The following is a 239900-nucleotide window of genomic DNA, read 5'->3' on the forward strand; positions in this document are numbered from 1 at the left end:
AGGCTCTGAACTGTCAGCACAGAGCCCGATGCGGGGCTGGAACTCACCGACTACAAGATCATTACCTGAGCTGAAGTCAGACACATAACCGGCTGAATCACCCAGGTGCCCCTCCAGAGACTTTATAATTGTCACCAGCTGGACTGGGGAAGGGGACTGCAGAGCTCCTCATATTGTCAAGCCAGAAGTGGACCTCTAGGGGACTGTTGAAGGTATCATTACTATTTTGCTTGGATGTTACAAGATATCAAATCACTAGGTGACCATCATCAGCATTGAAGTAACATTTCTACTTTCTGCAGCTCTTTCCTATAAAAAGAGCAGAAATTGTGAGGGGCAGCATGGGGTATTCCCTCCACCCCCCCCCCCCCCACTCCGTTCCCCCGTTGCTGAGGCTAAGTTCTGGGTGGGTGGTCCTGAGGCGGTAGCTCCCTTAGTCAGCTCAGGTCCCTCTTACGTGAGAGGCTGTAGATGGCTTCAGTACCACTGAGAACACTGGGGCCCTCGCGTCCTCACCCGGGCTCATAAAGTGGAGACGAGCTGGGAAGAGTTGAAGCTTCTTCCCTCCAGTTCCTGGAGTAGGGGGTCATTCAGAGACGGAGGGGCCTTGTCCCTAAGATTGTCCTGAGCTGGAGCTCAAAGATTTTGCCTGGGGCGAGGAGAAGGCAAAGGGAACTCCAAGTTTCTTCTCAAAGGAACTGACTTCATTTGCAGCAGAGTGTGGAGAAGTTCCAGCCTAAGGGCGCTCTCAAAACAAGGCAGGTTGTGCTGAAAAGCAATTATGGGAGATTCATTAGAGATAGAAGTTAAATGGTAGGTTGGCTAGTTTACCAGACAGAACTGGGGAAAGATATCGCCAAGAAGAGCTATCCTGGGGTCAGAACAAATCTCAAACATGGCCCTTAAGAGATGTTCCTTCTGGGGTGCCTGGGTGGCTCAGTCAGTTGAGAGTCTGACTCTTGGTTTCAGCTTGGGTCATGATTTCACGGTTCATGAGTTTAAGCCCGGCGTTGGGCTCTGTGCTGGGGGTGCAGAGCCTGCTTGGGATTCTTTCTCTCCCCTCACCCCACTCTGACCCTCCTGTGCTCATTCTCTCTCTAAATAAATAGACTTAAAAAAAAGAGGGGGCGTGTGTCTGGGTGGCTCAGTTGGCTGAGTGACTGACTTCAGCTCAGGTCATGATCTCATGGTTTATGAGTTCGAGCCCTGCATTTGGGCTCTGTGCTGACAGCTCAGAGCCTGGAGCCTGCTTCAGATTCTGTGTCTCCCTTTCTCCCTGCCCTTCCCGCACTCACGCTCTGTCTCTGTATTTCTCTCTCAAAAATAAATAAACATTTTATAAAAAAAAAAAAAAAAGAGAGAGAGAGAGAGAGAGAGAGAGAGATTCCTTCAAAGGAGCCCTATCTTAACTAGATCAGTCTGTGGATCAGTTTATGCCCCAAGGCATACTGTTGAAAACATTGATGGGGGGGGGGGTGTGAAACAGGTGATGGGGATTAAGGAGTGCACTTGTGATGAGCACTGGGTGACGTATGAAATCGCGTGTGTGTGTGTTTTTTTAAGTAAACTCTGCACTCAACATGGGGCTCAAACTGACGGCCCCAAGATTAAGAGTCACATGCTCCACCAACGGAGCCAGCCCAGGCGCCCCAGATGGCTCAGTTTTTAACAACACTGAATAATATTCCATTACCGGATGTACCACAATTTATTTATCCTTCACCTGCTGAAGGACATCTTGGTCGCTTTCAAGTTTGGGCAATTATAAATAAAGCTGCTATAAACATCCCATGCAGGTTTTTGTGTGAACATGTTTTCAATTCCTCTGGGTAAATACCAAGGAGGGAAACTGCTGGACTACATAGTAAGAGTATGGTTAGCTTTGTCAGAAACTGCCAAACTGTCTTCCAAAGTGCCTATACCATTTTGCGTTCCCACCAACAAAGGATGAGAATTAATGGCATTATTTTAAATTTCGTTGACAGTTAGTTGTACTGAAATACAACTAATTTTTGCATATTGATCTTGTATCTTTCAACCTTACTAAACTCATTTATTAGCTCTAATAGTTGTGTGTGTATGTTCCTTAGGATTTTCTACATACAAGTTCATGCCATCTATAAATATAATTTTGCTTCTTCCTTTTCCAATCTGGATGCTTTTTATATTATTCCCTTGCCAATTACTCTGGCTCGAACTTCCAGTACAAGGCAACATGGAGACTCACATTTCCAGCCCACACCTCTCTCCAGGCATCTCACTGACATCTGTACATGGACACCTAATAGGCACCTCCTACCAACTCATGATCATCTTCTCAAACCTGCTTCTCCCCCAGTCTCCCCCAATTCTGACCTTCTGGTGTTGAAGTCAAGTTCCCCTCCATTCCTCACTTTCTCTCATCCCCACATGGGATCCGTCAACAACACCTGGTGCCTCAGCCTCCAAAATATGGCCAGCTCTACAACCACCAGCCCACTCTGAACCTCCAGAACCACGTGCTTGGATCAGTGCAGTAGGCTCCTAACCAGTCCTCCTGCTCCTGCCCTTGCCTCAGCCTCAGCCTAAGTGCAGTGACCCTTTTAAAACTGAGTTAGACCATATCACCCCTCTGCTATAAATCCCTCTATGGATCCCATCATATTCTGAGAAAAGCTGGGGCCCTTGCAGTGACCTCACTGCCTAGGTTACATTTCTGACCTCACCTCTTCTACCAGCCTCCCCATCACTCACCCCTCGGTGCCCCATTGGACTTTTGCTGGTTCTTGAACACCCCAGGTAGTTACCTCCAACTGTTGTTGGTTCCCTTTGCCTGGAATGCTCTTCCCTCAGTCATAAGATCTGCACTTGGTTGCCCCTTGCCTCCTTCAGGCTTCCATGCAAATGCTATCTTCTCGGGCAGATGATATCTCTCCCATATCAGTATAAATCCCATTCCACATGATCTTCTTACAACATGATAATGACACTCCTTTAGGGGTAGGGTGGATGATGTCTGTGTTTCCTTCCCTTGGACCCCGACAGAGTTCTGTAATTGCCTTGACCAAGGTGATGACAGAAGTGACCCTGATTTCCAAAGCTGGAAATCTCTCCCACTCACATGCTTCTAGAGCCCTGACTGCAACATGAGATGCTCTGGGGAAGAGAGCAAGTGGAGAGAGCACAGAGAGACAGAGAGAGATGTGGCTATCTGGGTCCCACCCAGACCAGGCACCAGACATGTGAGTGAAGGAGCCCTCAAGGTGATGGTCCTGGCTCACACACCCTCTGACTGCAACCTCATGAGACACCCCGAGTCAGAACTACCCGGCTCTCAAATTCCTGACCCATAGAACCCAAGAGGGATGGTAAGTGATTCTGGTGCATAAGCCACTTGTTTGGGATGATTTCTTACACAGCCATAGGAACTTGATTTTTCTACCTGGTGCTTACCACTACCTGACATATCATATATTTTAATTACTCAGTGTCTCCCAAGGGCAGGGATTTTCGCCTGTCAGCTTCATTGCTGTACCACCAGTGCCTAGATCCAGGCTTTGTACATAGTAGGTGGTCAATATTTGTTGAACAGAATGAATGACTATACCTAGTAAAATGACCAACAATGTACACAGGAATCATGATGCTAGTTTAGATGGTGGTTACCTCCAGGAAGCAAATATCAGGGGCCTTCATCATATGTGTATTTTCTTCTCGAAAGAAAACAAGCAAATATGGCAAGATGCTTACACTTGATTAAAAAGTGAATTTGCCACATTATTTTCTATCCTTTCCATGACAAAACATTTTTTATAAAACTAAGACTTGTACATAAATGTTCATAACAGCTTCTTTTGTAACAGAAAGTGGGGACAGACCAAATGCCCATCAGGTGGTGAACAGATAAACTATGCCGTATTCTCAGCAATAAGAACAAAATACTGATACAGTCAACACCCAAAACCATTATGCTGAGAGAAAGAAATCCTATCCAACAGAGTATACACTGAATGATTCCATTTATAAGCAATTCTAGAGCAGGCAAGACTGACCAGTGCTGGGAAGACATCACCTCAGTGCCTTTCTGGAGGGCAAGGCCCGACTTCCAGACAAGGCCAGGCAGCCTCTTTGTCTCACATTCCTTCTTCTAGTCCCAGCTCGGGCCTTCCCTCACCAGGTGACCCTGAGCAAGTCATGGCCTCTCTCTGGGCCACAGTTTCCCCCATGTACATTTCAGTGGAGGCTGGAATGGGTGTCTGATGCTTCTTCCCATCCTGACATTCCAGGATTCTCTGATTCCCTTGCAAGCCATGGCCACCTCGGGAAATCCCTTGAGCCAGCCTGCAGGTGGCTTGGGCCTCCCAGGCAGGGTGAGGAGCTCTCCCTCGGGGTCTGGAGCCCCAGCCTCAGGCAGACCTGGATGGGGCTGGATGCCAGGCACCGACCTTGAGTGGGCTGGGGCTTCCCTCACTCCTGCAAAGCACAGGGCTCGGAGTGTGAGAGATCTGGCAATGCCCCCTCAGCTTTTGTTCCTGTCTCTAGGGCTGTGCAAGCCAATGAAAATGCAGCCCTGAGAATAAAAGCCCCTTGTCCAGAGTTCTGAGCCCTAATCCTCTTACACGTCAGCAGCAGAAAGCCGGAGCCGGTGGCAGAAGGGCCGCTCTGATTTCCCTGCCAGCCGTCCCTCGTCCCACACTCTGGTGCCAGCCCCGTCCCATCGCACAGTCTGGCATCCCGGGCCAAGGAACTGCACAGCTGAATGTAATCACCACTCAGGTCTCTGATGATGGAGCCATTAGACTGTGATCTCTGGCCGGGACTGGCCAGCCCAAGAGAGTCTGAGCATCCACTGGCCCCAGGATCTACAGAGCCCCAACTTTGCCCAGTGTGGCCTGTCCCAAGGGTCTGCCTCCCTCCCCTGGGGGCCCAGACTGTTCCTCAAGCGATAAAGTCGGGGGGACTTGATTGGATAGTCACAGGGTCTATCTGAGCTCACCCACCCCTTCAGGAAGCACAATCGGAGCCCCTGTCATAGGAGTGGAGGGACAGACACCTCCAACCAGCCAAGAAGTGCCACAGCAACAGTGTGGCCACAGGCAGGTGCGTCCAACCTGCCCAACCCCAAGGAGGCTGGGCAAGATTTTGCAAACTTTGAAGAGAGAAGAGGGGGTGGACAGGTCACTGGGACCAGGCTGGGAGAAGAGGGGACAGGCCCATTCTTAGGACGTGGGGAGAGTAGCTGGCAATGGCCACACAGACACTGTAAAATGTAACCTGTGCTGGAGGCCTGGGCACCTGCAATGGGCGACACTTACCCCAGGGAGGCAGGACTTCAGGAAGCCAGGGGACAACCTGGGCATCGGCTTTACTTGAATATTTAGTTGGGGGAGAAGTGAAGAATTTTTTTTTTAATTTTTAATGTTTATTTATTTTTGAGAGAGAGAGAGAGAGAGAGACAGAGCATGAGTGGGGAAGGGGCAGAGAGAGAGGGAGACACAGAATCCGAAGCAGGCTGCAGGCTCTGAGCTGTCTGCACAGAGCCCAATGAGGGGATTGAACTCACAGACTATGAGTTCATGATCTGAGCCAAAGTTGGAAGCTTAACCAACTGAGCCACCTAGGTGCCCCGAGAAGTTAAGAATTTTAATGTATAAGTGCTACAATAGTCAATCCTTTAAAATTAAAATAAACAGGGGCACCTGGGGTGGCTCAGTTGGTTGAGCGTCTGACTTTGGCTCAGGTCATGATCTCACAGTTCGTGAGTTCGAGCCCCATGTTGGGCTCTGTGCTGACAGCTCAGAGCCTAGAGCCTACTTCAGATTCTGTGTCTGCCTCTCACTCTGCCCCTACCCCACTCACTCTGTCTCTCTCTCTCTCTCAAAAATAAATAAACATTAAAAACAAAAATTAAAATTAAAATAAACAGAACCATGAAGTCAAACGCAAATTTCATGTGAATTTTAAAGACGAAATAAAGAGACTTTAAAAAAAATGTGTGTTTGTAGAGATACTTCAGACTCTGCTAGCAGACCCAGGGCCCTGAGCCGGGTGGGACATAACTTAGGCCTACACTTGGACAGACCCTCTTGCCCACCAAGGCCATCAGGCCAACACTTCCACCCGTAAGGTGCAGCTGGGAGAGATGCATGTCCATGGGCAGGTATTTGAATGTGCCCTGGTAAGGGTAGGATCAGAACGCTGTGTGTCCCGGGAACCTGGTTGGAAGGAAGGCCCCTCAACGTACTTCAGGCCCATGGGCGGGAAGAACTGGCAACTGAGTCCATGGCAGGGAGGAGACTGTGCAGCAACCCAGGAGAAGGGCCGAGACAGGAATGGTGATGTCCTGGGATAGAAGCCAGAGTGGAAGTAGGGGGCAGGCAAGGTCACACACCCCGACGTGCAGAGGTGCGGTTGTAGATCCCGGCCTGCTGCTGCGCCTATGTTCCTCTGCGGCAGACAGGGGAGAGGGGAGCAGCCCGGGACAGGATTGCAGTGGGGCCCGCAAGTTCAGCCTTGCCCAGTCCCAGAGCTGATGCATGCCAGAGGTGGGGTTCTCTGGCACTTGGGAGCCAGGCATGGGCCCAACAACATGGGTGCCCCCAGCCTCCGCAGGAAAGGCCCCAGGCAACGGGGCCCCCAGCACACTGTGGACTGCCTCTCCTCCATTCTTTTTTTTTTTTTTCTCTAATGTTTATTCATTTTTGAGAAAGAGAGAGAGGGAGAGCATGAGCAGGGGAGGGGCCGATTGAGGAGGAAGATGCAGAATCCGAAGCAGGCAGGCTTCAGGCTCTGAGCTGTCAGCACAGAGCCCAACACGGGGCTCACACCCACGAACTGTGAGATCATGACCTGAGCCGAAGTCGGATGCCCGACAAACTGAGCCACCCAGGTGCTCCTGCCTCTCCTCCATTCTAATCATGCTTCCACCCGCACCACTCCCTGGACCTGTTCAAGTCGAGGTCATCCGGGATACCTACGTGGCTCACCCACGGCCAGGTCTCACTGCTCCCCACCTCATGGAGCTTCAGCAGCCCTTCACATGGCCCATCACGCCCTGACACGGGTTCTTCAGCTCATTTGCCTGCCTGTCCAGCTACTCGCCCACTGTTCCTTCTCAATTTCCTTTGCAGCTCCCTCCTCTTTCCCCAGGGCTCTGAGCCCACAGTGGCTTACATTTCTGGTTTTAGAACAATTGCTGCAGGTGTTGAGGGCTCTCTGCTGGGTGTGGACAAAAGAACAGCCCCTCCTTTCTACCACATCTCACAGCCCTGATCCCCTGCTGGGAACCCCTCCTGCTTGACCCCCCTATTGCAAAGGATCTCAGTGTGGTCCCCAAATCTGCGGCTGAGAGCTGAAAGGTTCCGATAGCTCTCTGAAGATTTCTCACTGTACTTCACACTTGTCATACACTTGTCACCCCTGCTGCTCCATTCAGTAATTCCTTCATGACTCCTTTAACCCCCAAGGATTCACCTCTCCTGGGCCCTCGGGAAACACAAGGAGGAAGACAGCTGTTTCACTGAGAAACCGGAAAATAAGTACTGTGCCTATAGATTTTTTTAATGCAAATTTCAAAATAACTTTCCCTAGAGGATTAATAAGAACATAAAGATATTTGAATGAATATATAAGAAGGTTAAGGGATTAAAAAATGCTGGTCTGAAAAAAAAACTTGTAGAAATATACTACCAAATTTTTTATGTCCCTCTTTCTGTATACTTGGTTAAAAAAGTAAAATACATTAAGCAATCATCTTGGGATGAGTGACATTATTGTAATTGTGTACTTGAGAATAATGTGCCTTCGGTAAGGTTTTTTTTCTTTTTCGTTCTTTTTTAAGTAGGCTCTGGGCCCAACGTGGGGCTCAAAGTCACGACCCTGAGATCAAGAGTTGCATGCTCTACTGACTAAGCCAGCCAGGCATCCCAGTTGAGGTTTCTTAAGAAAAAATACACAGTTGAAAGAAAGATAAAGCACATTTGGTAAACCTAATAAACATTAAAAGAAGTGGAGTGGGGGAGAAGAAAGAAAGATCCGTCTGGTGTGATGTCTCTCTCGTTGGCCGTGTGTCCCCATCCTCGATTAACTTCACTGAGCCTCACGTTCCTTCTTTTGGAGAACAGAGAAAGGGATGCCTACAACATGTCTGAGGGCTGTCGTGAAAATCAGATGAAGTGATGCTCTTGAGCGCCTCGTCTGGTACCTGGCTCCAGAGCAGCTCTTAGTAAGCATACTAATCATAATTCAGTAAAGCCCAAGGAATTGAGGGTTACGGTGAAGGGATATCATGGTCATTCAAGGGCTGAGCAGCAACCTTCTAAATTTCCCCCATCAAGCCTGCTGTCACCTACATGTTCCTGTCTGTATCGCGCCAGAGGAGCCCAGATGTGATGCAGGCCCAATGGCAGCCTCCGCTGACCCCACGGGGAGGCCTGGAGCTAAAATGGGTCATCAGGATTGTCTGGCATTGGGCCAAGGTGGCCAGGGGTTTTGCCCCCAGCTGGATCAGTTGTTGGATGTGGGGGGGCCACCGTGAGAAGGGGGTGACCTCGAGCAGCTGACCAAGGTCCTTCCTGGGGGAGCGTCTGGGTGGTGGCACTCAGACACAGGACGTGGGTGGGCACAGAGGTGGAGGTGCTGGAAGGACCATCAGGGCGAGGTTATGTGGAGGGAGGGCTGAAATGACAGAAACGGGGAAGATGACCTTGAAGCTTGGCCTGTGGGTGGACCCTGAGCCAGCTGGAGCTCTGGGAGTTGGGGGCTGTGAACCCTGTTACATCCTGAAGCTCGGAACCATGCAACCTGCTGCCTACAGCTCCGCTGATGGGCTTACAAAGTCCGCCAGGAAGGAGAGCTTGTGGGGAGCTTCACAGTTCACGAAGCGCCGTTCACACTCCCCATTCGCCATCCCCACCGCCGTCATTAGCTGGCTTTCAACGCCACTAACCGTACACCCCGGAACTGATGTAGCCAGAGAGGAGTTGATAGCAGGGGAAAAGCCAGGCCCCAGCCTGAACGATGACTTATGAAGGGCTTGGTTGCGGGTGTCCTGGTGGCACATTCAGCAAACACAAGGGTGGCGAAGATATGGGCAGTTAGAGCTTACATATTTGTAGAGGACACAACTAACTGTAGGGCTCAGAATAAGCTTACCAGGTTAGAAATACGAAACTTGGTTTTGACAAAGGCCAAGTCCAGCTCACAGGTCCCCAAACCCAACTGAAGAGTTAGAGCAGTCACGTTCCTCAGGAAAATGACCTCAGGGACTGCATGGGTATCAGTTCAGGACGACCCAACAGAGGCATGCACGGTGTGGGCGTGGGTATAAGGCAAGTTGTCAAGGTCCTCAGACCCAAGCAAGAAGAGTCCTCAGGGTCAAGGGACATGCCTGCTCAGAATCCATACTCTCCTCTTCTAGGCCGCACTCGGTACCCGGAACCCCAGAATCTCTTGCCCAAATGGCCCTGAGCCTGCTTCCTTAGCCCTCTCCCTGAGGGATGGGGTCAGAGAGGCTGAGAGGTATAGACAGAGCTGGAACATGGGGATTCAGGTGTCCCTATGCGTGTTCCTGGTGTGTCTTGCATTGAAGGTGGAGACAGGCCTAGGAGGGAAGGGGACCAGGCCGCAGGACTGCTGTCCCAGCTCCATCACACTCTGGGGCAGAACTCCAAGTTCAAGAATCCTACATGCAAGCTTAGCCTTCCAAGACATTAGGAGGGTACGAAGATCAAGTAGCAGAGCTTATTGAATGGTTAGTGTGAATTGTAACTTGTAAACTTTCAGACATGGATCTGCATTTGTACTTCAGGCCTGGCCCTGTGAGTGCTGGGGTGAACCTGGGCAAGTGTCCCCTCTGGGTTCACACCTAGAGTACAGAGACCCCCAGACCCACCCAGGATTTCCTGAGAAGAGCACCCAGGAAACCAGGGGGCCAGGAGAGCCATCATATGAGGGATGTCTGAAGGGATTAAGACATTCACCTGGAAGAAGAGAAGGTTCAGGAACAGCATTCTGGCTGTCCTTGAGTCCTGAAAAGACCATCAAAGCAACAAAGAGACTTCCCGAGTCATTCCAAGTGAATAGAGAATGAAATGAGAACCAGGAGGTGACATGGACAGAGGGGCCAGAAGGCTCAATAGAAAATGACCCATTTAGGGATGCCTGGCTGGCTTAGTCGGTAGAGCATCCAACTCTTGATCTCAGGGTTGTAAGTTCAAGCCCTACATTGGGCATGGAGCCTACTTAAAAAAAAAAAAAAATGACTCTTGTAACAAGAAGGTGTGGAAGGTGGCAGAAGAGGAAAAATGGACTGTGGAGGGAGGTCATGAGAGCCTTCTTGCTGATCTTGAAGGATTTTTTCTAGAGGTGATTTAGGCTACAGAGAGGTGACCAGGACCAGCTTATAATTAAGCTCTTCCCTGACCTGAGTCTGACTGATGAGTGGCACCTTGCAAGTCGCTCACAGACGAGGCCTCCCCTGGTCCCACCATCAAACATCTGAAAACTCTTTCCATGTTCCAGGAAGTATGAATTTTGAGGTATAGAGCAGAGACGTCACAGCAGTACCTGGCAAGCCAGCTTGGCCCACCACACTTCAGAGGGGACCTGCCATCTACTTTTGTTGGCCATGATCTCATCTGGTTTTGGGGGGCTTGGCAGGGTCTCTGGGGAGTGTGACAATTCTCACATGAACACATCTGCACGGATGCCAGAGCAGAGTCCTGTGCCTGGTGCTTGGCAGGGCCTGGGTGGCCACAGGAGCCGAAGGGAGGTCTTTTTTCTTGTGGGAACCCATTCCAGTTGCCAGCAGAGTGAGGAACAGAGCTGTGTCACTTGGCTTTCTGGTGGTTATTCCTGGCAACCTTCCTTGGCCTTGTCATGGCCTTGGGCAGGGACCCAGTCTACCCCAGGGTTTCCATTTCTCCGTTTGTAGAACAAGGGTGAACTTCTGCCCTGGCTGGCCACAGAGCCGGCCAGACCAGGAAGCATGCTGTCCTCCTTGAGAGGCTGAAGTGGCAGCCAGGGTAAAGACAAGTGAGAAGCGGGACCTGCCGCCTCCCAAGAGAGGCCCAATTAGGGCAGTGAGCAGTTCCCACCGGAGTCTCTGGCCAACCCTCAAAGCAGGCCGCGTGGGCAGGCAGCAGCGGGCTGTGTGATTAATGATGGCAGCTTGGGCCGCCCACTGGGCCTGGCCTCAGGAACTTCAAATGAGCACATGTAGTGCCAAGGGGGAAGCAGGCCAGCTCCGTTCCTTCTGCAGGGAAGGGATGAGAAGGAGCCAGCACAAGAGCACCCAGCAACAACAAGGCAATGCCAAACAAAGGGCCATGCTTTTGAGGCCTACTGGGACCTCTGCACAAGCCTCCCCTGGGGACCCCAGAGATGGGGCGTCATCAGGGATCCAGAGATGGGTTCACTCTACAGGCCCCAATGAATACACCCTGAGGAAGGCTCAGTCCTATTCCTGGCCCAAGGCTGTGGATGTAAATAAGAAACTGCCCTGTTCTCAGGGAACTAGAGTCTACAGTTCATTCATTCATCCATCCATCCATTCATCCATCCAATCATTCATACATCCATCCAATCATTCATTCATCCATGCAATAAAGACTTCCACCTACCTACCTGCAGTGTCCTGGAACCACAGTTGTGAACAAGACAGGATCTCTGCTCTCAAGAAACTACTGCTATTCCATGTAAGTCAGACAGAAAACAAGTACCCAATAATGAAAACCCAGAGAGGCAATGGTGGGTATGAGCATTAACTCTAGGGTCAGAAATCCTAGGTTCAAATCCCAGTTCTAGCTCCACCTTCTGACCAAGAGGAAGCTATTTAAAACTTCTTTGCCTCAGCTTTCTTCTCTGGAAAGTGGGGATAATAAAAGCATCTATCGTATGGCATAGTTACAAGGATTAAAAGAGTTAATATTTGTAAAGTACTTCAAACTGTAAATGGCATATAGTAAATACTGTACAAATATTTGTTAAAAAATAAAAATGGTGCCCAATAGTGAAAAGTATTATGAGGACCTTAATGGGGAGGGTGTGTGTGGAGGGAAGCATATTAGAAAAGGGAAAAGTTGAAATGCTTTTGGCTTCCAGAAACCTGAAGACAGAACAGCTCCAGAACTGGCCAGTTCTTATGTTCAGTGATATCTCTGAAGAACCAGGCACTCTCCATTTCTCTGTGTTGCTATCTTTAGCCTTGCCCTCAGGCTAGTGCCCTCACAGTCTGAAGGTGGCTGTTGCAGTGCCAGGCATTACAGGCAGGCATGACATTTACTAAAGAGATCATCATTTCCTGGCAGTAGGAAATTTTTCACAGAATTCCTCCAGCAAGCTTCTCTCATTTACCAGGGCAGCATCTCATGCTCAAGCTTAAAACCAGTCAATGGCATGGTGACAGAGATCACCCTGATTGGCTTGCCAATCAGGACCTACCCTGAAACATGGGGTCTCTCAGAAGAAGCATAATGATGAAGGCTGTCAGGAATGTGATATCTTATGGATAGACAGTCAACAAATTATGCAATAGACTGTAAGGCAAGGCTTCATTGAGAATATCCACCCATGGGATGCCAGTTGGCTCAGTTGTTGAGCATCTGACTCTTGGTTTCGGCTCAGGTCTTGACCTCAGGGTCATGCGTTCAAGCCTTGCATTGGGCTCCATGCTGGGCATGAAGCTTACTTGAAACAAACAAACAAACAAACAAACAAAAAAGCAAAGCAAAGAAAAAAAATCCACCTGAGTGGGGATCTGAATAATGAGGAAGAGTCAACCTTACATCTTCGTAAGGGGAAGAGAGCCTGGGCAGACAGAATAGCAAGTACAAAAAGACTCTGAGGTGAAAATGAGCTTGCAACTCAGGGAAAGAAAGACCAGAGTGACTCAGGAATGGATTGAACAAAGGGACACAGTGTAAAATCATAACGATAGTATCTTTAGAAATTGCAAATATATGGAGAGAATTTTAAAATATTAACTGTAGCATATATGTCGAGGGAGGAACAAGTGAGTTAGCCTCCTAAGGTTTTTGCATTGTCTGGGAGAAGGGTAATAACAATACTAGTATCAGACTTTGAAAAGAAAGTAATGGGTACTGCAATTTTGAGAGCTGTGCTATCCAATATGGTAGCCACTAGCCACATATGGGTGTTTAAAATCAAGCAAGGTAAAACTAAAAGACAATTTCAAATTCAGTTCCTCAGTTCTGTTAGCCACATTTCAAATGTTCAATAGCCACTTGTAGCTAGTAGTGGCTACTACATTGGACAGCATAAGTCTGGAACATTTCCAGTGATCACAGGATGGAAAATTGGTCAGAACTGTTCTAGAGAAACCACTAAATAAACAGAAAAAGAGTTAATAGGGGCTCCTGGATGGCTCAGTCGGTTGAGTGTCCGACTTCGGCGCAGATCACGATCTCACAGTTGGTGAATTCAAACCCCATATTGGTCTCTTTGCTGTCAGTGCAGAGCCTGCTTCAGATCCCTTTCTCTCTACCTCTTCCCCGCTCATGCGTGCGCTCTCTCTCTCTCGCTCTCTCTCTCTCTCGCTCTCTCGCTCTCTCAAAAATAAACATTAACAAAGAAAAGGAGTTACTAACTTTCAAATTGATAGTGGCAAAACATGCAATGATAAAAATAATCATTTCATTTTGAAACTAGGCAAATGGTAAACAAGACGACTTTGAAGCTCCAACTCAACACAACACATGAATTTTCAAAGGAGATTGTTCAAAAAGATCTTGCTAGGGGCACCTGGCTGGCTTAGCCAGAGGAGCATGTGACTCTTGACCTCAGGGTTGTGAGTTCAACCCCACGTTGGGCACAGAGTTTATTAAAAAAAAGAAAGAAAGAAAAATATTTTGTCAGGTAGTAGATAAAAGTGTAGAGTGTTTTGATGCAAAAAATTAAAAAGTAAGAAAATCTAAAAGATGAAAAAAAGAAAAAGAGGAACAGAGAATGAAGATAAAGTTCAGAGTAAGGTGGGAGACTTAAATCTAAGTTTGTCAGAAATTGTAATATAAATGGACTAAATCTTTCGGTTAGAAATTTTCCAGCGCGCGTGCGGGAGGGGGCGAGTGGGGAACGATTGCCAGGGAGATCGGAGGCGAGGCTTGCGCGCCCTCCCCCGCCCTGGCCCCCAGCGCCCACCCAGTGGGCCCGGCTCAGCCATGATCAAGGCGATCCTCATCTTCAACAACCACGGGAAGCCGCGGCTCTCCAAGTTCTACCAGCCCCCACAGTGAAGAGACACAACAGCAAATCATCAGGGAGACATTCCATCTGGTATCTGAGAGAGATGAAAATGTTTGTAATTTCCTAGAAGGAGGATTGTTAATTGGAGGATCTGACGGCAAACTGATTGATAGACATGATGCAACATTATATTTTGTCTTCTGTGTGGATTCTTCAGAAAGTGAAGTTGGCATTTTAGATCTAATTCAAGTATTTGTGGAAACGTTAGACAAGCGTTTTGAAAATGTCTGAACCGGATTTAATTTTCCATGTGGACAAGGTTCACGATGTTCTTGCAGAAATGGTGATGGGGGGCGGGGGGGCGCCTGGGGGGCTCAGTCGGTTAAGCATCCGACTTCAGCTCAGGTCATGATCTCGCGGTCCGTGAGCTCGAGCCCCGAGTCGGGCTCTGTGCTAACAGCTCAGAGCCTGGAGCCTGTTTCAGATTCTGTCTCCCTCTCTCTCTGACCCTCCCCCATTCATGCTGTGTCTCTCCCTGTCTCAAAAATAAATAAAAATTTTAAAAAAATTAAAAAGAAATGGTGATGGGGGGAATGGTGTTGGAGATCAACATGAATGAGATTGTGACACAAATTGACGCGTAAACTGGAGAAATCTGAGGCTGGCTTAGCGGGAGCTCCAGCCTGTGCTGTATCAGCTGTAAAGAATATGAATCTTCTTGAGATCCCAAGAAATATTAACATTGGTGACATCAGTATAAAAGTGCCAAACCTGCCCTCTTTTAAATAAAAAAAAAAAATTAAAAAGGCCACTCCCAGGGAAAATCCAGGGGGGAAAGTCATCTAAGTTTACTATGCAGTTGTTTACCAAAACTAGAGGAGGAGAGTATTAACCTTTGCTCTTGGATTGAAGTCAAGGTACTACGGAGAAGTTGTGTAAAATTGGTATGGAAGTTCAATGTTGCTCTTCCTGTTCGGTGATTTTGAAGAAATGGAGTAGTTCCAGTGTGACATTTTGTTTTCTTTTCTAAGCTGCATTCCTGTGCCCACCTAAGGCATGCCTCTATGTATTGGCTACTACAGTATTTCAAAAAGTGTGTGAGACATTTCTTTCAACTATGTACCATCCAAAATGTTGGTGTTTTGTATGGATCACAAGTGCAGCATTCCATAGTTCTTTCTGTTATTTGTCACAGTTGTTATTTAAAGAACCAAGTATGGGGGCGCCTGGGTGGCTCAGTCGGTTAAGCGTCCGACTTTGGATCAGGCCATGATCTCGCAGTTTGTGAGTTCGAGCCCCGCGTCAGGCTCTGTGCTGACAGCTCAGAGCCTGGAGCCTGCTTTGGATTCTGTGTCTCCCTCTCTCTCTGCCCCTCCCCCGCTCATGCTCTGTCTCAGAAATAAATAAACATAAAAAAAAAAAAAGAACCAAGTATGTATTGCATGAAAACGTTGTGACCTTTTTCTCTTAGTTTAAATAAACTCCAAGGTAACTGAACTTCTAAAGCAAAAAAAAAAAAAAAAAGAATTCCAGACTGGTAAAACCATCCATATCCTGTTTGTAAGATAAATATCTAAAACAAAAGGATACAGGGGTGCCTGGGTGGCTCAGTCAGTTAAGTGTCAGACCTCTGGTCAGGTCATGATCTCATGGTTTATGAGTTTGAGACCCACATTGGGCTCCTCACTGACAGTGTGGATGGAGCCTGCTTGGGATTCTCTCTCTCTCACTCTCTCTCTCTCTCTCTCTCTACCACTCTCTTTCTCTCTCTTGTCCTTTTCCCTCTCTTCCTTCTCCCTCTATCTCTTGCCCACCCTCAAAATAAATAGGTTTTTAAAAAAAGTTAGAAAAGGATACAGGATGTTGAAAGTTAAAAAAAAAAAAAAAGGCAAATATACACTTTGTAAAGCACTGACCAAAGGAAAAGTGATGTAACTATGGTACCATCGGATCAGACAAAATGGCCAAAGTCATTACAACAGACATAGACAGTCACCCCATAATGCTATAAAGGTTCAATTCACTAGGATATAATCATTTTATTTTTTATTTTATTTTATTTCTTTCAACGTTTATTTTATTTTATTTTTGGGACAGAGAGAGACAGAGCATGAACGGGGGAGGGGCAGAGAGAGAGGGAGACACAGAATCGGAAACAGGCTCCAGGCTCCGAGCCATCAGCCCAGAGCCCGACACGGGGCTCGAACTCACGGACCGCGAGATCGTGACCTGGCTGAAGTCGGATGCTTAACCAACTGCGCCACCCAGGCGCCCCGGATATAATCATTTTAAATCAGTATGCATTCTGTAACACGGCCTTGTATTTTGTAAAACAAAATTTGCTATAACTATAAGAAGAAATAGATAAATCCGTGATCACGATAGGAAATTTTTAACCCATTTCTCACAGTCAATAGAAAAACCAGACCAAAAACCATTAAGATACAGAAAATGTAAGTAACATTACCATAACCTAGTTGTCGTACCTAGAACACTAAACTCCATGCTGCAGATAATTCTTCATGCATCCAGAGAATGACAAAATATGACCATATGTGATCAGTAAAGCACATGCCAGCAAATTTTAAAGGATTTCAATTATATAGAATATGTTCTTTAATTACAACACAGTTTTGTTAGAATTCAGTAATAACTACAAAATCAGGCAACTCCTACAGGTTTAGAAAGAAGGAAACATAATTCTGAGAAGCAAAGGGTCAATGGAAGAAACTGGATAACAAAAATACTACATATCAAGACTAGTGCAGCCACAATGGGATTCCACCTCACACTTACTAAAATGACCACACTCCACAAGACAGATGATAACAAGTATTGTTTCGTGTGTGAAGAGATTGGAACCCATAGAAACTGCTAGTAGAAATGTAAAATGGTGCAGTCACCTTGGAAAACAGTCTGGCAGTTCTTCAAAAGGTTAAGCATGGAATTACTATATGACTCAACAATTTTACTCCTTTGTATCTACTTAAGAGACATGAAAACATATATCCACACAAAAAACTTAGACACAAATGTTCATAATAGCACATTCATAATAGCCAAAAAGTGGAAAAAACTCAAACACCTGTCAACCAATTAATGGATAAATAAAATGTGATATATCCCTACAATGGAATAGTATGTGGTCATAAAAAGAGTGAAAAACTGAAACATGCCACAACATGGGTGGAGCTTGAAGACATTACGCTAAACGAAAGAAGTCACTCACAAAAAGAACGTATACTGTATGATTCCATTTATATGAAATATCTAGAAAAGCAAATCCATAGAGACAGAAAATCAATGCATGGTTGCAAGGGACTATGAGGGGGGTGGTTAGAAAAGGGAAATAGGTATGGGTTGTCTTTTTGGGGTAATAGATATGTTCTAAAATTGAGGTGATGGTTCACAACTCTGAATACACTAAACATATTGCATTGTATACTCTTGATGGGTAAATTGTATGGCATAGGAATTATATCTCAGTGAAGCTGTTACAAAGAAAAATTGAGAAAAGGAAAGAAAGTGGAATAATATAAAATGTTTAATTAAACAAAAGGCAGGAAAAGATGGGAAGAGAAAAATAGGAACCAAAAACAAAGGCAACTAATAGAAAACAATAACGAAGTGGTAACTATTAATCCAAGCCTATCAATAGTCACTTTGAATGACAATGCCCAAAATACACCAATTAAAATAGAATATCAGAACGGATCAAAAAACAAGACTCAAGTATAGGTTGCCTATAAGAAACCTACTTTATTTTTTTATTTTTTAGAGAGAGAGAGAGAGAGAGAAAGAGAGAATGTGCACGCAAGTGGGGTGGTGGGGAGAATGTAGGCTCCATGCCCAGAGCAGAGCCCCACGCTGGGCTCGATCTCATGACCATGAGATCATGTGTGACCTGAGCTGAAATCAAGAGTTGGACACTTAATTGACTGAGCCATCCAAGCGCCCCCAAACAATACACTTCTAAATAATGCATGAGTTGAAGAAGAAATCTCAACAGAAATTTAAACACATTTTAAACTAAGTGAAAATTAAAACGTAACATTAAAATTTATGGATGCAGTGAAAGTAGTGCTTACAGGGAAATTTGCACCATTAAATGCATACATATTAGAGAAGAAGAAAAATCTAAAATCAATCATCTAAGTATCTACCTTAGGAAACTAGAAAAAGAAGAGCAAATTAAATTCAAAGTGAGCAGAAGAAAATACATAAGAATTAGAACAGAAACCAGTGAAATTGAAAACAGGAAAGCAACAGGAAAAAATTAATTACACCAAAAGCTGGAACTTTTAGAATACCAATAAAATCATAAGCCTCTAGTGAAGTTAACTAAGAAAAAAAAGAAGAAACAAGTTACTGATATCAGAAATGAAAGAGAGAACATCACTGCAGATCCCTTGGAAATGAAAAGGATAATAAAGGAATACTATGCACAACTCTGTGCTCACAAATCTGATAATCTGAAACGATCTTTTTATGTTTATTTATTTCTGAGACAGAGAGAGACAGAGCATGAATAGGGGAGGGGTATAGAGAGAAGGAGACGCAGAATCCGAAGCAGGCTCCAGGCTCTGAGCTGTCAGCACAGAGCTGGACACAGGGCCCGAACTCACAAACCGTGAGTGAGAGCATGACCTGAGCCGAAGTCGGTCACTCAACCAACTGAGCCACCCAGGCGTCCCACAAATCTGATAATCTGGATGAAATGGACCAGTTCCTTGAAAGACAGAATCTGCCAAAATTCACATGAGAAGAAATAGATGACCTGAATTGACCAATATCTATTAAAGAAATTGAGTGAATAATTGATAACCTTCCAAAACAGAAAGCATCAGGCCCAGATGCAATAACTGATGAATACTACCAAACATTTAAGGAAGAAATGGTACCAATTCTCTACAATTTTTTTATTTAATTTATTTTTAGAGAGAGAGAGAGAGCATGAGCAGGACAGAGAGAGGGGAGTGAATCTCAAGCAGGCTCCGTACTGTCAGAGCAGACCCTGATGTGGGGCTCAATCCCATGAACCGCTAGTTTATGACCTGACCCAAAATCAAGAGTTGGATGCTTAACTGACTGAGCCACCCAGGCGCTCCTCTCCACAATTTCTTTCAGAGGATAGAAACAGAGGGAATACTTCCTAACACATTCTATGAGGCCAGCATCGTCCCAATACCAAACCCAGGTGCAGATATTACAAGAAAAGAAAACTACAGACCAAGATCTCTCAGGAACATACGTGCAAATATCTTTAACAAAAATTTGCAAATCGAATCCAACAATGTATAAAAGAATTATATGCACCATGACCAAGTAGGATTCATTCCAGGTATGCAAGGCTGGTTCCACATTTGAAAATCAATTAATGTAATGCATCACATCAACAGACTAAGAAAGAAAAACCATATGATCATATCAATAGATAGAGAGAGAGGGAGACGGAGGACCTGAAGTGGGCTCTGAGCTGACAGCACAGAGCCTGAAGTGGGGCTCGAACTCACAAATTTTGAGATCCTGACCTGATATGTTAAGTCAGACACTTAAACAACTAAGCCACCCAGGCACCCCTCCTATTTTTAAAAAAAATGTTTAATTATTTTGAGAGGGGGGGCTAGGGGCAGAGAGAGAGAGAAAGAGAGAGAAAGAGAGAATCCCAAGCAGGCTTTGCACTGTTCAGTGCAGAGCCCGATGCCGGGCTTGATCTCATGAACCATGAGATCATGACCTAAGCAGAAATCAAGAGTTGGCCACTTAACCAACTGAGCTGCCCCGGCACCCCTGTACCACCCTATCTTAATGCCTAGTTTGCCACTTTGTATTAACTTTTGTTTGTTTGTTTCAAGTTTTTATTTAAATTCCAGTTAGTTAACATATAGTGTAATATTAGTTTTAGGAGTAGAATTTAGTGATTCATCACTTACATATAACACCCAGTACTTATCACAAGTGCTCTCCTTAATACCCATCACCAATTTAACCTATCCCTCTGCCCACCTCTCCTCTGGCAACCCTCAGTTTGTTCTTGTAGTTAAAAGTCTCTTTATGGTTTGCCTCTCTCTCTTTTTTTTAAATTAAAAATATTTTCCTCTATGTTCATCTGTTTCTTAAATTCCACATGAGTGAAATCAAATGGTGTCTGCCTTTTTCTGACTGACTTATTTTCCAATGATTGTTTTTTAAATTATTTTTTAATGTTTATTTATTTGTTTTGAGAGAGAGAGAGAGAGAGAGAGCAAGTGCAAAGCACGAGAGGGAGAGGGGCAGAGAGAAAGGGAGAGAGATAATCCCAAGCAGGCTCAATGCTCAGCATGGAACCCAACTCAGGGCTCAATCTTACAAATATGAGATCATGACCTGAGACAAAATCAAGAGTCAGATGCTTAACTGCCTGAGCAGCCCAGGCACCCCTCCAATTACTATTCTTGATAAAAACTCTCAGAAAATTACAAAGAACTTTCTTGACTGTATAAAAGTTATCTACAAAAATCCTACAGCTAACTTTTTACTTAAATCTAAGACATTTTAAGCTTTTCCACTAAGATAGGAACAAGGCCAGGCTATCCCCTCTAACCACTGTTTTTCAATGTCATAGTGGAAGTCCTTGCTAATGCAATAAGGCAAGAAAAGTTAATAAAAGGTATACAGATTGAGAAGGAAGATATAAAACTGACTTTGTTTGCAGATGATGTGATTGTCTATGTAGAAAATCTGAAGGAATCAACAAAAACATTTTAAAACTAATAAACTATTTTAGCAAGGTTGCAGAATAAAAGGTTAATGTACAAATGTCAATTGCTTTCCTATATACTAACAATGAACAAGTGGAATTTGAAATTAAAAACATCATACTATTGGGGTGCCTAGTTTGTCAGTTGGTTAAGCATCCAACTCAATTTTGGCTCAAGTCATGATCTCATGGTTTGTGAGATGAGTCCCTCACTGGGCCCTGTGTTGATGGCACAGAGCCTACTTGGGATTCTCTCTCTTCCTCTCTCTCTCTGACTCTCCCCCACTCGCATGCAGTCTCTCTCAAAAATAAATAAATAAAAATTAAAACAAAAAACAAAACAAAAAACCATAATACTATTTATATTAGCACCCCCCAAAATGATATACTTAGGTATATAAATATAACAAAATACATACAATATCTATATGAGAAAAACTATAAAACTCTGGTGAATAAAATCAAAGAAATCTAAATAAATATGGAGATAGTCCATGCTCATGGATAGGAAGACTCCATATTGTCAAGATGTCAGTTTTTCTCAGCTTGATTTACAGATTCAGTGTAATCCCACTGAGTTATTTTATGGACCAACATTCATGATTCCAAAGTTTGTATGGGTAGGCAAAAGTCCCAGGATAGTTGACACTATATTGCTGGAGAATTACAAAGTTAAAGAATAGATGCTACTCAACTTCAAGAATTACTGTAAAGCTACAGTAATAAGACAGTGAGATAATGGCAAAATAACAGATAAATAGATCAATGGAACAGAAAAGAGAACCCAGAAATAGACCCACACAAATATAATCAACTGATCTTTGAAAAAGGAGCAAAGGAAATACAAGAGAGAAAAGATAATCTCTTCAACAAGTGGTACTGGAAAAACTGGACATCCACATTCAGAAAAAATAAAGAATCTAGATCTTATATGCTTCATAAAAATTAACTCAAAATGGGCCATAAACTAAAATGTAAAGCAAAACTATAAAGCTCCAAGAAGACAACATAAGTGAAAACCTTGATTACCTTGGGTATGGTGATGCCTTTTTAGATACCACACTAAAGACATGATCTCCTAAAGAAATAACTGATAAGCTGGATTTCACCAAAATGAAAAACTTGTGGTCTGCAGTAGACAAGACCAAGAGAATTAGAAAACAAGCCACAGACTGGGAAAAATTATTTGCAAAAGACACATGATAGGGGCGCCTGGGTGGCTCAGTTGGTAAAATGTCCAACTTTGGCTCGGGTCATGATCTCACAGTTTGTGGGTTTGAGCCCCGCATCAGACTCTGCTGACAGCTCAGAGCTTGGAGCCTGCTTCAGAATCTGTGTCTCCCTCTCTCTCTGCCCCTCCCCTGCTTGTCCTCTCTCTCTCAAAAATAAATAAACATTTTTTAAAAAGACATATATGATAAAAGATTGTTACCCAAAATATATAAAGAACTCTTAAAACTCAAAAATATGGGTTGGGAGTTGGGGGAGTTAAAAAAAAAAAACTCAACAATAATTTTTAAATACCCGATTAAATGGGGCACCTGGCTGACTCAGAGAGTGGAGTGTGTGACTCTTGATATCAGGGTCGTGAGTTTGAGCCCCACCTTGGGTGTAGAGATTACTTAAAAATGAAATCTTTTATAAGGAAGATGTGGTATATATACAATGGAGTATTACTCGGCAATCAAAAAGAATGAAATCTTGGCATTTGCAACAAGGTGGATGGAACTAGAGGGTATTATGCTAAGTGAACTTAGTCAGTCAGAGAAAGACAAATATCATATGACTTCACTCATGTGGAGTTTAAGATACAAAACAGATGAACATAAGGGAAGAAAGCAAAAATAATATAAAAACAGGGAGGGAACAAAACATAAGAGACTCTTAAACATAGAGAACAAACTAAGGGTTGCTGGAGAGGTTCTGGGTGGGAGCATGGGCCAAATGGGCAAGGGGCAGTAAGGAGGACACTTGTTGGGATGAGCACTGAGTGTTATATGTAGGGGATGAATCACTGGATTCTACTCCTGAAATCATTATTGCACTATATGCTAATCAACTGGGATGTAAATTAAAAAAAATAAAATCTTTAAATAAATAAAAAAATAAAAATCTGTTTAAAAAATGGACCAAGGGGCCCCTGAGTGGCTCAGTCAGTTGGGTGTCTGATTTCGGCTTAGGTCACGATCTCACACTTTGTGGGTTCAAGCCCCACATCCGGCTCTGTGCTGACAGCTCAGAGCCTGGAGCCTGCTTCTGATTCTGTGTCTCCCTGTCTTCTCTGCCCCTCCCCCACTAGCACTCTGTCTGTCTCTCAAGAATAAATTTAAAAATGTTACATTTTTTTTAAATGGACCAAAAATCTTAACAGACACCTCACTAAAGATGTACAGATGGCAAATAAGCATGTGGCCCATATCACGTGCCATCAGGGAAATGTGAATTAAAACAATGAGATGCCAGTACACACCTATTAGAATGGCCAAAAGCCAAAGCAGTGATAATGCCAAATATTGACAAAGATGCAGAACAACAGGAACTGTTTATATGTTGCTGGTAGGAATGCAAAATGGTATAGTCACTTTGAAGACAGCTTGGCAGTTTCTCTCTCTCTCTCTCTCTCTCTCTCTCTCTCTCTTTTTATGGAAGTTTCTTACAAAACTAAACATACTCTTACCAGCAATTGAGCAATAACACTCAGCAATAACACTTCTGGATATTTACCAAAGGAGTTGAAAACTTATGTCCACATAAAGCCCTATACAAAGTTGTTTATAGCAGCAGGAGGGGAGAGGAGCTGGAGGTTGAATCAGCCAATAATCAATGACTTAGTCAATCAGGACTCTGTAATAAAGTCTCCATAAAAACCCAAGAGAACAGCTTTTTGGTATTTTCTGGAGAGCTTCCATACTTGGGGAACCAGGACACTTCCACATATCACCACACTGGGCTCCAAGCTCTACTGAGGACAGAAGCTCCTTTGTGTGGGACTTTGTCCAATGTATCTCTTCATCTGGCTATTGATTCATATCCCTTATCATAGCCTTTAATAAACTGGTAAATGTAAGTGTTTGCCTGAGTTCTGTGAGCCCTCTATCAAACCAAACAAACCTAAGAAGGTCATTGGAACCTCCAATCTGTAGTGAATTGTCCAAAGCACAGGTAACAGTCTGAGGCTTGTGACTGGCATCTGAAGAGGAGGGTTGTGGGGCAGCCTTGTAGGACTAAACCCTTAACCAGTTGGATCTGATGTTATCCCCAGGTAGATACTATCAGAATTGAGTTGAATTCTTGGACACCCTGCTGGTGTCTGAGAATTGCTTAGTGTTCTATATGAAGGCCCACCCCGATCCCTCCATTAGAATTGGGTCTTGGAACCCTAAAAGGCCACCCGATACAGTTTACAAGGCTGAAATAACCTTGATAACAAACACCTAACAAAGACTGTGCAAGAAAGGAAAGTTACAAGCCAATCTAACTCAGGAATGTGTATGTGAAATTTCTAAAAATATGTGCTAGAACATATAGCCTAGCAACAAATTGAAAGGTTAATGCTTCCAACCAAGTTATAGTTACTCCAAACTTGCAAAATTAGGTTGGCCTTTGAAAAAAAATCAATGTAGTTTTATGTATTCAGAGGATAAAAGATGAAAATTACATGATTATCTCAATAGATACAGAAAAGCTTTTGATAAAAATTAACATCCATTCAAAGTAAAAACTCTTAGCAAAATATGAATAGAAGTAAATTCTTTAATTTTATAAACTATGTCTGCAAAAGTCTACAGAAAACATTATTTTTAATGATGAAAGGTTGAAGGCTTTCCCTTTGAGACTGGCAATGACACAAAGATGTTTACTTTTACCACATCTATTCACAACACACTGAAAGGTCCTGGATAATGCAATAAGCCAAGAAAGAGAATTAAAATGTATAAGGATTATATGGGGCACATGGGTGACTCAGCTTGTTGAGTGCCTGACTCTTGATTTCAGCTCAGGTTATGATCTCACATTTCGTGGGATCGAGCCCCACATCAGGATCTGCACTGATAGTGCTGAGCCTGCTTGGAATTCTCTCTCCCTCTCTCTGTCCCTCCCCTGCTCACTCTCTCTCTCTCTCTCTCTCAAAATAAATAGTTTTTTAAAAAGAGGGTTAGGTAAATGTCCATCAACTGATGAATGGATAAAGAAATTGTGGGTTTATATACACAATGGAGTACTACATGGCAATGAGAAAGAATGAAATATGGCCCTTTGTAGCAACATGGATGGAACTGGAGAGTGTTATGCTAAGTGAAATAAGCCATACAGAGAAAGACAGATACCATATGTTTTTACTCTTAGGTGGATCCTGAGAAACTTAACAGAAACCCATGGGGGAGGGGAAGGAAAAAAAAAAAAGAGGTTAGAGTGGGAGAGAGCCAAAGCATAAGAGACTCTTAAAAACTGAGAACAAGCTGAGGGTTGATGGGGGGTGGGAGGGAGGGGAGGGTGGGTGATGGGTATTGAGGAGGGCACCTTTTGGGATGAGCACTGGGTGTTGTATGGAAACCAATTTGACAAAAAACTTCATATATTGAAAAAAAAAAAAGAGGGTTAGGGGCGCCTGGGTGACTCAGTCGGTTGAGTGTCCGACTTCGGCTCAGGTCATGATCTCACAGTTCGTAGGTTCCAGCCCCACGTCGGGCTCTGTGCTGACAGCTCAGAGCCTGGAGTCTGTTTCAAATTCTGTGTCTCCCTCTCTCTCTGTCCCTCCCCTTCTCACACTCTGTTTCTCTCTTTCAAAAATAAATAAAGATTAAAAAAATTTAAAAAACAAAGAAAGAAGAATGCCTTTAAAAAATAAAAATAAATAAAAAGAGGGTTAAAATTTTTAAAAAATGAATAAGGATTATAAAAGAAGAAACAACTATCATTATTTGCAGATTATATAATTGTATACATAGAAAATACAAAAGAATCTACATGTAAATTATTATAAACATGCTTATCAAGGTTGCTGAATATCAAATCAATGTTAAAAATAATTGTTTCTGTATAAAATACAATAGAAAATAGAAAATTAAAAAACTCTGAAGATCTTGCTTATAATACTATAAACAAATCAAATACCTGTTAAGAAATCTAACAAATACACTTCATGTAGAAATCTATAGAACAATATTTAGAGAAATTCTAGAAGATGCAAATAAATGGAGAGATAGACCATGTTCATTGATTGGACAACTCAATGTTGTAAAGATCAATTCTCTCCAGACTGACCTAAGATTGTACCCAGTTCCAATCAAAATCTCAAGGGTTTTTGTTTATGCTTTTGTTTTGGTGGAACCCGACAAGCCGTTACTAAAGTGTGTGTAGAAATGGAAAGCACTCAGAATTGCTAGGATACTTTTGGGAAACAAACTGAGAGGGCTTGGTATACTGGATATCAAGGTTTAAATGAATCTGGGGACACAGTGTGATAGTGGCGCTGAGGTAGACAAGTAGATCAAAGGAACAGTGAAGATCTCAGATACAGATCCATTCATATAGATACCTTTGAATAATGCAAAAGCGATAGAGCAATGGCAAACTGAGAAATGGGGAAATGAGAAATGAGCCTTTTCAGTAAATGATGCTGGACCAACTGGATCCCCCTCCAAATGAAATTAGATCCCTACCTAATGTCATTTACAAAAATCAATCCCAGCAGTGTGCTTGATGAATATTCAACAACCTGCTGCTCCCCAAAGGGCAAAATCCCTGACTTTCAACGTTTAGTGAGTTCTGTGGTGTAAATACTCCTACCCTGGCTGATTCTAAGCAACCAACGTAAGGTCACTGAAGGCAGAGTAGGAGGTAAAGAACGCGTGGAAGCAGTACGTAGATGGTATTTCCATACAGATTCAACTGACATCAGTAACCTCAAGAACAGAGATAAAAGTAAAATGAGTAGGAAGTGATGAATTTGGGCTATTTTTTTATTGCTTTTGTTTTTTACATAATCTATTTAATTGTTCAGTTTATACAGGTTAATTTTTAGTAATCGCTGTGTTTAACAATTGGCTCACAAGATACGTGACAATTTAACAAACTTTCTCTTGAGCCTGTGTAAGCCAGCTCTAGCCCACCCTGATTGTACACCTAAATATGAAAGGCAAAACATAGTTTTTGTGAAAAAATATGGAATTATTCTACAATTCTAAAAAGTTGTTTTTTAAGATTTAAGTAATCTCTACTCTCAAGGTAGGGGCTCCCACTCAAACCCCGAGAATCAAAAGTCGCATCCTCTACCAACTGAGCCATACAGGAGCCCCAGGAAAGTACTTTCATCATCTTAACATAGGGAACTTTTTCTTTTTCTCTTTCTTTTTTTGGGTTAGGTTCGTTGAGATAGGTGTAGAAAAGAGTTAATATAGCCCACCTGGGGAAAGGACTGCTTACAAGGTTGATCCATGGCTGGTGTCTGGGAACTCAGATATCAGAAGGGTTCTCACACTCCCTCTTACCAGTGCCTCACTGTGCCTGAACTGTTTCTGCAAACAATGAGGTTTATTTACACTGAACACCTGCCTTGCCTTCTGGGAGACCAGAATTTTGGTACATGCTAAGCAGTGGGGGCCTACATAACCAGCTCTCCATTAACAACTCTGGGCACTGAATCTCTTTGAGCTTCCCCGATAGACCACATTTCAAATCTGTTTGCACAATTCATTGCTAGAGGAATTAAGTGTGTCCTGTGTTGACTCCACTGGGAGAGAGTTCTTGGAAGCTCACCCCTTGTTCTCTCTGGACTTGCCTCTCCGAGCCTTTTCTTCTTGCTGATTTTGCTTTGTATTGCTCTCAGTGTAATAAATCTTAGCTGTGAATAGGACTGTGTGCTGACTCTTGTAAATCCTGCTAGTGAATCGTTATACCTGGGGATGATCTTGGGGACTCCTGACACAAGGTGCAAAATTCACCTTTTTAAAATATACAGTTTGATGGGCCTGTGTAGCCACCAGCACAAGGAAGTTATAGAACATTTCCTTATGCATTTGTGCAATTCTCTCCTTCTATCCTCAGCCACTTGACAGCCACTGATTTATTTTCTGTCCCTATAGTGTTGCCTTTTCCAGAATGTAAAATAGTATGCAACCTTTAAGTAAACCCTACACCCAACGTGGGGCTTGAACTCACAACCCTGAGATGTTGAGTCACATGCTCTACTGACTGAACCAGCCAGGCACCTCGGTATATAGCCCCTTGATTCTGACTCCTTTAACTCAACCTGTTACTTTTGAGATTCATCCATGTTCACGTGCATATAAATACCTCATTCCTTTCTGTTGCTAAACAGTTTCCCATTGTAAGGCTGTACCACAGTTTATGTGTTCACAGTTGTTGCACATTTGGGTTGTTCTCTGTTTTTGGTGATTATGAATAAAATTGCTGTACACACACACACACACACACACACACAGGTCTTTGTATGGACGTATATTTTATTTCTGTTGAGTATCTAGAGATGCAATTAATGGGGTGTATGTGTGTTTACCTTTATAAGAAACTGCCAGACTATTTTCCAGAGTGCTTTCTCAGAAGCAATGTTTGAGAGTTCCAGTGGCTCCACATCCTTACCAGCACTTGGTATTGTCAGTCTTTTTAATTTTAGCAATTCTACCAGCTATGGAATGATCTTATTGTAGTTCTAATTTGCATTTCCTAAACACTGCCAATGTTGAGTATCTTCTCATGTGCTTATTTGTTACCAAATATCTTTTTTAAAAAAAGTAATTTCTATATCCAATGTGGGGCTTGAACTCATGACCCCAAGATCAAGAGTTGAGCACTCTTCCCACTGAGCCAGCCAGGAACCCCCAAAATATATTTTATATTGATATGTCTGTTCAAATAGTTTGCTTGTTTAAATACTGAGTTGTCTTCAGGGGCGCCTGCGTGGTTCAGTTGGTTAAGCATCTGACTTCAGCTCAGGTCATGATCTCACGGTTCCTGGATTCCAGCCCCACCTCAGGCTCTGTGCTGACAGGTCAGAGCCTGCAGCCTGCTTCGGATTCTGTGTCTCCCTCTCTCTCTGCCCCTCCCCTGCTTGTACTCTGCTCTTTCTCTCTCTCTCAAAAATAAATAAAACATTTAAAAATAAAATAAAATATTGGGTTGTCTTCATATATTGAATTGTAATAGTTCTTTATCCTGAATACAAGTACTTTATCAGATATGTGTTTCGCGAATATTTTCTCCTCTCTCTGTCTTATCTTTTCCCTTTCCTAACAGTGTTTTTCAAAGAGCAGACATTCTCAATTTTTTTTTTAATTTTTTTTTTCAACGTTAATTTATTTTTGGGACAGAGAGAGACAGAGCATGAACGGGGGAGGGGCAGAGAGAGAGGGAAACACAGAATCAGAAACAGGCTCCAGGCTCTGAGCCATCAGCCCAGAGCCAGACGCGGGGCTCGAACTCACGGACCGCGAGATCGTGACCTGGCTGAAGTCGGACGCTTAACCGACTGCGCCACCCAGGCACCCCTCTCAATTTTTTTCAAAATAAAACATTTTATCAATACAATTTAACTATGAATTCAATTACTTTAATAAATATAGGGCTCTTACAGTTATCTATTTCTTCTTGATTGAGTTTTAGTACTAGTTGTCTTTGAAGGAATTTGTCCTTTTCATTGAGACTAATAAAGTTATTGGCATCAAATCATTCACAACATTCTTCATTATTATTTCAATGTCTGTAGGACTTGTAGTGCTGCGTGACCCAGTCTCTCATTGTTTGTTTGTTTGTTTTTGTGAGAGAGAGAGAGAGAGAGAATGCATGAGCAGGGGAGAGAGTCAGAGGGAGAGAGAGAATCTTAAACAGGCTCCACTCTCAGAGTGGAGCCTGATGCAGGGCTGTGGGATCGTGACCTGAGTTGACTCAAGAGATGCTCAACCAACTGAGCCACACAGGTGTCCTCTGAAATCTTTTTAAATAAGAGCATGTAATGTTAAATCTCCCTTTAAGCACTGCTTTAACTCTGTTCCCCAAATTTTGATCTGCTGTGTTTTCATTTTCATTCAATAAAAAATATTTTATTTCTCTTGTGATTTAGTTTTTGAACTGTGGGTCAAAATGTGTGGTTTAATTTCCAAATATTTGGAGGTGGGGGTTTCCAGATATCTTTATTATTGATTACTAGTTTAATTCTATTTTAATCATGACACACTTTGTATGATTTCAATATATTTACATTTTGAGATTTATTTTATGGCCCAGACTATTATCTTAAAAGCTTTTCCTTTTTTTTTTTTTTAGGATTTTTTTTTTAATTTTTAAGTAATCTCTATACCCAACATGGGGCTCTTACAACCCATCAAGAATTGCATGCTATACTGACTGAGCCAACGAGGTGTCTCTATGGCTCAGAATATCATCTATCTTGACTAATGTTCTATGCACACTTGAAAATACTGTGTATTCTGCTGTTGTAGGGGGCAGTATTCTGGAAAGATCAATTAGATCAAGTTGGTTGATAGTGCTATTCATGTATTTTGTATCTTTAATGACTTTTTGGTTTCCATATCCTGAGGAAGGAGCATTGAAAATTCCAACTATAGAGAACCCTGGGTGGCTCAGTCAGTTAAGCATCCCACCTCTTGATTTTGGCTCAGGTCATGATCTCATGGTCATGCGATCGAGCCCTGGGTGTTGACAGCATGGATCCTGCTGAGGATTCTCTGTCTCTTTCTCTCTCTGTCCCTCTCCCCACTGGCAAGCTCTCTTTCTTAAAATAAATTTTCTCTTAAAAAAGAAAGAGAAACAAAACTCCAACTATAAGTGTAGTTTAGCTATTTCTTCTTTGATTTCAATCAGGTTTTGCTTTTTTTTTTTTTTCCCAATCAGGTTTTGCTTTGTATACTTTGAAGCTGTCATTAGGTTTATGCACTTTTAGAATTGTCTTCTTTCAAAAAAAAATTTTCTTTTTAATGTTTATTCATTTTTGAGAGACAGAGAGAGACAGAGCATGAGTGGGGAAGGGGCAGAGAGAGGGAGACACAGAATCCAAAGCAGGGTCCAGGCTCTGAGCTGTCTCAGAGCCTGACGCAGGGGTCAAACCCACAAACTGTGAGATCATGACCTGAGCCGGAGTTGGATGCTTAACCAACTAAGCCACCAGGCACCTCTGTCCTGTCTTCTTGATAAACTATCTTTCTCATTATGTAATGCCCCTCTTTATCCTTGTAAAATTGTTCTGAATTTTATTTTCCACGTTGTTAATATAGTTGAAGGGATTGCTCACTTCTGGTTTTGTGGTGATCTTTTTGCTGTTTATTTCTACCATTTTCATGACTCCTTTTTTGTAGTTTCTGTGTTTCTGCTCATATTCTCCATCTGTTTATGCATGTTGTTTGTCTTTTCCACTGGATCCTTTAACAGATTAGTCTCTGGTAGTTTCATTACCTGGGTCATCCTTTGGTCTGGTTGTTTTGACCCGTTTATCATTTGACAGTGGTTTTTCTTTTCTCTTTCATTTCTGGGTGTGGAATAAATGCTAGATATTGTGTGTAAAAGAGGGGTACAGCGTTAGGTAAATAGTCTTGATGCCCAAAGACGGGCATGTCTCTTTTCTGTTAGGTTGTTCAGAACAGGGATTGAATCAGTCCAGTCAGTAGTAGAGCTGAGCTTGGGTTTTGCTGTTGCTAGAACTTCTCCAATGGGCAAAGTGGCTGCCACCTTTTGATTCATGTGAGGCCTGAGATGCCAGAGTGTTTTCTTCAGTGTTTCTGCATTCCACTGTCAGCAGGCCCTGTGTGTCTGAACCTCAGAGGAGGGTCTCTTGCTCTTCCCACTCCCTCAGATGTAAACTGCTGTTGCTTGTTAACCAGGGCAGGACCCGTGATGGGGGCAGTTTTTGTCATTTTTTTCCTGTTTCAGCTTCACGCTTAGGTAGACCTTGCACACTTGAGTCTCAGGGTGGGCCTTTCTTCCCGTTCTTGCCCTTCCCTTCCTTGCCAGCCAAACTCTGGGACTTGTATGTGAGGGGAGTCCGGGGTGGGAGCCAGTCTTTAGACAGTCTTTAGCCTCCAAGAGGCTGAACGCCTTTGCACGCAGGGTCTGGGTCCCCTTCCCCTCCTCCCCAGGGGCATTGTGTTTGCATTCACCCCCTAAATCATACCTTTGCTTGGAATTGATGGCAAAAGGATTCTGTTCTTCCCTCACGGTTATTGTAAATGAGGCTTGTAGCGGGGAGAGGAGCTTCCCGCCCCTGCAGAGACAGGTGGCTGTGCTCTTACCCTCAGAGGCAGTTCATTTTTCCTGCTTGTGGGAACAGGAAGGTTTCCAGAAGCTTAAGGCTTTGCTTCGATTGACAGAAGAGTCTGGAAAGTGGGTGTTGTTTTGTTCTTGCGCACCACTAACTGGATGCTCTCAGGTCTCATGCTCCCCGCCCGATTTTTCTAGTGAGCACCCAATTGAGGCTTATGGAAAAGAGCGTGTAAATGACTGCAGACAACCCTTGTGTCTGGAGCTTCCAGAGATTCTGACCTGTCAGGCTAGCTAAACTCTGCCTTTATGAATTCATTACCACATGGCTGTCTCCCTTCCCATTTTTAGGGTGCTGTCCCTTCCTCCCAGGTTCTGCCACGGACAAAATCCATGTGTTCTCTCTTTGAAGGGGCTTGCTGCCCTCTGGATTTCAATTTATCTGGCTGCCTTGTGACCCGAGCTCTTTGAAGAGCCCAAGAAGTCGTGATTGTGCAGGTTATCTGACTTTTTTCTTGCTATTAGGATGTAAGTGATGTCCTCATGTGACTTTGAGCACCCTAGGTGGAAGCAAGTTTCCAGGAATGATTTTGGAACTGCAAAGGAAAATTGATAAGTCTGACTACATAAAAATTAGGGTTAATATTAATTAAACATTAGGAGTATGAAATTGCAAGCCACAGAGTGGGAGAAGATATTTGCAATACATATTGACCAATAAAACAGACCATAAATGGGATATAAGATAGTCTAAGAGAAAAACGGGCTAAAGAGTTAAGAAGATGCTTCACAAAAGCAGAAATGGGGGGGGGGGGCGCCTGGAGGGGCTCAGTCAGTTGAGCGTCCAACTTCGGCTCAGGTCGTGATCTGTTTGTGATTTCGAGCCCCACATCGGGCTCTCTGCTGTCAGCACACGGCTTGCTTCTGATCCTCTATCCCCCTCTCTCTCTGCCCCCCCTACTCATTTTCTCTCTCTCTCTCTCAAAAAAGTAAATAAATAAACATTAAGAAAATAAAAATATGGGGCACCTGGGTGGCTCAGTCGGCTAAGCGTCCGACTTTGGCTCAGGTCATGATCTCACGGTTTGTGGGTTCAAGCCCAGCGTCGTGCTCTGCGCTGACGGCTCAGAGCCTGGAGCCCGCTTCGGATTCTGTGTCTCCCTCTCTCTCTCTCTCTCTCTGCTCCTCTCCGCTCACGCTCTGTCTCTCTCTCCCTCAAAAATAAATAAATATTAAAAAAAATAAAAACAAAGCAGAAATGTAGAGGACGAATAAACATATGGAGAGAATGCAAATGCCACGACATGCCTAAAGAGTGGCTAAAATTTAAAAAGTGTGAGCATATCAAGTGCTGATGAGGGTGTGCAGCAAAGGCAACTCTTATCCACTGCTGGTGGGAGCTGCTGATTGATAGAGCCACCTTCACACGATCTCGTCAAGGTAAAGGTCGGCTAAATTCCATCCTAGCAGTTCTGCTCCTACATGTATACCTCAGAATTGCATGCACTATACATCCCGAAGCCAACCCTTGTGATCGACACATCCTTCTTTTAGCTTTGATGAACTTCTGGCCAGGGTACTGCTTAGTCTGACTGGCCACCAGATCCCTCAGGGTAACTGTGCATTTCTTCGTCACTCCCACTTTGTATACTCTCATGGTTGCACGCCCAGGAGACATCACTCCCATGTTCGGTTGAGTAGAGACTCTTCCCTCCCCGAAGCTTCTCATATGCCTGTGAGGAGCTCCAGGGCTGAGGGAGGAGCCTCTGCTACCGTTCTCAGGGGTGGCGGTGCTCACACACCTCACTGCTTGTTTGACCAATAAAGTTGCCTTTACGTCCCTTTCCCTTGGGCTTGGAGGGTGGGTTTGTACAGCCCCTTCTACTTTTCAGAATACATTCACATACCTTACCTTGTAGGCACATCATGACCCTGGGAAGTAAGCTCCATCGGGCAGGGCTTTGGTCCATTTTGTTCTTTGCTGTAATCCCCGATGCCTAGGTGGTCCTGTGAAGAGGTGAGGACTTTACAGATGAAGAACCTTAGGTTCAGAGAGGTCATCTGACTCCACTTAGGAGCCTTCTAGCTCTGAGTCTGGTGTTAGTGTTGCTTTTCAGAGCACAGGCTAACCTTTCATTTCTATAAATTATATGAGAAAGGACAAAGAACTGTGTCTGTGGTGTGATGTCACACAGAGGAAAGGACACTGAAATAGACTCTGGGTTCCGATATTGTCACTGATGCTTTCCGGTCCTAAGACTCCAACGCCAGGCTCCGGTAGGGATGTGAGAAGACCATGGCTATGAAGTGTATTGTAAATAGTAGGGCAAGGGGCTCAGTTGGTTGAGCATCTGACTTCGGCTCAGGTCATGATCTCATGGTTCATGAGTTCAAGCTCCGTGTCGGGCTCTTTACTGACAGCTCAGAGCTGGAGGCTGCTTCAGATTCTGTGTCTCCCTCTCTCTCTCTCTCTCTCTCTCTGCCCCTCCCCTGCTCATGCTCTGTCTCTCTCTCTCTCTCTTTCTCTCTCTCAAAAATAAATAAACATTAAAAAAATGTTAAAAATGGTAAGGTATGCTTGTGGGTTGAACTGTGTCTCACCAAAAAGATACAGTGAAGTCTAACTTCCATTACCTGTGAATACAATCTTATTTGGAAATAGGGTTTTTGCAGCTGTAATCAAGTTGAGAGGAAGTTATAATGGATTAGAGGGGACCTTAAATCCAATGACTGGTGTCCTTATAAGAATGCCTGGTAAAGAGACAGAGACATGCAAAGGGAAGATGGCCATATGAAGTCAGAGGCAGAAATTGGAGTGATGTGATTACAAGCCGAAGAATGCCAGGGTTTATCGGCCAACCACCAGAAGCTGGGAAGAGGTGAGGAAGGATTCTTCCCTGGAACAGTCGGAGGGAGCACAGCCCCACTGACACTTTGATTCTAGAACTCTGGCCTTCATGGAGAGAGAATACATTTCTGTTGTGTTAGCTGTTCCGTTTGTGCTCATCTGTTACGGCAGCCCCAGGAAGCTGACACAGGTGAGGCGTATGTGGCAGGGATGTGCCCTGTAGAGACAGATGGCTCAGCACTGTGTGCGCACTCCTCCTAAGTGAAGCAATCCATCAGTGCTGAAAGGCGCCTAGACAAATGAACTTTCTTCTGTGATGCCTAATTTTCCTACATTTTTGGTTTGTCCTTTCTTTAGAGAGGAGGACACAAAACAGGCTATGGAGTGGGGTGGAAGAAACAGAGAGGAGGGATCTAGGGCCCATCGCCTGACAGCATGAGGGTGCCGAAGGGGGATGTCTCAAGCACTAGATAATCATGGAGGGGCGGGTGAGTGAGCTGACAGCAGAGCTGAGGTCCCCAGAGAGGATGCTGGCTGGCCTCCTGGAGCACAATCATTGAGAGGCACAAACACTCTGGCAGGAAAGAGGGCCAGCACAGATAGACATCAGTATATCCTATTGTGACACAGCAGCCTCTTCATTGGGTCAAAGACTCTTGGCGACACCTGGTAACTCTATTCATTAGGCCTGCTTTGTCTCCTGCTCCCCTTCAGATCTGGGTTTTTCTATCCCTCCTGCGTATGCTGTGAAGGTGGGACAGAGCCAAGGGCAGTGATCTGCATCCCATAATACTCTTGTGGGAAAAACAAAACATGATACTAACAAACCCTCATGTCTGGATGGGATTTAGAACTTACAAAGTACTTTCACAAACAATCCCTCTTGACTGGGCCTCCTCGTGAAAGGAGCCAGAGGTGCCTAACCATGAAAGACAGGTCTGTCCCCTAATTCAGAGAGTACAGGAAATCCTAAGTAAAACCATGCCAAACCCCCTAAAGTGGATAAGCATCAGGTTAGGAAGCCATAATACACACAGGCCATAACCCAACATCCTAATTTGCAGCCCTATCCAATAGCAAAGAGCAGACTGAGCTCATGGCACCAGCTGAATGCCATCTGGGCAAGAGTCCCAAGATGAAAACAGAGGACTTCTGTTGTTAGTAAATGGGAGACTAGGTAAATTTGGACCAACCCTTCCACTAAGGACACCAAAAGCTGTGCAAACATCTGAAAAGCATCAGAGAGCTAACAAGATACTAAAGAATTACAAGGCTGACGTCCCAGAGAGGACAGGAAATCAGATGGATGAGCCCAGCATTCAGGGCCACTTCTTCCCTGGAGGGACTTACCCATTTGGAAGAGGGGGTGAGGACAGTAGTGTTTCCAAACATTTGGGGCCATGGGGGGCAAGTTGGAGCACAGGGCCCACCAAAGGTGGAAAGATGCTGGTAAACCATTGCCTTTTTGGGGCTGTGGCCAGAAGATTGTGCCCTAGAGGTAAAGATGAACCCAAACCAAACCAGCCCTTGCAGTATCATAGGACTGGTTTCAGTGGCCTGGAAAATCTCCAACCTTGATCTGGAATAATGTGATCCCAGAATTCTAGGGCCCCTGGGCACCTGATAGAAGCAAGCAAGCAAACAAGCAAGCAAGAAAGCAAGCAAGCAAGCAAACAAACAAACAAAAACCTTTTCTAAAGGAAGAAATTATCCTAGGCCTTAAAATATTTCAATAAACTATTTCCAAATACAACGTCCATCACAAAATAAAGAATAACGAGGCAGTTGGGAAGACAAATCAGGAGAAGTAGCAGAAATTAGGCAACAGAAACACACACACAGCAATTCCAGTTATTGGAATTATCACAGATTGAACATCGGCAAAATTCTAGAAAACTCCCCCAGTAGTAATTCTGGCTATTTGAACTCCTAATTGTCTCTCGAATCCACCCTTGTTTGTTGCCTGCACTGACACAATCTCCATTCTGTTTGCCGTCACCACTCTCTCCAGAGCTGTCTTCTTAGAAAACAAATCTGATGAGGTACGAAGAAAACAATCAACAAAACAAAAAGGCAACCGATGGAATGGGAGAAGATATTTGTAAATGACATATTAGATAACGGGTCAGTATCCAAAAATATATAAAGAACTTATCAAACTCAACACCCAAAAAACAAATAATCCAGTGAAGAAATGGGCAAAAGACATGAATAGACACTTTCCCAAAGAAGACATCCAGATAGCCAACTGACACATGAAAAGATGCTCAATATTATTCATCATCAGAGAAATACACATCAAAACCACAATGAGATACCACTTCACACCTGTCAGAATGGCTAAAATTAACAATTCAGCAAACAACAGATGTTGGCAAAGATGCAGAGAAAAGGGAACACTTTTTCATTATTGGTGGGAATGCAAACTGGTGCAGCCACTCTGGAAAACAGTATGAAGGTTCCTCAAAAATTAAAAATAGAACTTCCCTATGACCCAGCAAATGCACTACTAGGTATTTATCCAAAGAATAAATACAAAAATGTTGATTCAAAGGGGCACATGCACCTCAATATTTATAGCAGCACTATCGAGAATAGCCAAATTATGGATAGAGCCCAAATGTCCAACTGATGAATGGATAAAGATGTGATACACACACACACACACACACTGGAATATTACTCAGTGATAAAAAATAATGAAATCTTGCCATTTGCAAGATGGAACTGGAGGGTATTATGCTAAGCAAAATGAGTCAGTCAGGGAAAGATATCATATGATTTCACTCATATGTGAAGAAACAAAACAGATCAACATAGGGGAAGGGAAGGAAAAATAAGATAAAAACAGAGAGGGAGGCAAACCACAAGAGAGTCTTAAATACAGAGAACAAACTGAGGGTTGATGGAGGGGACGTGGGGGGGGATGGGCTAGATGGGTGATGGGCATTAAGGAGGGCACTTGTGCACTTGAGCACTGGGTGCTGTATTTAAGTGATGAATCACTAAATTCTACACCTGAAACCACAAAAAGAAAAGAAAATAGAAGAGAAGAAAAGAGAAGAAAAGAAAAGAAATCTGACATTGTTTCAGCATGTTTAATGGCATTCAAGGCCCTTCACAATCTGTCCTAAGTTGCCCTTTCCAGCCTCATTACCTAGGACACCTCCCTCTCACAATCTTTGGTCATATGGCAAGACTTTCCTATGGGTATCCTCCTGCTGCCTTGAATGTCCTCTCTTCCCACATGATTCTGAAAAATGCCTCCTCATCCTTCAAAGTCCAACTTAAAGCTCTCTCCTTGAAGCCTTTCTAAACTAGTAATTCCAACTCTTACAGATTTGTATATACCTCTATTATGACATTGGCACAGTGTATTATAATTATTTGTTTAGAATTCTGTTTCTCAAGTATACTGTTAATTTCCTTAGGTTAGGGTATGTCTTATTCATCCAGGGTTCCTGGCATCTAGCGTAACGCCTGGCTAAGTGCTCAGTAAATATTTATGAAAGAAGGATTTTTTTTTTTTTTTTTTTTTTTTTTTTAGTAAACTCTACAACCAACATGGGGCTGGGGACTCATGACTCTGAGATCAAGAGTAGCACGCACTACTGACTGAGCCAGCCAGGAACCCCTAGGAAAGGGTATTCTTAATAATAGGCGCTACAGATTCATGGACTGAATTGTGTCATCCCAAATGCTGCATGTTGCAGCCCTAACCCCTAATGTGACTGTATTTGGAGATGGGGCTATAAAGAGGTAATTAAGGTTAAATGGGCCCTAATCCATAGGACTGGCATCCTTATCAGAAGAGGAAGTAACACCAGAGACCTCCCTCTCCACGTGTGCATAGAGAAAAGGCCATTGGTGGATAGAGCAAGAAGGTGGCTGTTTGCGAGCCAGAAAGAGAGGCCCTGCCAGAAACCAACTCTGGTGGTACCTTCATCTGGGACACCCAGCCTCCAGACATATCTATTGTTTAAGCCACCCAGTCTGTGGTATTTTGTTATGGCCATCTAAGCTAATATATAGACCATTTCTGGGATTTCAAACATGTACAAATATACACTTTTAGTGAAGGTAAGAATTCAAACTCAAACTGACAAGAATGGGTGGTGAGTGGACACAATGACATTAGGAAAATGGCTTTTTAAAAAGTTTTATTTCAAGAACTTTGTTTTTTACTCTTATTTCAAAAAAAGGTGGGTCAAAGTACAAAAAAAAAGTAGTTGAATAACAGCGTAGGTTTAGAAATCACAGCAGCAGAAGCAATGTACAGACAGCACAGACAAAACAACCCAACGTATGCAATTTTGTCTGGGTTCTTTGCTTGGTGTGTGTGTGTGTGTGTGTGTGTGTGTGTGTGCGTGTGTTTCCCCTCCTGTACAAAATACATCAAAGCATGCCATGAGATCAGAAAAAGAAAAGAGTTTAACAAATGGTTACAAGAAATAGACTCTGTACAAGAGGAGGTCATGTTTCTCCCCGCACCCCCCCTCCCCCCATTTCCTCTCTTCTTGTTCTGCTTTAGGTTAGGTTATTCTGAAGACAGTTCACCTCCAAGTCAGCCTGGTCACCTTTGCCACCCTCAAGTTTGGGTGACATGGAGTTCTGGATGTTAAATGACTCCTCCTCTTTCAGGCAGGACTTGAGAGCTTCCTGGATTTTGTGGGGAGCACTAGGGTCATCCTGGAAGAGGAGAAAAGATGAGGAGGGGCATGAAGGAGACAGTGGGTAGAGGGATCAAATAACACTCTAGGCTTTTGAAAGAAGAAAGAAAGAGGCTCTAAGACTCGAATGGACCAAAGTGACCCAAAGTGACTCGTTAGCAGCTACTTTCTAGGAATGTCTTCCTAAAAAAACACTAGCCAGACAGGGATGAAACCTGGCAGGTAACCGGATTACAAATCCCTTTAATGGAGGCCAGTCTGAGGTTTTCAGAGGGGAGGAGGAGGGGGTGGAGGAAGGGGGAGAGAAATAGTCCCTTTAACACTTGACCTGGCCCCTCAAGAGTCTCAGAGCTCCCCTTGGGCAGGGCCTTCCATCCTGCTGCGGCTCTGCTTTCCCAGAAAGGTACTGGTCAGGGAGCTCCCCTAGTCAGGGGCATGAATAGGCCCATGGTCAGGTGCAGAGCTGCTCCTAGCAAAACTAGGGCCCCTCTCCCCATGGCAAGTATACCTCCTTTGACAAGAGGCCAGAGATGTGCGTGCCCCTTTACCAGGAGAAGCTGATCTACCAAAAGATGCTAGGGGCGCCTGGGTGGCTCAGTCGGTTAAGCGTCTGACTTCAGCTCAGGTCACGATCTCGCGGTCCATGAGTTCGAGCCCCGCGTCGGGCTCTGGGCTGATGGCTCAGAGCCTGGAGCTGCTTTCGATTCTGTGTCCCCCTCTCTCTCTCTGCCCCTCCCCCGTTCATGCTCTGTCTCTCTCTGTCTCAAAAATAAATAAACGTTAAAAAAAATTTAAAAAAAGATGCTAACTTACAATCCATGCCCAGGTGAGTCTGGCCGCCTCGATGGTACTCGTGCGGCTTCGCGTCAGACAATACTCACAATACTCATGCGGCTAGCTTCCCACCCATTTCTGACGTGAACCTGCCCCATGTATGCATGTCTCTCCATGTACGTTGCCTGCAGCCCTGTGACAAGCTCCTGGCCCTGAACTGAATTTGCTTGTCAGAGGTTTTCTGGAAACCCCACACCAGTACATAGTCCTCCAGGTCTGTGTTCTGGGCATTCAGAGAACTCCCACAGTGGCACCGGCCTTCCTGCCGTGCTTTTCCTGCAGGGCCATCTGGGGGTTACAGGCACACCTCATTTTTATTACGCTTTGCAGACACTGCCGTTTCTTTTCATTGAAAATTTAAATTTTTTAAATTTAATTTTTTTTTTTAAATGTTGGTTTATTTTTGAGAGAGAGAGACAGACTGCGAGCAGGGGAGGGGCAGAGAGAGAGGGAGAGAGAGAATCTGAAGCAGGCTCCAGGCTCTGAGCTGAGCACAGAGCCCGATGAGGGGCTCGAACTCATGAAGGGTGAGATCATGACCTGAGCCGAAGTGGGAAGCTTAACCGACTGAGCCACCCAGGCGCCCCAAAATGTTATTACGCTGAAGGTCCGTGGTAACCCTGCAGCAGGCAAGTCTGTGGGTGCCATTTTTCCAGCAGCAACTGCTCACCTCATGTCTCTGTGTCACATTTTGGTGATTCTCGCAATATTTCAAACTTTTTCATTATTATTATTTTTGTTATGTGATCTGCCATCAGTGATTATGACTCAGTGAAAGCTCAGGTAGTGATTAGCATTTTTTGCAATAATGTATTTTTTAATTAATACGTACATCTTTTTAGACAACGTGCTATCACACACCTGCTAGATTACACGCTGTAACATCACTTCTATGTGCCCTGAGAAACCACAGAATTTGTCTGATTCGCTTTATCTTGACATTCACTTACTGCAGTGGTCTGCAATTGAACCCACAATACCTTGGAGATATGCCTATATACCCAGTGTGATTCAGCTGGCCTCAGTTCCTTCTTAGGCACTCCAAATAGCTATTGTAAGTGCTTGGAACTCTGCTGATCAAAGAGGTTGGGTGAACACCCAGGCAGGCTCACCGGTGGCCAGAAGGGTAGAGAATGTTGCTATCTGACCAGCTAGCTCAGACTTTTCTTGGTTTAACCACTTCCAAAATTGATGGTCATCATCATGCTGAAGGAACAGGACAGTCTCCACACAACTGTGGCGAGTCCTTGCCCATGCTGACTGCTACTGAGTTTGACCCATAACAGCACTAGGTCAGGGTAGTGACTGGTTGGACAGAAGGTAGGGAAAGGCTTCAGGCTTATGCAGGATACTATGGGTGTTCAAAAGTCCTGTGCCTAAACAAACCACTGTCTCCTCCCCCTGCTCCCAGACTCACTTAGCACTTTTTCAGAAGACTGGCTTGAATACAGCATTATAATACAGTTTCAAAGACCTCAGGAATGATTTATGGACAACAGGGGAACACACGTCCCCCATTCACAACTCCACAAGAATAAGAAGAAATGAACTTCATAGAGTGTGGAGGCAGATTTCAGGTACTTGATATTTTCTATTACTGCTGGGAGAGATTTAGAAAAAAACCTTTTCAAGAGCATAAATTTAGATGTGGTGAGATGGAAAGATCTCCATGATATATTAAGTATATGTATACACGTACACACACGTACACACACAGGCTTTAAGGAGAGGGAAGCGGGAGGGGGTAGAACTGCAATTTTCATTCCATGTACTTCTGCGTGGTGTGGGGAAAGACACTGGGCACGGAAGCTTGAGAGGTGGGCCTTTAAAGATCCTGGGTCGGGGCACCTGGGTGACTCAGTCGGTTAAGAGTCCGACTCTTGTTTGGCTCAGGTCATGATCTCACGGTTCGTGGGTTGGAGCCTCCTGTTGGGCTCTGGGCTGACAGAACGGGGCCTGCTTGGGATTCTCTATCTCCCTCTCTCTCTGCCCTCCCCAACTCATGCCCAAGTACACTCAAAATAAATAAATAAACTTAAAAAAAAAAAAAAAGTAAAGATCCTGGATAGAACAGACTTTGGATCACAGCAAGCCTGGAACAGGAGAGGATGGCCTGTGTTCACCCACCCTCTCACGAGGACAGGACTCACTTCCGTGCTGTTCAACATCCTGCTCCCCCCACCCCATCCTTGACATCAGACAGGCTTTGAGGGCAAACAGGGGCATCATGTGAGGAAAAGTAGATTTAGGGGTGTTTACAGATCTGGACATCTAAGCTGTGATGCCATGAAGGTGAGGGCCCAAATGAAGCCTGGCCCCTTGAGGGCTCATGGGATTTAGACAGATGAGAAAACCGACTTCAGGGCCGATAGGTGGGATACGGATATTCTAAAAATAAGGAACGTATGTATCCCACGATGCTATTAGACAAGCTAAGTACTTTCAACAAACAGCACAGGTGAGGCAGTGTCTAAACCAAGATGGAGCTATCCTAATCCACGTGTCTCCTCCAGAACTAGATCCTATTAAGCTTAGGGCTGCTGAAACCCTCTGCAGAAGGCCCGTCTGCCTTTGGCTTGCGGAAGTCACTCGTGGAGACGGAGCTGGCCCTCCATCTGGCCCAAGTCCTGGCAACTGCTCTGCGTCCCCCTTCCCGGCATTCCACCCCAGCCAAATGGACATCCTTCAGCCCAGGGGTAGTGTGGGTTCAGGCCCGCACCCCCACTTGTCCAGACACAAATCTCTCTCAGAAGGGGATGGGCAGTCAGTATTTTACCAAATACATGAAAGAAATCGAGCCTAGGAGTAAGAAAGATTTAAATTGGGGACGGGGAGGTCAGGGGAGGACTAAAGAACCCCATGGACAAGTCTAGTAATTACTAGACTGAAATCCTGGAAGGTCTGTCAAATCTCAGGAAGGCCAAGTTATATCCACGACCTTCGCTGACGGTGCAGCGTTTGCCGTGGGACTCGGGTGACTTCCCACACGCTGTGCTGCCCACACACTAGCCATTCCTCCCCTTTCCCCGATGCTCCTTTCGGGGGGCTGGCTGCTCAGCTCCAGGGCCCACGCACTCTCGGCCACTGGCTCCCTGGCTGCGGAACCCAGGCGAGGAGCCGCACGAGGCCACTGGAGCCGTGGCGGGGAGGGGAAGTGTCGCCGGCACAGACACCAGCAGCGGCTCCTTCCCAGATGTTGTCTGAAATCATTCAGAGTGTGGCCTGTAGAGATTGCTGGAGATGGGTGGGGAAAATGACCCACTCAGTCCACTTCACTTATGTAAAAGAAATAACCCCTCTATTAAGATAAGTAGGACTCTCCAAAATTTTCGGAGCCTTCAATACCAAGGGCATTTGAGGGGTGAGGGGAAGGAGGTGGCAGAGACTACATGGGCGGGTGTGACTTGGAGGCGCCTGGTTCCCCCTCCCAGCTCGCCTGGAGATCTCCCGGCTTTCATCCTGCTGCTAGCATCACTGGTAAGCAGCCAATATGGCGGCTGAGCAACAGACAGAGCTTCGCGCCATAATAAAGTGGCAACGGTCTTAACTGCCAGTGCCTGCAAGACCTTCAGTATGACCAAGTCTGACTTTTGGGCTAGGTGGAGAGAGTTAAGAGATGAAGGTAGAAAATCCACAAGTACACACCCTGCTGGACGGGACAGGCGTCCCCTCTCATGCTCAGGGCTTTGGCAGAGAGGACACGATGTCCCCTGGGACACAAGTTGAGGGAAAGATGCCAGGTGGGAATGACCTTCGAGATCCAAGAGGTGACAGAGACCTCCAGAACCTCATCTTGCCGCCACTTCACTGAGAGATGTCCTGAGCACTGCCCAGAAAACCCCACGGCCCTTCTCAGCAGAGTCCACCATAGCTGCCCAGTCCCTGCTCCACTCCGTTTTTAAGGCTTGCCATGTTCTGAGTTCAAGGTCAGTGGGAACGTTCATGGACAAATGCTGTCCCTTCCACAAAGTTGGGTCAGCCAAGAAGAACTGGAAACCTCCGTATTGGCTCATGTGACCAAGACCTCCGAGAAAAGCTAATTCCTTCCTCTCCCTCTTTGGGAAGAGGGAAGGAGTCTTTCTACACTTGGGGTGACAGAAAATGTATGTGTGAGAAACTTTCCTAAAACACTTGCACTCTGCGGACAATGTATACCCTGACTGGAGGAACCATCGTTCAGGTCTGACCTGCCCCACATGTATGAGATGGCAGATCAGACAACAGAACCAGAAGACCTTGCAGCAGGCCATCAGTCACCAGTATTCCACAGATGACTGAATGCATACTACCGCGAGGCGCTGGGCTAGGTGGGAAGGGGGTATACGCACAGGCCTATATCCTGTGAGCTGATGAATGTGTTTATCAAGACTAAAGTTTATAAGACATCTTGTTTCCTTGGTTATTATGTCCATCTTGAACTTATTAATATCTTGATGCATACCAAGTAAAATAATATCTGTTGTTTCTCTACCCTTTATATCAAAGACTTCAAAAAATTATCCTAAACTAACCTCTTTCATTTCTTATTTAAAGGACCTCTTTGCTCCTCCTCCACCAGGCCAAGTTCTTCTTTCCTGGGGTTTGGTGAACAAGGTCCCATTTACTATTCTTCTCTCTTTTCCTTCTGGGGGCTACACTTTACCCATCTATAAAAGGAAAACAACGATCTAGATCTGTGCTGTCCCATACGGTAGCACGAGCCATGTGCCGAATTCCTGGACTTGGCTGTGACACGATCTGGAGCTTGGATGGTTTCCGCTTTATTTATGAAAGTCTCTCTGACAGTATCCAGTACTTAACTGGTTGTCTGGTCCAGATAACACACTAAGCCAGGATCTTTAGAAACTGGTCTATTGGGACCTTCTATTGGGTTTCAACTGACATTTACGAGCCCATCTTCCTAAGAAGAGAACTTACCCCCAGACTCATGCTTCCAGCAGTGTTCTGTGCTTATCTTACCCTCACCAGTGGATATATGCCTGCCAGTTTTAGGGTGCTTAAACAATATAAAGGACACTGTTTTCCTAGCCATCCAGAGGTTTCTGCGCTCATCCCAAAGAGCAACTACCATTCACTCCAGTGCCTGCCAGGAAATTCCCTCTCAATGAAAGCAGAGTGTTTCTTCTTGATACAGAAAGTAGAGAGACAAGGAGAAAGACCAATCAGACTTCTAAAGTCTAGACGAAGCTAAAAATCAGGAGTCCTCCTAGACAAAGAGCTTCCATACTACCTGTAACTCTGCTCATCAAGGAAGTGACACGCCATCCTGCCCCCAGTCCCACAATCCCGGTCCCAGCAGGTCACCCTGAGCTGACCTCCAGAGCTGTGGGGAGGGGTTCCACACTCACTTGGAAATAGATCAGAGACAGGGTAGGGGCCGGGTGTGCATTAGCTTGAGGGGAGTTGTGGGGGGAAGACGAGTTACCTGACAGACAAGTTACCACAGAGAGCCAAGGTGAGGGCAGGGGGGAAGGAGGTACGGGGAGTGTCTCCAAGCTTCCTTACGTTTGGGTGAGAGCCTTCGGCAATGGTGGAGAGGGAGAAGTTATCGTTGTGGAGCTCAGACGGGGTCCGGAATTTGCTGGTTAGGACAGAAGAGAGCAGGGAAAATGTGAGTGAAGTGATCACGGCCAAACCTGACGAGAGCTTCCTGGGTCAAATACTATATTTCATCAAATGCCACGGGCCGTAATAAGATGTGCCATTACTTGCTGGGCCGCTGAGAAAAAAACTTCTACCATTTAAACTGTGATCCAATACTTTCTTATCACCTAGAGCGTTTATTATATACTGGAAGTAGCTCATTGTGACATTAGATAAAGAACTGATGGTGATATGAACAGCTCTGGCCAGGATCGCGAACGCCAGGCACTTACAACTACATCATGACTGCATCTGGCCAACAGTGGTTATAAGATACAAGCGACCAATTTCAGACATGTGAATATGGGGGCGGGGGCGATGTGTATCTTAGAGTCAGTACAGCACAGCAGTATCCGTCGTGCTATGTGTGGTGTTATCAGAGTGGTAACCGGCCCTGGGAAAGAGGGTGACAGCGTTTGAGCTGAAGGGGCACGGGGGCCATGCTCTGTACAAAATGTGTAGCCTGCTAGGGGAGGAAGGCTGAGAACGGGCCCTGTCTCTGGCTGCTGCCCCCCTGGCAGTTGCCCCTTCTCTCCCCCACCCTCCTCAGCAGCTATCCTGATAGGTGGTCGCACCCTCTCCCTCTGCTCCCCTCTGCTGCAGCCGTCCTGGGTGCAGGCATGGGGAAACAAGGGTCCTGGCTTGTGATCACACGCACAGATACGGCCCCGCCTTAGTGCACAGGCACAATGGGGAGATCCCTTCTGCCCCAGGATGGTGAGCTGAAAGGCCAGCGAGTGCACGTTGCAGGAGTTTACCCAGCAAAGGAGCAACAACAGATGGTGTTTGTCCTTTTCCCAGGACCCAGGGAAAGTCCTTCAGTCACATTCTCTGGAGGGGGTCTCAGGTCAGGGGGGAGGGGATAAGGGGGCAACAGGGTAAAAGGGAGGTTGGGGACAGTTCTGCATAAATTTTCTCACGGGCCCCCAGGCGGCTGAACTGCCACCTCCTCCTTTTCTGACTCCAGTGACACTTTAGGACATTCTTTGGCTCAGTGCTAAGAGTGATTCTCTCAGCATATAAGGTCACGTCCAAGTGTTGAAGGCACGGATGTAAAGGCAAATGCGTGCTGACTGTCACAAGCACACAGCAGCCACTCCTCTGCTGAGAGAGAAGCTGACGCGAGACTCTATTCCCATCTGGCCCTTAAAATCCACAGCAGAAGTTAAGCCTAGCCCCTCCCACGCCCAATATTCTACTTAGGAGAGGTAAGGTGGATTTCCCTAAATTCCTTGCACTTTTGTTCGGACCAAGGGTTGACAAGTTTTCAACAGCAATGCACTGCCAAGCCCCTTCTATTCCATGTTCGTGGAGGAAGAACCCGTACCGAGTGACAGCAGGTCTGAGGGAGCTGGGGTTCCTTCCTGTAGATGTGTGAGTGGAATCCTCACACCGGCCATGACAGACAAAGCCCTGGGAAACAGGTACAGTCAGCCAGTGGTGGGCTGAGCATAGTGACCTACACGGGGGACCACAGCCAGGTGCACTGGTGGCCTTTTCTTTAAGCACCATCTATCCCCGGGGTGGGGGGTGTCGGGAATAGTGCCAGACAGCGGCAGAGGGGCCACGGGGTCTTGGGCTCTACGGCAATGCCAGCACATCCCGCACAGGAATGGATACACTTGGATGAGTGTTTGGTGTGAAAAACACAACTAGGGATGTAGAGCAGGTGCCCAGGCCCCTCGTGACGATGTCCCTGGAGCAGGTGGAGGGGCGCGGACGTAGGGTCAGGTGGGGCGGGCCCACACAGACTCACTTGGTCCTACGCAGCTTGGTATTCTCTGTCTTGAGCAGATATAGCTTCTTGGCGAAGAACACTGTCATCATGAAGAGCAGGAGCAGTACAAGGGCGGCTGAGCCGACGGCCACGCACATCACCTGGAAGTCGGTGATGATGGACTCGCAGCGCATCCCCTTGTGCCAGATGTAGTCCTGTGTGTTGCACCTGTGGCGGCGACAGACAGAGACTGAGATGACAGGCAGGCAGCCGTGGCCACAGCGAGGGCCTGGTCCCTGAGCCCCATACTCACCTCAACAGCCCATTCCTGGGACTGTGTTGAGGAAGTGTGATGTCCCCGATCTGTGCAGGCCTCAGAGCTGAGACTCTGTACAACCACCCCATGAGGTGACGGGCACTGAGGAGGGCACTTGTTGGGATGAGCACTGGGTGTTGTATGTTAGAGATGAATCACTGGCTTCTACTCCTAAAACCAGTACTACACTGTATGTTAACTAACTTGAATTTAAGTAAATCTTAAACAGACGTCCCATGAAGTGGGCAGAGCAGCGCTAAGGTCCATGATATAAACAAGGCAACCAGGGCACTGAGAAACTGAGTGAACTGGTCATTCCCATGAGTATGAAGCGACTGCGGAGGGCGGGAACCCTGGCTTTCCCCCTCGCAGCCTCAATGACAATCACAGGATTCTCTCAGCTCCCCCTGCCCTTGGCTCTGGGTGAAAGACAAGATAATAGGATCTCTGGCTCCAAAAGCAGTCAATCCACTCTGCACGTGAGAACCTATCTTGCTGTTCTGCAGTCCCATCTAGTTCACCAGGCTATCCAGACGCCAAAATGTAAGGAAGTGACAGACAAGGACGAACACAAAGATGGATGTACATTCCCCTCCTATCGCAGCCCCCCAAATTCTGCCCCTAAAGCTTCGTATCCTATTACCATGAGAAATGTCAGGAAAGCACAGTGAGAATCAACCCTCTGGGTGGGTTTTAGTCCTTTTGTTGAGTGACTTTCTCTTGCCCTTGGGGACATTCCCAGGCTCCAACTCTTCCAATGACATTGCTGTTTCCATGGGAACCAGGCTGCTTCAAAGAGGAAAGATGTGGAAGGATACAGAAGCAGGCAAATGAGGGAGGACATGAACCTCAGGGTGAATGACAGACAAGAGAAAAGGGGTCCAGGAATGGGGAAATTAAGCATTGGAGAACTGGGCTCCTCCACCTCCGGAATAGGGTGGGGAGATGTAACTTAACAGGAAATTCTTTCTTTTCCAACTGACCCTCTGCAGTCCAGGGAGGCTATGTGTCTGGGGAGGGCGGGGAAAGAAGATCCTGCTAACTTGCTGCTCTGGAGAAGTTCTGCTGTAGCTCCGATCATTTCCCTGCAGTGGGCCAGGGCGGCGGAGACAAAGGCATGCTGCAGTCTGCAACTGAGGGCTTGGCAGTCTCCTGTGAGTGGAATGCAAAACAGTTTCCAGGCCACAGCCGAGACTGGTTGTGCACAGTGGGAGGAGGAGGCTCTGGGGGAGGTGGGGGGAGGCCGGAGAGTGACCCCGGGATGGAAGGTGAGCAAGCGGGGGGGGGGGGGGGGGCTGAGGGGGTGGGGAAGGTGGGCGAGGGGAGACTTATGGAAAAGCCCTTCTGAGGCAGGACCCACTGGAGGGTCCCTGGTCAGCACACCCACACAGCTTACTAAGGACAAGCTTAATTTCTCACTGGGGCGTCCCAAGAGCTCCAGGAGGTTCTGGGACCTTTTCTAGCTCTCCAGAAGCAGCAAGGACCCTACATTTCATACTGTGATAGGAAAAGACTACTTTGAAGGTGAAAATGTGGGCCTCCGATAGGATGGAAGATAATGATTTCACTGCTCCCAGGCTAAAATCATCACTGTAGTTCCCCTAACGAAAGCTTGAGGAGCAAAATCACAGGGTTTCCACATATTTCTGGTAGCCCTTAACCAACAGGCAAGGTCTTGTTGCCATAATTTCTTGATCATGGTTCCTTTTAGCAATGACTGGACTACTCCAATCAGAACCGTGTGGGCACATCCTATATGACTGACCCTAATCATCTCACGATCATTTATATGAAAGAAGGAACTAGAAGTCAAGCTTTAATGCCAAAGGCACAACATTCATGCCTTCTACATGTTATTCGTCTATCAGAACATCAAGACCTACAGAATTTGAATTCTTTACACACCTCCAAAAAAAAAAAAAACCAAGAAAGAGAAACATCAGGAATGACATTTAAAGAGACCCCCAGCTTACAGAAATTCTCCTCCTAGGACCAATGGAAACAGGTACCAGAGGAATCTGGGGGTTCTACTCTACTTCTAGGGCCTGTAGAGGATGGAGACAAGGAAACTATCCACATCACCCCTGACTTGTGATTCTTCCACAAAAAGCCAGTGAGCTCTCACGCCATGACGGCAGGTGTATGAGGTATTCCTGAGGTGGCATGGGATGGTGGCTACAGTCTATGTCCTTAGAGACACTAACCTCTCTGGGTCTTCAAAACATTCTGCACTGGGTATCCCAAGGAAGACAAAAATCAAGGTAGAAGGGAAAAATCCACTACCCCAAATTAAGAGACCCTACCACATCTGATATGCCAGGAAAGATACTTTGTTTGACTTGACCTTTTTGAATGGCTGCTTTTGGGGTCTGCTCCCAATGAGAAGGTCCTCACTCTGACTTTACATGCCCACCTCCCTACACATGCCTTGCAGGGAGATAGGGTCTTCCTCTAGCCGCACACATGGCTCAGGGGGAGTGCTCCGCAGCCATCTTTCTTCCCGAGTAGGCTTATAAGCCTACTTTTTCTGCTAGCATAGCCGGAACTCTCCAACGAACCACCTGAAGCCAGTAAAGACCTCTTTCCAAAACCCTTAGAGAAGTCCCCTCCCTTTGCCTTTGTAAAGCTTAGTGGTTTGGTAAAGAAAACACGCTTGGAGGAAATACAAAATCTTACTTCTGAGGAATCTCTCCTTGTGATGAGATCACAGGAAGTACATTTAAGAAGTAGTTCCCCATAGAAGATATCTGAGTGAACGTCTCTTGATCCTCTTGGCCTGGGAACACACAACCTCTTGGAAGTTGTGCCTATCACATCCCCCTCTTTGCTGAGTCTGCCTCACAAACACTCTTCAGGAGTTTTTTTACAAGCCTCTGTGCACCTGCCTGCCACACCCTTACCTGCAGAAGGCCCCTATGTTCTCCACCAGGTAGCACTGGCCGCCATTGTGACAGTAACTTGGAAAGAGGTCGCACACTGACCGGCAGGAGCCATTATGTCGCACAAAGCCGCTGCGGCACTCAGTGCCATTCTCGCTTGGGGTCAGGTCCCTGCCTGGCTCTCCAGGGCGGGGCCTGAGGGCGATGCTGCTGCCAGGGACCATCCCCAGAGTATGCTGTGGGGGGACAGCATGCCACCGACTGGTAGGCTGGCCAGTCCCGGGCCCCAGACCAGGCTTCTCGGTAGGCACCAGAAGGTCACTTTCATCTTCCAGGTCTCCACCTCCCGCTGCATCCTTGTCATCCTCCTCTTCCTCCTCCTCTTCATCAAGGTCATCATAGAAGGATGTGGTGGGGTAGAAGTCAGATTCATCAAAGGGGGTGAAGTCATCGTATAAGTCAAGCAGGCTCCAGGAAGGGGTCTCTCCCCCAGTATCAGGGTGGTGCTCTGAGGTTCCTGGCGACCCTGGGAAGCTCTCCAGGTCGGCACCACGGCCCTCACCATCCAATCCTTCGAAGTAGTCGATGTCAATTATATCTGACGCTGGCTGGGGCTCCATTGTGCCCTGAAAGGGGAATGTGGGCTCTGGCCCTTGAGGGTCATGTGTGCTGCCTCCCAGGTTCAACCAAACCTCCAAGGGACTCTCCTTGGGGTGTTCTGGGCCGGGGCTCAGCATGTCGCCAGGTGTGGGGGAGGGTGGTCTGCTGGCCTCTGTAGCCTTGGGGATGGAGGGGGCCATCGATGACTGTCCCAGGGCCTCCTTGGGAGCCGGGAGCGTGGCTGGAAGGGCCTGGGTGTCGCCGCTGCCGGCCTCTGCGGTCACTCCACCCAGGCCAGGGCTGTCAGCCTCCAGCCAGGGTGCGCCGGTCACCGCTGCCGACGCCTCCAGCACCTCCTCTGGCCCGACACTAGGCCCCATCATGGCCTGCTCACCGCCAGGTGCGGTCCACGAGGTCTCGTCTTCCTCAGCTGCTGGTGGGCCGGCCTTCTCCCTCGTTTCGTTGGCAGTCGGCTCCCTCGCCAGGATGCTCTTCACCTGCTCGTGGGCCTCGACGGCGCTGCCAGCCTCACGGGCTGTGGACGGGAGGTAGGGGGCGCGGCGTCAGGGCCCCGCCCCCCGCCCACCCGAAGAGACCAATTCAAGGTTTCCCAAGGGCCCGCCCCCACCCCGCCCGGGACCTTTTCTCGCTCAGGCCCCGCCCCTCGGCCATCATACCCCGCCCCCGACAAGCCCGCAGTGTAACCGCGGCGGCTCCCACCTCCCGCCCAAGGCGGAGGTTTTACCCTCCGGGCTCCACCTCACCTCCAGACCCCGCCCTAAAGTCGCACCCTCAGGGTCCCGCCCCACGCCAGGCCCCGCCCCAACTCTCATCCTCATGGCCCCATCACCTCAAGGTCCCGCCCCGAAGTCTCACCCTCAGGCCCCTCCCACCCAGGCCCCTCCCCCAACCGGCACCTCTGTCCGAACACCCGGGCCGGGGCCGCCCCCAACCCCTCGGCCTCCGCCAAGTATCCCACCTCTTCGCGCGCCCCTTCCCCCGCCCCGGTCGCGGGCAAGGAGCTGCCCCGCCCCCTTGCCACAGCTCGCTAACTCCGCCTGTACCCGAGGCCAGCGGGACCCTGGCCCAGGGTGGGGCTCGAGGGCCGCGGGGGTCCTGGTCGCAGTCGGTACCTACCCGGCGCGGCCCGGGCGGCGAGGACCAGCGCGGCCCCCAGAAGCAGCAGCAGAGGCGGCGGCCCCCGGCCCGGGCCCCCGCCCCCGGCTCGGCCCATGGCGCGGCGCCCCGACCGCTGTCCGCGGTCTGCCCGGCTGGCTGCGCCCTCGGCTCACCGGCCGCCGCGCCTCCCGCCCGCGCTGCGGCCGTCTCAGCCCACGATGGGCAGCGCGAGAAGCCGCATGCCGCCGCCGCCGCCGTCCGCCGCTGTCCCCGGAGCGCCGCGCCTCCCCGCCTCCCCGCGCCGCCGCTGCCGCGCTCAGCGCCGCCCCCACCCCGCCCGCCGCGCCCGCCCCGCCGCACGTAGCTCTGACGCCCGCCCGCTCGATCCGCCTGCCGGGGACAGACAGACCCCCGGCTCGGGACGCCGAGACAAACGGACGTGGAGTAGCGCGGGTGCGGAGCACAGCGCCGTGCGTGGCGTTAGCCGACAGGTGCACGGGCGGGAGACCTGTGGGGCGGGGCCCGCCCTCCCCGTGGAGAGCTGGCACGGGCCCCCCACCTGCGAGGAACCCACCCGCCACGCGGCGAGCACGGAGGCGGGGGCCCAGACACCCGCAAGCTTGGGGCGGGGCTCGGAAGGGCCGCAGGGGGCGGAAGCCCGAGCTGGAGCTGTGGAAATGAGCTGAGCCCGGGGTGCACGGAGCCTCTCAGATTTCTGCGCCAATGCCGTGTTCGGGGAGGGGAAGGGTCTCGGGGAGGTCTGCGGGTGTCCACGAGGGCGGGGCGGGCGCTGGCAGCGCCAGGCAAGGGGGCGAAGCCGACGGCCCGGGCTCTAATCGGATCAGACCTAATCCGTCCGTAGCCAAAGCCCATACCTTGCACAGCCAGGCCCGCCGCAACGCATCCCAGGGGCAGGGGGCAAGACCTTCCTCAGACTGCGACTACCCCACCTTCCTTCTTGCCTCTTCGGGGCAGCCTGGACAGCGGCCTTTAATCCTGGTCCCTTCCTCCCAGGATACATCACCGCCCATGTGCTCCAGGTCACCAAAGTTAAAGCTCCTGGACAGACCCAAATGGCCTAGATCATAGCCTATGGACGCGGGGGCACCAGGCCCAGCGTTAGAGTAGTCTGCGGGCCGTCCAAAGCTCAGTTCGGCCAGGGACCCCTCATCCCCAGAGCCCTGCTTGGCTGGAGAGTTGTGGCCTAGTTACCTAGTTTATTGCCCAAAGCAACCGTCTACCTCCTGATGTGTTAATGACCCGAATGATGACATTCAGGGTCAACTTTGGACGTGACACCCCTGGTATTTGAGACACTCCCATCTCTGTAACTAGGCAGCCACATAGATGGCTAAATTGGAGAATCTATCCCTTAATGTCCTAGCGTGTGGCTCTGGATGGGATTTCCTTGGTTCAAAGTGTGTTTCTCTCACTGGAACAACTACTGCAGCGGTCTGTTAAGCAGGCCTGGTGTTCCCTTCCTTCCAGGTCTGCCTGGCAAACTCCTTACCCCAGAAAGCTCAGTTCCTGTCACCTTTTGCCTCTGCGAACCTGTCACTGAATTGTCTACGATAATTCCCCACTGGATTGCAAGGCACTTTGCACAGGGTCAGGCACAGGGAGGCTCCCTGAGGTGTAGAAGCATAAACAAATGAATGGCAACCAGGTACTCCCACCCCAGAACCATAGGTCTGGAGCTTTCCGCAAAGGGGCTGACTTCCTGAGGCTCTTTCCACATGGCTTCTTGCTGCCTCTGGGGACAGGAAATACCAGTTTGGAACAACCACCTTCTCTGAGCAGAGGGTCAGGCTGGGCTTTGTACTTGTTGGTTGGCCACAGAGGCACTAATACAGCCTCCAACCCCATCTCGCTTCCTTTGTCTGTAGCTTATCCCTGTATCTTCTTTTTTGGCCTATGTACATGTTTTTAGGCGTTCCTCTGCTTCTCTGTGTCTCCTGGACTCTTGAGTGGTGGTTTGTCAGAGTGGAGGATATTGGTGGACACATCTATCTCCTCCTTCTTGAGGCCAGTCTGTGTGGGAAGGATGCCTCAAGGATGGGTCCCTTTGAGGTCTGGGGTATGACAACTACTCACGTGTTTTTCATAAGGTCTGAACGGGGCCATTCTTCCACTTCTTTGTTAAGACTCGAGCTACTTGTTTTTCGTTTTAAAATATTTTATTAAATATTTAAATATATTTTTATTTTCAATTAAAAATTTTTTTCAGTAGGCTCCACGCCCAGCCTGGGGTCTGAACTCACAACCCCAAGATCAAGAGTTGCATGCTCCACCAACTGAGCCAGGCAGACACCCCTTAAGTTCAATTTTTGAATTATAACGAGCATATGGTATAAAATGAAATATGGAAAGTCTCCTTCCTCAACAACCTTCTTCCCTTCCTGGGAGACAAATTTTAACCTTCTTCATTTTGGGATTTTAAATCAATGGTTGCCACTCACTTTCATTCTGATCCTCCCTAGCAGACCTCACCAGCAGTTTCAGAACTCAGCACAGCATACCTGGTTTGGTGACACCTCTGAGATGGATGGAAGCTCATCGTGCAATGGGGTGTGACACAGCAGGATTCGGCATCAGATCTGTGTGACCTTGGGAGAGTCAGTAACTCAACTCACATAATGTTGAAAGTGGTAAACATAGTGTCCAGTGAATGCAATGCTTTTTCTGGGCACAGTGGTTAAGACATAGGAGTGAAAGAAAAGGACAATTAGCTCTATCTAGAGCTTGTGCCCACGTCCATTCAAGTTTTTTGCATTTGGGCATCAGGGATGCTTTATGAAGATTCCATATACCTCGGAGGTTCCTATTGGGTTTGGCAACCTGCCTCCAGTACCAAAGCAGGCATAAGGCCCATTGCCATGGCTACAGCCTGCCTCCATGTGCACAGAAAGCCTCTAGCTTAACTAGGGGGCTGTCCAGGGCAGGAGCTGCTCTGGTTGCCATGGCTGGGACATACTTTCATCGGGACAGGATGCAGCATGGTTCCTCAGTAGTAACTACTGTCATTTTAGTTTTCCTAGTACTGTAATTTGTCTCGTTCTTCACCATCATGCTACAAATACCTTACCATTTTGCACATTTGCACACTGACACAGATTGGTAAGGCCAGGACTTATGCTAAGATCTTGATTTCAAACCTTTTCATTCTTGGTTCATTTCATAAGAGTGATCAGGATGCAGAGGTCAGGCCTCACTTGGCAGAATGGAAGCCCTGCCTCTCTTCCCAATCCCAACACCCACATCTGGGCATTGAAACATTAATGCTATGATTTCTTAACAGGGTAGAGTGTGACAATAATCCAGACTCATGTCCTAAGTCAGAGTCAGAAAGGGCCATCTAGCATGGCCTCTCCCCTGCCAGGAGAGTTCTGGGCTGCAGGGCAGTCAGCTCTGACCACTTTGGAGGATGGGGGGCTGGTAGTGGACCTTCTTGCACTATTACCAGGAAGAAGGGAAGAACCAAGGGCCAGGGACTTGAGTTATTTGCGCCGACAACCATCTCCTCACGCAGGAACTGGGTTCTTCTCAATTGTACAAGTATTGATCCTAGAAAAGCATGTGACAATTTAGAGGTGGGCATCTCGTCCAGGCAGGCAGTGGGTTTGCTGCAAGACTGCTGCAAAAGCCCCTGAATTTCATTACCCTAAAGCCAAGTCATTTGGGAGAAAGCCACACAGCACAAGCCAACACACCATCAGATATGGAGCAACTAGGCCTCTCCCAGCTGGCGACCTCTCCAAGTGCTTCTCAGGAACCCCACAGCTACTGTACAATAAGCAGACCAGAAAAAGGAATGCCAATCTGGATGGCCGTGGGAAATCCGTAAGTGGCAGGGCCAAATCAGCCATGGAAATCAGCTTGTGCAATGGCGTTATTACCATCCAATGTCACTGCTGCTTCCTAACTCCCTCAGGAACCATCTGGTGGTAGTGAGAGCACCTTAGGTGGGAGGTTGCCATAGAAGAGAGTGGGGGGTATTTTCTTTTCTCAGTTGTCTGAAGGTGGTGGTCACAGTGCTGTATTAAGGCATGGCTATTTTGCTGAAGTCTGCAAAGGCTATACCCTAAAGGTCTGTAGTGGAAGGGCCTCGAGAGGCCTCTGGGGACACAAGAGAATAAAGATGGCTCTAGTTCTTCAAGGCAGGAACAGGAAGAGGGGATCAGAAAAGGCTCTCCCTCCTTGGGGTCTCATGAGTTGGGAGAGCTAGCTCCAGCTGTTTTTGGAACCTCTGATTAAGCTGATTCACAGGACTCTCCCCCTTTAGTCACTACTGTCTCAGCTCTAGTTTCAAGTTCAGGGTCAAAGGTGCTTCCTAATAGGAGAGGTGGCAGGCCTAAAAACAAGCCACAGGGAAATGAAGTCCAGGGGGGCCATTCACAAGGAGACCCAACATCAGGGCTCCTGGGCTTCCATCCCATTCTGCAAGGTGACTTTCTTGGATGGACATAACCCATTAACAGGGGATCAAAGTACTTTGACCTCGTCCCCAAGAAGTCCTCCGTCAACAGGAACAACTGAAGTGCCATCATGTTCCAGAACGGTTGAACAGAAAGTAGCGGGGTTTCCATAAAGACATGTCAGGGCTGGCACTGCATATCCAGACAAAAGGGTGCTCTATTAGGATGAGGTCTTCCTGGAAAGATGAACCCTCCTCGGGTTACCACATCCAGCGGGACAGGACAGGACAGAAATTGTGAAAGCACATACAATTCACAGACTATTTACCTTACCCCCCAGAAAGCTCAATTACACCGTTTCTTTTTCTTCAGGAACACTTGGCACTCTCTAAAAAATCCTATTTCTTACTAGCTACTTTGGGTCTGGTATTCCTCCACCTCATAAGAGCATAAGCAGCCTGGAGTGCAGTGGCCTTGCCTACCTTATTCATAGTTATTATTTCATGGCATGCAAGGTCCAACGCCTGGCACATAACGCCTGCAAATGTTAACTGGGCTAATGGAGCTCATAGGATGGACTGCCAGGAACCGTAGAGATCTTGCTCTACCATACAGCCTTCCTAAGTAGTGGTTCTCAAAGGGTGGTCCTTTGACCAGGTGCATCAGGATCCCCTGGGAATATGTTAAAAACACAAAATTTCAGAACTCACTCCAGACTTACTGAATCAGTTCTGAGGGCGGGGCTCAGCTGCTTGCATGCGAAAATTCCTACCGGTGACCCTGATCCATACTGAGGTGGGAAAACTGCTGTCCTTAATCACATTTGGGGGAACCACACCACAGTAAGGATCTGAGGAGACTGAGAGAGATTGATTGTACATGTCCTGTTACGCTTTAAATAGAACTCACACTCAAGTTTATAAACCAGTCTTTAACTTGGATCAAGGATTAACCTCCTTCATCACCCTAGGGTAGCAATGGAACTCTGGGGGACCCCGCTGGCCTGAACACCCCTTACTGGAGGGAAGAGTTGGAACAGGTCCGAAAGCAAAGCACAACTGGCCCGGCACACTTCTGGGAGAAGCCGAACGTTCACCTCTCTGCAGACCCAGATTCCACTTTTTTTTGCCTCACTGGGTTCATAAGCATCTTGAAGGCAATGGCTTCTGTCTTCTGCACAGGGTTTGCATCTGTGGGTGCTCAAAGGCTGTCCTTAAAAGTGTATCAAGGTTCACAGAATTAACTGCCTTTAAGGCCTGCCTCCAACTCGAAGCTGTCTACACTGCATCCTGACATTCTCTAGCTTGCCAAAGCAAAACTACTCATTCTTCTCTTGGCAGGGTCAGGATGTTGGCCATACTCCTTTCTTCATTTTTACCATGGAAACAAACAGTGGGCAAGGCACATTTAACTGTGTACTCCTTAAGTGTCATGAAATGGTCAGTCAGGAGGCCCCGAATCACTGAACTTTAATTGCTGACCAGGACTGGGTGGGGCTGAATATTTAGGTTCTTCATAGGACACATGAAGAGACTGATGTGTGAATGCAGAGAATGGGACTAGAATCCAGAAACGTTCTATTTATTCACTGAAAAAGGGAGATTAGGCCTTCTTGATCAATTTCCTCCAATCTTCCCAAACTCCCTTCTCCAAAATAACACCACACTGAGAAACACGTTTGTACAAAAAAACCCCCACGTATTATTCCCACCACCCCCCTCCCCCCACAAAATTGGGTGGCTGTATTACAGGAACGAAACCAGATCAAAGACATGAAAAGAAAAAGTCACCACTTATATTGAAACATAACAGTGTTAAGAATTCAGGTATTCTGTAGAATTGTTACCAGCATAGTAAAAATATTTCCACCTGGATCTTTTAAATTTGAAAGCGATCACATTAAAGACCTGAGGTTACAAGGGACCACAGTATGAACCAGAATTCCATTTTCCTTCTAAGAACCCAGTGGAAAAGGTAAGTATTTGGAATGAGTTTCCTTTGGGAAAGACTGGCAGGAAATAGGGAAAAAAAACCCTGGCCACTGTCAAAAGGCACTGGGATCTTTCTGGAGGCAAATGCATTGGAATCAAACTCCAGCAGGAACGAGCTCATTTCCACTCCGAGAGTCTAGAACACACACACAAAAGGAACAAGGTCTCCTTGGTTCCAGTACTCTGATGGTAACCGGGGCTACCTGGTTAGAGGCAACACCTGAGGGTTTGAAAGGCAAATTTTAATTGTGGTTTTATTTATTTTTTTGCTTTCTGATACTAAGAGAAAAAGTTGAGGTGTTTTACAAATACCTCCCTACATCCTCTCATATGTAAAGCTTTACAGAATATATAGAAAAAGATACCCAAAAGGTGTTCCACTTTGCATTCTAAATAATGAAACTGCCACTTGAGAGTGTGACATGAAGAGGCCAGGTGCTTTGGAAATCAAGCTCCACCAAACACACCCTTCCCCCATCCTCAGAAGGATAGAAGGCAGGAAGGACAAGAGAAAACCAAGAACTCTCAAGTCATTCATCAGCAGGGGTTGAAATGGGCTCAAGTTAAGGCATTTTTGTGGCTCTTCCTCTGGAATGGCATTCCAATCTCCCACTCCGAGTACCCCAGCCCTCAAAAGCATGATGCTCTGATTGCCAACTGGGTTCCTTGGTACCCCCAGCATCTCCTTGACAACCCTGACAGATGGAATGTGAGATCTCAGAAAGGGAAGGGAGAAGGTATGAGAGGCCATTGATCCTGCCCCACTTCTCCAATCCCATCCCAAACCTAAAGTACCGCTTCACTAAACCCCACTCACCCTGGACTGCAAGAGGTAGTTTGGGGACTTGAACCCCCAGCCATCCTAACCAAGTTCCATGAGCTAGAATGTTTAAAACTATCTACTTACTTTTTTCTTTTTTTTTTTTCCCGTTTTAAAGGTTTTTTGAAAGAGGGGAAAAAAAGAATGAGTGTACAAAGCAGTGAATAGTGGACTAGACTCATTCGATAGTCATTGCCCTAGACTCCTACAGCTTTCCTGGCTAGTCTAGGGAACTAAGGAAGCCTCCCCAAATCCCTCCCCCAAACCAACAAACCATCTGCATAGAAAGCCAAACCGGTGGGCCAGGGATGGAGTGGGTCTGCTCTAACGCTTGTGCGCTACCCTACCAGGGACTGAAGGGGCGTGTTCCGCTACTCAGGGTGGAGGTCCCTCATGGTCCTTGCTGGGAATAAAATCAGTGGGGTCCCTTCCCCATCTCTTCGAATTTTGGTGCGTCTGTGTGGGGCAGAAGTCTCATGAAACTTCACCATCAGCACCAATCTCAGCTCAGGTTAGCAGAAATAAGGTCACTTATAATGCCTTTAGGTATGTTCCTTTTGGCTATTCCCTCTGCCCATCACCATTTTTTTGGTTCCTATTAACTTAGGATGCTCTCGTTTAAAGCAACAATGACAAAAGAAAAAAAAAAGATAATGATTATAAAGCATTATCCACATAAGACAAAGCAAAAAACTGTGGGGGAGCCAAAATGACAGACATCAAAATCTAATGCTGACAGGACCTGCGGAGAAACTGTACGCATACCCCACACCAGGCTGTGGGGGATGCGGGCTACTGTCAGGATGACCAGGGCACACTGTCACCATAAGCCTCTCCTTGTGTACTGGCTGAGGAACTAACACAAGAGGTGCCAGAGCATGGAGAGGGCTGGCAAGAGGAATGGGGAAATATGGGATGCGTGCTTGGGGCTGTGAGGAGAAAAATCCTAAAAGAAACCCAAGGAAGCTGAGGAACACAAGTCTCGTCATCCGCACTCCAGCCGGTGGCGCCGGGCGTGGACGCGGCCTGCATCTTCCAGGCTAGGGGGCGGCCGAGGCTGGTGGGCCTGGAGCAGGAGGCGGAGGGACTCCATCCGTGGGCGGCGGAGGCGGTGGCGGCTGCTGCGGCGGAGGGGCATCTGCAAACACAGCCAAGAGGGACTCGTCATTGCTGGAAACGCAACGGCTTGGGGAAGAGCCCGTTCAGAGAGAAATGCCACAGGAAGTAATTTTCCTCGCAGCAGGCAATTAACACAGACTTTGTGGCACTGCCGCCACTGCGGTCTGCGCAGTTCAGGTTCACTGGCCCTCCAGGTCCCCGCTCAGGTGCTGGGGTGTCTGAATCTGTCCCAACCTCCTCCAAGGCGAGGCCCACCCCTTCCAAGAACCACTCCAGACCTTGTCAGAACTTAAGTGTATTTTGAGTTTATTGCATTTTGATGGTTCTAATTGTTATTTCTTCAGTTAAATGATAAGCTCCTTCCTGGGCAAGTTCTGTGTCTTCTTTCTCTCACAGTGCCTGGCCTAGGTGGGCACAAAATAGATTATCAATAACTTCTTGTTGATTTAAGTGTCTCCACCAGGGCCAGAGAGCTTCACTCGAGGCGGCTGCTCACAAGGTGGACAGTCCTGGGATGCCCCACAGCTCCTGAACTGCAGTCCTTGGATTTTTGGCCAAAACTAGGTCAGGTCCTGAAGGGAACAATTAGTATCAGTGTCTGGGGCTCTTTCCTATTTCAACTTTAGCTGCTTAGCGTACAAAGGAACCCTAGAGATTATTTAATCCAGGGCTTTTAAAACCTCTTGATTTTGTCAGAAATAAAAACATATGAAACAAATAAATAATTCAAGCACAGCCTTGCTCACCGGTCAGTTCATCCAACCTTCCCCCCAAGAGATTGCCACCAAACTGCCAAAGCTCTTCAAAGCTCTGAGAGAGAGCCCACTGGTCAAATCTCTTGAGTCCTCTTTTCAGGGGGGGAGACTAAGGCCTGAAGGGAGGAAGCACCCTGGCCGAGGAGGCCTGCCTGGTACCCAACAGCCAAGTCAGGGGCTCAGAATCCCTGAAACGCTCACTTGTGGCAGGTAGTGGGGACCTGAAACCCTCCATATTCTCAAGGTGCTCCCCTGACGGCCCTTCAGGATGAAATCCTGGACAGTGGTAAAGACCAGTGATATCAGCTCTTGCAACTGGGATGGCAAAATGGGCAAGTCTCCTGGCAGGCTGACACATTTGCCTACCATCTGTAAGTTAACGATGTGAAGGTTCTCTTGCCAAGGAAAAGAAGTATCCCTATACTACAACCTCTGACCGGGACTCAAAGGAGATCATTTTTTCTATTGTCATGATCCTATACCCAGCTACACGGCTTTCTTCCATGCTCCCACACTATCTTAGTCCCTAGGGGCCCAGAGAGAAAGGAGATGCGCTTTTGTGCAGCCTGCCTCCTGGCCCTGTGAAGCCTCCCTGAGCGCTGCAGCGCACTCCAGGCACTTTGTGGTAAATCCTGTATACCACTATCCACTTGTTCGTTTCTTGTTTTCCCAACTACAGCTCCTGGAGACTAGGAATTCTTGAGACCTTGCTCTCGGTACCGTCAATAGGAGTTGACTCCTTGGCACATATGTGAACATCTAAATGAACCAGGACTAAAGACGTGGCTGGGTTATCTGGCCACTACTGACTGCATTTTGGGACCATTCTGAGAAGATCTACAGGAGTAAAGGACAGGTCAGAGCTTCTGAAGCAGTCTTCTGGAGGCCAGGAGTGGGGGAGAGCAAGGAACTGGCTTCATACACCTGCCAGACACACACTGTGTCTTCTCCATGGAGTCTGCTGGGACCTCCTGTTCCTTCTCAACACAGCCCCTCAATACTCCCTCCTTAGTCTAAGTTGCTACTACCGCCATCCCAGAGTAGATATGAGAAACTTGTTATTTCTGCCCTAAACTGTTTTTTTCTTTCTTTGACCCTCCAATTTTGAAACCTGTGTCCATAGAGGCTCCTGTAGGAAAACAACTAGCAGCTCAGTATGTCTAATAAGATTCAAGCTAGACCGGCTTAAATAGGAGCAGGCGAGGAATGACCTTTTGGCCTCCCCACAGACCTCAGGGTCCAGAGTGCAGGCCACAAAGGTTATGGCACATGCAGCCAAATGCTGCAAGCATTTGCACTCGTCACCTGTGCACCTGCTCATCAGGGGCGGTGAAGAGCATGGACCACAGATCGATCTTCTGGAATCCCTGTCACAGGCTGCACTGTCCACGGACCTGCCACACTATAGATAATCTAGAGAACAAAGCCTTTGTCCCTTGTCTCCAGCCCTCCCAGAGAGACCCTAGGGTGATGCTTCCCCCCACCACGCTACTTACACATGCCGTTAGGTGCCGTGAGGGGTACCCGGGGTCCTAAGATGTTTCCTGGCATTGGAGGCATACCGGGAGGGGCTGGGCCACTCCCAGGCGGGTGGATGTTGGCTGCAACGGTGGGAATCATGCGGCCTGGCATGGGCTGCCCAGGGATCATGGAACCTGGGCCTGGTATCTGACCTGTGGAAAGAGATTTAAAGTATTAAGGTAAGTGTACTAGGAAGAAAGGGATCAATTCAATGCCCAAGAATGCTAAATACAAATACCTAACCCTCCAAAGGATTTGAAATACCAAAAGAACAATAATCTGTAATAATCTCTATGCCCAGATTTTCATTTTTTGGAAGAGGAGAAGGATAATGGGGCATCTATGGAGTGAATGACTAGCCTAAACACTGGTATAGGCAGGCAGCTGAAGAATCATTACAAGAAAAAGACCCTAAAAAAAAGCTGTCATTTTGGTTACTTTGGGTGGACAGTGGTCATACATCTTCCTGAGGACACAAAATACCAAGGACAGACCACAGGGGATGGAGAGGACTTTAACAGCACATCAGTGCATAGTCTGAGGATAGCAGCTCAGTTAAGAATGAGCTTTACACATGGGCTTTGTGGGAGGAAATATCTGAAAAGGTACTGGTCACAACTGAAATCAACATTATAAAGCGATTCTGACCAGAATCTCCAAGTCCTGTCCACAAAAAAGTCTCTCCTTCAAAACCCCACCATGAAGCACCGGCCCCAGAGAACCACAGTGGTGGTGGTTGTGGGGGATTAGCAAGAAAAATGGATAATACCTTCATCTCTTTCTACTGGTTTGAAATTGACAAACGGAGACATTATACACAAGAACAGTAAAATACCTCCTTGTCTGCAGTTTCACACTGAGCCTTCAGGACTTTCAGAAAACATTTTCTGTAGAGCCAGATAGTAAATATCTGGACCTTGCAGATCATATGGTCTTGTTCACAGCTTTTCTTATTAACTAATTAGTTAAGTTTTGAAGGAGAGGGGAGGGGCGGAGAGAGAATCCCAAGCAGGCTCTGCACGGTCAGTGGGGAGTTCGATGCAGGGCTTAAACTCATGAACCGTGAGATCATAACCTGAGCCGAAATCAAGAGTTGGACACTTAACCGACTGAGCTACCCAGGTGCTTTTCAACTTTGCCACTGTAGGTAGCATGAAGGCAGTTACAGATGGCATACGGGTGTTGTATAATAGGTGAGACTGAGTCTCAAATATTTATGGACTCTGAAATGTGTTATTTCATGTAATCTTCATATGATATAAATATTTTTCTTTTGAGTCCCCCACCCGTGCCATTTAAACTGTAAAAACCATTCTTAGCCTGTGGTCCATACAAAAACAGGAGATGGGCCAGGTTTGGTCTGCAGATTGTAGTTTGCCAATCCTGCTTTAGATATGAGTATTTTCTCTTAAACTCAGAAGTTTGGCTGCCAGGCTTGGTTTTAAAGGGCCACAAGCAAAGGAGACTAGTTTAATGGGGACAAACCAAGGTTGAAGCACTCTTTTGCATGTGCATATGAACTCTACATACATGTAGGTAAATTATAGTCTCTACAGAATAAGGAAAGAGAATCTACGGTTTTGTGTTTATAAATCTAGGGATTTCAGTATCTCTGTAAGGTCAGCTGTATGAAACTAAATACAGGTTTCGGGGCACCTGGCTGCCTCAGTTAGTGAAGTGTGCGACTCTTGATCTTCGAGTTGTGGGCTTGAGCCCCATGATGGGCATAGAGATTATTTTAAAAACAAATAAAAATTTAAACAAATTTAACAAAGGAGGCACCTGGGTGACTCAGTCAGTTGAGTGTCTGACTCAATTTTGGCTCAGGTCATGATCCCAGTGTTGTGGGATCAAGCCCTACATTAGTTAGGCTCTGCACTGAGCATGGAGCCTGCTTGGGATTCCCTCCTCTCCCTCTGCCCTCCTCCCCCACTCACGTGCTCTTTCTCTAAATGGAAAGAGAGAAAGAAAGAAAGAAAGAAAGAAAGAAAGAAAGAAAGAAAGAAAGAAAGAAAGAAAAAATTAAATACAGGTTTCTAGACATAGTTCTGAGACAGCTAGAAGTAAGAATGCTTGAGGTCCAATCTTGGAAAATTTGGGAGATGGGACTATCTGATAGTTAATGGTCAATTAAAACAGACAGAGCGGGGTGCCTGGGTGGCTCAGTCGGTTGAGCGTCTGACTTCAGCTCAGGTCATGGTTTCACAGTTTGTGAGTTTGAGCTCTGCATCAGGCTCTGTGCTGACAGCTCAGAGCCTGGAACCTGCTTCAGATTCTGTGTCTCCCTCTCTCTCTGCCCTCCCCCACTTGTGCTCTATCAAAAATAAATAAACATTACAAAAATAATAAAAAAATAAAACATACAGAGCAGTACTGGAGACAACTTAAGGGATGTCCTCTGTCACTGTTTAGAAAAAGCCCTGTCTTAAGAAAGACGTACAAAGCTTCAAGCCTCACACCATCTATTTCCAGTGTCTGTTCTCCGACCTAGGTAGGACCCAGACAAAGGAGGCCCTCACTACAGGGGTAGCAGTGAAGAGAACTCCGGAGGTTCAAGGGTCAGGGAAGAGTGGTCCACTGTCTCTGGGGGACAATTTTTGTAAAGCAAAGTATACCAACATCGTGCCTCAGAATAAACGGGACAGCAAGCTTTGGGCCCTGAGGCCCACCTTTCTGAGCTCTATAATGCAATCATTTGAGAGCCCAGCAGAGGAGTCTCCAAGGTCCATCCACTGGAGGACAGCTTGGTCAAATCGCTTCAGAGGAGGCAAGAGCAGCTACTGGGCCTACTTCTGGTCTGACACTGCCACCCACTCTTATACCAACTGACCATCAGAGCCAAATGCTGTTGGGTGCCCATACCACAGTGCGAGGACACATACAGATAGTGATGAGGAGCCTATCAACTTAGGGAATGAAATGGGGATGAAAGGAAGAATATGTCATACATCATACATCCCATAGATGTACAGGGGTAGCAGTGTGCTGGAAGAGGAAAACAACAGAAGGAGCAAGCCAAAACACCTGGAACCTTCCAGTCAACTTAGACAATCTTGTGGATGACCTGGGATTTTAGATGATGTGCAATAAACTGAAGGAGGGGGTTAGAGATAGGACAACAGCAGATTTTCCTAAGCACAAGGCCCAGCCTGAGTTAAGCAATCAGAAAATAACATGAGTGTCACTCCTATTACTCCTGAGAGCTGCCACTTGGTTGTAGCATCTTTCTACCTGCTGTTCCCTGAGGTACCTGAATCACTTTATTACCCATCACCTGCACTTCGCTGAGGAGCAGCAGGCTCAAAAAGGTTAAGAAAAACATACTCAGGTTAGGGCCATGCTACCCACGGTCTGTCTGATAGGACTCAGCAAAGGGGCTGGATGAGCCCTGCACAGAGAATGGGGACTTATTTATTTCTGAGAGAGAGATAGAGAGAGAGAGAGACACACACACACGCTCACGCATGAGTCGGGGAGAGGCAGAGAAAGAGAAAGAGACAGAGAATCTGAAGAGGGCTCTGTGCTGACAGCAGAGAGCCCCATGCAGGGCTCGAACTCACAAACTGTGAGATCATGACCTGAGCTAACGTCAGACACTTACCCAACTGAGCCACCCAAGTGGCCCCTGGTGAAAGGTTTTGGAAGAGGGAGGAATGTGGGGCTCATGGCCTGTGTGGAGAGCTTTCAGAAGGGATACAGAGGAGTTGGAGCCTAAAGCAGAGAAAAAAAGCTTCTGCAGAGAACCAAGGGCTGTGTGAGGGCAGGAAGTGTAGATAAGAGTAGGAGCTTAGGGGGGGGTGGGGGACAGCACCCCACAGGCAACCTGGGGTTGGGTGAGAGAGTGAGGCTGAGGGCAAGCATACAGGGAAGAATTCAGCGGGCAGAGTGCAGCGGGGATGAAGTGGACAAGACAGGCAAGGACTCCTGCTCTGGGAAAGAGAGACATGGGACTGGCCACCCAGTGAGTGGAGTGTGATGAGGTGGGGTGCAGGGAAGGTACCGAACTCTTGAAGGTTCCCACGGGCAGTGCCCCAGACTTCTGAGTCAGGGCCAGTCCTCTGCCGCTGTTCAAGAGGCTGTGACTTTTAGGAGATGCTCTTCCAGCACCTCTACTGCCATGTACCCGAACTAGGCCACTACTAAAAGTCATCATCTGCTCTGGAGTCTAAGTCTCTACAAGTCATTGTTAAAGGTATTCTGGTGGTGTGACAGGGAGACAGCAGACTTTTGTTGTTGAAGGCAGGAGGCCCGCTTTTAAGCCTTGGACTTTTACTATTTTTTTAATTTTTAAAATTTTTAGAGAGACAGAGAGCATGAGTTAGGGAGAAGGGCAGAGAGGGAGGGGGGAGGGATGGAGGAGGAGCAGGAGGAGGAGGAGGAGGAGGAGAAGGAAGAGGAGAAGGAGGAGGAGGAGAAGGAGGAGGAGGAGGGAGAGAGAGGGAGAGGGAGAGGGAGAGAGGGAGAGGGGGAGAGGGAGAGGGAGGGAGAGGGAGAGGGAGGGAGAGGGAGGGAGGGGGAGGGAGGGAGGGGGAGGGAGGAAGGGAGAGGGAGGTAGGGAGAGGGACAGGGAGGGAGGGGGAGGGAGGGAGGGGGAGGGAGAGGGAGGGAGGGAGAGGGAGAGGGAGGGAGGGAGGGGGAGAGGGAGGGAGGGAGGGGGAGAGGGAGGGAGGGAGGGGGAGAGGGAGGGAGGGAGAGGGAGAGGGAGGGAGGGAGAGGGGGAGGGAGGGAGGGAGAGGGAGAGGGAGGGAGGGAGGGAGGGAGAGGGAGAGAGGGAGAGGGAGAGGGAGGGAGGGAGAGGGAGAGGGAGGGAGAGGGAGAGGGAGAGGGAGAGGGAGAGGGAGAGGGAGAGGGAGGGAGAGGGAGGGAGAGGGAGAGGGAGGGAGGGAACCTCTCAATTCTAACCTCGAGATGAAACACTTTTCATGGAGCTGTGGTCAATGGAAGCCAAGTGCTAGACCAGCCAATACAGCCCGTGTCTATCAGTGGGTACAAGCTGCCTCCTGCTTCCAAATTCAACCTGGACAAGAGGCCTCAAGCAAGCGGGAAGAACATTTTGCCTGCCCTTCTCAGATCTCTCTCCAGGAAACTGAAGGCAATAGTGAAGCATGCCTTTACAAAAAAAGGGCAGAACGAGTCCTGGTGAGGGAGGAAGAAGAGCGAGCAAGCAGGTATGTGTTCACAGAAATGGCAGGATACACGACTGTGCAGTCCCAACTGCTTCTTATTTTCAGCAGGCCAGAGCTTTAGGCTTTGACATGAAGGACAAGATTGCCCCACCTCCTGGATCACCAGTGGGCATCCCTGTCAGTAGCCACCCAGTACCATCCTCAACAAGGAAAGTACAGATGGAACTAACCAGACTGGAAAACTAAACAGTGTGATCTCACTTCCACTTCACCCCACCTGAGACGAGTGTTCTTGGGCAAGTCACTGAGGATGCCCAGAGCCTCGGCCTGCAGATTATATAGAGTGAAGCTAGATATCTGCCCCCTCTCACCGTATGACTTTCTGTATCATCAAGGAAATGGCTTGTTATAGTGCCTTATTATGTCACTGGCTTTTCCAACATGTTATGAGAGCAAATATTTTCATTTTATAGACCGGAAACAGAATTTGTAAGAGGCATCAGATCCAAGTCTTCTGACTCTAAATCAAATTCTCTATCATACTATTCTTTGCTCAAATGAAACAGTTCATGTGAAAGGACTTAACAGAACAGTCAGCATTAGAAAATAAAAATCAGGTGTGCCTGGGTGGCTCAGTAGGTTGAGTGTCCTACTCTTGATCTCAGTTTAGGTCTTGATCTCAGAGTCGTGAGTTCAAGCCCAGTGTTGGGCTCTGTGCTGGGTGTGAAGCCTACTTAAAAGAACAAAACCAAAAACACACAAAACAATTAAGGTGTATACCTTAGTTCCAGCCACCACGTTTTCTTCTTTGCTATCATAAGACCACTCTGCTTCCTGCAGTAAGTTTTTCTTTTTTTTTTAAACTTTATTTATTTTTGAGACAAAGAGAGACAGAGCATGTATGGGGGAGGGTCAGAGAGAGGGAAACACAGCATCTGAAACAGGCTCCAGGCTCTGAGCTGTCAGCACAGAGCCCAATGCGGGGCTCGAACTCACGGACTGAGAGATCATGACCTGAGCCAAAGTCGGCTGCTTAACTGACTGAGCCACCCAGGTGCCCCCTGCAGTAAGTTTTTAATTTAACAAACACATTTTGGCCCCCTGCAAAATGGTGGCCAAGGGCTGGCTGGTGACCCCCAAACAGATATGGACATGTTCCAATACCTGGAACCTGTAAATGCAGCCATCTTTGCAAATGTGATTAAGTTAAAGGTCCTGAGATGAGAAGATCACCCTGGATTATCTTGATGGGCCCTAAATCCAATGACAAGTGTCCTTATAAGAGACACATGGCCACAAGCCAGGGAATGCCACCAGCCATCAGAAGCTGGAAGAGGCAAGGAAGAGACTATCCCCTAAGACCCCTGAAGAGAGCAAGCCTTCCTAGATTATGAACTTCTAGCTCTTAGAACGGAGGCAACACATGTCTATTGTTTTAAGTCACCAAGTTTGTGAAAGGGGAAGACATAAAGACTGAGTCACTCGCCAATGTCATAAAGTGTGTAAACAGGAGAGCCCAGATCTGACTTGGGTACTGTGGCTCCAGAGATGGTGTTTGTACTGCAGTGCACCCTGTGGATGAGGGTCTGGAGGAGGGGATCCATCCTTTGTCCAGCAGACTGTGTGATGCAATCCTTGCTGCTACTAAACCGATGGGTCCGTTCTCTGACCCACACCCAGCTCCAGAGAGAAACAATTCTCCAACCAGCAGCTCGGTGTGGGAGTTCCAGCAGGGAAACAAGCTATTCAGGAAACAATCTGGGAAAGAGGAGAATCGACTGCAGATTGACACAGACCCATGAGGTGATGCCTACCCAACATGCACTGGGCTATGGCTGCAGGCTCTTGCCATCAGGGCCCAGTGGTGCCATTTCCGAAGCTAGGTGCTCAGTGGCAGTGGCCTGTTTACCTATTTCCCTATTTCTTTACGGCAACAAGCTGTGATAGGGCAGCTTTAGGGTTTTCCCAGGGCATAAACCCAATGGCTGCAAAAAAACTTCTTTTCTTGATCTAAATCCTGAAGCCTTCTGAAAACCAAAGTTTTCCTACTTTCCTGTCATAGCAGGGCAAGAAAGCCACTGAGACACAGATGTACAGGGTACAAGAGAACAATAGTTCCTTGAGAGAGGTGGCAGCAGACAGGAAGGATCAGAGGAAAAATAGTTGACTTCTACTTAGGCAGACAAACACTTCTCAGGAAAGGAAGGGGCATGAAGAGCAGTCAATATCCATCCAGAGGTTACTGCTGTCACGCTATACAACTCACGGTGTGGGTGCATCTAGGGCAATGCATTTAGGGAACAGATAGCAGGAGACAAGGATGTCATTCTCAGTCAGGGTCTACCATTTGCCAGGCAATGACAGCTATCTTATTGAAATCTCTGGGCTGTCAGGCAGACTGGAAGACAGAAAGAGCCCAGTTTCAAGATAAGGAAATGAAGTCTCAGAGAGACTATGTAATTTGGCCCCAAATCCCAAGAACAGAGACAGAGAAGATTCAAACTCAGGTCTGTCTGCTCCCAAGGCTCGTTCTCTTTTCCTTAACACCTACACTACCTTACCTTGATGGAGGAGCTCTCTTCTTGGAAAAGATGTTTTCTAACATAAAATTTGAAATGGGGCAGAATTTAAGAGGACTGGTAAGAGAACAGAATCAATTTCTCGAAATACAAACTCTGTCCTCTTGAAATCTAAACATTCCTGTGTTCTTTCTGGTGTCTGACAAAGCTCTTATCACTTTTACAAGGATGACAATGTCTGAAAGTACTTTCATGACCTTTTACTAAACAGGAAGAGATCTGGCCCACATGAACGTGAAATGCACAGGAGTAGACCTTATGAAGCAAAAAACGGTGCACTTGTATGTGTCTTCCAGGAAAAAAAAAAAAAAATTCAGGTATCTCCTTCCCTGGTAGAGAGGGAGGTGAGAGAGACAGACGACATGAGGCTTTGAGACAGCAGCATCAAAGCAAAAACTGGTGGGAGTTTGACCTACATACAAGCTCTAAAACACACACACACACCCCAAAAACAGCAGGCATCCAAAGCCTGAAAAATGGAAAGGTTTGCTAAAATTAGGTTTAGCCTAGTGGAAAAATCCCTCACACTCTCTCAGGTTTATTAGCTCTTTTACTAAAGCATGATACCCAACATGCCCGGTGGAATATTTAAGGATTTTTATTTTTGGGGATGGGAGAGGCAGGTGGCAGAAGAACATGAAACTAGGAAAGGAAACTCGTGAATTTCCAATCTTGAACACATTTCATTGCTCCGTTTCTAACTGTCCACAACACATCCACTGGCTGAGTGCCCCGGAGAACGGAAATAACACAATCGGGGCCAAGTGAGGGGAAGCCCAGGCTCCTAGGGGACTCCTCCTTCTGCAGAGCTTCCGGGGGGGGGGGGGGGGGCGCCTGCAACAGACATTCTTTGTTGAAGACTGGGTCCTCACTGTTCTCTTTGTAAGGGGAACCTGCTACTCCGGAAAGTGGCTCAGGATCCTTGTTATCCACATGACGCAAGCAGGACTGAAGGCCCAGCAGATACTAAAAACTTGGCCAATGTGATGAGCCATTCCTTTTTCCTTTTTGGTGTGGGGCTGGGAGTTCAGGGGGTGGGCTGGGAAGGGATGACTGGTTGGAATCCTTTCCTAAGCACCGTTTCTCACGGGTAGGGTTGTGTACGTGAGTCTAACCTGGGGGTTTAAAAGTCAAGTGACTAATGCCTTGGTGGAAATTTCCTTAAACAACCAACTTTTTACTAATTCTAGTTTTATCATTAAAACATCATCTATACCATGTCTGAGTTCTCATCAATTCAGACCAATTCCTATTCTGGTTTTTTAAGGCACTTCTAAAAATTCTACTGTTAATCATGAGGAAACCATAAAGGTATTTAAGCCAGTGTGTCCTTTTCCTTTTCACACACAGAGGCTTCCTCAATGCAGGCAGCTCATTCCAGATCCATGAAAATTCCAGAGTGCTTCATTTACTATAAATGCCCAGGGGAAAGGAGGGCAGAGCTTACACCACACCTATGTACTAGATTTTTGTCATTTCCTTTTGACTCAACTCACTGACACGTCATGCTCCTTTAAGAATGGGCCGAGGCCTGGGGCACCTGGGTGGCTCAGCTGGTTAAGCATCCAACTTCAGCTCATGATCTCAAGGTCCATGGGTCTGAGCCCTGCATTGTGCCTGATGCTGACAGCTCAGGGCCTGGAGCCTGCTTGGATTCTGTGTCTCCCTCTCTCTCTCTCTGTGCCTCCCCTGCTCTGTCTGTCTCTCTCTCAAAACTTAAGAAACATTAAAAAAAAAAAAAAAAAAAAAAAAAAGAATAGGCTGAAGTCCTTGGGAGTACTGACCACTTTACATTAAAAGAGACCTTCACTTGGGGCACCTGGGTGGCTCAGTCGGTTGAGCATCCAACTTCAGCTCAGGTCATGATCTCACAGCTCGTGGGTTCGAGCCCTGCATCGGGCTCTGTGCTGACAGCTCGGAGCCTGGAGCCTGCTTTGGATTCTGTGTCTTCCTCTCTCTCTGCCCCTAAGCCACTCGCATTCTGTCTCTGTCTCTCTCAAAAATAAATAAATATTAAAAAAAAAAAAATTTAAAAGAGACCTTCACAGGAACATGACAGGACAGTCCACTCACCACTGTTGTTCAACATAGTACTGGAAGTCCTAGCTTCGCAATCAGACAACAGAAAGTAATAATAGCCATACAAATTGGCAAGGAAGAAGTCAAATTTTCACTCTTCACAAATGACATGATACTCTACTTGGAAAACCCGAAAGACTCCACCAAAAAACTATTAGAACTGGGGCGCATGGGTGGCTCAGTCGGTTGAGCATCCGACTTCAGCTCAGGTCATGATCTCACAGTCCGTGAGTTCGAGCCCCACGTTGGGCTCTGTGCTGACAGCTCAGCTCCTGGAGCCTGCTTTGGATTCTGTGTCTCCCTCTCTCTCTCTCTGCCCCTAACCCACTTGCATTCTGTCTCTCTCAAAATTAAATAAACATTAAAAAACTACTAGAACTTATACATGAATTCAGCAAAATCTCAGGATATAAAATCAACATACAGAAATTGGTTGCATTTCTATACACGAATAATGAAGCAGCAGCAGGAGAAATCAAGGAATCGATGCCATTTATGACTGCACCAAAAACCATAAGATACATAGGAATAAACCTTACCAAAGACATAAAAGATCTGTACGCTGCAAACTATAGAACGAAACTGAAGAAATGAAAGAAATTGAAGAAGGGGCACCTGCATGGATGGCTCTGTCAGTTGAGCGTGCAACTCTTTATTTTGGCTCAGGTCATGATCTTACAGTTCGTGGGTTTGAGCCCCATATCGGCTCTGTGCTATCCGCACAGAGTCTGCTTGGGATTCTCATCTCTTCTCTCTGCTCCTCCCCTGCTCGTGCTCTCCCTCTTAAAGTAAATAAATAAATTTTTTTAAAAAGTTAAAGAAGCCACAAAGAAATAGAAAGACATTTCATGTTCATGGATCAGAAGAACAAACATTGTTAAAATGCCTCTACTACCCAAAGCAATCTACACCTTCAGTGCAATCCCTATCAAAGTAACACCAGCATTCTTCACAGAGCTAGAACAAACAATTATAAAATTTGTATGGAATTAGAAAAGACCCTGAATAGCTCAAGTAATGTTGAAAAAGAAAACCAAAGCTGGAAGCATCATAATTCCAGACTTAAAGCTGTATTACAAAGCCATAATCATCACAAAGTCAGTATGGTACTGGCACACAGATGCACAGATGAACAGAAAAGAGTACAGAACTCAGAAATGGACCACAGCTATATGGCCAACTAATCTTTGACAAAGCAGGAAAGAATATCCAATGAAAAAAGACGGTCTCTTCAGCAAATGATGCTGGGGAAACTGGATACCAACATGCAGAAAAATGAAATTGGCCCACTCTCTTAGACCATACCAAAAAAAAAAAAAAAAAAAAAAAAAAAAAGGATGCAAGACCTAAATGTGAGACAGGAAACCATCAAAATCGTAACCTCTTTGACTTTAGCCACAGCAATTTCTTACTAGACATGTCTGTGGAGGCAAGGGAAACAAAAGCAAAAATGAACTACTGGGACCTCATCAAGATAAAAAGCTTCTGCACAGTGAAGGAAACAATCAACAAGACTAAAAGGCAACTGACGGAATGGGAGAAGATATTTGCAAATGACATATTAGATAAAGGGTTAATATCCAAAAATCTATAAAGAACTTATCAAACTCAACAACCAAAAAACAAATAATCCAGTGAAGAAATGGGCAGAAGACGTGAATAGACACTTTTCCAAAGAAGACATCCAGATGGAAAACAGATACATGAAAAGATGCTCAACCATCAGGGAAATACAAATCAAAACCACGATGAGATAGCACCACACATCTGTCATAATAGCTAAAAGTAACAACTCAGGAAACAACAGATGTTGGTGAGGATGCAGAAAGAGGAGAACCCTCTTGCACCGTTGGTGGGAGTGCAAACTAGTGGCAATGTAATCTGGAAAACAGTATGGAGGTTCCTCAAAAAATTAAAAAATAATAGAACTTCCCTATGACCCAGCAATTGCTCTACTAGGTATTTATCCAAAGTATAAAAAAATGCTGATTTGAAGGGGTACATGCACCCCAATGTTTATGGCAGTGCTATCAACAATAGCCAAATTATGGAAGGAGCCCAAATGTGCATTGACTGATGAATGGACAGGCATACACACACACACACACACACACACACACACACACACACACACACACACACGGAATATTACTCGGCAATCAAAAAGAATGAAATCTTGCCATTTGCAACAACGTGGATGGAACTAGAGTGTATTACGCTAGGCGAAAGAGGTCAAAGACAAATATCATGATTTCACTCGTATATGGAATTTAAGAAACAAAACAGATGAACATAGGGGAAGGGAAGGAAAAATAAGATAAAAATGGAGAGAGAGGCAAACCTTAAGAAACTCTTACATACAGAGGAGAAACTGAGGGTTGCTGGAGGGAAGTGGGTGAGAGGATGGGCTAGATGGGTGATGGGCATCAGGGAGAACACCTGTTGGGATGAGCATTGGGTGTTACATGTAAGTGATGAACCACTGGGTTCTACTCCTGAAGTGAATATTACACTGTATGTTAACTAACTTGAATTTAAATAAATAAGTTAAAAAAAAAAAATAAAGGAGATCCACACAGTCAGAGGTGCCCTCTTGGCTCAGGTAAGCAGCACAATCAAGAACACCTCAGGAACCAGCAGTCACTACCCAGGCCACTCTCCTGGTTCCCCATGTGCTGTCACTATACCCTGGTCAAAGGATACTATGTACCTGCTCAAAAACTTGTTGCTATCATGACTGTTCAACTTGTGCCATCTGGGATGGTAGTTTCACAGGGAGTACTAGTAAGGCTTGAATTTAGAAATCTCTTCATGAAATCAGTTTTCCAATTTAAATGAAAAGACGAAATGCAGTGGTGTGTATTTTATCAGATTAGCAAACCTAAAGGATGTACAAAGATGGCTGGGGCCACCTCCAGCTTCCATTTGCCCACTGTACACCAGAAACACACTACTACAGATACTTCCTTTGCCTTTTTGTTTGGTAGGGAAAGACCAACTTGGGATCCTCTGTCAGAGACAGGAACAAAACACACACACAGCTGGAGCTCCTAAGTTATTTCCAAATAATAAGATCCAAGGAAGAGCAAGGACAGCATGAAGACAGTACTTTCTTTCTATACAAAATTCTAAGGATCTGAATGAATTAAGGGGTAGTAGAGGAGGAAAACTGCAGAGGTTCAAACTAAATGCAATATATGCAGGTATGGGTTTCTACCAGCCACTTTGGGGACCAGGCCCATGCATCTGACAGCCTGGCAGATTCATGAGACTGAGCCACTATTTTTACGGGCTCTACCACTGACAGACAGTTTTGTGGAGCAAAGATTACGTGGGATTTATCTCCATAATTATACCAACTCTAAGTCAGAAGGTTGGACAAATTAACCACCCAGTGATAAATCTGTCTTGACCTTTTCACCACTTCTCCAACCTTGCTGGTTTTTCAGAGGCTGATTTCCCCTTCCTTCAGACTATAAATTCTGGCCAAATACTAAAAGCTAGCCAACTGACCTGGATAATTATCCTCAGCTCCTAAAATAAATGCTGTGGCGTGTAAACTTTTCTAGAACTTGGGAAACAATAGTTGGAAGGACCAAGCTCAGAGTTAACTGACACCTGTAGCAAATCAGACTGAAGCTGAACTTCACCTAAAACACTACCCACTTCCTTACCTGCCCTGCTTTGAAGGCCCCTTTAGTGGATTGCTAGTCTATGGTATACCAGACTCACCTGTTACAACCAGCTTTTTCTGAACTGGTGACATGAAGGCAACTTTTAACTACTGGGTTCAATTTATTGTTCTTAATTTTACTCTTTTTTTTTTTTTTTAATTTTTTTTTCAACGTTTATTTATTTTTTTTGGGGACAGAGAGAGACAGAGCATGAACGGGGGAGGGGCAGAGAGAGAGGGAGACACAGAATCGGAAACAGGCTCCAGGCTCCGAGCCGTCAGCCCAGAGCCTGACGCGGGGCTCGAACTCACGGACCGCGAGATCGTGACCTGGCTGAAGTCGGACGCTTAACCGACTGCGCCACCCAGGCGCCCCTTAATTTTACTCTTGAACACACTTGATTTAATTTTACATCTGAACTCCAGAACACTCCCACAACACAATTATGTTGAGCTGTTACAACTCTCTCACACACTGCTAGCATGTAAACTGACAGAACCGTTTTGGAACACTACTGGCAGCATCTACTAATATGAACATACACATATCCTATGACCCATTCTAGGTACTTTGGGGCACACACAACAGAAATGTATACCTATGTTTATCATATGTTCAGAGCAACACTTACCATCTGTAAGAACGAACACCAGACAGAAGCAAAACTCACTGTGTGATTCCCTCTAGATAATACTCACAACCAGCCCAACTAGTCTGTGCTGGTAGGAATCAGGACAGTTGTTGGTCCTGGAGGAAAGAAGACTGAGAGGAGTATCATGGGGGCTTCCGGGTATTGGTCACACAGGCATATTCTCTTTGTTAAAACTCACTAAATACTCATGATTTGTACCTTTTTCTTCATAGGTACATTCTATTTCAATAAAAAATTGTAAGAAAAAAGATGATCTCATGACAGATTTTTAAAAAACCAGTCTCCACATACATGCAATGATCCTTTTCTTTAAAATTCACTGAAGAAAAGCTTATTTCTGTGAGAAAGTAAAAAGAGAAAACGCCCTATTCCTATTCTAAAGGCTATTTTTATGAACTCTAGTTCCTTTGGCATGGTCTCCCTAAGAGAAATAGCTGTATCTGAATCTGCTGTAAGCCCCCTCTTAGTGCTGTCACGGGGCAGCATCGTGGGGTCACTCTGGAATCAGATGGAGCCCAGCACAAATCCCGGCTCCACCATGCAAGGTCACGTGGTCCTCACCATGCACGCATAGTTCCTGAACTGTGAAGTGAGCGAAAACAATACAGGTGACAGGCCTTGCATGCAAACATTTGTCCTCACCAGGGCGTGAATTTAGGGAAGAAGGCAGCATCTCTCTTCCCATCTTTTATGAGCTAGACGCAGATGTTAGAGCTCTTTAGGAGTCCTCGGTGAACAGTTACTGCGGATGATGCCACTTAACACCAGCCAGAATCGAGACCAAGTAGCGACAGTGAACTTTTAACCCAGTAGCTTTAGGAACAAAATTTTAAAAATAACTACTGTTTCTAAAAAATCACCTTGTGGTCTTCATTCTGTTAAGCATTTGTATCTTCTGAAAGTTTAACTTTGAAGAAAATTAGAATCTCATACAGAGAATTTAAGATATGCTCAAGCAGACAGAAAGACTGAGGGAGAAGGATCCTATGTTGTGAGCAGGGCAGACCCCAAAGACTACATCCACAAATATCATGTAGATCAAGTGGCAAGTCTGATGGTGGGTTATAAATTCCACAGGGGCCATTTAAGAGTCATGTGTGTGAAATGAAGGCCTCCCAACTGAAGTCAACCTAGCCCCAGCCTGGGGTAAAGCCAATAAAAACTAATACCTAAAACATGTTTTGGGTTGTGAATTAAAAGATCCATGTTGATAACAGAAGTTGCCAGATCATAGTTTTTTTCAGTCATGGCTTCCTCAGGCGAACATGCCTGGTTATTTCCGTGAGCAGATTTAGAAAATTTGTCATCTGAGGAAGTCAGGCTGTTATTAGTCATGTTGGGACCTTCTTTGGCTTCCAAGGGTCACTTTCCGTTACCTTAGTTCATTTCTACATGCCTTGGCCAAAGAATTTGCATCCCACCCCAAGAAGCACAAGCCTGGGCTCTGCTAGACACCTGGCACGCTGCTGTAGGGTAATTACGAAAACCCTCCAGGACGACTGTTACTTGAGCAAAGTGACATACGGCACACACCCATATGCACTGCTCTCCGCAGAGGGAAGAAATGTTGGGGGAGGGGGGAGCACGAAGAAAAGCTGAAATGAAAGGTACGTTTTAGGTTTTCAAGATGTGGGTAGGTAGTTTTGGGTAGGTAAGTTTAAAAGGACTGTGAGATCAACTTTCAAGGTGGTCAAAAGGTGGCAAGTAGTTGCCAACTTGAAAAGGCTCCCGTCAGCTAAAGACAGAACAATCTGAGCACCAACAAGAATAATGTCCATAATAGATTAAAACACATAACATACACAAAAATATGTAAATTCACAATACTAAAAACATATACACACAACGGGGGGGGGAACCCCTTATTGTCACCTTTGGTGCAGGCGGCAGTGATTAGTAACTCATTATCCATGTAACCGATAAAGAGAAAGGATGAAGCATTTACTCAGTCTTTCCTGTAAGGACTCATTTTCAGGATAACTAAATGATTGACCAAAAAAAAAATTTTTTTAAGTTAAAGAATCACTGCTAATAAATGAAGAAGACATAGAAATAAATGCAGAAGGAATAATCAACTTAGACATCTCACCATTTTGCAACACCTGATGGTTTAAATAGCGGATCTACAAAGCAATTCTCAAAGGCAGGTAAAATCTTTGGTGAAGTCTGATGGGGAATGCATCGACCAGCCTAACAACACCAGAACTACTAACCAACCCTACTGTCACCAAGAGAGATAACCGAAATTACAGTAAAACTGCCAGCTCCCAAAAAGTGAACCTGAACCTGGTAAAACATTCAGAGCAAGCCTCTGGATTATGGGAGAGGTGTTGAGAGAGATGAAGTGGGGAGAAGAACATACAAAATGGCACTACGCACCTAAAGGGGACATGCAGGCACGGTCAAAACCCTAGTTTCTTCAATACTTGAATGACATTTGAAAAAAAAAAAAAGGAGGGGAGGTGAACTGTTACCACATTAAAACAGTTTTAAGAGAACAAATACAATGTGTGGACCTTATTTGAACCCTGATTCCAACAAATGAAGCATCCAAAGACATTCAGCTAATGGTACTAAGAGTTATGGTTACTTTCACCGGGTGTCATGATAGTTATGTTAAAGAGTAAGATTTCCATTGGTTAGAGATACATTCTGAAGTCTATTTCTTGCCCCAAAGTGAGGAGAAACAGATAAAATATTGATAACTGAGGCTGTACAACAGGTATGCAGGGAGGATTATTATACTATTCTTTCTACTTTTGTCTATGATAGAAGATTCCTATAACAAAAAGTTTAAAATGGCACAAAAGGTGATGGGTATTGAAGCTGGGTCATAAGAATTCATGGCACTATGCTTTTTTGTGTGTGTCTATCTTTAGTTAGACTTTTAAGTTTAACCTGTAAGTTAAAAAAAAAAAAAAAAGTAGATAATCCAAGGATGAATTTTTAAGGAACTGTGGGATCTGTCCGCCACTAAGAGACTGACCAAGGAAAGGCATCACATCAGGAACAGAACATGGCAGGCATTATGTGGTGGTGGCTATACAACCAGATTTCATTTGCCTACCATGACCTGGATGACAATGAACATGACAGTCACAGTTCATGTCTTGAAAGGTTAGCTCCTTTCATGCTATGCCACAGGGATGACCCAGTCTTGTCTGTGAGCAGAGTGTGCCTCTCACCTGGCTGGGGTGGATGAGGTGGTGGCATCTGGTGGTGCATGAGAGGGTAGGGAGGAGGCTGCTGATGAGGCATCATGCCGGGGTGCCCCGCTGCTCCGAGTGGTGCCAGGCCAGGTCCTCCTGAGTGCTGGTGTGCCTGCTGAGGGTTCTGCCCATGCTGCTGCTGTTCCATTTGCTGTCGGGCTCGCAATTCAGCGTATTTCAGCTGTTCCATGTGGAAGTTCTGGCGTTCAGTAAGCAACTGCTGCCTCTGTTGTTCTAACTGTTAAGAAAAAGAAAGGAAAGAGAAATGACACCATGAGAGGTTCTCAGGAATGGATGACACATAGGACACCTACCTGATGCCTGAACTCCCTATACCGCATCACAGTACATAGCCACCTCACCTCCTGCACGATCTACAGTGAGAAAAGGCATTATTTCTTGAGTAGCAGATTTCCACTTGGACACTTGTTAACAAGATCAAGGTCTTTGTGTTACGTACAAGGTCTGCCTTTCTTTACAACCTTCACCCAGTGAGGTTAACTGTTCTCTGGGCCCACCCAGTATACATGTAATCCTCTGTTTGGCAGGCCTTCAGATATGTAAAAATAGTTTCCATGACTGCTTTAATATTCTCCAGGTAAAACAAGCCTCTCCTGTCCTTTTAATAGTCCCCTCAACTGCTAAAATTTCAAGTCCACACAACCTTTCCGGGTGCTCTCTTCTGGACATGATCTTTTGGTTACTATTTTTTTTTTTTAACGTTTTATTTATTTTTGAGAAAAAGAGAGACAGAGCATGAATAGGGGAAGAGGCAGAGATAGAGGGAGACACAAAACCCGAAGCAGGCTTCAGGCTCTGAGCTGTCAGCACAGAGCCTGACACGGGCCTCAAACTCACTAGCCGTGAGACCATGACCCGAGCCAAAGTCAAATGCTCAACTGCCAGAGCAGCCCAGATGCCCCTGGTTACTATTTTAGAACATGACACAGAGTTAAATCCTCTGGATATTGGATGTGGCCTTAGCTGCAAATATACACACTTTTCTCTGTGGAGCTTTCACAGTGCCACTGCAAATCTTAGCTTTCAAGTACCCAAAATTATACTGGGTGACACATTCACAGAATATCTCAGATGCCTAAATAAAGATGTGCATGAATCTTGGTTTAAAGAATGTAAGCATTTCAATACTGAAGATAATCTTTTTGGGACCCAAGTTAAAATAAAGAGAAATAAGCAATTATATGTGCCAGGAAATCCAGAAACCATATGCCTGACAGTAGTTCAGAGGATGAAGCACACCTCATATGCTATCAAAATTGATTTGACTCAGGCCTGAAAAAGAAAATCAACTTGAACATGAAAAAAAATAAAAATCCAGATTTCTCGAAGAAGTGTAAAGATTTTGAGGGTTAACGGATCTATTTTCTTCCAATAATGTTCGATCCCACCATTTTCAATGGCAAGACGTAAGTCACTGGGAGACCTTTTTTGAGCTTTTTCTGTCTAACACAGCAGCCATAAGCCACAAATGGCTCCTGAGCACTTGAAATGTGGCTAATCTGAAGTGGTATGTGTTGTAAATATCAAACACACTGAATTCCGAGGTTTTAGTATGGAAAGCAATTGATTTTTCATGCTGATTACATATTCAAATAATATTTTGTATGTACTAGATGAAATAAACATAATTTCATCTTTTATTAATGTGGCTACCAGAAAATTTTAAATGACATATATGGTTCACACTGTATTTGTGTTGGATAGCACTATTCCAAGGCATTTAATAGATTAAAAATATGTAACATTTTAGCTTTCAGTTCTACAAATAAATACTGTATACTGTCATTAGGAAAAAGGGGTTGGAATACGCATGAGAATTAGCTTAAGAATATGGGCTGTCAGCAAGAGAGCTGCCTGAGGAGAAGACCATGTGGACCCAAGCGAGAAGTATTACTGGTTATCAGGAGTAGTACCTAGGGAGTGTCCATGGACAGATGGGGTGCAGGAGGACAGGCCACAGGTACAGGGTGAAGAGAATAGGCATGACCAGATGAGGGGGAAGAAAAATGGGAGAGAATAGGCGGTAAAGCCTATGTCCCACTGGTTAGCTGGCTTGCAGAGAGTCTCCCTAGGGAGAAGATCTTCTGAAATAAAATAATCTTGTGAGTGGTTGAGGGTTATCAGGAGGGAGTGTGGCAGGGAGCCAACACGCTAGCCTCATTTTCTAGGAAGGGTGACCTGAAGAGGCTAAAGCCTGGTCCAGTCCGCCTCCTCCCTGTTTGCCTAACAAGCAGGGAATTCCAAGCTGTAAAAACCAAGAGTCCTCTGGAAGTTCAGCTCTGCAAGAAGAGAACATGTAATCAAGGAGTAAGAGGCAGTCTGATAAAAAAGGGATCTAGAAATTCCAGCTATAGGCCCTAGGATTTGTTTTCTCCTAACCATTCCTTCTAGGAAATTTAGGACTTTGCCGAGGTTAGACATAAGAGGTTGCCAGAAAAGGACCTCTATCTATGTTCTGGTCGAGCCACTAATGGTCTGGATGGCTTGGCTGAAGTCCTGCAGTTATGTAAAAACTACGGAATTTAGGTCAAGATCTGCTTTATAAAGAAGCTAAACTGTTACTACAAGAGATTTTGTGTCTCTGAAGGGAAATTTTGGTCCCTGTGTTACCTATCTCACTGGTTTTCTTTTTAAACTAAGCCAGTCCTTCTTTGAGAGCTGACCTTAGTCTCAAGGTATTAACCTCGGAAAGAAAAACTTGCCCCATTTTCCGTATCTACAATGGTTACTAACCTTAATTATACTACTTTTTCCAGAGCTTCACTTGTCATTTCAAAACATGGAAGGTAATTAAAAGAAAGTAATTAGAAGAATTAAAATAGATTAAGTGATTAAACACACACGTGCACACACACCCCTGGAAGAGAACCCAGCTTAAACTAAAGCTCCAGTGTGGGCTGAACAGGTCCTCTGGGGTGAGAGAAACGTCCGGACAGAGAGCTACCAACTTGGCTCCCAGAGGGCTGTCTCTGCTCTGCGGCATACGGAGTACAGCTCATGGACACGTTGTGGCTTCATCACGCAGAAGAAATAAGTACCTCCTTGTTGTGGGTACTTTGCTGTTACTCAATTGGACTAAAGACTGAATTCACCTTTTGGCAATCCGAAACAATGTAAATGGCAGTTTTTGAGGAGAGTTCGACAGTACAGAGCAAATTTTAAATGCATGCAGCCAGTGATTGTACATCTGGGAATCTATTCTATAGAACTATGTATGTGTGCCTACCAAGGACAGTAATTACAGTCCTGGTTTTTGTTTGTCTGTCTGTCTTAAAGTTTATTTATTTATTTTGAGAGAGAGACAGTATGAGCAGAGAGAGAATCTCAAGCAGGCACTGTGCCATCAGCACAGAGCCCAATGCGGGGCTTGAACCCACGAACTGTGAGATCATGACCTGGACTGAAATCAAGAGTTGGGACGCTTAACTGACTGAGCCACCCAGCACCCCATAATGTACAACTGTCTGCGATACGCGGAATTAAAAAAAAAAAAAAGAAGCTACAATATTTATTACATAATCCCAATTATATTACAAAAAAAACTTTGTGTTCATGGGCACACACTTTATATACACACTGAAAATGTTACAGAGAACACCGAACAAATTAAGTGATTATTCCTAGAAATGAAATTGAGGGTAAGAGAGACTTTTTAATTCATTTCTTTCTTTACTGAAAGTTTTTTCATCACAAATATTTTTGTTAAAAAACAAACCACTAAAGTAAAAAAAATAAAAAACCAAAACAGTAAAAGCAGCCAAATTACATGTTACAGATAGCTTGATTTTCTCCTCTCTTTTCCATTTCCTAGGACTATGGATAAAGTCCCAACAGCTAGTAAACAGAATGTTAATGAATCTGTCCATTTTCTTTCGTGGCTCCAATCTGGCTGTAGGGAACCCCACACAGTAGCCCTGCTCTGAAGACACACGCTCCTCCTCCACATTCAAACTCTGCCCTCCTCTCCCCCTTCACTCCTACACTGTGTATGCAGAAAACAGCCAATTCCAAGCGGAATCTGAACACAGCAGAGCACTCTTCTGCACCCAGACACCAAACGCAGACACAGCTGCAAAGTGCAGCAGCCAAAGCTCACACAAAGCTCTTCTCCCAACTTCACATGCACACAGCGGGGAGGAAGGGGGGGGGGGGGAGCGTAAAGCCCATCTACACTGCCCAGAACGGCAATATCAGCTGAGACCTAAAACCTCTGACTACTTGGGCTCAGAACTAAGTAAATAATCATGCCTTCCTTTGAAACGTCTGGGGTCAGTAACCAGACATCCACTAACGAAAAACCAAGTCCAAGACAGACATATTCATTCCTTCTTACACCCGTGGAAAAGAGAACTCCACCATTGCGTTCTGCTGCCTCCATGTGTGTCTCTGGAGGCGAGACACAAAGGGGCAGCCGGCACTTCATTATGACAGGTCTTCGGTCCTGCTGCCCTGTGTCTGTCTCTTGTTTTCTGATTCAGAACAAAACCTACACCACTGAGTACAACTTTCTTCATCTCAAATAAAACTACCCATAACATAATGGTGCATGTCTAACAACAGATTCAATTACATGGCCGGCTGTGTAGAGGTGCATTAGTCCAAATTTGCAGAAAACAAAGTTACATACACTTCTGGGGCAGGATAAAATTCACTTTCTGGCTTTTTGTTCTTTCTTCCTTAATTTGTCATCAAGTACAACAAACTTTCCTAAATCTACATCTTATGTGTGATGACGTCCTATGAGCAAAACCTTTAACATTTATCCAGAACTTGACCATTTCTCTTTACATTCATGGCCACTGCCTTGCTCTAAGCCATCATCATCTCATGTGGATTATTTTAACAATCTCTTCACCAGTCTCCCCTTTTCGAACCTTCCCACTTTGTTAATTTACTCTCCACAACAGAGCAGGTACACTGATCCCTGCTAACCTGTAAGGAAGATCATGCCAGCCCTCTGCATTTATTCCATATTTTTATGGAATGCATAAAATAGGCTCTACAGTTATTCCACACTTTAATCAGAGGAAAACGAAAGGCCTCTGGATGGCTTACAGGGATTTCTGTGATTATGTCACCATATCCCTGACTTTATCCTGTCACCTCCTCCTCATTTATGCTCTAGCCCACGCACCTACTCCTTAGTTCCAAACATGCTCTTGCCTGAGAGCCTCTGCGCAATATGTAGGCCTTAGCAGCACATGCCTGTCAGTTTCTGAATAAGGCCTACTCAGATGACACCACTTAGAAGTGAAATCTCTCCTCTTTCCCTGCCTTTTTCCTGCTCACTTTTTGTCACAAATAAACTTAGAAATTAAGAGAAAAAAAAAGTGAAATGTCTACTTTGCCCCTCCCCCATCGCCTCTATCCAGCCTGTAACATACAGCTATATGTATGTATATATACACGCACAGCACAGAACACCTTCTAACACCCTTCATTAATTATTTCAAACTCTACAAAGGCAAAGAGTTTGGTTGGGTTTTGTTCACCACTGCATCCCCAGTACCATACACATGCCTAGAACAAAGTAAGTGCTCAATAAATACCTGTTGAATGAACAAATGACCTTAATCCAACACCTATGTGGCAAAAGCCATCAACTCTGGGCAGGAGGACTCTTCAGTTTCCTCTGTAATCATGCCCTTCTCTCCACATTCTGGATTTAGGTCTTTTTTATAGCTAAGTCTCTCCTTTACTAGGAAAGTTTCCTTGATAATCTCAGCCAACCATGGCCTCCTCCTCTCTGGATTTCCATCCTGGCAATAAGCGGTGTCTCTGTGTCTAGCAAGACAACCTCTAACTTCCTTGAGGACTGGGTCTGGGATTCCCACAACGTCCCTCTTTTCTGAAGGTATTCAATTTCTGTATCTAGCCAAATGACCTGCAGAAACTCAGAAAGCATTTAGTCCACTAGATCCAAATGGGAACCAGGCTTTAGACAGGGCCCATGCTCCCAAGTCTCCCCAGGTGGCCCTAGTCCTCAACAAAGCCCCTGTCTGAAACCTGCTCTCCTGACTCATGTGTGTTCTCCCGGCATGAAGGCCGCTTAGGTTGGGTAGACCCTCTGAGTTGTGAACCCAGCACCAGCTCAGCCTCCTCACCTCAACTAGAGTCAACATTTATGATCACATCATTTCCTTGATGGACTCTGCACATTTCATAACTGCCTTCCTCCAATATTAGCATTCATGAGACAGCTGTAACAATATCTACCGAACTCTAATTATAGCTATATGCATAGTTTCTATAAAAGATGTACAACTTTTATATCCTTGTCCTTAATTAGTAAATACTTAAAGACTCAAGAGCACTGATTTTAAGTTATTAGAGAAAAAAAAGTTCCTATCTGATTCTTAAAGTCTAAGAACAGATTTTTGAAATCCATTGCTATATAAAAAAAAACCACATGTTTAATGAAAACAAAGTACATCCTGGGACTACCGCTTATAGAGAAAGATGAGCAGAAATGCATCTTAAAGTGACACGATGCAATGTGGTACGGAGAGGAGCACCAGGCGGTGAGCTCAAGGCTCTGGTCCTAGCTGACCTGGACCTTCCAGTGTCAACTGTCTTGAGCCATAATAGAGAGATGATAAAACCTTGCATATCTCAGAGTCTTTTGGTTAAAATGAGATGAGAATAACTCTTTTCCTTATAAAGTGCTAGATGAAAACACAGAACTGAACAAACACAGGTTTGACACTTGGCTCTGTCATTACGAACTGTGTTTGGAGGAACATAATATCCCCTACGCCCAAGTCTCTTGGTCTGTAAGAAGAGTTACCAAAAATTGGCCTTACGTTCCCATCTAGCATTACTGGTGGATTCTTGCCCAGGGAGATTCAAATCAATCAGTACTTTCTGCTAATGGCTTCCTCATACAGTTTTTGAGAGATTAAATGAGAAAATCTATATAAAGTGGTTTAGCACAGTGACTTGTCAAATATGTGTTTAGAAAGCTAACAAAGGCTTACAAATATTTGGATCTAATATACAGTAACTGGGTACTGGTGTACCTAAAGAAAAGGAGGTACATCAACATTTACTGAACACCTACTGCGTGCTCAGACACTGCACCAGACACACGCCACACTCCTCTCATCTGATGCTCGCAACAGTCCTGTGTGGAAATCACAGGTAGAAAAGTAGCCATGGCTTTGTTTGCCCACAGGGAAGGACAGGATAGCAGTGCTTGCTGTAGAAGAGGTTGTCTTCACTGTGCATGACATGAATGGGAGACATTTTGAATTTCATTGGACTCCCTGGTTCTGAGATGAGCCTCCAAGTTGGCCTCAACATTCCTACTTCCTAGTGTTTATACCTCCCCCCGTCCCAAACCCTGTCTACCCCCCAACCAGAGTTGGTATGTGTAACAGAGAGAACACAGCAGAAGCGAAGGGATGGGACTTCCATGTTTAGGTTACAAAAGACAGTGTGGCTTCCATTCTGGGTGCTCTTTCATGTTCTTGCTCTTTGTAGTCACTTACTCTGGGGAAGCTCCTTCATGAATAGAAAAGTACACGTGGCAGGAGCTGAAGTTCTTGCCAACAACCATGGGAGTCAGTTGGGAAGTGTGAGCTCTGGCCCTGCGGAAACTTAGGAAGTCCACAACCTCATAGGTCCCAGCCTGAGCTACCCAGCCAAGCTGCCTACCTCCCAACTCTCAGAAACCACGTTAAGACTTGGTTTTCTGTTTTCAGTCACTAAGCTCTGGGGTCATTTTCCACACAGCAATAAATAACACAGCTGTGTTACTGACACTGGGTGGCAAGGAGTAGGGACTGTCCCACACTAAGAATTTTCCTGCTCCAAATGCTGATTGAGAGAAGGCAGGACAACCACAAAGATTTTCAGCACAACAACCCTGTGTGGTGGAGAGAGTCAGCAGAAATGCAGTCCCAACGTTTTCAGTTCTGTTGTTTTATTCAGAGACTAGCCTAAAATGTTTTATGTGCTCTGATTAGAATTTAATAGCAAAGACAAGACTCAAGTAAGAAAAATACAGTGCAATGTAATTTGAGACAATAATTATTACAAATCCACAGACAAGGGAAGTTCTGAAGGTCCAAGAGAAGTGCAGCCATTATAGCGGGCCAGTGGGTGTCTGAGAATCAGTGGCGAGAACTGGAAAGGGGCAGAGGGCAGTTCTAATCTAGGTGACAATTTCACTGGGGGTTTAAAAGAGTGGGGGATCCCCAGGTACAACCTCTGAAAGCAAGTGACTTAGAGCTGAGAAAAGAGCACCCTGACAATCTGGACAATGTTCTGTAAGTGCCCAGTCATGCCAATCTTCCAGGCTGATACATCAGTTCTGTTTTATGAAGGACAGAAAGGCATCTGGTTGTCAGTGGGAATGACCCAATCATCATGTAGATCCTGTATGTGCCAATAATCCACTATGTTATAACCCCCTGTTACCCTAAGGCCACTAAAAAAAATCCATAAATGACAAAAAGACAGCTTATGAGGGTAAGATAAACACAAACAGTCATGCCTCACAGCTCCAGCTCACCTCAGAGAAGTATTCTCTGCCACCCTCTTGCTCTCCCCATGTTCCAGGTCTGCCTCCTCTCTGCCCTCACTGGGGCACTGAACACACTGTATCATCATTGGTTTTCTTGAGTTCCTCCCCCATTAAACCAAAGGGCAGACTTTCCACTTCTCCAGCTTCCAACACTGATGCTGGTGTACATTCATTCAATATTTGCTGACACCAGGGCCTATGATGTGCCAGCTCTGTGTTTACCAAGACACTCGATCAATTCTCTGAAAGGGCATATACTCTGGAATGTGAGACGGACACACGAATCAGCAACTACCACACAGTGTAAGTGCTCTATCAGGCTGCCACGACAGCAGATGGGGTGGGCAAGTCACCCATAGGGGCAGTGCTGAGGGATGCAGAAGTGGGGATCAGGGCCTTGCTGGCAGAGGAGCACAATGCACACGGGGGCACAGAGAACAAGGCCATGAGGGCAGCCTGCATGTGGTGTGGTGTGGCTAGTATACAGAGGGTGACAGAGATGAGACCAGGGTGGCCAGCAGCTCCTAGGGAAGGAGAGGGCCGATGATGTGAGAGATGCTTACAGGTCAGGAAACTGGGGGTGGGTATGGGAGGGGGTGGGTAAGAGAATTACCGAAGCAGCCTCTCCATCCTTCAGGGTCAGAAAACCTGCTGATCTCAGGAAAAAATGAAAATGGTCTGTTTTGTAATAGTTACTGGAATGAGGAATTTGCCAGAGGATGCGACTAGGCTGACCACTAAGAAATAGCTAAATAAATACAAACAGGTCCTTAAAATTAAAACTCTTAGGGTAACTGGGTGGCCTAGTTGGTTAAGCATCCAACTCTTCGACTTGGCTCAGGTCATGGTCTCACGGTTCAAGGGACTGATCTCCATGTCGGGCTCTACACTGGCAGTGTGGAGCCTGCTTGGGATTCTCTCTCCCTCTCTGCCTCTCCCTCTCTCTCTGCCTCTCCCCTGCTTGTGCTCTCTCAAAAGAAATATACATTAAAACAAACAAACAAACAAACAAACGCCACCAAAATTCTTCTGGGATAATTTAATCTTAAGGTTAAATTATCTACCATTTAGAGATACCAGTATCTCATATATAAAGAAGTCAAAAACAGGGTGCCTGGGTAGCCAAGTTGGTGAAGCGTTCGACTCAATTTCAGCTCAGGTCATGATCTCACAGTTTCTAAATTTGAGCCCTACATGGGGCTCTGTGCTGACAGAGCGGATCCTGTTTGGGATTCTTCCCCTCTCTCTGCCTTTCCCCTGCTTGGACTCAAAATAAAGAAATAAAAACTGGAAAACAAAAAAAAAGTCAAAATAATCAGAACAAGTCCTAGCTAAATCCACGCTTAGAAAGTTACCAATTCCTCCTCTGGTCAATTCATTAAAATAAATTTCTCTGTAATTTTGAATAATTAACTGTTCCACTGTTTGTACGTTTCTTTTTGTTGCTTCCTTCTTCATTTTTGGCCTTTTTCATCATTCTCTTGATCCTGTTTGGGCCACATCCTTCTACCAGAAGCGTCTGTCCCCATACATACTACTGAGGCACTCAGCAAGGCCCACCTGACCTCCGCCATGCAGGGGAGGGAGGAAGACTGAAAGTCCAAGGTTGGATCAGGGGAGGGTTTGGGTAAAAGATATCACAGAAAAAAAGGCTCCTCACTCAAGATGAGATTAACTCCTACTTTCTGGTATTTGTATTGAAGAAGACATGAAATCAAGAAAATTCTTGAATCAGACAAGGGAGCTACATGACTTCGACTTTATTGGTAACAAGTAGGGAGTGAGTTTAAGATGTAACTTCTATAGACGAAAGAATTGATACCATCATGCACCTGGGAAAGCGGAGAGGTGTAAAAGCTGAGGTGTAAATCATTAGTTTTAGAATGAGAAAAGAGTGCTTTTTGTTTATCATCAAAGGCTGATAATCCCTTTGAAAGGGCAAAGTAAACATATAAACAAGGACCAATGGAGTAGGTTACTATTCATTTTATCTAACTTGTAGTTTAGGAAAGGTGGACATTATTTAATTGTCAAAATGCCACTACAAACTTCCCCTTACTTACAGCCTCCTTCTCTCTGTCCATGATAGTTTCCAGCTCCTCAAAATGTCGCAGTTTGATCTCCAATTTCTTCATTTGTGTCTCAACCAGCAGGGCCACCAGAGACTTGATCTTTCTCTCTTCCACGGCAGCCAGGTGCTAAGTGTAAAAGATCATTCAAATTAGGTAGGTAAACATTTGCTTAAAATACAGAAACAAAATGCTCACGTTGATATTCAAAGTAGGGATTATATAGTTAAGAACAATGACCGATGCCCCCTTTCTATGTTTCTACCAAACATTTACTTCAATTTAAAATAACTATTGCTGAATTTCTGGTCCTTATAGGTATAAATAACCCTGTTAAAGGGTTAAAACAACAAACAAACAAAAAAACCCCAAAACCCTCCCTCCCACGGTAAACTACTCCCCTCAAAAAGAGCCCACCACAGGGGCGCCTGGGTGGCGCAGTCGGTTAAGCATCTGACTTCAGCCAGGTCACGATCTCGCGGTCCATGAGTTCGAGCCCCGCGTCAGGCTCTGGGCTGATGGCTCGGAGCCTGGAGCCTGTTTCCGATTCTGTGTCTCCCTCTCTCTCTGCCCCTCCCCCGTTCATGCTCTGTCTCTCTCTGTCCCAAAAGTAAATAAATGTTGAAAAAAAAAAAAAAAAGAGCCCACCACAAAGGGGAAGTGTAATCAGAACACTGATGGGCAAAGAGGAGGACACAAGCAGCCTGGGGTACACTTCCCATCTACCACCCACCTACCTCGCACCCTCACCCTTTTACTCTATGCCTCCCCTCACTATCCTTCCCCCTTTATGAACTGTCCAGGGACAGCTAAACAGTGGATTCTCTCAGCACCCAACACTCAGACACAAAGCTCCTGGCTTCTCTCTAGTGAGTGGAACCACGTGTGGAAAGGAGAGGGTGAACAATATTCCACCCCTATGTTTGCAGATAGGATCCAGAGCAAGAGGAACAAATATAGTACAGAACAAGAAGTTACACTGGAAGAATGTGCTACTCGCCCGCTACAGGATGGATGATGAGCCCTATTCATTCACACTTCCTGCCTACTCAGCAGCACACAGAGGAAGGCACCACATTACACCGAGAAGATGAGGGTCCCATATTTGGTCCTGACTACCTGTATCTGGGAATGGGTCAATCCCACCTAATCCAGACACCATCTAAGAGCTTACACTAACAAACCCCCAATAGCATTTTGCATTCACTTTCATTACATCTGTTGAATTTATGTGCTCATCTTGCTTCTACACGAGTGAGAAGTAACACAAGGTGGCTGTCCTAATCTCTGTTTCTTACAGAATCTAGAAGGAGCTAACATGCAGGAGGTATGTAACATAGGCTTTTGGGAGCTAAATTAACAGACACTTAAATGAGAATCTTATTTTTCACTCTCTTATAGTTAGAAAAGAGAAATGCAATTTTATACCATAGAGATCCATTAATGAAAGAGGCAATGTATAAGCAAAAGGTGACCATAAGCAGATTTTATGAATAATCCACGGCTGTTCATGATACATCTGCCTCCCTAACCACTTTGAACTACATCAGTAACAAGTTTAAATAAAGATCACATGATTTGGGGAGCCTGGGTGGCTCAGTTAAGTGTCCAACTCTTGATTTTGGCTCAGGTCATGATCTTGTGGTTCTTGAGTTCGAGCCCCGCATTGGGCTCTGTGCTGACAGCACAGAGCCTGGAGCCTGCTTTAGATTCTGTGCTTCCCCCCACCCCCTTCCTCTGCACACACTCTGTCTCTCTCTCTCAAAAATAAATTTAAAAAAATTTAATTCCAGAAGAAAAAACAGAAGTAAACCTAAATGATTTTGGGTTAAGTGAAAGATTTCTTAGATGTGACACCAAAAGCAAAAATGTTAAAAGATTGAAAACTTGAAGTTCATCAAAATCAAAAACATCTCTGCTTCAAAGGACACCATCAAGAAGGTGAAAACACAGCTCACAGACTGTGAGAAAGTATTTGCAAATCATATGTGTGATGAAAGAGTTGTGTCCAGCGTATATGAAGAACTCTTAGACTTCATGCCTATGGATGAAGTGATGCTGGTAGGAATGTGTGGGACTTCAAATACAAGCTGGTCACCATCTCAGACACTCGGCAAATTTTGAAGATGCAGAGGATGGGAAGCTAAGGAGTTAGGTTCAAGGAAGAAAATAAATTCCTGAAAACTCCCATTTGGTGTGATCAAGATTATTTCAAAATCTCAACTGTAAGTTCTGGAAAGTCACACCCAAGGATCAGGGGTGGTCCTGGAGGAGAATGACCAAGTGTCATCTAGCTTCAACTCAATCCCTGCCTCAATCAGTTCGGTTATCACCTGGGGCATCTGGATCTTATATATATATATATTTCTCCTTGTCTTTTTACACGGAGAATCTGAATTTGTTTTAATGTTTGCTTATCTTGAAAGAGAGTGTGCACCAGCAGGGGAGGGGCAGAGAGAGAGACAGAATCCCAAGCAGGCTCTGCACTATCAGTGCAGAGCTCAACATGGGGCTCAATCCCATGAACCATGAGATCAAGACTTGAGCCGAAATCAAGAGTTGGACACTGAACTGACTGAGCCACCCAAGCATCCCTGGACAATCTAAATTTTTATACATATGTGGCATTCAATCAAAAAAGCAGATCCACAAATGGCGCAGGCATTGGACTTATTAGCAGGGGACAACATTAAAGTAAGTTAAGATCACTATTTTTAAGAAAATGTAGGAAAATATGGATAAAAAGAGAATTTCAATATATTTAGACTTTGTATAAGAATCAATATACACCTGACTGAAATTATGACTAAAATATATACTAACCGAAAATAACAACTCAAAGATCAGGCTTAAAAGGGTAAGGCTTGGGGCGCCTGGGTGGCTCAGTCAGTTAAGTGTCCAACTCTTGATTTCAGCTCAAGTCACTATCTCGTGGTTCGTGAGATCTAGCCCTGTGTCAGGCTCCGTGCTGAAAGAGTGGAGTCTGCTTGGGATTCTCTCTCTCTCCTCTCTCTGCCTCATCCTGGCAGCACACATACAAGTGCGTGCATGCGCACTCTTTCTCTCGCTCAAATACATGTTATATATATATATATTATATATACATAAAAATTATGTATATATAATTTGTATGTATATATAATATATATATAAATTATACATATTTATTTATATTTTAAAAAGGGGGGAGTGCACCTGGGTGGCTCAGTCGGTTAAGCGTCTGACTTGATTTTGGCACAGGTCCTGGTCTCACAGTTTGAGAGATTGAGCCCTGTATTGGGCTCTGCACTGACAATACAGAGCCTGCTTTGGATTCTGTCTCCCTCTCTCTCTGCCCCTCCCCCACTTGTACTCTCTCAAAAATAAACAAACATTTTTTAAAAATGCAGAATCCGTGAAGCACAATAAAACGAAGTATTCTGTACCCATGGCCTGGAAATTACCCTACCCCTTTGTGACTATCTCCTCATTTGTGACACTGGAAAACTGCACCCACAACAGGGTAGGAGGGAGGACACACACAATGTATGCAGAACAGTGCCTGGAGTATGTTTGAGTAACAGTATGAGTGGGTGTCTCATACTTGTGAGCTGTAACACTGCTGATGACCTGGGAGCCTAATTTGTTGGGAGACTCTCCTCTACCTGCACCAACCACTTTCAACGGCTTTTTTTTTTTTTTTTTTAATGTTTTATTTATTTCTGAGACAGAGAGAGACAGAGCACGAGCAAGGGAGGGGCAGAGAGAGAGGGAGACACAGAATCCGAAGCAGGCTTCAAGCTATGAGCTGTCAGCACAGAGCCCAACGCGGGGCTCTAACGCACGAACCGTGAGATCATGACCTGAGCTGAAGCTGGATGCTTAACCAACTGAGACACCCAGGTGCCCCTCAACATGTCTTTTAAGACTCAGCATTAGGAATCACGTCCTCTGGGCAGCTTCTTGGCTCCCACAGTCACAATGACAATACTCACTGAACTGCACTTTATTTAGTCACTTGATGTTCACTACCAGGGCCTAGGCTCGAGGATGCCCCATATTTTGCAGGCTTGGCAATTTTAAAGGAGGAAACAAGGATATGAGGTGGAAAGTGAACAGAGAAAAGAGGCAGCCTTTATCAAAAGCCTAGAATTCACCTGTGCTCAAGGTTAGAAAAACCACTAGAAATCTCTGCAAGTAAATGTGGGCACTTTGGAATGAAGGATGAAAAAAACCATGGCCCGCAAACTAAAGAAAAAAATTTGAGTAAAAAACTCAGGAAAAGAAACAAAAACTTCAGTCTCTAATCTTTATGGCAGTTTATTTACTATTAAAGACTTACAGAATTATTACACTGACCTCTAGTTAAAGAAAAAAAATTTTTTTAACTTTTCAAAAAAATGTTTGCTTATGTATTTTGAGAGAAAGAGGCAAAGAGCAGAGGAGGGTCAGAGAGAGAGAGAGAGAGAGAGAGAGAGAGAGAGAGAGAGAGAATGAATCCCAAGCAGGCTCCACACTGTCAGTGCAGAGCCCAATGTGGGGCTCAAATTTATGAACTGTGAGATCATGACCTGAGCCAAAATCAAGACCCGACACTTAACCAAATGAGCCACCTAGGCGCCCCTAAAGAAAAAATTTTAATAAGTTATCAAAATTACCCCATTACAAGTATAAGCATTATTCACTGATAAGGTTGATAACATCTGGGTTTTGAGTAGAAATAGGAGAAAAGAACTAATGTTGCACATTAAATTTAGTTTTTTTCACATTTCAGGTCTTAATAATAATATTTACATACAAGTTCTGATTTTCTTTATATGATTGTTAAAACCAAATGACTACATCTTCTACTTTGCTCTAGCTCACAATTCTTATTTGTGAGAGAAGAAATCAACAGATTTCTCTGAAAGAAGTGGCCTGGTCCTTTGTACCATCTCACTTTCTGAATTTTGCTGAGTGGATCCTACTGAATGTGTTAACATGTCATTTCTCGATCTTCTGCATTTCTTGATCTAGGGGTTAGAGCCTCTTTAAAAAAAAAAATTTATTTATTTAGGGAATGGGTGAGCAAGCGGGGGAGAGGAGCAGACAGGGGGAGGGGGGAGAGAGAATCTCAAGCAGGCTCCATACTCAGCGCAGAGCCCAATGCAGGGCTCGATCCCATAACCCTGGGATCATGACCTGAGCCGAAATCAAGAGTTGGATGCTCAATCAACTTAGCCACCCAGGTGCCCTGAGCCTCCTTTTTGACTTAACTTCCATGACTATTCTTATTGTTACTGGTACAAGATTCATTTGCACCTGAGAGACGACAAGAAGGTAGTATGTTTCACAGAACAGCATATGTCCTGCCACCAAGACTCTAAATTTTGCTACTTTATGGATTTGGTGACATACATGCATCGAATCAATCCAGTAGAAGTCACAAAGGCTTAGGAGCCAATTCTTCAGGAAATTACAAAGCCTTCGCAGAGGCTTGAAGTGGCTGAATAAATGTTACCAAACACTGGACAAAAGTGATAAAGGGATCCAAATACTACTCATGTCTGCTTTAATTTTTTTTTTTTCAACGTTTTTATTTATTTTTGGGACAGAGAGAGACAGAGCATGAACGGGGGAGGGGCAGAGAGAGAGGGAGACACAGAATCAGAAACAGGCTCCAGGTTCCGAGCCATCAGCCCAGAGCCTGACGCGGGGCTCGAACTCACGGACCGCGAGATCGTGACCTGGCTGAAGTCGGACGCTTAACCAACTGCGCCACCCAGGCGCCCCACGCATGTCTGCTTTAAAAAAAAAAAAAAAAAAAAAAGAATCTTAGAATGTAAAAGCAAGAGTGAGCTGTTGAAATGCATTACTGGACTGGGGGATATCCTGGGTTTTATTAAGCATTGACATGATTCTAGCCACCATGCTGTATTTTCATGGTACTTCTTTTATTTCTAATAACCTACCAAAAAAGAATTCTTTATGTATAGAAAGAAACTGAACTCTATATAGAAAGAAAAAAACTAAAGCTTAGAAAAGTTAATTATCTTGCCAATGGTCACAGTTAAGTGAACTGGGAACGAAACTCAGTTCTGAAGCATACCTTGAAACAAAACCAGCCACTAAGAAAGCTGACACATGGAGACATGGAGGAGTTAATGTTTCCCTCTTTCTTCTGTTCTTTATTTTTTGGTTCTTAAAAATTAGAAACTTAAATCACAGACATACTAAGAAAACAAACAAACAAAAAAAGAAGGTATTTTTTTTTGAGCTAGCTGTTGGGTTTTTAATTGCACAATGTTTGAAAACATTATCTTCGAAATAGAGAATTTTATCAGATTACATTTATGCATTGGCTGGGATCACCAGACTCAAAGTCTGCAGAATCCGGGTTTTGGTCTTTGTTCTACAACTAGTCGTATAACCTGAGGCTTCTCATCAACTTCTCTGGGTTTGTTTCTACATCTATGAGATGAAAGAGTTTAAGAAACTCAAAAATCATCTGTGATATTAACATATGAAACATCTTTCCTGTTAGAACTTAAAGTGTGTACTAAGGTTAGTAATCCAGTTATAAACATAACTTGTGTAAAAATGAAATACGCAAAAGTAGAACAGATTTATGTGTTGTAAGAAAGTTTCATTCCAAGAAATTATATAAAATTGTATTTAATTCCTAATTAGATCTCATTTAATACTAACTTCTTAAGGTTATATTTCTAGCATTTTATACATATTCTTTTTGTTTTTCCTTCACAACTAAATATATATCCTAATGGCTCAAGAAAAATGTGAAGTTCAAGGTTAGTGGGCTGAGTTCCTAAGAGGCAGGAACCATCCATATTTCTTTGGCACCAAATAAACCTACCACTGTGTATGTAGACCCTCAAATACCGGTTAAATGAATAATGAAAATATGGCATTTCCATCTTACAGAATGCTTTTAAAAAAAAAAAAAAATTTTTTTTTTTTAACTTTTATTCACTTTTGAGAGACAGAGACAGAGCATGAGTGGGGGAGGGGCAGAGAGAGAGAGGGAGACACAGCATCCAAAGCAGGCTCCACGCTCTGAGCTGTCAGCACAGAGCCCGATGTAGGGCTCGAACCCACGAACCGCAAGAGCATGACCTAAGCTGAAGTCAGGCGCTTAACTGAGCCACCCAGGCGCCCCCAGAATGCGTTTTTAATTCTTAACTTGATTCTTATAATAACGTTGTTAAAAAGGTAGATCAGAAAGGAGTTCTGATTCAAACAAAATGATATAGGTTCAGAAAATTTATTTTAGTTGCCTAAGTTAAGAAACTAGTAAATGGTAGAGCCGGAACTAAAAGTTTAAATTCTAAATTCAAAGCTTTTTATAGTTATCCACAAATGCCTGTTTAGAACAATTAATATTTAGTGGATACTTTCCCGGGGAATTCTTAGAAGGGACGTGCAGTAGATTAAAGATGGCCATAAACTCACTGGCTTTCTTTTCATGGAGAGGAGGGTCTATAATCCCTCCTCTCGAATCAAGGCAGGTTCTCTAATTGCCTTGCCCAAGAGAAAACAGTGGTGCCATTTTCCAGTTCCCAGCTTGGGAACTTCATGTCCTATCTTTTGGAACGTTCCTTCTGGGAGTCCCTAGCTGCCATATACTACATGTGATCAACGTGGAAGAGACCACAGAGAGAGACCTCAAGACTGCATGAAGAGGAAAAAGAAACCAGCCTCTTCTACCAAGGATTAGGACTTGAAGGAATCTGTCTCAGACTCTCCGTGAACCTACCTGTGAGGTGAGTACTGCTAAATGATTCAACTGATACCACATGGAACAGAATTGCACAGGTGTTTAGTGCTCAAATTTTGCACAATCATGAGCTATAATAAAAAATGGTTGTTTTTTAAAAACACTAAATTCTTTTCCCACTATGGGAAAAGAATCTGGTATCTGGAAATGGGGTGCTGTTGTATCAAAAACTTTCAGTGTGGCTTCAGATCATGCAGTGGGCACAGGCTGAAAGGATCTCAAGAAAACCACTGGCAAGAGCTTTTACAACAGAGAGGAAAATGTTCCTGGAGGTTGGAGAGAAGCAGATCTTCTCTCCAAAGAGAAGTTTGGAAACACTGTCACTTCTGGTGATGTGGAAAATAGGAGTCATTAATGAACTTGTGAATCTGGCTGGAGTGATTTCTAGACAAAACATAAACTTTCTTTAGGCATTTTATTACAAGCAGCCAGAAGAGAAAGGAACCAAAGAGGGAACTATTCCATCTTCAGGCCATCATTATTGGAGTTAGAAATCTCCTAAACAATTAAGAGCAAATACAACAAGGTTGAAAATGAAACTTTCTCATCTCTAGTTGCTCCCAGCAAGGGTTTGAAACTAAAAAATGGCTTCAGGACAAAGATAAAATCCAGAACATTACCAGTTAGTCGTGACCTGAGAGTAAACAGCTCAAGGTGTGGCTGTAAGACATTCTGATCAAAAAGTATCGTAGAATTTCTAAGAATCTTAGAATTTCTAAGAATAAGGGTATTCTTGCCTCTTATACTCTTAGACTCTCTTTACTAGACAGGAGGGCCTCTAAGTATCTTCAAGAGCATGTCTCCTATATTCTATATTACTACAAGTTAATGTTTTCCAACAAGTTTGAAGGTTTTCATCAGCCACAATTCCCACCAACCCCCTCACCCCCCCGCCTCCTTCACTCTTTCCTTTCCTTCTGGGACTCATATTACAGGCTAAGAAAGGGCCCTCACAGCAGCAAAATTGGGCTGATTTTTTAATGGCAAAGGAAAAGGATTCAGAATGCAATATCCAAAGACCACAGGGCCAAGCCAAAAGCTGTAGAGAATAAGTCACAGAGGGCAAGACTGGGGCCCTGGGAAGACAGAAAGGGGAAACATATGCCTGACTAGATTTCAAAGTTGCTCTGAACTATGTGTGCTCTCTCAGGGCCTTCTATCTTCACACTTACTGAATGTGAGTGCAGTTTCTCTCCAACTTTCCAACCACTTTTTATGTCAGTGCTCAAATTCTTCTGAGATGACCAACATGCAAGGAGCTGCACCTGAAAGACCACTCCTAAAGAGAGCTTCCTCTGTACCCGAACTTGATTTAGAGAAGATCTCAAAAGCCCAGCCTTAGCCTGATTATCATAATAACATGAAACCATGGAATGCTTACTTTTCAGTTGGGAGATATGTAGGTAATTGGTGACCAGAGGGTAGACTGGGGGGTTCAAGGTGGCATGCCTTCTGTGTAGAGGCATGGTCAATGATCCCTCACCTTGAATTTGGATAGAACTTTTTTAATGTTTATTTTTGAGAGAGAGTGCGCACGTGCGCCAGTGGGGGAGAGGCAGAGAGACAGAGACAGACAGACAGACACACACACACACACACACAGATTCCCTTCTGGTGGCTTGGGACACTTTTCTCTTAAAATTATAAGCTTCCAAGTAAAAAGTCCAACTATTTTGATACCAACCTAATGTGAGGAAGCCCAAGATAACGAACTCTGTAGATGAGCTGTGTGGAGACAGTGATGCCAGCCAGTGCCAGGTCATACAGCCACCCTGCTTACCCATCAGGCACAGCAGGGAGGTTGCCTCAGGTCCTCCCTTCACAGCCCAGCTGTAAGCAACCTTAGCCAATGTCACATGGAACAGGGCTTGTCCAGCTGAGTCTGCCTGAGTTCCTCAGTCATAAAAATGATAAGATGCAATAAAGTGATGATGGTCTTAAGCTAGGTTTTGTAATGGTTACATAGCCCTGGGTAACTGGGGCAGGAGCACTACTAACGCTCAAGCTAAGGATTCCTGAAGGGCTGGCAGCAGTGATGACCAGGGCTTCCCCAAGAAGGGCTGTTGGGAGCTCACATCCCTTCACATACTGGCTTTATGGAACTTAAGAACGATGAGGGGCGCCTGGGTGGCTTAGTCGGTTGAGTGTCCGGCTTCGGCTCAGGTCATGATCTCACGGTTTGTGATTTCGAGCCCCATGTCGGGCTCTGTGCTGACAGCTCAGAGCCTGGAGCCTGCTTCGGATTCTGTGTCTCCCTCTCTCTCTGCTCCTCTCCCACTCGTGCTCTGTCTCTTTATCTCTCAAAAATAAGTAAACGTTAAAAAAAAGTTGTTTTTAAGAATGATGAGGTGTGGGAGTGTGGCCCAGATGTGTGCTATGTGGAGAAATGACCTAAAAGAGATGAATGATACCACAAAGGTAACTTGGTTGTAACAGAGTTGAGGTGAACTTTACATAACAAAGCCTGAAGTCCAGCTGGTGGAACAGGAGTAGTTTTCTGTTTAGTCATATAAAGATGAAAGTGAATAGGTCTAACTATAGGCAAAATGATCCAATAGGTCAATTTTTCTTTTGGTTTTATCTCTAGAATATCATCAAGTAAAAGGACATCGTTTCACTGATCAATGCATATAGTGTCAATCAATTTCAGCAAACACTTATCTGGTAAAGCCTTACGACTACAACGTACAATGAAAAACTTTCCTATCTCAAAAAAGAATTTCAGGCAAAGGGGAGCAAGTAAGAGGTATCTCTGAGAGGTGAGAAAGAATCTTCCTGTTACCCCAGAACTAATATCTAGTTACCATGAAGACAAACCTACTTTAGCCATTTCAAGATATATAGGAATGGGGTGGTGACAGAATAAATCTAAAGAAAATGTCTGTAAGTCTTACGAAAATGTGATCTCAGGCACCTGGCTCAGTCTGTTGAGCATCTGACTTTGGCTCAGGTCATGATCTCATAGTTGGTGAGTTCAAGACCCACATTAGGCTCACTGCTGTCAGCCTGTCAGTGCAGAGCCAGAGCCGGCTTCAAATCCTCTGTCCCCTTCTCTCTGCCCCTCCCCCACTTGCACTCTCTCAAAAATAAACAAACAGTAAAAAAAAGAAAGAAAACGTGACCTATGCTATCTTGGAGGAATTGAGTCCTGCTGATGCTGAATAAGGAGAACATTCTAGTTTTTAAGGTTTCTAATTTATTCTAGCAATAGTTCTGAACTTTTCCTTCCAGCTAAAACTAAGCACCCATATGGAAGGGATGTAGAGCACCCAGCCAATGGTGTTCCTTCCCACACCCACACACCACTCTTCAGGTAGGTCAATTCACAGCTTGTCGGTAGATGCAATGAAGAAATGGATATGCTACCAAAGAGTCCCTCATATGGCAAGGCTGGGGAAAAGCCAGAATGCATGCCCACCGTCCCTATGTGTTTTGGAGCTAGATTCAGAACCTCTAATTACTACTCCATGTCAGTGTGACAAACAATTAAAATGTATCAAGGAAAAGTCTTAATAACAAAGCTGTTTATAGATACAGAAAAACAAAAAGAGAATAAGAGAAAACTTGGATTGGCTAGATCAGCTGTACTAATTACAGTAATTTAAGTGAATTCCTTACCCTTAATTCCCATGTAGCACAAAGATGATTATGTGTGCTGTGAAATGCATCAGACCCAGCTGTTAAGTGGCACTGAACAGTTCATGCATGCCAAGTCATGTGTCACACGCATGTGTATCACTCACAGATCTGTGGAAAACACAGCTGTCATGAGAATAAAGATCTCCTTTCCCAGTTATTAGAAACAAGACTGAGTGAGGATGATGGAGTGAAAATTCGGTGACCTGGAAGGAAAATGTTCTTTGGACTCTTCTAAACCTTGCACAGAATATCTAAGGAGCAGGGCAATTGCTCCATAAAAGCAGTTTCTCTGCAGTAAAGGAGTCAAACAGCTGTGGCAAGGTGGTCAGAACTACACAGCACACAAACTTTTGTGCCCAAAGTTGCACATATTAACAGCTATGAGGCCATCATGTTTTTCATCAGCTATGAAAACGATTTATGGTCATCTACCATTTTAGTTCCTTCTCCAGCAACTTACAGTGAAACTGACACAGTGGCAGAAGGAGGAGAAATAATGGAAGAGAGAGAGAGAGAGAGAGAGAGAGAGAGAGAGAGAGAGAGAAATATCTCTATGAGAGGGAAGAGGGTCCAAAAAAGCCCAACTGGAGATCACACAGTGGGTTCTATCTGGGAGAACCACAAGGAACAGTTCTGGATGGACAGGCAAGAAAGGACGCTTGAGAACTGAGACGGGTCCTGATCACGAAAATCTTGTGAATTCTACACTAAAGAGTTTGAAATTTTAGCCTGAGAGAGATAGAGAGCTTATTTAAGAAAGTATCATGTTCCTATTTGTATTTTTAAAGATTCTTCAGAAAAGCAGTAAGTAGTCCATTGTATTAGAAGACAGGTTAGCAACCATTCTTGGGGGGCGGGCGGGGGCAGGGGGAGGACGGTAACCAAAAGGGAGTATGAGGAAGCTTCTGAAAGGCTAGGAATATTATGCTGTTTGAAGTGGGTGCTGTGTGTGAGCCCACAGGTGGGCTCCACCTGTGAATAATTCACTAGCTGTAGACATATATATCTACTGATACAAATGTAAATTATCAATAGAAAATTTCAAAAATAAAAAAGATTACTTTGCTAAAGACAGAGAATGGGCTGGAGGAGATAGGCAGAGGATGAGGGATGCCGGCCTAAGGGAAAAGTGAAGGGCCTGGGCATTACCAGAGGCACTAATGCACCAGGAAGGATTTGGTGGCTGAATACCTATGGAAAGTGAAAGAATGAGGAGAGACCAAGATGACCTGAGGCTGCAACTCTGAAGACTGGTGGATGGCTATGTTGTCTCCTGATAAATGTCACAAAGGACAGAGGCCCTCCTGGCCTCCAGCTCACTTATGAAATAATCCCAAGACCATCCTTAAGGTCTCTAAGATCCCTGGTAGCAGTCTGAACGAGAACTTAGCTCTGAGGCAATGAGGTGCCAAAGGGTCCAGCCTGACAGGAGAAACAGAGAATCAAAAAACTGCTTCCAGTGAAGCAGCAAAACCAAATGAACAGGAAACAGCTGTCAAATTGGCATCCAGAGAAGTACTCACTCATCCCAAGAGACAGAGAACGGTAGAGGAGAGAGAATACCTAATACTGCAACTAAACCACCATGAAGATCGGGAGGCATCTGTGGAAGAGAGTGGGAAGTAGGAACACACAGGATCTCCAGCTCTTGTAAGAGTCAGCTTCAGCTGGGGCTACTGTCTGGACTGACTGTGCCCTGTAAACACCCTCCTCCTCCCTGTCCACACCTAGGCCTGATGTGTGGGAACTCAGAACAATGGTCTTGTGGTTTAAACTGGGTCACCTGTGGGTCTGTTATTAAATCATGCACCACAGATTAAGCACTTGGAGAAGTCGTCTGCAGCAGCTGAACAGTCTATAGGTACTAAAGGCCATGAAAGAATATCTTTACCAATGGATTAAGAACAGCTCAAGATAAAAAGATTAGGTATGTTCCAGTAAACGCTCCTCAAAACATGGGAACCTATAATGGAAGGAAGCTACTTCAGAGGGTAGGATGGAGAAGGGGTGAAAAGGTTTTTCAAAACTTCACATATTCATGCCTGGAATGTTTTAAAATGCGAAAGCAACACAAAGTGGGAAAAATAACATTCTCCTTTTTTTCTTAAATATGCTGTGAAGCCAATACTAGGTTATAAATAGAGAAAACCACCCCCAGAAAAGCTGGCAAATTCAAGAAGAAAAAGTTATTTTAGATCCCCCTCTTTCCTTTCAGTCTGTAAGAGCAGGGTGAAGTATTTATACAAGGAAACAGATTTTTGTCTTAAAAATCACAAATATTTCAATCGAACAGAAATTGGAACAGTAGTCTAAGACAAGTTCTGCAGGCAAATGTGAGGGACTTTAAGTTCGGCTACATCTCTGGGGTCTCCATGAGCTGGGTAGAGCGGTATAAGCAAGGCCTGGAAGGCAGCCCCCCTCCAGGACCAGATCTGCAACTCGCCCCCACCCCTCCTGCCTGCACAATTCTTAACCTAGAAATGCCGGTCAAGCAGTCATCTCGTGTTGGGTGCAAGGCTCATTATACTAAACGTTCTCAATAACTGACAACAATGCAACCATTCACGGCTGGCAAGAGCCGGGAAAGGGCTGTCAGTGGCAAACCTTGGCTTTGGTTGCAGCTGAAGCAAGAGCAGCTGCTGCGGCCGTGGCCACATTTCCTTCGGAAATTTCATGTTCTACTTTCTTCTTCCCGAGATCACTTTCTCTTTCTTTACAAGTATCAGTGAGTTCCTTGTTCTCTTCAGTTTCCTTTTCTTCTGAAAAAAAATCAGAAAGCCTTATTACCAGTGTGCCCCATCTCAATAAGCCAGCTTACTTCTCACCTCTGCCACATGACAAACTAGGACTGAGGTTACAAAGAGATCTCAGTGCCTTCTTCTTTTAAGACTTTTGCAGAGCCATTCCACGCATGTAAGGGAGCCTCCATCTGAGATGGATTTTCTAAATAGTATGCTTTGTCTTTCCTTCATTTCTCTAAGCTCTCTGTGTAGTTCCCTAGGATATAAAGGGAACTAAGCCCTGCCGTAAGACCAAAAAGATCAGTCAATGAAAGGCTCTGAGAAACCCTAGTGTCTGGAGGAAATGAGAACAAAGCACTTCCGCAAGCCTTCTGAGACAGGCACGATGGATCCGCCAGCCACTGACCGTGACTTCTGTCACAATGAGCAACTTGTTTGTCTACATATTACTGAAAACAAGGTAGCCATTGGTATTAGCACTGGTGCCTAGGAGCCAAATAAAACTCAAACTCGAACACTTGTTTATCGTTACATTAAGAAACAAACCCAGGGCTCAGTCAGTTAAGCGTCCGTCTTGGTTGTGGCTCAGGTCATGATCTCACAGTTGTGGAATCAAGCCCCATGATGGGCTCTGCGCTAACAGTGTGGAGCATGCTTGGGATTCTCTCTCTCCCTCTCTGCCCCTCCCCTGCTTATACTCTCTTTCCCTCTCTCAAAATAAATAAATAAACTTAAAAAAAAAAAAAAAAAAGAAACCTAATGAGTGAGGAAAATTTCTATACAATTAAACTGCTCACTGGGGCACCTGGGTGGCGCAGTCGGTTAAGCGTCCGACTTCAGCCAGGTCACGATCTCGCGGTCCGTGAGTTCGAGCCCCGCGTCAGGCTCTGGGCTGATGGCTCAGAGCCTGGAGCCTGTTTCCGATTCTGTGTCTCCCTCTCTCTCTGCCCCTCCCCCGTTCGTGCTCTGTCTCTCTCTGTCCCAAAAGTAAATAAAAAACGTTGAAAAAAAAATTTAAACTGCTCACAGTTCTCCAGGGCTTGTCAGTTTTACATAATAAAGTCTAAAGAGTTTCCTCGAATTACCTGATTTGGTATCCTCACTAACTTCACTGTCCTGCTCCTTCTCACTATGTTTTTCATTTTCTCCATCTTGTGCTTTATCACCTTCATCTGTTTCGTTTTCCCCTTTGTTTTCTGCCTGAACGAGGAGGTATAAAAGAAGAGAACAGAGATTGAGCAAAAAAACCCAGTCCTTCAACTAGTGATATTATCTAAGAGTAACAAAAGATTCCATTATTTTGGGCAGGGAGTGCACTAGGGCCTTGGAGGCCCAAGGGCCTTGGAGAGAAGAGCTAGAAATCAATACATTCAAAGAAACACCTTTCACTACATCCACACCTGAGTGCTCACATGTTAATATGCCTCCACAACACACAGTCCCTGCACTCTTTGTGCCCTGTGCTATAAAGCCAGGGTCACAATGTCCAAAGGAATGGCATGGAAATTCATTTATGTTATTTACTGGTTAAATAGAGAAATACTTAATAAACAAATGAATTACTGATTACCTGTCCAAAAGAATCAAGAGCATTTAAAATGTACATTATCAACCGAGAAGATGGAATACTGCCAAAATTAAAAGCTGACAAAGCCTTTAATACAGTCATTTGCTAATGGTTTTTAGTAAGAGCCACAATAGGGCATCAGTGATTATGCTCTGGGGACTGAAAACTTCAATTCTTCTGGTTAGAATTTGGTTTCATTTACTGACTCTGAAATCCTTGTGACTTTGGACAAATCATGTAACATTGTCTATAAAATGAAGAGATCATCATTGACTTGATGAGACTGTTTAGGAACTAGATGAATTCACAAATGGGAAGTACAAAGCACAGTATGTTGAACAATGTAAGAATTATAATTAAATTAATTTTACTCTTATCCTCATCCTGTCCTTATCTATACACGATTTTAAAACAACACACGTAATCAACACCTTAAATCGCATATTGTATATGTTCACTCAAATATTGAGTGAATGCTCATCAAGGCTTCTAATCTTATCTTTTTTAACTGAAGTATAGTTGACATAAAATGTTATATCAGGTTCAGATTTACAACACAGTTGACAATTCTACACATTACACAATGCTAACTATGATAAATCTACTTCCTGTCCATATATTATTACAGTACTGACTATATTCCCTATGCTGTACTTTTCAGCCCCGTGACTTATTTATAACTGAAACTTGTACCTTAATCCTCCTTTACTTATTTTGCCCATCCCACTAACCCCCCTTTCCCCTCTGTCAATCACCACCTTGTTTTCTGTATTTATGGGTCTATTTCTGATTTTTTGGTTTTGTTTTGTTTTTCAGATCCCATACAGAAGGTGTTTTTTTAATTTTATTTTTTAAAATTTACATCCAAATTAGTATATAGTGCAACAATGATTTCAGGAGTAGATTCCTTAGTGCCCCTTACCCATTTAGCTCATCCCCCCTCCCACAATCCCTCCAGTAACCCTCAGTTTGTTCTCCATATTTATGAGCCTCTTCTGTTTTGTCCCCCTCCCTGTTTTTATACTATTTTTGTTTCCCTTCCCTTATGTTCATCTGTTTTGTCTCTTAAAGTCCTCATGTGAGTGAAGTCATATGATTTTTGTCTTTCTCTGACTGATTTCACTTAGCATAATATCCTCCAGTTCCAACCACGTAGTTGCAAATGGCAAGATTTCATTCTTTTTGATTGCTGAGTAACACTCCGTTGTATATATATATATATATATATATATATATATATATATATATATATATACATACATATATATACCACATTTTCTTTATCCATTCATTTATCGATGGACATTTGGGCTCTTTCCATACTTTGGCTATTGGTGATAGTGCTGCTATAAACATGGGGGTGCATGTGTCCCTTCGAAACAGCACACCTATATCCCATGGATAAATGCCTAGTAGTGTAACTGCTGGGTCGTAGGGTAGTTCTATTTTTAGTTTTTTGAGGAACCTCCATACTGTTTTCCAGAGTGGCTGCACCAGTTTGCATTCCCACCAGCAAGGCAAGAGATCCTCTCTCTCCACATCCTCGCCAACATCTATTGTTGCCTGAGTTGTTAATGTTAGCCATTCTGACAAGTGTGAGGTGGTATCTCATTGTGGTTTTGATATGTATTTCCCTGATGATGAGTGATGTGGAGAATTTTTTCATGTGTCAGTTGGCCATCTGGATGTCTTCTTTGGAGAAGTGTCTATTCATGTCTTTTGCCCATTTCTTCACTAGATTATTTGTTTTTTGGGTGTTGAGCTTGATAAGTTCTTTATAGATTTTGGATACTAACCCTTTATCTGATATGTCATTTGCAAATATCTTTTCCCATTCCATCAGGTGCCTTTTAGTTTTGCTGATTGTTTCCTTTGCTGTGCAGAAGCTTTTTATTTTGATGCGGTCCCAGGAGTTCATTTTGTTTCCCTTGCCTCTGGACACGTGTTGAGTAAAAAGTTGCTGAGGCCAAGATCAAAGAGGTTTTTGCCTGCTTTCTCCTTGAGGATTTTGATGGCTTCCTGTCTTACATTTAGGTCTTTCATCCATTTTGAGTTTATTTTTACTTTTGTGTATGCTGTAAGAAAGTGGTCCAGGTTCATTCTTCTGCATGTTGCTGTCCAGTTTTCCCAGCACCACTTGCTGACAAGACTGTCTTTATTCCATTGGATATTCTTTCCTGCTTTGTCAAAGATTAGTTTGCCATACGTTTGTGGGTTCACTTCTGGGTTCTCTATTCTGTTCCATTGATCTGAGTGTCTGTTCTCGTGCCAGTAGCCCATATAGAAGTTAAATGTTAACGGTAGTTGTCTTTCTCTGACTTATTTCCTTATTCTAATACCCTCTAGGGTCTATCCATGTTGTCATGAATGGCAAGATTTCATTCATTTTTAAGGCTAAGTAATAATATTCCTGTGTGTGTGTGTGTGTGTGTGTGTGTGCGCGTGCGCGCACGCGCATGTGTGTGATACATACTTCTTCTTTATCCATTCATTTATCTGTGGACATTTATGTTGCTTCCATATCTTGGCTACTATAAATAACGTTGCAGTGAACATAAGGATGCACAGATCTTTTTGAATTAGCATTTTCGTTTTCTTTGGATAAATACCCAGTAGTGGAATTGCTGGATCATACGGTGGTTCTATTTTTAACTTTCTGAGGAAGCACCACAGTTTTCCAGAGTGGCTGCACCAATTTACATTCCCATCAACAGTGCACGAGGGTTCATTTTCTCCACATCCTTGCTAACACTTTTTGATACTAGCTTTTCTGATTGGTGTGAGGTGGTATCTTGTTGTGGTTTTGATTCGCATTTCCCAGATGATGAGTGATACCGAGCATCTTTTCATGTGTCTGCTGGTCATCTGTATATATTCTTTACAAAAATGTCTATTCAGGTCCTTTGTCCATTGTTAAATCATGTGCCCCTGATCCTGAAGAGGCTGTAAAGTCCTATACTGCCTCACTCACCTTGTGTTTATAGGCTCTCTGAGTCAGAGATCAAGTCACAAACACATGGGGCACTTTGTTGCCTTCTGCACATTAGCTTCAGTGTCTCCTCCATGCCAGTGGAATCTTCGATTCCCTCTCCTTTATTTCAATTTTTATAGTTCTACCTGCTCTTTAAAATCTACTTCAAATGTCGCCTTCTGATTAACACTTTTCTAACTATTTTCCTGCTGGCAGTTAAATCTCCTACAAAATTCCTTAGTATTCTATAGTTTTCTTCTGGCACAAATATAGGACCCAACCCTATAATTCAGTATCTGTAAAAACCACAATTTTGTATTCATTTCCCCAACTGTGCCTAAAAGGGATATAAAAGAAGAGGCTAGGGAGTGGATAAATCTTCCTCGAATGAATAAGTGAAAAATGTCCTATGTTATGCTTTGTGAAAATTATACCTTATACCAGCAAAATCCAAATGGCTGACAGAATCATCTGTAGCTCCCTGAGAGGGATCAAAGACAACAGACAAAATAAACCCAAACCGTTATGCTACGAAAGGCATGCTCTCTCTGTGTCTTTTCTGTTGTAGAAGAATTCAAACAGACTTTCACCTTTTCAGGCTGCTGAACATCGGTATCTGTTTCCATTTTTTCCTCCTCAGCCCCTTCTACGAACAAAAGAATAAGAACAAGTAACACAATATGGAAAAAAGGTAAAAGCTTTCACACAGCTGTATCTGAAATACAACTATGCGCAATAATGAGTCTCACAACTGTAAAGCTCACAGAAGTCCAGCATAAAACACAAACTTCATGATTGTATTAATTTAAAGTTCAAAAACAGGTGAAAGTAATAGTGTTAGAAATCAGGACAGCAGTTAACCAAGGAAGGGGTGGGCAAGCAAAAGTGGGATAAAGGAGGGGCCTGAGGTGCTGGTAATGATTTGTTTCCTGATTCTGGGGCTTTTTACATGAATGTGTTTAATTTGTGAAAATGCATGGAGCTGTCCAATGAGGGCTTTTATTTTCTGTAGGTATAAAAATAAAAACCTCAGGGGCGCCTGGGTGGCGCAGTCGGTTAAGCGTCCGACTTCAGCCAGGTCACGATCTCGCGGTCCGGGAGTTCGAGCCCCGCGTCGGGCTCTGGGCTGATGGCTCAGAGCCTGGAGCCTGTTTCCGATTCTGTGTCTCCCTCTCTCTCTGCCCCTCCCCCGTTCATGCTCTGTCTCTCTCTGTCCCAAAAATAAATAAACGTTGGAAAAAAAAAATTTAAAAAAAAAAAAATAAATAAAAAAAAAATAAATAAAAACCTCAAAAACATTTCAAGTAAAAAAGAGCAAAAAAAAAAAAAAAAAGCCCCAAATAATTTATTTAACCAATGCTTAATGAGTGTGTGCATGTGTGTATCTTTTTAATTTTTTTTAAACATTTATTTAAAAAAAAAAAATTTTTTTTTCCCCAACGTTTTTATTTATTTTTGGGACAGAGAGAGACAGAGCATGAACGGGGGAGGGGCAGAGAGAGAGGGAGACACAGAATCGGAAACAGGCTCCAGGCTCTGAGCCATCAGCCCAGAGCCTGACGCGGGGCTCGAACTCACGGACCGCGAGATCGCGACCTGGCTGAAGTCGGATGCTTAACCGACTGCGCCACCCAGGCGCCCCTTAAACATTTATTTTTGAGACAGAGAGAGACACAGCATGAACGGGAGAGGGAGAGAGAGTGACAGAGAATCTGAAACAGGCTCTAGGCCCTGAGCTGTCAGCGCAGAGTCTGACGTGGGGCTCGAACTCACGGACCGCGAGATCATGACCTGAGCTGAAGTCGGTCGCTTAATCGACTGAGCCACCCAGGCACCCCTATATATCTTTTTTTTCCCTGTATTATCTTTTTTTATATTTATTTTGAGAGAAGACAGAGACAGCGTAAGTGGGGGAGGGGCAGAGAGAGAGGAGCCTAAGCAGGCTCTGAGCAGAGACTGACTCGGGGCTCAAACTCATGAAACTGTGAGATTAGGACCTGAGCCAAAACCAAGAGTCAGATGCTTAACCGACTGAGCCACCCGGGCGCCCTGTGAGTATATATTTTGAGTCAAGCACTGGAGAACTACTGCAGAGCTAGGTATTCACTGAGCATCCAGAGCATCACATACTGGCCAGAGAAGACACAAACCAACAAGTCTACCACATACATGCACGCATGAGACCCTGTGAGAAGCACAGAGGGCACAACCGTTTCAATCAGGGAAGGATAGATGGTTACGTGAGCATTTTCTAGGTGGACATGGTTGACAGGGTGGGTAATACAAATATAGAGAAGGACATTTCAAGGAAAGAGACTGAAAGACTCAAGGGTGCCAGGGAAATGTCGTTGGTGATGACTTTCAAGGGGAAGGCAGATAGGAAAAATCAGCAGGGAGATAATGCTGGTAAAAGTCGCATGAGGAAGAGCCCTTAATGTGGTACTAAGGGAGTCTTAACTATATCCTATAGGTAAGAAATTAATCAAGATTTCTAAAAAACAAAAACAGTATAATCAGAAATGTGCTGACAACTCAGAGCCTGGATCCTGTTTCCGGATTCTGTATGTCCTTCTTCTCCGCCCATTCCCAGCTCTCATTCAGTCTCTCTCTCAAAAATAAATGAACATTAAAAAAAAAAAAAACCCAAAACAAAAACAAATATTTTACATATGATGAGGGTTTGCTGTGGTTTTAAATAAAAACATCTAAATAACCTACAGCTTAAATCTTTATAGTATCCTCTTATAAATGATAAGACTAATAGTATTTGTCATCAATGAGAGTATTTAAACATATTTAAACAAACATATTTAAAACTAACAGTGTTAAAGTTATTGAAAAGGAAAATCCCTCTTGCTCTAAGTCTTGCAGGTGGAACCAGACCTCACTTCCAGAATTCTGACTGACCAGGAGCTCCAGGGGATATGGTAGTTTGGGATGTCATGAATCTCACATAAGTTAGAAGATTACAACCTTCTAAAAAATGCCAAAAGGCTACAGTACCAGAAGTGAGACCAGAGTGTGGAAGAAGTGGGGCCAGGATCTATAACTTGGATCCTGTATCTGGGATCAAGTATTTGGAAAACTGGAGGGGAAGGGTCACACCCAGACATATTTGCTTGTAGTAGCTCACCGTCAGGAAGCTGAGCCCTGGACTAGCCAACTCAAGGGCAGAGAAAAGAAGCCAGGATTCCTACACAGAGCCAGCCATAGGGTTGGCCAATGGGATCTCAAGCCAATGGCAAAAACCCCTAGCTATGAGAAGCAACATCCTCTGCAGACAGTCTTTCCAATGCCAATTTTAGCCGTTTAGAGCAAATGCCAAGAAAGGAAACCACCAAGACTGGGCCGAAATATTAATCAACAGTTTCAGCACTCAAGGACTGCCAATAGGAGATCTGAATCCCGAACCTTGGCACAGCCATGGATGCAACAGATAAGTAAAAGAGAGAATCATAAAGATCTCTAACCAACAAAAAAATATTAGAGATATGCAGAGATTTTTTAAAAAACCCTAAAGACCAAAAGTTTTTCTAAATGCTTTTATCCTTCAGTCCAGTCGTCTGCAGAGGCAAAAAAACAAAATGAAACAGGACACCTGGGTGGCTCAGTCAGTAGAGCGGGCAACTTTGGCTCAAGTCATGATCTCACGGTTCAAGAGTTCAAGATCCACGTTGAGCTTGCTGCTGTCAGCACAGAACCCACTTCAGATTCTCCATCCCTCTCTCTCTGCCCATCCCCTGCTTGTGCTTGCAAAAATAAATAAAACATTAAAAACAAAATAAAACCAAAAAAAATTTTTTCTAGAAATGAAGTCAGAGAAAAACAGATTAAACTGGGTGAGAAGAAAATCACAAAACTATAAAACACATCTAAAGAAATGATCCACACAGAGACTACTGAGATGGGAAATATGAAAGCATGAAAGCTAAGCTAAACAAAATCAACAGTGGCTTTCTTCCATAATACAGCCATCAAAAATAGAGCATTATTAGAAATAAAGGGTGACAATGTATGAGAAAAAGGTTTAATTCACTAGAAAATGATTAACTTTTTATACTGTTAAACCTAATAAAAGAGTGTCAAATGTGTAACACCAAAACTGATAGAATGGTAGGGCAGAAATGAAAATGTGCCTCACAATAGGGATTTGAACATACTTTTCTCAATTTCAAGCTCATGTGCAACATTAAAAAATACTGATCACAAATTAAGTCAAAAAGCAAGTTTTAACAAATTTTGAAAAGTCAATGACACACAAGCCAAGGTTTCTCACCATAATACAATAAAACTACAAGTTTAAAATATACACGTAATTTCTCTGTGCTTAGAAATAGAATTTTGGAAATCAGTAAATATAACATGAAAAGGGAAATGTAAAGTCTTCTTAAACTTACATTAGAAAAGAAAAACATGCTCAATGTTTACACATTGTGTTCTTGATAAGCAGGGAAATGGTAACAGAATATAGAAGGTACACAAACAACAAGAAAAAAATCAAAGAAATATAAAGCAAAAATATAACAGAGATAAAACATACACAATAGAGAGAATCAATATACCCCAAACTTGGTTCTTTGAAATAATAAAGGCAATAAATCAGTGTGACACATCGGGAAAAGAGAAAGAAGTCACAAAATAATTATATTAGGACTGGAAGAAAGGTCCTAACTATTAATAAGTCAAAATGGAAGTGACAAAGTACTACGAAAACTTTAATGCCGAATAGAAAAATTAGATTAAATGAAGAAATTACTGGGGCACCTGGGTGGCTCTGTCAGTTAAGCGTCCAACTCTTGGTTTCAGCTCAGGTCACGATCTAACGGTTTTGTGAGTTCAAGCCCCACATCAAGCTCTGTGCTGACAGTGAGGAGCCTATCTGGAATTCTGTCTCCCTCTCTGCCCCTCCCCACTCGTGCTGGCGCACGCTCTCGCGCTCTCTCTCTCTCTCTCAAAACAAACAAATGAATGAATGAATGGACAAATTATTAGAAAGTATTTTACCAAACAGATTCAAGAAGAAAATAGAAATCCTGAGGAGTCCCATAAAAAACAAAAAACAAAAACAAAAACAACTGGAATAATTAAAAAATTTAAACCAAACCACCACAGGTCCAGATGTTTTTACTGGGGGAATTCTACCAAACTTTTAGGGAAGGGAGGATTATAATGTTACTTAAACTTTTCTAGAGAAAAGAAGAGAGAATACCCCTCCTCATTCTCTGAGGCTAGTATAACCTTGATTCACAAATCAGATACAGACAACAAATAATGAATATTAGAGGCCACTAGGCTAAATCTCATTCATAATCACAATGAAAATCTCCTAAGCAAAAAATCTGAAAACAGAACATGGCAGTGTATAAAAAAGGCAATACATTATGACAAAATAATAGGATAGTATCGGAAAAGTAATTTAAAATTTATAAATCTGTAAGTTTATAGACTTATTTGATCACACCCATTAAGTGTCTGATAAAACTCAGTATCTTTCATGACAAGCTCTTGGAAAACCAGGGATACAAAAGAAGTTCCTGAGCCCTCAAAACTGTTATCGATAATCCTAAAATGAATGTCTTCCTTCCTGGAGAGATGCATACAGTATTTCCTTTGAAATCAAGAGTAGGACATGGGTAACAGTATTACTATTTCCCTTCAATACTGCCATGGAAGTTGTAGCCCAAAGTGTCATTTAAAAAAAAGAAGAAAAGTAGTTATGATTGCAGAGAATAAAACTGTATACCTGAAAAAATCTGCAGAAAAGTTACTAGAAATAATCACAGGGTTTAGCAAGATGGTTAGCTATAAAATTAACATACAAAATCAACCACATTTCATATGTTAAAAATCAATTCCAGGTAAAGACACATGAAAAAACAAAAGCTAAATGGTATCTTAAAAGTGGTAATCATAAAATAAAGGACTAACTTCAGTCAATTAAAATTAAAGATTTCTTTTCATTAAAAGATGCCAAAAGGAAAGAACATGTAACCGAATGGTAGAAAACACATGCAGTACAGCAACTAGATCAACAGTTAAGATTTCTAAAGGAAATCATAAAAAACTATTAAAAAGTGACCAAATAACAAAAATAGCTGTGTTACAGAATGATATATGTATGCCCAGTAAATAGAAGATACTCAGATCAGTTATACAGAGATGCGTAATTTGAAACCACTATGGACTTCCAAGCCTCCAGAACAGAGACATAAATGTTGTTTATAAGACAATTAAATAAATAAATAAAACCACAATGGAATGTCACTTTATACCTACTACTATCAGCAGAGATTAACACTAGAAGTGTATGATCAAGTGTTACTGGATGAAGTGTCAAGTGATACACTTGCTTTGGGGAAAAAACCCAGAATTTCCTAAAACCCTGTAACTCACAGATTGATCCACAACAAAACAAGTTATACAAGAATAATCAAGGTTCGATGTTCAAAATATTCAATGCACTAACGTTCCTTTATCAAAAAATTTGCCTTATGAAGAAGCGATACCCGAATTAAACGGAGGACTGAGTGACTCCAACTCCTTGTCTCAGTTGTGGCAACTAGTCCACCAAGCACACGTCAAGGAGCAGTGGTGCCCTGTGGGGCACGTACAAGGTTGGACACGTGTCTGAGAACAAACAGGAACAAACCAAACTGCCCACCAGTAATAGAAGAATGGATGATTAAACAGGGCTGTAATCACACAACAAAATATTTTACAGCAGTGGAAATAAATGAACTGTGCCTATGTGGATAATGTAACTACATGGATACGCACTGAAAACATAATAGTAAAACAAAGTCTCAGAAGTCTAAATAAACCATGTTTTATAAAGCTGAAAAACAAACAAAATTACACCTAACATGTTAAGCGCATCTTTCATCTTTTTTTTTTTTTTTTGGCAGTGAGGGGCAAGAGCGCAAGAGACAGGGAGAGAAAATCTTAAGCAGGCTCCACATCCAGGACGGAGCCCGACACGGGCTCAATCTCACAACTGTTAGTTCATGAACTGAGTTAAAATCAAGGGTCAGACACTTAACCGACTGAGCCACCCAGGCGCCCCAAGAACATCTTTTCTTTGTGATACAAGTCACTTAAAAAGTAGTAGAACAAGATTCAAAATTTAGGATTTTTAGTGCTGGCGGCAGGAAGGTGAGAAGATAAGGGAGAAAGAGATGAAAATTACTGCGAATGCTCTATTTCTTAGTTCAGATGAAATATGTAACACGCATTAAGACACATTCAAATATTAACAATGAAGAGATGTGAACAAAAACCAAACACAGGTGGGGTTAACAAAAACACAACAAAACACCCTAACTTCCTAAGTTACTATTAATTGAACGTGCACTGGGCCACCTTTGCTTAGTCAGCTTAATTACAGACTGGGTATTATGTGGGAGAAATGCAGTATTTTTCAAAAAAGATAATCTGCTTAAAAAAATTTTTTTTTTCAACGTTTATTTATTTTTGGGACAGAGAGAGACAGAGCATGAATGGGGGAGGGGCAGAGAGAGAGGGAGACACAGAATCGGAAACAGGCTCCAGGCTCCGAGCCATCAGCCCAGAGCCTGACGCGGGGCTCGAACTCACGGACCGCGAGATCGTGACCTGGCTGAAGTCGGACGCTCAACCAACTGACTGCACCACCCAGGCGCCCCTAGATAATCTGCTTTTAAATAACTACCCACAACCTACAGCTCCAGATTCTAAAAGATTACACACTCCCCGTGTCTACTGTAAGGCAAGTCCAACTTGGTATTAACTCTTTTAATTAGCTAGGAGTCCAAGATGAACAGTTACATAATATTAATATTTATTCACATAATGGTGGTACAGTTAAAGATACCTTCTCTAAGACAAGCACTCAGACCTTTAACAAGACATCTATTAAGAGTTAATTATGAGTTGTGTATTCCTCAAGATGCTATGTGGAGGAGTATGTAAAGTGGTTTCTATCCTACAAAACATTTTTTCAAGCTGCTTTCAGACATCTTGGAAAAAGAAACGCAAAACAACAGCTTCTCTTTGGTCTGAATTCTGGTTGGAACTGTAAATGCTTAAGAGGCTGCAGTCCCTCACATATGCCATGTCATCTTGTTGATGTCTACAAACTAGATGGTTGGAAATCTTTCCCTACAAATGTGTGGTATGACCCATGTCTGCAAAGATAAATGAAGAGGATACTAGAATGAATAAAATAAAAATCCCAACTTAAGCAAGTAGACATCTAACATAAACCAGTGGACCATGCGCCCAACATAAAAAGGAGGAAAAAATAAAAACTCCTTTGACTTGTAACTGAGCTATGAGGGGAATGCCCGGTCCGCTAGGGGAAAATAACATCATAGCTCACAATCAGACCTTATGCTAGAGCAAGGGCTCTGTAAAGAGCAGATAGACAGTAACTATGCTCAGATTTGCAGGCTGTGTAAGTCTTAGCTGCAACTATTCACTTCTGCCACAGGAGCACAAAGTCAGCCATGAAAGCAGCCTGAAGACGAATGAGCATGGTTGTGTTTCAATAAAACTTTACAGACACTGAAATGTGCATGTCATATAGTTAGTACGTGTCAAGAAATAACATTCTTCTTTTCATTTTTTCCAATCATTTAAAAATGTAAATACTACTCTTATTTATTCTGGGCTAAATAAAAACAGGTGGCAACCTGGATTTGGCCCAAGAACCAAAATTTCCTAGCCCCTGCTCCAGAAGAAGAGGGTGAGTTCTGGATCCAGACTGTCTCGGTTTGAATCCTGTCTCTGAATTTACTAGCTGAAACGACCTTGGTCAAGCTACTTAGCTGACAAATGCCTCATTCTGTTTATCTACAAAAGAATAATAATAGTTCATAGTGCTAACGATTAAATTATTTCGTGCAAAATGCTAATAACTGCCTCATAGTAAGTACTCAACAATATTAATATTATTAATAAATACAGTAGGCTGGACCCCAGACTTATCTATTAGCATAAGCCCTTGCAGTGGCCTTTGGCACCGCCTCAGTGACAACAACAGAGAGCTGTCATTCTGCCCTGAATTTCCAAAGGTCCTTCCCAATCTGGTATGTCATCTGTGACTTCCGGTTCCTGTGACTTTTTTTTTTTTGGTTGTTGGAAGCTGATTTTCTTTTTTCAAAATTTTATTTAAACTCTAGTTATTTAATATATAGTGTAATACTGGTTTCAGAAGAATTCAGTGATTCATCATATATAACACCCAGTGCTCATCTTAACAAGTGCCCTCCTTAATACCCATCACTCATTTAAAAAAAAAATTTTTTTTTCAACGTTTTTATTTATTTTGGGACAGAGAGAGAGCATGAACGGGGGAGGGGCAGAGAGAGAGGGAGACACAGAATCGGAAACAGGCTCCAGGCTCCGAGCCATCAGCCCAGAGCCTGACGCGGGGCTGGAACTCACGGACCGCGAGATCGTGACCTGGCTGAAGTCGGACGCTTAACCGACTGCACCACCCAGGCGCCCCAGCCCCATCACTCATTTAACCCATCCCCCACCGACCTCCCTCATCAATCCTCAGTTTGTTCTCTATCATTAAGAGTCTCTTATGGTTTGCTTCCCTCTTTTTTTTTTTTTTTTTTTTTTTTTTGAGAGAAAGAGGGCACAAGTGAGGGGCAGAGAGAGAGAGAGAAGCGGTGCTCACCCAGGGCTCATGTTTTTACCTGAAGCGGGGCTCGTGCTCACCTGATGCAGGTCTCAAGCTCACCGGAAGCAGGGCTTGAGCTCACCCAGTATGGGACTTGAACTCACAATTTGTGAGATCACGACCTGAGCCAAAGTCAGATGCTTAACAACTGAGCCACCGAGGCACCTCCTCTTTTTTTTTAAGTTTATTATTTTGAGAGAGAGAGTGCGATCAGCGTGGGGGCAGAGAGAGAGAACATCCCAAGCTGACTCCTCATTGTCAGCGTGGAGCCCAATGTGGGGCCCCAACTCACAAGCCTCAAGATCATGACCTGTGCAGAAATCAAGAGTCAGACGCTTAATGAACTGAGCCACCCAGGTGCCCCCCACCCAACTCTTTTTTCCCCTTTCCCATATGTTCATCTGTTTTGCTTCTTAAATTCCACGAGTGAAATCATGGTATTTGTCTTTTTCTGACCTACTTATTTTGCTTAGTATAATACATTCCAGCTCCATCCACATCATTGCAAATGGCAGTATTTCGTGTATTTTGATGGCTAAGTAATATAGATATACACACACATACACATCTTCTTTATCCATTCAACACCCGATGGGACACGGGCTCTTTCCATAGTTTGGGTATTGCTGATACCATAAACACTGGGATGCATGTACTCCTTCAAATCTATATTTGTATCCTTTGGGTAAATACCTAGGAGTGCAATTGCTGGATCATAGGGTAGTTTTATATTTTAACATTTTGAGGAACCTCCATACTGTTTTCCAGAGTGGCTGCACCAGTCTGCATTCCCACCAACAGTGCAAAAGTGTTCTCCTTTCTCTGCGTCTTCGCCAATACCTGTTGTTTCCTGTGTGGTCAATTTTAGCCATTCTGACAAGCGTAAGGTGGTAGCTCATCATGGTTTTGGTTTGTACTTCCCTGATGATGAGTCATGTTTAGCATCTTTTCATGTGTCCATTAGCCATCTGGATGTCTTTGGAAAAATGCCCATTCATGTCTTCTGCCCATTTCTTAACTAGACTATTCCCCATGTGACTTCTGACTTTCCTGTAAAGGGTCAAGGAGTGTTACAGAAGCACATGCCCTTGTCCCATTCTTTTAAAATGTTACTAATGGGTCAGGGATAGCCGACCAATCTGACCTACCAGGGGTCAGCAAACTATAGTCCTCCTGCCTATTTTTGCAAATACAATTTTATTAGAACAACAGCCACACTCCTTTGTTTAAATATGGTCTATGGTTGCTTTTGCACTACAAAGGCAGATCTGAGTAGTTATGACAGAGGCCGGTATGCAAAAGCCTGCAATTTTTATCATGTGGGCCTTTATAGAAATGTCTGCTGACCTGTGACAGAAAAATTCATGCTGTGATAGTTCTGCCTATGAATGAAGATACTCAGGAGAGGTCTACTCTCAAATTCTCAGTTTTCAATGTTGGGAATTGAGGGACAGTGGCAAATAGGGGATGTGACCAGAACCCATGAAAATGCCTACCAAGGTGGTCATATTCTAGGGTGGACCTGTTCATCCTTGACTCATGGTTTTCATATCCTTTTACAATCCCCTTCCCGTGAGTGTGAGGCAAATGTGATGGGATTTTCATTTATATAAGATCCTGTCTTTTTACTACACTCACTCTAGACTCTCCTTGCCAGCTTGATGCAGCAAGCTGCCACACTGGGGAAGCCTACATGGTGAACAACAGCGGGTGGCCTCTAGTAGTTTAGGGCAGCTTCCAGCTGACAGCCAGCAAGAAACTGGAACCTTCAGCCCCACACCTGGAAGTAAATTGATTCTGACAACAGGCGTGAACATGGAGGCGGATTCTTCAGTAGTCAAGCCTCCAGATGAGAACACAGACCAGTCACCACCCTGCGTGCAGCCTTATGATATCCTCAGCAGAGGACCCAGTAAGGCTGTGGCACAGACTCACGGAAGCAAGGAGATAAATATATCTTGTTTTAAGCCACTAACTTTATGGTAATTTATTATGCAGCAATGGATAACTATACACCTACTGAACTTCTGAATGAACCTCAACCAAAGATGAGAGGTAAATTAGCTGGCATCCGTGACAGCAGTATCTTCAGACACTAGGAACAGGAAATGGTACTGCCAGTCTGGTTCCACTCTATCCCTTGCCCTGTCTCCCACAGATGCAGCACTGATATCACAACTGGCTCCGGTCCTCTGCCTCCACGTTTGCTCTGTGCCCCCAAACATGCTTTAGCTTGAGGGGTATGTGTTGCTCTCATCCTTAGAGAGCTGAGCTTCTGTCTCCTCCCATCACCAAGCCAGAATGCTGTCCTTCATGGGCACCATATCTTTTTCCTAGCTTCTGCCATCAAGTGCTTCCTGCTCTAGTGAGGATAATACTGCCAGCAAAACCAGAATGAGGAGATCTAGAAACCATCTCCTAAAGAGTTGAAAGAACTGGGAAAGTTAGTGTGGAGGACAGAACAAAATGCTTGCAAAAGTAATAAATAACGATGATTTGGTGGGAACTCTTCTATTTCCTGCACGTCATCTGTAAATTGTCAGCAGGTAATTTCTTTTTTTTTCCAACGTTTTTTATTTATTTTTGGGACAGAGAGAAACAGAGCATGAACGGGGGAGGGGCAGAGAGAGAGGGAGACACAGCATCGGAAACAGGCTCCAGGCTCTGAGCCATCAGCCCAGAGCCCGACGCGGGGCTCGAACTCACGGACCGCGAGATCGTGACCTGGCTGAAGTCGGACGCTTAACCGACTGCGCCACCCAGGCGCCCCATCTAAAATAGACTGAATCCGGGGCGCCTGGGTGGCTCAGTCGGTTGAGGGTCTGACCGGCTCAGGTCACGATCTTGCAGTTCGTGAATTCGAGCCCCACGTCGGGCTCTGTGCTGACAGCTCGGAGCCTGGAGCCTGCTTCAGATTCTGTGTCTCCCTCTCTCTGCCCCTTTCCCGCTCATGCTCTGTCTCTCTCTCTCAAAAATGAATAAACGTTAAAAAAAAAATTAAAATAGACTGAATCCTGTTATTTCTCTTCCCTGGGGACTTTTCAATTTCCATGAGGTAAAAGCCCTTCAAAATCACCCCCCCCCCCACATCTATACAGCTGCACCTGGTCACAGTACCTGCTCCCCACAGACTTCTTGGCATTATTTCCAGAATAATAATGTGTTCATCCTTTTTTTCCTTTTTCATTATTGTTTAAAAGGTTACCTCCTCTGTGAAGCCTTCCCTAACTGACCCAATCAGAACTTGTGTTTCTTCCACATGCGCCTCTTTCTATAACTGTATTCGTTTCTTTCCTTCCTTCTTACCTACCTTACCCACCTACTTACAATGTCTCCCCACCCTAATGGAATATCCTTCAAGGACAAGTGTTTAATTCAGTGATTCATAAAGTGTGGGCCAGGTACCAAACCCCCTCCCCTGGTCATGGAAATGTCCCCAAGGTCAAAACTATTTTTATAACAACACAAAGATTGTTATTTCCCTTTCACTCTCATCTCCCACAAATGTGGAACGTGGCTTCCCAGAGGCTGCATGACACATGATGATGTCAGCTACAGCGGACGTGCACCTGTGTATTGTTCTGGTTTAAAAGTTTCTGTTTTAACTTCTGATACAGTAAATAGCAACAGATAGAATTCAAATAAATTAACACATTTTGGGTTCCTCATTATTTGTAAAGAATATAAAGAAGTCCTGAGACCAAAAGAGCTTGAGAACTGCTAGTCCTATAGATTTTGTCTTCTCAGGGAAGAACAAAATAAGGCCCATGGTGGGAACTCACTCAACCCTTCTGGAATCTGATCGTGTCATTCTCTGCATTAAAGTCCAAGCATTCCATAGAGCTGCCAATATACAGTCCAAGCTTGCATCACCCTGTCACTCTCTGTGACTTTGCTCCAATCTAGCTGCGCATCTGATCTCTCCATGTCCTTATTTGAACTCTGGGTTGAGGCTAACCTGGTTTACACGTCCCACCCTCTGTACAACCTTCTGTTACCATCTTTGTGCCTTTGCTCACATTGTCCTACAGAACCGAATACTTGCTCCAATATGGCTCAGTGACCTCCTAAATCTTTTTCAGCGTTCAGCTCAAATCCCTTCTTTGTGAAGTCTTCCCCAGTCTAAACTTACATGTCTCTTTGTGCTAACTCTTACAGCATCTCCCAAGTCCAGTCCCCCTTGAACAATTAATACTATGTATGCTTCATTACATCCCCAATCCTCCCAACACAGAATGATTTTTTCCACGTATGTGTAGCTCATCACAAAAAAACAGTCCCAATTAATAGAGGATCTACTTATGTCCTATATAGTAGCCCACAGCAAGAGATCTCTAACAAGTAACCAAAAAGCCTAACTTGATAAAGTCCCCCAAAAGCATTACATAATTGTACTACATAATGGAAGCCAATTTCTCCCTAAAAATATGTATCCTACCATTTAGTAAATATGGGTCATTAGACAAGTCACTTAAATTCTAGCCAGTATGAGCTAGTCCCTAGATGTTAAGTGTCCAATTATGAGCTCCTCAGAAGTTTGACTCTATCCTTCACTGCCTCTTGAAATAGGTCTGAAAGAGCCCTTCAAATAGAACCTTGACAGAGAGAAGAGAGAAGCCACTCCACATGATGGAAGTCTGATGATCAAATACTGTTCTACTGTTTTCTTAGGTTCACTAGCCTCGCATGTTTCACGCATGGTGTTTTAGAAGTGCCTGATTTGTAAAATGGTATGAAGTCCTCACAGTGAGAAGAATGAGGCTATTTATAAGCGATGAATAGTATCTCAGGCAAGAACTGTAACAGTCACTTCTGGGCTTTCAGTTCCGAGAAAGTGACCCTTTCAATATTATCACTTTCAAGATGTTCTTCTTAATCTCCTGATGGGTTAGAGACTAGTTTTTATCCTTCGTGAAAACCAGAAGTGATTAATTGGGTTCCTCCACACAGAACTGTGACAAATGGCTCAAGACGCATTCTTTGGAGTCCTGTATTCCACAGGATGTCAAGGAACCTGGTGGACAATCCACTCAGTGACATAAAAGAATCTTCTCTGAATATTCTATTTGTGACTCAATATCCCTAGAGCATACATAGTCAACTGTAAGGAATAAACATCATTTAACACAATCTTTCAAATTTCTCTAAGCCAGGATTAAGATACATAAATCAATTCACAGTAGCAAAAAATTAAATAAAGAAAACCAATACCTGAGATCATGAAATGGAAAGTTACCAAGGTTAAGTCTTTGACAGACTCTTGAACATGCATGTAAATTCCAACTCCCTGGGGGAAGGACGGACAACCAAAAAAGGGACTAAGATGCACTGCACTACGACAATCATACAGGAAAACGTCCTTATTCCTAGGAGATGATGCATGCTGAGCGATCTAGAGTGCAAAGAATCATGGTATCTATAACTTACTTTGAAATAGTTCACCAGAAACAATAAAATAAAAATCATTTAGACTGCTGGATAGATAAATATGGCAAAGTTGAACCTAACTAGTAGGCACATGAAATATCACTGTGCTACAATCACTATTTCAGTATTGTTTGGCTACAAGTAAACACGTTATTAGAAAGGCTATTTTGTTTAGACCCCATGTTAATTAAAGAAAAATCTAATAAATGTGTTTAATAAAAGTTTTCTTAGGGGGCAACTGGGTGGCTCAGTTGATTAAATGTCCAACTCTTGATTTTAGCTCAGGTCATGATCTCACAGAGACTGAGCCCCAAGTCAAGTCTCGAGTTGAGCTCTGTGCTGATGGCTCAGGCCTGCTTGGGATTCTCATTCTCATTCATTCATTCATTCATTCTCTCTTTCTCTCTCTCCCCCTCCCTCTCTCCCCCTCCCTCCCTCCCTCCCTCCGTCCTTCTCTCTCTCTCTCTCTCTCTCTCTCTCTCTCTCTCTCTCTCTCACACACACACACACACACACACACACACAAAGATAAATAAACTTAAAAAAAAAAAAGTTTTTGTGGTGCCTGGGTGGCTTACTCAGCTGAGCATCCAATTCTTGATCTCGGCTCAGGTCATGATCTTGCAGTTCAGTGGGTTAGAGCCCTGAATCGGGCTCTGCACTGATGGCACAGAGTCTGCTTGAAATTCTGTCTCTCCTCTCTGTCCCTCCCCCACTTGTGCACGCACACACTCTCTCTTAAAATAAGTAAACTTTAAAAAATAATAAAAATTAGGGGTGCCTGGGTGGCTCACTTGGTTGAGCAACCGACTTCAGCTCAGGTCATGATCTCACAGTTCATGAGTTCAAGCCCCATGTCGGGCTCTGCACTGACAGCTCAGAGCTTGGAGCCTGCTTCAGATTCTGTGTCTCCCTCTCTCTCAAAAATAAATAAACATTAAATAAAAAATTAAATACAGTAAAAAAAATCTTTGATTTTCAAATATATTACATAAGTTATTTGGAAAATAAATCAACAACTCCTAGATGTGTGGTATTCTCAGCCTAATAGAATGAGTTTTAAAAATACAGGTCAGACTAATGCTCTTCTGCTCGAACCTCCTCCCCCCATTGGCTCCACCCTACCTAGAGTAAAAACTAAAATGTTACAGTGGTCCACGAGGCCCTCATCATTTCCCATGACCTCCTCCTCAGTGCAATCCAGCTACTTGTCCATGATACCCCCTTGCTATCCCTCAACTATGCCAGGCAGCTCCCATCTCCTATCTGTACACTGATTGCTCCCAATGCCTAGAGCACTCTGACCTTCCTTTGCCTCATTTACAGCTTCGTCCAAATGTCACTTTCTTGATAACATATTCCCTGACCTTTACTTGAAAATCGCAATTCCACACACTTCACAATTTATCTTCATACCCTGCTTTAATTTGTACCATACCACTTATCAACCAACAAACTGTTTCTACATATTTATATTTAATTTACACAATCTATGTTTTTATATACCATATATTTCATCTTCCACCTTGAAAAGATACAATCCTGGGGCACCTGAGTGGCTCAGTCAGTTAAGCTTCTGACTCTTTTTCGGCTCAGATCATGATCTTGAGGTTTGTGAGACAGAGCCCTGTAGCACAAGGAGTCTACTTGGGATTTGCTCTCTCTGCCCCCCCCCCCCCCGCATGCACATTCTCTAAATAAATGAATAAACAAACAAACAAACAATTCTTGCAGTTGCAGGTGGGGATTTTGGTCTGCTTTGGTCAACAGTACCCTAGCATCTAAAACACAATGAAACAACACAGTAACATAACACATTTACAGTCTTATTTATCCCTATGAGTTAAAAGAAAAAAAAAAGTCTAGCTTAAGACGGACCTCCCATTCAAGAATGCTTATGCGGTATAAGCTCATACACTGAATCACTCTGATGAAATTTTGCCGTGGGTTTCTTAGCACTTGATCTTGTAGAGATGAATCATCCAGCTGCTCTTCCTGGTACATGTGCCTGTCTCCTTATACAGCTCCTATAGGTTTATAAGAGGGTCTGGGTCTTTCCCCATTATATTTCTCATAGGATGTAAGGCAGGACAGTATGATGGAGCTATCAAGTCTTTAATAATCCTTCTTCAATGAATGAAAAATGCACAGACGCACCACATATGCTACTTCTGGCAGCATGCTACAATAAAAAGAGGGTGAGCTTTAGGATCAGAGATTTAGGTTCAAAATGTAGCTCCGATTCTCACAAGTCTATGTAACCTGCCAAAAACTTTCTTTCTTGGTTTTACAATAAAAACAATACTGCTTCCTCCAAAGAGTTATCCAGAAAAGAAACTCAAAGGATTAATCAGAAAATTCCTATATAATGTGTCACGGATATAGATACTCAGAAAGAAATGATGATTTTCAGCACCTTCTGAAAAATGTTTAAGAATTCTTCTTCTTTTTTTTTTTTTTATCTTAACTTCCTTTACCTTCCCCTATAACCCAGGGCAAATAAAACCTGATAATAATTTTAGGTAAATGCAAGAGGTCTCAAATATCAGTATTACTTTTTCTATTCCTAGAATGGTCTCTGACCAAACAAAAACAAAAGACCACACAAATTTAGAGACGTCAGAAGATACTGGTAAATGACTAGAGTGAAAGAGGACAGACAAGCCCCTCCTGATAAGCGAGCACTCGTTTCTTAAATGAAAATAAGAGGTGTTTCAGACCTTCATCTATTTTTACTTTCATTTTACCAAACGCTCCCCCCAATACAAACTCTCAATGAAGTTAGATAGGTTAATGGGAGAAATCCAAGAGTTGTCCTGTATTTCATAAGAAAACTTATTTTTTCCTGTATTATCATTTACCATTGTTAATACATACAAGTTAACACATGGGGAACATAGTAAAATAAATATCACAATAAACAGTATGTGAACCTCCCACTCAAGTACATCATCTTGATAAGAAAAATCCTACACCATTCTATTTCAAATCAGCGTGCTATGTGATAAGGTGCTATTTTGTTATACCAAGTGTCAGTTTAAATGTAAATCTGAGGGGTGTCTGGGTGGCTCAGTCAGGTAAGTGTCCTGACCCTTGATCCTGGCTCAGGTCATGTTATCACGGTTCACGAGATCAAGGCCCTGCATCGGGCTCTGTGCTGACAGCACAGAAGCTTCCTGGGATTCTCTCCCTCTGCCCCTTCCCTGCTTACGCTCTCTCTCCTTCTCAAAAAATGAATGAATGAATGAATGAATAAATAAATAAATAAATATTTATGTAAAATTGATATAGGTAAAGCTTGGTATAATTCCTTCTGGAAACATGCTTGTAATCCAAAGCATTTGTGTATCAAAGCGAATTTCAAGAACCACTGGCTCATACAGAGAAAGACAGATACCATATGGTTTCACTCTTATGTGGATCCTGAGAAACTTAACAGAAACCCATGGGGGAGGAGAAGGGAAAAAAAAAGAGGTTAGAGTGGCAGAGAGCCAAAGCATAAGAGACTCTTAAAAACTGAGAACAAACTGAGGGTTGATGGGGGGTGGGAGGAAGGGGAGGGTGGGCGATGGGTATTGAGGAGGGTACCTTTTGGGATGAGCACTGGGTGTTGTATGGAAACCAATTTGACAATAAACTTCATATATTGGGGGGGAAAAAAAAAAAAGAACCACTGGCTCAATTGTAATTGTGTGATGTTCGGTGTCACGTACTACTCATATTGCAAGATATCACTCATTTATCAAGTTACAATTTATTAGAAATGTTTGCTCATGTTGTGGAACACTCGCAGAATAAGTTACTTGCAATCCAAGGTTTTACTGTACTTTCTTTCCTCTATCTCCCCATTTGAAATGTGAATGAGGGGGCGCCTGGGTGGCTCAGTCGGTTGAGCGTCCGACTTCGGCTCAGGTCACGATCTCACGGTCCGTGAGTTCGAGCCCTGCGTCAGGCTCTGGGCTGATGGCTCAGAGCCTGGAGCCTGCTTCCGATTCTGTGTCTCCCTCTCTCTTTGCCCCTCTCCCGTTCATGCTCTCTCTCTGTCCCAAAAATAAATAAACGTTAAAAAAAAAAAATTAAAAAAAAAAATGAAATGTGAATGAGAAGGAAAGGAGGTACACTGTTAACTTCACATAATTTTGTTGAGCCAAGTCCACAGCAAGAACCATTTGTTATCTCCTAATTTATTTTATTAGTCACAGCTCAATATAAATCACATTAACTATCATAGGTCAGTGTTAAATTATAGAATTCTATTTACAACACATCCCGAAACATTCATGTTACGCTGGTATTTTCTTTATGCCTTACTAAATGGTAAAAGGACTCAAATTCTGTTGCTGCAACTAGTTAAGTATCCACTGCAAATCAGAGAAGTTATCTGATAGGCTATTTCCAGACACTATGAATGAATTTTACTTTTCATGCCATTCAAAGAATCATCCCCTGTCACCTCCAGTGCTACCTGCAGCAGTCTGATCCAAGCTTTGCACACTGTGAAAAGCATACATTCACTACTGGGTCAGACTGAGGTTACTAGATTTTGTTTTTGTCCTCTTAAATCCTGCTAAACTAGAAATAGCTAAGTTTGCAATCTGTTTTTTAACCACTAATTCTCTAGGGTATCACCTACCAAAATTTTAAAAACAGATTTACATGTAAAAACATGTCCCTCATTTTGCATAGTACAGAAACTTCTTTGAATCAAATTAAGAAGGCTGTGCCAATCCTTTTCAATTCCATGACCACAGGGAACCAAAAGACCCTACAAATGAACCCAAACCACAAAAAAGTCGAGGAAAGTGACACACTTCCCAGGCATTCAATAGGCTCAGGCTTCCCCTGCCTGAGCTGGGCACTGCCTGCTGGTGCAGAATCAATAAAAAGCAACAGAGATGTGGCTTGGCTTGCTGATTTGGGTATCTATCTAAGACAAAAATAAGTGAGCTTTCAAACTAAGAAATAGTGTACATACTCTGCTAAGAACAGGTCAATAATTTGCACTTAGAGTTAGAGTGAGAGGTTTTTGATAAATCTGGAAATCTGTTCCCAGACATTATCTACAAAATGTGACAGCAAGACTGACACTTTTAAGAAAGCAGAGGGAACAATAGTGGAAGGACCTATGCAAACCCATGGAGACCATAAAATTTTAAGTTTGAAGAGACCTCACTGATGTCGACTCAAACCACCCAGAACAGAGCACCAGGAGGCAAATGTATCATCTGTGGAGTACTGCCCAGCAATTTTAATTTGTACTTCACATTACCTTTATTCTATAAGAATGTAAGAGACCAAAAAAAAAAAAAAGTGACTGTAGCTGAAGTCTAAGTGTATAAATTGTATGTGACTGAGACAGAGATGGAATCAGGCAAGGTTGACAGCAATAAACGTTTAGCTTGAGTTATTCATCAGAAATTGTTTCAGAATGGGGGTGCCTGGGTAGCTCAGTTGGTTAAGCATCCAACTCTAGATTTCAGCTCAAGTCATGATCTTACGGTGAGTGAGAGAGACCAAGCCCCATGTCAGGCTCTAAGCTGACAGCATGGAGCCTTCTTGGGATCCTCCCTCTCTCTCTGCCCCTCCCTTGCTCATGCTCTTTCTCTCAAAATAAATAAATAAACCTTAAAACAAAAAGAAACTGTTTTGTAATGAATGAAAAGAAAAATATTAATGCACAATGTAAGAAATGTTGGGAATCGGGTGCCTGGGTGGCTCAGTTGGTTAAGAAACATTGGGAATCAACTACTGATAATTCTATACAAAATATCTTACTTGGTGTGAAAATTAGCCTCTTTTAACCTACAGGAACACTGCCATTTGAGAAGCCAGGTACTGCTAAGAAGCTACTTTACTAAAATTTTACTGCTCTCATGATAAATTAAATAAAAATAGATGAGTAAAGTCCTTAATAGCAAAAATGTCATCTGTCCAATATCAAAGACTGGCATAGCTACAGCAATATGTTATAGAGAGTACTTAATCATCATTTTCACATCACAGATGAGAGAACTCAGAGCTAATGAAGGTAAATAGCTTTTGAAAGTCCTATGCCTCTACAGGGCAGAACCAAAGGTACAATCAAAGTCTGCAAAATCCTAAAATCCAACAGACAATATGCTGTCTATAAGAGACCTATCTTAGGTCCAAAGACACAAATAGACTGAAAAGTAAATTAATGGAAAAAGATATTTCATACAAACACAGTAACCCAAACAGAGGTGGAATGGTATGTTAGTATCCACTAAAAGAGACTTTTAGGCAAAAAAGATTACAAGAGAAAAAGCGGTTATATAATGATAAAAGGGCCGATCCACCAAAAAGATAGAACAATGATAATATATGCAACTGACAACAGAGCCTTAAAATATATGAAGCAAAACCAGACAGAACTGAAGAAACATAGATAGTTCAATAATTATTGGAAATTTCAAGACATCATTTTCAATAAAGTAAAGACCAACCAGAAAAATGATAGACAACTTGAACAACACTATAAACCAGCCACACCAAACACACACAGAAAATGCCATTCAACAATAGCATAATGCAAAAGGAATATTTTCCAGGACAATGTATTAGGCAACAAAAGTCTCAGTGAATTTTAGAAGATAGAAACCACACAAATTATCTTCTCTGAATACAATGGAATAAAATTAGAAATCAGTAACAGAAGGAAACCTAAAAACTTCACTAATTGGTATATATTAAATCATTCATTCTTAAAACAACCCACAAGTCAAAGAAGAAACCAAAAGGGAAGTTATAAAACACTTTGAGAAAAATGAACACGAAAATGAAATATGTCTAAATTTATGGATTGCAGTAAAAAGGAGTGCTGAGAGGGATATTAATATGGAAGTCAACATTAATAAATTTCTCAAATCAATATCCCATCCTCCAATGTAAGGAAGTATTAGAAGAGCAAACTTCAGCAAAAAGAAGCAGAAGGAAGAATGAAGATTACAGTGGAGATAAATGAGAATAGAAAAACAATAGAAAGAATCACTGAAATCAAAAGTTGGTTCTTTGAAAGATAAAATTGACAAATCTTTAGATTGATGAAGGAAAAACAAAAACAAAAACAAAAACCAAGAGTGGACCAAAGTACTAAAATCAGGAATGAATATACGGATGTTACTACCAAACTTACAAAAATAAAAAGGAATGTAAAAAGACATTGTGAAAAAAAAAAAGCTTTACTGCCATATAATTCATATACCATATGACCAACCCATTAAAAGAGTACAATTCAATGAATTTTAGTATATTCCCACATACGTGCAACCATTACCACAGTAAATTTTAAAATCTTTCCATCACCTCAAACAGAAACCATATACCTTTTAGCTATCATCCTCCTGTGCGCCTCTTCCTCCTAGTCCTAAGCAACCATTAATGTACTTTCTGTCTCTACAAATCTGCCTGTTTATATTTCATATAATTAGAATTAAATAATATATTTTCTCCTCTCACTGTTTGTTTTTTTTTTCAATGTTTATTTACTTTTGAGAGACAGAGACAGAGCATGAGCAGGGGAGGGGCAGAGAGAGAGGGAGACACAGAATCCAAAGCAGGCTCCAGTCCCCAAGCCGTCAGCACAGAGCCTGATGCGGGGCTCGAACTCATGAACAGTGAGATTATGACCTGAGCAGAAGTCGGACACTCAACGGACTAAGCCACCCAGGCACCCTTCCTCTGTTTTTCTTTCTACATACCATGTTTTCAAGGATGATCCGTGATGTCACATATGTCAATACTCCATTCCATTTTATGGCTGAATAATATTCCATTTTAATACCACATTTTGTTTACCCATTCATCAGCTGATGGACATTTGCATTGTTTTCACTTTTGGTTGTTATGATTTGTGTTTGTGTGTCTGTGTCTGTGTCTGTGTGTGTGTGGCCAATAGGTGAGACAATGTATATGAAATGGACAAATTTCTAGAAAGGCACAAACTATAAAAACTGACTCAAAAAAAAATAGAAAACCTAAACAGACTTGCAACAAGTACATAGATTGGAATCAGTTCTTAGAAAACAAAACAAAACCAAACAAAATAACAACAAAAATAACCCATGGGACGCCTGGCTCAGTCAGTTAAGCATCCAACTTCAGCTCAGGTCATGATCTCATGGGTCATGAGTTTGAGCCCCTCACTGTGTGAGCTGGAGCCCTGCTCTGGGCTCCACACTCTCTCCCACTTCTCTCTGCACTTCGTGGGAGTCTCTCTCTCTCTCTCTCTCTCTCTCTCTCTCTCTCTCATGAATGAATGAATAAATAAATAGAAATGTGAATACAGTTTAAAAAAAAATCAGGACTTGATGGTTTCCCATGTGAATTCCAGAAAACACTTGAACATCCATAATTCTCCTATTCTTCAAAAAAAATAAAATAAAGAACAATTCCTGACTCATTCTTGGACGCCAGTATTACCTTGACATCAAACCAGATAAAAATACCACAAAAAATGAAAAGCAATAAACAAATGTCCCTTATGAATATAGGTGCAAAAATCCTCAACAAAATACTAGAAGCAAACTAAATCCAATGGAATATTATAATTCCCATAATCAAGTGGGATTTATCCCAGAAACCCAAAAGTGGCTCAACAGGCAGGAATCAATTAATACAACATATATAAAGAATAAGGTAAAAATACCACATGGCCATCTCAACTGATACAGAAAAAGCAATTGGCAAATTCCAACACATTTTCTGGATAAAAACATTCAACAAATTATAGAGAGAATTTTCCAAATTTGATTTAAAAGGAATCTAGGAAAATCCAACAACTAACACCATACTTAATAACAAAATGCATTCCTCCCAAGATCAGGAAAATAATCTCATTTACAATAGCATTCAAAAGAATAAAATACACAGAAATAAATTTAACTAAAGGAAATATAAAACATGTGTCAAGAACATACAACTAAAAACTTCAAAACAATGCTTAAAGAAGACCTAATTAAAGGGAAAGGCATCCTGTATATTTTGAGACTTCATACTGTTAAGATGGCAACACTCCACAAATTGAATGCAAATGAAAACCACAAGATACCACTTCACATTCACTTGTGGTTTATTTTTTAAAAGGATGGGGGAGGGGGAACCAAGTGTTGGTGGGGATGTGGAGAAGTTGGAACATTCATACATTGCTGGTGAAAACCTAAAATTGTACAACCACTATGGAAAACAGTTGAGTTGTTTCTCAAAAAGCTAAACATAGAACTACCAATTCCATTCCTACCAAAAATCGAACAAACTATGTTCACAAAACAGCAGTCAACGTTCATAGCAGCATTATTCAAAATAGTGAAAAAGTGACAACAGTACAAATACACATGAACTCATAAATGGATAAGTAAAATGGAATATCCACTGAAAGAATATTATTCAGCACAGAAAGGAATGAAGTACTGATTTTACACTACAACATGGATGAACTTGAAAACCTTATGCTAAGTAAAAGAAGTCAGACTCAAAAGCCCACATAATGTATGCTTCCATTTACAGTAAACATACAGAATAGGCAAATCCATAGAGACAGAAAGCAAATTAGTGGTTCCCAGGGCTCATGAGAGAAACAAATGGGAAATGACTGCTTAATTGGTATGGGATTGTCTTTTGGAGTGATCAAAGTGTTCTGGAATTAGATACTGGTGACAGATATACAACACGGTGAACCGGATTCTATACTTTTAAAGGATTAAAATGGAGGATTTTATGTTATATGAATTTTACCTCAATTAAAAAGTAATGAAAAACAACAATGAACTTAAACCTACCCAGCAACTTATAAATTGAAATAATCACAGAAGTCCTTTCAGTATTCTTATGTCTATATGCTCAAAAGCTAGATCTAAAAACAGTTATCATGAGGGGAGCCTGGGTGGCTCAGTTGGTTAAGTGTCTGACTTTGGCCCAGGTCATGACCTCACAGTTCTGAGCTTGAACCCCATGTCAGGCTTTGCGCCGACAGCTCAGAGCCTGGAGCCCGTTTCAGATTCTGTGTGTCTCTCCCTGTCTCTGCCCCTCCCTGGCTCATGCTCTCTCTCCTTCAAAAATAAATAAACAATAAACAAACAAACAAATAAATAAAAACAAAAACAGGGGGGCGCCTGGGTGGCGCAGTCGGTTAAGCGTCCGACTTCAGCCAGGTCACGATCTTGTGGTCCGTGAGTTCGAGCCCCGCGTCAGGCTCTGGGCTGGTGGCTCAGAGCCTGGAGCCTGTTTCCGATTCTGTGTCTCCCTCTCTCTCTGCCCCTCCCCCATTCATGCTCTGTCTCTCTCTGTCCCAAAATAAATTTAAAAAGTTGAAAAAAAAAATTTAAAAAAAATAAAAATAAAAATAAATAAATAAATAAATAAAAACAGGTATCACGAGGTGCCTAGCTGGCTGAGTCAGTTGGTGAAGTATGTGACTCTTGATCTCGGGGTTGTGAGTTTGAGCCCCATGCTGGGTATAAAGATTATTTAAACAAACCAACCAGCCAACAAACAAATAAATAAATCTTAAAAACTGGCATCAAATACTTCACAGCTGTGATGTTATTAACAGTTCTGAAACAGCCTTTAAATTCTATCTACCATAACAGAAAATGATAAGAGAAAAAAATCAAATGTTAATCTTAAGGACAAATTGATACTGATCAATTTGTTGTGCTTTTGTGCTTTTAAGCACAAACAAACCCAATTATTTTAGCAAGCTGAGAGGAAAATACAGCATCTACTACCCTTGCCCTTGGGGACAGCTGTGACTCACCAAGCTTCTCTGGCTCATCAGGTCCCGTGCCTGCAATGCAACTGCTCTCCAGGCCATACGTGGGGTCCACTTTCCCAGAGGCTCGAGCTGCTTCTTGTACTTTCTTGACGTGAGCTTCAACCAATTCCAGTGGTACCTCCTCTCGGACCCGAGAAAACTCCTCTGTACAAGAATCAAAATGCAAGTGTGACCTAGTGTGCAAATATTTGCTTTAACATAGACCACTATGGACTCTGACACATTAGTGTCTTACAAGCACTGACCTTTCTGGGTGCTCAGGCTTATCTATTCCAGCAAAACAAGAATGCCAAATGAGGTAGTCACATATGCTGATGAAATTCTAAGATTGTACATTTTAATTTATGTGTCGCAGTATCCTGCTGTGTAAGTAACAAAGATCTCTAAATTTCTGTCTGTAACAATCAAAATTTCTGCCCAAACTTAACCTAACTCTACAAGCTAGATTGATAGTAAAGAAAATAGCAAGGATTAAACAACCAGAAAGCTGAAAAAGAGTTTATAGTGTGACAAAGTTCTAATTGTAATAAAATCCAACAACGTTAAATGGTTCCTTTTGCTGGTTATGTCAAAGTCCAAATGAATCATAAAATATACGACAAAAAACTGTTTTGCCCCTCCAATTCTTAATAAATGCTCTTAATTTTAAAACTATGAATTTTAAGTGCTTTAGTTAAAAATGTTGTAATACTCTTTAATATGGTAGCTTAAAGAGGTAATGTCTGACTTTCTGCTAACTGAAATAAACATAGCAGCTGATAACCTGCCAGTCAGAGACAACACATATATAAAGGCAAGTACTAGGCTATTATCTGAAACTACTGTGCTGATAACACGGTTCAGGAAAGTCCATACCCAAAGCTGCTTTTGCTGCAGCAGATGCCACACGAGGGTCCACTACGGATGCCAAAAAAGCAACAGTACTCATGACTGGGTTTCCTGATTGACTGAAAGGGACAGGCTGGTAAGCCAGGGGCCCCAGGGAGGCATCCGAATTCTCAAGGTACGGGTCCTCAATAGGAAGCCTCAGAAAGTGGAGGATGCATTCATCCTGAGTACGACTTCCGACATGCTCTGACACTTTGTTCCAATCATCCTTGTACATCTCCAGGGCCTACAACAGAAAAATCCAGGTGCTTTAGTATCAGGTAACAAGGAACTAATACGTAACAATATCAAAAGCCTATGACTGTTCTTAAAAACAGTTCGGGGTTTAAAAAAATAATAATGAAAATGATTATACTTTACGTAAGAAAATAGGCAGATTTGATTGCTTTTCTAATTACATTAAATCTCAGGCAAAAAAATAAAAAACACATATATAAAAGGAAGAAAAAGTGTCTTTCACGAATACACACATGACTGTTTACATACAAAATCCTAGTAAGTCTACAGAAAAATACTAAAACTATAAAGTTTAGCAAGGTCAGAGGATAGACAGGTAACAAAAACTCAATTATATTTCTCTATGTATAAGCAATGAAAAGTTTTCAATAGGAAAAAAGTCTTTAAGATAGCACAAAACCGAAATAACTAGGAACAAATGTAATAAGGAATATGTAAGAACAACATGCTTGAAAAAAAAAAACACGCTGAGAGAAATTAAAGACCTAAATAAATGAAGAGATATACTGTATTCATCCATTAGAAGACCCAATATTATTAAGATGTCAACTCTCTCCAAACAGAATAGCAGGTTCAACACAATCCCATTCAAACTCCAAGTCTTTATTGTTAGAAATTAAGAAACTGAGGCTAAAATTTATGAAGTATATAAATTTCCAATTTAAAAATTTATTCTTCAGAGAAAAATGCTGAAAAACCCTCAAAAAGAGTAAAAGCAGTTTCTAAGGGGGAGAGGGACAGAAGGTTGTAAAGAGAATCAGAAATACGTGGTACAAAGAAAGTCGAGGAATTAACTGGGTAAGAACCTATTCAGTAGCTAACCAAAGCTGCTGTTCTCACAGGATTCACAACCAGGGGCAATTCTGCCTCCTTGGGGACATTTGGCAATGTAGGCAGACATTTTGGGTTGACACAACTGAGGAAGTGCTACTGGCATCTAGTGGGTAGAAACCATGGATGATGTTAAACGTTCTCTTTAATGCACGTAAGAAGAGCCACCACAACAAAAAACTATCTGGCCCAAATGTTCATTGTGGGAGGCTGAAAAATCCTGTTCTAGAGCTTGATTTGCTGAGCTACACTGTGAGCTGAGCTTGTGATGACGATGGTTCTCTCCATGTTTACGTAAGTGAATTCCTAACCCAGGGCTCCAACTGCCGACCCAGGCTTGCCTTCTTTGCTGCAGTGGTAGAAGACTCCTCAAAACCCACACCAGAGAATGATCTTATTTCTTAAATCCCTTGAAAAAACAAAGCTAATTCTGGGTTTCCTCTGGATAGCCAGTGGCCTCAGGTAGTTCTAGAAGGCATTAGAAAAAAGACCTAGAATGTAACAAAAAATAAAAATCAATTTCTCTCACTAAGGTCGTTGGGCCAGAAATGTGTAACTTTAGGGACCACCTTATGTATCTGATTATGGGGAGATTTTCTTAGGATACTCTATCACAGACTTTTCAAAGAAATTTACTTAAAAAAAATTTCTTCCTTTATTTTTTTCCTCATGAAGAAAGTTCAGGCAGTTTTTTCCAGAATAAAGCTAAGGAACCCTTTGACATGCAAAAATCAACAAAGAGCATTCCGAAAAGCATAAGGCTGAGAAACGAGTGACGTTCCGAGCTTGGGCACTAATGGCAGCATTACATAACAGGGAATCAAAGACATGTTTTCAAACAGAACATGGCGACAGACTAGCTGGGAAGGAGGAGGAAGGCTGATAAATTAGCAGACATTTTACAGGAGTATAAAACACCTTCATTCTTCCTGCTATGAGCTGGCTCCTTACCTGCATTCTCAGAATCACCCATCTCTCTCTATCCTTAAATTTATCTTTCTTCCTATTGCCAGAGTGAACTAGGTTTCACACATGACACTGTCTCTCTCCTGCCTAAAATTATTTCCTTGCTCGTTATTATCTTACTGAATGAAGTCCACGTAGGATCGGGACTATGCCTACTTCTTCCACTCTACTCACTACTCTTTCATGTTCTAGGAATATCCAGAAATAGTCTTCCTAGTCATTGTGCCTGTGGACACTTTGCTCTGTACCCAAAATATCATATACTGGAGCCAACAATACAGCTGTCCCATTCCCAGGAAGCCATGCACTGAGTCTCATCCACCCAGCCTGACACACAGCCATCCCTATGTACTTGTCTTGTGCTCTGGGTATGGCTCCAATCGTGAAGCTGAGGACACTGCACTCATTTTTTTGTTTTAACCTGTTTCCGTTGAATCCCTTACCTGCAAAGACTATGGCCTAGCCATCTCAGTCTACAGAGTCTGCCGCGGTGCCTTAAACACAGTAACCAATAAAATTTGCTGAACGTGACCACAGGAAACTGGACTAGACCAGGAAAGGAATTTGTGTTTCCCATGGCTCCAAATGTAAAAAAAAACAAAACAAAAAAACCCCACACAAAACCTGTAAAAAAGGGCTCTTCCTCAAGACAATATTTTTTTTAATTGGAAGACATACTCATCTAAAACGTAATTCAAAATTACACAGAAAAAACAACTCCTTGGGTAGCATATCAAGGAAAGGTGTATCAGGGACATGCACACTACGAGCAAAACTAGATGCTGTTTACGGAGTATCGTCCAATGCTACTGCTTCTGTAATCTAGCCAGTACAAAAAACGTGGGGAACTCTTTCAGTGATAAACGTTAATAACCTTAATGGATTTTATCTGCAGGTACAAGATTTCATGTCCACTAATCATCTAAGGGAAAATAAACACAAGGCATGAGAAAACAAAGCAGGCAGGAGAAAGACTGAAGTTAACAAGGGAGGAACCAATAAGCTCCCAGACTCAGGTCTTGTCAATTTCAAGCCCAGGGACAATTATAATGACCAGGAAGACAACTGTTACAAGTTGAGGACTTAATATTGTAAAAGCCTCTTTAAAAAACCCCCTTAATCACTATGAAATAGAATGCTGACATTTCTTCTTCCATTCTGGCACCCTGAATCTGTCAATGCAATGTCAAACTGCTCAGAAGACTGAGTTATCAGCCTTTTGTGACTTAAACTGGTGACACATTTTCAGGTGAAACCCCTGGAATTCCTCACACATCTTACAAATGAAATCTACTCAAATAAGTCTTGATCTTATGCAATGTATTTTTTCAAAAAGCTAACAGAAAGCCTTATATAGCCTTCATGTCTACCAATTCATTCAAGGTCTTTTCAAATTCCATTTATTCATCCAGTGTGTAGATTCTATTTTGGTTATTTGCAAAGCTGAAACTATGCCTCCAATATATGTAATAAAACATTGTACTAAACAAAATCACAGATAATAATCTGCAGCATTCCACAGAAGAGCTGTGTGTGTTTTGATGAGAGACCATATCAAATAAGGTGTTTTTAAAATAAAAGCAGGTGGTCTCAGAAATAATATAAAATAGTTGGGGTGCTGCCTGTGTGATATACTTGTCTAATAAAATGATATGATTGGGGGGGAAACAATAAACCTTAATGCATCTTCCAGATTTATCTATTTATTAGGAAAAAATTGACTGGTTTTGGTCATTTGGTTATAAATCCTTTAAAAAATTTTCATCTCGGGGCACCTGGGTGGCTCAGTCCGTTAAGTGTCTGACTTCGGCTCAGGTCATGATCTCACGGTTTGTGAGTTCGAGCCCCGCGTCGGGCTCTGTGCTGACAGCTCAGAGCCTGGAGCCTGCTTCCAATCTGTGTCTCATTCTCTCTCTGCCCCTCCCCCACTTGTGCTGTCTCTCAAAATTAAATAAATGTAAAAAAAAATTTAAAAAAAAATTTTCATCTGGCTTCATATTCTTAAGTTATTAATTATCAATAAATAAACTACAGAAATAGAAGATGTTAGTGGTAAGCAATGCTGCTGGGGCACCTCTGTGTAAGCAGAGACAACACCTGTTGATTCAACTGCATGTTTATTTATTTTTATTTTTTTAATTTTTTTAAATGTTTATTTATTATTGAGAGAGACAGAGACAGAATGCGAGTGGGTTAGGGGCAGAGAGAGAGGGAGACACAGAAGCAGAAGCAGGCTCCAGGCTCTGAGCGGTCAGCACAGAGCCCGACGCGGGGCTCGAACTCACGAGCTGTGAGATCATGACCTGAGCCGAAGTCGGACGCTCAACCGACTGAGCCACCCAGGCGCCCCTCAACTGCATGTTTAAAAGAAAAACCAATCACTCTACAGGTTCCACCTGCAGGAGGAAAAAAATGCACTATTGTGTAAGGATACTGTGGTTTTCTTGAATATATTCAGGATAAACAGCAGCTCAGCCATTCTGTTCTCACTCTATTCACTATTCTTAAACATAGAAGAGAAAATTTTGAGTGTCAATGTATAGAAAGAAAAAGAACTGGTAAGAACGATACTCCAATTGGTGCTGTACAACTAATTACTCCCTAAAGCCCAAAGCAACATGAAAGTATATTCCCTGCCAAGTACTAAAAACTTTAAACACATTAAGTAAATGTCCAGGGCAAATATGACTAGACAAAACAGTCCTGAAATAAATAAAAAGTGGTTCAGAAAAGAAGCTCTCTGCATATTACTGATAACAAATGAGTAGATAAGAGTACATCAAAATAGTGGTAAAAACTTGGGGCGCCTGGGTGGCTCAGTCTGTTAAGCATCCAACTCTCGGTTTCGGTTCAGGTCATGGTCTTGCAGTTCGTGAGTTTCAGCCCTGCATTGTGCTCTGTGCTGATAGTTTGGAGCCTGCTTGGGATTCTCTCTCTTCCCCCTCACCGTTCGTTCTCTTTCTCTCTCTCTCTCTCTCTCAAAAATAAATAATTTTGTTTTAAAGTGTGGTAAAAACTCAAAAAGAAGAAATCTTTTTGAATTTTAATGCAGAGATATTGAGAAGACAGAATAAGGAAAAGGAGAAGAGGGATGTAAAAAAGAAAAAGAAATAATACACCACTAAAACTTCTTAAACCAAATACAACTGTTGGAAAAACTCAAAAAACAAAATTAAAAGCAATACAGAAACATGAACCATCACAAGTCCCGCTTTGGGCAAAACACAAGCCCTGGGTGAGTCCTGCTTCTCTCTATCTCTGTCTCCCTCCCTCTCTCTCTGTCCCTTGTGGGATATTCTCATTCCCTCTCTCTCTCTCTCTCTGCCCCTTGCTTACTTGCTCCTTCTCTCTCTCAAAAAGAAAGGAAGGAAGGAAGGAAGGAAGGAAGGAAGGAAGGAAGGAAGGAAGATGAGCTATCAGTAGGTCCAGTGTATCTCAGTGTGGCTCGGAGACCCATGGGGCACCATATTTTTCAGGGGAACCAAGAGATCAAAACCGTTTTCACAATAGCAACAGGACACTGCTGCTTTTTCACTATGATGACACGTGCACGGTGGATGCTAAAGCAGTGGTGAGTGAACCACCTACCCTCAGCATGAATCAAGGCAGTGGCACCAGTCTTTTTTTTTTTTTTTTAATGTTTAGTTTTGAGAGAGAAAGAGAGAGCTCGTGCGTGCAGGGAAAGGACAGAGAGAGGGAGAAACAGACACAGAATCCGAAGCAGGCTCCAGGCCCTGAGCTGTCAGCACAGAGCCCAGTGTGGGACTCGAACTCACAAACTGCGAGACTATGACCTGAACTGACGTTGCATGCTCAACTGACTGAGCCACCCAGGTGCCCCAAGAATATCTTAATAATCACCTTCTTCTTCACTGCCACACTCACAAAAATAATCCAACTTTACTGTAAAATTATTAATCTTACAAATTTAAACATCAAAGTTCACTTGTTTTTAATATTTGGTACTATGAAATGTGAGGTACACAAGAAAACTAAAAATCAACTATCCAAGCATGATGGCTGTCTGAAGGAAAAGCACTGTGTGATCATTTGAGTTTCAAGCTCAACTAGCCATTTTCATTGAAGATCATTTTTTAAAAAAATTTTTTAATGTTTATTTTTGACAGAGAGAGAGAGAGACAGAGCATGAGCGGGGGAAGGGCAGAGAGGGAGGCCCAGAATCTGAAACAGGCTCCAGGCTCTGAGCCGTCAACACAGAGCCCGACGCGGGGCTCGAACTCACAGACAGCGAGATCATGACCTGAGCCGAAGTCAGACACTCAACTGACTGAGCCACCCAGGCACCCCGAACATTTTTACTACCATGTAAATGCTAGCACACCATGGCTAACACACCATGGTCTGTAGGCACAGATATCTGGCAGACATTTTCTGATCAGCACGGGAGTTCTGATCTGCTCCATTTCTGACCTGGGCCAGTTCACCCTGCCTTAGGGATCATGGTGGTCCCTCGCTCTAGGAAGTCATCATACTGATGCCAAACTTAGTACAGACACCCAGCTAGCACAGCACACTCCAGTCCTGAACCTAAGACTTAAGCAACCCTCCTGCCTCAGCCTTCTGGGCACCTGGGACTAACAGGCACTCACCACCACAACAGCCTGGCAAATGTTTTCTTAAAAGCAAACAAGATTGTCAAAAGTGTCACTTTGAAGAAAACAACTGAGTGCTTTTTGCCAATGATTAAGTGAAAATTAGAATTCTGAAAAATACGTACCTGCCATGAAAGCCTCTCCTACAGGAGTATTTATAATTATCTGAAAAGGTCATTAAGATATTCTTTGTGTTTCCAAATACACGTCCAGATGATACTAAATGGTCCTAATGTATTTTAACTAAAACAACATATATGATGAAAAAAACAAATATGAAAATCCAGCTGTATTCTATTAAGTCAAACATTATAGATATGGCTAACGGGTGACACCACACTTTTTACTAACACACTTTTGTTTTTCAAAATCTATTTCTGATAAAAATTTTTCATAAAAACTTGCAATGGGTTTATTGTTATTTTTAAGTAAATTAGTTTCCTCAGTTTTAATTTACAATACAGAAAATACTGATTAACTCACAAAAATTCTTTGAAACCTCAATGTAATTTTTAAGAGTAGAAGTATATCCTGAGACCAAAACGTTTGAGAACTGCTGACCTAGTCTAATCTTCTATTTGATGCTTCATTTCTGAATTGCAAATGTTACACATGATATACAAGTTTGGATCAGATGAATACTCCACTGAAAATGAGCTCTCTTCCTCTGCAAGTTCTTTGCTCTAAATGTTATAAACAGAGCAAGCACTAGAAGTTACCAGCAGCAATCATACCTCCCTCCAGGTTGACCCCATTAATGAAACCAGAAAACTCGTTCTTTTCCCAGCACCACCTGCAATACTTGGTGACCACTGAGACCCATTTTGATTACTGAGATAGAAGGGAAGACTGATGAGGGCCTTCTGGTTAAGCTTTTCATCCCAAGAAGAGCCCCAGAAGAGGCCCCAGAAGTGCCATTTCCAATTTTCTTACTGTTTTGAACAGGGATATGAAACCAGTGAATAAATCAGCCTTGCTGGGAGCAGAAGAGAACACAGAGAGACAGAATGCAGACAGCTAAAGAAGGAAAACAAAAGAAGAAAGAAGCTAGGAACCTGATGATGTACTTGAGTAGTAAAAAGTATGTTGGAATTGCCAATCTAAAGATAGCCAGTTGAACAAAAAAAAAACAATGTCCTTTTTGGTTTAATCTTTGCTAGTTACATCCTGTTCTTTGTAGGCAAAAGCGTTCCTAAGAGATCTAACAGTACACTTCCTCATTTGGTCCTAATTTGGTTCTCACACGTACATTCTACCCACAAATACTATGTAGTACCATGCAGTCTTCATTTTACCCAATCACTGTTCTGTAACTAAAGATAAATGTCCTCTTCAAAAATGGTTGATAAATATGGAACCTAACATTCTCTTACTCTCCAGAGTAGAAATAATTGCTAAGAGTTACTTGTGTAAGTATTTTCAAGAATCTCCAAAGACATGAAGAATTCCAAAAAGTATTCAACAAGCTGACTGACATATTTTGAATTACCACTAGTTTACGACAGTGTTCTACTTTCAAGAACAAACAGTATTTTCAGTGGCAGGCATCTTCATCTACTTCTCTGGAATGCCTTCTGGGAAATATGGAGGTTGTACAAATGCACACCAGCACCAGAGAACTCATCTACAATGACCGAGGTGGGCTAAGTTACAAAAACAACAACTGGAATCTGAAGAAACATTCCACTTCAAAGTAACATCTGCTACTCAAGGTCAGCAAATTATTTTTACATGGGAATGAGGTGCCAGAAGTGCCAAATCTTCCAATTTTGGAGGAAAAGTTACAGATCTAGACTACTTGTGCAAAGCCGAAATAATTGTTTAATATTGGCAAAGATTTAAAATGAAACAACCCAACCTGGGCCAAAATAACACATATCCAGGTCTGATCTTCCCTACTGATAGCTAGCACATCACTTCTAGGTATGATATTTAAATAATGATGGACCAAGAAAATTCTCTTAAAACTCAATACATGGTTCAAAAAACTTCAGGATTAATTCCAAAGGTGTACTTCAAATGCGAGTCACAGAAACTAAGCACCCACCTCCTGTGTGGATAAAGGGGCTCCACTATTAATGTGCTTACCTCCAGGAGCAGAAGGGTCTCCTGTTCAGTCCATTCTCTTCCAGCACTAGCACCTTTACTCTAAAGAAACAAAACCAAAAATTAGACACTCACTCCTAAAGGCTGAGCATGGAGCTCAGCAGGAGTTTCTTCTAAATTCAGGGGGCTGTTTTATGCACACAACCAAGTAAGTCCCTAAGCAGTAGGTGGGACACCTGACTGGCTCAATCGGTACAGCATGCAACTCTTGATCTTGGGGTTAAGTTGGAGCCCCACACTGGGTGTAGAGATTACTTAAAAATAAAATCTTTGGGAAAAAAAAAAAGTCCCTGAGCAACAGAAATAAAACACTTGAGGATTCTAAACTTCCAACAGAAAGGCAGACCTATTTCAAAGATTTCTTGTTTTCTATTAAGGACTCATAGACCACTTAGATATGTTGTTTCTATTATTTTGAAATTTGACAATACTTTTGAAGCTACAAAGGCACAATATTTAAAAAAAAAATTTTTTTTTCAACGTTTTTTTATTTATTTTTGGGACAGAGAGAGACAGAGCATGAACGGGGGAGGGGCAGAGAGAGAGGGAGACACAGAATCGGAAACAGGCTCCAGGCTCTGAGCCATCAGCCCAGAGCCTGACACGGGGCTCAAACTCACGGACCGCGAGATCGTGACCTGGCTGAAGTCGGACGCTCAACCGACTGCGCCACCCAGGCGCCCCTAAAGGCATAATATTTTAATGCATACCATGAACTGGTTGGATATCATAAACGTAACACAAACATTTGGTATAACTTGAACACAGTACTTTTTCTAAGATTCAAAGACAAATTGTACTACACATAAATTACTCTGGAAGATTCTTTTTTTTTTTTTAATATTTTCATGCTTATTTATTAAAAAAATCTTTTTAAATGTTTTTATTTCTTTTTGAGACAGAGAGACAGAGCATGAACAGGGAAGGGGCAGAGAGAGAGGGAGATATTGAATTCAAAGCAGGCTCCAGGCTCTGAGCTGTCAGTACAGAGCCTGATGCAGGGCTCCAACTCAGGGTCTGTGAGATCATGACCTGAGCTGAAGTCGGACGCTTAACCGACTGAGCCGCCCAGGCGCCCCTGTTTATTTTTCAGAGAGAGAGAGAAACTGAGTAGGAGAGGGGCAGAGAGAGAGAATCCAAAGCAGGCTCCAGGCTCTGAGCTGTCAGCACAGAGCCCGACATGGGGCTCGAACTCCATCCAGGAGAGAATGATCTAAGCTCAACCAACTGAGCCACTCAGGCACCCCTTGAAAGATTCTTGATTCCAATTGCAACAGCTTCATATTTTCAACATCTCTTGAATAAAATAATCACCAAGTAATTCCCTAAACTGCAAATCACTCCGTAAGAATCCCTTTAACTGGGGGTTGAGCCCTGGACTGTTGATTTAGGCTCAGGTCACGATCTCAAGGTTGTGGGATCAGGCTATGTGGGCTCCATGCTAAGGGTGGAGAGTGCTTGGGACTCTTTCTCCCCCTCTCTCTCTGCCCCTCCCCCTCTTCTCCCTCCAAAACAAACAAACATTTTTAAAACAAAAATCCCTTTAACTGACAACTCACATGAGCATGGGGGGGTATAAGAAAACCAACTTTGTGTTACCTAAAAACTAAGATTTATCAATTGATTCATACTTCTGATTTGTACACCCTGCTCCCTTCAGAGACTGTCAGAAGACTGGATGTGTGGTATACCTGACATTATTCTTTACCTGCAAATGTTATTAACTCAGAATATACATTTTAACATATCCCTTCTCTGTAAACTCTATTTGGGTAGATTATAGTTTTAAAAATGAAGAGAAAATTTCTATAGTCTGTGATTTCCTTGTTTGTGACAACAAAGCCTCTCAATTTGTTGACTCAACCTTTCTGCATGCTGTGTTACATACTGTGGGTAAAAGTTAAATTATGATTTGCTAGGTTTCCATGGTATTCAATACATATTCTGAAATTTTTGCAAAAAACTGTACTAAAAATAACTACTTTAACTAGAGAATAAAGAGGAATTGAAACATTGTGGAATTAAGCATTGTAGAATTAAGTCTTAAAGCAGGACTTTGTGAGATGGACAAAAAGGCATGTAGCTAGAACTCATAATACATTGCTCAGATTCCTTAAGGATTACTTTCTTTTTAATGACTTCTATTAAGTTTACTTATTTATTTAGAGAAAGAGAGGGAGAGAGCATGCAAGCGGAGGAAGGGCAAGAGAGGGAGAGAGAGAATCCCAAGCAGGCACTGCACTGTCAGCACAGAGCCGAACGTGGGGCTCAAATTCACAAACCATGAGATCATGACTTAAGCCGAAATCAAGAGTTGGATCCTTAACTGACTGAGCCACCCAGGTGCCCCATAACCCTTAATGATTACTTTAAGACAAGTTTCGGGGCGCCTGGGTGGCACAGTTGGTTAAGCGTCCGACTTCAGCCAGGTCACGATCTCGCGGTCTGTGAGTTCGAGCCCCGCGTCAGGCTCTGGGCTGATGGCTCAGAGCCTGGAGCCAGTTTCCCATTCTGTGTCTCCCTCTCTCTCTGCCCCTCCCCTGTTCATGCTCTGTCTCTCTCTGTCCCAAAAATAAAATAAAAACGTTGAAAAAAAAAAAAAAAAAAAGACAACAAGTTTCATCTTTTAATGAACTAATCTCAGAAATGACTGTCAATCAGACAGAGGAACAAAATTCCAAGAGGAACAACATTCATTAACATTTCATCTAAATTCTAAGGAAGGAAAACCTGAATAACAGGAAAGATCTGTATAACCTAAACATGACATTTATTAGGTAGGTGTGTGGCAGTGAGCATTTCTCCACGTCTCAGCCACAAAGGTACAGTTTCTACTCTTGATAAAAACTAGCTCTGAGAAGGGTGCATAATCTCATCTCATAATCCTTGAGATGTTTGTGGGGGTTGTGCATGGTTTTAGAAATGCTTTCTTTGGTGTTTACTAAGGCAGAATGTATGTTCAATAAAAAACCCAAACCTTAGGTATACAGTTAGATACAATTTCACATATACGCCCACATAATCACCTAAATCAACATCTAAGGGTTCTCTCCTTTAAACCTCAAGTTGATACCAACAGGAGTACACACTATTCTGACTTCTATAATCATAGGCTAGTTTTTCTTGGATCTGAACTTTGTAAAACCATTCAGTATGTAGTCTGTGGGTCTGGCTTCTTGTTTAATAGTAGGTCGATGATATTCAACCACACTCTTTTTATGAAGTCATTTCTTTTCATTTTTGTGTTAATATTATATTGTTTGAATAAACTACAATTTATCCATTTACATGACTGATTGTTTATGGTTTTTGGCTATCGTGGATAAAGCTGTTAAGGACAATCATGCATATTCTTTTATACATTCATTCTTTTTTAAACTTATTTATATTGTTTATATAGCCAGAAGCTCAGTGACTGTGTGTGTGTGTGTGTGTGTGTGTGTGTGTGTGTGTGTGTGTGTATTTATATTTAACTATAAAAGAATATAATAGTTCTCTCCACTTTTATTTTCTGGAAGAGTTTATATAGGTTGGTATTATTTCTTCCTCAAATGTTTGGTACAAATGCATCAGTATAATCATCTGGGCCTAGAGTTTTCTTTTCAGAAAGATGTTGAAATATATATAGATATAATATATACAAGGCTATTCAAGTCTATTAGTTCCATATGGCTACTATAATCAAATTCTCACAAACTTGATGAAACATTCAAAATAACAAAAATTCATTCGCTCATAGGTCAGGGGGCTAGAAGTCCAAAATCAATACAACCAGGACAAGAACTGAGGTGTCAGCAGGACCGTACTCCCTATTCATGCTCCAGAAGAGAATTCATTCTCTGCCTCTTCCACCTTCTGGTGGCTGACTCAGAACTCCTTGGTTTGCAGCTGCCTTATCTGAACCTCTGTGCCTGAGGTCACACTGCCTTTTCCTCTTCTGTCTTCAAATCTCTTTGGATTTACCTCTTAGAAGAACACATGTCATGGCACTCAGGGCCGACCTGGATAATACAGCGTTATCTCATCTTCAAGATCTCTAACTTAATCACATCAGCAAAAGAACTTTTTTCCAAATGAGGTAATGTTTACAAGTTCCAGGCATCAGGATCTGATTTCTTTGGAGGACATTTTTCAAGCTATTACATTAGGTTACCTATTTCATCCTGAGTAAAGTTTTTTATTTTGTTGCTTTCAAGGGGTTTGTCCATCTTATCAAAGTGTCAAACATATTATTATCAAGTTGTTGATTATATTTTTAATATCTTTTTAATGTACAGAGAATCAGTAATATATTCTTTCTTTCCTGATTTGTAATTTGTGTCTTCTCTTTTCTTCTTGATCACTCACTCTGGTCGGAGGCTTATCAAATTTACCGATCCTTTCCTTATTTCGTTAATAACCATCTCCTTATTTTGTTAATTTTCTGTATTGTTTTTTTGTTTCTGGTTTCTAGTTTCATTTTGTTGTGGTTAGCTAACCATATTTACTTCACGTGTATGAAATCATACAACCACATTTTATAGTATCATTCCTTTAAAATTTCTTGAGAGTCATTTTATGGCTCAGAATTGAATATACTTTGGTGAATGTTCCCCAAGAACTTTAGTCTTATCTTACTGACCTACCTACCTACTTATTCTATCAATTACTAAGAGCAGACTATTGAAATCTCCAACTACAATTCTATCACTTTTGCTTTATATATTTTGGAGTTTTTTAATGAACTATACACCTAATTAGGGCAATCATGTCCTTTTGATTAACTCCTTTATCATTACGAAATGTCCATGTTTAATTCTGGTAAAATAATTTCTAATGTCTCTTTTCACTAGTATTAACATAACTGGTATTCCTTGGATTAATGTCTAGAAGGCACGTCTTCTCTCATTCTTTTACTTTGTAATTAGATTTCTTACAGACAATTTATGATTCTTAGTTTTTTATGCAATTTGATGATCTCTGTTGCTTAACTGAAATATTACAACCATTTACAAATAAGGTTATTACTATCCCCATGGTCATATGTAAACCTACCACCTCCCTATTTTCTACTCATCACATCTACCCCTTCCTTTCTCATTCATTCCCTCTTATGGGGTAACTTTTTTTGAGAAGTAACTTTTTTGTGGAGTATTATTCTGTTTTTATCTCCATTACTGACTTACTAGCTATAGGTCTTTAAATACTCTGTGACTTAGAATCCTCATCTTTAACGTGTCATGGTGTATCCTCAAATACCATATTAGGTGCCATATATATGGCATAAGAACTTTAATATAGTGTACTTCCATTTCCCTCTGCTGTACCTTGAGCCATGTTTGGTCCTTAACACACATTGAGAACCTAGAGATATACTGTTAGCATTTTTGGTTTAAGTAGTCTATTACCGTTTTTTTAAAACTACAAATCAGGAGGGAACATCTTTTATTCTGACCCAGGTGCTGACCTCTTCTGGCATTCATTGTTCTTCCATGTAGATCCAATCCCCTTCAAAAGTATTTGGAAAGTGTTTGCCAAAGTATTATATACTTTAACCTGAAGCAGCATTTTTTATCACATTTCTAAATTATATCAGGAGTTTAACTCCATGTAATTGTCTTTCTGCCATTTTGGTCATTTCTACATGTTATAAACTCCTTAAAATGATCACTGCTTAAACAGTCTATATTTCTTCATATTTAATCGTACATTCATTCGTCTCCCTAGACGTATACCTTCCTAGTCTTGTGGGTCCATCAGGGATCAATATCCTTCACCCAAAAAAACTTCCCTCAGTTTTCCTGTACTGTGTGCTAGTGAAAACCTAACCCCATTCTCAATATCTGCCCTTTCACTCCTGAAAGGTATTCCTACTGGATACAGAACTCCAGACCGACAGCTTTACCTTCAGCATTTAAAATGTTACTATGGTGTTGGAGTGCCTGGGTGGCTTAGTCGGTTAAGCATCTGACTTCAGCTCAGGTCATGATCTCACGGTTCATGGGTTCGAGTCCCATGTCAGGCTCTGTGCTGACAGCTCAGAGCCTGGAGCCTGCTTTGGATTCTGTGTCTCCCTCTTTCTCTGCCCCTCCCCTGCTTGCATTTTCTTTCTCTCGCTCTCAAAAAATAAATAAACATCTGGCTTCTGTCATGTCTGCTGAAAAGTCAGACATCAGTTTTATGATTATTTCTTTGAATTTAATGTGTCCTTCTCCAACGCCACTCACTGCCCAATATGGTGGCTACTTTTAAGGTGTTAGTTTTTTTGTTTTCTTTTGTTTGAGAGAGCATGCATGTGTGTGAATGGAGGAAAGGGGCAGAGAGAAAGGGAGAGAGAAAATCTCAAGGAGGCTCCACACTTATCCTGGAGCCTGAAAGGGGAACGATCCCACAAGACCCGAGCCGAAATCAAGAGTCAGATGCTTAACCAACTGAGCCACTCAGGCGCCCTGTTTAAGATGTTAGTTTTTAAGGTAAGTTTAAGCATGATGAGCCTAAACATGTTTTCCTCTGTATCCAAATGTGGATCAGTTTAGACTCTATACTGAGTTGGTATCTTTTTATTATTTATCAAAAATGATTAGCCATTACATCTTCAAATATCACTTCTGTTTCATTCTTTCTCTTTTTATAGGTCTCTAATGATAAACATGAATTCTTTTTACCATTTCTCACGTGCCCTTTAAAGTCTGTTCTCTTTGACCCCCTCCGCCACCTTGATCAAATTTATTTTTCTCTTGGTGCTTCAATTTCAAGGTAGCTACTAACCTGTCTGAGCTCACTATTCCTGTCTTCTGTTGTGTTTAGCCTGCTGTTAAAACCACCCAACGAGGTTAATTTCAGGCACATTTTTCAATTATACAATATTCCTTTGAGTCTATATATTCCAATTATGTTGAAATTCTCCACATTTTCCTGTTTTAACATATTATTCATCATTACTTTAACATACCTACATTCTAACCATACAGAAAAAGTGGTAAGATAAGTGATTGTGGTTTTATAAAATGCCAATAGATTAATTAGAATGCTCACATTCTTATGCCATAGAAAGTTACGTTTCTTATGAAAACTGATACCTCTTACAAAGAAGAATAAAGAGGACATGCTGCATTGCAGCCCAGGTGGGTCTAGAAACAAAGTCCTTACTTTTGCTAAGGTTTTCTTGGAGTAAATGTCAGTACGAAGACCAAAGTTCTGCAAATCAATTGGTTTTTCCTTGTTCTTCTCAGGAAAATTTAACATCTGCTGAGCAGCAGGGACCTAGGAGTCAGAAAAATGATGAATGGCTTTATTAATCTCTACAAAGTTAAAGGGATAGAATTTTTAAAGCACTGTATAATAGTGACACGTAGAGAGATTTCAGAATAAAAAAAATAACCACACCTTTGCCCTACACTTCTAACAACATTTCAACATAGGCAACAAAGGTTGCGTATAAGCAACATTTTTTTGCCTCATTTAAATCCCAGAGAAAATCGACAATAAATTTTCTTTAATATGCTACCCCATTTCACAGTGAAGAACAATTTACACCTTAGACTCATGTTATTCCAATTTAAGGCTATATAAAATCTGGTTGACATAGTAATTTTTTCAAGAACATGTGTTTGTTCACTTTCCAAATGTTAGGAAGGGGAAGAAGTTTCATACAGTGTATAATTAGTGTAATATTAAAAATGCCTAATATTAGGTTATTAGAGTAATAATTACAAAAACCAGAATTATAATAATATTTGTGTAATCATTAATTTACCTGAGGTGATCGAAGATGTAGAGGCACAAGCCCAGAAGGGGTATCAGCTAATACATTGAAATGAGGAGTAGGAGGAGGTCCCATTGCCATGGGTCGACTTTCTGGATCCACTTGGTAATTGACAAGCCCCCACTGCTCTAAAAAGGCATGAACCCTGGAAGAGTAAAGCTCTGAAACTTAACATCTAGAGACTGTAACTCACTTCCTCCATTAACCATCATCACATTTCACTAAAAAATCAAAACAATAAAACAAGTAAAATGTTCTCTATAGGCTATGAAGCACCACAAAGTTAACTGACAATTTTGGTTTGTTGTATGAGGGACAATTTCTACAAACTCAACATCATGTTGATAACATAACACCCAAAACCTAATACAAAGCCTGATTATTTCCATCACAGAAAGAAGAAAACAAATGTTCACTTAAGTCCATGGTGAAAAAACTCACACACAGGCCAAATTCAAACCAGGAGATTCCCATTTGATTTGCTTCTTTAGACAGATCTAGTGTAGAGAGTTTATCCACTCTCCAGATCAACCCACTCTCCATCCCTGGTCATTTTACGATTTTACCATAAAATAAAAGATATCAAGTGTAAAATCTTAAAAAGAAGAGAAAATGCCAAGGTATTAAAAATACTCAACCCCTAAATAAAAAACATTTGATTAAGGTATTTTATCAACAAAGAAAATACCCAGTTGGATCAATCAAACATTAAACAGCAATGAATCAGTAACCACCTGCAGTGAAGTGTCTAAGAAAAAGTCAGGCATTTTACCTCATCACAGCACACACATCTCCAGTCAAGTTTCGCCGACAAGCAGTGCTGGTTAAATATTCTTGGGGGTTTAGGCGATATGTGTCAATCATAAAATTTCGATATGCCAAGTATCTAAAAAGCAGTGGCAAAATTCATAAGGTGAACACACATCCTTTCAGAAATAATAACTCATAGAGCCAATAATCTTCTGATTCCCTATAACCAAATCCAACAAAAAGTTTATATTCCAACAAATACTACTGAGTGCTCACAGTCATTAATGTAATTAAGGATAATAGCTAATATGCAAAACAACTATTCACTAATATTAACGATAAGTAACAGAATAAAACAATGAAGTTAATGTAAAGTAACATAGGGGTGTCTGGCTGGCTCAGCTGGTGGAGCAGGCGGGTTTTGTGTTTAGAGACAGGAGTTTGAGACCTACGTTGGGCATAGAGTTTACTTAAAAATATGGGGCGCCTGGGTGGCGCAGTCGGTTAAGCGTCCGACTTCAGCCAGGTCACGATCTCCCGGTCCGGGAGTTCGAGCCCCGCGTCAGGCTCTGGGCTGATGGCTCAGAGCCTGGAGCCAGTTTCCGATTCTGTGTCTCCCTCTCTCTCTGCCCCTCCCCCGTTCATGCTCTGTCTCTCTCTGTCCCAAAAATAAATAAAAATGTTGAAAAAAAAATAGGTTAAAATAATAATACGAGCTAATATAAATACAAGCTTGATCACAGGGGTGAATGGATAAATAAACACCTGGTTATTTATGCTGTGTGCAGAACTACTGTGTATCCACAGTAATTCATTTAAACCTCATAATCTCTCCCTAAGGAAAGGTACACTATCATCTCATTTACCGATGAAGAAACTAAAGCACAGAGTGATTAAAGTATGTGTCCTAGGGGCTCCTGGGTAACTCAGTCAATTAGGCATCTGACTGTTGAGTTTGGATCAGATTATGATCTCATGGTTTGTGAGTTCGAGCTCTGTGCCGGGCTCCATGCTGATAGTGGAGCCTGCTTGAGATTCTCTCTCTCTCTCTCTCTCTCTCTCTCTCTCTCTCTGCCCCACCCCACCCACCAAAATAGATAAAATAAAAATTTTTAAATATATACATTAAAAAAAAAAGTGCCCTAGACCACAAGGCTGGTTAAGTGTGGAGCCAGAATTTAGCAAACAGAGTGGGGGGGGGGGGGGGGGGCGGGCGGGGGGGCTGCTCTAGAATCCATGCTCTTAACACGTGCTGCCTCTCATTTCTATATTCTTAGTAGAGCCACATGTTGATCTGGCTCTGACAATGGCTATATACCCAGCCAGGTGATGAGCAGAACCGATGAGGCCAAAATCAAAGCTAAAACAAGAACAGATAAAAAAGGAGAGAAAAACTGGGATTCGGAGTCACAGGAGACTTATTTTACAACAAACCCAAACACTTCTGTGACAAAATATTTATTCATTCATTCATTCATTTACTTATTTATTACTGTCTTTTTTAAGCAACAACCTTTTTAAATTGTGAGCAAGAGAGAGAAGATATGTGCAAGTGGGAGAGGGGCAGAGAGAGAGTGGGAGAGAGAGAGGGAGAGAGAATCCCGAGCAGGCTCTGTGCTGTCAATGCAGAGCCCAACTTGGGGCCAAATCTCACAAAATGTGAGATCATGACCTGAGCTGAAATTAAGGGTCAGATGCTTAACTGAATGAGCGACCCAGTCGCCCCTCTGCGATAAAATATTTAAAACAAGATTTTAAGAAGCTACAGACCTAGCCACAAAAGAAAAACAAAAGTCTGGCAAAGTTAAGGTGGGCTACATCAGAATAGAAAAGGTACACTGCTCAAAAAAGGTCTAGTATACGCATAGATGGATAAATAAAAGCCGTAAATTTTCAGATTTAAGCGGACTAAAATGATAAACTGTGCTTTTAAACAGAAGACTGTCAAGAACCAGAAGTATTTACAAACGCTGGCAATTGGCAAATTAGCTAGAAGAATATACCATGTCTCACTAGATGGAAAGACTATCAGGGTTTCTTATGCCAAATCTTTGACTGTGGTTTTAAATGAATCCTTACACTTTTGTTATGGAAAGGCTAGAATTATCTAAACTTACAACCTCAAACTATTGTGGACAATCTACTATAAGAAAATATTTATTATTCAATTATCTATATTCTGTCATGCGTTCAATGTGGAAAATCACCCTTCCCAAACAATTTAAGCAAAAGACATCTATTTGTGAAGTCACATGAGTATAACAAGCAATGAATTAATACTATAAAGATAATATATGGAAAAGTATTTATAGTATGACAGGTGTGGATTTATTTGGGGGCAAGGGTTTCCAGAAATGTGTATTTAACAGTCACCAGGCAAATATACAAAAATACTTCCCCAAAAGATTCTTCCATCTCCAAAAAGGTTTTTATCTCCAATGCAAAAGCACAACAATGCTTTATGTAATTAAGATCAATTTATAGGCAGCTATGTCATCATATCTGGCATTCTTTCAATTAGTAATCATTCATTAAGAAAACAAGATAAAGATTCCACCGTCTCTCAGATTATCATACATAAACATACATAATCTATAACACAAATTGGGAACTGTTAAGGAGAAACCTCAGCTCATTTTGGTGAATGACTATTACTAATTTCAATCATGGCTGTAAGAGCTCACATGCATATAGTTCAAGATACAAATGGAAGAAGAAAAAATGTAGAAAAAATTCCTTTACAGCATGGAATTCTGTGCGGCTGAGGTATGAACACTGTTCTGCATGGAGTAACATATTTGCAAACTTCCAAACATTAGCAAAAATGAGTGTTTGACTCTTGGTATCAGCTCAGGTCATGATCTCACGGTTTGGGAAATAAAGCCCCAAGTTGGGCTCTGAGCTGACAGCACAGCACAAAGCCTGCTTGGAATTCTCTCTCCCCGCTCTTTATGCCCCTCCCCCACTTACATGCTCTCTCAAAATAAATAAATACTTTTTTAAAAAATTTAAAACAATTTGAAGAAACCCCTGCCAAACACATGCAAATTAACAATTTCTCTACACTTCAGCCCCATTCTAAAGTAGTAGTATCAGGATTACATCTTTATATTTCACTCACATTTCTGGAGTCTTGGATTTGTTCTTCCCATTGAAAAATTCAGGAAGAGCACGCCGTTCAATCACGTGAATACTGGGGAATAAAAAACAAAAAGTCCTCTTAAAAAAATAAAATCTTAAAATTTAAGCTAAGTAATTTTCAAAGTAGAATTGATAAATCCAAAAGGCAAACAATTATTATTTTTTTAAATGCTTGTTTTTGAGGGGAGGGACAGATAGAAAGGGGGACAAAGGATCCAAAGCAGGCTCTGTGCTGACAGCAGAGAGCCTGATGTGGGGCTCGAAGCCACGAACTGTGAGCCGAAGTTGGACACTTAACCACTAAGCCACCCAGGTGCCCCTCAAGCATTATTTTAAAAAATCAACTAGCTTGCACAAGTTCCTATGTATGAAGAGCATATGATAAAGGTTTCCCTCTCTAACCCTCAATATGTAACTGTAGTTTTTCTATTCCCATAACCAAACTCAAAAACTTCAATCAACACACTGAAAGCAATACATTTTATTATGTACTTGACATAACATATCATGACCACATGATGAACCACAAAATACTAAAAGCTCTTTGGATACTGGCTGACGAACATTGTAGCAGCTGGCACAGAAACAAACTGGTGAAGTGAACAACCAGCCAAAAGATGATGGAATTTACAATGATCAGTTTCTTGGGTTTTTCATATCAATGCAACTTTTTTCCAGCCCTCAGAAACTTTGTGATAAACTTTTTTTTTTTTTTTTTTTAAGATTTCAGTAATCGGGGCACCTGGGTGGCTCAGTCGATTGAGCGTCCAACTTCCACTCAGGTCATGATCTTGCGCTTCTTGAGTTCGAGCCCCGTGTCAGGCTCTGTGCTAACAGTTCACAGCCTGGAGCCCGCTTTGGATTCTGTATCTCCTTCTCTCTCTCTGCCCCTCCCTTGCTCACACTGTCTCTCAGAAAAAGAAAAAATAAATAAACATAAAAAAAAAGATTTCAGCAATCTACTGCCTTTATAAAGATCATAGAACAAGGGATGCCTGGGTAGTTCACTCGGTTAAGTGTCCAATTTCAGCTCAGGTCCTATGTCATGGTTCGTTGAGTTTGAGCCCCACATGGGGCTCTCTGCTCTCAGTGCAGAGCCGACTTTGAATCCTCTGTACCCCCCTCTCTCTGCCCCTCCACTGCTTGTGCTCTCTCAAAAATAAACATTTATAGGGGCGCCTGGGTAGCTCAGTCAGTTAAGCATCCAACTCTGGCTCAGGTCATGATCTCATGGTTTATGAGTCTGAGCCTCACATCGGGCTATATGTTGACAGCTCAGAGCTGGAGGCTGCTTTAGATTCTGTGTCTCCCTCTCTCTCTGTGCCTCCCCTGCTCACACTCTCTCCCTCTCAAGAATAAACATTTAAAAAAATTTTTTTAATTAAAAATATAAACATTTATAAACAAAGAAATCAATCACAGAACTAATTTTTACTATTTAGGTAAAGGCCCTGATAATTTTGCAAAATGTTACAGATGAAAGCACTATAGAGACCATGTAAAAATCAGGCCTCATGAACTATACAAATGACCCACCTGTGTATCTAGCACAAAGGTTTTGACACTACTACAAATCAATGTTTTTACTGATGACACTTTCTAGTTTCTCAGTGGCTTTCCAGATATGCAACATGTACTGGTTACATAGAGAAGAGCAAATCAGTAATCTGTGAATGTAACTAAAAGCATCGTTTGGCTGGTTCAGTTGTAGAGCATGTGACTCTTGACGTTGGGTCATGAGTTTGAACCCCACATTGAGTTTACTTAAAAACCATTCATTCTTGCATTATTTGGGAACATATAAATTGTTTGAACTGGATCTGTACTGCCAAATACTATAAATACAATGAATTACCTGGAAACTTCTAGGAAGATAATCCCTAAGACAAATTAATGCTATATATGTATGTGTAATGACTTTCCAAGTTTTACTATGAAGAGAATAGCTGTAAGCAATTAATTATATAGTTCTAATATACCTCTCATTGTTTTATTGTTACAGGTTAGGAAAGGCCCACAAAACAATACAATTTCTATATTCACCAAGAACAAAACACACATGAATGCTTAATCCAAAGAACTTTCTTTTCCTTACGTGCAGGCAGCTAATTGCTTAGGTTCTGAAAATGAGTAAGGAAGTGGGGTATTCAGAATCAGAAAATCTGAGTTCTCCCAATTGTCAAATGTGACTCTGAGCGCTTACACGGACACAGTATTTACCTTTATCTACAAAACAGGGGTGTGACACACACCTCCACTATCCACTAGAGCAAGCTTTATGACACACAATGGTTATGATGCAAATAAGTGTTTCTGTAACCTATAAAAACTTACCAAGTTATGTAGTATTAAGACTTTTTTCATTTTAGAGGAAAAGAACACTAGTTTCCTCAAGTGTGTCCTTTTCAACTGTTCTGAACCTGAACATGTAATTATAATTAATAACACTGATACTGAGACACTTCCAAATATAAAAATAATTTAACACAATCAATGTAATGAAGATTGACCTTCAAAGAAGAGCTATATACTTATTCTGTTCCAGCTTCTATTTATTCAAAACATTTAGGAACTGCATTCAGAAATGTTAAAGGCATGCAGAGAAGTCTCAATATTAGAGTCATATTTTGTGGTTTTGGGAAAAAATATAGCTCCACATGGATCATCTACCCTTTTAAATTGGCTCCTAAAGATGTATATATGTCTAAATGCCATACAAAGACACACATACATAAAATCACACCTATCCTTAAAAAATGATAATGTATAATTATTGAGAGCAGGCAACAGATCCAAGTAAGACCACAAGATTCTGAGAAAGGGCACCATCCATCACTTAAGCGTAAGTTATATATATAACTTTCCAATGAAAATACCTTAAAGAAGCTAACTATTTGGAGGGGTAAGTTCTGGAACATAAATTAAAAAATAAAAAGCCAGATAAAAATCAGGCTGACATGAAACAGTCACACTTCATAAGGAATCAATAAATAAAATATCTAGGACTAGTTATTTCCAACCACACTCCAATGATGTCAAACGGTTTTGGTAAAAATAACAGGGAAGATGCTGAGGAGAGTGTTTTCTTGAAATGTTTATACATGAAAAGCCTAATGTTAAAAATATTTCCTACTGGGGCACCTAGCTTGTTCAGTCGGTACAGCATGTGACTCTTCATCTCAGGGTCATCAGTTCAAGCCCCACATTGGTTATTAGAGCACACTCACACACACACACAAAAAAATCATATTAAAATGAAGCCATTACTAAAGATTTTATTTTTAAGTAATCTCTATGCCCAACATGGGGATCAAACTTACAACCCCGAGATCAAGAGTTGCAGGCTCTACCGACTGGGCCAACCAGGCACCCCTAGTGTTTCAAAATCATGTAATGAATGCCAGTATTTTATAATTATTAAATATTTAACTATTTGCCCATCTGAATCATAACTGATTCTAAATGAATTAAGTCTAAGCTTACAAAATTTTACACCCCCAAGTTACAACACAACTTAGTTTCCATCCCTAAACTGCTTTAAAGAACACATTCCAGGGGAGCCTGAGTGGCTCAGTCAGTTAAGCGTCCGACTCTTGGTTTCAGCTCAAGTTATCATACATAACAGTTCATGGGTTCAAGCCCCAATTCAGACTCTGACAGTGTGGAACCTGCTTGGGATTCTCACTCACTCCCTCGCTCTCTGACCTGCCCCCACTCGCATGCACAAAGTCTGTCTCTGTCTCTCTCTCAATAAATAAATAAACTTAAGAAAGAAAAAAAAGAACACATTCCAAAGTTAAAATCACTTTCCATCTTCCTTCATCCATCTGACAATGATTAGTGACAAGAGGGACTTGGGCAGAAAGGCATAAGATAACTTCAAGAAGTTCTCCCACACCTAAGTATCTTATTCACAGGTATACATGGCCCACTCACCAGTTATAATCAAACCATGATGCATAACTAGGAATAATAATGTGATTGGTCTGCTCTGTCACATTATCTTCTCCTGGGTCAAGTGAACGACTCTGATCACCTTTGCTAGGATCTTCGTCTTCCTATAGAAAAGAAGCCAGAGTTGAGAGAAACAGAGAACTACAGAGAGATATGTAACAGCTTTCAAACTTCTGATATTAGGGCATAAAATGAGGCCAGTTGATCCAATTTCAAGGATTAGAAAAACAAATTTCAAATAAAAACAACCCTTCACAGTTTTAAGGTACCTTCACAAGATTCCCAGATGACACAGATTTTATTCCTTGCTTTTACAGATGAGGGAATCAACTCAGAGAAGACTCCAAACTTTTCTCACAATAGCTTGCTTCTTGCTTGTCCAGTTTTATCTAATCCTGGGGTCACATATCTAGCTCTCAAGTGATTTATAAGGAGGTGACTCAAAGACCCTAATGAGGCATAATGACAAGCTTTCCCCTATCCCAAAGATTCATCAGTAAGTATCTGCTAGCAACTACATGCACCTTATTCATTCCTCACAGTAACAGCAGCGATTACTACTACTTTTGTGGGTGAGAAAATGATGCACAGAGCTATTAAGTTATAAACAGGGTAGGGGTGCCTGAGTGGCTCAGTCGGTTGAGCATCCGACTTCGGCTCAGGTCATGATCTCACGGTTCGTGAGTTCAAGCCCCACATCGGGCTCTATGCTGACAGCTCGGGGCCTGGAGCCTGCTTCGGATTCTGTGTCTCCCTCTCTCTCTGCTGCTCCCCTGCTCACACTCTGTCTGTCTCTCAAAAACAAGTAAAGATTAAAAAAAAAAAAATTAAAAAAAAAATAAATAAACAGGGTAGGTAGAATTCCAGAAATCCCGGATAGAGGGCCTACACTCTTAATCATTTTCACTAATAAAAGTCAGCTCTGATTTTTATCCAATTTAAAGAGGTTTTAACTAATGATTCCACCTGAAAACCTGGCCAGGCTAATACAATAATTTAAAAATCACTGCTGTGGGTCAAAACACAAGAACATTTCTTATGCTTCCAATAAAAAATAGTAATAATTACTTCTAAATAATATCATGTAATACAAAGTTTGTATTCAAATGGTTCCAATTAACCCAAAAATGCCCTTTATACATTTTTGTCCCCAAATCAGAACCTAATCAAGAAATCCGTATTAAGTGACATTTGCATCTCTTCAGTTACCTTTAATCCCTGCCTCCCTCTGGGGGTGTATTTAATGAAATTCAAAGGTTTTAAAACTCCAGACCACACGACTTGTACAATGTTTAACAATTTCTATTTATCTTATTGATTCTTCATAATTAACTTGCAATTAAACATTTTTATCAAAAATATTACAGGAAGTAAGTTTTTTGACACTCAGATGTTTTCCAATTTTGTACAGTTAAATCTACAACCTTTCATCTGTGTTTTTACTGTTTTTATTCTTATGAAATTCTTTCCTATTAAAAACCAGTTCTACACTTTAATTTCTATCTTTAACTTCATTCAGTGTAAATATCTGTGCGGCATTATTTGAAGTGAGGATCTAGTATTACTGCCTAGAAACTTAAGACAGTAATTTCCTTAAGATCAATGAGTATAGAAAAAAGGTAATGTTTGAAAGCCCCAAGGAACTCTGGTTGTTACTTAAATGATGGTGAAACAAGTATGCTAATATTGATGACAAAAGTAAAAAATGTTATTTCCCAAATCAGGGGAGCTAGTAAAAAATATGCACATGGTTAAAGTGGTTTTGAAATGAAGGTTTCACAAACTCAATTAGAACACAAAATATATCCTTTATTCAGGAGAGAATGGCACTGCAATTAATAAAGGCCAAGAGGGTGCACCGGGGTGGCTCAGTCAGTTAAGCCTCCGACTTGGGCTCAGGTCATGATCTCACCATTCATGAGTTCAAGCCCAGTGTCAGGCTCTGTGCTGACAGCTCGGAGCCTGGAGCCTGGAGCCTGGAGCCTGGAGCCTGGAGCCTGCTTCAGATTCTGTCCCTCTCTCTCTCTGCCCCTCCCCTGGGTGGCTCAGTCGGTTGAGCGTCCAACTGCAGCTCAGGTCATAATCTCACGGCTCGTGGGTTCAAGCCCGGCACTGGGCTCTGTGCTGAGTGCTCAGACCCTGCTTCGGATCTGTGCCTGCTTCGGATTCTGTGTCCCCTTCTCTCTCTGCCCCTCCCCCGCTCATGCTCTGTCTGTCTCTCAAAGGTGAATAAAGATTAAAAAAAAAAACTTTTTTCTTGATAAAAAAATAAATAAATAAAGGCCAACAGTCTATGGTTTAATTATCTGAGTAAGGAAACGCACGGGATGGCATCGTGGGACGAGGTGTTACAGTAAATACGTCTAACAAGTTTTGGGTTCAGTTATACAACAGACTTAGCCTTGGTTTCAAAATGTCCCCTGCCCCTGGCATAAACAAAATCTCCTATGCCCAATTGTTTGGCTTTTTATTTGGGTCTCTTTCATTACCACATAAGAGTATTTACACAAAATGATGACATATTTTTATAAATGTAACATTTGTTAATGATTTTAAGTAGTTGGTTAACTGAAGAAGTCTGATTTAAAAAAGAAAATCATAGAGGTGCCTGGCTAGCTCAGTCAGTATAACATGCAACTCTTGATGTCAGGGTTATGAGTTCAAGGCCCACACTGGATAAGGGATAACTTAAAATTAAAATCTTAAAAAAAAAAAAATTAAAATCATAAGGACAATTCAGATGAAGAGCCTTACACAGAGGAGTTTCTTGAAATACTTTTCAGGGCAATCCTGTCATAAATACGTTCATTCCTTGAATGTATAAAAACACTAAATGTCAATTTGGGGGATTTCTCTGACTCAATGAAAAAGAACTATCCATTTTCAGCAAAGGAAGAAAGTTATTTCAGAGAGATTAGGGATTAGTTACACTTATTAATAACACAAACGACAGTTTGAATGAACAATGGGCCATCTACTAAAAAGAAAAGTAAAATCCTGCCTTAAATCCAACACCTTTCAACAGCATAATTATTGATATATCTCCACCGTAGAACTGATCAAACAGGAAGCAGCTGACTGTAATGGCTCCAAAAAGGTTAAGAGCATGATCAAAAGCTGTACTGGCTGTGGACTGAAATTGTACTGATATAAATGGAAGGGAGAAAATCAAGGCAAGGTATGGTCCCTGCTCACCTGTACCATCGGATAACACCTGGAACACTGCATTCAGCTCTGATTACCACCTTGCAACCAGAGCTATAATGGAATCGGAAATTAGCATAGGAGAGACACTTCATGAGAAGATAGAAATTTCCTTTTGAAAAATCTTAGGAGTCAAGAAAGACAAATTATTTCAGAGATGGGTTGAAAACAAAAAATTAGAAGGGCCTCAAAATTGAGTATTTCTATGGCACTTTCAATCAGTGTTTCTACTGCTCCATACATTGAACCCTTAGATAGCTACTTTTACACCAGGCGTAATTAAATTGTTACCTTTCCTCCTGTTGTGACTGTTTCTTCATCCTGCTCATCTGCAAAATCAAAATATACAATTATGTAAAAATCAGGTATATATGCTCTTTGGATTACTTGGAAACTTCAAGATAATTTTTAAAACTTTATATAATTATTACTAGAGAGGGAAAAGGAAAGAAATAAAACATTATTAAAGCAAACCCACCTCTAATAATTCAGTAAAGTGGTACTGTACACAGAAGCACAAAGATGAATAGAGCTTCAAGCATTAAATAATTAAAAATTTCCAACAACAGGGAATTTATAATTAATTACTGCTTAGGCTACTAATCTCAGTTATGATCTTGCTAATAAAAGGTAAGGGACTTGATTAGGACTCTAGCCACTTGAGATTTAATGAAACAAAGTAATGACATTTTGGATCTCAGAGGAAATGAGTTAAGAAATGAGGAGTAAAGAAAAGAGGTGAGAATCAATCACTACAAAGTCCTGGTAAGAGGGTTAATACCTTCTGAGGATAGAAGACTCCAAAACCTAAATGCCGGCCTTGCAAAAGAACAGGAATAAACCCAAGTATAATTTAAACCAGGCAGCTGATTTCCAGAGCAAAAAGTAAAAGTGCCAGTGTGGACATCTGTTTATATATTAACTATTGCTGCGTTTACATGACAATGGCAAAGTTGATTAACTGTGACAGAGACCATATAGCTTATACTGTATAAAATACTAGCTGGCCCTTTCCAGATAAGTATGCCAACATCTACATTAGAGAATATAAAAAGATCAGTAATACATGAACAGTTAGTACTCAAACGTTCAACCATATTCTATAGAATGCCTCTACTATGTGTCCAAATGCCAAGGACACAATGAAAAACAAGAAAAGGTCCCTGTCTTCATTGAGTTTACACCCCAGTTGGGAGTGGCAGACTAGAGAGAAAATACACAAAAAGATTCCAGATGATGAAAGCTGGTATACAGAGAAAAACAAATTAATATATTTTAGAGAGGGATTGGGTGGGTGAACCCTTCTAAATAAAGAGGGAAGCGTCTCTGAAAAGGTAACATTTTAGCTGAAACATAAGGGAAGGACAAAAGCATTCCAGGGACAGGAAGCAGCCTGATCAAAGAGCCTCAGGTGGGGACGAACCTGACACCTTCACAAATCTGAAAGGTCACTATGAGCTTTGAAGGCTGGGAGAAATGAGCACAAGAGCAGAGTGCAGTGACACAAAGCACTGGCACTAAAGTTAGACCTAGACCGGAGTCTGTGCTCTGCCGCTTAATAGCTTTATGTTTGGAAACATTACCGAACCCCTCTAGGCTCATTTCCTCATTAATAACACAGGACTGGGGCACTTGGGTGACTCAGTCAGTTAAGTATCGAACTTCAGCTCAGGTCATGATCTCATTGCCTGGGACTTTGAGCTCCGTATCGGGCTCTGTGCCGACAGCTCAGAGCCTGGAGCGTGCTTCAGATTCTGTGTCTCCCTCTCTCTCTGCCCCTCCCCTACTCAAGCTCTGTTGGTCTCTCTCTCTCTCTCAAAAATAAACAAACATTAAAAAATTATTTCTTTAAAAAAACATAACACAAGACTAACATGGTTTTACAATGAAATGTGAACATATGTAGAATGATACCTGGCAGGTACTTAGGCAAAACAGAGATGGGCACTGTTGTTTGATTTCTAAGTTAGACAAACAACTGCTAGCAGGAATAGGAGATTCACCATGTGGTAAATAACTTATGGTCACCCAGTTCTGCACAGGGACTACTTTTTTCCTAGGAAGTGACTAACAGTTCTAAATAAAGTTGTCAAAATGAATTTTTTGTTCTTTGGATCTTGGTAAACCCCATGATAACCAAATTTTCACTAGATGGTGGTAACACAACTTAATGATCTCTCTCTGGTCAAAACACACCATTTAAATTTAGTTTGACAGGGGCGCCTGGGTGGCTCAGTTGGTTAAGCTTCCAACTTCGGCTCAGGTCATGAGCTCACGGTTCATGGGATCAAGCCCTGCTCTGTGCTGATAGCCCAGAGCCTGGAGCCTGCTTTGAATTCTGTGTCTCCCTCTCTCTCTCCCCCTCCCCTGCTCAAGCGCTCGCTCTCACTCGTGCGCTCTCAAAAATAATAAACATTAAATACAAAATTTTAAATAAATAAAATAAAAATATATTTAGTTTAACAGATTTCTGTCCCAGAGGTAGTCTTGGTACCCAAAGGAAATTCACTTCTGCTAATACTAAAGTAGGAGGGCCACCTGCTTATGGATTCCTAAACAGTACTCGTAAATGTTCTCTTCCTCCTTCTAGATGTGGACAATCACACTCTCACCTCAGCCCCTGGAATCTGGACCTTTCAGTGGTCTCAAGGAAGGAAGGAAAGAAGGAAGGAAGGGAGGGAGGGAGGGAGGGAGGAAGGAAGGGAGCGAGGGAGGAAGGAAGGGAGCGAGGGAGGAAGGGAGGGAGGGAGGGAGGGAGGGAGGGAGGGAGGGAGGGAGGAAGGAAGGAAGGAAGGAAGGAAGGAAGGAAAGGAGGACTGGGGATATTTAGCTAGGTGACATGTAAGGCAGAAAATGGACCAGTTAAAACAATAAACAACTCTGTGAAGAGGAATTCCCAGTTGATGAATCAGTTACCCTTGGCACATGGTTCAGGTTATATCTAATGCAGAAAGCCAGATGATTAAGTGATACGTGGAAAAGCCTGTTGGTTCCTAGATGAGAGGCCAGGACAACAATTTAAAATTCCACAGACTCTAGCTCCCCAGCTGCGATGAGCAGCATCTTCAGCCATAACACCCCTGCTGTTTAGAACTCGAGCCATTCACAAACACAAAGAGCTCTTATACCCAGCACTGAAAGTTTTAAAATCTTTTTTTTTTTCAACGTTTATTTATTTTTTGGGGGACAGAGAGAGACAGAGCATGAACAGGGGAGGGGCAGAGAGAGAGGGAGACACAGAATCGGAAACAGGCTCCAGGCTCCGAGCCATCAGCCCAGAGCCTGACGTGGGGCTCGAACTCACGGACCGCGAGATCGTGACCCGGGCTGAAGTCGGACGCTTAACCGACTGCGCCACCCAGGCGCCCCAGAAAGTTTTAGATCCAATTGAAACTTCTATCCAGTTCTTAAAACTGGCTTCAATTTGACTACTTTGATAAAGTCCATTAAAAAAACACTCTCGGGGCGCCTGGGTGGCTCAGTCGGTTAAGCGTCCGACTTCGGCTCAGGTCATGATCTCACAGTCTGTGAGTTTGAGCCCTGCTTCGGATTCTGTGTCTCCCTCTCACTCTGACCCTCCCCTATTCATGCTCTGTCTCTCTCTGTCTCAAAAATAAATAAACGTTAAAAAAAAACTTAAAAAAAAAAAAAACCACTCTCATAGTAGCTCCCATTTTTAAAAGGACAATTGTCTACACTCATAAAACTACAGATTGATTCCTTTTTAGGATATATAATTAAAAAACAGAAACTATCAGGGCGCCTGGATGGCCCAGTGGGTTGAGCATCCAAGCCTTGATTTCGGCTCAAGTTATGGTCCCAGGGTCATGGGGTCAAGGTAAGCGTGGGCTTGTGCTAAGCGTGGAGCCTGCTTAAAATTCTTGTGTGCTCTCTCTCCCTCCCTTCCTCTCCCAAGCTCCCTAAAATAAAGGTAAAATAAAATAAAATGGGTAATTAAAAAAAAAAATAGAAACTATAATTCTATTTAACAAACTGTCCCAGTAAAGAGTATCCAGTCTTAACAATCATTTACTCTGTCACATTACAGAAAACATTAAAAGTCTATGTATAGCTAGTTTTGTTTTCTTGCCCTTTGATTCAGTGGACAAGTACCAGTTGTGGAATAGACAAGCTTATAGAAAATGGAAATTATTAAAAAAAAAAAAAAAATTAAAAAAAAAAAAAAAAAAAAGAAAGGGGCCCCTGGGTGGCGCAGTCGGTTAAGCGTCCGACTTCAGCCAGGTCACGATCTCGCGGTCTGTGAGTTCGAGCCCTGCGTCGGGCTCTGGGCTGATGGCTCGGAGCCTGGAGCCTGTTTCCGATTCTGTGTCTCCCTCTCTCTCTCTCTGCCCCTCCCCCGTTCATGCTCTGTCTCTCTCTATCCCAAAAAATAAAATAAACGTTGAAAAAAAAATTAAAAAAAAAAAAAAAGAAAATGGAAATTATTAATAGTTATTAATATTCTATTAAGAATGTTAAAAGACAATTAAGATAGAAATGTTTTGACAGCATTTGTTTCATTTGTTGACCTAACACCAACTTTACATAAACTGTCATCAAGATAATTTTCTATTTCTACTTCTGACATCAAAATTGGACCTGATGTTCAATGATAGGCTTTAAGCCAGAAAAGGATGATATAGTGAAATGAAGTAAAAAACAAAAAAACAAAAAAACAAAAAACAAAAAACCCTCACTACCTACTAGCTGCCATCAAGAATCTCTACAATTTATTTGAAATACAGAATTCACTTAGTGAAAAGATAAAGAAACTGAAGTTTCATTTTCCACATAAGGAGACCTCAAAAACCCCTTTCAGGTGTAAAATTCCCTAAAGTCAAAAATTCAGTATAAATTTGTAAATATATAAATTATATAAATCCTGAAAACACTAGGTTCTCCCTTAATTTTTACAAGTGAACAGAGAAACTGAGATCCATATACAATTCTCAAAAACAAAGACGTTTACAACCACCTCTACTTTTTTTAAGTGGAACAAGTGACTACGTTCCTCTCTCCCACCCTCCAGCACATCCAAGGACCATGATGTCCTCATAAAAATGTACTCTATAATTTGTAAATACTACTATGAATGGATGATAGGATTCTCATTTTATACTATTTAGCCAACTAGAAGAAATACTTTAGGAAATAGAAGTATTTAAGAGTCAACAGACTTAAAAAAAAAAGGCAATAGACTTTTGCTCTAAAGATGCAAAAATCAAATCAGTAAAGAGTAGAAAAAAATGATCACAGGAATTTAAATTTCCTAATATGGCAGCAAACCAAACTAACAGTGGTGCTAGGGTGACCATGGTCACTGTCTGCGCTGGAAAGCATAGCAACTGGAAGCAACATCTCTCAGGAAAGGGAGAATCATTAGAGGAGCTGAATCAATAAGAGAGACAACAACACAGAAGAGAGACAACAACACAGAAGTGTACAGATTGTTTGGTTTTTACCTAGATCTGCCACAGTTCCTCCTTTAACAGGTGTATTTTCACTATCTTTCTTTGGGTTCACTAGAAAGAAAAAAAAGAGTCATGATTTAGGGGGAAAGTTCTACTTTTTTAAAAGAAGAAAAAATAAAAGATGATTAAAAAGTACATGAATCTCATTGCAAACCACCACCATCCAGTGTTCACCTTCATGAAAAACTATAAATCTGATGAAAAAAATACTAACACTTAATAAAAGACTGCCATTTTGCAACTAATTACCCAAGCATCAATTTTTTCATGATAAAAGTACACAATACACAAATATAGAGAGCAAAACCTGAAAAGAACCTTTCAATCCCTTCCCCCAAAGTATTTTTTATTACATTTTCTGTCTGTTTGTGGATTCCCATTTTTGTGCCATTCATTTAGGTAAATCAACTCAGGGAGAACTGATACCTATTATATATCTCTGTAAACTTCAAAACCTGTATGAGGGGTTTAGGGGCTCCTGAGTGGCTTGGTCAATTAAACATCTGACTTTTGGTTTCGGCTCAGGTCACGATCTCACAGTCATAGGATCAAGCCCTATGTCCCACTCCATGCTGAGCGTGGAGCCTGTTTGAGCTTCTCTCCCTCACTCTTTGACCCTTCCTGTTCATATTTTCTTTCTCTCAAGGTAAATAAATAAACCTAAAAAAACCCACAAAACCTGTATGAGGGGTTTAAATCTTACAGCTCTGTTATCCATACTGTGCTTCTTCCTTAGCATTCTACCCATGTCATTCAACTGTGTGCCTATATGACCATTCCATGTTAAGTGTTTTTAGTTACATTTATAGTTAAATTATATACAACTATTTCATTTAAATGAAATGAAATGAATCCACTGTGTCCATGGATGGGTCATACATAAGGTAACCAGCCCTATATTGATGGCAACTGTTGTTTATTTTCAATTTTTCACTATAACATAATCCATATCCTCTTACATTCTTTTTTTTTTTTTTTTTTTTTTGAGAGAGAGACAGAGTATGAGCGGGGGAGGAGCAGAGAGAGAGAGAGAGAGAGGGAGACACAAAATCTGAAGCAGGCTCCAGGCTCCGAGCTGTCAGCACAGAGATCAATGCGGGACTTGAACTCACAAGCTGTGAGATCATGACCTGAGCCAAAGTCAGACGCCCAACTGAGCCATCCAGGTGCCCCATCTTACATTCATCTCTAACCGTGGCTATAATTACTTAAAATGGGCTCTGAAATTAAAACTGCTACTGCACATACACATTAAAATTGAACAAATAAATTGTGTTAAGTGGCTTCATTAATTTATACTTCTACCAACAGCATCTGAAAATACCCACTTTCTCAAAACATCAGTACTCTGTGAATCATCTATTTTCTAAGTCTGGAAAAGCTAATAGATGAAAAGTGTTACTTTAATAATTTATAATATCCTTGATTAAGAGAGGTTGAGCATCTTTCCACACATTTAATGGCCCTGAAATTTGATAAAATTACCAGTACATAAATACTTCGCCCTTAAATACAAATCAAAAACACATTGAGATACCACCTCACACCGGTGAGAGTGGCTAACATTAACAACTCAGGCAACAAGAGATGTAGGCTAGGATGTGGAGAAAGAGGAATCCTTTTGCACTGTTGGTGGGAATGCAAACTGGTGCAGCCACTCTGGAAAACAGTGTAGAGGTTCCTCAAAAGGTTAAAAATAGAACTACCCTACAACACAGCAATTGCGCTATTAGGTATTTATCCAAAGGATACGGGTGTTGATTGAAAGGGGTACATGCACCCCAATGTTTTTTGCCAGTGCTATTGACAACAGCCAAAGTATGGAAAGAGACAAAATGTCCATCGACTGATAAATGAACAAGATGTGGTGTAGGGGCGCCTGGGTGGATCAGTTAAGCGTCTGACTTCAGCTCAGATCTGATCTCACCATTCTTGAGTTCGAGCCCTGTGTCGGGTTTTGTGCTGACAGCTCAGAGACTGAAGCCCACTTCAGATTCTGTGTCTCCCTCTCTCTCTGACCATCCCCCACTTGCATTCTAGGTCTCTTTCTCAAAAATAAACATTTAAAAAATTTAAAAAAAAGACATCACACACATACACACACACACACACAGAGGAATATTACTAGGAGCTCAAAAAGAACGAAATCTTATCATTTGCAACAACATGGATAGAACTAGAGTATACTAAGCTAAGCAGAATATGTCAGAGAAAGATATATGATTTCACTCATATATAGAATTTAAGAAACAAAACAGATGAACCTAGGGGAAAGGAAGCAAAAATAAGATAAAAACAGAGAGGTAGACTCTTAAATACAAAGAAAAAACGGGGCTGCTGGCAGGGTGTTGGGTGGGGGTATGGCCTAAATTGGTGATGGGCATTAAAGAGGGCACTTGTTAGGATGAGCACTGGGTATTATATGTCAGTGATAAATCTCTAAATTCTATTCCTGAAATCATTAACACTATATGTTAACTAATTTGGGATTTAAATTTTAAAAATAAATAAATAATAAAGTAGGTCTTCCAGTGGGGAGGTGAGGAATACAAATTTAGGGTTCGAATTCTTTGTTAAATGACTAATGAATATTTCATCTAAGGCTAACACTAGCATTAAGTACATCAACATTTGGAAGTTTACTTAAATAATTTTGTTTTTATATTTGGAACTTGAATCCACCTGAAGCTTAAATTCTTATTTATGACACAAAAAAGAATACAAAATTTTTCCAGATGTATTTATGCAACCGTTTGGTCTTTTCTCACAAACTGGCACTGCGAAAGTCACAGTAAATTAAATTTATAAACAAATATGGATCTACAGTTGAACCAACCATTCTACTCCACTAAGGGATTCAGCCATTCCTGTGTCGAAATCATACACTATTCATTATTACAGGTTTATAGTTTAGACAGTTATCTATTAAGACTACCACCACCTTCTTAGTTTTTTTATTTAAAATAAATATTTCGGGGGTGCCTGGCTGGCTTAGTCCAAAGAACATGCAACTCTTGGTCTGGGGGTTGTGAGTTTGAGCTCCATGTTGGCTGCAGAGATTACTTAAATAAATAAACTTAAAAAAATAAAATAAAATAACGAAGGGTGCCTGGGTAGCTTAGTCAGTTATGCGCCCAACTTTGGCTCAGGTCATGATCTCACAGGTTTGAGGGTTAAAGCCCCGCATCAGGCTCTGTGCTGACAGACTAAGCCTGGAGCCTAGAGCCTGCTTCAGATTGTCTCCTCTCTCTCTCTCTCTCTCTCTCTCTCTCACCCTTCCCTTGTTCAAAAAATCATAATGGCAGACTTATGCCCAACCACATCAACAATTCTGTTACATTTTAGTGGGCTTCATATTCTAATTAAAAACAGAAAATGTGGGGACATTTGGGTGGCTCAGTCAGTTGATCGACCAACTCTTGATTTCGGCCCAGGTCACGATCTCACGGTTCCTGGAATGGAGTCCCACGATGGGCTCTGAGGTGATAGTAAAGAGCATGCTTGGGATTCTCTCTCCCTCTCCCTCTCTCTCTGCCCCTCCCCCACTCACTCTTTAGGCATGCAGCATGCACACGCTCTCTCTCAAAATAAATAAATTTGAAAAAGAATGTGGTGAGAACAGACTTTCTAAAAAATAATAAACAGATTTTAAAAATGTGTTTTTTTAGGAGAATAAAAACAAGACTCAACAATATCCTGTTTAAAAGTGATATACTTTACATAATCAAAATGAAACTAACAGGATGGAAGAGAGATGTAAGTCAGAAATCTAAAGTGTAAGAACAGGGGCACCTGGGTGACTCAAGCATATGACTCTTGATTTCGGCTTAGGTCATGATCTCACCATTAGATCAAGGCCCACATAGGGCGCCGCGCTGACAGTGTAAAGCCTGCTTGGGTTTCTCTCTCTCCCTTCTCTCTGCCCCTCCCCCATGCGCACACAGGAGAAGGACAGAGAGAAATAACTAAACCTTAAAATAAGTATTTATTCATAAATAAATAATAAATTTTAAATAAATAAACTTTAAAAACTAAAGCGTAAGAACAAAGCTATGTAATTTACAGAACTGCTATATTGGAGTTGAGTACATGAGGACTAATACAAAAAATGTAGAAGTAAAGAACAGTGTGGTTTGATGAGCTTTATTATTACCAGAGAACCTGGCCTTCAAGACAAGCACTACAATGGCACCTAGAGACACACAACACAAGAGTCAGTTCATCAGGAGGACATGATGGTACTAAATGTATATGCCCTTAAGTAACAGAGCTTCAAAGTATATGAAAATACGTAAGAGAAAAAAAATTCACAGGAATCAGAGACAAAAACAGACAAACCCACAAATACAGTTAACTAACATCCTACTCCCAATAACTGATTTAAATAGATTAAAATGTACATGGATAAGTGCTCCACCTTCTCATATGTATATTCATTCTACTAGGATTTAAGAACAATTTTTTTGTTTTTAATGTTTTTATTTATGTTTGAGACAGAGAGAAACAGAGCATGAGCAGGGGACAGGCAGAGAGAGAGGGAGACACAGAATCCGAAGCAGGCTCCAGACTCTGAGCCGTCAGCAGAGAGACCGACGCGGGGCTCGAACTCACAGACTATGAGATCACGACCTGAGCTGAGGTCGGACACTTAACTGACTGAGCTGCCCAGGCGCCCCAAGAACCATTAATTTTAAAGTATTGCTGGGGCGCCTGGGTGGCGCAGTCAGTTAAGCGTCCGACTTCAGCCAGGTCACGATCTCATGGTCCAGGAGTTCGAGCCCCGCGTCAGGCTTTGGGCTGATGGCTCAGAGCCTGGAGCCTGTTTCCGATTCTGTGTCTCCCTCTCTCTCTGCCCCTCCCCCGTTCATGCTCTGTCTCTCTCTGTCCCAAAAATAAATAAACGTTGAAAAAAAATTTTTTTTGTAATAAAGTATTGCTAAATTTAGAGAACTTTTTAGTCACAGTGTTTTTCTCAATAAGCAGCAAAAGTACACCAAAAGACTGTGAACCAGGTAATTTCATAAACATTTTGACCTTGAAAGTTGGTAACCAGGGACACAGAGCAAGAAATGATTCATTCCAAAGCACTGCTAAGAATGATTAAATCACACTAATACTCTCATACTCTAGACAGAATACAAACCATTTTTTGGAAGTACCACTTCCTCTATGTTGGGTACTGGTGTTGGGTCTTCCATGTCCTTGGTAAGATCTTCTTGCTCATCTTCCTCTTTCTGACTTCTGCGCTTCCCATAAAGACTAGCTTGGCTAAAACACACAAGGTATGTAAATATGTAAATAAGAATGACTATAGCTACTCCTAGCAGACAATTTCAAAGGCTTTACCTCATTGTTATAATCTATGCTCAGAATTGCTTTAAAAGACAAATAGAAATTAAAAAAAAAAAGTAGGCACATTCCCAAATTACATCTAACCAGCCAAATGGAAAATAAAGGTTATTGGGCATAAGAAATGAGTACAGAAATCCTACGATACAAATTGCAGACAGCATCCTAAAGGGTTTTAAATTAGTGTAATAAAAGAACATCTCCTAAGGATATACGGCACATACTTTATCTCACATCATAAACAATCACTCACATAAGAAATTTTCTCAAAGATACGTACAACCATATTTTCCTAGCTCTTTGTATCATCCAAATATCAGGAACTGCAAAGTAAAATCATCTAGGATGGTACTGTTGTTTTTTTTTTTGTAAAAATTGCTATTGCTCTTTCTTTAGTTTATTTCAAAACTAACATATTCCAGAAAGCAGATTAGGGTTCAGACAAGAATGGAATATTTCCTTACCTTGAGGAATTACACAGGATACAAGACAGAAATTATCATCAACCTCCAATAACATAATGTGTACCAACACAGAGAAATAAAAATATATTTTTTATAATAAAAGATAATTAAATATTCCAAGAAAATAAGAGTTAATCAGGATTGAAGGGACAGTTAAGCTAACTTGGAACTCTAACAATTCACCAAAAAGTAGGCAATATTTCAGGATGATGAATGCAGGCATAAAGATATTAAGAAAAGAAATAACCTGTTCTGGGGAGGAATAAGCAGGAACCCTGAGCACACTGGCAAGTGAGAAGCAGTGGAGAAAGAAGTGATGGGAACACACAGTGGGCCAGCACGAGTCCTCACACTGCTGAGAGAGTGAGCAAAGTTCTCTTCTAAGAAGGAAAAGATACTGGAATAGATTAGAATCAGGTATATAGGCAAAAATATTTTTAAAAATTTTAAGGGGCGCCTGGGTGGCGCAGTTGGTTAAGCGCCGACTTCAGCCAGGTCACGATCTCGCGGTCCGTGAGTTCGAGCCCCGCATCGGGCTCCGGGCTGATGGCTCAGAGCCTGGAGCCTGTTTCCCATTCTGTGTCTCCCTCTCTCACTGCCCCTCCCCCGTTCATGCTCTGTCTCTCTCTGTCCCAAAAATAAATAAACGTTGGAAAAAAAAAATTAAAAAAAAATTTTAATAAAAACTCCATGAGAATTGTTTAAAAGTGTATGAACCTAAAGGTGGCAGGGAGATAAAATATGTTTAAAAAAAAAAAAAGGAAGAAAAGAAGCAGGGAAGATCAATAAAACAAACATTAGGAAAATAAATGTCAGTGTTTTTTTGTTAAAGGGAACTTACAATGAAACTCAAATTCCTGCTCATGAGGGGACAGATGTATTCAGTTGAAGGACATACATACATCTATCTGGAGACTCAATTTGGTGGGCTTTACACTCAGAGGGGAGGATCACTGTGAGACTCCTAGACACCATGTCTTGGTTTGGTGACCACTGGTGTCCTGGCACTGCACCTCAGCCCTTAAGTGGGAAGAAGGGTACATCGATTTCAGGCCCAGGAACACCTGGCAAGGTTGTGTGGCTTTCTTCACAGGGCTATCAGGGAGCTATGAATTCTCTGCACATCAACCATAAGGTTCAGATTAGAGATTTAAGAAATAAGGTTACTCTCATAATAGCTAAAGAAAAATCTATTTTTGTGAGTTTTTTATATCACAGTATATTTGACAAAATGACAAAACTTAGACCTTTTTCACATCCCTAAAAGCTTCCAGGCATAGTTAACAATGGTTCAGATAACCCTACCCTTCAAGAAATAACATGATTCAAGGCATGTTCTGGGCATAAAGAAACGCTAATTTAGCCACACAGTAAGAGGAAGCTAGTGGAAAGAAGATACAAAATATATCTTTACAGTCCAGTCAACAGCCAAAAATTTAACCAATTTATAGTCACATGAAAGCATAAATTTTGCAAGCTGTCATTTTCTAAGACTAAAATTATTTTGAGCCAGACAAGCCTGAAATTAAGTATCTACTTAATATATAAATGTTAAGTATTATCTGCCATTTATTAAGTATCTATTTCAGGCCAAAACCTGCACAGAGGCTTTAAAGTCTCACTTAATCCCCAAAACAACTTATTCAACAGAAACCAAAATCCCCACTCAAGCAAGATTTACTAAGTACAAATGTGATGCCCTGAACAAGGCACTACGTTGAACATGAAATGGACATAGGTTCATTTCCTCTAGGAGTCATTCTGATCACAAATAGGACAGGTGGTAAAATGAGAGACACTAATTTCTTGGTGAAATTAGTGAATATATAATTTCTTAAATTCCTTACCAGCCACATTGCTCAATATACAATTAGATACAGAAAAAAGACTGTATTCAAGGTGCCAACATCAGATGGCCATCTTACAAAGGAGATGAAGAAAGGGGAAGGAAGAGAGAGGGGAAGAGGAAAAGGAAAGAAAGACGAAGAGCCAAACAATCTACCCTCAGACCTTGATGGTGATAGAATTTAGTTGAAAGGATACAGGAACAGGAAGCTGAGCGTCCAGCTTTGAATCCTGACTCTAAGCAAAAATCTCTATGTGACCTTGGAAAAGTCACCTCTCTACCCTGAACCTCAATCCCTGCTTCCTAAGATAAAAATGTTTATGATACTTCAAAGATCCCTTTCAGTTTTAAGATTCTGTACATGGTTTCCACTCTCACTAAGCTGTGAACCAAAGCTCCAATCCAGAAGCCCAAGGTTTATTGCCTTCCCACAGCTACCCCAGAGAGAGACAAATAGATTCTCTCTGAAATCATGGAATTGGAGTGGCTATATTTTAAATACAAATTAGATATCATAGTATATTTTCTGTGGAATATAAAGTTAAATAAGTGTGTGTGTGTGTGTGTGTGTGTGTGTGTGTGTGTGTATGACGCACTATTATCCAGCCATAAAAAAAAAGGAAATTCTGTTACTTGGGACACCAGGAATGGACCTTGAGGTCATTTTGCTAAGTTAAAATAACTATGAGAAAAATAAATACCATATGATCTCTCTTATATGTGGAATCTAGGAAAAAAAATCATAGAGGGAATACACTGGTGTTGCCAAAGGCAAGGGGTGTGGAGAATGGGTGAAGCTGGTGAAAAAGTATAAACTTCCAGTTATAAAATAAATAAATCCTGGGGGTGTAATATACAGTATAGTGGCTGCAGTTAACACTATATTGTGTATCTGGAAGTTGCTAAAAGAGTAAATCTTAAAAGTTCTCATCACAAGAAAAAATTCTAACTATGTGTGGTGTTGGATGTTAATTAGACTATGATTATGTCACTGTACAGATCTCTTTGAACACAAGGTGCCTTAGCGTAAATACAACGTAAGATGGCCATCAGATGACATCTGACAAGATGAGCTGCCAAAGTCAGCCAACTTCCAGTATAAATGTAAGTCAGCCAACTTCCCTTGAGCAAAACTTCCAGTATAAATGTAAAAATGTGGAACATCCTTTAGAGTTTGTTTTAATGCCTTCTGAGTCACGCTGCAGTTCTTACCCTTTCTTTCCACTTTTCTTCCGGGATTCTGTGGGTGTTGGAGGTGGAGGGGAAGGCGAATGTTTCCTCTTTCGAGCATTAGCTGATGCTTTCCTATCTCTTCTCTCTGGACTTCTGACTGGCTAGGAAGAAGTAAATGGAAATGAATATCAGCCAGCTTTTCGGACTCCTCCATTTCAACAAACCTTTGCCCAAGGTGGGTTTTCACCTAGCTCAGAGCAATTGAAAGGAACATCATTAAGAGTCTTGGACCACCCACAGTCAAGACTTTCTCTGACCCTCCAGGTGATGCAGCACCAATGGAAATATCAAAAACATCCCCCAAGTATTCAAACTATGCTACAAAACAGACATGCCCAAATCCTGCACAACTAAAATATGTTCCTGTTCACATTATTTCCAGATGGGAAAAGCACTTTCAACAACTACTGAAGAATATGAAACATATGCTATTAGATTAATAATATACAAAGACTGGTGAATAATCTTGTGGAAATGTCTCTGAAACTGCTCCTGACACATCAGTAAAAGGAATATGAGAAAATTTTATGACATAAAAGATGTTAAATAAGATTGCAATTTATGATTTAAAAGCCAACCTACAGAAGTACAAATATCTCGGGGCGCCTGGGTGGCGCAGTCGGTTAAGCGTCCGACTTCAGCCAGGTCACGATCTCGCGGTCCGTGAGTTCGAGCCCCGCGTCAGGCTCTGGGCTGATGGCTCGAAGCCTGGAGCCTGTTTCTGATGCTGTGTCTCCCTCTCTCTCTGCCCCTCCCCCGTTCATGCTCTGTTTCCCTCTGTCCCAAAAATAAATAAAAAAAGTTGAAAAAAAAAATTAAAAAAAAAAAAAAAAAAAAAGAAGTACAAATATCTCTATTTGCAGCTGGCATGATCTTATACATAGATAAGCCTAAGGAATCTCGAAAACACTTTCAGAGCTAAAGAGTTCAGCAGGTGCAGGATACACATATCAATATACAAAAGTCAACCGTAGATGATAACTATGGATTTCATAAAACAGACAATAAAGAGTTAACACCTAAAATGACCCAAAGTACTATATTTGAGGTGCAAAAAATAAAAATAAAAAAACCAGAGATTAAAACATCAATTAAACATTATCTCTGGTACCATCACACTTCTTACAACTATCTGCTTCCTTTCAGAAGCTCTGTAGCATCAAATGGAAATCTGAGTCATTGTACAGAGCTATACAAGAAGCTTTAGAAAAAATCTAAACTGCACACACTGTACAGTAAGTCTGAAGCTAAACATTAAAAAAAAATTTTTTTAATGTTTATTTATTTTTGAGAGAGAGGGAGAGACAGAGAGAGCACAGCAGGGGAGGGTCAGAAAAAGGGAGACACAGAATCAGAAGCAGGCTCCAGGCTCTGAGCTGTCAGCACAGAGCCCGACGCGGGGCTTGAACTCACGAACTATGAGATCATGACCTGAGCTGAAGTCAGACATTTAAATGACTGAGCCACCCAGGTTTTTAAAATTTATTTATTTATTTTAGAGAGGAGACAGAAAGAGAATACCAAGCAGGCTCCGCACTGTCAGCACAGCCCAATGCAGGACTCAAGCTCACAAAGTGTGACATCATGACCTGAGCCAAAACCAAGAGCCAGACGCTTAACCAAATGAGCCACCCAGACACTCCTGAAGTTAAATTTTTAAAAAGAGCTATTAACGTTTTCTCGTTTTTTTAATTTTAGATAGAGAAAGACAGCACAACTGGGGGAAAGGGGCAAAGGGAGAGAGAATCTTAAGCAACCTCCGTGCTCAGTGCAGAGTCTGACACAGGGCTCAATCCTACGACCCTGGGATCATGACCTGAACCAAAATCAAGAGTCAGATGCTCAATCACAAGAGCCACCCAGGCACCCCTTAACATTTAAGTAGGTTCCACGTCCAACGTGGGTCTTGAACTCGTGACCCTAAGATCAAGAGTTGTTTGCTCTATCAACGTAGTCAGCCTGGTGCCCGCCCCTAAAAATACAGATTAAATCAATTTTGGGGCACCTGGATGGCTCAGAAGGTTGAGCATCCAACTTCAGCACAGGTCATGATCTCGCAGTTGGGGAGTTCGAGCCCCGCGTCAGGCTCTGTGCTGACAGCTCAGAGCCTGGAGCCTGCTTCAGATTCTGTGTCTCCCTCTCTCTCTGCTCCTTCCCCGCTCATGCTCTGTCTCTCAAAAATGAATAAATGTTTAAAAAAAATTCTTTTTAAATCGATTTTTACAGAATCTCCCTAAAAATAAGTGAATAAATTAATAAATAAACCATCTAAATCTGAACAGAAATGGCTATGGGCAGACCTGTTTAATAATGTGATGTAGAAATGAGACTATTCCTAGTGACAAAAAAGACTTGGTTGGAAATACAGTAAAACAAATATGTAAGCATATGGGGGGAGGGGGCGCTAAATAAAAAAAATAAGATTTAAGTCAAATTCCAAAGCAAGTAAGGACAAATTAAAAATCAAAGGCTATGAAAACGTCCCGGTTTCTTTTAAGTAGGCTTCATGCCCACTGCAGAGCCCAACGTGGGTCTTCAATTCACAACCGTGAGATCCAGACCTGATCTGAGATCAAGTGTCAGACACTTAAATGACTCAGCCACCCAGGCACCTCGAAAAAGACCCACTTTTAAAAAATTTTTCTTAAAAATAAAAAAATACACACAGCATGACAAAGAGTTTTAGTAAGAAAGTGTCAGCTGAAAAGAGATATGAAAAAACTGTACATTCTAAGTGAACAGTTAAAAGTATTTCTGTCTCAACAATTTTTCAAAGAAATAAAATACAAAACAAAAAGCAAAAACTTTATGCGTCCCCAGTAAAAGGGAATGAGAATCTTACCAAAGCGGGTCATCAGCCAACAGACCAACACATCCAAACCTTCTTCTCAGAACCCCCTCCCTCTCGTGACGCATCTACCTCCCAAGTTGTGGCTTCTCAAGAATCATGGATAAATATTAGGTGGTTGGGCTTCTTAACACTTTAAAGAGTAATAAATCTCACATCCTCCCACCTTAAAAAAGGGCTGAACCATACCTTTGAGACCTTGAAGGCCTATACTTTGTACTACCTACTGTGTATGTATATGGCAACAAAGCTATTCAAAACTACTAAGACAAAACCAATTTTCCCTTGAAAAATCAACACCTAAATTAAATTATCCCGTGATAATATTTGGTTCACAAAATTAAAACTCAGATCTAGAAAGGAAAATCAACTACACTAGGGGCGCCTGGCTGCCTCAGTTGGTAGAGCATGCGACTCCTGATGTTGGGGTTACATTCAAGCCCTGTGCTGGGTGTAGAGATTACACAGAAAAATCAGCTGGAATGCTGCCACACTGCATGCGTCACTTGAAATCTCAATGACCCTTTGAGACTTCCTTGCCCCTTTTGTGGGAATGCCAGCTCCTGAGACGGCTGTATGGCCATTTGGTAACTTTTTATATAATATACCTGATACACCTTGGGCTGTATGTGAGAGTTTATTAGTGAAAATCTGACAACAATGAGGCCCAGAGAAGAAACAGCTAGAGGAGAAAAACGGTACCAAACCAAATACCTCTTCATTCTTTGTTGAAATTCGCTGACGAAAACTCACAGGCTTCCTGTTCTCATCCACCTCATAGTCCTCCTCATTCATCCATTCATTGAAAACATCAGTATCCAAAATCCATCTTGCATGAACCTAAAACCACAATGAAGCATGTGTATCTATATAAATAATAAATCACTACAGTTTGTATAAAGTATTCAAAACAAAAGAAGCTAACTTCTTATTCTCAAAGCCTCAACTGCATAGAAGAGTTTAAAAACATGAGACCATTAAAGACCTGTGAATGGCAACTTAACCATTTCTAATTTTTATTTCATGTTACTGAGTATAGTAAGAAAGCATCATTGGTTTTGCATAGACTGAGATTTTTTTTTTAAATTTTTTTAATGTTTATTTACTTTTGAGAGAGAGAGAGAGAGAGACAGACAGACAGACAGACAGACAGAGGGGGAGGGACAAAGACAGACTGGGACATAGAATCAGAAGCAGGCTCCAGGCTCTGAGCTGTCAGCAGAGCCGGACACGGGGCTCAAACTCACGAGCCATGAGATCATGACCTGAGCCAAAGTTGGATGCTTAACTGACTGAGCCCCCCAGGTGCCCCTGAAGTTTTGATAACTAAGACCCTTATATTTGATAATCACGTCATTGTTATTTCAGCTTTATTCAGTTATAACTGAAAAATAAAATTGTAAGATATTCAAGGTGTACATTATGGTGATTTGATATGCATATACACTGAGAAAGGATCCTCCCATCTATTAATTAACATATCCATCACCTTACATACTTATCTTCCTTGTGTGTGAGAACATTTTAAGTTCTATTCTCTTAGCAAATTCCAATTATACAATAGTGTTATCAACTATAGTCACCATGTTTTACCTTAGAACTTAGAACTTCCATATAAAACTTCCATAGAACTTAGAACTTCCATATAAAAGCACTATCATGCAGTATTTACTGTTCTCTGTTTGGCTTATTTCACTAATCATGTCATCTTTATCTTGATGAAAACCACTGATAAAAATTCAACAGCAATAGGCCAAAGCTAGCCATTGCTCTAGGCATGAAGGATGTCTTTATGTTTATGCATTCGACAAAATTCTAAGGAATGACGAAAGAGAACATTTACAGAGCGTCAAGTACACAGGTGCTTTCTGGAAACCTTTCAGGAATAGCCAAGGTAGGGGAGCGGGTGGAGAAGTGAAAATCAGAGTCAGGATTCTTACAAGCCCTTTACATGGCAACTTCTCTTGTTTTGTTAATGTTTTTGAGTAAGAATTAATAAAATGATGGGTTTTCTGAATGTTATATACATACAGATATTTAAACCACAGACCTAGCTTATAACAGGAATTATCCAATACAATTTCTCATAGGGAGTACACTGGAAATTGGGACTAGACAATTCTTCCCTGTGTAGACAAATGCAAAATAATTTCAGCATGAAAATAATTAAATTAAATAAGTTACTGACCACTGAAAAACGAGAACTCCATAAATCCATACTGGTAACAAATAAGGGGAGAGGAAGGGCTCTTGCTTATAGAACTCTGAAAGCCAACTGGTAAATGTGGAGGAAGGGCTGGAATAGAAAATTATCACTGTGCAATCATCAAAGAAAAGACTGGCTCAGGCAAGAATTTCAAGTTGATGCTAAATCTGGGTGACGAATGGAGAATTTTGATGGGAAGCAGGGTATCTGTATGGTCTAAAAGAATCTCTTACAGATTGCTTATAAATTGCAAGTGAAAAAAAAAAAAAAAAAAAAAAGAAAGGAACTATACAGTGGATCCATCACAGCACACCTTAACTGGGTGATCAGTGTCACCACCCAGTAACAGATGGACAAGCCATGCCTCCCAGTATGACGCCCTGAGAAGGACACAACATCACTTATGCAATATTCTGGCTAGAATACAGAACCTGATTTAACCATTAAAAAAGATCACAAATGCCAAATGAGAAATATTCTTTTCAAATTCAAAAATGTCTTAGGAGGCAAGGAAATACCAGGATAATGTTTCAGGTTAAAGGGAATGAAAGAGACAGGATATTTTACTGTAACAGCTGATATTAAACAGTATTCTGTAGCAGAAAAAAATGCTACAAAAAACTTTTTTGGGTCAAGTGACAAAATTGGAATACAGACAGTAATGTATTGTGGCAACATTAAATTTTACTGAATTTGACAACCGCAATGTGCTCATGTAGGAGAATCTCGTATTCTTAGGAAACACAAACATGTCTTAAAGACCTGTGATATATGCATCTTTATCTCAAAAGGTTATGAATAAAAAATAAAAACACACAGAAAAGAAGTGATAGGTCAGAATGGGAGTAAAATGTAAAAAATAGGCAAATCTGGATAAGGAGTGTACAGGTATGCCACCTACTATTCTTACTCTTGCAATTTAAGTTTGAAAATATTTCCAAATAAAAGGGTTTCAAAAAAAGACTAAATTGTTAATCCCAGCTTCCTCATATGAAATCTGAAGCTTTAAGTCTTTCTGAACGTCACACAACTCAAACTAGGTTGAATCAGGTGTAACATCTAATATTTTTAAGTGTTCAGCATACCACATAAAACAGCCAATAGAAACTATGTATAATTACCATTTCTCATGGAAAGTGAGATTTCCCTGCAAAAATAACTGATTCCAGGACTGGGATATAGAACTGCAAGAAGAGGTTGGAAATTCTTTTTGTCCCAGAAAATAGGAAATATGCAAAAATGAATCGAATAATACCAAAAAGTCACAGGAGGCAGCTTAAAGGAGTTCCCACTGGCCAAATTCTGGACCATTCATCACAGTGAAGAATGGCAATAATGTCACTGCTCCACGACTGCATAGTGAGACTATAGATACGTGTAGAGGGAGAAAAGAAAGCTCATTACCATGTAAAATGTCAGTAACAAGCATAGAATGGACAGAGTGAGAAAACCACTAGTAGTAACTAATTCAATCAGGCAGGAATTACTTACGAGTGAGCAAACTTAGGGATACAAATTGGATGAAGAAAAGGATATTTATATAATGTCAAAGTACTTCTGCATATTTTTAATTTCAAGAAGAAAAATGGTAATGTTACAGTGGGAAAACCAGGCAGATAATACCTTAACAATGAGCCATAATGGGAAAAATCAAAACACATGCCCCTGATGTGACACACTGAGACCAGAATACCACTGAAGTAGTTTTGCAGCCAAAAATGCATAGCCTGAATATAATAACGAGAAAATATCCATATAAATTCAGATTCAGACATTCTAAAAACACACACACACACAAATCTAGCTTATACATTTCAAAACTGCTAGTGTCATGGAAGAAAACGGCTGAAACTTCAACATTAAAGTAGACTAAAAAGATCTAACAACTACATGCAATGTGTGATCCTGAACCGGATCCTGGATCAGGGAAGAGACTCAGTATAAAGCTTACTCTACCGGGGTACCTGGGTGGCTCAGTTGGTTAAGGGTCCAACTTCAGCTCAGGTCATGATCTAACAGTCTGTGAGTTCGAGCCCTGTGTCGGGCTCTGTGCTGACAGCTCGGAGCCCGGAGCCTGCTTTGGATTCTGTGTCTCCCTCTTTCTCTCCCCTCCCCTGCTCATGCTCTGTCTCAAAAATAAATAAAAATATTAAAATAAATTTAAAAAAAAATTTACTCTATCAACGGGACATTTGGTGCAAACAAAATATAGGCTCTGTATCAGGTATTAATATTGCTTCAAAAATTAAATATCCTAGGGGGCGCCTGGGTGGCTCAGCCGGTTAAGTGGCCGACTTCGGCTCAGGTCATGATTTCGTGGTCCATGAGTTCGAGCCCCACGTCGGGCTCTGTGCTGACAGCTCAGAGCCTGGAGCCTGTTTCAGATTCTGTGTCTCCCTCTCTCTGACCCTCCCCCGTTCATGCTCTGTCTCTCTCTGTCTCAAAAATAAATAAATGTTAAAAAAAAAAAATTTTAATATCCTAAATAACGAAAAACAGGCGAATCTGGAAGAGCATAAAGCAGCATTTTGTTTTGCATTATTCTTGCAACTTTTAGAATTACTTCCATGTTAAAAGCCAAAAAATGGGGCGCCTGGGTAGTTCAGCTGGTTAAGCATCCAACTTCAGCTCAGGTCATGATCTTACAGTTCATGAGTTTGAGCCCATGTGCATGGGGCTCTCTGCTGTCAGTGCAAGCCAACTTCAGATCTTCTGTCTCCCTCTCTCTCTCCTCTGCCTCTCTCTCTCAAAAATAAACATTCTTAAAAAAGCAAGAAATTAAGAGTTAATGCGTGGATTATTACTATTACAATGACTAGAATAAAAATGACTATTATAATAAGAGCCATGAACACGGTTTCCAGCCTTCCTAAATGACACGACCAATGTTCAACCGTACTCCTCACGCGCCTCTCTCAATTGTCTCAAACCACAAGGTAACTGGATTCTGGGGTCTCCTCAAACACCACTGTCTCGTAGCCATGGATATCTTAATAGGACGACAAGAAAGAAAGATCCTCATTCTGTATTTCCTTGAAACATAGTTATGGAAAAGAGCTGAGAAATGCTACTAAGTTACACAAGAATGTTTTTAAAAAGGGATCCTTCACCTTCCATGGCTTTTCCGGAATTGGGGGATCTTCAACTTCTGCATCAACATCATTACTATGGACCCAAGTATCATAGCTACAAAGGAAATGAGAAAAGGGAAAAACAGATTAGAATTCAGATTCATTCACTAAAAAGACTTTTCATCAAAAGGTAAAAATATATTTTAGAAATACTATTAGGATCTAGTAACATAATATTTCATACATTTTTGTTTCTGCTACTCTGACAAAAAAACTCTTCTGTAGAGGTCTGTAGTGATCCTGACACTGTTAAATCCAAAGTTCAAGCCTCAGTGCACAGAATTTTAATGGGTAGATTACTCTTTCCTCAAAGCCACTTCCCTCACTTGGCCTCTAAGACAGCAGTATCCTCCAATGTTCCTTCTAGTCACCAGCCTCTCCTCAGTCTTCATTGCCAGTTTCTCCTCTTCTCCCAAACCTCTTCAACACTGGAAAGTCCTAAGTTTCAATTTTTGAAACAATCCCTTTCTTGTCTATTCATTCTCTTGATCTCACACAACCCTATGGCTTCAACTATATACTCATCTGCCCTTTTCTCTAAATGCCAGACTCATGAATCCAACTGCCAATTCTGTATCTACCTACATGTTTACTAAGGCTTTCAAAACTAACACTGAATTTAAACACATAATGCCATCCTGACCTCAATAACGTGCCCTAGGCAATCATCTCCATCTCAGTAAATGCCAACTCTATCTTTCCAGTTGTTCTGGCCAAAAGCCTTGGAGACATCCCTGACTTCACTCTCAATCACCTCCTATAATCCAACCATCAGCAACTTCTATAGTTTGTTCCACCTTCAAAATATGCCCAGTATCTATCTACTTCTCACCCTTCTACTTCTGCCCAAAGCCCGAGTCAATTTTTCATAAAGCAGCCACAGTGATCCTTTTGAAAATCTAGTCAGTCCACATTATCACTACTCAAAATGTTCCAACAACTCCCACACAACTCAAAGTAAGAGCCAAAATCCTTACTGGATTGCCAAGGCCTCATGATCTAGTCCTGTGACTGTCACTCTGAGTCCATCTCCTAATACTCTCCCCTCACGCATGTTATAGTCAAGGCATGTGGGCGTTTGTTGGGTTCTTTAAATATGCCAGGCAGTGGCCACTTCAAGCCCTTTACAGAGGCTCCTCACTACCCAGGAATCATATGGCTCACCCTCCTATCTTCACATCTCTTTGCTCAACGGGTTCGCTCTTTCAAGTACTCCTCCTGCTCCTCCACAATTTTGAAATGAGCATAGAATTATCTACCAAACTGAAACTGTGTCAATGCTACTATACTAGCCAACAAATTAACTGTAAAACCAAGAGATACCTAAATGAAACACAAGTATGGTAACAAGCATGGGCTTCCTGTAGCTACTACTCAGAAGTTAATTCAAAAGCGTCGAACAAGCACAGCTCTACATACCTATTCACAGCACTCTGGTAAGTTTCCCAGTAACACTTAAAATATGAGTTGGAGAAAAAAGTTCCTTTGCCAAGTTACGAATTATACCAGGTAAAGATTACAATGATGAGTCTGATAACCTTACATTCTCTCAAAGTCTTGAGTTCAAAACATTATAAAGATAGAAAGGCACAAACTCGAGCAATCCCCCCTTCCCAGGGTCCCCCATTCCACACTTTCAGTTATCCAGTCGAACATGGTTGAAGACAGATGGTCCTCCTCCTGACCTTTCATCAGAAGGTCGACAGCAGCCTAAGACAACACCACAGTGCCTGTGTCACTCACCTCACTTCAACTCATCACGAAGGCATTTTATCATCTCCCATCATCACAAGAAGGGTGAATACAGTACAATAAGGTATTCTGACAGAAGAGAGACCACACTCACGTAACTTCTATCACAGTATATTGTTACAATCATTCTATTTTATCATTAGTTATTGGTGTTAATCTGTCACTGTGCCTAATTCATGAATTCAACTTTACCTTAGGTATGTACATATAGGAAAAAATATAGCATATGAAAAGTCTGGTACTATCCATGGTTTCAGGTATCCACTGGGAGCCTTAAAACAAATCCCCTGCAGATGAGGGTGTCAGGGGGACTGCTGTAGAGTTAATAAAGAAAGTGAACAGTGAACAAGGCCCCTTGAGAAGACAAGACTCACACTAGATGCTTTACCTTACGTGATACATAAAGAAAAAGTTGGCAAACAGGCTAACATGTTTTTACTGTTATATATTTAACATCTCTTATTATTATAAAATTTATTTCAACTGTATACTTACGAAGCTTGTCATCACAAATTCGAGTTTCCACCTAAATGTTTCAAAGGGCAAATTGATTTCCTATTAAGACTTCCTACACCCTTGGAAGGTTTAACAGTACCAAGGACTATTTGATGCCTCAAGACTAGAAATGTTTTACAGAAAGCATTTAAATATTAAAAACCTGTTAGTTCATTTAAAGTAATAAATTCTGGTTCAGAAGAGGCTGATTAGCAAACTGACTTAATCTTGTCCTAATCAACTCAACCTATACGAAAACTGTGCATATACTCCTCAAATTTTGAACGTATCTAAAAACATTATTTTCTTCTTCAAAAATACCTTTACAAGTAAAATAGAGAGACTCAAATAGATTAACTTAAAAAGAGTGCATAACCAGACATAATGTGTCACCGTTTGATGATGAAAAATACAAACCTATCCAATAGTCTTATTCCTTCCATAAACTGAAATGGACTCTGATCAACTCTAGATCTAACTACCAATTTAAAGGAGATACAGAGAAAGGAGAAACATGTTCAAAAACACCACAGTGATGCCATTAAAAAAAAAAAAACCAAAGCACAGTGTGGTAAACTTTACAGGACAAGGAACCTGGTTTCTTAAATAATACAATAATACAATGCCTGTGGTGGGAGTAGGGAAGACAGAGACAGAACCTAGAAACTGAAAAATGTGCTTACAAATATATCAATGAATCACAAAATGTGGCTGAATTCTACTTTCAACAAATATCAATCTATAAAGTAATCATATGTATCACTTATATGACAACGACTGGATAGAGGACACTATATTAAGGAATTCTGTTAAGTTTTTTTAGATTTGACAGTAATATTACTTTACCATTTTTTTTTTAAATGAGGCCTTGTTTTTTTAGAAATACATATTGAAATATTTACTATTAAAATGTTATATTTGGGATTTGCTTCCAATAATATGAGAAGGCTAAAAGTGGATGGGGGTATAGGTGAAGGAAGACTGGTCTGACATCAAAAACCCACAATGGGGGCGCCTGGGTGGCGCAGTCGGTTAAGCGTCCGACTTCAGCCAGGTCACGATCTCACGGTCCGTGAGTTCGAGCCCCGCGTCGGGCTCTGGGCTGATGGCTCAGAGCCTGGAGCCTGTTTCCGATTCTGTGTCTCCCTCTCTCTCTGCCCCTCGCCCGTTCATGCTCTGTCTCTCTCTGTCCCAAAAATAAATAAACGTTGAAAAAAAAATTAAAAAAAAAAAAAAACCCACAATGGACAGACTCTCGTGAACTTCATGGAAGGTTATCCTTTATTCGGAAGCATCCTATGTAGGTGTAATACTAATTAAACAAGGACCACCATTTTCATTAACATCACTAACATCTAGTTCTTACAATACTCTTTATATTTGAAAACTGAAAAACACTATGAGTTATGATTATCTCAAAGTAATAATAACACTAGGGAAATAAATTTCTGCCAAGAAGAAAAAGTCTCCTCTTTAGACATAAAATAATTCATCCCTTATAGTATGGCATGAATACTTTTTTTGAAAAAATAAATAAAATAGTCATAAAATATTAGAGAGAAAAATTCATTTCTTGAAGGAAACAAATCTAGATTAGCATTCTAATACTGTGCTAAAGGGGTGCTTTGGCAAATGCAGCAACCTATCAGTTTATTAAGATAAATAAAGCCATGTGACTGAACTGAGTTCCATAAATAAGAAAAATCAGTAATACTCAAAAAGTGAGATCAAGCAATGAAACAAAGTTGTCATTATTGAGAAAGTGAAACTACATGTAAATAAGTCTGGCTTGCACGGAGATTAAAAATCTTTGTCCCATATCTTAGGACATGTCGACATTACCTGTCTGGGTAAAACCCCCAGTGCACTAACACCTGCTTATCTTTTCTCATCACCGGTCTCAACCATTCTTCTGAAAGGGAAAAAGAAAATACTTTAGTCGGGCTGACAAAATAAATGAATAAATTATTATTTTAACTAAATTTCTACTTAGAATTTTTAGTTTGCTAGTAAGCAAACTCCAAAAAATTCTTCTCATAATTAAACATTGTGTCTATCACATTAAGGAGAAGTTTTTCAGCCATGTATTCAGAATTACTAGATTCTAGACCTATTATCCATTGCTCTTAGCAAATCCAATTGTCCACACAGTAAAATACTCTCCTCCTATCCACCTGCCAGTTTGTCTGCAATTCCATCTAAATCATGAACACTATATATTCTTTACTGCCATATTTTCCATGTAAAACCTCTCCTCCCTTTTTGTGTGAAGCTTTACAATTACTGTACATTTTTCAAGGTGTAAGTCATGCTTCATGTCCTTGATGGAAGTTTTACTACATGGTCTTCTTCCTCTATATTTACTGCCTCTGGCATCCTATAGTACTTCACACAGTGCTACACCAAAGCTTTTATCAATACTATTTTTACTATTTTTTAATGGCATCCTGTTAATTTAGTCCTTCCATCAACAATGTAAGCAGTATGATCACATTGGATATTTTTATTTTGAGCCTCCTTAGCAAAGATAGGTGCAAATTTATACAACAGGATGATTCTTACTGATTTTAATCATAGTTGGATTATATCTACATTTCAGCACTTGTGTGTCTGTTTCTTTGGTAGTCTAAATTTAGCTTAATAACCTGTTTCTATTGCTCAGAGGGAACTAGTCAAGTAAGCCCTTTGAAACCCAAGAAATAGCAAAATAGAACAACAAAGTGAAACCAGCTAAGTAAAAGGGGCTTTACGTTGCCAATTTCAACAAGAAATAGCCCCAGGTTCACTGACTAAAGGCATGAAAGACCACATACCTGTGTGTGTGTGTGTGTGTGTGTGTGTGCGCGCGCTTCATTTTAAGTAGGCTCCACACCCAATATGGGGCTCAAACTCACAACCCTGAGATCAAAAGCCAGCTGAGTGTCCAGTGCCTGTGTTCTTTTTCAAGCATCCAATTGCTCACCCGACTATCTTGAAAGAAATGTGAAAAGGAAGAAATCAAGCACTGTTCCTTAGCCTGATTTCTCAAAATGGCCAAGGAAAAAGTGAAGAGGTCAGTGGGTCTTTCATAACTCACTATGTAGTGACAAAATATACTGACTCTTAACTAATAAGAGCTGCCCTTTAGAATACTAAATCTAGGGGCGCCTGGGTGGCTCAGTCAGTTAAGCGTCCGACTTCGGCTCAGGTCATGATCTCACGGTCCATGAGTTTGAGCCCCGCGTCAGGCTCTGTGCTGACAGCTCAGAGCCTGGAGCCTGCTTCAGATTCTGTATCTCCCTCTCTCTCTGACCCTCCCCCGTTCATGCTCTGTCACTCTCGGTCTCAAAAATAAATAAACGTTAAAAAAAAATTAAAAAAAAAGAATACTAAATCTATCTTCAAAGGTTGTGCAGCTTTTGTAGGTAAAGAAAAAAAAATCCTCCTTTTTACAAGTGACTTTGATAGAAAGAAACTATGGCACTGATTGCCTTTGGAAGTTTGCCTGGTAGCAAAACTAACTAAAGGTTAAAGATGTAAATCCACATTCTTCCCAGAGATGATTATAAGCTACACAGAACCAATAAAACAACCAGTTTTATGAGTAAAAATTAGTCCAAACTGAGGACAGATACATAACTCTCACAACTCAACAATAAAGACATAGTCTAACTAAAAAATAAGCAAAGGATCCTAATTTTTTACCTCTATACTTTTGCTTATTTTGCATTCTCTTCTAGGATGCCATACCCAAAATCTTACCAAAAGATTAAGGCCAATTAAATATCACATTTTATTTAAAATTTTGACTAATCCTCATTAAAGACATGTGGCATTTTTGAGGATTTTACAACATAGTTTCTAATGTGTTTCTGGCTGGTACTGCTATCATCTACACACTTACCTGAAACAAATACATGTACGGAGCCCAGCACAGGGCTTTGCTAAGGGTCAACATTTACCTGACAGTCCGTTACTCTAAGGTAAATCATACAGTGTGCACAATCCTGTCTTACTGATTATACTAGAGTAGAATATTATCAGTAGTTAGAGCAACTGTAGTGCTGTAACTACTGATAATATCAAGCAAGCATCAGTACACAGTAAACTAGGTTGTATTAAACCAAGGAGAAAAGTAAAACCAGCACCAGTAAGGAATCACTAGTAGCTTGTATAACAATTACAGGTCAAATCTTTTGTAAAAGGTGATTTTTTTCATAAAGTTCACATGCTAAAAGTTTTTTTATCAGTCTTATTGGAGAAACAGAGCCTGCAACAGAATCAGTATTCTAATACCACAGCAATCCACTACCCCCATCTAGTGGAGATCAGTGGCTATTACCTAACAGGATAAAGGCTGAGAACCTGTTCAACAATGAAGGATGAAGTTTCTCACTTTATAAAAGCACAACAATCACAGGGCTGAGATTCTGACTGTAACAAATAAAATCAAACTTTTAGTTATCACACTGATGATGTAAAGACCTAAATGTAACAGCAAAACTAAAGGCTCAGAAGAGGAGACAGGTTGTAAAACTTCAGGGCTCTGGATGGGGCAATGGTTTCTTAGATTTAACACCAAACACAGAAGCAACAAAGCAACCAAACAAACCTAACCTCCTGTAATTGTTTTCAATACCTGTAGGATCCGTAGCAATGTCTCCCTTCCATTCTCTACTTTGTTTTCTTTTTTTCCCTGCTTACTTGCAGAACAATTGCAATAGCCTCATTGATCTTTTCTGAGAGCCATTTCTGACACTGCTGAGCACGCCTTGCTGTTTATTTTCCACATCATTAAGTTTTGTCTGTAATTATTTCCTTCTTTCTTTAGGTTAATTTGCTATTATTTTTCCAATTTCATAAGAAAGATGTGTGCACCACCGATTTTTCAGTCTTTCTTTCCTAATACACAACTTTTAAAAAATGTTTATTTACTGGGGCACCTGGGTGGCTCCGATGGTTGAGCCTCCAACTTTGGCTCAGGTCATAACCCCACAGTTTGAGTTCAAGCCCCACATCAGGCTTACTGCTGTCAGCGCAAAGCCCGCTTCGGATCCTCTGTCCCCCTCTCTCTGCCCCTCTCTTGCTTGTGCTCTCCCAAATATAAATAAATATATTTTTTTAAATGTTTATTTGAGAGAGAGAGAGAGAGAGAGAGAGAGAGAGAGAGAGAGAGAGAGACAGCACAAGAGCGCAAGACAGGGAAGGGCAGAGAGAGAGGGGGAGAGAGAGAATCCCAAGCAGGCTCCACTCTATCAACGCAGAGCCCGATCTCGCAAACTGTGAGATGATGTATGACCTAAGCCAAAAATCAAAAGGTGGATGCTTAAGGGGCGCCTGAGTGGCTCAGTCAGTTAAGCGTCCAACTTTGGCTCAGGTTAGGATCTCACAGCCTGTGGGTTCAATCCCCCGCAATGGGCTCTGTGCTGACAGCTTAGAGCCTGGAGCCTGCTTTGGATTCTGTGTCTCCCTCTCTCTGCCCTCCTCCCCGGCTTGTACTTTGTCTTTCTCTCTTCTCAAAAATAAACAAACATTAAAATTAATTAATTAATTAATTTTAAAAAAAGAGAGAGAGAGAGAGAGAGAGATGCTTAAAAGACTGAGCCACCCAGGTGCCCTCCTAACATACACATTTAAAAACATACGTTTCTCTCTGGACACAGCTTCAGCTGCATCCAACAGAATGTTCTTGCACTTTATTATTCATTTCATAATCATTTAATTCTGAAGATTTTCTACTTCCATTGTAATTTCTTCTTTGCCCCATGGATTACTTGGCAATGCGTTTCTTAATTTTCAAACATATAGGGATTGTCTGGTAATCTTTTTGTTCCTGACTTCTAGCACAATTGCACTGGTCAAGAAAAAGTACTGAGCATGGGGCAATTAGCAACTCAAACCTGACATAATTTGGCTTCTTATATAGATGTCCTACAGGGATAGGTTATATTAACCAGAAGACTTGAGCCCTATAAGAGATGGGTTTCTCAAATTAATGTGGTTAACTTATTAATTCATATTTTCTTTCTCAACAAATCAGTTTCCATAGCTCTATAGAAGTCAGGCCACTAACAAAATCAACTTTCAGGATAGCAGAAGTAAAAGTTCAGAATCTGAACCATTTTACATTCACCAAACTAAAATATAGTAGGCCTTGTTCAGACAGCCACTAAGCCCATCTTCCCCAGAGATGTTCTTTCATTTTGCAATGTCTCTTAATTTTGAGAACAGAAGCAACATAGCAAACATTAACAAAGTTAATACATAAAGCATGTCTAAACTTAACACCCAGATAATATAACCGACAAAGAAATAAATAAAAGTCCAATGATTAGAAAGTTGGACATCACAGAATTAGTTTGCTTGTTAGCCAATTCAGCAAAAACCAGAAAACTACATTTAAACAATCTGTATAAGTTACTTAGTACTGCAAGTCTCTTCTGCAAAACATGGGTTATATCGTTTAAATAAATCTGATAAAATTTAAAATCTAGTGAAACGAGTTCACAACCAACAATGAACTTACCATCCTCTTGAGAGGAAGGATATGGATAAATGTGGTGGGAAGCCTTTGACTTCTCATCAGTAAATGTACCCTGGAAAACAAATGAATAAGCAACGTAAGAGTAAAGCACGTGGCTAACAAAGTATGCAACGTCAGATGCAACCTGCCTGAGAATCTCCAAGACATTACTCTGTGTTTTAAGACTGTAATATTTTTATTATTTTTAGTCCAGAAAAAGGATAATTGTTAATAAAAACAAATAAAAACACATAAATTATCTACAGACACAGTTTATATTGTATAGAAAAATCACGCAAGTGCCTCTGGGCTAATTCCTATCTCTCTCTAGGTAATCTTACCAGGAGTATGAGTACTTCTAATTCTAAAAGTCACTCCAAAGTCATCACAAATCCTAAGTTTTTTTTGTGCTTCAGTGTCTTCTGTGACATACAGTGGTAATAATATGTATTTCACAAGATTTTGTTGCAATTTAGCAAAGACGGTGACAGGTACTCAAACAATGGAGTTACTGATGCATTCTGAATGTCAGAACAAAAGATTAATCATCAGTATTCAATGATATCATTAGCTTAAGGTCTCTTCTGTAAGACTCTATGAAACCAGGGAGATCTTTACATCTCTCTAGAGGTTATCCCTAGTGAACAATCACGAAGCCAACCAGATTTCTGAAGAAAAACGGCAACTGAATGTTCAGTATCAACTGTAGGAAAATACGTAAGTTTCTTCCAGGATGAGCTGGTAGCAAGAAGAATATAGCTAACTCCAGCTTGAAGGCAACAGCCAACAGGCTAATTTGTTCCATTTTTGCCTTCTAACATTCCACATGTAATTAAACTACACTTGGGGCACCTGCATGGCTCAGCTGGTTAAGCATCTGACTTCAGCTCAGGTGATGATTTCACAGCTTGTAAGTTCAAACCCTGCATCAGGCTCTCTGCTGTCAGAAGAGTCTACTTTGAATCCCCTGACCCCCTCCTCTCTCTCTCTGCTACTCCCCTGCTCACTCGCGTGTTGCTTTCTCTCAATAATAAATAAAACTTTTAAATAAACTACATTTGACAGCCACTCCAATGAATAGTCCAGAAGAGAAATGAAGATTAAGTGACTTGTTCCAAATCCTAATGTTAAGTGAGAAGAGCAACCAGACTTGAGACAGTAGGGTCAGTATATATAAGGACCATAGTAAATCTCCAAATGTAAGCAATATTAGAAATCCTTACTTCAGGGGCACCTGGGTGGCTCAGTCAGTTAAGCGTCTGACTTTAGGTCAGGTCATGATCTCACAGCTTGTGAGTTCAAGCCTCCCATCGGGCTCTGTGCTGACAGCTCAGAGCCTGGAGCCTCCTTTGGATTCTCTGTCTCCCTCTCTCTCTGCTCCTCCCCTACTCATGGTCTCTCTCTCTCTCTCTCTCTCTCTCTCTCAAAAATAAATATTAGAAAAACTGGAATAGACAATATGAACCAAGAGCCTTAAAAATGCTTAAAAATTTTTTAAAAAGACATCCTTGCTTTAGGAACTCAGAAGATATTTTACTAATTACTGAAACATAATTCCACTGGCAATCTTTCTTGTAGCAGAAAGAAGAAAGATTATTTCAGGAGGCTTCTCAACTAACCCTAAGGATTAGTAACACTTTGTCACTCAAATGTTGTTTTGGAAACAGCATCTGGTTGTCCTCAGCTAGTTTACCATGGTAAGGGTTTGCTTACAGTTCAGCCATGTGTAGTCACAAACCTACATGCAGTAAATACCCTAGGTCTCAACCTAACATGAGGCTCAAGGAGGGAGAGAAAGATGTCCAAAGATAGCACTGGTACGTGTGAATCAAAACAAAGTAAGCTTATGAGGAAAACAGAATTTTCCAGTTCGCATATACAAATACAACACATATCAAAGGGGCAGGCAATGAGGGAAGACAGGTTTACTGGAAACAATATTTGATACCCTACCAACAACTGTGTCATCAACTCCTACTGTTTGTGATTCAGACCACAGTCTCTTTAAATTACATAAGCACATTTCACAATAAGACTATAATAACTCCATACCAATAACTATTAAATGCTAATCTTGGATATACATGTGCATCAAATCACCACATGGTACATCTTAAACTTCCACAATGTTATGTGTCAACTGTACCTCAATAATGTTAAATAGGAAAATGCTAGTCTAGGCTAAGAATTAGAAGTGAGTGGAAGAGAAAAAAACTTGGTACTGTAAGAACCAAAAAGAGATAACTCATTTAAAGCAGAAATATACAGAAACTAAAAGACGTTATAATTGAGATTTATAAGAAGCTTACTACTACACACTTTTCTGAAGTGATCATGTCTATTACCTGATGTCGTTTGATGATATCTTTCAATTTGTTAGCCAACTTCAGATCAATGTCTGGAATGAGGTAGATGCTGGGTCTGGTCAGACAATTGCTCTGAGGAAGAAAAAAGAGATTTTGCAATTCTCTTGGTTTTGAAATGATATCACATTACTCATGAATTCCCTAATGGCAAAAATTGACATTCAAAGCCACAGTGCTTAAAATAGGAAGATGTTTTTTAACAGACTGCAGAAGTCTCATCTCAATATAAAAGCTAAGTGTTCAGCAGGCCACTTAATGGTATCCCCAGATCCTTTCTCTGCAGCTAAGTACACCCAGACAAAAAATGTTGGGAATCACAACCTAGAGAAATTCATCATATTTTTCATTAAGGTACCACACTGACATATTGGTACTCCTATAGCCAATCTCACCTGAACTGACGTTAACAGCCCAAATCTAATGTAGAGTTTCCACCTACACCTTTAACTGGGGGGGGTAGGGCTCAGGGGGAGATGTCCATTTTGGCTCATTGTGTAAGTTACTTAAAAAACAAAGGCTGTAGATTATAGCTCTTTTTCCCATTTCTAACCTTACAAATAGCAGTGATTACAACATGCATTTTAACTCCTCAAATCATCACCAAAAATCAACGTACTAACCAAAAAACAGTTATTTCATCTGTGAGACAAGTTTCAGGCATTAAGTTTCTGATAATACCTAGCGAATTCTTGCCAGCTGCTTTTCCCCAGGAAGGCTAATTCAGTTCAGTGATCATTAAAAACTACCAATCAATAAAAATATTAGGAAAGAAAAGAAGAAAATTAAGTGTTCTCTCTTCCATGTTATATCTACTTGGGGAAATAAGATCTATATTAATGGCGCAACCATGAAACATATCCAAAGAAAAGGGCTGTATAAATGAGTGACCAGTAGATTGAGAGTGTTTATGTTAGATATGAAAGAGATTCAAATAATGGATTAGTTGAAATAAAGAAAATACCATAGATTCTTTTGTCAGAAGTTTAGGATCAATATTCTATAAATGACAAGTTTTAGTCATATTTTATAGCTCTAAGCCCCCAAAACCCATAAAAATAATGGAACAATAGATTTCAGAAATTTTTTCTTCCTTTGATCTTTTGGCAATCCAATAAAGCCAATCACAGAACTGAAAGTATATTAAAGGAAAAAAATTTTAATAATTTAACTTCCTGAGTTACCTGCACCAGTGTTTTTTCAATATTCATAAACATTTCAACGTTACGATCCATTCGAGATGGATTCTGTAGATCAAACCTACGCCTAAAAGAGAAGAAAATCATTAATTTGTTCTCTACCTTAAACAAAAGTGAAAACTTAGTTTTAGCACTCAACAAAAACGAATTTGCAAAGATTCAGAAATTAAAATAGCACTCTAAAACCATATGAGGGTATTTTCTCAGTAGTGTAAGAAAGCAAGGTCAACATCACAAAATATTAAATGTTGTGACATTAAGATCCACTCCAGTCAAAATGAAGTACTAATTCCATGAAGTATCCCATTACCCTTAAATCTAAAATATTTTACATCATAAAGAATAGGAACCCACAGATCTAAAGACAGTGAACTACTATACCATTCTTTAAGTGTAAGGAAAGTTTATCTACTTTATATGTGCTTCAAAGTCATTTGTTCAAATTCAACAGTGTCTGTGCTCTCTTTGAGCCTACTATTGCCCTAAATGTGGTAAAATTCATCTATTTACCTTTTCTCTTTTCTTGATGTCTTTTTATGTAAGTACCCAAGCATAACATTCTGCTATTGTCTGCCTATTCTCAGTCACTTCCACATGATTCAATTTTTACAAATCTGAATGTTTCTTTTTCCCTATTTTTTATTCAACACTAACTTTAATTTTGCTCAGTGATTGAGAGCGTGTGCACTGTGGAGTCAAATTGCTTTGGGTTCTAATCCTGACCCCATTTTTATTTATGTAGTCTGCAGTGATTTACTAATCCAAGGATCAATTTCTTCATGAGTAACAATGGCCCATAAGGTTTTTGTGAAGGTTAAATTAGGTATACATGCTAAGGGCTTGAGGCAGTATTTATGCTTAGTCTCTAAGTGATTAATCAATGTTAAACTACGGTTATAACATTCTTAAATCATTACTACCATGTGCTAGCTAGGATTAGGCAATCTGCGTCTAGAGCTCATGCTCTCTCATATCATCCTGTTTTATCCTGGAAATGCTCCCCACACTTCCAACCATTTTTCCCCACTCTGCAGCCTTTCTTGGATGTCACTACCTACTCCATGGACCTGATACTATCACCTCCAGGGCCTATCACAAGCCATTTTCCCTATGAAGTTATTCCTGTCTTCTGTCATGTTCCTAATATATCCTGTGCACACTGCTGTTACGGGCCCACAACAGAATCATCTTGTTTGTAAGACATCTCATTTGATGCCTTCAGAGCAAAGACCAGGTTTTTGAAAATTGTCCTATGTATCCTTAGTGGCTAACAGAATGTGTGGCTTTATAAAGCAAACCATTCAGGAAATTTTTATTATGACCAAGGTCTAATATTTATTATGACTTTTTCATTAGTGTGCTAGGACAAGACTGAAATGTTTCCTGAAGAATTCCAATTCGGAAATTAAGCAAAGTGTCCACTAAAGCCCAGAAACAGGTAATTCAGAATAGAAGTAGTTGCAGCTTCAAAAATGGCATGTACATGTAAGAGGGACCTTTGTCCCAAGTAACTATATCTTGATTTAACCTTGGTACACAGAACTTTTTCTTAAACTCCATTTTTGGGGTTGTTTAGTATTCTCCTTCCCTAACCTCTTCCAAGCAATTTCCATTAACTGGCAGAACAAAAGAAAAACACACGACTAACTAGGACAACCCTATTAGAGCAGACAGGGGTTCTTTCAGCAAAACAAAAGGAGAGACATGTGAGTGTCTCCCCTTTCTAAAGAAGGGGTCACAAATAGGCTTCTGATAACAAAAGAACTATGTCTAAAAATGTCTCACTTCAGAGTGGCTTACTTAACCCTTTACCCATTATTCATAAACTGCTTCCTTACTAAATAAATAAATGAGGCTGATGCACCTGGGTGGCTCAGTAGGTTAAGTGTCCGACTTCGGCTCAGGTCATGATCTCATGAGTCGTTAGTTCAAGCCCCGCGTCGGGCTCTGTGCAGACAGCTCAGAGACTGGAGCCTGCTTTGGAATCTCTGACACCCTCTCTCTCTGTACCCCCCCGCCCCCTGCTCATGCTTGATCTCTGCCTCTCAAAAAATAAATGCTAAAAAACAGAAAAATTTAAAAAATAAATGAGGCTAAAGGAAATTATCTCTCCTAGAAATCTGAGAAATAGTTTGAAAGTAGCCGTTAAACAAATTAAAATAGGGTTGCCTGGATTTACCTGCAAATGAAGATGAAAAGCTAAATGCATCTGGTAATAGAATCAAGAATTTATTCTAGGTTTCTGATTATTGGTGAGTTAAATTTCTCAGTATTCCAGCTAATAAGTGAAGAAGGAATGAGAGAATAACAGCCTTACAAAAAATTACTAAAATAAGGAGCTGTATCTATACATTATAATATCTACCTTTAAAAAAAATTTTTAAGTGTTTTATCTTAGAGACAGAGAGAGAGAGAGAGAGAGAGAGGGAGAGGGAGAGAATGAGTGGGGGAGGGGGCAGAGAAAAGGGGAGACAAAGAATCTGAACCAGGCTCCAGGCTCTGAGCTGTCAACACAGAGTCCCACACAGGGCTCGAACTTGTGAACCACGAGATCATGACCTGAGCCGAAGTCAGACACTTAACCGACTGAGCCATTCAGGCACCCCTACAATATCTCTTTTCTATTTTTTTTTTTTTCAAAATATGAACACTACCACTTAATAACATTGTAATGACAGCATGATTCTTCTAGGCACTGTACATCAGCTTCTGTCTATTAAAGCAGAAACAAGATATTATATGTCTCCAGAGAAAGGAACACCACAGTGTCTATGAAGTACTGTTGCCAAAAACAAAACAAAACAAAACAAAATCAGACTAAGCTTCTAACTACCACATTTCTAGAAATTTAGAAAGACTATGGTAAATAATAAACTAGGGACATATCAGCAAAATCTAGAACACAGAACATTCTATAAGAAAATTTGTTTCTGGGGGCGCCTGGGTGGCGCAGTCGGTTGAGCGTCCGACTTCAGCCAGGTCACGATCTCGCGGTCCGTGAGTTCGAGCCCTGCGTCAGGCTCTGGGCTGATGGCTCAGAGCCTGGAGCCTGTTTCCGATTCTGTGTCTCCCTCTCTCTCTGCCCCTCCCCCGTTCATGCTCTGTCTCTCTCTGTCCCAAAAATAAACGTTGAAAAAAAAAAAAAAATTTAAAAAAAAAAAAAAAAGAAAATTTGTTTCTGTAAAAAAACAAACAAACAAAAAAAAAACTTGGAAGGATAAGAGCAAATGGAAAACTATTAATTTTCTTAAAGAGACTTAGTCATATCAACCAAATGCCATATATGACTCTTGTTTGAATACCATCCATGAGATAATCAGGGAAACTTGAACACTAAGGGGGTATTTAATAACACTGAAAATTTTTTTTAAGCTTATTTATTTTGATAGAGAGACAGAAAGAGCAAGCAGGGGAGGGGCAGAGAGAGAGGGAGAGAGACAATTTCAAGCAGGCTCCATACTGTCAGCATGAAGCCGAATGCAGGGCTTGAACTCACAAACCACGAGATCATGACCTGAGCCAAAACCAAGAGTCGGATGTTTAACTGACTTAGCCACCCAGGTGCCCCTATAACACTGATAAATTATTGATAATTTTCTTAGTTGATAACAGTACATTATTATTATGCTCTTCAAAAAAGTCCTACGTTTGGGTGCCTGGGTGGCTCAGTCGGTTAAGCGTCCAACTTCGGCTCAGGTCATTATCTCCTAGTTCATGAGTTTGAGCCCCATATTGGACTCTGTGCTGACAGCTTGGGAGTCTGGAGCCTGTTTCCGATCCTGTGTCTCCCTCTCTCTCTGCCACTCCCCCCACTTGCACTCTGTCTCTCTCTCAAAAATAAATAAACATTAAAAAAAATAAAAAAACAAACCAATCCTATGCTTTAAAAAAAAATTTTTTTTTTAATATTTATTTATTTTTGAGACAGAGAGAGACAGAGCATGAACGGGGGAGGGTCAGAGAGAGGGAGACACAGAATCTGAAACAGGCTCCAGGCTCTGAGCTGTCAGCACAGAGCCCAACGCGGGGCTCGAACTCACGGACCGTGAGATCGTGACCTGAGCCGAAGTCGGATGCTTAACCGACTGAGCCACCCAGGCGGCCCCCCCCCCCGCCATGCTTTTTTTTTTTTTTAACGTTTATTTATTTTTGAGACAGAGAGAGACAGAGCATGAATGGGGGAGGGTCAGAGAGAGGGAGACACAGAATCTGAAACAGGCTCCAGGCTCTGTGCTGACGCAGGGCTCGAACTCACTGGCCCATGAGATCATGACCTGAGCCGAAGTCGGACGCTTAACCGACCAAGCCACCCAGGCGCCCCCCACCCCCATGCTTTTTAATAAGGGCACCTGGCTGGCTTAGTCAGTAAAGCATGTGACTCTTGATCTTGGGGTCATGAGTTCAAGCCCCACGTTGGGCAGAGATTACTAGTATATCTAGATGAAATTATATAAAGGAGATGAAAGTAAATGACAATTCACTGTATTATTCTCTCTGCTTTTACATATAGTTTATATTTCCCACAATAAATAATATTTTCTACAATAAATAACTAAAATGGTTTGCCAGACAATGATTTAATAACATGACAGATGAAAGCTTTCGTGATTCAGCAGCATGCTATGTAAGCAAAAGAGGTATCTGGGGCACCTGGGTGGCTTAGTCAGTTAGGCATCCGACTCTTGATTTTGTCTCAGATCATGATCTCATGGTTGGAAGATCAAGCCCCGCATCAGGCTCCATGCTAAGTGTGGAGCTTATTTAGGGTCTTCTCTCTGTCTCTGTGCCCCTCTCCCTAGCTCATGCTCGCTCGCTTGCTCGCTCTCTCCCTCTCTCAAATAAATATTTAAAAAATTTTTTTTAACTAAAAAAAAAAACCTGAAATGAAGTCAGGTAAATATGGTATAACCTTTAGTTGAAAGATTTAATCTTACTTTGAAATTAACAAGAATATTTAAATAAGTTTTACTTTTTACAATATAGAAATCTAGATGCTCAAACTTACCCACAAGAGAAATACAAATTAAAAAACTAAAATTATAAAGTCTTTTGGGGCTTGTTTTTTTTAATTAAACAGGCTCCACGCTCAACGTGAGGTTTGAACCCATGACCATGACACCAAAAGTCGCGTGGTCTACTGACAGCCATCCAGGCACCCCCCTACAAAGACTTTTTGAATCTTAATGCAGCCCTATAGAAAAGGCAAAAAATGAACATGTTTCTCTCTAGCTTTTAAAACCTTTGGTCATGTAAAAAAATAAATAATAAATAAAACCTTTGGTCACTTAGACTGTAAATATGAGCTGTCCACTGAGAATTTAATAATTAATGAGTCTTCTGCTTTGTTTTCCTCTGGCAATCTGCTGGGCAATGTCTCCTAGCAGCCTTTCAACCTGAAGCATTACATACTGTGTCTAAAGGGCCTTCATTAGCTGTATTGCTCTCATTTTGCTGACTCTTGTGACTACAGTCAGGGATGCTCTCTTCTCATTCTCAGCTACATATAGAAAATCCAGTCTGAATAAAAATAATCAACAATGGATCCTGGAGAATGAGTTTAACTCCTGCGAGAGGGGTGTGAAGGGCTTCTGAAGCAAACTTCTAAAAGGCAAGACAGGATGCCTGGGTGAGGGGATGGGCGAAATGGGTGATGGGCATTAAGGACAAGCATTAAGGATGAGCACAGGGTGTTACATGTAAGTGATGAATCACTAAATTCTATTCCTGAAATCATTATTACACTATATGTTAACTAACTTGGATTTAAATTTTTAAAAAATGGATAATTCTTCACAAAAGATCTAAACCATGTTTGTGCTAAAATGACAATCTCACTGACCAACATTTATCAAAATAAGGCCTGAGGACCACAGAGAGTGCTTTTTGAAAACGCAGATTCTCAGTTTTCACACCACACTTAGTAGTTAATAATGTATGTCATGAAGCCCAGTCATCTGTATTTTTTAAAGATATTTCAAGTGGGGGCGCCTGAGTTAAGCATCCAACTCTCGATTTCGGCACAGGTCATGATCTCAAGGTTCCTGAGATCGAGCCCCGCAGGGGGCTCTGTGCTGACAATCAGAATCCCCTGCTCGGGATTCTCTCTCTCCCACTTTCTCTGTCTCTCTTTCCCTCTCTCACACACATGCTCTCTCTCTCTTTGATAAAAATAAACCTTAAAAGATAATAATTAATTAAAAGTACTCTGGTGCACTGGGTGACTGAGTCAGTTGAGTGTCCAACTTTGGCTCATATCATGATCTCATAGTTCATGGGTACAGGCACCAAGTCAGGCTCACTGCTGTCAGAGCAGAGCCCACTTCAGATCCTCTGTCCCCACCACCCCCCGCCCCTCCTCCTCTCATGCTTACACTCTTCCTCTCTCAAAAATAAATACTTTTTAAAAAAAAGGAAAAAATAAAAGTACTCCAAGGGATTCCTGAAGTTTAAAAGCCACTAGCAGAGACTAACTTTTTGTAGTAATATCTGAAAAACAAAAATCAAAAGGAGACTTTAGGGTGTGGGGGAGATAAAAGCCGAACAACCAAGTCTTAAGGTAGAAAGAAAAGTAGGTCTGAGCTTGTCTGCAAGAAATGAAGGTCAGCAGCAAATCATGTCATAGGGGGAAAAAAGGCCACTTCTAAAGACAGAGCCTTAACTTTATGCTAAGCCTAGTTCACTACTGCCAAGCAAAACTAATAAAACACAGGACACCTGAGTGGCTCAGCTGGTTAAGCATCTGACCCTTGATTTTGGCTCAGGTCATGATCTCAGTTTGTGGGATTGAGCCCCGGGTCAGGCTCTGCAATGCTCCCCCACCCCCTCTCGGCCCCTCCCCAACTCGCCTGTATGCACTTTCTCTCTCTCAAAATAGATTAAAAAAAAAAAACAAAAAACTAATAAAACAGGTGAACCTGGTGGCTCAGGTGGTTAAGCGTCCAACTTCAGCTCAGGTCATGATCTCACAGTTCTGGGTTCCAGCCCTGCATCAGGCTCTGTGCTAATAGTGCAGAGCCTGGAGCCTGCTTCAGATTCTGTGTCTCCCTCTCTATTTCTGCCCCTCCCCTGCTCAAGCTCTGTTTCTGTCTCTCTCTCTCTCTCTCTCTCTCTCTCAAAAAGTAAATAAACATGTAAAAAAAAAAAAACTAACAAAACACAAACAAAACATTTTCAATCAATAACCTCTTTTGGGACACCTGGGTGGCTCAGTCAGTTAAACGTCTAACTCTTGATTTCGACACAGATAGTGATCTCACGGTTTAGGACATCAAGCCCAGCATCAGGCTCCACACTTACCTTGGAGCTTACTTAAGATTCTCCCCCCAGCCCCAACCCTCCCTGCTTGCATTTGCTCTCTCAATAAACAAACAAACAAACAAACAAACAAACAAACAAACAAACAAAAACAGACACCCAGAAAGATCAAACTCAAACACTCTGGAATCTTAACCTGTGTGGTCTATTCACAGAGATGCTAATAATTACCTGGTGTTTCTACTCAAGCACATAAATGATACTCCAGCTAGACATCACTGAAAGCTAAAAGACAGCAGGAAGCAAGAAAGAACCAAACAGAAACAAGAGGCAGAGTGTTTGGCTGAAAGAAGGAAATGAGCAAACTCTGGAGCCAGACTGTGAGGTTCAAGAGGACACAAACTAGGTTCACAGGGCTAATGCTGTGTGTGAGGAAACTTCAGGCACTGTCAAGTTGACAGGCCATTCAGACTCCAAATGGGTGGGTGGTTACTAAAATATGTACTGTCAGAGTGTAAGAGATCCATTCACTGCAAGTGTGTAAGTCACAGGAGGTGGGGAAAGGTGTGCATTGCAGTTAAGTGTCTAATTATGCCCCAAAGGGGAAGATTTTGGTACAATCTGAGTAAAAGTTTTGGGAAAATTCTTATTCCTCACTCCTCTTAAAGTCTCTTAATTTTATCCTTTCCTTCTTTTTTGGACCTTCTTTTAATTTAAGGACATTTTATTTTACATATCCTTCTAAACCACCTCAAATCCTTCCACATGAAAGTATTCTACTATACTGACACACAAAGCAAGTTCTGTAACATGTGACTTAGGAGAAGTCATTTCACTGTGGGCCTGTCCTCTTCGAGTCCAGGTCAGGATTTGGGACACAAGCTGATCAAGAAATTAAGAAGAGAGTTCCATCTAGGAATCTAGAGCAAACAGTAGGGAACGGACCATGTATGACAGCAGTCAGACAGGCTGTCAGTCCTAGCTCGGGAACACCCTGTGAGAGTTACAGTACCACAGCCAGAAGCAGAGCTGCAAAACAGAAAGCTACTTCCGATGACAACACCCTCATGCTCGTTTCATCAATTAACCAGTATTAAACACCCACCTATACATAAAAAGTTTGGCAGATATACAAATTATTGTAAATAATTTACTTGTAAACTTGTACTACTTATTGATGTGGACACTTATTTACATTTCCCAGCCGTAAAACACCGGATTGGCTTAACTTTACAGGAGTATTCTCCTGGGAAGATGCTAAGACTGAACTGCGCACAGACAACACAACTAAAACCACGAAATGACTTCGAGTCTATATACTCCAGCATCCCCTTACCCTCTGCCAGAGAAAGGACTCCCTACCCTCTCTGAACTCAGAACCATCACCTTGAAACACTCACTAGTCTCAGCAGCTCAACTTCCCACAAAGAGATGGCAAAAACCCCAGAGTTCAAGAGAGAAAAGAAAGCAAGCACCAGAGAGACAGTGTGAGAAAAGGGAAAAAGAAGAATGTAGGGAGAAGCAACAGCAATTCCCCTCCTTGCTGCATCACTGCCCTAGTAACCATGCTCCGGAGCCAGCTTCCTTTCATCCCTATCCTGAGGACACACATTACACATCTCTCATTCTGAAGAAATGTTCACCAGCAAAGTGTTCACCATAGCAGTTAACATTGCTATCTTTCGGGGGTGCCTGGGTGGCTCAGTCGGTTGGGCATCCGATTTCGGCTCAGGTCACGACCTCACAGCTCATGGGTCCGAGCCTCACATCGGGTTCTGTGCTAACAGCTCAGAGCGTAAAGCATGCTTCAGATTCTGCATCTCCCTCACTCTCTTCCCCTCCCCTACTCAAGCTGTCTCTCAAAAATACATAAACATTATAAAAAAACTATCTTTTGGCACAACTTAAGTTCATAATACATGTTCATACATTTCAAAATGAGCCTACCTTCAAATTTGCTAACAGTGCACATTCATCTATTATATAGATACAACCATACATGAGAAATAACTTACCTAACAAGTGCAACAGTTGTCTGATATTTTTCCTGGATGTAGGAACAAAGTAAATTCGAATACCAGATAAAACTTTCACTTTGCAAATTATAATGTGCTTATAGAATTCTCTAACATCACACAAAGAAGGAAGAGGATTTAACATTAAATAACTTAAATAACACATCAAAACATACAAAGTAACACAAAAACTTACCATCCCTGTTCATTTTTATACTTGTAAGCAGCCCCAAGAATGTGACACAAGGTGCCTCCAGCTTTGAAATCCATGAAACATTTTGCCTAAAAATGATACAAGTTACACATGAGAAAAATAAAAGTTCTGACAAGATTACTCTGAGTATGTCTGAATTCAAAGTTTTATAAATGCAAAAGATATCAACAACTGCAAACTTAATAACCTCCTTAAATAATTCCTGGAACCAAATAAGGTTTTATAAAGAAATTTTTCCAAAAGTGGATTAAAAATTTTTTTAATTCAACTAACATTTTATTCTTTAAGCAAAGTCACTGAAAAACAAGATTTACAACAGACAAAATGTTTCAGCAGGAAACAGTAATGGACAGAATAGTGATATACTACAAATTCCGTTAGTAAATGTAAAACCTGATTTTTTGGGGTGCCTGGGTGGCTCAGTTGGTTAAGCGTCCAACTCCTGAATAATTTCAGCTCAGATGATGATCTCATGGTTTGTGAGATTGAGCCCCGCATCAGTTCTATGCTGACAGTATAGACCTTGCTTAGGATCCTCTCTCTCTGCCTCTCCACTGTTCACTCTTTCGCTCTCAAAATACACTTCATTAAATTAATTAAAACCTGATTTTTAAAATTATAAAATTCTAGTAACAATTTACAACAATTTTACTATAGAATAAGAAAATATTAGTATATGTTAGACTTTTTTCCCCAATTCCTGACTTTAAATTATACAAAAATTATAACTGAACTCTTGCTATAATATTTTAACGACCACTGAAACATGGTATAACTATAAATTATATGTAAACCCATAGCTGAAATCTGTACAATTTCAGAGAGGTGCACTTTATGGATTATAAAAGTAAAGCTCAAATAGTTTAAATGCTGAATGACTTCCATATTATGGAAGTAAAAGTTTCATATAAACTGATCATCAAATAGGCTAGTAAGATGAAAATATTAGAAATACACCATGCAAAGGGACCTACCTAGGTGGCTCCTGTTAAGAATCTAACTCTAGGGGTGCCTGGGTGGCTTAGTCAGTTAAGTGTCCAACTTCGGCTCAGGTCATGATCTCATGGCTTGTGAGTTTGAGCCCCACATCGGGCTCTGTGCTGACAGCTCAGAGCCTAGAGCCTGCTTTGGATTCTGTGTCCCTCTCTCACTCTGCCCCTCCCCCACTCGTGCTCTGTCTCTCTCTCAAGAATAAATAAAACATTAAAAAAAATTTTTTTTTAATTTTAAAAAATCTAACTCTTGATTTCGGCTCAGGTCATGATTTCAGTTTGTGTGTGTGAGCCTCGCATTGGGCTATGAGCTGACAGCACGGAGATTGCTTGGGATTCTCTCACTCCCTCTCTCTGCTCTTCCCCTGTTTGCTCTCTCTCAAAATAAGTAAATTTTTTTAAAAGATACATTAAAATATAAAAAAAATACACCCTGCATTTTTTCCTTGAAAATGATTCTTACAAAATAATATAATAAAAAGAACAGCATGATGTCAAATATTAAGAAGACAAAAAAACAGAATGGCGTTTGCTAGGGGTTGGGGAGAGGGAGGAATGAGGAGTTACAATTTTTTTAAATTTTTTTTTAACGTTTATTTATTATTGAGAGACAGAGAGAGACAGAGCATGAGCAGGGGAGGGGCAGACAGAGACACAGAACCCGAAGCAGGTTCAGGCTCTGAGTTGTCAGTACAGAGCCAGATGCGGGGCTCAAACTCACAAACCGCGAGATCATGACCTGAGCCGAAGTCAGACACTTAACCGACTGAGCTGCCCAGGTGCCCCTGGGAGTTTCTATTTAATGAGTACACAGTTTCTTTCTCTTTTTTTTCCTTCATTTTACTGATTTAGTTTTGAGAGAGAGAGAGAGTGCACGTGCAAGCAGAGGAGGGGCAAAGACAGAGGGAGACCAAGAATCCAAAGCAGGCTCCAAGCTGTCAGTGCAAAGCCCAACGTGGGGCTCAAAGCCACAAACCGTGAGATCATGACCTGAGCCGTAGTCAGACACTTAACCAACTGAGGCACCCAGGCACCCCAGAGAGTTTCAATTTGGAAAAATGACAAAGTTCTGGAGATGGATGGTAGTAACTGTTGGACTACAATATGAATATAATAATAACATCACTGAGCTATACACTTAAAAGCAATTAAAATATTTTAGGGGTGCCTGGTTGGCTCAGTCAGTTGAGCATCTGATTCTTGGTGTCAGCTCAGGTTATTATGATCTCATGGTTCGTGGGATTGAGCTCTTCATCGGGCTTTGAGCTGCCATTGCAGAGCCTGCTTGGGAATGTCTCTCTCCCTCTCTCCCTTCTCCTACCCCATACTCGCTCATGCCCTCTCTCTCAAAATGAATAAACATTTTTTAAAAATAATTAAGGGGAGCATGGGTGGCTCAGTAGGTTAAGCGTCTGACCTCGGCTCAGGTCATGATCTCATGGTTTGTGAGTTTGAGCCCCAAATCAGGTCTGTGTCGACAGCTCAGAGCCTGGAGTCTGTTTCAGATTCTGTGTCTCCCATTCTCTCTCTGCCCCTTCCCTGCTTGCACTCTGTGTCTTTCTCTCTCTCTCAAAAATAAATAAACATTAAAAAAATAATAATAAATTAAAAAAATAAAATACTATGGCAAAAAAAATGCTATGGCAGTTGAAAAATGTTTTAAAAAACAATTAAAATATTTTCACTGTAGTGAAAATTAAATAACATCTTTAAAAACTATCAGGGTGCCTGGGTGTCTCATTCAATTGAGCGTCCAACATCAGTTCAAGTCATAATCTCACAGTCCAAGGGTTCAATCCCCACATCGGGCTTTGCACTGACAGTGTGGAGCCTACTTCAGATTCTCTGTCTCCCTCCCTCTCTCTCTGTCCTTCCCTCATTCATGTGCTCTCTCTCTCTCGAAAATAAACATTAAAAAAATTTTTTTAATAAATAAAACTATTAAGAAGAATCATTAAGATGAGCTCTTCCAAATTAAGCTAACAAGTAAGCCCTCCAAGTCATTCTGGTTATCCTTTTGCTTTTTAAATACATGAATTCCTAATATCTTGCCCAACACAATTAATTCCCAGTACATCCCAAATGTTGCATTACATATTCTTAAATACATCCAGGTGCAATTCTTACCACTGACAACATGTTATTTATCTGAGAAAATGCACAAGTTATTACAATTTTGTAGTTTTGGCATCTTAAATGAGAATAATATGCTGGGAAGTATCTTCAAGAGTAGAATGAAATTAGTTCTCCTAAGCCTTCCCTGAACCCCTAGAGACTAGACTAAAATGCTCTTTCCAACCACACATGCATATCACTACAGTACATATGCAAACCACTCACAGCAGAATACTGAAATGACTGTAGATTTATCTGTAATATGAAGTCCTTGAGGACAGGAGCAGTGTCTTATTCAAATATTTAACATCAGTATTCAGCAAAGTGCCTGCTAATGTAGGTACTCCATAAAACTTTTCTCAACAGTTCAAGTGTACTATGATCATTTAAAAGTTCATAGTCGTGCTACATATCGATCAGACCAGAACATTATTATCAGATACATGCTTACAACAGACACAGTAACTTCTATCAATCACCACAGGAACAAGTAATGACTGAAGAAGTAGAAACTGAGACTTCCAATTTTCCAGAAGTAACATCTGAATAAAGGGCAAGAGGGAAGCTCAGGAACCTGTCAACGGCACTAGTTCCAGTAACAAGCACAAAAAGGAAAACATCTGTAAAGGTGTGGCAAAAAAACCCCAAAAAGGGACACTCACCACACGTCAAGGATTCCTAGTGCTAGCATGGAAATGGATTTGGGATTCTGGTTCTAATGATAAGCTCAGTATCAAAATCACCAGGGTTAAAAAGCAGATCAGAGTCAGGGGATGGAAAGCTGGAAGCAGACACAGGAGAATTCCCAGGCACCCCTATTGGACCCTAACTGTATTTCCTCACTCAACCCTCATCCCAACCACCGTCACCCTGAATGAAGAGGCCTTGCCCTCACTGACACTGGATGTTATTCAAACACAAGAGAAGCATGAATTGTTCATTGTAAATTCCTCTTGATTAGTGCTGAAAAACTTAAAGAATAAAAGGACAAGAGGATACCCAAACTTGAGCTTTCCAGAGCCAGCGAGATGCTACTTTGTGTAAGTTATCTCAGCAGCTACACACCCCAATCAGAGACTGGGGGTCAAGGACAGCTCTAATAGGTTGCTTCTATTCCCAGCTATGTGACTACACTGCTTTTGATAAGCTGTTCCATCTCTGGTTAACTAACTGGGAAATTTAATCTAATCTTATTCTGGATGTATGTAAGTGGTCTCATCCTGCCTAATTATAGTCCACCAAAAATTCTGCTGAGCTGATGAAATGGAGAAAAGATAAATTTAACTGCGATACTTAGAAGTGCTTAAAATCTGTGCCACAGTGTCCTTATTTCTTTGGCTTAATTATTAAAGACAAGGTAGTGCTAACAACTGGAAAAAAGAGGAGGAGGAGGATGTATACATGGGTAGGGAGAACACACATACATAATGCCATGTTCTGGTCTATTCATCAACATGATGGTGCAGGAATAGACCTAAGCAAGGGAGGACATTAGAACTAAAACAATCATCCGCCACACACGTGGAGAAGCAGGGCTATCAAAATGTTGCATCAGTAGGGAAAGCATACATTGGAAAAAAATATCTGCCAGCCAAAATTCAAAGAGGATAACAAGCTTCCATCTCAAGACAATTTGAGTTTGGAACTTAACTAACCACTCAGTTAGGAAGTCCACACCAAATTAACATAAGAATTGGGCCTAAATTTAGCAGGTCCTCTGAAGTGCTTTAAAGAGCAAATTCTCAGCCCAGACCAACAGGATTCCCAGGTAAAATTCCACTGAAGGAAGTGCTGACATTCCAAAATTCAAATACACAAAAACTTTTTTTTCCTTTACATCAACAACAAAAAAGAATGCTAATATTTCAGATAATAGAACAAAATGATAGGATTTGTGTAACTGGAATATATAGAATGATTAAAAACACTAAAGAGGGGTGCCTGGGTGGCTTAGTTGGCTAAGCATCCAACTTTGGCTCAAGTCATGATCTCACGGTTCGTGAGGTTGAGCCCCACATCAGGCTCTGTGATGACAGCTCGGAGCCTGGAACCTTCTTTTTTTCTTTTCTTTTTTTTCAAGTTTATTTATTATTGAGAGACAGAGAGACACCGAGCATGAGCAGGGGAGGGGCCAAGAGATGGAGAGACACAGAATCTGAAGCAGGCTCCAGGCTCTGAGCTATCAGCACAGAGCCTGACGCAGGGTTCAAACTCACAAACCAAGAGATCATGACCTGAACCGAAGCCTGACACTTAACCAACTGAGCCACCCAGGCGCCCCCTGGAGCCTTCTTCATATTCTGTGTCCCTCTCTCTCTGCCCTTCCCCCACTCGTGCTCTGTCTCTCTCAAAACTAAATAAACTTTAAAAAAAATTTTTTTAAAAACACTAAAGAGAAAGATTTGAAAAATAAATACATGTAACTTCTGGCACATAAACATTCAATGAAAGTAAAAGCACACCTGTCAGGTTATATAGACTAGACACCCACACACAGAAGAGTAAAGTTTAAAATTTCTTAGAAACTGTGAAGGACTTTTTTTTTTTTTTAATGTTTATTTTTGAGAGAGACAGGCAGAGTACGAACAGGGAGGGGCAGAGAGAGAGGGAGACACCCAGGCTCCCTAAAACTGTTAAGGACTTAAACCCTTAGCTTCAAGAAGCATATCAATTTTGAGGGGTATGTTAAAAGTATGTAATAAAACCTACACCTCAACACTATAACACAACTGCATAACAGTATAGACAAAGACATCTTAAAAGCAACCATAGGGAAAGAGAGTACCTAAAAACAAAAACAAAAAACTGGACTGACAGATTTTTCAACATCCATAATCTTAGTAAGTTACAAAAAACATTACATGTTCTTAATGTAATCAAATTAGAAATTTTAATAAGAAAAAAACAATCATTCCAATTATCTTTTGAAACAATAATGCAAGGATTGAAGGAGAAATCAAAACAAATTAGAAAATACTTTAGAACTGAGGTGCCTGGGAGGGTCAGTCGGTTAAGTGTCCAACTTAAGCTCAGGTCATGATCTCATGGTTTGTGAGTTCGAGCCCCCATCGGGCTCTGTGCTGGCAGCTCAGAGCCCGGAGCCTGCTTCGGATTCTTTGTCTCCCTCTCTCTCTGCCCCTCCCCTGCTTGCGGCCACGTAACGCACGCGCTCTCTCTCAAAAATACACATTAAAAAATTAAAATTTTTTTTTTTTTTTTTATTAATTAACTTTTTTTTTCAACGTTTATTTATTTTTGGGACAGAGAGAGACACAGCATGAACGGGGGAGGGGCAAAGAGAGAGGGAGACACAGAATCAGAAACAGGCTCCAGGCTCTGAGCCATCAGCCCAGAGCTCGACGCGGGGCTCGAACTCACGGACTGCGAGATCGTGACCTGGCTGAAGTCGGACGCTTAACCGACTGCGCCACCCAGGCGCCCCAATTTAAATTTTTTTTAAATGTTTGTTTATTTTTGAGACAGAGGGAGACAGAGCACGAGTGGGAGAGGGGCAGAGAGAGAGGGAGACACAGAATCTGAAACAGGCTCCAGACTCTGAGCTGTCAGCACAGAGCCCGATGTGGGGCTCGAACCCATGAACCGTGAGATCATGACCTGAGCCAAAGTCGCACACTTAACCAACTGAGCCACCCAGGTGCCCCTACACATTAAAAAATTAAAAAAAAAAAAAAAAAAAAAAAAAGAAAATAGTTTAGAACTAAATGATAGTGAAAACATCACACACCAAAATATATGAGCCACAGCTGGAGATGAACAGGTTTAAAAGAAAAAAAAAGGAATGCTGACCCCTACCTCACATAATGCAGAGAACAATTCTAGATGGATTACAGTTGTAAAGGTGAAAGGTAAGACAATAAAGCTTCTAAAAGAAAACACAAATATATTTATGACTTTGGAGCAGGCACAGATTTCTTTAAAAAAGGGGCACTTAGGTGGCTCAGTCAGTTGAGTATCCCACTCTTGACTTTGGCTCACTCAGGTCATGATTGCACGGTTGGGAGATCAAGCCCTGGGCTCCATGCTAAGCACGGAGCCTGCTTGGGATTCTCTCTCTCTCTCTCTCTCTCTCTCTCTCTCTCTGCACACTTCTCCCCTACTCTCTCTCTCAAATAAAAAAAGGGGGAGGTGCATAAAAAGCATTAATCATAAAAAAAAATATCTCATAAATTACTCTATGTCAGGGATTGGCAAACTGTGGCCCACAGGCCAAATCCAGCCTGCTTTTGTTTATGTAAATGAAGTTTTATTGGAGAAAAGTCCATGCTCATTGTCTGTGGCTATGTTCACACAAGAGCAAAGATGAGAAGCTGCAGCAAAGACTACATATTTACTATCTGACCTTTTACAGATCAAACTATTTACCATTTGGCCTTTTACAGAAAAAGTTTACTGATATCTGCTCTATATTACAACTAAGAACCTCTGTTCACCCAAAAATATCCTGAGAAAAAAAAAATAAGCTACCAAGAGGGTATTTACAATAAATATTTCTGACACGGGGCACATAAGAAAAACTCCTTTTTAAAAAAATGAGAAAGAAACAATTGTTGGTGAGGATGCACACTGTTGGTGGGAATGCAAACTGGTGCAGCCACTATGTTAAATAGTATAGAGCTTCCTTAAAAAGGTAAAAACGATGGGGTGCCTGGGTGGCGCAGTTGGTTAAGCATCTGACTCGATTTTGGCTCAGGTCATGATCTCAGGGTCATGAGATCCAACTCCATACTGAGCATGGAGCCTGCTTAAGATTCTCTCCCTTCCTCTCTACCCCTCTCCCCCTCACTCTCTGTAAAAAATTAAAAATTAAATAAAAATAAATTTTTTTTTTTTTTTAAAGTTAAAAGTAGAACTACCCTGGGGCACCTGGGTAGCTCAGTCAGTTAAGTGTCCCGACTCTTGATTTCCACTCAAGTCATAATCTCAAGGTTTCTAAATTTGAGCCAGCATCTGGCTCTGCACTGACAGCATGGAACCTACTTGGGATTCTCGCTCTTTCTCTCTGCCCCTCCCTGGCTTGCACTCACATGCTCTCTCAAATAAATAAACTTAAAAAAAAAAGAGAACTACCCTATGATCCAGTAATTCCACTATTGGGTATTTACCCAAAGAAGACAAAAACACTGAAAGGATGTATGCACCCCTATGTTTACTGCAGCATTACCTACAAAAGCCAAACACTATGGAAGCAGCCCAAGTGTCCATCAAAAGATGAACAAAGAATGTTGCCATTTGCAATGACATGGATAGAGATAGAGACTATTATGCTAAGTAAAATAAGCTAGAGAAAAACAAATATATGATTTCACTCATAAGTAGAATTTAAGTAACAAAACAAAGAAGAAAAAAAAGGGAGGGAGGGAGAAAGAGAGACAAACCAAGAAACAGACTCTTAACTACAGAGAACTGATGGTTACTAGAGAGGTGGGGGGGGGGGGGATGGGTGAAACAGGCGATGGGGATTAAGAGTACATTTATAATGATGAGCACTGAGTAATGTATAGAATTGTTGGATCAGTATATTGTACACCTGAAACTAATATAACACTGCATGTTAACTACACTGGAGTTAAGATTTGTTTAAAAATTGAGAAAGGGGTGCCTGGGTGGCTCAGTCAGTTAAGCATCTGACTGCAGCTCAGGTCATAATCTCACGGTTCGTGGGTACAAGCCCCGCATCGGGCTCTGTGCTGACAGCTAAGAACCCAGAGCCTGCTTCAGTTCCCGTGTCTCCCTCTCTCTCTGCCCCTCCCCTGCTCGCACTCTCTCACCGTGTCTCAAAAATGAATAAACACTAAAAAAAATTTTTTTTTAATTATGAAGATTAATCATACCCACTGTTGACAAGAATACAAAGGAACTGGAACTCTCATGCACTGCCAGGTGGTATGTAAAATGATACAACCACTTGAGAAAACAGTATGGCAGTTACTTCAGAAGTTGAACGCTATCAATTCTATGACCCAAATGTTCTACTCCTAGATTATTTACCTAGGAGAAATGAAAACATGTCCACAAAAAGATGTGAACATTAACAATGACGGCAGCTTTACTTACAATGCTGGAAACCCAAATGTCCATTAAAGAGGGTAAAGGGATAAATGAACTGCGATTTGGAGCACCTGGGTGGCTGAGTCAGTTAAGCATCTGACTCCTGATTTCAACTCCGGTCATGATTCTGCAGGCTGTGAGACTGAGACCCACACTGGGCTCTGCACGGACAGCACGGAGCCTACTTGGGATTCTCTCTCTCCCCCTCCCCCACTCACACGATCTTCTCTCAAAAAAAAAAAAAGGGAAAAATAATACGTAGAACACAGATAACGCCCATCCCAAAATCCATTATGATGAGTAAAAGAACCGAGGCAAAAAAAGTGTATTATGTGATTCTACTTATATAAATTTCCTGAATCTGGGGTGCCTTAGTGGCTCAGTCGGTTAAACGTCAGACTCGATTTCAGATCAGGTCACAGTCTCACGGTTTGAGCCGAGCATCAGGCTCTGCGCTGACAGCACAGAGCCTGCCTGGGATTCTCTGTCTTCCTATCTCTCCGCCCTTCCCCCACTCATGTGTGTGCTCTCTCAAAAATAAACATTAAAAAAAAAAGATCTTGGGGCGCCTGGGTGGCGCAGTCGGTTAAGCGTCCGACTTCAGCCAGGTCACGATCTCGCGGTCCGTGAGTTTGAGCCCCGCGTCGGGCTCTGGGCTGATGGCTCAGAGCCTGGAGCCTGCTTCCGATTCTGTGTCTCCCTCTCTCTCTGCCCCTCGCCCATTCATGCTCTGTATCTCTCTGTCCCAAAAATAAATAAACGTTGAAAAAAAAAATTTAAAAAAAAAAATAAATAAATAAAAAAGATCTTTAAAAACATGTTTTTTGATGAAGCTGTATATGAATCTGTAGTGTCACTGGTTGCCAGAGGACTGGGTGGATGATGGCTTCCAAAGAAACTTTTGGGGGTGATGGAAATGTTCATTACCCTGAACTCATCATTATTTTAAATATGTGCCATTTATAATACATCAATGAGACATACACCTCAGTAAAGCTAGAGAGATAAACATTATGGGAAAAGAGAGAAAAGGGAAAAAAAAGTCAAAGGGGGAAAAAAAACAGGTAAAAAATAAACAAAGCATCACCCAGACAAATCAGAAATACAATGCCACTAAACTAAGGTTTCTACTTGTGTATCCACACGGTATGGATGGGACTATAGGCCTGCCATTAACACTGGTCCTATAGTTTTCTGGAGCTGTGGTCAACACCTGGCCCAGCATGTCCTCAGCCTGGCATACAGATCCTGGCTATAAAAGCCCATACTCTGCAGTCCACTGAGCTCTGACCAGTCATGCCAGACCAGTGGCTCACTGCCCTTGCAGGTGAATTACAAGGGTGAGAAGAGAATGGACTAGTTTCAGACTTATCCTTTTATCTACAGTAAATTGTACTATCTACAGGTACACGGTTGAACAGCTCAATTGGACTATCTCCCTCATGTTTGGCTCAACTTGTTTTTTCATGTTTACAAATACTTCCTCCAAGGCTCACAACACAGAGGAATACTTATGATTCTATTCCTATAAAATTCAAAGACCACCAAGACTACACGATTCTCTTTAGAGATGCATACAAACATGGTGATCCATATAAAGAAAAGCAAAATTAAAGTAAATCATTGATTGCTCCACAAAGTAAATATCCCACATCATTTCACTTAAATAGTTACTTATATTCCACTTTCATCAGACAGAGGTCTAAGCTACAAACTTAAAGAACTAACTTCCAATACATATAAAACACTTACGATTTCTTTCTAGTTCCATGTTCCCAACAGTAGTCTCTCCACTCCGAAGTTAATGGAATGGCAGGGTGTAGTCAGGTTATAGTTGCAAATGAAATCATTAATTTTTTTAAGAGTAATGGTAAGTTGAAAATTTTGAACATCTCATGAACATATTCAAAATCTTCTGCTACTTGGGGCACCTGTGTGGCTCAGTTGGTTGAGCATCCGACTTTGGTTCAGGTCATGATCTCATGGCTCGTGAGTTCAAGCCGCACATCAAGCTTGCTGCTGTCACCGCAGAGCCCACTTAGATCTTCTGTCCCCCCGCCCCCGCCCCTTCCTCACTTGTGCTCTCTCTCTCAAAAATAAGTAAATCTTTAAACAAAAGAAAATCTTCCATTACTTTAGACTCTGATTTGACCCTATAGTAGTCCTCCAAGTCTTAGAGCTTTGTTGTTTTTAAACATAGACCCTTATAATCTATTTTTTAAAAAGCAGATTACAAAACTGGCTCTAACCTGTCTTTATCACTATATTATGTATGCACATGCACTGAGCCTTGAAGAGATTATAGAAAAACAAGAATTCTTACTTGTGGTGGAGGTAAGAACACTTTTTTCTTCTGTTTCAATTCATGCTGTTTGTCTATACCACATATTATTTTTTAAGTAGGCTCCATGCCCAATGTGGGGCTCAAATTCACAACCCCAAGATAAAGACTCACATGTTCTACTGAACCAGGAAGGTACCCCTGCCTATACAACATATTTTTAGCCTTATAAATCCTTAAATTTTCTCTAAATCCTCTTACATCTCAGTTTAGCATTATATAGGACATACCCTACACTGAGCCAGCTGTTTAATATCTGGTATGACTTAAGACGTTAGTATATAAAGTTCCACTTTGGTTAAAAAAAAAAAAAAAAATCAGTCCAAATAGTGAACTCTTACACCAGTACTATTTATTCAGAAAGAAAAAAAGAGAAGAAAAAAAACTTTTAAGGTTAAGTAGCTGACATGTTCCACTAAAACGTTCTTGGCTTCATTGCCTCTCTCATCCACTTTTGCTTGACACCATTACACGTTACATCAATCCCTTTCATTTGGAAAAATGCTAAATGCTAAACACTATTTTAAGAGGAAGAGAAGTACATCTGGTCCCACTGGCACTAAGCCATGAATTATTTTTATTTATGGCTTATGCCTAAAAATACTCTTCCCTAATCTTTAATCTGGAAAAAAATAATGGTTTAGCTCCCAAGAGTTAAACATCCCATAAATAAAGCCTCCTGTAGATACTATTTTTTAAGACCATTCATATAATCATAATGTGAATCACATTATATAAAATACTTCATGTAATGTTATCTATAAATTTTATTCTAAACGATGTTATACTTGATAAAGTGCAATCTCTATGTATTATGTTACAGTGTTTTGTTTTTTTAAGATTATTTACTTATTTTGAGAGAGAGTGTGACGAGGGGAGGAAAAGAGAGACTCCTAAACAGGCTTTGCACTGTCAGCACAAGCCCAACTCAGGGCTCAAACTCATGAACCGAGAGTGAGATCAGGACCTAAACTGAAATCAAGAGACGCTCAATCAACTGAGCCACCCAAGCACCCCATGTTACACTGTTTTAAATGATAACTTCAAATAGTCCCTGATTTAATAATTCTAATCTGGTTCATAATATACAAGAATAAGAATTAAAATCTCATGTAACTAGAGGTAAAGGAACATGAACCTTTCAAATGATTCAGGAAAAAAATATAGATACACATAAACTAAAAGAGAATGATAAAGCAATTGTAGTAACATGTTAACAATCAGAGGTTCTGAATCAAGGGAAAATGAAAGTTCTTTGTACTATTCTTGCAAAATTTTTACTTTGAAATAATTTTAAATTTATAAAAGTCACCAAAAAAAATTTCAATTAGTCACACAGTTCACAAAATGAAATACACTGATTATCCAGTTGAGTAATTCCCATTAGTAAAAAGTGAGCATATACCTCTAATACCTAAAAATCTACCCATAAATTATATACATGCACTTCTACAATGCTAATACATCATGCATATATAACTTAAATCACACATTAAAATATAAGTATATCAAAAGGATAAAGTTAAAAAGTGAATCAAAACAGAAGGAATGATCTTGCTCTACAACTGCAAATTCAACCAGTACCCAGTAACTCCCAAATCTCTTCTAATTCAACCCCGTAGTCTAAATTCCAGATCTTATTTCCTAGTACCTACAGAATTTCTAAACCCAAGGTGCCTATAGGAGAACCAACCCTAACACAATTAAAACTAAATTGAGTACCTTTCCCTAGAAACCTGCTTTTACTCTGGCTTTCCCCTTAGTACTAAGGGTGTCTGAATGCTTGGTACAGTCACCTTAGTAAATTATTTCTTTTTCCAGCCCCTATACTGCCCCCACCAAAGTATTACCAAGTTCTGCCCCCTTAAACTCTTTCAATTCCTTTCTGTCCTCTTTAAATCCACTGCTTGCTCTGCAGGTTGTCATTATAGTGGATTATGAGAGCAGATTCTTCATGCAAAACGTTCAAAGCCTCCAATCTCAACAGCTTCCAATCCATTCTTCACACTGAAGCCTGTGGGATTTTTCTAAAACCCAGAATCAACTAAGCCACCTTCCACTCTCTCTCTCGTGTGGTTCCCCATCACTTTCGAGATAAAGACCACACATCTAGCATAGTAAACTCGGCCTATTAAGGCTGATTCTAGGGGCGCCTGGGTGGCTTGGTCGGTTAAGCGTCCGACTTCGGCTCAGGTCATGATCTCACGGTCCCTGAGTTCGAGCCCCTCGTTGGGCTCTGTGCTGACAGCTCAGAGCCTGGAGCCTGTTTCAGATTTTGTGTCTCCCTCTCTCTCTGCCCCTCCCCTGTTCATGCTCTGTCTCTCTCTGTCTCAAGAATAAATAAATGTTAAAAAAATTAAAAAAAAAAAAAAAAAAGACTGATTCTAGCCCATTTCTCTACCTATTGTCCTCAGTTTTAATCTTGAACTATCTGCAACTGTAAAGTACCACATTTTCTCAAGCCTTTATGCTTTTACATGTTGCTATCACTACCTGAAAATTCCATCCTCCAGCATTTCCCTGAAGAACTCATACTCAACTCTCAGGTCTCAAATTCAAATGTCCTTTCCCCTGGAAAACATTACCTGAGATCACCAGGAAAGTCAAAGGCTTTATTCATTCAGCTCACTAGAGCATGAGCCCCCCCCCGACGACAGACAATACACCACCCTGCTCTTTAAATTCTCACAACTTGGTAAATAACCAAATGCTTCAGACCTACTTGTTGAGTTCTAATCAATGGGGGAAAAGAAGCACTTTTTAATGTCACTGGGGTAACCAGATAATCATAAGAAAAAAAATGGATCCATCGCTCACACTGAATACCAAGACAAATTCTAAACAGATGAGAATTAAGTGTAAAAAATGAAACCATACAAGTACTAGAAGAACACGTGACTAAATTTCTTATCACTACAAGTGAAAGCTTCCTAACTTGATTCAAAAAACACAATTCTATGCTTGGCTGGCTCAGTCAATAGAGCATGTGACTCTTGATCTTAGGATTGTGAGTTCAAGCCCCATACTGAGGGTAGAGATTTCCTCATGTTGGAGGTAGAGATTACTTAAAAACAAAAAACAATTCTTGGGGTGCCTGGGTGGCTCAGTTGGTCAGGTGCCAACTTCAGCTCAGGTCATGATCTCATGGTCTGTGGGTTCAAGCCCCATGTCAGGCTCTATGCTGACAGCTCAGAGCCTGGAGCCTTCTTTGGATTCTGTGTCTCCCTCTCTTTCTGCCTCTGACTTATGCTCTCTCTCTCACTCTCAAAAATAAACGTTAAAAAAAAATTTTTTTTAAAATACCACAATTCTTTATCTGACTAAATGAATGTCTGGAGGGTACCTAGGTGGTTTAATCAGTTAAGCGTCCAACTTCGGCTCAGGTCATGATCTTGTAGTTCGTGAGTTCAAGCCCCGTGTCGGGCTCTGGGCTCACAGCTCAGAGCCTGGAGCCTGCTTTGAGTTCTGAGTTCTGTTTCTCCCTCTCTCTCCCCCTCCCTAGCTCATGCTCAGTCTCTCTCTCTCAAAAATAAACATTAAAAAATATAAATAAATAAATAAATAAATAAATAAATAAAATGTCTGGATAACAAAAATATGATAAGCAAACTAAATACATTTACTGAAAGACCAGTAAAAAAACATACACTATCTCCTATTCTCAATTATACCTGAGATATCAATGGGCTGTTAAAACAGAAAGTTTAATACGGCGCCTGGGTGGCTCAGTAGGTTAAGCATCAGACTTCAGCTCAGGTCATGATCTCATAGTTTATGAGTTCAAGCCCACATCGGGCTCTGTACTGAAGTGCGGAGCCCGCTTCAGATCCTGTCTCCCTCTCCCTGCCCCTCTCCTGCTTGAGTGCACGTTCTCTCTCTCTCAAAAATAAATCAAGTATCAAACTTGTCTATAAATTCAAATGTTAAGGAAAGAACAAAACCGGGGCTCCGGCTGACTCAGTCAGTAGAGCATGTGATTCATGATCTCTGAAATCATGAGTTCAAGCCCCACACTTGGTTAAAGATTATTAAAAATAAACTATTAAAAATAAATAAATAAACATAAAAAAATGAAAGAACAAAACCTACATATTTCAAAAGGAAAAAAAAGCATAACTGAAACCAAACTATCAAAGTATCAATTGCAAGGACAACAGAATTAAATTTTCACACAAGCTCAGAAGAGTCTTGGCTACAGAAGATAAAAATTCCACAAAAAAGTATCCTAGCCACAAGAATTGAATTAAAGAATGGAAAAGACTCAGTATAGTAGAGACTACAAGGAAAACTACAACATACTAAAATGTTAAGTCTATAAATACTTGTTATGATGTTTAATGCAAATATTAAATGACTCCTGAAAGAGAAGTTTCCCACACTTAAAAAACGGTAATATTCTATAGGTAAAATTCTGTTGAGGCTCTTTTTTTGTTGTTATTTCTGTTGGATAGTAGCAGTAAAGGAAAGAGCTGTAGACAGTACTTCATACAGAAACCACTGATTCCCCAGTGTTACTGTAAGTTGATGTACTTACCGGAAGTTTGGTGAAGGCCGGGTTGGTGACATGCTTCCCAAAGGCGTCTTCCTGGAATTGGAGAAGCTGTACCACTAGCCCAGCCAGCGTTTTGTTGGTAGGAGCATCTGCGTGAACATACTGCAAGATAAAGACAGGAACTCAAAATCTAGGACAATCGTATGGAAGAGAATGTTCCCTTACTTCCTATTACATACTAAGCACTGACAAGGTGACAGATTTGCAGAGTTCTGAACCATGCTCTCTGCTGTAAAGGAGCTTACAAAAAACAAATACTGACGGCTGTGAGGAGAAATAACTTTGTCTCTTTAGTTAACAGGTTTCAGAATGAGAGAAACCATGTCCTAGCAATGAATCCAAGTCACCTTGTGTGCACCTAGACCTAAAGTAGATGGTGAGATCCAAAACCTCAAACTTGAGCCTGACAGTCACTGTAGTGAGATGAGACCTACTAGCAAATGTATTTTGTTATGTGAGATGAATATAAATAACTTCTGACGAGAGAGTAGACTGTACTGTTTTTAAAACAGACCCACAAATTTCTTTGACACTCTTCTCATTAAGAAACAGGGTGTATACAGGGATACCTGGGTGGGTCAGTCGGTTAAGTGTCTGACTTCATGCAGCTCAGGTCATCATCTTGTGGTCTGTGGGTTCGAGCCCTACATCGGGCTGTGTCTGATAGCTCAGAGCCTGGAGCCTGCTTCAGATTCTGTGTCTCCCTCCCTTTCTCTCTCAAAAATAAATAAACATTAAAAAAAAAAATTAAGAAAAAAAAAGAAGTAGGGTGTATGCCCTCTTTTGCTGAATCAAGACCAACCTTAATGATGAACTTGGAACCGTTAGAATGCAATAGGGGGGAAAAAAAGTGATATTGTGAACCTCTGAGGATAAGTCAAAAAAGGTTCTACAGCTTCCATGTAGTCCTTTGGGGCAAGTCACCTTCGGAGCCCTGAACTACCATGAAGTCCAACTACCTAAAGGTCATCATACTGAGGAAGCACAGGCTACATAGAGAAGCCACTTGGATATGCTATGGCCAGAAGCCCCAGCTGATATTCCAGAAAACTGATGGAACCACCACCAGACACATGAGTAAAAATGATTCTGCCCCCAGCTGTCAAGTCATCTCCAATCATCAAATCTATCCAGTCGAAGCCCTAGACATCACTGAGCAGAGACAACTGTCCCCACTGCACCCTGACACACAGAAACTTCTAAATTCCTGACACACAGAAACTCTAAGCATAATGGTTATTTTATGGCAAGAAGTTTTGAATATAATAAAATGGTTAGTCTTATGCATCAAAAAATATATGTATGTAAACTTAAAAATGGTTAGGATGGTAAATTCTGTTGTTTTTTTACAACAAAAAACATTTTTTTAAACAAGCACATGTGAAAACTTATCCGCATGGCTGTCGACAATGTTCAAAGGTCAAACTAGTGTGGAAGACAGCAAGATAGTTCCACAGCAAGGAAAGATAACGGGCAACATGACAGGAAAAGCATAAATCAGCAAGCATAAATTAAATATAAAAGTTTAATTAGGTATTGAATGCTCAATATCACTTTGAAAAGCCAATACATTCAGTAATTTTTGTTAAACCTCCAATTTTGAGCAGGAAAAAACATCTATACCTCCTTGAAATTGAAAAGATAACAAATTTTTCTTCCTAGAACAAACCTCTTTCCCAGCATCATCCAACATTTGAAGATTAATGAGGTAAGTTTCTATTACAACAAATAATTTTTAAGTGATTTATATATGGCAAAATGGTATCAGCAGCAGTCTACTGTTACTAGATTGAATGGCTCTCAATTTGTACTACGGCCAAGCAAAGATAAAGCATGATATAAAAAGGCAATTCTTAAAGCTTAGTATCCTCCCACATTTTTATCTATTCAGGTACATTAGCTTTCCACTCTAAATCAAACAACCAGCATGCAGTTCACTTTGCTAAGACTGGTATTTTGTTGACATGCTTTATATTACATGACCAAAGGTTGGTAAAATCTAGCCCACTGCCTGTTTCTCTGTAGCCCACAAGCTAAGAACAGTTTTTACATTTTTAAATGGTTGGAAACAAATTTTTTCTTTAGGGTGGTAATCTTTTATTTTTGATTTTGATTTTTTTTTTTTTTTTGTAATTTACACCCAAGTTAGTTAGCATATAGTGCAACAAAGATTTCAGTAGATTCCTTAATGCCCCTTACCCATTTAGCCCATCCCCCCTCCCACAACCCCTCCAGCAACCCTGTTTGTTCTCCATTATTTAAGAGTCTCTTATGTTTTTGTCCCCCTCCCTGGTTTTATATTATTTTTGCTTCCCTTCTCTTATGTTCATCTGTTTTGCATCTTAAAGTCCTCATGAGTGAAGTCATATGTTTGTCTTTCTCTAATTTTGCTTAGCATAATACCCTCTAGTTCCATCCACGTAGTTGCAAATGCAAGATTTAATTCTTTTTGATTGCTGAGTAATACTCCATTGTGTGTGTGTGTGTGTGTGTGTGTGTGTGTGTGTGTGCACCACATCTTTATCCATTCATCCATCGATGGACATTTGGGCTCTTTCCAGACTTTGGCTATTGGTGATAGTGCTGCTATAAACATTGAGGTTCATGTGCCCCTTCAAAACAGCACACCTGTATCCTTTGGATAAATACCTAGTAGTGCAATTGCTGGGTTGTAGAATAGTTCTATTTTTAATTTTTTGAAAAACCTGGCTGGAAAGAAATTTTAAAGAATAATATTTCTGACACACTAATATTAGATGAAATTCAAATTTAACTGTCCATAAGTAAAGTTTTATCCAAACACAGCACACTCATTCATTACACACTGTCTATGGCTGCTTTCATGTAACAGCAGAGTCGAGCAGTTGCAACTGAGATGACATGACCTGCAAACCCTAAAATATTTACTCTCCTGCCCTTAATAGAAAAATTCTGCCTATTCCTGTTCTAGACAACTCCTCTGTCATCCTTATAAAAAGTTTTCTTTTCTAGGGGCGCCTGGGCAGCTCAGTCAGTTAAGGGTCTGACTTCGGCTCAGGTTGTGATCTCACGGTTTGTGAGTTGGAGCCCCAGTCAGGCCCTGTGCTAACACCTCAGAACCTAGAGCCTAGAGCCTGGAGCCTGCTTCGGATTCTGTGTCTTCTTTCTCTGCCCCTCTTCTGCTCACACTCTTTTTCTCTCTCCCAAAAATAAACATTTAAAAAAATTTTTTAAGTTTTCTATGAAGTGTATTCCGTCAAAACACATTTCCATAAGACCACAAAATAGAACACCAGTCAAAAAAGTTACCAAGTTTCATACCATTAAGCACATAAGACGTCAATTTTGTTGATCTAAAATATTTTCAAATTTCAGACCTACTCAGTTTCCAATTCAATAGGTCAGGCCCAAGAATTTGCATTTCTAACAACTTCCAGGTGACACAACTAGACTGGGAACCTACTTTAAGAACCACTAAACTTTTGGGGCACGTGGGTGGCTCAGTAAGTTAAGCATCTGATTCTTGATTTCAGCTCGGCTCATGATCTCATAGTTCGTGGGTTTGAGCCCTAAGTCTGTGTTGAAAGTGCGAAGCCTGCTTGGGATTCTCTCTCTCTGCCCCTCCCAGACTCATGCTCTTTCTCTCTCTCTCTCTCTCAAAATCAATAAACATTTTTTTAAAATAGTGTTTAAGGGGCACCTGGGTGGCTCAGTCGGTTAAGCGTCTGACTATGGCTCAGGTCATGATTTCGTGGGTCCTGAGTTCGAGCCCCACCTTGGACTCTATGCTGACAGCTCAGAGCCTAGAGCCTGCTTTGTACTGTGTCTCCCTCTCCCTCTGGTCCTCCCCTACTTGAGTTCTGTCTCTCTCTCTCTCAAAAATAAACATTAAAAAAAAATTTTTTTAAACATCGTGTCTAAAAAAGAACCACTAAACTTTTTATTTCATTTTTTTTTTATGGAGGCTTCACACCTAGCGAAGAGCCCAATGAGGGGCTTGAACTCAACCACCAGGAGATCAAGACCTGAGCTGAGATCAACAGTTGGATACATAACCAACTGAGCCACCCAGGTACCCTAAGGACTCCTAAACTTTTTTAAAAATCTGTTTCAGATATTACTATGTCTTAAAGAATACAGTTTATTATAACTCAAAAGTTAAAACACATTTATACAATTTTTAAATGTTAAAAACTACTACAATTTCTGTTTCCTATATCGCCAATTCCTACAAAAACTATCAAGTTTACATTTTTAAGAACCATACACTTTCGGGGCGCCTGGGTGGCTCAGTCGGTTAAGCGGCCGACTTAGGCTCAGGTCATGATCTCGCGGTCCGTGAGTTCGAGCCCCACGTCAGGCTCTGTGCTGACAGCTCAGAGCCTGGAGCCTGTTTCAGATTCTGTGTCTCCCTCTCTCTTTGACCCTCCCCCATTCATGCTCTGTCTCTCTCTGTCTCAAAAATAAATAAACGTTAAAAAAAAAAAATTAAGAACCATACACTTTCAAGTGAAAATTCAGTATCAGGTTTTTTCCGATTTATTCAACATAGTAAATCTTTTAACAAATAATACTCAATTGGTAAGTAATTTGTAATACTCACATTATCTTTTTTTTTTTTTTAAATCTATTTTGAGGGAGAGAGCAAGCAGGGTAGGGATAGAGACAGAAGGGAGAGAGAGAGAATCCCAAACAGCCTCCGTACTGTCAGTGCAGAGCCTGATGTGAGGCTCGAACTCACATACTGTGAGATCATGACCTGAGGTGAAATCAAGAGTCAGACGCTTAACCAACTGAGCCACCCAGGCACCCCTCAAATTATCTTAACAGACTCTTCAAATGTATCCTACAGAACTGACAAAATATGGAATATATATCCACAAGGTAACTTTATTATCTTTAATAAGTACAGGTTTCTCAAAGGAGTCATACAATGTACTGCAGTTTTTTTGCACATCGTAAAGCATGAAAGACTAATAAGCCTAACTTTTTTATCTTTCAGATACCTGCAGATCACTGAACAATGCCAAATCCTGAAACTGAAAAAGACACCACCTTACAGGAAGGTGTCAGCAAAAACCAAATCAACCCTTCAGGCAAAAACTAAGCTTAGTAACTGTTACATACATAGCTTCATATACATTCTAAATTACACTATTATGCATGTTTCATTTGATATACTGTCATTCAGAATACAAAAAACATGTAAACGTTTCATATGGACAACCTTATAGTTTCAGAATAAAGATGGCCAAGTTCAAAGTCCATTCAGTATTATTTAGCTATTTTAAAATCCAATTTTTAAATTACAAAATATTTAACCTTGGTTAGAAACTTTTTTTTCTGGGGCAATGGGTGGCTCAGTTGGTTAAGCATCTGACTCTTGATTTCAGCTCAGGTCATGATATCATAGTCATCAGATCAAGTTCCACATCGGGTTCCATGCTGAGTGTGGAGCCTATTTGAGATTCTCTCCCTTTCTCTGTGCCCATCTCCCCAACTCGCACTTGCACTCTTTCCCTCCCTCAAAAAGAAAAAAAGAAATTAGAAACATAACATTTTTAATTCATAAATAAACTGCTACATCAATGCATTAGTGTAAACCATACCTCACACCCACTGAAAATGCAGCCAATGTAGGACTATAACGTTTTATTTGTTTTTTAAGTAGGCTCCACACCCAATGTGGGCCTTGAACTCACGACCTTGAGGTTAAGAGTCACATGCTCTGAGTCAGCCAGATACCACTAAAGTTTTTAAATCAACTTTTAAATGTCTAAAATTAACATTCTGTTTAACCAATAAGAATGAAGCAAGATCACCATGGGATGTACACAAAAGTATCATTATCACCTCAAATTTACATAATTCCATCTTCAGTTACTATCTCATTTGAATCAAACAACAGTCTTATGGGAGTTAGTCTTACTCCCAATCTACAAATGGAAAATTAAAACAGGAATCAAGTCATCTGCTCAAGGACACCACCAATTAGCAGCCAAGAGTACTGAACTCACAATTTCCAAAGTGTAATGCTCTTCACATCCCATACTGCTATAATAGAGCTCATTTCAAAAGCTTTCAAAAATATCACCTAAAACATAAAAGGTTCTTGGGGCACCTGAGTGGCCCAGTCAGGTAAGTGTCCTACTTCGGCTCACGTCATGATCTCACAATGTGTCAGTCCAAGCACGCATCAGGCTCTGTACTGACAGCTCAAGAGCCTAAAGCCTGCTTCGGATTCTGTTGTCTCCCTCTCTCTCTCTGCCCCTCCCCTGCTCGTGCTCTATCTTTCTCACTCTCAAAAATAAATAAACAAAAAATTTTTTTAACATAAAAGGCTCTTGACAGCTTTTAAAACACTGAATCCTGATTAACAAAAATTAATGACTATAGACTATTTCAGTCATAATCATTTTATCTTTTGAATAGTATGGAGGTTTCTCAAAAAGTTAAAAACAGAACTACCCTACAACCCAGCAATTGCACTACTAGTATTTATCCAAAGGATACAAAAATGCTGATTTGAAGGAAGGGGCACATGCACCCCAATGTTTATAGCAGTGCTATCAACAATACCCAAATTATGGGAAGAGCCCAAATGTCCATCAACTGATGAATGGATAAAGATGTGGTATATATACACAATGGAATCTTACTGGGCGATCAAGAATGGAACCTTGCCATCTGCAACAACATGGATGGAACTAGAGGATATTATGCAAAGCAAAATAAATCAGTCAGAGAAAGACAAATATTATTTCACTCATATGTGTAATTTAAGAAACAAAACAGGGGCGCCTGGGTGGCTCAGTTGCTTAAGCATCTGACTTCAGCTCAGGTCATAATATCATGGTTCGTGAGTTTGAGCCCCGCATCAGGCTCTGTGCTGACAGCTCAGAGCCTGGAGTCTGCTTTGAATTCTGTGTTTCCCTCTCTCTCTGGCCCTCTCCTGCTCATGCTCTCTCTCTGTCTCTCAAAAATAAACAAACATTTAAAAAAAAAAAAAAAACATATGAACACAGTGGAAGGGAAGGAAAAATAAGATAAAAACAGCGAGGCAAACCATAAGAGACTCTTTAAATACAGAGAACAAACAAGGTGGATGGGGAGATGGGCTAAATGGGTGATGGACATTAAGGAGGGCACTTGTTGAGATGACCACTGGGTATTGTACATAAGTGATGAATCACTGAATTCTATTCCTGAAACCAATACTACACCATATGTTAACTAACTTGAATTTAAATAATAATTTTTTTATCTTTTGATCAAAAAGAAGTTCAACAGCATGTTTTACTTAAGACAACCAAAGACTTTTAGTCTGAAGTGTTTTGATTAAGAATGGCAAGAAGATCTAAGTTTAGAAACTTGTATCAATGCATCTGTTTATGTTACCTATAACATTGAGTATCCAAAGTTCAACTTGTCTCTGAACAATCCTATTGCAGCCAAGGTCCCATAAAACAAACAAAAAACTGTCTTTAACTGTTAATACTTTATGTAAAGAGTACTGAAATGCATTCCTTAGGCAATCTGGTCTGTTTTAGTGATCACCCTTAGATTTAAATCATCCTGAAATCATCCTGACATCTTAAATCTTATTTTAAGGAATAAGCCAAACCAGGAAGAAACTTACCTGGGATCTTAATGGTTTACAGATATACTTCACCTTCAAGGTATCTGACTTGAATCAATTTAAGATCAGTGAGGTGTTATCATTTGAAAACCACTCAGAAACTATACTCAGAAATACAGCTCTCATCTTCATCAAAGTTAGAATGAAAGACATGTACCCAATAATAGAAAGAAGGCAGCTCAGGCAGGAGATGAACAAGCTTCTACATTGCAGCTGGGACTTAAAATGCAACCTCAGGGCACCTAGGTGGCTCAGTTGGTTAAGCATCTGACTCTTGCTTTCAACTCTGATATGATCCCAGCGTCGTGAGATTAAACGCCATGTCGGGCTCTGTGCTGAGCATGGAGCCTACTTGAGATTCCGCCCACCCCCCCCCCCAGCCCCTCTCCCCGCTCTCTAAATAATAAAAATAAAATAAAAATGCAGGGCACCTGGGTGGCTCAGTCAGTTGAGCGTGTGACTTCGCCTCAGGTCATGATCTCAGGGTTCATGAGTTCAAGCACCACGTTGGGCTCTGTGCTGACAGCTCAGAGCCTGGAGCCTGCTTCAGATTCTGTGTCTCCCTCTCTTTCTGCCCCTCGCCCACTTGCACTGTCTCTCTCTCTCTCTCTCTCAAAAATTAAAAAAAATAATAAATTAAAAATAAATAAATAAAAATGCAATTTCAAGCCAATAGGTAACCGCCCTATGCTTCCCTCCAGGAGTCACCTCCTCTGGACTTCTTTGGCCTAGCTGAAGCTCATTCCAGTGAAAAAATATTCACTCTCCTTTGTGTGCTGCTGAGCCAAATTTATCAACAAAGCTTAAACAAATAGGTTCCTAGTTAATCTGTTCATTCATTCATTGAACAAACATGGACAGAGCACTTACTAAGGACACACAGAAAAAAAAATACAAGTTTTCTTTCAATTTGAAACCACGTGAGTTTTACAAGTAGGTGTCTATGCCTACCTTTACCACTACATTTTCCGCTACGTTCCACTAAGTTCTTTGATGAGAGGCATTAAGTGTGGCAAAAAAAAAAAAAAAAGGGGATTTACAGCCAGGGAAGACCTCCAATGAATCCTAAATCTGCCATTCCTACTTGTAATCTTGAGAAGTCACTTAAATCTGGAGCTGTGGGCTCCGTTCATGTATAAAATTAAATAAATATCTATTACTTAAGACTGCTGTAAGAATTTCAGTGAGTTATGGTTTAAGTGCCCAGATATGATTAGATGCCAAGTTGTTAGCAGAATGCATGGATAAACTTATCAATATAAATAGGACTACCAATGTCATATTTATTTCATAATTGCTGATATTTATGAATCTGAAAATGCAGTATTAAGTGCTACAGAAAAGTTTAGTTAAAACCCAACAATGTGTACACCAAGTAGAGATATATAGGGTGTTCTGGCTAATACTTTCACCACTCCAAACACCACTCTCTGAGGCTGACAGGATTCTGGGTGTCAGGTCTAAGGAATATACAATTCTGAATTGGAGGGGACCCAGGGAATATACTCTGGCCTTATGAAACCCTGAGAATACTCACCCAATGGCCTCAATACTCTAAGACAAATCCTTGAGCCAGCCTCATAACCACTTCCTCGCCCACCAAACACAACCAAGCCTTCAGCTGCTCTCTTAGAACTGGGCCCAAACAGATGCACACAAAGTTTGGAGGTAGAAATGACTATTTCTCTTTTTCCTTTCTCTTCCTTGATATCCAAAGGAATATTCCTCATATTTCTGCTAAAACTACATTGATAAACTTGGGGCACCTGGGTTGCTCAGTCGGTTAAGCCGTCAACTTTGGCTCAGGTGATGATCTCGTGGTCCGTCAGTTCAAGCCCCGCACTGGGCTCTGTGCTGACAACTCAGAGCCTGGAGCCTGCTTTGGAGCCTGCTTCGGATTCTGTGTCTCCCTCTCTCTCTGACCCTCTCCCACTAATGCACGCGTGTGCTCTCTCTCTCAAAAATAAACATAAAAAAAATTTTTAAACTACATTGATAAACTAATATGTCAATTATACCTCAATAAAGATATCCAAATAGGGGAGGGGCAAGGCTACATTAAGATACACTGAATTTAAAACCCAAAGCATTCGGGGCGCCTGGGTGGCGCAGTCGGTTAAGCGTCCGACTTCAGCCAGGTCACGATCTCGCGGTCTGGGAGTTTGAGCCCCGCGTCGGGCTCTGGGCTGATGATGGCTCAGAGCCTGGAGCCTGTTTCCGATTCTGTGTCTCCCTCTCTCTCTGCCCCTCCCCCGTTCATGCTCTGTCTCTCTCTGTCCCAAAAATAAATAAACGTTGAAAAAAAAAATTTTTTTAAACCCAAAGCATTGGCTGAAGGGCATGTGATAAAAAATAACACTTTCATAATATATATTCAATTCCCATAACCCATATATATATATAACCCAATATATATTCAATTCCCATAACTTCTAGAAGCTCTGCTGCCTACACAAGAAAAGTGACCAATTTATCACTGTATTAGGGAGAGCAATATTCTTGTCTGCATACATGCAGATGACAAAAACTGGGAATCCCAAATGTGACTGCAAAATTTTGGGCAGAAAAAAGTCAAATTATCTAAAAATATATCATAAATAAAAATATATTTGGTCTCTCACTTCCTAAAACTTCTGTAAGAAACAGTCATTTCTGAAAGCACACAACGTAACGTCAAAGGAACACAACATCCTGCCCCTGCCTATCAACCTCCAAAAGCTGACAGACTCCACTGAGCTGCGGAACTCAAATGAATAGGCTCCTACACTACTTCACCTTTTCATTCATTGAATAAATATTTACTAAGCAACTATTAAGGGCGAGGCAATGAGTACCATGTTGAGGGGCGGCATTGCAGTGAAGAGGCCTGACAAGGTCCTTGCCCCAGTGGTGTGGTTCTCAAAGGGGGAATTCGGAAACTTTAAAGAGTGCTCAGAAATCTGGGGCAGAGTGGATATTCTCCACTGGGAGAAATATCTGGGCTGTTTGCTTCATTACACCTTCTTCTTTTTTTTTTTTTTTTCATTACACCTTCTAAGGGAGTCATTCCTATGTATCTGCAAGGGGAAGTTAAAAAACACTTGTGATAAAAAAGAGATTAAGTCACAACTTTCAATACCACTGACTCAGCCGAACTTACCTCCCCAAAGCAGGAGAAACAGCTAAATGAAAAAAAAAAAAATTATCTCAGATAGTGGTGCCAAGAAAATAAAGGTGATAGGAAGTGGGGCAATCTAATATAAACGGGGTTCTCAGGGAAGGCCTCATTAAGCAACACATTAGGTACAAGTGAACGTTAATTCTTGTGCGCACACTATACGGAACTAAAAGTACAAGTAAAAACTATCATTTTTTAGTATCAGTGCTCATCGAGTCTATCATCTATAATATCAGCCTGTTAACTTCCTAGTACAATCGTAAAGTCATTCTTTAACAAATGAACAACAGGTAGACCATTAGCTACCTCACTTGACTTTGAAGACGAGTCTATAAACAAAACTTGAAGCTGCTCTTAGAACACAGGCTCGGACAGTTTGTAAAAATTACTGTTCGCACACCCAATGCAGCTAACAAAAGAATTCACGCCCTCCCTCTTGCAGAGCTCCAGTTGCCCCTTGCACACTAGAGTGAGCTGTGGCTCTCGCCCGCGTGCTGCAACTCCCAGAGGCCCGGCCCCGAGGGCCCGGTGGAGCCCCGGGCGCGCGGGCGCCGAGAGCGGACGGCGGGGGCGTGGCGGGCCCGGGCGCCTGCCTTTGTTGTCCCTCGTGGCGCGCGGGGGGGGGGGGAGGGGCGGCCCGAGGCCCGCGAGGCCAGAAGCTGCGCCGGGCTCCCGTCGCGTGGCCCCTAGTCCCCACGGGCGCGCGAACCCACCTTCTTGTAGTGCTTGCCCAGCCAGACCCGCACCGAATCCAGCTGGGACACCGTCTCCGGGCTTTCCCAAAACTTGCTGGCCGGGCCACCGTCCTTCCGCCGATAAACGGCCAGGCCCGCAGCCGCCGCCGCGCCTCCCGCGCCCGCGGCGCTCGCCGCCGCCCCCAGCCCGCCGCCGCCCGCCGCCGCGGCCATCGTCGCCGTCCGTCGTCCCACCGCCCGGCCCGGCCCTCGCAGCGTTCCCCGTTCGCACCCGCGCGCGCGCGCGCGCAGCCGCCACCGCCACCTCCCGGCCCCGCCCAGTCAACCCCCTTCCGGCGCGGAGGGCCGGCCCCGCCCCTTCTGGGGACCCGGTCCCTAACCGAAGAGGGCACGCGCGCACGCATGCGCAGCGTCGGGGCCAGGCAGGTCTCAGACGAACTCTTGCGCCCGCCTCTTCCGCCAGTCGAGGCAGGCTGCGCACCTCGTCCGCTACCCAGCCTGGGCCTCTGCGTGTCTTGCTGTATCCAAGTTCCTTCCTGCGTCCCGTCAACCAGTGCAGGGAGCTTCTGTCATCCCCTGCTACAGCCGGGGAGAAAAGACCTGGCGAGAAGTTCCGAGGGGGAAGCCCGTTTAGGGTGTCGAGTGCTGGCCGAGGAACCCACGGGAAGGGTGGGAATCTGCGTCTGCCTTCTCTTGTCCTCAGACCTTCTACATCAAGCCGCCTAGCCTTTGTAAACATCCATCTGGGACCACCACCCGGAGCTGCTCCAGCGGCACACACTTTACTTCCCCCTCGTGGCCCCAGCCGCACCACCAGCTCTTTCCTGTCTCGGGGGCCCTAGCACCAGCTGTTGGCGCCACCTGGACAGCTCTTCCCCTTTGTCGCTTAGGCTTTTTCGAATTCATAGCTTAAAAGTACTTCAGAAAAACTGAACAGCTAATCATACTCACTCGACATTCTCTGTGCACCACTCACCACGACCTGGTATTTTTCTTATTTTCTCACTTGACCACATGAGAACTTAATTTTGACTTATTCACAGGTGTACTTTCGGTGCTGAGAGCAGAGCCTGTTATCTAATGTTCCGTAAATATTTGCTGAGTAAGTGAATGAGTGACCTATAGGGGGGCAGAAAGATTTTAAATTATTAACAAAATGTGATTGGCCATTATGGAGTTATAATATTATAGAACAGCAGACGACTAATTGGTTGTGAGAAAGTCTGGTGAGTTTTTGAGATCAACTTTTAAGAATGAATAGAATGTAATCAGGGAGAAAAGGACATTCGGACACAGGAAAACTGGATCAAAGGCTTTAAAGTGTGAAAGCAAGCTGGGAGAAACCCTCCTTGAGCCTATGGTGTGGAAGCAGGAATGTTACTTGGTTGTGGCAGTGAATTTTCACTTAATCCTATAAGCATTGGGAAACCAGCTTGAACACAGAGAATGACATGATCAGGTTTATAGATTAGGAAGAAAACAATTGCATATGTGGGTGATACATTAGAGGAAGAAGGTGAAAAAAGATGACCTGAGGGGAGCCTGGGTGGCTCAGTTGGTTAAGGTTAAGCGTCTGACTTCAGCTCTGGTCATTATCTCACAGTTCCTAATTTAGAGCCTAGCATATGGCTCTGTGCTGGTGCTGACAGCTCAGAGCCTGGAGCCTGCTTTGAATTCAGTGTCTCCCTCTTCTCTCTGTTCATCCCCCACTCACACTCTCTCTCTCTCTTAAAAATAAGTAAACGTTAAAAAAATTTTTTAATTAAAAAAAAAAAAGATGACCTTATACAGTCTAGGACAGAAACAATGAGAATAAAATAGGAGTAAGATGCGGGGCACCTAGCATTGAAGTGCAGAGCATGCTTGGGATTTTCTCTCTGCCCCTCCCACACACTCTCTCAAAATAAATAAACTTTTTCTAAAAATCAAAAGAAAAAAATGTGGTAGGCCTTAATGGCTCACTAAGTTAAGCATCCAACTCTTGATCTTAACTCAGGTCTTGAATTCAGGGTGGTGAGTCCAAGTCCTGTGTTGAGCTCCCCAGCGCGGAGCCTACCTTAAAAAATAATAAGAATTGGGGCGCCTGGGTGGCTCAGTCGGTTAAGCGTCCGACTTCAGCTTAGGTCACTATCTCGCGGTCCATGAGTTCAAGCCCCGCGTCGGGCTCTGGGCTGATGGCTCAGAGCCTGGAGCCTGCTTCCGATTCTGTGTCTCCCTCTCTCTCTGCCCCTCCACTGTTCATGCTCTGTGTCTCTCTGTCTCAAAAATAAATAAAAACGTTAAAAAAAATAATAAAGAATAAATTATGAGTAAGGTGTGAATCTTGCCCTCTCAGAGGTCAGACTTTATAAATACTGATAATAGGGGCACCTGGGTGGCTCAGTCTGTCAAGCATACGACTTCAGCTCAGGTCATGATCTCACGGCTTGTGAGTTCGAGCCCCGCATTGGGCTCTGTGCTGACAGCTCAGAGCCTGGAGCCTCCTTCAGATTCTGTGTCTCTCTTAAGCTCTGCCCCTCCCCCGCTCATGCTCTGTCTCTCTCTCTCTGAATAACAAAAAAATATTTTAAAAAATTAGAAATAAACGTTAAAAAATTTGAAATACTGATAATAGCTAGTGTTTATGGGCATTTTTATGTGTTGTGCTCTGTGCTAAGTATACCTGTATTACTGCAGATAAGGAAATTGAGGCAGAGAGAGGTTAAGTAACTAGCTAATGGGTATTAGAGTATTATTCCTGAACCCAGGAATTAAACCTTCCCACCCACCCCCTTCCCAAGTATACTGTGTTTTCTATTAACAGCTTATTAGCAGAGCAGAGAAAATGCCCTGGAGGAGTTCAGAAAACTATTTCATTTTCCAAGAGCCATGGAGAAGGAAGTTAGTTCTTCCAGGCCAATGGTATTCTAACTTTTTTGCTCATATAACTTCTAAAATAATTTGGAAAACAGTATACTTTCTTTTTTGATGAAAAACCTCTAAAATTTTTCATTAAAAATAATTGAGCACATTATAAAGATGGACATTTTTAAGTAAAATGGTTAGATCATGTTTTAAAAGTTTTTATTTTGAAATAATCTCAAACTTACAAAAAAGTTGCAAATACAGTACAAAGAGCTTATGTTGCTGACATGATACCCATCACTCTTAAAAATGCTAGTGTATATTTCCTACGGACAAGTATATCATGGTACAAAATTACATAATCACAATACAACCCTCAACTCCAAGAAATTAACGTTTATACTATCCTCAGATTCCATTCAAGTTTTTCTTACTGCCCCTGTAAGCTCTCTTACACCAAAGTTTCCAGTACAGAATCATGCATTAGATCAGGTGTCAGGTCTCCTTCAATCTGGAACAGTTTCCTCAGTCTTTAACTTTCACAACATCGACAATTTTGAAGATTACAAGCCAGTTATTTTTTAGAATGTTCCTCAATTGAGTTTGGCTGATGTTCTTCATGCTGTGTTATTTTACTGCATATAAATGCACATGATTTCATTTCTTCCATAACTTTGATGAGTTGATTAAGAGAGTATCTGCCAGGCTTCCCTACTGTGAAGTCATCCATTGTGCCTTTGTAATTAATTAGTATTTTCTGGAGAGATATTCTGAAGATTAAATACCCTATTCTTCATCAAACTTCCCCCTTATTTTTATCAGATAAACTCAAACAGTTCCAAATTTGAGTAAGTA

General features: G+C 41.9%; 2 protein-coding genes and 1 pseudogene across 7 annotated transcripts; 1 reads left to right on the forward strand and 2 right to left on the reverse strand.

Moving 5' to 3' along the window:
- Positions 1–364: 364 nt before the first annotated feature.
- On the reverse strand, positions 365–53010 carry CSPG5 (chondroitin sulfate proteoglycan 5). Of its 3 annotated transcripts, XM_043587285.1 has the most exons (6): positions 52794–53010; positions 51078–52191; positions 47901–48089; positions 46007–46082; positions 34062–34156; positions 365–768 (listed from the first exon to the last, which is right to left on the reverse strand). In XM_043587285.1, exons 1-6 carry the CDS (start codon positions 52888–52890, stop codon positions 705–707), a joined length of 1635 nt encoding a protein of 544 aa, XP_043443220.1. In that variant the 5' UTR covers positions 52891–53010; the 3' UTR covers positions 365–704. The 3 variants fall into 3 exon arrangements, with proteins under 3 accessions (XP_043443220.1, XP_043443222.1, XP_043443219.1); XM_043587287.1 differs by lacking the exon at positions 34062–34156 and having other exon boundaries at positions 367–768; XM_043587284.1 differs by lacking the exons at positions 365–768; positions 34062–34156 and adding an exon at positions 39141–39686 and having other exon boundaries at positions 52794–53003.
- LOC122487210 lies at positions 14093–15038 on the forward strand (annotated as a pseudogene).
- Positions 53011–58755: 5745 nt separating the features above from the next.
- SMARCC1 (SWI/SNF related, matrix associated, actin dependent regulator of chromatin subfamily c member 1) lies at positions 58756–236510 on the reverse strand. Of its 4 annotated transcripts, none has more exons than XM_043587288.1 (28): positions 236220–236495; positions 224714–224833; positions 208645–208730; positions 199165–199246; positions 197963–198055; positions 195621–195690; positions 190958–191027; positions 186848–186923; positions 182246–182371; positions 178663–178784; positions 174935–175059; positions 169783–169842; positions 164612–164649; positions 161099–161220; positions 157143–157214; positions 154044–154157; positions 153263–153416; positions 152656–152769; positions 145510–145569; positions 136742–137000; positions 135869–136030; positions 110594–110649; positions 106551–106665; positions 105329–105483; positions 91327–91461; positions 80692–80953; positions 63372–63548; positions 58756–61139 (listed from the first exon to the last, which is right to left on the reverse strand). In XM_043587288.1, the coding sequence occupies exons 1-28, from the start codon at positions 236412–236414 to the stop codon at positions 61042–61044; spliced, it is 3318 nt and encodes a 1105-aa protein (XP_043443223.1). In that variant the 5' UTR covers positions 236415–236495; the 3' UTR covers positions 58756–61041. The 4 variants fall into 4 exon arrangements, with proteins under 4 accessions (XP_043443223.1, XP_043443224.1, XP_043443225.1 ...); XM_043587289.1 differs by having other exon boundaries at positions 105329–105480; positions 236220–236429; XM_043587290.1 differs by lacking the exon at positions 58756–61139 and adding an exon at positions 61410–61692 and having other exon boundaries at positions 236220–236510.
- Positions 236511–239900: the final 3390 nt, after the last annotated feature.

Source organism: Prionailurus bengalensis, chromosome A2, assembly GCF_016509475.1.
Source record: "Prionailurus bengalensis isolate Pbe53 chromosome A2, Fcat_Pben_1.1_paternal_pri, whole genome shotgun sequence".
Taxonomy (NCBI): Eukaryota; Metazoa; Chordata; class Mammalia; order Carnivora; family Felidae; genus Prionailurus; species Prionailurus bengalensis.

What these genes read in the sequence shown, in the direction of transcription:
- CSPG5 (XM_043587284.1), bottom strand. Translation starts at nt 52,890, where the DNA reads ATGGGCCGAGCCGGGGGCGGGGGCCCGGGCCGGGGGCCGCCGCCTCTG. An exon ending in CGCCGCCCGGGCCGCGCCGG is followed by an intron (nt 52,192 to 52,793) that starts GTAGGTACCGAC and finishes TCCCGTCCACAG; the next exon opens with CCCGTGAGGCTGGCAGCGCC. An exon ending in ACCAAGCTGCGTAGGACCAA is followed by an intron (nt 46,083 to 47,900) that starts GTGAGTCTGTGT and finishes TGTCCTAACCAG; the next exon opens with CAAATTCCGGACCCCGTCTG.
- SMARCC1 (XM_043587288.1), bottom strand. Translation starts at nt 236,414, where the DNA reads ATGGCCGCGGCGGCGGGCGGCGGCGGGCTGGGGGCGGCGGCGAGCGCC. An exon ending in AAGAAAAGTGGAAAGAAAGG is followed by an intron (nt 175,060 to 178,662) that starts GTAAGAACTGCA and finishes TGTGTGTTTTAG; the next exon opens with CCAAGCTAGTCTTTATGGGA. An exon ending in CACGGCACCTAACGGCATGT is followed by an intron (nt 61,140 to 63,371) that starts GTAAGTAGCGTG and finishes CTGTGTTTGCAG; the next exon opens with ATGCCCCTCCGCCGCAGCAG.